Below are 271,789 nucleotides of genomic sequence, written 5' to 3'. Positions count from 1 at the left end.
TGTCCTTCCAGGGAGCACTCTGGTCTGATTTCCTTAAGAATGCATACGTTTGATCTTCTTGCAGTCCATGGGACTCTCAAGAGTCTCCTCCAGCAGATAAATAGGGACAAGTAGATAAATAGAGACCACTTTATAGCGGGAAGGTAATGGCGTTCCGTGTGCGGCACTGGTGCTGGTTCATCAGTGCAGCTTTGTCATGCTGGCCACGTGACCCGGAAGTGTCTCCGGACAGCGCCGGCTCCCGGCCTCTTGAGCGAGATGAGCACGCAACCCCAGAGTCGGTCACGACTGGCCTTCGGGCAAGGGTACCTTTACCTTTACTTTTTAGATCAAGACCACCCCCAGAAACATCATATATACATCACAGAAGGGGTGTAAAGGTAAAAGTAAAGGTACCCCTGCCCGTATGGGCCAGTCGTGTCCGACTCTAGGGTTGCGTGTTCATCTCGCTCTAGAGGCCATGAGCCGGCGCCGTCCAAAGACACCTCCGGGTCACGTGGCCAGCGTGACGAAGCTGCTCTGGCGAACCGGCACCAGTGCAGCACACGGAACGCCGTTTACCTTCCCGCTATAAAGCGGTACCTATTTATCTACTTGCACTTAAGAGTGCTTTCGAACTGCTAGGTGGGCAGGAGCTGGGACCGAACGACGGGAACTCACCCCGCCGCGGGGATTCGAACCATGGACCATACGATCGGCAAGTCCTAGGCACTGAGGTTTTACCCACAGCACCACCCGCGTCCCAGAAGGGGTGTAACCTAAGACCAACCCTCAGATACATCATACCTATATCACAGAAAAGGCGGTCTAAAACAGAAATTTGAATGTTGTTTTTCTCCTGTCCTTTATCTCCTGTCTGGCAAGTTACTTGATTGGATACCCTGCTTCCTAGATTGGATTGCCTGGGGAGCCTGGCCAGTCTTTTGTAATGATAAATGCTTAGTTCCTGGGCCAGGTCACAGGCTCACTCCCTATTCATATCTTAAATGTGCCCTTAAGACAGGATTTGTGAGGAAAGAGACAATGAGGAGGTTTCCCACTTTGACCTTGCAGGGAAAACATTTGGTCAGTTTAGGAATCAAAATGGTTCCAGGTTGGTCTTCCTGTGCTGATCTATGTACGTGCTTGGTTGGTACACTTATGAAAATTACCATATATCTAAGACCTCAAAATTCCTATCACACTAGGATGAAGGAACATTTTTTCACCTTTGGTGGACTTGCCCAAGAGTGAAGGCCTTCTGGGAAATGATCTATAACGAGTTAAAAAAGGTGTTTAAGTACACCTTCTCTAAAAAACCGGAGGCCTTCCTCTTGGGTATTGTCGGCCAAGGGGTGTTAAAGAAGGATAGAACGTTTTTTATGTATGCCACCACGGCAGCAAGAATTCTGATCGCCAAATATTGGAAGACTCAAGATTTGCCCACACTGGAAGAGTGGCAAACGCAACTGATTGACTATATGGAGTTGGCCGAAATGACTGCCAGAATCCGAGATCTGGGAGAAGAAGCAATGGAGGAGGACTGGAAAAAATTTAAGAATTACCTGCAAAAATTTTATAAGCTATATGAACTATAAAATGACGCATAATTTGAAATGCTAGCCCCAGTAATGAGTGTGCAACATTTATGAAATTGGATAACATTATTGAAAGGATCCAAGTTTAAATGTTAAAAATGATAATATGTTTTGTTTTTAGAGTAAATGAGCAGTAAGGGATTTAAACTTAAACTGCAATTGAAAGTACAAAAGAAACACATGAAACAAGGTTATAATTTGCTGATAAATTTATTGTTAAGAATGCATTGTGCGGGAGATGTGGGGAAGCTCGATAGAAAGTTGAAATAAGTTGTTGAAGGGTTATGAATTTTTTATCTTCTTTTGGTCTATCTCTTGTTTTTTCTGTGCTTTTTTTTTTCTTCTTTTTTTGTATACGTCTGAAAAAACACAATAAAAACTATTTAAAAAACAAAAACAAAATTCCTATCACACTAGGTAAGCCCCTCTTCTCTCAGCTGCCCCACCCCCTTCTACTAAGTAATAACATTGACCTACCTTACAGGATTGTTGTGACTGTCCAGGTTGTTGCAGGAATTTATGTATAGGTTGGGGGGGTTGCCCCTCCAGCAGATATCATGCACATGCAGCCCACTACCAAAATCAGCACAATCACTTTTGTGACTTTTGTGATTTGTCCCCACAAAACACTTCATCACAGTTTCTTCCTATCTATTCAAAGGGCCTTTGCTGCATGATACCAAATGTAAGAATTCACTGATAAATGTATCTATGTACTGGCTCGCAGGGAAAACTTCAGAAATTCATATAGACATGTGAGCTCAGCTACTCAGCAGCCCCTAAGCCTGAGTGATAATTCCTGGCATCCTGATACCTGAGTGCCAGACAGGTAGCCATTCCAGAAATAACAAACCCAGATGAAGACAAAAGGGTGTGATTAACTTGGCTGGGAAACAGGGAAATGTACCGTATTTTTCACACCATAGGACACACTTTTCCCCTCCTAAAAAGCAAGGGAAAATGTGTGTGCGTCCTATGGAGCGAATGCAGGGGGGAGGCAGGCGGGAAAAGCCCCCAAGAGCTGCACACAAGCTCCGTGCGCTCTTGCGGGCTTTTCCACAGGAGGGAGAAGGGACTGACTGGCCGCATCAGTCCCTTCTCCCACCTCCCAGAAAAGCCAGGAGAAGCCGCAATCTCTTTAAAGGAGTTGCGCGGCTTCTGCCAGTTTTGCGGGAGGTGGGTGAATCCCCCCACCTCCCAGTAAAGTCCTGCGCAGCGTCTCCCGGCAAGGAGAGGCTGCAAGGGCTATGGAGTCTTTAGCCCCACACAGCCTCTCCCGGGAGGGAAAAGCTGCACGGGGCTAAAGGGGGAGCCAAAACAGCGAGCGGGATCCATCCTGCTCGCTGCCTTGGCTTGTGCCATAGCCGCGCGCAACCCCTCCGGCAGGGAGAGGTTGTGCGCAGCCTGTACGCTGCTCTTTGGGGCTGGGGGGATTTTTTTTCTTGATCCCCCCCCCTAAAAACTGGGTGCGCCCTATGGTCCGGTGCGCCCTATGGTGCGAAAAATACGGTAAATATCTCTTTTGTTACACTTGATGGGTGTTTGGTGGAGGGCAAGTGGAACCATGGGGTAGGGTCCAGGATGCTCAGATTACTGCCACCAGACCTCCCCTTTCATGATGTAACCACGATGTAGTTTGGGGGGGGGTGTAACATGGAGATTAGGGGACGCGGGTGGCGCTGTGGGTAAAACCACAGTGCCTAGGACTTGCTGATCGTATGGTCGGTGGTTCGAATCCCCGCGGCGGGGTGAGTTCCCGTCTTTCGGTCCCAGCTCCCGCCCACCTAGCAGTTCGAAAGCACCTCTAAGTGCAAGTAGATAAATAGGTACCGCTTTACAGCGGGAAGGTAAACGGCGTTCTGTGTGCTGCGCTGGTGCAGGCTCACCAGAGCAGCGATGTCACACTGGCCATGTGACCCGGAAGTGCCTGCGGACAGCGCTGGCTCCTGGCCTCTAGAGTGAGATGAGCGCACAACCCTAGAGTCTGACAAGACTGGCCCGTACGGGCAGGAGTACCTTTACCTTTACCTTTTAACATGGAGATAATAGCTAATAAAAGTTTGGGGGCTCTTTTGTTCAGGGCTTCCATCTTGTTCCACCATGTGGCATATCACGACAGTCTTCAATACAGTAAAGACCAAGCCTACTGGCTGCTGTTTTGCTCTGGTATTCCTGGCTGGTGTCCTTGATTTTTGTCCAAGGGAGCCCTCAGACTTCTCCGTTAACCAGGTCACAAAAGCCAAAAACTGCAGCCAGGTTGTTGAGTGGATCACCTGGACAGGTACATATTACACCAGTGCTGAGGGAACTGCACACAGGACCATGTTTCAAGGTCCTGTTGTTTATGCACATAACCCTGAACAACTGGGGTCCAGGTTACCAGAAAGACCATCTCTCTCTGTATAGACCTGTAAGTTCACTTTGATCCTCCTGGGTAATTTTATTTGTGGCGCTGCAAAATATCATAGAGCATTGACCTGGGAAATAGGCATTTTTCTGCTGTTTCCCCTGTACTACGGAAAGCCATCACCTTCTGCTGTATGTGAAGCAGCAACCATCATGCCCTTCAGATTTCTTGAGAAAACTTAACCTTTTTGTTCAGGCTTGGACCCTGTTTTACAGGTTTGACTCCCCTCAACTTTTATTTTAATCACTTTCATATGCTTTCATTTTTTAGTTTTTCTCTCATATACTGTATATATGTGTGTGTGTGTGTGTGTGTGTGTGTGTGTGTTGCTATCTTATTGGTTTTTATTTTGTTTTTTGTCAGTCATAGAACCATAGATGATGTTGTTTTTAGCTGTACACCACTTAAATAAATTTAAAAAAAAATTAAGCAGTTTATAAATGATGAATGAATGTGATGCTCAGATTGGACAGTCATGGTCACAGGAACCAAGTTTCCCCACTAGCACAAACACTGTGTTGTAAACAAAAATTGCCCTTTTCCCTTATGGGGTATCCATATAGAGTCCTTACAATAGGTTCCCTATTGGTAGGAGAAAGTAACAGAGGCCAACCAGAGAATATTGTTGTTTATCTCCTGTCTGGTAGGTTACTTGATTGGATTGCCTGGGGAGCCCGGCCATTCTTTTGTAATGATAAATACTTAGTTCCTGGGCCAGGTCACCAGCTCACACCCTATTCATATCTTAAATGTGCCCTTAAGACGGGATTTGTGAGGAAAGAGACAAGGGGGAGGTTTCCCACTTTGACCTTGCAGAGAAAACATTTGCTCAGTTTGGGAATCAAAATGGTTCCAGGTTGGCCTTCCTGTGCTGATCTATGTATGTGCTTGGTTGGTACACTTATGAACATTAAAGGTAAAGGTAAAGGTACCCCTGCCCGTACGGGCCAGTCTTGACAGACTCTGGGGTTGTGCGCCCATCTCACTTAAGAGGCCAGGGGCCAGCGCTGTCCGGAGACACTTCCGGGTCACATGGCCAGTGTGACATCGCTGCTCTGGCGAGCCAGAGCTGCACACGGAAACGCCGTTTACCTTCCCGCTGGTAAGCGGTCCCTATTTATCTACTTGCACCCGGAGGTGCTTTCGAACTGCTAGGTTGGCAGGCGCTGGGACCGAGCAGCGGGAGCGCACCCCGCAGCAGGGATTCGAACCGCCGACCTTTCGATCAGCAAGTCCTAGGCGCTGAGGCTTTAACCCACAGCGCCACCTGTGTCCATATATCTAAAACCATAAAATTCCTATCACAACTGCAGGAATCTACTGCGAAATTCAGTACCCACTAAGATTGAGTGTGTGTGTGTGTGTGTGTGTGTGTGTGAGAGAGAGAGAGGGGGGGGGGACCCTTTATTTCTGACTTCAAAACGCTGTAGTTAAAAACCGCAAGCTGTTTCAGTGTCTAGTTCAACTTCCCTTTTTCATCTTACAGGAAACTGTTAACCAATATGACCCAGACATAAAACCTTTGGAACTCAATGGTTGAGATATATTTCAAAATGTGTTGTTGTTGTTGTTATATTTATTTATTGACTTTATATACCACCCTATACCCAGGGGTCTCAGGGTGGTTCACAAAATAAAATCAAGATATAAAACCACAGAATACCTAATAAAAATAGAAAACTTCAAGCAAGCATTTAATATAAGAGCATATATAGCTATTGAAATTTTTTAAGGCATATCTGAATCCCTCACATTGAATGGCCAAGAGGTGAGCATGACTGAGTTATACTCATCAGTAAACAGGCATGTTCCTGATCTATTTGTTTTATTAATTACAGTGCTTTCTTTTCTTTAAAAAAATGTTTAGGGGTACTCTAACTTTGACTCAAAAAAAATTACCCAGAAAGGAAATGAAGCTGCCATCGGATGTGGTAACAACGAAACTGACCAATCACTGTGCTAGAGTCCAACTCCTACTTTACACATTAAATGCCCGCTTCCATCTGAGACTCAGGAAACACCATGACAGGAAATGAGGCCGCCATTGGGGGTAGCAACAGAACTGACAATTCACCATGCTAGAGAATAAACTAATTTTTTTTAGTTTCTTCTCCCATTAGATTCACAAAATGTTTAGGGGTATGTGTACCCCTGCATCCCCCCAGAAAAAGGCACTGATTAATTACATTTGTGTATCACCTTTCTTTCAAGCAGCATAGTTTTCCTGCTCCCCATTTTATCCTCACAACACCCTAAGAGAAAGCTTAGGCTGAGAGCAAGTGATTGGCTCAAGGTCAACAGAGATTTGAATCCTGGTCCCTGTCCAACACTCTAACCCAGGCTTCCTCAAACTCGGCCCTCCAGATGTTTTGAGACTACACTTCCCATCATCCCTGACCACTGGTCCTGCTGGCTAGGGATCATGGGAGTTGTAGGCCAAAAACATCTGGAGGGCCGTGGTTGAGGAAGCCTGCTCTAATCACTACACTACACTGCACTTCTCTACTGCTGTGTTCTGATACCCGCTGACATACCAAGACAGTTGTCCTCCCCTACACAAGGTGAGCACTGTCCCACATTTCTCTCCACCCTGCTCCACCTTGCAAAGCAAACCTATTTGAAATCCTTAAATTTCCCATTGGCTTTGGCTGGTTTAACCCTACCACCCAAAGTCCATTTAGACCATCTAGTGGCCACATTTTTTTCCATCTCTGGAAATTACAGCAGCAGGGATTTGAGTAAAATGTTGAGGCACTATTCTGTCAGAGCTGTGTAAGAAACTACCCTGGTAGCTAGTTTCATGTTCTCATCCAATCTATGATTTGACGTTCCAGGGAGAAGTACAAGCCACAGAGAAAATAAGCAAATGAGAAGCATTTGTCTGCCGGTGGTGGTTCATTTTTATATAGATTAGCAACAACAACTTTATTATTTATACCCCTCCCATCTGGCTGGGTTCACTAGTGAGGAAGTGTTTGTTGCCACACAGAATAAAACCGGATTCCCAGTATATTTTACTGCCAATTACACTGCTGCACTATAATCTCCACCCAAAAACCAAAGGTAGAAACAAAGGCAGAAATAAAATAAATACCAAATAAAGTCTAGCAATATAACCATACTGTTAATGTGGGTTAACTCCTTCTTTTAAAGTATTCTAGTTGTAATTCCCTTAGAGCTGTATGGAGGTAGGATCTAACTGTCTGAAAGCCATCATTTGAGAGCTGGCAGGTGGTTGGATGTGATACAGAGGCGAGGCTGTGTCTCCCTTCCCAGCAGGCCCCAATATGCCCTCTCCTTGGGTGTTCCGCTGGACAGAAGGATCACAGTTGTAACTTCCAAGAGGAGAAGATAAGACAATCAGCCCTCTTTGTTCCAAATCTCCTGATCAGATGGTATTTATTTATTACTGATTTCTTTTATCCCACATTCCCTCAGAGGAGTTCAAGATGACATACATAGTTGTTCCATTTTATCTTCACACCCATCCACCCTGCAAGTGAAGCAAGCCAAGGGATAATGTGTGTGCAGACATATGAGAGAAACAGACAGACAGACAGGTCCAAAAGAGAGAATTTGTACTCCACTCTCTCCACACTTAATCTGAGACTTTTAACTACCACACCGCTGGCTAACTCTGCAATCTAAAAAATAAAGCAGCTCTTACACAGTACCAGATATATATGCAAATACCTTTTATTACAGTTGAGCTATTTAGAAAAAGACCAGAACATGATAGAAGTATAATACAGATAAGTATCCCACCCATACGCAGGGTGGAAAGTCATCAGACCTCTTGCCTTGTTAGGTCCAAGTAAGTGAGCATTTACTGCCTGCTGTTGGGATTTTTAAATAATAATTAAAAAAAAGCTTGAAGCCTACAAAATCCATGGCAGAGCTACATAGTGGTGCAGCAAAAAGATCAGAATTCAGTGTTTCTCAAACTTGGTTCACCAGCTGTTAGACTACGACTCCCATCATCCACAGCAGGACCAGTGGCTAGGTATGATGGGACTTGTAGTCCAACAGCTGGGGACCCCTATTTAAGCAACAATGGTTAGATGGCCATCCTACAGTGGCTCAAGGATGGGTCCACATTCTTCTCTGCCACCATGGGAAGGCTACCTCTGTTACCAAAGCCTGGGAGATCTGCAGCTCCCTTCCTGGCCACCCTAACCAACCCACTGCAACAACACATGTGTGGCAGAAGTGGACGGGCCCCACGGTATGATTCAAAGTCAGCAGCCATTCTTGGACACAATACCCTACCCAGTCTGCTCCATCTTCCTGCACACCAGATACACACTTTCCTAGCAGTGCAAATTCATAGAACCAATGAATTAAAAAAAAAAAAAGTTCATCGAGATTGTTTCAGTACTTTAGAAATCAACAAGCACACAAAAGCTGCAATTCAGTCTGTGATAGCCCAGCTAGGCAGAACTCTACACACCTTTCCAGTGTTTAATCTAACCCTGTAGCTCTTAAAACACAGACCTGCAGCTGTCTTGTTCTCTTCCTACCAGTTTTTGTTTTGTTCGTTTTGTTTTGCTTTGCAACAGTAAAAAAATAAAAAAAACCAGCTGAAACAAATCATTTTCGTTATTCCATTGGAAACCAGTACTCCATTCTTGTTCTTGGTCCACAGCCATCAGAACACTCTGTCGAACTCTGTCTGATTGGTCGCCACTGGATTCCTGCCCTGATTGGCAGGCTGCTGTGGCATATGTCCACCCCTCCTCCTGGGAGGAGCCAGGTACTCAAACATGGATTGGTTATGGGTGGACAGCATGTTTTTGAGATCAGAGGGCATAGGGTCGGACCAGAAGAAGTCGTGATTCAGGGCGTCATCGCTATCTATCCTTTGGGCAGGATCCAGGACCAGCAGCTTGTCTATGAGATCCAGAGCATATGGGTCTTTGACGTACGCCTTGAGCCGCTCCTTCACCTTGCGCTTCTGCCCTTTCGGCAGGTCCAGCTTCTCATACAGTTCGTACTTATCCATGTTTGGCCACACCTAAGGAGTAACCGGACAAGCATTAAATCCAGAGGAAGGAGACTGATAACCTATTTCAGTTTCCAAGTGTCAAAAAGCCCCATCAGGTCAGGAAAAAGGAAGCACTGCTTCGAACAACCAAACTATGGTTTGTTCCCACATGATGCAGCAAATTGAATGCAAGGCAGAGAGCTTTCTCTGTGCCAGGTTTTTCTGATGCAGAAACATAGACACTAAGCCCTCCACCTTGCATGGGGTACAAGGCCTGCTAAGTGCACCGTCTTCAAAAAAGTAGGGATGGTTGCACGGCAGTTGTTCAGACTATACATGATTTCAGCTTTATACACAATCCCCCCCGATGTGACCCCAACACAAGCTGTGAGTTTGTACCACAAAGTGACTTCAGCTTAGTGCTACATTGGGTATAACCTATTAGTTGTAAAGAAACTGACAGAAACACCGAAAGTGATCACTTAAGATTACTGTCCTAGCAATTCATGGGGCTTCCCTTGAAGACTGTTCAGAAACTGCAGTCTTCAAGAGAAGCTGCTGGACTGCTAAAGGGAAATGGGAATCACACCTTGCTAGTGCCAAAACCCTGGGTGTTGAGGATGCTGCCCTCCTCCAGGACTATAATTACCACCATTCCTTATCACCAGCTGTGGTTGATAACAGCTGGAAGTCCATCACATCTGGAGGGTACCTCATTGCCCACTCCTAGCTTGAACAGCTACACTGGTCACAAGGCAAGCTTCTGAGCACAATTCAAGGGAGTGATGCCTACGTCACATGCCTGGTCCCCAAGGATGACCCGTCCCCATTATTAGCTTGCCTGTGAAGTTAAAAACTTCTTTGCAGACCCTCTTCCAAATGCCCCAGCAGCAAAGGGGAGGCAGGTGGCAAAGCACAAGAAGAGGCCCTCAGTCATGAAACCTTAACCATGATCACTCCAGACAAGTTCACTTGATATGCTGTATCGCTTCCCTAGGCCTCTATATTTTACCCTCCTTCGGATTTAATTTTAAAAACCGTACACAAAGCATAATTAGCTTGGATGTTGTTTTGCTGTGCTGCACAGCAAAGTGTTTTATCCCGTAGCAGAATGTGAACATGGTTTTCTCAGAGGTAAGTTCCACTTTCCTTGGTGGAGCTTCTTGCAGGAAAGCGAGACCAGGAAGGCAGCCTTAAATGCTATGAATTATCCTAGGCTAGGAAAAACTTTTTTAAAAAACGGAAAGAGTGTATTAATCTCAGAATTAAAATAATCAAAGCGTGGGAAGTATTGTGAGGGCCTCTGCTGTGCTTTGCATGGAAAAGGCACCATGCTCACTCCCCCCCACCCAGCATTTCTCAACAGGGGCATAACCAGCTGGAGAGACTCAGTGCAGTGAAGTAGATGAACCAATTCTCTGACCCTAAATAAGGCCGCTTCCCATGTTTCTAAAAACAGCAAAGATCATGCCAGCAGTTTAAATATGATCCAGAGATTCAAATGCCATACCTACTAAATCCAGCTCTTGCTCAAGCATGTGGGAAGCAATATCCCATCATGGATGGCCAGGATTTCATCACAGGTTGGGGCGGGGGCTCATTTTCTAACCTGCAAGATTAGGGAACCTACCTCCGGGGTGATGCATCCACAAAGCTGGCTGATGAGAGTGAGCTGGTGCTGTTCTGTGTTTCCCTGCATGATGGGGCTTCGGGTCCACATCTCTGCCATTATGCATCCTGCGCCCCAGAGATCAATGGGTGGTCCATAATCTCGTTCCCCTAAACACAAGGAAACTCATTAATTAATCTCAAAGAAACCAGGGCTGGACAACACGGCTTCAAAAAGACATTAGCAATTTGCTTCCAGTCTCAACTGGAAATCCTAGGGTTGCAATTAAGGTGCCCAAGTTAGCCAGTGGGTCTACTCTAAGTAGGATTAACAACCCATTGTGTGGATCTTTAAAGCCCTAGAAAACTGTCTATTGTATTGCATTTTAAATAAGGTTGTTAAACTGTGCCAAGAACTTTGGTTAGTAGGCGGGGCACAGATTCCTCAGGCAAACAAAAAGCACAAGTAGGCTATCTCTTTACAATATCTCAGCAATTTACAATGCAAATTTTAAAAGAATCAAGATAACAGTCTTCTCTTTTTACAGATTATCTAATCATCCTTTGTGATGAGGAATTCCATGCAGAAGATCAAGAGGAGGGGAAAGAAGCATGGAAATGCAAAAGGCCAGCAGAGAAGGAATGGGAGTGATGCATTCTCTTTCCCAGACTTGCTTTGCACAAAGGCTAAAGCTCAGCGGTAGGACACCTGCTTTGCATGTAGAAGGTCCCAGGTTCTACCCCCGGCAGCATCTCCAAGTAGCAGAGCCCTGCCTGGAGCCCTAGAGAGATGCCTGCTAGTCAGTGTTGCCAGTTCTGGGCTAGGTGGGGCCATTGGTCTCTCAGTAGCAGGCACCTTCCTATGCAGAAGGCAAATCTTTCACTAGTCAATTAAGAGGCTAGTAGTAACGAGCACAATTTAGATCCCTTCTGCCAGAAACAGTAAGTGCTTGTCTGCACTACACTGCTTCATGTGGTTGAGAAGACCTCCATGCTGAGGAGAAAGGCGGCAAACAGGCATGTTCACCTTTATATTTTTTTCCAGGCCTTACGTACACAATGCTAAACGCAGGAGTAAAGTTGATTATCTTTTTAAAAATGTAATGTCCTATGAATACGCAAAAAGGAACTTGTAAACCCCTTCCCTCCTGGCCTTTGGTTTGGACTCAGTCTGACCCTTAAGTTTTTCCTCCCCCTTATGGTTTTGATCTATGGGCTACTTTTAAAATGAGGCTGCATTTGAAATTGCACTTTAACCTGTATTCCCCCCCCCCCATTATGATTTTACTGCTGTTAGCTGCCCTGAGCCTGGCTCTGGCCGGGGAGGGCGGGGTATAAATAAAATTATTATTATTATTATTAAACCCAGCTCCCTCCTCCCTCCCAGCAGGTCCGTAGTCATGCTGTAGTCTGCAATGCTACCCGCTGGCAGCCAAACAAACTGCTGCATGACCACAGCCGTACCTTTTTATTATATGCGTAAGATCTCAGGGGTATCAAACCCTCCAGCCCTTTCTCTTTCCATCCCTTTGAACTCTGCCCAGGGCAGGCTCCCTCTCTTCAGGTCAATTCCCATACAGGCCTTGCTGTGATGGACTCCCCTGAAGTGTTTTTGCCCAACTACAATGTGCCACTGAAATGTGATATTGCCTCTTGCTTGCCAGTATGTATGAGGAATGCATACATATATATATAAATGCCTCCAATGGCTGTGTGACTGGAATGTATCCTACTGAAAATCATATCTGTTGCTCTACCTGCACTCACCTCTGTCCCTGCCCATCACTAGAATGCAGCCCCTGGAAGGCTGCCCACAAGGGAATGCGTTTTTTGGACAACAACAAAAAAAAGCTCCTTTAAGAGGTTGAAGGGGAAAGCACAAACAGGCAATTCTCCCCCCGTCCCAAATTAGTGCCTACCCAGAAGCAGCTCCGGAGGACGATACCACAAAGTCACCACCCTGTTAGTGTAGCGATTGGGCTGGCTGTTCTTTGCCAGGCTGAAGGCCCGAGCCAGGCCAAAGTCGGCCAGCTTCAGAACACCATCGCGGGTGATAAGCACATTGGCTGCTTTCATGTCCCGATGCAAGATCTGGAGAAGGAAAACAATTGGGTAGGTGTAGAAAAAAAGATTTGTAAAAAGGTGCATCCTGAGAAACAGGCAGAAAATTCCAAAGCTACAGTTCCCAACTTCCTTCAGGTCAAGAAGCTTAGGAGTAGGGGAAAGTCTCAACCAGAGAAGAACTCCCCTCACCTTATTACGGTGGATGTAGTACAAGCCGTTCAGGAGCATTTGCATGACTTTCTTGATCTCCGAAAGTGTAAACTTGACGTGGGCATTGCTGAGGAGTCCAGCCAGGTCATGCTCGCAGAAGTCAAATACCAGGTAGATGCTGCCCTTGCAGCGGTTGTACGGGGAGGCTGTAGGAATTAAAAGGAAGCAGTTGCAATTACAGTCTTGCCTTCAAAGGCTCAAGGCTCATTAAGGAGCAAGGATACAGCATCAAAAACCATCTGACATAGAAGGAAAAGATTTAGTACTCACAGATCCACCCAAAAATGCAAAGCAAAATGTCTGTCCTCCCCACCTCCCCAAATGAGAAGTGCTTCTGTCCCTCACATGCTGCCACTCTGCACAGCCCTCTCTCACAGAACCACTTCCCACAGGTGGCAGGTGTAGCCAATGTGGTGCCCCCAGAAGCTGTTGGGAATACAATGCACATCAGCTCTTGCCAGTCTCACCAAAAAGGTAAAGGGACCCCTGACCATTAGGTCCAGTCGCGGACGACTCTGGGGTTGCAGCGCTCATCTCGCTTTATTGGCCGAGGGAGCCGGCGTACAGCTTCCGGGTCATGTGGCCAGCATGACTAAGCCACTTCTGGCGAACCAGAGCAGCCTACGGAAACTCCATTTACCTTCCCGCCGGAGCGGTACCTATTTATCTACTTGCACTTGGACGTGCTTTCGAATTGCTAGGTTGGCAGGAGCAGGGACTGAGCAACAGGAGCACACCCCGTCGTGGGGATTCGAACCACCGACCTTCTGATCGGCAAGTCCTAGGCTCTGTGGTTTAACCCACAGCACCACCCATGTCCCTTAGGGCATGCCAGTACTCAAGACCAAAACACATGCAATTTATACAGATCTATTTACACACAGAGCTACCTTGGACACTGAGCACGGCAACCTCTGGAAGGCACCATATTGACTTGTTGGTGTTGGTATCCATCTTGAGAGACAATGGAGTGTGTCTCCAGGGGTGAAGCCAAACCGCTGCATTAGCAACACCAAAGTGACCTCCCCAGGATGCAAGCCTGGGCAGTTTGTTTGTTATTATTGTTATTATTTATTTGCGGGGGAAGAAACACAGATCCCACATCCCTTACGCTCCACCCCCTAGTTGAGCAACTTTTATATCAATCTCGATATACAACTAAATACTTGGTGACTTCCCTTCCACCCTTTTCCTGGTTTCTTTATTTTTCTATTAAATCACGTATTTTTAATCTTCGAATTTCTTCTTCTGTTAAATTCTATTAGCTTCAATTCTGCTGGATTTACTCAAGACCTGCTAGGTTATTTACTAGTTTATACTGGTTCTTAAAATATTCAATAAACATTTTCCAGTCCTCCTTATATTCTTTATCGTCTTTTTCTCTTACCCTGTTACGTTATGCCTGCCAATTCAGCATATTCAAACATTTTAAACTTCCACGCTTCCTTGCTTGGTACCATATTCACTCTCCACCTTTGTGTCAATTAGACTCCAGCTGCAGTGGTGGCTTATAGTATTTTTTTTGTTTTTTAGGGACTTCTGTTACCATTACCCAAAAGGAATGCCTCAGGGTTTTGGGGAAAGGTTATTTTGAATAACTTTTTCAATTCATTGCAAGTTACTTCCCAGAATCCCCTGATTACTTTACAGGACCACCACATGTGGAAAAAGGATCCCTCTACTTCATTGCTTTTTCAACATTTACTTTTTTCTTTTTTAAGTATTTTTTCCCGCTAGTTTGGCAGGTGTTAAATACCATCTGTGGGTCATTTTCATATTTTCCTGTGATGCATAACACGCTGTGGACTTCATATTTACTGGCCATAAATTCTCCCGCAGCTCATAACCAATGTTATGACCCACATCTGTGCCCACTTAATCATACTTGATTTCACAAATTCCTCTTTTGTATCCCACTCTAGCAGCAGTTTGTACATTTTCGACAAAACCTCTACTTTTGTATCTAATAAATCCCTTGTGAATTGGAATTTTTGTTCTGCAAATCCAATTTTTTTTAATCCATCTTAAACAATTTGTTAATCTGGTATATCTGTTAATTTTTTTTTAGTTTTTCGGGTTTTTGATTCCTGTCCTGTAAAATCTAGGATTTCTTTTTATGTCCACCATTGTTTGTCCATATTTGTCCTTTTCCTTGCAGTGGCTTCAATTGGGGATATCCACATTGGTGTTTTCCTCTAATAGATTTTTATGCTTTTTCAATACTCTGTATTTTTCCCCCCTGATTACATGATTTGTAAAGATTTTATAAAATTTTGCCTTTCCATACCATAGGCAAGCATGCTACCCAAATTGTATATCATGTCACTCCAAATTTCAACCTCTGATATTTTCCAACAATATTTCCAATCTTATATCCACCATAAATATGATGCCTCAAAGTAGATCTGGAAATCTGGTAGGGCGAAGTCTCCTCTTTCTTTTATATCAATCGAGACTTTATGTTTTATTCAGGGTTTCCTTCCCTGCCAGATAAACCTTGATATATTTTTCTGCCATTCTTATGATTTCTAGATCAGGCATAGGCAAACTGGGCCCTTCAGATGTTCTGGGACTACAATTCCCATCATCCCTGACAAGTGGTCCTGTTAGCTAGGGATCATGGGAGTTGTAGTCCCAAAGCATCTGGAGGGCCGAGTTTGCCTAGATCATTTTTGCTTGGTTGTCCGTATTTTTAACCATCATCTTGGTTTTTCCTTTATTTAATTTGAAAGCAGCTAGTTTCCCAAATCTGTCTATCACTTTTGGTATGCTCTTGCTCAGTTGTTCTAAAGTGAATACTAAGTCATCCGCAAATGCTTTTAATTTATCGTTTTGCTGCCCAGATGCTGGGCAGTGTGTTTGGAGGTCCTGGGCTGCCCAGATGACAAGATACCGCCATCACCACCACCCCCGCCCCCTCTGATGTGATCCAAAGGAAAGCAGAGCAATGCGTTTGGCACCAGCTTGGCTGTGGGAGCTGCCAGAAAGAGGCGTATAGGCCCCATCCAACCACCTTAGTGATTCCACTCTGAATTTGTGTAGGGTTTGCTCCTGAGCCTTTTCTTCTCCCAAATATATCCTGCAACGCAGCACAGGCTTAAGATCAGAGTTTTCCTTCTCCTGGATTGCCAGGTTGATGAGCCCTATCTGCACCTCACTTCCCTCTACAGCACATGCAGAAACCACCAGGACCTGCTCCTGATTCATATCTTTATAGTGCTGCTGTTTTTAGGATGGCATATGCCTAAATCTAACCAATCAATCGTATCATATGAGTTGTGGGATAGTGATTTCTCAATGCCTTGGATTGCAATTATTATCTCCAGCTTTCATAAGAACTTGCAAATCATAAAAACTGCTTTTTTTGCAGCCACAATTCTTACCTTTGGTCCTGCAGATCTCAATGAGATTCACAACATTTTCATGCTTGAGTAGTTGGAGGATTTTGATCTCCCGTAGGGCTGTGATGGGGAACTAAAAAATAACCCAGACAGTCAGTTAGAAAACTTTAATAAATGCTAGAGATCTATGCTAAACCATAGCTTATTATATACCAGAGGTGCACTGGTTCACATTCCTATAGTTTGTAACATGTTGCTCTGCCCTTCCAGGAGCAACAGACCACAAGCTTTGACTTACCATGACATGCAAACTAGAAAACCTGGCTTGTTTCTTTTCAGAAAAAAACCCCAATGGTTGACAAAGTTTCTTCTCGTTTTATTTACTTTTATCTATGAATCTCCTCCCTTGAGGACTTCCAAAGGAGTTTATAGTACAACAATGTAATAAAACAATCACATACATAGAAAAGCAATTGCTCTGAATTTTATCCACTAACTAATTGGCAGCCATTGAGGGGCCTCCTCTTTGGGGTTTTGGTCAAAAAAATTGTTTCTACTTCTGCAAGCCTTAGGGTTCCTGCCAAGACTCACCCCTCTCTTCCACATGCCATTTGGGCAACACAAGCATCAACTCCTCTCAGCATGAACACCAGAAACAGAAGGAATTATGATACAGTCATACATCAGGTTGAATATGCTTCAGGTTGAGCGTTTTCAAGTTATGCTCCGCGGCGACCCGGAAGTAATGGAACATGTTACTTCTGGGTTTCGCCGCTCACGCATATGCTCAAAATCTTGTGACGTGCATGCGCGGAAGTGGCAAAATGCAACCCACGCACACGCGTGTTACGTTCTACTCAGGATGCGAACAGGGCTCCAGAATGGCTCCTGTTTGCATCCAGAGGTACCACTGTACAGCAGAATAAATCCACTGCTGCAAGATGGTGAGACAGCAATTGGCTTAGATGGCCTTTAAAAAATTGATGCCACAAATTCATACAGAGTGCGTTTCTCAAGTGGGATCAGTCCTGAGAGCCACAACGAAACTTTCCCTTTCAGAGGCCAGGCAGGCAGTCACCTTTCTTGTATGTCGCCAAAGGTCTTTGTAGAGGAAACATACTGCTGAATGGTAAACGCAAGGATAATAAAGGAAGACTACTGACTTGTTGCATTAGGGCTTCCTGGAAGCATCTGCCTGAGCACTCTTTGAAACACAACACTACAACAGATGGACCCACCTCCCCCTGATCCAGGTTGCTGCACCCAATTTTGCACCCACATTCTGTTCCAAAGATGCACCTCAAAGCTACTTTACCTCCCGTGCTCATAAACACCCTTACACACACACACACACTGCCCCCCTCATCCTCCAACACAGCACAAACTTACCCCCTCTTTTTCATTCTCCATCAACACCTTCTTCAATGCAACTTTTTTGCCTGTTTGACGATGTTTTGCTTTGAATACTTCCCTGTAGAGAAAATGGGAAGTGTTAAGATTCACCAAGGACCTGGAGGTGTTTCCACCTGCAAACTCCCCAGAGACACCTGACTAACTCTTGCTGGATAAATGCTGTCTGGAACTCCTGGGTTCCAGAGCAACATCTCTCAGAACACCAGTTGCTGGGAGACGAACAACAGTGCTATCTTCACGTGCTCAGCTTCAGGCCTAATCCAGCAGCACCTTCTTTATCTTCCTGTGCAGTCCTCATCTAATTGAACAGGGAAACTGCAGCTACCCTCCTAAAAATAAAAAAGCCCACACAAGTGGCAGAGTCTTGGGTCTTGTTCACCCAAGGTATACACACGATGAATGGCTTTTTTGGCACATGTACACAGAGTGGAGCTGCCACTTGATGAGGTACCCTTGGAACAAACAGGCACTATTCAAAAAGTGCTCGAGTTTTGTTCTGTTTTTTGTAAAGTATGTGCGCCAGATGTAAGAAGAGTGCATGTGGGAGGGAAGTTGAATCCTACAGTATCCTGCTGATAAGAAAAGGAAGGAAGGAAAGACTTGAAACTGGCAGATGTCTTAAGATGGTATCCTGTGTCAGGCACATGGAAGGTTTTGCAGAAGGACACAAAACAACATGAATAATCCAAGCAAGCTGGCACATATTATTTGAGAGCAACTGGACAAAAGAACAGGAGACCACCATCAAGCAGGTACTGTCCCAACATTGCCTCGACTGGCACTTCTAGTCTAAAATATAACTAGTTTTCCACAGGGTTTCTCAGACGCCAGGCCAGGACCCACAGCTGAACTTTTAGGGGGGCTCAGTGGTACAGCCACTCTCCTACCTCCTCCCTTACCAGTCCCACCCACTAGCTGTGGTGAAGCTTTTTGGTTTGGAAAAAGGCCTGAAAATCAGCAACTTCTTGTATGCAAAGTAAAGAATTTAGTGTTGAAAGAATTTAGAAAGCAAGATGAAAGGTTAATAATAATATCTAATTTAATAAACAAATGGGGAACAGAAAGGAAGGGGATATCAGAGGCAAGCTGCTTTAGGAGCAAGTGAAATGGAAAAGTATAAGAGAAAGGAGATTTAAAAAACTGGCAGTCTGAGTATGGGTGGGAATAAGGTGCATGCAGAGTGTGAAAGGAGTCTGGTAGACAAAATTATAAGAGATAGGTAACTGAGAAGAGAGAACAATGAAAGAAAAGGCCTTCTGCACTTAAAAGCTCAGCAAATTCTGCCTGAAATGGGGAGAGTGAACTGCAACACACCCAGAACAAATGTATGTATTTGGCCTGAGGAAAGCTCAGCTTTGGAACTCCTTGTCACTAGGAAAATGCTGTGGCACCTAATTTAGATGGATTCAAAGATGGATTAGATCAGGGGTTTTCAACCAGTGTGCCATGGCACCCTGGGGTGCTTTTAATGATGGTCGGGGTGCCATGGGCAACACTGTCCTCTATCCCTTTTTCCTTCCTTCCTTTCTCTTATGCCCTCTCACTTCTCTGCCTCCCAAAGGCTTGTGCAGCTGTTGTAGCAGCCCTGGCTACAAGCTCCCCAGGGGAATGGTGCCTCTGGGGCTTGTCAGGGGATGCTGGTTGCCAGGAGCTGAGGTGGCCTTGGAGTGAGCAAGCAAGTGGGTGAGGGAGGCCAGCCTGCCAGTCCACCAGCCCTTGCTTTTGGAAATGGACAGACAAGTGGGAGGCCAGGGAGGCAGGCAGGTGCTGGGCTGGCCTTTCTTGTGCTTGCTTTATGCAAGGCCTGCCTGGGAGCTGAGTGCCCGGTGCTAACTCCCAGGGTAAGGTGCTGGCCTCACATTCATCTTTGGCCAGTCTCCGTTGGGCCACTAAGGCTGGGGGCATCCTCTTCCCAGACCCCTATGGGGCAGTGTGAGGAGGCACCTCTCTTTGGGGCAGGGTGGGCAGCTCAGAGGCCAGAGGTGGCAGCTGCAGCTGTCCAGAGGACACCCAAGGAGAGGGGAGAGGAGAGGAGGCTGAGGGAACACTCCACAAGGGAGGGTGTTCGAAAAGGGTTCAGGGGCTGCTAGCTCTGCAGGCAAGGGGGGGACATAACTGGGCTCCTGAGCCCCACAGGGGTGCCGCAGAAAGAATGCAGTTGGTCAAGAGAGCTGTGGACTCAAAAAGGTTGAAAACCTCTGGATTAGATGGTTGTTGTCCCTCTCTCATGCGATTTGAACCTGGGTCCCCTCAGGCCACATTCTGCCTCTTTTTATGATCTTAATCAGAGTGGAGGCACGGCAAAATGCTTCCAGAGGCAAGATTTTCTCTCCAGCTTATTTACTTCCTGGGGTTATTAAGGTGATAAAACGGGGGTGGATCTGAGCCACCTATGATGCCTTGGTCTTTTCCAAGGGAACAAATAATATCACAACAGTAATTAATAAAGGCTGTCTGCAATCAGCGAAGGGAGCTGATGCAGTGGAAGCAATTCAGTGTGTGAAGCAGGGGAGTTAATTAAGAGACACGAGCGAAGAAGACGAAATTTGGGGGAGGGCAGCGAGGAGCTTAAGGGGGAAAGGAAGCGGCACCTCGCGCCGCCGCGGTGGGAGCGTGACTGGAGGGCATCTTGGGGAGGCAACTAATCAGGAGGGGTGGGGCTAGAACAGGAAGAACAGAGGAAGCCAACCATGCAGGAGGCCAGAATGAACGCGAGGCAATGGGAGAGGAAAGGGGGCGGCCCCCCAGGAAGCCTGCATGAAGGACGTCTGTTGGGAGCCTGTGCTAGGAGCCCACGTGGCTGGAGCAGTGGGGGAGCCTGTGGGGCCCGTGGCGCAGGGATCGGGGAGCTTTTTCGGACGTGGGGGACCCTGCTGGGGGTGGGGGGGGTCCCTGGGGAGCGCAGGGCGGGGCGGGGGGCTCCCCGCAGGGGGGCGCCGGGCGCCCGGCAGAGCCTCACCCGAAGGTGCCTTGCCCGATCTTGGCCAGCTTCTCGTACTTGGAGACCTCGTCGCAGTAGGGACACTCCACCGCGTCGTACTGCTTGGCCATGGCGGAGCCGGCGCCCCTGATCTCTTCTGGCTGCCGCCGGCCGCCGTCCGAGGGGCGCAGCGGCACGTTTCCGGGAACGCTTCCGCCCGGCCGCTCCATTTCTTTGCAGTTCCACTCGTCCCGCCGCAACCAACGCCACTTCCGGGATACGGGGACTCGCTGCCGTGAGGCACGCCGGGCTTTGTAGGCGGGCGAGCGGGCGGGGCGGGGCGGGTCCCAGGGAAAGCCCCGCCCCGCCGGGGAACCTGCAGTGCAGCGCGCAGGCCTCAAGAGGGAGCCAAACAGCCGCCTTTTATCAGTTCAACAGATGAGATGGGGCGGAATAGGGGGAGCTGACCCTGATAAATTTCTGCTTCTATTTTAACTCGGGTTCCCCCCCCCCCTTTGCATAATTTACAGGTGCTGTGCCCTCAAAAGGCAAGTTCATCAATCAACTCTTATTTCCATCTCCCAACCTGTTTACCATCCAGCCTTGATCCAGAGTTTCTGAGAACGGTGAAAGCTATTTGTGACATTTTGATGGGCTAAATAAAATGAGTTGTGTTTTGTTTTGTCTTTGTTATTTGTTTAGTCTGGGCGCTGCATTTCTCTGTGGGCAACTGTCATCCATGGTGAGCAGGGCCAGATGCAAAAGTGGGTGTGGCCAGAGGTAGACGTGGGAGGAGCAATGAGTGTGAGTCATCCCCCTACTGTAGCCAACCAAGGATGGGAACTGCAGTTCATTCACACCTGGAGGGCAACATGTTAGCTGTCCCTGCTGGCCACACAAAAGCCAGAGCCCTGAGCCATTGGCCTCTGAAGGCAGCAGTTGTACTGGACAGTGATGAAGTAATGGATTGAGGTTGAATCCTGACAAGACAGAAGTACGGTTCTTGGGGGACAGGGAGCGAGCGGGTGTGGGGGATTCCTTGGTCCTGAATGGGGTAACTGTGCCCCTGAAGGACCAGGTGCGCAGCCTGGGAGTCATTTTGGACTCACAGCTGTCCATGGAGGCGCAGGTCAATTCTGTGTCCAGGGCAGCTGTTTATCAGTGGTACGCAGGATGAGACCCTCCCTGCCTGTAGACTGTCTCGCCAGAGTGGTGCATGCTTATCTCCCACTTGGACTACTGCAATGCACTCTACGTGGGGCTACCTTTGAAGGTAACCCGGAAACTACAATTAATCCAGAATGGGGGGGGGGGACTAATCCAGAATGCAGCAGCTAGACTGGTGACCAGGGGCGGCCGCTGAGACCACATAACACCAATCTTGAAAGACCTACATTGGCTCCCAGTACATTTCCGAGCACAATTCAAAGTGTTGGTGCTGACCTTTAAAGCCCTCAATGGCCTCGGTCCAGTATATCTGAAGGAGTGTCTCCACCCGCCATCATTCTGCCTGGACGCTGAGGTCCAGCGCCGAGGGCCTTCTGGCGATTCCCTCACTGCCAGAAGCAAAGCTACAGGGAACCAGGCAGAGGGCCTTCTTGGTAGTGGCGCCCACCTTGTGGAACGCCCTCCCATTAGGTGTGAAAGAGATAAACAACTACCTGACATTTAGAAGACATCTGAAGACAACCCTGTTTGGGGAAGTTTTTAATGTGTGACATTTTAATGTATTTTTAATCTTTGTTGAAAGCCGCCCAGAGTGGCTGGGGAAACCCAGCCAGATGAACGGGGTACAATTATTATTATTATTATTATTATTATTATTATTATTATTATTATTAATATTAATATTATATTAAAAGAACCAAAGTGAGAAAAACATAAAATTATGCAGTGTTGTTATGCACAGCCACTGCAAGACAAATGCAGCATAAGCTGAAATCACACCAAAGGAGGCTTGAATTGGGTTGAGGGGAGTGGTTGGTCAAAACAGGTGGTTCATGAAGATTTGTTGTTGTTGAGCTCTTAATCACCCATCTATTAATTTTGTGGAGCTAGGGCAGAAGGCTACGTGGTGAAAGGCATTGCCCCTGAATAAACATATTCCCTCGTGGAGCAAGGGGGAATTTCCATTTAGAGCAACACACAAGGCCAATCCTGGAATCGCTGGCCCTTCCCTGGGGTGGTTCAGGCTGCTTGCCGACTTCTTGACCCTTGGACAGACCGGTGCTCTGCTCTGCTGGTTGCCCAATCATCTGGCTTCCTTTCAGGCTGGGCCCAATCTGCTCACATTTCCTCCCCACTCCATCAGATCTTTCAGCTCTGATGCGAAAACAATGGATCAGTTTGTGCCCTGGACCAAAGGAAGTCGGGAATTCCTGTCATGCCCCAGCAGCTATCCAACATCTCTGTGGCACTGTGCCACGATGAACCTCCACACACCCAAAAAAAGCCTGAGGGTTGCAGAGGTGCCCATATTTCAGTCTGGGGGGGGGGCCTGTCTGGTGTTGGAGCACTGAATAGACAAACTGTTTATTCTGATCCTTTCTGGAGCACGTCAGAGCATTCTAAGTCCTTGATATGCATCACTGTTTTTCTTTTAACAGGGATAGAAAGCCTTGAGCTGAAAGCACCCCTCCAAACCACTTTATCTGCCCAGCAAGATCCTTTCCAAGGCCATGGCCTTCATCAGCACTGTTCCTTTTTCTGAGATGTAGCTCTTTGGGCTCTGCTACTGCCACCCCTTCTCTTCTCACAGCTGCTCTGATTCTGCAGAAAGCAGCTTCCTGTTTTTCTCGTAAAAGGGGACGCCAGGTGAGCCTCCCTGGATGAAACTAACAAAATGAATAACCCACACGTGACACCGACACAAAACCCCACACATACACTCAGTAGAAGAATAGAAGCATAACCACCTGACCCCTCCCCCTCTCCCCCCCCTCTTTTCTTCTCGACGTAATACTGCATGCAGCATCAATGTCTCACAACAAATGAAACTGATCTGTAGAAAACAAAAGCTGGAAAAAAAATACAGCACACTTCTTTTTGTAAACTAAGAAATCTTTAATAACAATTATAAAAAACTTAACAAAATGAATTTCAAAAGAAACAAATGCCAGATTCTGCAGGAAGAACCAGCAGCACAAATCTAAGATGGGGAGGCACCTGGCTTGCTAGGAGGACATGTGAAAAGGATCTAGGGGTCTTTGTGGAACGCAAGCTTAACATGAGTCAATCCTTCCAGTAGCACCTTAAAGACCAACTAAGTCAGTTCTTGGTATGAGCTTTCGTGTGCATGCACACTTCTTCAGTGAAGAAGTGTGCATGCACACGAAAGCTCATACCAAGAACTGACTTAGTTGGTCTTTAAGGTGCTACTGAAAGGAATTTTTTTTGTTTTGACTATGGCAGACCAACACGGCTACCTATCTGTAAATGAGTCAATCCTGTCATTGTCAGGGACTGAATGGAAACAGAGGAATGGTGGCAGGAACCAACTATGGAAACCCCCAGGGAAGAGCCATGGGAGTGGGGTGGAATGACAATGAGTGGTCAGAAGGAAAAGATGGGAAGAGTTGTTGGAAGCAGAAGAGGTAACAGGGTTTAGTGAGAAGGGAGAGTGTAGCAGAGAGCAGTGCAGAATCAGAGGCAGAAGCTGAAGCAGGAGAGGAGAGAGGCCAAGAGGCAGAGATGAGTCTGGTCACTGAAGAGGCACAAGTGCCTCGCCTTCCTGCTGTGACAAGCTCCTCTCCCACCTATTCCCCAGAACCAGAAGAGGCTTAAAAGGACAGAGGAGAAATTAGCATCACACAGGCACAGTCTCTAATTCTAGGCTGCATCATAGAATCATAGAATCTTATACCTGGAAGGGATCCCAAGGGTCACTTAGTCCAACCCCCTGTAATTCAGGGTGAAAGTGGAGAGCGCAAAATATGGTCTGAAGCTCAACATAAAAAAAAAACTAAGATCATGGCCACAGGTCCCATCACCTCCTGGCAAATAGAAGGGGAAGAAATGGAGGCAGTGAGAGATTTTACTTTATTGGGCTCCATGATCACTGCAGATGGTGACAGCAGTCACAAAATTAAAAGACGCCTGCTTCTTGGGAGAAAAGTAATGACAAACCTAGATAGCATCTTAAAAAGTAGAGACATCACCTTGCCGACAAAGGTCCGTCTAGTTAAAGCTATAGTTTTCCCAGTAGTGATGTATGGAAGTGAGAGCTGGACCATAAAGAAGGCTGATTGCCAAATAATTGATGCTTCTGAATTACAGTGCTGGAGGAGACTCTTGAGAGTCCCATGGACTGCAAGATCAAACTTATCCATTCTTAAGGAAATCAGCTTTGAGTGCTCACTGGAAGGACAGATCCTGAAGCTGAGGCTCCAATACTTTGGCCACCTCATGAGAAGAGAAGACTTCCTGGAAAAGACCCTGATGTTGGGAAAGATTGAGGGCACAAGGAGAAGGGGACAACAGAGGACGAGATAATTGAACAGTGTTCTCAGAGTTTGACCAAACTGTGGGGGGCAGGGGAAGACAGGAGTACCTGGTGTGCTCTGGTCCATAGGGTCACAAAGAGTTGGACACGACTAAACAACAGCAACTAGTTGGCCATCCAACCTCTGCTTAAAAACTTCCAAGGAAGGAGAGTCCACAACCTCCTGAGGTCCATTCCACTGTCAATCAGCAAAAGGGGGCATCACTACTGAAAATTCTTTCTCTCTGCTTTGCATTCTGCTTGAGGTGTGCATGAAACAGAGATATCAACCCTCAGTTGCTGATCTCTACTAAAAGATGGCCCTCAGCACATGCTGTATGCCCTCTGACCATCCAAGCATGCCTTGCTGACACAGAGTGAAGAGGAAGAAGGCTTGAAGTGGTGATGGGCTCAGCACAAGCATACTCTCTGCTGTGGTTTTGTGGCCAGCCTTGTGGGTTTCACATCATTCTCACAGCGTGACATAGTCATTCTGGCATAGTGTTCTGGCTGCAGTAAGGCTGGCTGAATCTGCCAGCCAGGCTCTTCTTTTAAAAAGTGTTACTTTGCTTTGTTTTATATTTAGTTGCCCTGCAGATTATACTGTTGTGAGTTTGGGTGGGTGGGTGTCAGTCTGTATGATGCCCAGAGCCCCTTCCAGTGGGAGTGGAAGACCACATTCTGTCATACAAACCTGCCTAGGTTCTGAGATCTTTAGGCAAGGCCCTTCTCTCGGTCCTGCCACCCTTGGTGGGGACGCGGGAGAGGGCCTTCTCAGTGGTGGCTACTCCCAGACTCTGGAACTCCCTCCCTAGAGAAGCCAGACTGGCTCCCTCCTTGCCATCCTTCCACATGCAAGTGAAGATCTGCTTGTTCCAACAGGCTTTTGGGAACTGATGGCTTTCAATAAAAGGACTGGTGCTATGATTTTTCTTTTTAATTGTACTGATCTGCATGTTTTAATAGATAATATATATTGTTTTAATTCTATTCATGTTTAACTTTTTAAAGCTGTTTTTATTTTATCTGTAAGCCATCTTCAGTCCCTGTCATGGAAAAAGGCAGAAGAAAGAAAGAAAGAAAGAAAGAAAGAAAGAAAGAAAGAAAGAAAGAAAGAAAGAAAGAAAGCTTGCCAAACCAGCCCCTTGTAGGCACTGACTGCGGCTGACTAGTCAAGTGCCATCATTAGCATGACCAAATAAGTTGCTCTATGCCATGGGACAAATGCATGGGCCTTCTCTTCCACACGTGGCTGGTAGACAAGGAGCTGGAGACAGAAAGATGTGCTCTTCTGGCCTGGATCCAAAATTGTGATGAATGTAGGAGCAATATCTGTTGGGGTGTTCATGCAGTGAGCCCCTCCATCCTATGCTCAGAGTATATCTATATGTGTAAATAAAGCCACTTATCCTGAATACATAGTACACCACCCTTAACTCCAAGGAAGCTGAACCCTGAGTGAGCGCCTGGAACCTGGTTTATCCCACCACTTATAGGTTGGGGTGGTGAGTAACAATAGCTGTATCATATTTGTACAGTATAGTTATTTACTTTACTGAAATTGGGAATGCTTAAATGTATTACTGTGTGTTTAATTCCGGATTGTCCCCCAGTAGCTAGTGTGATTGTTTAATTTTGGTCACATGGGAGTGACTTGACTTTAATGGCTGCATCTCCTTGAACACTGAAGAAGAGACAATGTTAGGGTTGCCATATTTTAAAAGGTAAAATTCCCCCTAGACAATGTTGGATAACTCTACCTCTAAACGCAATAGAGGAGAGGAGTGCTGATGTTTCTGTGTGAGTGTGTGTGACAGAAATAAGTACAGAAGTTGATGTTCTCCCAAAGAAGCAGTAAGGAGAAGTCTGCTGGAAGGAGAAAGTGGGAACCTCTTAGAAGGAACTGCCTGGCCTGGCTGTGTCACGTGCCGAAGGCTGAGTGCAAGTATTGGAAAGAGAGAAAGACACTGTTTGTTTGAATGTTTAAGGAAGAAGCTATAATCTTCAACTAAGAAAAGCTAAGCCCATGTGAATGTAAATACTTTGCATATATTATTCTTTAGCTATACGTTCCGCAAGTAAGAGGACTCCTGGACGGTTCAGTCCAGTCAAAGGCGACTATGGGGTTGGGGCGCTCATCTTGCTTTCAAGCCAAGGGAGCTGGTGTCATGTGGCCAGCATGACTAAACTGCTTCTGGCGCAACGGAATGCCGTGACAGAAGCCAGAGTGCACAGAAACACTGTTTCCCATCACAGTGGTACCTATTTATCTACTTGTACTGGCATGCTTTCGAACTGCTAGGTTGGCAGCAGCTGGGACAGAGCAATGGGAGCTCACCCTGTCACTTGGATTCAAACCGCCAACTTTTCGATCAGCAAGTCCAAGAGGCTCAGTGGTTTAGACCACAGTGCCACCTACTCCCCCTCTGCAAGTTTAGGCTTTTCTGCAAGTATATAGGCTTTTGAATATTTTAATAAGTGTTTGGATATTGTTTTAATTTCAATTAAAGAGTCAGTATTGCATATGATTTGGCTTCCTAGCTGCAATTTACCTACTCTGCCAACAACATTGAAGTTCTAGAAGTGGTCAGCAGGAAGTGTTGGAGCCACTGGAGACACAGCTTCCTGGGAGTGTAGATCCCTGTTGCATACCGGGAGGACGAGGCAGCAGTGAGGTTGACACAATGCAAACACACCAGCAAAGCCAGTTCTGCTAGTGCATCTGCACTGCACCAACCTCCCCACTCTCAGTTGGTTAGAGCGTGGTGCTGATAATGCCAAGGTTGAAGGTCCAATCCCTATACGGAACCTGCATTACAAGGGCTTGGACCAGATGGTCCTTTGAGTCCCTTCTAACTCTACAGTTCTATTATTCTTGCTCCTAATAAGGAGGTGATGCAGTGACTCCACCCCACCTTGCAAACAACTACATCCAGCTCCCTTCTCCTCCGGCTTCCCTTTATTTCTCTTTGCTGCTGATACACTGTCAAGATGGGCTGGAATGACTGGCTGGTTTTGTTCAAGGCTGCAGGCAGTGGGGATGTGAATGGAAGCTGGGAGTGTCATCCCATGTGGAAACCTCAGAAGTGGAAAAAACTTAATATGGACTCTAATTGGCCAAAATATTGTGAAATTTTAGAACAAGATGGTGAAAAGTTAAAACTTCAAAGTTATGAGAAGCTAAAGCATAAAGATTGGCTACATTACCGTCAGATAAATGAGACATTTAAGCAAGACAGGAAACTAGGTTTTCAGAAGGAGAGGTCAAAGCTAGAAACAGAATTGTTAGAACCCAATACTAAGAATCTGTCTAGAATGTATAATTTGCTGCTGAAATGGAATACACAGGATGAAACGGTGAAATCAGCTATGATTAAATGGGCACAGGACATCGGTCATGATATTATGTTCGCTGACTGGGAACAGTTATGGACCACCGGTATTAAGTTTACGGCATGTAGTGCCTTGAAAGAGAACATAATGAAAATGATCTACAGGTGGTACATGACCCCAGTCAAGCTTGCAAAGATCTATCATTTGCCCAATAATAATTGCTGGAAATGTAAGGAATCTGAAGGAACTTTCTATCACCTTTGGTGGACCTGCCCAAAGATTAAGGCCTACTGGGAAATGATCTATAATGAAATTAAGAAAGTCCTTAAGTGGACATTTGCAAAGAAACCGGAAGCTTTTCTCTTGGGCATGGTCGGCCAATTGGTACCAAAGAAGGATAGAACATTCTTTATGTATGCAACTACAGCAGCAAGAATCCTGTTGGCAAAGTATTGGAAGATGCAAGAACTACCTACTCTGGAAGAATGGCAGACGAAGGTGACTGAATTTATGGGACTGGCAGAGATGACCGGCAGAATCCGCGACCAGAGGAAAGAGACAGTGGAGGAGGATTGGGGAAAATTTAAAGTATATCTTAAAAATTGTTGTAAAATTGTGGACTGATAAGATGTTAAGGGGTAAGAAACAGAGAACTACAGCTGTAAATGATAATGTTAAGAAAACCTAAAGAGAGTTAATTAGAATTGATTGAAGGGTTGCTAAAAAATGGTAAAATAAGGATGCAGTGAAAGGGAGGTATGGGGAAGTCAAATTTTATTTGTATGTATTTGTCTTTTGAGGTGTGTTTGTTTTTCTTTGTTTTGTTTGTTGTCTGTTTGGAAAATCATTAAAAATTATTATAAAAAAAAAGGAAACCTCAGAAGTGATGTGAGGTTATGGGCCCAGGGAATCTCAGCTCCAGGGTCTTCTGCACCAGGCCCTAGATCTCCCATCTCTACCTCCCTTTTCCTTAGGATTATTATTATTACTCTGCTGACACAGTGTGGCTTTCCTTCTAAAAGGTTCCTGAATTTACGCAGGCATCCGTTGTGCAAATTTGTGCCATGGCACTATGCCCCAACCCTTTTAATGTCCTAGTAATGCTTTTGACAGAGCTTGGGGTTTTTTTATGTCAGATAAAATAAAAGAAAGCAGCCACAGCCTGCACTCTTGATGGAAGCCAGTCAGGAAGTTAGGCTGCCATTCCCACTATTTCTGTGGTTCAGGCTGTGGAGTGGTGATGCCTCTGCAGATGAAACAGCACCATCAGCACAAAAGAGGGAGATATCAGCAGACTTGGGGGAAATCCCAAGATTTGCACAAGTACCAAAAATATCGTTACAAAATTTGGATGCCTCCCCCTCTCTCTGCTTAGTGGTGGCGAGAGTCCATGGGGCTCCAGGCACTCACGCAGGGTCTGTGTTCCTTTGGAGGATCGAGAAACGACGGGGACTGTCATACTTTTGAGAAATGTGGTTTATTCACCTATGTACACCTGGAGGGAGTCCAGACCTTACTGCATAGTCATTTCAAGAGGGGCTTGTTCCCCACAGCAGTGCAGCCAGCCTTCAGCCAGCCTGCCCAAAGATGGATACCAGTCTCCCCCACTTCTTCTTTCCAGGAACCCTTGCTCAAACCTCTCTTTTCCTGCCCCCTCAGGTCTACCCACCCTGGCAACCTTCCATTCCCCAATCTCTGTTTACACCTCAGGGCAAAGGGGGAACACAGTTCTCTTACATTTCCAATAGCCCTCAGTGACTCTCACCTGTTTCTCTTTCTATATATATATATAAATATAATTTTTTATTAACAATAAATTTTCTTTAACAAATAATTTTGACAACCATGTTTACCAATTTACAGTTTTTGAACTTCCACCAGTACCTCCTTCAATCATCCATTTTTCATATCTTTACACATTTTCTATGTAGTATTGCCGATTTGATAATAACCTTCCATCTCAGTTTCTTTCTTACAATATACCTTGGTTTATCACAAAGCCTCTTTAAAACCCACTAGCATTGTCTGTTCATCACATACAGTTTTCAGATATTCCGTAAACTTTCCCCAGTCCTCAGTGAATTTGTGATCTTTCTGATATCTAATATTTCCAGTAATTTTATCCAATTCTGCATAATCCATAAGTTTCATTCTCCACTCAGTCAAGGTCGGTAGTTCCTCTTGTTTCCATTTTTGGGCCATTAGTATTCTTGCCGCTGTAACTGCATATTGAAACAGTTTATAATCACATCTTTTTATCTCTCTTCCTGTTATTCCTAACAAAAAGGCTTCTGGTTTTTTAACAAACGTATATTTAAACATCTTTTTCAATTCGTTGTATATCATTTCCCAGAAACCCTTTACCTTCTTACATTCCCACCACATATGAAAAAATGAACCTTCTTTTTCTTTACATTTCCAACACTTATTACATGTTTTATACATTTTTGCTAACTTTACGGGTGTAATATACCATCTGTAAACCATTTTCATAATATTCTCCTTTAACGCCGTACATGCAGTGAATTTCATATTATCATTCCATACCTTTTCCCAATCATCCAGTTGTATATTATAACCAAAATCTCTGGCCCATTGAATCATGACCGACTTTATCTCCTCATCTTTTGTTTGCCATTCCAAAAGTATTTTGTACATTTTTGACATTATCTTAACATCATTATCAATTATCTCCGTTTGAAATTTCGATTCTTTCTCTGTAAATCCCCTCTCTTTGAGGTCCATTTTGAACCTTTCATTTACCTGAAGATAATGCAACCAATCATACACATACTCTTTAACTTGTTCATATGGCTTCATTTTCCATTCCCCCCCCTCTTTCATTACGACTCTCACCTGTTTCTCAATGGCCTTAGCTTGGTCAGGTCATTTGGCATAGGCTAGCCCAGGAATTCCTCTGCAGTTTGCATCGCTCCCTTCAAATCCCAAATAATCAAAATTATACCATTAATTAATTTTTAGGGTTTGGGGGGTCTCCTCATCTCTTAATCTATAACACCATTAAGGGAGGAAAAAGAAAATTATAAGGTGGGTGCTGGAGTGAGACCAGAGCAAGTGGGTGGGCAGGGGGTGGTATGTGAGGCCAGAATCCTGAACACAGAGCATTCCATAGTGAAACATTTTGTTTCAAGTCCCAGGAGTATTTATTCAGAGAGTTGGCATGATGCGGACACTGCAATCTGTAACAGCAGTGGGGTGTAGTGATCAGAGCATTTGAGTAGAAGAGGGGAGATCCAGGTTCATCAGATCCCACTCAGCCATCTTTACTACTCAAACCACTTGGAAAGAAAGGAAAGTGGCTTACATATGTTGACCTGTTAAAGGATCAAGAAGGAAAATGGAAATTAAGAGATTATGAAGAAACAAAAGACCATTTTCAGAGTTGGTTACACTTATTGGCAACTACATGAGATCTATAAAGACCAAAAGAAAGGATTTAGTTATACCACATCTAGATTTCAGAAGGAAGTTGAAGAAGGGAAAGTAAAGCTATTGAAAGGTGCATATAGTATTCTGCTAAAAGGGAAACAAAAGATCAAGAGTCATGATTAGATGGGCACAAGATATAGGTCATAATATAATGTTTGAAGACTGGGAAACATTGTGGAAAACTGACTTAAAATTTACAGATTGCTCTTTGTTGAAAGAAAACTATATGAAAATGACATATAGACGGTATATAACAACAGTGCAGATAGAAAAAATGTACAAAACTGGTTCAAACATGTTTTGGAAATGTAAGGAAAAAGAAGGGACTTTTTACCATATGTGGTGGGATTGCAGTAAGATTAGAAAATTCTGGGAAATGATATATAATGAGTTGAAGAAAATGTTCCAATTAACATTTGTTAAAAAACCTGAAGCATTTTTGTTAGGGATTGTAGGGAAAGACCTGCCAAGGAAATTTAAGAACATTTTCATGTATGCAGCATTGGCAGCAAGAGTCTTAATAGCACAAGGATGGAAGAATGAAGAAATCCCGACTAAAGAACTGTGGCAAGAGAAACTGATGGATTACGTGGAACTGGCGAAACTGACACACAAACTGTGTGACAAGGACAACTGTGACTTTAAAGAAGAATGGGAACCTTTTACAAAATATTTAAAGAAACAACAAAATGAATTGGACTCCTTGGCAGGTTTTGAATAAACATATACAAATTTATTTTTAATAACACATAGATAGATAAATTAAGGATCTTTATAATTTTATAATACGCAGAGAAGTACATGTATTGAAAAAATCAGAGGGAGGAGCTGAGGGAAGTCTGGGGGGGAGGGGAGAGTGGGTTCTTTTTATGGAGAGGGAGGAGGGAAAAATAGGGGGGGGGAATTAAGGATGTTAAGTGTTTTGATAAAATGTTATGTTGATATTCCTAATAAAAACCTTTAGAAAGAAAAAAAGATCCCACTCAGCCATGAAGATTACAGAGTGTTCTTAGGCTGGCCACACACCCACATTGTAAGAATAAAATGGGTAGAAATGGCAGCTATATACTGCACTCTCAACTCCTTAGAGAAGAGGCAATTTCTAAGCATAATTAAGAACAGCAATGCACACAGATCCACTCATGATAATCACTCGCCCAATGCCAAGTGAAGAATAACATGAGCAAATGTTCCTACCTGTGCTAAATCCCCTACATCTCAAAATGTCAAGGACAACCTTGATTTTCTCTCTCTGTGTGTGTTTGTGGCGTGGGAGATATGAGCTGCAACCTGGTCTGCAGTCTGAAGAGGTACTGCTCTTCCCCCCTTACTTGCAGCTTATTTGTTTACAGAATTTATACCCCACCCTTAAGCCGAAAAGGCTGTCCGAGTGGCTTATACGCAACTCCGCTTCCCTCAGTCAGGGCTGGATCTAGATGGAGAGAGGTCCTAGGCTGCTCCACATGTGAGGGGCAACCCCAATCTCTCACGCTCATGACTAGAAGAAAATGGAAGAGTGTTATAAACAAAATTGAGTGAAGCCAAGGATGATGACAGGTATTTAAAATTTTGCAATTTACTTTTTTCTCTTCTAAAGGACATAAGATGTTATTGTTAAATACCATGGTGATTTAAAAAAAACAAATGCATAAATGTTAAAATTAACACTGAAAAACTTCTGCAGTAACTGACCTTTGTAAACCCTTTGTGGAATCAGCATTACTTTTTAGGAAAATGAAGTTGTAATTTTATTATTTAAAAACAACAACATTGAGTTTACAAATTATATTGCCTGAGAAGTGTAAATAATATGATGATGATTGCTTGACAGTGCGGCACTTTTAGATTCTACTTTAGGTTCTCATTAAACAGTCAGTTTTAAAATACATATTTTAAACTACAACTATCAAATACAGTTAGACTATAAATATATTTTTCTCGCCTTCCTCATAGCAAAATCATCCAAAACTTCGTCAAAAGTTGTTTGTCTAAGTTTGTCACTTTCAGTGTACAGAATGCTCAGTGTGGACCTCTCTTGAGACTTCGTGGCTGTTAATTCATTTTAAATTCTTTTGAGTCTTTAAAAACTCCTCTCTCCCAAGCAGTTAGCGGCCATAAAGCTAAGAAATAGCCGCAAGATTGCTTCCACATTAGGAAAGGCCATCTGAATTTTTTTGTTGCATATAATTTGATAAAGGTCTGTATGAGACAGAGAGTGCTCTGCTGTAAGCCTATAGGTGAAAGCACAAAAGTTCATTGAGGGTCTTGAGAGCGGCTTTTGCCATTTGCCATTTGCCCTTCCCCCAGGACAAACCCACTGTTTGCTTATTTTATTTATTTGTTGAATTTCTATGGATTGTAACAATATGGATTATATGGATTTAGATGGATTCCACTGAAGGAAGTCTGATGAAAAAGTGTCCACGGTGCACTGTTCTCATAGCCGGGGGGCTGAAATTATTTTTCAAAGACCTCCTCCACAGTTGCGTTTTCATAAGCAGGAGGGGGGGTGATGGGCTCCAGGCGTCCCACCTGCTCTTCAACACCTTTAAGTTCATGGGTATCCGAGACAGATCGCTGCAGTTTTGGCGGTATGAGTAACCTGAGTCGGAACCTCGACTGCAGATCTGCCTCCGAGGCAGCCGTGTGCCTGGGGCCAGCGAGACACTGAATGCCTCGACCACAGTCTCTCTGTGGGCAGGAGGCTCAATGACCACGCTGCACGGATGGGGCTCCACTGGGGTTGTTCCTAGACTGGATGTGATGGTCCAGATCATAGGTAGGCAAACTAAGACCCGGGGGCCAGATGCAGTCCAATCGCCTTCTAAATCTGGCCCGTGCACAGTTCAGGAATCAGCGTGTTTTCACACGAGTAGAATGTGTCCTTTTATTTAAAATGCATCTCTGGGTTATTTGTGGGGCATAGGAATTTGTTCATCCGCCAAAAAAATATATACCTCGGGTTGAAGTAGCTTCCGGATAAGTATTTTCGGGTTGCGCGCTGCGCCGACCCAGAAGTAACAGAGTGCATTACTTCCGGGTTTCCCGCTCACGCATGCGCAGACACTCAAAATGACGTCATGCGCATGCGCGGAAGCAGCAAATTGCGACCCGCGGACGCAGGTTGCGTTTGCTTCTGGATGCGAATGGGGCTCCGGAACGGATCCTGTTCGCATCCAGAGGTACCACTGTAGTCCGGCCCCCCCACAAGGTTTGAGGGACAGTGGACTGGTATGTGCATGCTTGGAAGCAGCGAAATGCAACCAGCACACGCACAGATGCGCTGCCACATCTTACATTCTGTTCGGGATGCGAACGGGACTCCGGAACGGATCCTGTTCTCATCCCAAGGTACCACTGTATTGGCAAATTCAGGCTGTGCAATTGTAGTTGAAAGGTAGGTCTTGAGTAACAACCTTCTCCTCCAAAAGATTGTACTTTCGGCGATAAGTGAAGTGATGGGAGAATGCAGTGCCTTTTTTCTTAAGAAATGTTTAGGGGTGCTCTCATTTTGACTCAAGAAAATCACCATTTTATAGTTCAAATTGGGGGAAATAAATACAGTAAATGGACAAAAGTACAAAGATTCACAAAATGTTTAGGATACCCCTGCGTACACCCAGAAAAAAGCACCGGGATAATGCATTGGAAATTGTGGTACAAATGCCATCTAATATCTCTGCATATATTGTCAGTATCTTTTAACTCAGTTGATGGAGATCCCCTCACTCTTCCCCCTGGTTCAGATGTAATGCCAAACCATGGTTTACATTGCTTTTAACAACCAGCCACAAGCAGTTTTGTTAATATGATCCCGTAGTCCTTCACTGGGAACACTTCACATAATGCATTATTTGATTCACTGACCCAAGAGGAGGTGGTAACTGGTAGCTCAGGAGGGCTTTGAAGACTTCAGGCCTAAGTCAATGGAGAATGGATCAATTATAAGCTATTTGCCATTACAGTTAAACAGCTGAGAGGTAACATGGTGTGTGCATATAAATAATAAAATTATCATTATTGAATAGGATGTCCCTATTTTCATCAAATAAATGTTGGCGGGTATATTCTTATGATGGTGTACACGATAAACCAGGCTTCCTCAACCTCGGCCCTCCAGATGTTTTTTGCCTACAACTCCCATGATCCCTAGCTAGCAGGACCAGTGGTCAGGGATGATGGGAACTGTAGTCTCAAAACATCTGGAGGGCCGAGGTTGAGGAAGTTTGCGATAAACAGTGATCCTCTTTCAAACTGCTTTCAGCTCTCCAAAAAGACTTGCTATTTCTCTCCAACTGTATTGGTTCATGGACAGAGATATGTTGAGAGACTTTCAACAGAAACAGTACCTTCCTGCAGTAGACATGAATTCATGTTTATTTGCTGCACATATGTTCCTCAGCACTTAGTACATTTTAGATATAGGGCAAAGATAGGCATAATGAGTGTGTTCAGATAAAGCACTAAACCATGGTTTAGCACAGCAGTGGCATGTGAACAGGGTGGGGTGGCTGTGGCACCCTCCTGGTGGCAACATTGAGTTTACTGGGACAGAGACAGAAAAATTGGAGAGCTGCAGCCTGATAGTCTTGGTGTCCTGCAAGCATACATGCCACACACACCTTGAGCCTTGCTGCCACCTTGCCACACTTCATCCCAGTGAGTGCATCACCAATAACAAAAGGATGCCACTGCCATTCCCTTCTCTTCATGCGCTACAGATGGCTTAACAGAACAAGAATGAGCAGCATTGAGCCCTAGCCTCTTCCATGCCCCTCTCCAAGGCAGCCACAAATAAGAGATCATAAACACCCATTTCAGATTAACTCCAGTTTCGCCTGTCGTGTGAACACAGCATAATTAACCCTAACTATGGCTAGTTGAGGGACGCAGGTGGCGATGTGAGTTAAACCACAGAGCCTAGGACTCGCTGATTAGAAGGTCAGCGGTTCGAATCCCCGCGATGGGGTGAGCTCCCGTTGCTCGGTCCCTGCTCCTGCCAACCTAGCAGTACGAAAGCACGTCAAAGTGCAAGTAGATAAATAGGTACCGCTCCGGCGGGAAGGTAAATGGCGTTTCTGTGCTCTGCTCTGGTTTGCCAGAAGCGGCTTAGTCATGCTGGCCACATGACCCGGAAGCTGTACGCCAGCTCCCTCGGCCAATAAAGCGAGATGAGTGCCACAACCCCAGAGTCAGTCATACTGGACCTAATGGTCAGGGTTCCCTTTACCTTTATGGCTAGTTGAAACAAGCTAACTTGGTAAACTCTGGCTTGATGTTGGCCTGTTTCAAATAGGCTAGTTTGTCTGGTTTGAACAACATGGCAAACTGTGCTTATTATGAAACAGAAGCAAAAGCTTCCAACTTCTTTCTCACGGCCATGCCAGTGGGATGGGGACTGTGTGCCCTCATACACAGCCAGTTTGGGCTGCAAACCTGCAGAACTGCCTCTCCCTGCCCCAGAGCACAACCCCAGAGCAATAATTGATATGCCCCTATTTCCCCTTTGAAGGAGTCTTAATAAATTTGTTAAACCTTCAGATTAACTTCAGGAAGCAGAGGAGGATCCCAAGAGGTTTAATCTCTAGGGTGGAACAGAAGCGTCTTGGCTAAAGTGAGGATCTATGTAGATACAACCATATAAACAGTCTGGGATTCATTCTGAACTGTCTATTGATGGACAATTATATTTTTATAGGAGATTTTTAGAGCAGGGAGACCACTCTAGAAACACCCCAAATATGATCAGCCCAAACATATTTACAGTGGTACCTTGGGTTAAGAACTTAAATTGTTCCAGAGGTCCGTTCTTAACCTGAAACTGTTCTTAACCTGAAGCACCACTTTAGATAATGGGGCCTCCTGCTGCTGCTGCGCTGCTGCCATGCAATTTCTGTTCTCATCTTGAAGCAAAGTTCTTAACCTGAGGTACTATTTCTGGGTTAGTGGAATCTGTAACCTGAAGCGTATGTAACCTGAAGCGTCTGTAACCTGAGGTACCACTGTATGGCATTTGAGTTGAAAGGTACATCTTACTGAACAGGTCTACCAATTCATAAGGCAGGAGGGAAGCTTGCATAATTAAATGCTCCTGGGCGCAAAAAGAAATCATTGCACTTAAAATCTAGCATGCCAGTGGAAGAAAGATGCTAGGATATTCTCCATGACAGGCCAGATTTACTTTGTGCAGAGTAAATCTTTTTGACATGGAAGCACATTTCATCATGTTCATTGCATGTCAAGGCCCCACCACCCCCTCCTTCGGTGAATAAAGACACGTGGACACCAGCATTCTAGGTTAATGGGCTAAGAAAGGCCACAACTTAATTGGTTACAGAACGTGTGCGGTATTGGCTTTAGGCATTGGACCCAAGATGACTACAGTGGTACCTCAGGTTAAGAACTTAATTCGTTCTGGAGGTCCGTTCTTCACCTGAAGCTGTTCTTAACCTGAGGTACCACTTTAGCTAATGGGGCCTCCCACTGCTGCTGTGCTGCTGCTGTGCAATTTCTGTTCTCATCCTGAAGCAAAGTTCTTAACCTAAGGTACTATTTCTGGGTTAGCGGAGTCTGTAACCTGAAGCGTATGTAACCTGAGGTACCACTGTACAGTGGACGCTCGGGTTGCAAATGTGATCCGTGTGGGAGGCACGTTCGCAACCCGCAGCGCGATTTAGCGCTTCAGTGCATACACCGAAACCCAGAAGTAACCCATTCTGGTACTTCCGGGTTCAGCGCAGTGCACAACTCTCTCTCTCTCTCTCTTAAAGATTTTCTTGTTTTACAGAATAAAGTGTAATGCCTCGTATTTTTTCCATGTAACATTTTTACAAATCCATTTCATTTGTTGAGACATTAGGGGGAGAAGAAAAAAAGGGGGTGGAGGGAGGGAAGATGGGTGGGGGTGGGGTTGGGTGGCAATGTTTCTATTATGCTTAATGTGTGTAGGGTTTGGTGTCAGCATTGCTTGTGCTGTTCACTTGTGTTCCTTTGGTGGTGAGAGAGGTTGGGGTTGGCCTAGGGTGTGGTTGTTCATTTGTGGTTGGCTGTGGTGGTCTTTGTTTTCATGTGTGAGTGGGGTGGGTGGGTGTTTTGGATCAGGTTAGCCATATTGATTTATGTGCTGTCGGTGGATTTTTGTCATTGTCTTGTTGGGCTGTGTATGTGATAAAGGGGAGCCATACCAGGGTGAAGGCGTCTTCTTCTGTTTGTCCCCATGTCAGTTTCAGTTTATTGGTTAATTTTTCTAGTAGGGCTGTTTCCCATACTATTTGGTACCATTGGTCCATGCTTACTCCTGACAGGACTCTCCAGTGTCTGGTTATGGTGTTTCTGACTGCTGAAAGTAGGTGGGTTATGAGTTCTTTGAGGTGTAAATGGGCATTGTTGTCTTAGAACATGTTTAGTAGGGCCAATTCTGGGGTGATGTCTAATACTTGGAGGTTTTGTCCTGCATGGTGGAATAATGGGTGGTACGCCAGGGGTATTAGTGGGGATGGGGTTGGGGATAGTTTGCCTATTTCTGTTTTCCATGCTTTGAGCATGGTCTGGGTGTACCTGTTAAGTGTTGTGGGAATTTTCTTTAGTTTGTTTGGGAGGAGTGGGTATGTTGTAGTGCAGGCATTTTCAATTGTGTCCCTCTCTAGGTGTACCCATTGTTTTTTCTCAACTTGAGTATATATGGGATTATATGGCATATTTGGTTGGCAATGTAATATGCTTCTATGTTGGGGATTCCCCATCCTCCTTCTGAGGTGGGGAGGTGCAGGTATTTGGGGCTTATTCTTGGTTTTTGATGTGAGAAGATAAAAGAGTGTAGTTTTCTCTGCCAACTGTGGAGTTGGGTTGAGGGGATCCAGATTGGGAGGGTTTGGAATAGGTAGGTTAGTTTTGGGAGTGTGATCATTTTGATCATGGCTATTTTGTCTGAGAGAGTGAAATTCATGTTATTCCATCTCTTTAGGTCTTTGTTAATTTGTCACCACAGGGGCTTGTAGTTGTAGAGGTACAATTTATTGAGGTTTCTGGTTATTTGTACCCCTACGTATCTGAACTTGGTGTGGCAAAGTTTTATTTTGGTGACCTTCATGAGTTCTTTTTGGACGTGAGGAGGGGTGTTGAAGCATATAAAATTTGCTTTAAAATTTTGTAAAATTTACCTGTAGGCCTGACACCCTTGCATGACTGTATTCTCTTGAGCTTCAGAAAGAAAGAGTTCTGAAAGGGAAAATCACTGAGGACAATTTCTGATAAATAGCCAAAGCTTGAACAGATTATCAGCAGGGCTAAAGCTCACAATGTGTGTAAGGCTTATTAGAAGTGTTCAAAATAACCAAAAGGAGGGTAGTTTTGTGTGTGTTTTGCTGTGTTCAGGAAATGATAGGTTCACGCTGTGAAGGACAGAGAAGTGTTAGCAGGTGACAGGGAGCAGACAGGATTGCTTCAGTCTTCTCACACAATGGAAACTGTGCTTGACCTCATAAAAGCAGATTAAGTGATAAATGGACAGAGTTGCATCCCAAGATAGGTGAAAAGGTGATAAAACCAGCTTAGGTTAGATTTCTTTTCAAAACTATAACTAGTATTTTTTTTTAAGTAAACAAAGGAATTGTAAGGCACAGGAAAAATATTATTTACAACTTTAAAAAGAGATACAAGGGAAAACTAAGAAATGAAAGAATGTGAGGGGCGAAATCAAGTTTATTTACCTTTCAGCCAACAAGTCTTTGGATGTGAAAAGGAGCACAGGAAATGACGGTAGGTGGATATGAAGTCTGCTTCAAGCAGATTGAAGAATAAATACAGAAAATAGAAGGCTGGGATTTCTGTTGCCGAAGTTGTTGTTTGTTTGGTTGCTTGTTTGTTTTCTATACCGCCCTATACTCGAAGGTCTCAGGACTGTTCACATAAAATATCAAATACACAAAATCAAAACAATAACATCCCAATAACCCCACTCCCAAAAAAGAGCCAGCATTTTTAAAAGGGTATAGGATGTAGATCAGACAGGCAAAGGCCTTGTTAAAAAGGGACGTTTTTGCCTGGTGCCTAAAGTATATAGTGAAGGCGCCAGGCAAACCTCACTGGGGAGAGCATTCCACAGGTGGGGAGCCACTGCAGAGAAGGCCCCTTCTTGTGTTGCCACATGGGTGAGACACACAAAGAAGGGCCTCAGAAGATGATCTCAGGGTTCGGGTAGGTTCGTATGGGAGGAGGCTTTCCTTGAAGTATTGTGCTCCTGAGCTGTTTAAGGCTTTATAGGTCAACATCAGTACTTTGAACTGGTCCCAGAAACTAATTGTTGTTGTTTTTTTAAATGATATTTATTGAAATTTTACAGGCAAAAGAAAGTTACAGAATAAGAAAAGAAAAAGAAAAAAGATACAAAAATACAAAGAAAAAATACAAAATACATTAAAAAAAATTAAAAACAGATCAATCTTTTCGTGTCTTATATTTCATTTACTTGTTTCCTGACTTCCTCACACCTCTCTTTTTTGTATTCCAGTTCACATAGTTAATTCAGCAAATCCTTTCCCTCTTTGTTTTTATCTTAATTCTATATCTTAACATATTAAAACTTCGTATCTTCATCTGATTATCAATCCATTTTTACATATTCTTTTTAGCTTTGTTGTTATAGCCGTTTCGTTTCAATCCAACAGGATTTTAACATTCATTAATTTTACATTGTTTCTGTAAATAGTTTTTGAATTTCTTCCAATCTTCTTCCACCAACTCTTCTCCCTGGTCTCGAATTCTGCCAGTCATTTCCGCCAGTTCCATATAGTCCATCACTTTCATCTGCCATTCTTCCAAGGTGGGTAGATCTTGTGTCTTCCAGTACTTTGCGATGAGTATTCTTGCTGCTGTTGTAGCGTACATAAAGAAAGTTCTATCCTTCTTTGGCACCAATTGGCCGACCATGCCCAGGAGAAAGGCCTCTGGTTTCTTCAGGAAGGTATATTTAAATACCTTTTTCAATTCATTATAGATCATCTCCCAGAAGACCTTAATCCTTGGGCATGTCCACCAGAGGTGAAAGAATGTACTTTCATTTTCTTTACATTTCTAACACTTATTGTCGGGCAAATGATATATTTTTGCAAGCTTGACTGGTGTCATGTACCACCTGTATATCATTTTCATAATATTCTCTCTTAAGGCATTACATGCCGTAAATTTCATACCTGTGGTCCACAACTGTTCCCAGTCAGCAAACATTATGTTATGTCCAACATCTTGTGCCCATTTAATCATAGCAGATTTAACCGTTTCATCTTGAGTATTCCATTTCAACAGCAAGTTATACATTCTTGATAATATCTTAGTTTTGGGATCTAGCAGTTCTGTTTCCAATTTTAATTTTTCCACCTGGAAACCAATTTTTTTGTCCAAATTGTAAGCCTCCCTTATTTGATAATAATGAAGCCAATCTTGCACTTTGTCTTTTAATTTCTCAAAACTCTGCAATTTCAATTTGTCACCTTCCTGTTCCAAAATCTCCCAATATTTTGGCCATTTGGCCTCCATATTGAGCTTTTTCTGAGCCTTCGCTTCCATCGGTGATAACCACCTTGGGGTTTTATTTTCAAGTAAGTCTTTATATCTTGTCCATACATTAAACAATGCTCTTCTGACAATATGGTTTTTAAATGCTTTATGTGCTTTAACCTTGTCATACCACAGATATGCATGCCACCCAAAAACGTTATTGAAACCTTCTAAATCCAAAATGTCTGTGTTCTCAAGAAGCAGCCATTCTTTCAACCAGCAAAATGCTGCTAATTCATAATAGAGTTTAAGGTCTGGCAGGGCAAATCCACCTCTATCCTTTGCATCAGTTAATATCTTAAATTTTATTCTGGTCTTCTTGCCCTGCCAGACAAATCTAGAAATATCTCTCTGCCACTTCTTGAAACAGTCCATTTTGTCCAAAATTTCAATGATTGAAATAAAAATAACATTCTTGGCAATGTTATTTGAACATCTTTATAACAACAATTCGACCAGACAAGGAAAGCTTCAAGTTTGACCATATTTCAAGATCCTTTTTCACTTCTGACCAACATTTCTCGTAGTTATCTTTAAATAAATTTAAGTTCTTCGCGGTCATATTAACCCCCAGGTATTTTACTTTCTTAACCAATGTTAAACCCATCTCCTTCTGAAACCTCTCTTTCTCAATCGGTGTTAAATTTTTCTCAAGAACCTTAGTCTTTAATTTGTTCAACTTAAATCCTGCCACTTGACCAAATTCCTGAATCAATTCTAATACAGTGGTGCCCCGCTAGACGAATGCCTCGCAAGACGAAAAACCCGCAAGACGAAAGGGTTTTTCGGTTTTTGCGACGCTTCGCTAGACGATTTTCCCTATGGGCTTGCATCACAAGACGAAAGCCCATAGGGAAATCTCGGGGACCTTTTTTTAAATGCTGGCGGTGGGGAGCAAAGCCTTCCCCCCCCTCCGGACTTCAGAAGAGGTCCAGGAAGGCCGGCGGGGGCGAAAGGCTTTGCTCCCCACCGCCAGCATTTTAAAAGCGGTCCGGGATAGCAGGGAAGCGCTTCCCGCTATCCCGGACGGCTTTTGAAGGCAGGCAGGGGGGGCAAAGACTTTTTCCCCCCCTGCCTGCCTAACCGGGGGCTTTTAAATCGCCCCGGGACTGTCCGGGGCGATTTAAAAGCCCCTGGACGGCTTTTGAAGCCTCCCCCCCGCCCGGCTTCGGGGCATCATCCCGATGCCGGGCGGTGGGGCAGGAACGCCTCCCCCAGCCGCCCGGCTTCGGGGCATCGTCCCGATGCCGGGCGGTGGGGCAGGAACGCCTCCCCCAGCCGCCCGGCTTCGGGGCATCGTCCCGATGCCGGGCGGTGGGGCAGGAACGCCTCCCCCAGCCGCCCGGCATCGGAACGATGTCCCGAAGCCGGGCGGCCGGGCGGGAAAGCCTCCCCCCCCCGCCCGGCTTCGGGGCATCATCCCGATGCCGGGCGGTGGGGCAGGAACGCCTCCCCCAGCCGCCCGGCTTCGGGGCATCGTCCCGATGCCGGGCGGTGGGGCAGGAAAGCCTCCCCCAGCCGCCCGGCATCGGAACGATGTCCCGAAGCCGGGCGGCCGGGCGGGAAAGCCTCCCCCCCCGCCCGGCTTCGGGGCATCATCCCGATGCCGGGCGGTGGGGCAGGAACGCCTCCCCCCCCCGCCCGGCTTCGGGGCATCGTCCCGATGCCGGGCGGTGGGGCAGGAACGCCTCCCCCAGCCGCCCGGCATCGGAACGATGTCCCGAAGCCGGGCGGCCGGGCGGGAAAGCCTCCCCCCCCGCCCGGCTTCGGGGCATCATCCCGATGCCGGGCGGTGGGGCAGGAACGCCTCCCCCCCGCCCGGCTTCGGGGCATCATCCCGATGCCGGGCGGTGGGGCAGGAACGCCTCCCCCAGCCGCCCGGCTTCGGGGCATCGTCCCGATGCCGGGCGGTGGGGCAGGAACGCCTCCCCCAGCCGCCCGGCATCGGAACGATGTCCCGAAGCCGGGCGGCCGGGCGGGAAAGCCTCCCCCCCCCGCCCGGCTTCGGGGCATCGTCCCGATGCCGGGCGGTGGGGCAGGAACGCCTCCCCCAGCCGCCCGGCTTCGGGGCATCGTCCCGATGCCGGGCGGTGGGGCAGGAAAGCCTCCCCCAGCCGCCCGGCATCGGAACGATGTCCCGAAGCCGGGCGGCCGGGCGGGAAAGCCTCCCCCCCCCGCCCGGCTTCGGGGCATCGTCCCGATGCCGGGCGGTGGGGCAGGAAAGCCTCCCCCAGCCGCCCGGCATCGGGGCATCGTCCCGATGCCGGGCGGTGGGGCAGGAACGCCTCCCCCAGCCGCCCGGCATCGGGGCATCGTCCCGATGCCGGGCGGTGGGGCAGGAAAGCCTCCCCCAGCCGCCCGGCATCGGAACGATGTCCCGAAGCCGGGCGGCCGGGCGGGAAAGCCTTTGTCCCCCCTGCCTGCCTTCCCAGGGGCTTTTAAATCGCCCCGGACAGCGGAGAAGTCCTCCGCTGTCCCGGGCGATTTTAAAATGCCGCCCGCCAGAAGAGGTCGGGGGAAGGCTTTTTCCATAGGAACGCATTAATTGATTTTCAATGCATTCCTATGGAAAACCGTGCATCGCAAGACGAAAAACTCGCAAGACGAAGAGACTTGCGGAACGAATTAATTTCGTCTTGCGAGGCACCACTGTACTCTTTTAGTACTAGATTCTGGCTCCTGTAATGTCAATACTAAATCATATGCAAACGCTTTAAGTTTATACTGTTTAGCTCCAACCTGAATACCTTTGATCAGCTGGTTTAGCTCCAACCTGAATACCTTTGATCAGCTGGTCCCTTCTAATCATGTTTAGCAAAACCTCCAGGACCGAAATGAAAAGCAATGGGGAAATTGGGCAGCCTTGTCGTGTCCCTTTCTCCATCTCAAATTCTTCTGTCACCACGTTGTTAACTATCAATTTGGCCTTTTGTTCTGAGTAGATTGCACCTATACCGTTTTCAAAACCTTGACCAACCCCCATCCCCTGAAGATTTTTCTTCATAAAACTCCAAGAAATATTATCAAAAGCTTTCTCCGCATCAACAAATATCAAAACTGCTTTAGTATCAATGTTCACTTGCAGCTTCTCTAAAATGTTAATTATGTTTCTCGTGTTGTCAGACAAGTGTCTACCCGGGAGAAAGCCAACTTGGTCTTTATGTATCTCCTCAACTAGTACTTTTTTCAATCTTTTAGCCAGAATATCTGCAAAAATTTTGTAATCCACGTTAAGTAGGGATATGGGGTGGTAGTTCTTAAGTTGTGTTTTTTTCAGACTCAGTTTTCGGTATAAGTGTAATATAAGCTTCCTTCCACGACTCTGGCGCTTTTTCCCCCTCCAAAATTTCATTACAAACCTCCTTTAGTGGTTGAATTAACCAATCTTTCAAAGATTTATAATATTTTGAGGTCAATCCTGGTCCCAGAAACTAATTGGTAGCCAGTGCAGTTGGACCAGGATTGATGTAATATGTTCAAACCGTCTTGCTGCAGTGAGCAACCTGGCCACTGTATTCTGCACCAGCTGAAGTTTCCGAACCTTCTTCAAAGGCAGCCCTATGCATAACGCATTGCAGTAATCTAACCTTGAGGTTACCAGAGCATAGGCAACAGTAGTTAGACTATCCCTGTCCAGATAGAGGTGTAGCTGGGCCACCAGCCGAAGCTGATGGAAGGCACTCTGGGCCACTGAGGTGATCTAAGCCTCAAGCAACAGCAAAGGATCCAGAAGTACCCCCAAGCTACAAACCTACTCCTTCAGGGGCGGTGTAACCCCATCCAGAGCAGGCGACCTCCCAGGGTTAAACAACATGGGGGATAGAATTGAGCCCTGCGGAACCCCTGTTGGAGGTTCCACGGGGCTGAAAAGTAACACCCTCCAGGAGCGACCATCCAAGTAGGACTGGAACCATCGCAAATTGGTGCCACTTACTCCTAGTTCAGAGAGTTGCTCCAGAAGGATACTGTGGTCGATGGCATCGAAAGCCGCTGAGAGGTCGAGAAGAATTAACAGGGACATGTTTCCCTTGTCTCTCTCTTGACAGGTCATCACCCGGGGTGACCAAGACAGTTTCTGTGCCAAAACCAGGCCTAAACCCTGATTGAAATGGATCCAGAAAATCAGCTTCTTCCAAGAACACCTGGATCTGGTCTGCGACCATTCGCTCCAGAACTTCACTCCAGAAGTTAGAAAAACCAAGATTGGGAAGATTTTAACATAGGTAAGACTTAGAAGTGAGAAGGGTAGGTGGATCCATGGGGGAAAGAAGGCTGTGCATGTGATAAAGAGCAAAGAAGAGGGGGAGAAGACAACATAGTTCCTTTTAATTTTATCTTATCTCAGGTTGCCTTGTTGACAAAAATGCTTTGCAGCCATTTCGTGATACCTTCTTGGGGACTATAGATAAGCTCCTTTGCTAATGGGCAGAACTTCATTTTATTTATAATGTGGCTTCCAAGGAGTAGAATAACAAACTCTCTTGAGCAGCTGGCTTAAAAGTGGTGGCATTTGGCATATGAAGCTAGGAAGAGGCATTATTATTATTATTATTATTATTATTATTATTATTATTATTAATACCCCACCCTTTTCCCTGATGGGAATCAAGGCAACTGACAAGCATTCCAGGAGCCACTTCAGACTGGTGAAGTTAGAACAGAATGAAGGCACGGAAATTATTGAACAAGAAAAGATTTGGAAGCCACTAGAATCAAGAATTGGTTCTGGGGGGAGCAAAAAAAGGAGAAATTAACTGAGAAAGCCAAAAGAAGCAGCAGCAAAAAGCAACCAACTAAGGGTGAGAGTATTATAACTAATAGTAGTTACTGGGCAACTGCAGAAGAGGGTCACCAAAATATTGTTGAGTTTTTATTCCTTCAGATGTGTATAAATTCAGAAGCACTTCTGTTCCCAAGGTAATACATTTAGAATAGCCATTTTAAAATCTGATGCATCAAACTGCTTCCTTTGTCTTGTAACAGTTGCCTTGCTGATTTCAGTGTGAAAAAAACAAATAAGGCATTTTGAGGATGAACCTACTGATAGCAATGGTAGAGGCATTGGAGTGAACAGAGGTTTTCACCATTTTGTCGGCCATTTTTAAGCAAAAAAAAAAAGGCCAGCAAACGTTTCAGCAATACATATTCATAATTAGGAAGGATGAGCCTTGACCATTTTTTCCTGTACATAAAGGGAATAAAATTTTGTCTCCTAATGGTAAGGCTGAAATGACTGAGAAAATATTTGAAATCTTATGAATCCTGACTCTGGTTCATTTTGTGAACATTTTGGAATAGAGGTCTGTACCCCTATATCCTGTAGATAAAGGAGGCATGTAGCTCCCAATTTTCTTTGCCTGGGGTGCAAATATTTGAAACTCTCTGGCCATTTTCACTCATACATAAGAGGGTGGCTGAACATTCCACTAATGACCAGAGGGATGTGGTGGGGCTCACAAGATAAGGCTGAATTGACTGAGAAGTTATTGAAAGCTTAGGAATCCTGCCTGGTCATTTTCACTCGTAAATAAGAGGGTGGCTTATTGTTTCACTAATGACAAAATGGGGCACACAAAATCATAACAACCCACATTTGTGAAACATTTTGGAATAGGGATCTGTAACCCTCTATCCTGTAGATAAAGTAGGCATGTAGCTCCCAATTTTCTTTGCCTGGGGTGCAAATATTTGAAACTCTCTGGCCATTTTCACTCATACATAAGAGGGTGGCTGAACGTTTCACTAATGACCAGAGGGGTGTGGTGGGGCTCACAAGATAAGGCTGAATTGACTGAGAAGTTATTGAAAGCTTAGGAATCCTGACTGGTCATTTTCACTCGTAAATAAGAGGGTGGCTGAACGTTCCACTAATGACCAAATGGGGCACACAAAATCATAACAACCCACATTTGTGAAACATTTTGGAATAGAGATCTGTACCCCTCTATCCTGTAGATAAAGGAGGCATGTAGCTCCCAATTTTCCTTGCCTGGGGTGCAAATAGGTCTGTTTAATGCTGTGGAAGACGATCCATTAATGCTGAGACTTTATTAGAAATTTAATTTGTCCAAAATTGTATTACTGGCTTTTTGGTGAAAACTTGAATGATAGGGTTGATAGCTGCTGGGTTTCCTGTATTTCAGATAGTTGGACTAGGTGACCCCAGGGTCTCTTCCAACCCTGCAAATCTATGGTTGTATGGAAGGAAATGGTCTGCAAGGATTGGAGTGGGTATTTAGGGGTTTCCACCATTTTGACAGCCATTTGTAAGCAAAACTTCAGACATGCTAAAGTCCAGCAAACGTTTAAGCACATACAAATTCATAATTAGTAGGAATGAGCCTTGACCATTTTTTCCTGTACATAAAGGGCAGAAAACTTTGTCTGCTAATGGTAAGGCTGAAATATTTGAAACTCTCTGGCCATTTTCACTCATACATAAGAGGGTGGCTGAACGTTCCACTAATGACCAAATGGGGCACACAAAATCATAACAACCCACATTTGTGAAACATTTTGGAATAGAGATCTGTACCCCTATATCCTGTAGATAAAGGAGGCATGTAGCTCCCAGTTTTTTTTGCCTGGGGGGCATATATTTATAACTCTCTGGCCATTTTCACTCATACATAAGAGGGTGGCTGAACGTTCCACTTATGACCAGAGGGGTGTGGTGGGGCTCACAAGATAAGGCTGAATTGACTGAGAAGTTATTGAAAGCTTAGGAATCCTGACTGGTCATTTTCACTCATAAATAAGAGGGTGGCTGAACGTTCCACTAATGACCAGAGGGGTGTGGTGGGGCTCACAAGATAAGGCTGAATTGACTGAGAAGTTATTGAAAGCTTAGGAATCCTGCCTGGTCATTTTCACTCGTAAATAAGAGGGTGGCTGAACGTTCCACTAATGACCAAATGGGGCACACAAAATCATAACAACCCACATTTGTGAAACATTTTGGAATAGGGATCTGTACCCCTATATCTAATGACCAGAGGGGTGTGGTGGGGCTCACAAGATAAGGCTGAATTGACTGAGAAGTTATTGAAAGCTTAGGAATCCTGACTGGTCATTTTCACTCGTAAATAAGAGGGTGGCTTATTGTTTCACTAATGACCAAAATCATAACAACCCACATTTGTGAAACATTTTGGAATAGAGATCTGTACCCCTCTATCCTGTAGATAAAGGAGGCATGTAGCTCCCAATTTTCTTTGCCTGGGGTGCAAATAGGTCTGTTTAATGCGGGGAACACAATCCATTAATGCTGAGACTTTATTAGAAATTTAATTTGTCCAAAATTGTATTACTGGCTTTTTGGTGAAAACTTGCATGATAGGGTTGATAACTGCTGGGTTTCCTGTATTTCAGATAGTTGGACTAGGTGACCCCAGGGTCTCTTCCAACCCTGCAAATCTATGGTTGTATGGAAGGAAATGGTCTGCAAGGATTGGAGTGGGTATTTAGGGGTTTCCACCATTTTGTCAGCCATTTGTAAGCAAATCCTCAGACATGCTAAAGTCCAGCAAACGTTTAAGCACATACAAATTCATAATTAGTAGGAATGAGCCTTGACCATTTTTTCCTGTACATAAAGGGCAGAAAACTTTGTCTGCTAATGGTAAGGCTGAAATATTTGAAACTCTCTGGCCATTTTCACTCATACATAAGAGGGTGGCTGAACCTTCCACTAATGACCAGAGGGGTGTGGTGGGGCTCACAAGATAAGGCTGAATTGACTGAGAAGTTATTGAAAGCTTAGGAATCCTTACTGGTCATTTTCACTCGTAAATAAGAGGGTGGCTGAACGTTCCACTAATGACCAGATGGGGCACACAAAATCATAACAACCCACATTTGTGAAACATTTTGGAATAGAGATCTGTACCCCTCTATCCTGTAGATAAAGGAGGCATGTAGCTCCCAGTTTTTTTTGCCTGGGGTGCAAATATTTGAAACTCTCTGGCCATTTTCACTCATACATAAAAGGGTGGCTGAACGTTCCACTAATGACCAGAGGGGTGTGGTGGGGCTCACAAGATAAGGCTGAATTGACTGAGAAGTTATTGAAAGCTTAGGAATCCTGACTGGTCATTTTCACTCGTAAATAAGAGGGTGGCTGAACGTTCCACTAATGACCAAATGGGGCACACAAAATCATAGCAACCCACATTTGTGAAACATTTTGGAATAGAGATCTGTACCCCTATATCCTGTAGATAAAGGAGGCATGTAGCTCCCCGTTTATTTTGCCTGGTGTGCAAATATTTGAAACTCTCTGGCCATTTTCACTCATACATAAGAGGGTGGCTGAACGTTCCACTAATGACCAGAGGGGTGTGGTGGGGCTCACAAGATAAGGCTGAATTGACTGAGAAGTTATTGAAAGCTTAGGAATCCTGACTGGTCATTTTCACTCGTAAATAAGAGGGTGGCTGAACGTTCCACTAATGACCAAATGGGGCACACAAAATCATAACAACCCACATTTGTGAAACATTTTGGAATAGGGATCTGTACCCCTATATCTAATGACCAGAGGGGTGTGGTGGGGCTCACAAGATAAGGCTGAATTGACTGAGAAGTTATTGAAAGCTTAGGAATCCTGACTGGTCATTTTCACTCGTAAATAAGAGGGTGGCTGAACGTTCCACTAATGACCAAATGGGGCACACAAAATCATAACAACCCACATTTGTGAAACATTTTTGGAATAGAGATCTGTACCCCTATATCCTGTAGATAAAGGAGGCATGTAGCTCCCAATTTTCCTTGCCTGGGGTGCAAATAGGTCTGTTTAATGCTGTGGAAGACGATCCATTAATGCTGAGACTTTATTAGAAATTTAATTTGTCCAAAATTGTATTACTGGCTTTTTGGTGAAAACTTGAATGATAGGGTTGATAGCTGCTGGGTTTCCTGTATTTCAGATAGTTGGACTAGGTGACCCCAGGGTCTCTTCCAACCCTGCAAATCTATGGTTGTATGGAAGGAAATGGTCTGCAAGGATTGGAGTGGGTATTTAGGGGTTTCCACCATTTTGACAGCCATTTGTAAGCAAAACTTCAGACATGCTAAAGTCCAGCAAACGTTTAAGCACATACAAATTCATAATTAGTAGGAATGAGCCTTGACCATTTTTTCCTGTACATAAAGGGCAGAAAACTTTGTCTGCTAATGGTAAGGCTGAAATATTTGAAACTCTCTGGCCATTTTCACTCATACATAAGAGGGTGGCTGAACGTTCCACTAATGACCAGAGGGATGTGGTGGGGCTCACAAGATAAGGTTGAATTGACTGAGAAGTTATTGAAAGCTTAGGAATCCTGACTGGTCATTTTCACTCGTAAATAAGAGGGTGGCTGAACGTTCCACTAATGACCAGATGGGGCACACAAAATCATAACAACCCACATTTGTGAAACATTTTGGAATAGAGATCTGTACCCCTATATCCTGTAGATGAAGGAGGCATGTAGCTCCCAATTTTCTTTGCCTGGGGTGCAAATATTTGAAACTCTCTGGCCATTTTCACTCATACATAAAAGGGTGGCTGAACGTTCCACTAATGACCAGAGGGATGTGGTGGGGCTCACAAGATAAGGCTGAATTGACTGAGAACTTATTGAAAGCTTAGGAATCCTGCCTGGTCATTTTCACTCGTAAATAAGAGGGTGGCTTATTGTTTCACTAATGACCAAAATCATAGCAACCCACATTTGTGAAACATTTTGGAATAGAGATCTGTACCCCTCTATCCTGTAGATAAAGGAGGCATGTAGCTCCCAATTTTCTTTGCCTGGGGTGCAAATATTTGAAACTCTCTGGCCATTTTCACTCGTAAATAAGAGGGTGGCTGAACGTTCCACTAATGACCAAATGGGGCACACAAAATCATAACAACCCACATTTGTGAAACATTTTGGAATAGGGATCTGTACCCCTATATCTAATGACCAGAGGGGTGTGGTGGGGCTCACAAGATAAGGCTGAATTGACTGAGAAGTTATTGAAAGCTTAGGAATCCTGACTGGTCATTTTCACTCGTAAATAAGAGGGTGGCTGAACGTTCCACTAATGACCAAATGGGGCACACAAAATCATAACAACCCACATTTGTGAAACATTTTGGAATAGAGATCTGTACCCCTATATCCTGTAGATAAAGGAGGCATGTAGCTCCCAATTTTCCTTGCCTGGGGTGCAAATAGGTCTGTTTAATGCTGTGGAAGACGATCCATTATTGCTGAGACTTTATTAGAAATTTAATTTGTCCAAAATTGTATTACTGGCTTTTTGGTGAAAACTTGAATGATAGGGTTGATAGCTGCTGGGTTTCCTGTATTTCAGATAGTTGGACTAGGTGACCCCAGGGTCTCTTCCAACCCTGCAAATCTATGGTTGTATGGAAGGAAATGGTCTGCAAGGATTGGAGTGGGTATTTAGGGGTTTCCACCATTTTGTCAGCCATTTGTAAGCAAAACTTCAGACATGCTAAAGTCCAGCAAACGTTTAAGCACATACAAATTCATAATTAGTAGGAATGAGCCTTGACCATTTTTTCCTGTACATAAAGGGCAGAAAACTTTGTCTGCTAATGGTAAGGCTGAAATATTTGAAACTCTCTGGCCATTTTCACTCATACATAAGAGGGTGGCTGAACGTTCCACTAATGACCAGAGGGATGTGGTGGGGCTCACAAGATAAGGTTGAATTGACTGAGAAGTTATTGAAAGCTTAGGAATCCTGACTGGTCATTTTCACTCGTAAATAAGAGGGTGGCTGAACGTTCCACTAATGACCAGATGGGGCACACAAAATCATAACAACCCACATTTGTGAAACATTTTGGAATAGAGATCTGTACCCCTATATCCTGTAGATGAAGGAGGCATGTAGCTCCCAATTTTCTTTGCCTGGGGTGCAAATATTTGAAACTCTCTGGCCATTTTCACTCATACATAAAAGGGTGGCTGAACGTTCCACTAATGACCAGAGGGATGTGGTGGGGCTCACAAGATAAGGCTGAATTGACTGAGAACTTATTGAAAGCTTAGGAATCCTGCCTGGTCATTTTCACTCGTAAATAAGAGGGTGGCTTATTGTTTCACTAATGACCAAAATCATAGCAACCCACATTTGTGAAACATTTTGGAATAGAGATCGGTACCCCTCTATCCTGTAGATAAAGGAGGCATGTAGCTCCCAATTTTCTTTGCCTGGGGTGCAAATACTTGAAACTCTCTGGCCATTTTCACTCGTAAATAAGAGGGTGGCTGAACGTTCCACTAATGACCAAATGGGGCACACAAAATCATAACAACCCACATTTGTGAAACATTTTGGAATAGAGATCTGTACCCCTCTATCCTGTAGATAAAGGAGGCATGTAGCTCCCAGTTTTTTTTGCCTGGGGGGCATATATTTGAAACTCTCTGGCCATTTTCACTCATACATAAGAGGGTGGCTGAACGTTCCACTAATGACCAGAGGGGTGTGGTGGGGCTCACAAGATAAGGCTGAATTGACTGAGAAGTTATTGAAAGCTTAGGAATCCTGACTGGTCATTTTCACTCATAAATAAGAGGGTGGCTGAACGTTCCACTAATGACCAGAGGGGTGTGGTGGGGCTCACAAGATAAGGCTGAATTGACTGAGAAGTTATTGAAAGCTTAGGAATCCTGACTGGTCATTTTCACTCGTAAATAAGAGGGTGGCTGAACGTTCCACTAATGACCAAATGGGGCACACAAAATCATAACAACCCACATTTGTGAAACATTTTGGAATAGGGATCTGTACCCCTATATCTAATGACCAGAGGGGTGTGGTGGGGCTCACAAGATAAGGCTGAATTGACTGAGAAGTTATTGAAAGCTTAGGAATCCTGACTGGTCATTTTCACTCGTAAATAAGAGGGTGGCTTATTGTTTCACTAATGACCAAAATCATAACAACCCACATTTGTGAAACATTTTGGAATAGAGATCTGTACCCCTCTATCCTGTAGATAAAGGAGGCATGTAGCTCCCAATTTTCTTTGCCTGGGGTGCAAATAGGTCTGTTTAATGCGGGGAACACAATCCATTAATGCTGAGACTTTATTAGAAATTTAATTTGTCCAAAATTGTATTACTGGCTTTTTGGTGAAAACTTGCATGATAGGGTTGATAACTGCTGGGTTTCCTGTATTTCAGATAGTTGGACTAGGTGACCCCAGGGTCTCTTCCAACCCTGCAAATCTATGGTTGTATGGAAGGAAATGGTCTGCAAGGATTGGAGTGGGTATTTAGGGGTTTCCACCATTTTGTCAACCATTTGTAAGCAAATCCTCAGACATGCTAAAGTCCAGCAAACGTTTAAGCACATACAAATTCATAATTAGTAGGAATGAGCCTTGACCATTTTTTCCTGTACATAAAGGGCAGAAAACTTTGTCTGCTAATGGTAAGGCTGAAATATTTGAAACTCTCTGGCCATTTTCACTCATACATAAGAGGGTGGCTGAACCTTCCACTAATGACCAGAGGGGTGTGGTGGGGCTCACAAGATAAGGCTGAATTGACTGAGAAGTTATTGAAAGCTTAGGAATCCTTACTGGTCATTTTCACTCGTAAATAAGAGGGTGGCTGAACGTTCCACTAATGACCAGATGGGGCACACAAAATCATAACAACCCACATTTGTGAAACATTTTGGAATAGAGATCTGTACCCCTCTATCCTGTAGATAAAGGAGGCATGTAGCTCCCAGTTTTTTTTGCCTGGGGTGCAAATATTTGAAACTCTCTGGCCATTTTCACTCATACATAAAAGGGTGGCTGAACGTTCCACTAATGACCAGAGGGGTGTGGTGGGGCTCACAAGATAAGGCTGAATTGACTGAGAAGTTATTGAAAGCTTAGGAATCCTGACTGGTCATTTTCACTCGTAAATAAGAGGGTGGCTGAACGTTCCACTAATGACCAAATGGGGCACACAAAATCATAGCAACCCACATTTGTGAAACATTTTGGAATAGAGATCTGTACCCCTATATCCTGTAGATAAAGGAGGCATGTAGCTCCCCGTTTATTTTGCCTGGTGTGCAAATATTTGAAACTCTCTGGCCATTTTCACTCATACATAAGAGGGTGGCTGAACGTTCCACTAATGACCAGAGGGGTGTGGTGGGGCTCACAAGATAAGGCTGAATTGACTGAGAAGTTATTGAAAGCTTAGGAATCCTGACTGGTCATTTTCACTCGTATATAAGAGGGTGGCTGAACGTTCCACTAATGACCAAATGGGGCACACAAAATCATAACAACCCACATTTGTGAAACATTTTGGAATAGGGATCTGTACCCCTATATCTAATGACCAGAGGGGTGTGGTGGGGCTCACAAGATAAGGCTGAATTGACTGAGAAGTTATTGAAAGCTTAGGAATCCTGACTGGTCATTTTCACTCGTAAATAAGAGGGTGGCTGAACGTTCCACTAATGACCAAATGGGGCACACAAAATCATAACAACCCACATTTGTGAAACATTTTTGGAATAGAGATCTGTACCCCTATATCCTGTAGATAAAGGAGGCATGTAGCTCCCAATTTTCCTTGCCTGGGGTGCAAATAGGTCTGTTTAATGCTGTGGAAGACGATCCATTAATGCTGAGACTTTATTAGAAATTTAATTTGTCCAAAATTGTATTACTGGCTTTTTGGTGAAAACTTGAATGATAGGGTTGATAGCTGCTGGGTTTCCTGTATTTCAGATAGTTGGACTAGGTGACCCCAGGGTCTCTTCCAACCCTGCAAATCTATGGTTGTATGGAAGGAAATGGTCTGCAAGGATTGGAGTGGGTATTTAGGGGTTTCCACCATTTTGACAGCCATTTGTAAGCAAAACTTCAGACATGCTAAAGTCCAGCAAACGTTTAAGCACATACAAATTCATAATTAGTAGGAATGAGCCTTGACCATTTTTTCCTGTACATAAAGGGCAGAAAACTTTGTCTGCTAATGGTAAGGCTGAAATATTTGAAACTCTCTGGCCATTTTCACTCATACATAAGAGGGTGGCTGAACGTTCCACTAATGACCAGAGGGATGTGGTGGGGCTCACAAGATAAGGTTGAATTGACTGAGAAGTTATTGAAAGCTTAGGAATCCTGACTGGTCATTTTCACTCGTAAATAAGAGGGTGGCTGAACGTTCCACTAATGACCAGATGGGGCACACAAAATCATAACAACCCACATTTGTGAAACATTTTGGAATAGAGATCTGTACCCCTATATCCTGTAGATGAAGGAGGCATGTAGCTCCCAATTTTCTTTGCCTGGGGTGCAAATATTTGAAACTCTCTGGCCATTTTCACTCATACATAAAAGGGTGGCTGAACGTTCCACTAATGACCAGAGGGATGTGGTGGGGCTCACAAGATAAGGCTGAATTGACTGAGAACTTATTGAAAGCTTAGGAATCCTGCCTGGTCATTTTCACTCGTAAATAAGAGGGTGGCTTATTGTTTCACTAATGACCAAAATCATAGCAACCCACATTTGTGAAACATTTTGGAATAGAGATCGGTACCCCTCTATCCTGTAGATAAAGGAGGCATGTAGCTCCCAATTTTCTTTGCCTGGGGTGCAAATACTTGAAACTCTCTGGCCATTTTCACTCGTAAATAAGAGGGTGGCTGAACGTTCCACTAATGACCAAATGGGGCACACAAAATCATAACAACCCACATTTGTGAAACATTTTGGAATAGAGATCTGTACCCCTCTATCCTGTAGATAAAGGAGGCATGTAGCTCCCAGTTTTTTTTGCCTGGGGGGCATATATTTGAAACTCTCTGGCCATTTTCACTCATACATAAGAGGGTGGCTGAACGTTCCACTAATGACCAGAGGGGTGTGGTGGGGCTCACAAGATAAGGCTGAATTGACTGAGAAGTTATTGAAAGCTTAGGAATCCTGACTGGTCATTTTCACTCATAAATAAGAGGGTGGCTGAACGTTCCACTAATGACCAGAGGGGTGTGGTGGGGCTCACAAGATAAGGCTGAATTGACTGAGAAGTTATTGAAAGCTTAGGAATCCTGACTGGTCATTTTCACTCGTAAATAAGAGGGTGGCTGAACGTTCCACTAATGACCAAATGGGGCACACAAAATCATAACAACCCACATTTGTGAAACATTTTGGAATAGGGATCTGTACCCCTATATCTAATGACCAGAGGGGTGTGGTGGGGCTCACAAGATAAGGCTGAATTGACTGAGAAGTTATTGAAAGCTTAGGAATCCTGACTGGTCATTTTCACTCGTAAATAAGAGGGTGGCTTATTGTTTCACTAATGACCAAAATCATAACAACCCACATTTGTGAAACATTTTGGAATAGAGATCTGTACCCCTCTATCCTGTAGATAAAGGAGGCATGTAGCTCCCAATTTTCTTTGCCTGGGGTGCAAATAGGTCTGTTTAATGCGGGGAACACAATCCATTAATGCTGAGACTTTATTAGAAATTTAATTTGTCCAAAATTGTATTACTGGCTTTTTGGTGAAAACTTGCATGATAGGGTTGATAACTGCTGGGTTTCCTGTATTTCAGATAGTTGGACTAGGTGACCCCAGGGTCTCTTCCAACCCTGCAAATCTATGGTTGTATGGAAGGAAATGGTCTGCAAGGATTGGAGTGGGTATTTAGGGGTTTCCACCATTTTGTCAGCCATTTGTAAGCAAATCCTCAGACATGCTAAAGTCCAGCAAACGTTTAAGCACATACAAATTCATAATTAGTAGGAATGAGCCTTGACCATTTTTTCCTGTACATAAAGGGCAGAAAACTTTGTCTGCTAATGGTAAGGCTGAAATATTTGAAACTCTCTGGCCATTTTCACTCATACATAAGAGGGTGGCTGAACGTTCCACTAATGACCAGAGGGGTGTGGTGGGGCTCACAAGATAAGGCTGAATTGACTGAGAAGTTATTGAAAGCTTAGGAATCCTGACTGGTCATTTTCACTCGTAAATAAGAGGGTGGCTGAACGTTCCACTAATGACCAAATGGGGCACACAAAATCATAACAACCCACATTTGTGAAACATTTTGGAATAGAGATCTGTACCCCTCTATCCTGTAGATAAAGGAGGCATGTAGCTCCCAGTTTTTTTTGCCTGGGGGGCATATATTTATAACTCTCTGGCCATTTTCACTCATACATAAGAGGGTGGCTGAACGTTCCACTAATGACCAGAGGGGTGTGGTGGGGCTCACAAGATAAGGCTGAATTGACTGAGAAGTTATTGAAAGCTTAGGAATCCTGACTGGTCATTTTCACTCATAAATAAGAGGTTGGCTGAACGTTCCACTAATGACCAGAGGGGTGTGGTGGGGCTCACAAGATAAGGCTGAATTGACTGAGAAGTTATTGAAAGCTTAGGAATCCTGACTGGTCATTTTCACTCGTAAATAAGAGGGTGGCTGAACGTTCCACTAATGACCAAATGGGGCACACAAAATCATAACAACCCACATTTGTGAAACATTTTGGAATAGGGATCTGTACCCCTATATCTAATGACCAGAGGGGTGTGGTGGGGCTCACAAGATAAGGCTGAATTGACTGAGAAGTTATTGAAAGCTTAGGAATCCTGACTGGTCATTTTCACTCGTAAATAAGAGGGTGGCTGAACGTTCCACTAATGACCAAATGGGGCACACAAAATCATAACAACCCACATTTGTGAAACATTTTGGAATAGAGATCTGTACCCCTATATCCTGTAGACAAAGGAGGCATGTAGCTCCCAATTTTCCTTGCCTGGGGTGCAAATAGGTCTGTTTAATGCTGTGGAAGACGATCCATTAATGCTGAGACTTTATTAGAAATTTAATTTGTCCAAAATTGTATTACTGGCTTTTTGGTGAAAACTTGAATGATAGGGTTGATAGCTGCTGGGTTTCCTGTATTTCAGATAGTTGGACTAGGTGACCCCAGGGTCTCTTCCAACCCTGCAAATCTATGGTTGTATGGAAGGAAATGGTCTGCAAGGATTGGAGTGGGTATTTAGGGGTTTCCACCATTTTGTCAGCCATTTGTAAGCAAAACTTCAGACATGCTAAAGTCCAGCAAACGTTTAAGCACATACAAATTCATAATTAGTAGGAATGAGCCTTGACCATTTTTTCTTGTACATAAAGGGCAGAAAACTTTGTCTGCTAATGGTAAGGCTGAAATATTTGAAACTCTCTGGCCATTTTCACTCATACATAAGAGGGTGGCTGAACGTTCCACTAATGACCAGAGGGATGTGGTGGGGCTCACAAGATAAGGTTGAATTGACTGAGAAGTTATTGAAAGCTTAGGAATCCTGACTGGTCATTTTCACTCGTAAATAAGAGGGTGGCTGAACGTTCCACTAATGACCAGATGGGGCACACAAAATCATAACAACCCACATTTGTGAAATATTTTGGAATAGAGATCTGTACACCTATATCCTGTAGATGAAGGAGGCATGTAGCTCCCAATTTTCTTTGCCTGGGGTGCAAATATTTGAAACTCTCTGGCCATTTTCACTCATACATAAAAGGGTGGCTGAACGTTCCACTAATGACCAGAGGGATGTGGTGGGGCTCACAAGATAAGGCTGAATTGACTGAGAACTTATTGAAAGCTTAGGAATCCTGCCTGGTCATTTTCACTCGTAAATAAGAGGGTGGCTTATTGTTTCACTAATGACCAAAATCATAGCAACCCACATTTGTGAAACATTTTGGAATAGAGATCTGTACCCCTCTATCCTGTAGATAAAGGAGGCATGTAGCTCCCAATTTTCTTTGCCTGGGGTGCAAATATTTGAAACTCTCTGGCCATTTTCACTCGTAAATAAGAGGGTGGCTGAACGTTCCACTAATGACCAAATGGGGCACACAAAATCATAACAACCCACATTTGTGAAACATTTTGGAATAGAGATCTGTACCCCTCTATCCTGTAGATAAAGGAGGCATGTAGCTCCCAGTTTTTTTTGCCTGGGGGGCATATATTTATAACTCTCTGGCCATTTTCACTCATACATAAGAGGGTGGCTGAACGTTCCACTAATGACCAGAGGGGTGTGGTGGGGCTCACAAGATAAGGCTGAATTGACTGAGAAGTTATTGAAAGCTTAGGAATCCTGACTGGTCATTTTCACTCATAAATAAGAGGGTGGCTGAACGTTCCACTAATGACCAGAGGGGTGTGGTGGGGCTCACAAGATAAGGCTGAATTGACTGAGAAGTTATTGAAAGCTTAGGAATCCTGACTGGTCATTTTCACTCGTAAATAAGAGGGTGGCTGAACGTTCCACTAATGACCAAATGGGGCACACAAAATCATAACAACCCACATTTGTGAAACATTTTGGAATAGGGATCTGTACCCCTATATCTAATGACCAGAGGGGTGTGGTGGGGCTCACAAGATAAGGCTGAATTGACTGAGAAGTTATTGAAAGCTTAGGAATCCTGACTGGTAATTTTCACTCGTAAATAAGAGGGTGGCTTATTGTTTCACTAATGACCAAAATCATAACAACCCACATTTGTGAAACATTTTGGAATAGAGATCTGTACCCCTCTATCCTGTAGATAAAGGAGGCATGTAGCTCCCAATTTTCTTTGCCTGGGGTGCAAATAGGTCTGTTTAATGCGGGGAACACAATCCATTAATGCTGAGACTTTATTAGAAATTTAATTTGTCCAAAATTGTATTACTGGCTTTTTGGTGAAAACTTGCATGATAGGGTTGATAACTGCTGGGTTTCCTGTATTTCAGATAGTTGGACTAGGTGACCCCAGGGTCTCTTCCAACCCTGCAAATCTATAGTTGTATGGAAGGAAATGGTCTGCAAGGATTGGAGTGGGTATTTAGGGGTTTCCACCATTTTGTCAGCCATTTGTAAGCAAATCCTCAGACATGCTAAAGTCCAGCAAACGTTTAAGCACATACAAATTCATAATTAGTAGGAATGAGCCTTGACCATTTTTTCCTGTACATAAAGGGCAGAAAACTTTGTCTGCTAATGGTAAGGCTGAAATATTTGAAACTCTCTGGCCATTTTCACTCATACATAAGAGGGTGGCTGAACGTTCCACTAATGACCAGAGGGGTGTGGTGGGGCTCACAAGATAAGGCTGAATTGACTGAGAAGTTATTGAAAGCTTAGGAATCCTGACTGGTCATTTTCACTCCTAAATAAGAGGGTGGCTGAACGTTCCACTAATGACCAAATGGGGCACACAAAATCATAACAACCCACATTTGTGAAACATTTTGAAATAGAGATCTGTACCCCTATATCCTGTAGATAAAGGAGGCATGTAGCTCCCCGTTTATTTTGCCTGGTGTGCAAATATTTGAAACTCTCTGGCCATTTTCACTCATACATAAGAGGGTGGCTGAACGTTCCACTAATGACCAGAGGGGTGTGGTGGGGCTCACAAGATAAGGCTGAATTGACTGAGAAGTTATTGAAAGCTTAGGAATCCTGACTGGTCATTTTCACTCGTAAATAAGAGGGTGGCTGAACGTTCCACTAATGACCAAATGGGGCACACAAAATCATAACAACCCACATTTGTGAAACATTTTGGAATAGGGATCTGTACCCCTATATCTAATGACCAGAGGGGTGTGGTGGGGCTCACAAGATAAGGCTGAATTGACTGAGAAGTTATTGAAAGCTTAGGAATCCTGACTGGTCATTTTCACTCGTAAATAAGAGGGTGGCTGAACGTTCCACTAATGACCAAATGGGGCACACAAAATCATAACAACCCACATTTGTGAAACATTTTGGAATAGAGATCTGTACCCCTATATCCTGTAGATAAAGGAGGCATGTAGCTCCCAATTTTCCTTGCCTGGGGTGCAAATAGGTCTGTTTAATGCTGTGGAAGACGATCCATTAATGCTGAGACTTTATTAGAAATTTAATTTGTCCAAAATTGTATTACTGGCTTTTTGGTGAAAACTTGAATGATAGGGTTGATAGCTGCTGGGTTTCCTGTATTTCAGATAGTTGGACTAGCTGACCCCAGGGTCTCTTCCAACCCTGCAAATCTATGGTTGTATGGAAGGAAATGGTCTGTAAGGATTGGAGTGGGTATTTAGGGGTTTCCACCATTTTGTCAGCCATTTGTAAGCAAAACTTCAGACATGCTAAAGTCCAGGAAATGTTTAAGCACATACAAATTCATAATTAGTAGGAATGAGCCTTGACCATTTTTTCCTGTACATAAAGGGCAGAAAACTTTGTCTGCTAATGGTAAGGCTGAAATATTTGAAACTCTCTGGCCATTTTCACTCATACATAAGAGGGTGGCTGAACGTTCCACTAATGACCAGAGGGGTGTGGTGGGGCTCACAAGATAAGGTTGAATTGACTGAGAAGTTATTGAAAGCTTAGGAATCCTGACTGGTCATTTTCACTCGTAAATAAGAGGGTGGCTGAACGTTCCACTAATGACCAGATGGGGCACACAAAATCATAACAACCCACATTTGTGAAACATTTTGGAATAGAGATCTGTACCCCTATATCCTGTAGATGAAGGAGGCATGTAGCTCCCAATTTTCTTTGCCTGGGGTGCAAATATTTGAAACTCTCTGGCCATTTTCACTCATACATAAAAGGGTGGCTGAACGTTCCACTAATGACCAGAGGGATGTGGTGGGGCTCACAAGATAAGGCTGAATTGACTGAGAACTTATTGAAAGCTTAGGAATCCTGCCTGGTCATTTTCACTCGTAAATAAGAGGGTGGCTTATTGTTTCACTAATGACCAAAATCATAGCAACCCACATTTGTGAAACATTTTGGAATAGAGATCTGTACCCCTCTATCCTGTAGATAAAGGAGGCATGTAGCTCCCAATTTTCTTTGCCTGGGGTGCAAATATTTGAAACTCTCTGGCCATTTTCACTCGTAAATAAGAGGGTGGCTGAACGTTCCACTAATGACCAAATGGGGCACACAAAATCATAACAACCCACATTTGTGAAACATTTTGGAATAGAGATCTGTACCCCTCTATCCTGTAGATAAAGGAGGCATGTAGCTCCCAATTTTCTTTGCCTGGGGTGCAAATATTTGAAACTCTCTGGCCATTTTCACTCATACATAAGAGGGTGGCTGAACGTTCCACTAATGACCAGAGGGGTGTGGTGGGGCTCACAAGATAAGGCTGAATTGACTGAGAAGTTATTGAAAGCTTAGGAATCCTGACTGGTCATTTTCACTCGTAAATAAGAGGGTGGCTTATTGTTTCACTAATGACCAAATGGGGCACACAAAATAATAACAACCCACATTTGTGAAACATTTTGGAATAGAGATCTGTACCCCTCTATCCTGTAGATAAAGGAGGCATGTAGCTCCCAATTTTCTTTGCCTGGGGTGCAAATAGGTCTGTTTAATGCGGGGAACACGATCCATTAACGCTGAGACTTTATTAGAAATTTAATTTGTCTAAAATTGTATTACTGGCTTTTTGGTGAAAACTTGCATGATAGGATTGATAGTTGTTGGGTTTCTGACAAATACTAAAACTTTGATTCTTGCCAGTAGTTCTGTTCCTAAGGTAATATATTAAAAAACCTGGTGTAGCAAACTTCTTCCTTTGTCTGTAACGTCTCCCTTAGTTACCTTCAGCTGCAATACTTTGTATTATCAGAGGCGGCGATTATAACTAACAAGTAACCTCTAAGTGGGACATAGGACTTTCCAATCAGAAGGTCGGTGGTTCAAATCCCCGTGACAGGGTGAGCTCCCATTGCTCGGTCCCTGCTCCTGCCAACCTAGCAGTTCGAAAGCCCGTCAAAGTGCAAGTAGATAAATAGGTGCCGCTCCGGTGGGAAGGTAAACAGTATTTCCGTGCGCTGCTCTGGTTTGCCAGACGCGGCTTAGTTATGCTGGCCACATGACCCAGAAGCTGTACGCAGGCTCCCTTGGCCAATAAAGCGAGATGAGCACCGCAACCCCAGAGTCGGTCACAACTGGACCTAATGGTCAGGGGTCCCTTTACCTTTACCTTTAATCTCTAACTGCTCTATACCAGCAATACAGTTGTGTGTCTTCTGGCTGAAGGTCAACTAGGTGAGTATCTTGTGCTTGGCTGAGGAGAAAATATGTGTTGTGTTCTGCCTGCAACTCTTTGTACAAAGATTCTTTCAGGTCGCAGTGAGGGGGACCATTCAAGCACCCTGAGCCCGTTAGAGAAAAGGTAGGCTCCAAATGGAATACTACATCAAATATGCAAACTAAATATTCCAAAGAGCTTGTATTGAGCAATGTTGGTTATTCAATCACTTTTTCAGAGGAGCTGCAAACTCGAAAGCCTAATGCAGTCACTCTCCGTGCTTCTACCTGGAGGGACTTCTATCTTGTCCTACCTTGCAGAGGAGCTGAGGGCACTCCAAAAAATGTATTTGTGAAAAATTGTGTTATGTGTTTTTATATTCTTGTATTGTAAAATGAAATAATAATAATAACAATAATAATAATAATAAAAGAATCGATTGTGTACTGTCTGCAACTTCATAACTCTTAAGGGTTTTCTTTTTTCCTGAGAGAACATTCTGTATTCAGAGTGTTTGCTCAGGTTTTGCTTTTCACCTTGTTGCATTGCCCCCCCCCCAAAAAAAGCAAAAGGGGCTGGTGGTTGGCACTTCTGGTTTCCAGGACGGGGTTCAAGTCCCTGCAGTGCCCTTGCTTACTTCCAATGCAACCTCTCTCTCTATCTTTTTATCTATCTCTCCCCCCAAAAAACTAAATCAAGCAAGGTGCTCCCCTGATAAATCACTGGTGTGTGTCTAAGACAAGGTGGATTACATGGATGCTTCTTTTAGGAAGAAACCTAAATATACAAACAAATGGATCCTATTTAGATTATGCAGAATGTGGAAAAGGCCGGGATGAAAGAGAAATGGCATCACGTTCACTCATCAGCAGAAGAACAGCAAATATAAGATGCTCAGGTGTCCTATTTTACAGAAGACAGTTGTCAGTTTTCAGTGCCATCAGAGGATGTGGACAGGTGACAGTTCTCTGTATGAAGATGTCCTCTATTTGAATGGCTGTGCATTCCAGGTCTGGTTGAAAGATACAGAAGGAAGAGCAGGGGCACTGATGTTGCCCATCAACAGATATCACCTTGGCAGCAGACTAAGCACAAACACACAGGCCACAGTCTTCCCCACTACAGTGAGATGTACAGTGGTACCTCGGGTTACATATGCTTCAGGTTACAGACGCTTCAGGTTACAGACTCCGCTAACCCAGAAATAGTACCTCGGGTTAAGAACTTTGCTTCAGGATGAGAACAGAAATTGTGCTCTGGCGGGACGGCAGCAGCAGGAGGCCCCATTAGCTAAAGTGATGCTTCAGGTTAAGATCGGTTTCAGGTTAAGAACGGACCTCCGGAACGAATTAAGTATGCAACCAGAGGTACCACTGTATAATATTCCCATGTAGAATTATAGGGTGAACTAACACTTCAGTCATACTCAAGGTAATATAATATATCCAGCTAAGTCAGGGGTCAGCAAACTTTTTCAGCAGGGGGCTGGTCCACTGTCCCTCAGACCTTGTGGGGGGCCAGACTATATTTTGAAAAAAAAAAAAAATGAATTCCTGTGCCCCACAAATAACCCAGAGATGCATTTTAAATAAAAGGACACATTCTACTCATGTAAAAACATGCTCATTCCTGGACCGTCCACGGGCTGTATTGAGAAGTCGATTGGGCCGGATCCAGCCCCTGGGCCTTAGTTTGCCTACCCACGAGATAAGTCATACATGGGGATATTACTCAAGGTAATATATATCCAGCTAAGTCTTTCAGGGAGGTTTTTTCTGGTTGCATGCTAGTACTTAGCTCAGGCTGGATAGCTTCACTGCTGGCTCTTGTTGCTTCAATGAGTGGTTGATGCACAAAAGCAGTGATTGGTCTTAACTTCATTATCATAGCATTTTCGAATCTCTAATCTCTTGAGCTTGCTAGCACCACTTTCAAATCTTTTACTCATGCTCAGATTAGAATCTAAAAATTAAAAAAATCTTCAACTGGACAAACGTGGTGGGCTTCTATCACTCTTCAGTAGCTGCCATTGCTCACTGACTTCGCTATTCCTTTCTGGAGGGGCAGTGAGACCCCTCTGGCTGTCTCCTGGGGTTTGGAGATGAAAACCGCTTTGGGTTTCTCCTGGAGGGTTGGCACCTGCACATTTTTGGGCTTTCCTCCTCCCAGGACCCTTCTTAAGGCACTGGTAGTGGACAGAGCGGGGGGAGACTCCGTGGTCAGAGCACCAGGCTAGGCTTTTAAACAAAGAATAAAGATTTTATTGACTACCGGTATTTACAAGTAACAGGATTTTAAACACAAAAGGCACTTTAAACCAAACACAGAAAGGAAAACACCACCTGGCACAAATAAAATGAGAAGAAAACACGGTTCCAGTGGCGTATCGTGGGGGGTGCAGGGGGGCCCGGCCGCACCGGGCGCAACATCTGGGGGGGCGCGCTCGCGCTCGCAGCTCTCTGCCCCCTGCTAAAATCCACAGGTTAGGGGGCGCAAATTATTTGCCTTGCCCCGGGTGCTGACAACCCACGCTACGCCACTGCACTGTTCCTCTGTCCCTGAACTGATCCCTATACTTATTTTCCCTTGGGATGAGGTCCAGTTACCAACCTGCAGCCTAGCCTCCTGCCTTCTACAGGTAGTTCTGGATCCCTCCGAGGATCCCTTCCCACTGCTGCCTTCCCTGATCTCCAAGGCCTCTCTCTGCCTGTGGGCAATCTGCAGTGCATGCTGCAGGCACCGACAGGGCTCTGTGCAGCGAGAAACATAGACTTCCTTGCCTGGGAGGGGTGAGGCCAGTGCCAGTCACATGTGCTTGCCTTGCTCTGTTCAAGACAAGGAGGAGGGAAGGAATGGAAGGGACTTGGCAGAGCTTGCTTGCCTGGTCTATCTGCCCCAGCCGGCTCCCCACTCCGGCTCTCCCACTGACCACTACAGACCTGACCCTTGAGCTGGGGAAGGCTGTGCAGCTGGCTGTTGACTCTGGGCCTGCTGGCTCTGGAGTCCTGGAGTTTGCACTCTGAATAGTGGCACCAGGGACTTAAAGGGGCAGGACTTGTCAGTTCAACCCCTGCACAGTCTCATCAGGGCTGGCCTGAAGGCAATTGGAGTAATGGGGCCAAACTGGGCCCTGCAGGCCGCTCCTAAGGGCCCCCTGCACCAGGGCAATCTAGATGGATTTTATTTATATCTCTAAGATTCTGCAGACTTGGGCTGTGAACTGGGGCCCCACAATTATTATTTTTTTAAGTTGGGCCCCAGAGTTCAAATTGGGCCCCACTGGCTGGCTCTGAGTCTTATAGTTGCTGGGCCTGAGTTGCCCTGCCCTTGCGTGAAGTCTTGGGTTTGCAATTTTGGGAGAGGGGAGGCTGCCTGCTGGGGGGCAGGTGGGCTGGGGAGGCCCCCTAGATTTAGAGGCCCTAGGCCTCAGCCTACTTAGCCTATACTTAATCCGGCACTGCTTACAGTCCTTAAAGTTGCAACCCATGCCAGTGGCTCTGGCTGCCTTGTTCCTGAGCAGTCCCTCCCCACACAAGCATCCTCTCTGCCCCCACCCACCTCCACACCTGATCAGATCCAGGAGCATCCAGTCCAGGAAGAGAGGCCAGCTCCTGCCATGATGGAGACTGAGTCTTGACAGCAGTTTGAATCCCCATAGGAGGGGACTTGATGGAGTTACCCTCTTGCCTCAGGGGCAGTTGTGGTTTTGCTCTGCTTCCACAGTTGGAGGCAGCAGCGCTTCTGAATACCAGTTGCTGGAGACCACAAGAGGGAAGAGAGAGGGCACTTGCGCTCAAATCCTTCTTGCTGGTTTCCCACAGGCAATTGTTCAGCCACTGCGAGAACAAGATGCTAGACTAGGTGGACCACTGGCCTGATCCAACAGGCGCTTCTGATGTTATTTGGAAACCTTTGAGAGCTGCTGCCAGTCAGAGTGGACAATATTGAGGTACATGCACCAGCTTTCTGACTTGGCATAAGGCAGTTTCCTTTATAACTCCTGCCATGCAGTTGTCCTCTCACACAGCTGAGCTGATGACAGTTGGAATCATCACAAAGATAAAAGCTATAATCCTGTAATGTTGGGATTCCATTCATGTTTGGGTCTAGTTCCTTTTACATCTACCAGCGTTGAGGGGAAAAAGCAGAAAGGCTGTCACATGAAGGACGGAGCAAGCTTGCTTTCTCCCCCAGAGGGGAGAACTCAAACCAATGGATTCAAATGACAAGAGGGGAGATTCTGACTAAACATTAGGAAGAATTTTCTGACAGTAACAGCTGTTGGGCAGTGGAATGGACTACCTCAGAAGGTGGTGGGCTCTTCTTCATTTTAGGTTTTTAAACAAAGGTTGGATGGCCAACTGTCAGGGATTTGCTAACTGTTATTCCTGCATTGTAGGGGCATGAAACAGATGACCCTCTGGATCTTTTCCAACTCTACAGTGTTGATTCTCCGGCCTGGACTGGCAGCAGCTATACAGGGTATCAGAATGCGGCAGCTAGACTGGTGACTGGGAGCAGCCACCAAGACCATATAACACCGATCCTGAAAGACCTACATTGGCTCCCAGTACATTTCTGAGCACAATTCAAAGTGTTGGTGCTGACCTTTAAAGCCCTAAACGGCCTCGGCCCAGTATATCTGAAGGAGCGTCTCCACCCCCATCCTTCTACACGGACACTGAGGTCCAGCGCCGAGGGACTTCTGGCGGTTCCCTCCCTGTGAGAAGCCATGTTACAGTGAACCAGGCAGAGGGCCTTCTTGGTAGTGGCGCCTGCCCTGTGGAACACCCTCCCACCAGATGTCAAAGAGAACAACAACTACCAGACTTTAAGAAGACATCTGAAGGCAGCCCTATTTAGGGAAGCTTTTAATGCTTGATGCATTACTGTATTTTAATATTTTGTTGGAAGCCGCCCAGAGTGGCTGGGTAAGCCCAGCCAGATGGGTGGGGTATAAATTATTATTATTATTATTATTATTATTATTATTATTATTATTATTATTACCATCATCATCATCAGGGTCTCTGCAACCCTGCCTGGAGATGCTGAGGACTGAGTCTGAGATCTTTGCATGTGAAACAAATGCTTTTGAAAGTCACAAGTGCATGGTTTTGTTCTGTGCAGCTGAAAAAAAAGGAGGTGAGGAAAAGATGCTGAATAGGCCCCTCTGTGTGTGTGTTTCTGTGTGTCTGTGTAGGCGGGTGTTGTGCAATGACAGAGGAAATGTGAGCAAAATAGAAAGCAAGAGAAGTAGGGGAGGGTGTGGGAAAGGAAGGGAGGCTCAGTGCGGAAGGGAAAGCTTGATGAGCGTTTACAACTTTTTGCACACTTCTCCTTCTAACAGAACCCTGCCAGAAGAAGAACCTGAAAGATGGCTGAAAGCCAGAAGAAAGGAGGAGGCTTTAAAAGTAAGTAGCCGGCAGAGCAGCACAGATCTGGACTCTGATGCGTGCTTAAATCTGACTGCCTTGGAGGCTGAGCCTGCAAAAGACATCAGGAAAGAGGGGTTGTGCAGGAGGTGTGTAGGGGTCGCTTCTCCCCAAACCTGTATGGTGGCTAAGTTGCCAATTTCCCCCCACCCACTAATAGGGCTCCTGTGCTTTTGAAAACCAGTGCGTGGCATATGGAAATCAACAAGAGAAGTTTTCACGCATCCTGGAAACACTTGCTGCACCTGTTGCATTTTCACCTGTTTAAAGGCACAGGACTCCTGAAAAGCGGCTCTGAAACAAGAAAAGGCTGCATGAACGTAGGAATCTGCTTTATACAGAGCCTGACCACTGGTCCATCTAGTTCAGCCTTGCCTACACCATGAGTGTCCCGTGTGGCACCCTCTAAATTCTGCTGCTTATGGCTCCCATCATCCCTTTCCTACTGGGGGTGATAAGGTCTGGAGTCCAGGAACATTTGGGCAGCACCTGGTCTACACTGACTAGCAGAGGCTCTCCAGGTTTTCAGATGAGGCTCAGGGACTGAACCTTGCAATTTCTGCTGGCAACACAGGTGCTCTGTCACTGAGTTGCACTCATTAAGGTTCCAGTCCTCATCAGGGCTGATGTAAATATGAACAAAGGAAGGCTGCTTTATACCAAATCAAACCAGAGCCAGTCTAGTAGACTAGTGTTGTCTTCCGTGACTGGCAGTGGCTGCCCAGGGTTTTAGACAGAGAAGGAGATTTATCGGCTCCACCAGAAAATGCTGGAGATTGAACGGGGGACCTTTTGCATGCAACACCTTTGCTCTGCTGCTGAGCTGCAGTCCTTCTGTGAGAGGCGAGCCCATACTGTTTTGGGGCTATTGCAAATGTAACTTGAGCAAACTCATTGTATTTGACATGAGCAGGTGTCAGCTGCTAGCTCAAGAGACGATGCACAGGGGTCTGATGCCTTCATCTAGGAAGTGGGTAGATAATATATGAGCTGTCGCTTGTTTTCTTAGTGGTCTAGATGCACCGCCACACACAGCTGACAGTCTCCACATTACGTCCGGTGGGGCGGGGCGGACAATGCATCCATGTCACTCTTAGACAGCAGCGCACGCTACAGCTCAGATATTATCTACCCATGCCCTGGATGAAGGCATCTCAGTCCACTGGACCTCATTGAGACAAAACTCCACAGCAGGTTCCTGTGTGCTGTATGCTACTTTCAGTGCCTTTCATTTTTTTTGGAGTGGGATCTACTTTGTGTGATCTACTTTTTGGAGTTAAAGTTTTTTTAACTCCATCAGAACAAACAGCAGATATAGTGCTGTGCAGATTTTGCAATAAACAGACAACAAATCCCTAAAGCTTCTTTGCCCAGGCAACCCACATTCTTCAACTAATAAAAGCAGACCCTCCAAGTGCCCCTATTTTCCCGGGACAGTCCTGGGTTTACAGAAGCCATCCCAGGTTCTGGTTTGACCCAGGATGTCCCGCTTTTCCTTAGGACACCCCTATTTTCATTGGAGAAATGTTGGGCCGTATGGAATAGTGCAACCCCCAAACCAAATAAATAAGTAACTATACAACCTTTATAAGACATCTGATGGCAGTCCTGTGTAGGGATTTGTTTTTCATGTTTAATGGGTGTCATATAAATGATAAAATTATTATAATGGAATAGGATGCTGCTATTTTCATTGGAGAAATGTTAGAGGACATTTAAATGTTGGCATGTACTGTGCCGGCAAGGGCAGAATTATGTACATCTGCACACGACGTAGGAGCAAAGAAGCATGTTGCAGCCCAGCCTCAGCCTTCAAAAATTGACCCACCTCCTCTCCCTTTCAATTTTTACCAGGGCAATTTGCCCTGCTCTTTCAAGGCTGTCTTGAGCGTCTTGTGGACTAGAAACTAAATAATGGGGCTAATCAGAAGCTTTAAAGACACTGAATTGTGGTCCCAAGGGCACCAGTTTCTGCAGAAATGCTGATCCCCTTAGCACAGATTGCACCCAGCAGCTGGTAGGAGGTGGAAGATGTTAACATGCAATTACCAGAATAGCTAGCATGGAAAGAGACAGGGGTGCAGTTAATGGTTTATGGGGAAGGATGGGAGTCCCTTTTTAGAAGACAGTATGCATCTCTTCATGGCCTGCTGCACCTGGGGGGCTCCTCCTGCTCCTCCTGCTGACCTCCCCCCAAAGACCTGCCCTGAGGCACAGCAGCTGCACTCGATGCCTCTGAACATCACTGTGGAGATCGAAGGAGTCACTCCTCATGACTATATCGGCATGTAATCAGTTGTTCTCTGCAGCTGGGCCAAGAACCACACTTTTCCTTCGCAGCTGTTTGTGTTTTGCTGTGAGAAGAGGGAGGGCAGTGACAGCAGGTGTCCCTTTGCATAGATTTCTGAGGCTGGTTGGCCTGGAAATTTCTTCCCAGCCTTCCCTGAGGGATTGTTTATGCCTGTATCTCCACCCGACACAAACCAGTTTAACAGCCCCCCCCCCCCGCTCTCTCATCTCTTGCCAGTTTGGTCTCCCTTCTTAGACTTCTTGACTCTGGTATCTCTCTTGCCAGTGTGGCAGGCCCAGCTGAGTTCAGGGTGGAATGAAGCACTTCATGCCAGCAAGGGAATCACATTTATTTTACCGTTTCTGTACAAACAACCCCAAAACCCACATCCCCATATGTAGAAAACCAGCACGGGAATGAACAGTGTGTTTAATTATTTACTTGCAGGGAGGCTTTTGAAATGCAGGGAATCAGTGGCAGAGTGACCCTCCTGTGGCGCAATTGTTCAGTGTGCCTGGCTGTGCCTGGCTGCTGGTTCAGCCCACCCAGGGACGGCATTGGGCAGGATTCTTGCATTACAGGGGGTTGAAATAGATGACCCTCAGGGTCCCTTCCAACTCTATCATTCTATGATTCCCTTCCTGCAGTCAGAAACAACACAAGTCATTCTACCGCTTTAGGATTCTAATTCACTAGGAGGAATGAACAGACTGTCCCTGGTAAATAGGGAGAGTTAGTATATGAAATTGTGTTGTGGTCTTGTATATTCCTAAACAATGGTTTATTACATTTCATATCCTACCTTTCTTCCCAAGAGCTCAACGTGGCGTGTAAACTTCTCCCACCTTTCCCCATGTTTCATTCGTTCTGCCCAGACACTGCGGTCCAGCTCTGAGGGCCTTCTGGCGGTTCCCTCGCTGTGAGAAGCGAAGTTACAGGAAACCAGGCAGAGGGCCTTCTTGGTAGTGGCACCCGCCCTGTGGAACACCCTCCCACCAGATGTCAGAGAGAAAAACAACTATCAGACCTTTAGAAGACATCTGAAGGCAGCCCTGTTTAGGGAAGCTTTTAATGTTCATTAGGTTATTGTATTTTAGTCTTCTGTTGGAAGCCGCCCAGAGTGGCTGGGAAAACCCAGCCAGATGGGCGGGGTATAAATAATAAATTATAATTATAATCCTCTCAACAACCCTGTGATGTAAGTTAGGCTGAACGATAACAACTGGTCCTAGTTCACCCAATATTCCACACTGCGTTAAAACAATACAAGTGTTAGTATTTTTTTTATTAAAATATTAACCAATGTTATGGGGAGGATCCTACTGGTCTCAAGAGCAGATGTGCTGAAATCAATGGCCATGGCTAACTTAATTGATTTTGGTAGGCCTACTCTGAGTGGGCTTACTTGGATACAACTGAGAGCGGTGGGGCCTGTTTCACTGCTTGAGGCGAAACAGGAAGTCCCAGCCACTGCCACCACCCTGTGCCCTGCTGGGTGGCACCAAATTCAGGCAAGATTGCACCCAAATCTCACCCAGAATAGGAGCCAGTGGCAGTGGTGCTTCCCTGCCAGTGATGGCGGTGGTGGGGAAGGCCACAGGAATGCCACCTGGGGGCATGGGCATAGCCAGGAGGGCAACTGCCTTCCTAAATCAAGGAAATAAATAAAAATACTTATTTCGGTAAAAAATAATTCAGTTCTGCCCAACTAACATAAAGCCTGCTCCCCTAACATCCCCTAATCCTGGCTATGCCGTGTCTGGGAGGCTGCCTCACCCTGCCCAATGGCTGGGCCACCTCCGCCCTTTCCTTAAACCCTGGGGAACTGCTGACAGTCAGTGTAGGCAATACTGACCTAGACAAACCTCAATGCTCTGATTCAGTATAAGGCCATTTCCTAGGTCATTCGCTTCCTACGTTGCTATGACATGGACCCTGGTCTCCCAGGTTCTAATTGGTCCAAGGTGACCTAGGAAACTTTGAATGTGAGTCTTCCAAACCTCAATCCTAGTCTGATATTCTCATTGGCACTAACTAATACAGTGGTGCCTCAGGTTACATACGCTTCAGGTTACAGACTCCGCTAACCCAGTAATAGTGCTTCAGGTTAAGAACTTTGCTTCAGGATGAGAACAGAAATCGGGCTCCGGCAGCATGGCAGCAGTGGGAGGCCCCATTAGCTAAAATGGTGCTTCAGGTTAAGAACAGTTTCAGGTTAAGAACGGACCTCCGGAACGAATTAAGTACTTAACCCGAGGTACCACTATACAGAATCTTATGGAATGTGCCCTCTCAAAACCACCAACCGTCTCTTTGTTTTGCTTTCTCCCAGAATTATTTAGGTTTAAAGGATTTGGGAGCTTGAGTAGCATTCCACGGACGTTCACCTTGCGGCGTGTCTCTGTTGCTCCCAGCACTCCACAGGCCCCTGGAGGGGGTCTCCTGTCCTCAAATGGCTTCTTGGCAACCACCATTGAAAGCACGCAGGATGACTTGAATACTGTTCCCAAAAGTCCGTCCCCATACGCTCGGTCATGCGACATGTACAGCCACATGGGGACTATGCCAAGGGGCAGCTCCAGGAAGTCGAAGGCTAAGGCCAAAGACAAAGGCACGCCCAAGGAGAAGGATCAAGATGCAGGGTCACACATTGGCCTGGCACCTGTTCCCCACAAAAACTCTCCTTTCGTAGCTAAGGAAGCAAAGCAGAAGCAAAAATTGCCTCCACCCAAAGCCGACCACAGTCAGGCCCACACCCAATATGTGAGGCTCACCACCATGGTCAACTCCTCAAACTCTTTTCCAGAGCACAGGCAAGCTTCTGCTGCAGGACCCCCAAAGGAAACAGTGAGGAGAAAGGAGGACTTTCTTCAGGTGCCTGGGAAGTCCTCCTCCAAGAGAGCGCAGGACGACTTGAATCCTGCACCCAAAAGCCCATCGCCACATGCCCGCTCATGCGATATGTCCAGCCACGTGGGGACCATTCCACGAAGCAGTTCTGGAAAGTTGAGAGAAAAGGCCAAAGGCAAAGGGGCCCCTCAGGAGGCTGAGCCAACCACCACCCCAGAGCCCAGCTTGATAGCTGTGGCACTTTCTCCCATAAATGATGCTCCTATGATAGCTGTGGACACAGAGCAGAAAGCAAAAATGCCCCCATCTGAACCCAAACACAGCCAGGCCCGCTCCCAAACCATGAGGCAGGCTGTCGCGGTCAACACCTCAGACTCTCTTCCGGAGCCCAGGCAGACTCCTGAGGGACCCAAAGAGAAGACGAAGAGGAACAAGCAGGACTCTCCCCATGTGCCCAGGAAGCTCAGCTCTGAAACTGTGCGGGACGACTTGAATATTGTGCCAAAAAGCCCATCCCCGTATGCCTGCTCAGGCAATATGTACAGCCACATGGGGACCTTGCCAAGAGCCAACTCTGGGTGGTCAAGGAGGCAGCCCAAAGAGGAATCAGTGAGGTGTGAGCAGGATTCTGTTCAGGTCCCTCCAAAAGCTGCCAATATGGAAGCTCCCAAAGAACCTATCGTGTCTGGAGGGCGAGCGCCTGGAGAGGAAGCCCTTCAAGAACACTTAGACAAGAGGTAAGACAAGAGAAATAATCTGTGGCTGAAGAACTGCATTCAAGGAACAGTGTTGGTGTGAACGCTGCAGCATTCAGGTTGTATTTCTCTTGGATAAGGGCTGCCAAAGTGGCTCCTTCCAGATGTGACTGGCTTCTGCTCTCATCAGCCCCAGCCAGCCTGGCCAGTAACAGGATTGTGGGAGTTGTAGCCCAAAAACACCTAGGGGCACTACATTGGCTAGCCCTGTTGTGGGGCGAAACAGAGGCAGGTAACCTCCAAAGGCAGAAAGTGCTGTTTGAAAGCTCATCATACACTCAGATAATAGGGAAGGGGCCTAGATTTTGAAGATCTTTTTCCTGGCTTTTGAAGTGGGCACTGTTACAATATCAGGATGCAGTAGATTAGATCTTAGCGTGTGTGTCCACAATGGCACACCTTCTTTGCATGCTCTGTTTTTGAATGCTGTAGTTCAGTTCTTGTGAGTCTGTGGTGCATTCAGTTCACTCCTTTGCTGTTCTCAGGGACAGAATATTACTTAAGATGGGAGCTGCCATGTTTGTTGTTACAATTTTTGTCCTGTACAGTGGTACCTCTGGTTGCAAACAGGATCCGTTCCAGAGGCCCGTTCACAACATGAAAGCAACGCAACCTGCAGCAGTGCGTCTGCACACGCGCGGGTTGCGATTCGCTGCTTCTGCACATGCACGTCATGGCATTTGGCATGTCTGCACATGTGCGAGCGGCGAAACCCGGAAGTAACCCTTTCTGGTACTTCCGGGTCACCATGGGATGCAACCTGAAAAAACATAAAATGAAGCAAACGTAACATGAGGTATGACTGCACATGTTTAAAGCATGGGGTGGCAGTAATTTTTTCTTCTCAAAAGTGGGCACAGGTGAGGAAAGCTGAACCTCTTCCCCACCTTCCTTCCCTTCCCATCCATCACCTCAGACGTTTTCCTTTCAGGCCAGCTCTGATATTGGAAAACTGCCTCAGGGGTCGGGAGGGGATTGGGGAGGAGACACCCAAACCTCTTTTATTATAAAAACCCAGGGAATGGGTCCCCTGCCCATACATGCACATTTGTCACTGGTGGAGAAGCGGCACAGTGGCACCAATTTTCGGCAATATCTCACCGAAATTGCAATAAATCCTGAGCACTCTGAAATATTTCAACCAATAATGGAGCCACTTCTGCACCGGTGTTGGTGCAGGTGGGGGGGCACCGCCCTGGGGGTTTCAGCTGCCTGTGGCAGCCCCCTCAATCCGTTTAATGGCTTAGCTTGCTCTGGAACTAAGTGGCATAAACTGGAAGTAGAATATAAAACTGGGGGAAAGGTACTGATTAGGAGCCAATCACTCCAGATACCAATGGCATATATTTGAATTGGGTGGTATAGACAGGGCAATCTTAAGCATATCCTGCGCCGTGGTGCTCTCTTCCTGCGGAGGCTTGGGAAGGAAGTTGCACACTCGCAAGCCATATAGTTGGCAGGGCGCAGCTGGCGGGTGTGCAGGGAAAGGGGAGACTGCTGGCAAAGCCGCACAGCTCCCCCACTCGCTGGGGCGCCCTTGAGAGGCCGGTGCCCTGGCGCAACGAACCACTAACCCCAAGGGGAAGACGGCTCTGGGTGTAGATGAATATGCTCATAAAAGATGGGTAAGAACATAGCTCAGTAGCAGAGAACATGCTTTGCCTGCAAAAGTTGTCAGGTTCAATCCCTGACGCAGGGCTGGCAGAAGCCCCAGCTGAAACCCCAGATTACTGCTAGCAATCAGGGTTGACAGTGCTAAGCTGGGCAGACCAATGCTGTGACTTGGTATACTTGACTTGGTCCCTACAGGGTGGAAACAGGGCTGGCTTTTCTTTTTTTCAAACTGCCCTTCATCAAAACAGATTCTGTGGTGGTGTGTAAAACAACAGAGATAATGTTTTTGGTAGTGTGTAGAATGTGGATTTCTTATCATTCATGTCCAGATGTCAGATTATGAGACAAATATGGACCGTGCATCCTGAAGCCAGAGTTGTGAGTGCTGCGGTAATACTTATCATGAGCCGGGAATCACAAATGTTGTTCACTGCAGATTCAGGGGCCAAGCTTATTCCGTGTGATTTCTGGAGGGTTCTTATTTTCTACATAACTGACTGTAAGAGGCAGGCGTGTGACAATGGTGTGTCCGGACTCCTTTGTGGTATGTGCTTTGTGTGTATTCATTTTGCACAAGGTTTTTTGCAGAGGTCACACGATGTCTGCTCCTCATCAAGCATTCAGTTCTCTATGCTCTAGTAACTTTCAGATTGGATTGTTGCAGTGCACTCTGCATGGGGACAACTCAGAAACTTCAACTGGATTAAAATGCAGTGGCTAGATCAGGGGTCCCCAAACTAAGGTCCGCGGGCCAGATAAGGCCCAAGGGACTCATTTAACTGGCCCACGGCAACCCTCGCCACCCGCTGCCCCCACCCTCTCTTACTGGCACTGCGCTGCGTGGCTGCCCACTTCCAGGTTGGAGGAGCACCAGAAATAGCTTGTGCACATGCGCAAGCGTTATTTGTGCATGCGCAGGTGTTATTTCCGGTGCACATCCGGGTTGGAGGAGGCCCAGCACATGCACACAAGCTATTTCCGGTGCTCCTCCAACCTGGAAGTGCGCTGGAAATAGCGTGTGTGCACGCGTATGGGCACGCGCTTCCCCGCCCTCCACGCAATTGGCGCTGGAGACACCGGCCCGAGGCACGGTAAGTTTGCTGACCTCTGGGCTAGATTATTGGCTTGAGTTGCCTTTAGAACCCGTAGAACCCTGTTATGAAACAGCGGCATTGACTACCAATTGAGTTCCATGCCCAATTTAAGGTGCTCCTGTTAGTGCTTAAAGCCATAAATGACTAAGGCCCCAAATACCTGAAATACTGCCTCCTTCCCTGCAGTTTCTCCCAGGTTTTAAGATCAACAGAGGGAACCCTCTTGGTAGGTCCACCTCCCTTGGAAGTCTAGGGTTAGATGGAATTCCCGGTGTGAGAGATGTGTCTGTCTTCTTCTCAATACAGCTTCCCGTGAATACTGAACACGCACCTCTTTACCCTGGTGTTTGGATCTGAGAGGTGCGTTTTCAGGGACTGCCCTATTCCTGTAATTGTAATTATGTTTTAATTGTTTTTAATTTTTAATTTTAAGTTGTTGTAACCTTCCCTGGGACCAGCAGGTGAAGAGAGGTAATAAATTTGATGAGGAGGAAGATTATGGTAATTTTTCCTGATTTGTTTGCATGAATGTTTGTATGCCTCCCCACCAATCAATTATTATCCAGCATTTTGAATTCATTTCCCCACCCCATTCATAACCAGAAAAAGTTTTGGTTTTTTGTGTTTTTTTATAAAAAGATTGATTTATCATGGATAGGGTAGTCAGGGGATATTGACAGAAAGAGAAGTGGGCATTGTTGGTGTTTGCTTATTTGTCCCATGTCTGGAAGGAACGTAGTCCAGTGAACATGATCCATGGTCACTGTTTTCTGTCATCATAATGATATGCCCGTTAATTGCTCCCCTATGTGCATTATGTTTCCTTTGCAGTGAAATGAATACTGTGGAATAATGTAGTTATAACATAGTTAATTATGCAATCAGTTACATAAAATTTCACCATAGTGAACAGAGGGACGAATAACATAGTTTTTTGTTGTTGTCAGAAGCCAAATTGCAGCAGAAACAGAAACAATGTGCAGCAAATATGAATGGAAATTTATGCCTTCTTGCATCCCTAGTTATGCCAGAGTGCTTTGATATATTTGATATATTTTAATTGCACAAGCTTAAATTTAACTGTGCAAAGTTTGTGTGTGCGTGTGTGTGTGTTTAAAAGGGGTAGGAAGGGGCAGGAGATGCAGGGAGCCCTGCTCACCCCCTAACAACACCCATTACTTTTTAATACACTCCTGTCCTGCAGCAAACTATCATAACATGCCCCTTCCTAACAGCTCTCTCAGATATACATACAGAGAGACAGACAGTTTGAGGTTTGTTTTCTCAGGCGGTTCATGTTATGGAAAAGCCTCCACGCAGGCAGCAGATGCCAGAAGTGTGCTAATGAAGAGGAATTTCTCTCAGTTCTCAGGCCTCTGCTTGGCACTGCATTCCAGGGAGGGAGGGAGGAAGGAAGGACATGGGCTTTGGGGAGGAGAGACAGAGACCAAGAGGGAGGGACTCCTGTTCACACTTCCACAAGTTCACTGCCGGCAGAGCGAGAGAGACCGGAGCGGCTGAGAAACCTGCGCGGTCAAGGCAGTGAGGGAGAAAAGCATATTTTCCTCTCGAGGTTCAACAGCACAGGACAGACGATGACAGAGGTGGGCAGGCGATATCACACCAGGTAAGCAAGACCAGCCATCCTGAGAAGGAAGAGGGAGTTGGTCAGACTTGGAATATAGGAACAGAAGAAGCTGCCTTATGGACCTCTTTCACTTGTCATTGTCCACACGGACCGGCAAAATCCCTCCAGCATTTCTAGCGGAAAAGGGCCTTTCCTAGTCCTACCCAGAGATGCTGGGGATTCAAGGCATATTGGGCATGTAAAGCATGTGGTCTGGCTGCCACCGAGCTACGTAGCACCCCCACTTAGTGACATAGGCAACTGCGTTCCTGTTTGCCCTGCATCCAGTGCGCTCCCATGACTGGCTCAAGAAGATGTATATATACAATGTTAGTTGCAGCCCATATCTATCCTGTTTTCGTTGTTTTTTTAAAATGAATTTTGATGCATTTCCCCACAATTCAGTTTCACTCTGAACTGGACAAAAAAAAAACCTAGTTGTGTTTAAAGCCAGGGATATAACCCAAGACAGACCACTGTCCCACCTAGCTCAATATCGTCTTCTGTTCTACAACAGCTCTCTAAAGTTTCCAAGAGGGGTCTCTTCTACAGAGGCCACAGACTGAACTTGCAAAGTATGTCGGCTGCTGTACCGGTGAGCTTCCGCCTGTCCCCATTTATACAGACTGCCTCCGCTTTTCAGCTGTATCAGGAAGGACAATAAAGTTTTCTGGCATATTCGAGACTGATCTGTGGTGGCGTAAACATTACCAGGCAAAAGTCTATTTTGTCAGAGGCGTTTGTAGAATATTAATGCCCACACTTAACTTTGCTCTCGGGGTAGAAAAGTGGCAATGGTTGAGAAAAAGAGGAATTTGGTGTAGGTATACTTCTCAATCTGAAGGTCAAAGGTCTTGGTTTGGCAAAACTGGCAGAGTGGGAACATGTCCGCCCTAAATGAAGGCACCACATTGCGAGAGAGTTGTGGGTTCCTCTGCCACCCTTCCTTAATCTTGGGATATGTGTGGATAATGTTTTTTCTTACAAGGTTTGGATGGGATGGATGTCTAATAGCTGGATAAGATGCAAATCTGGATTCTTTGAAAAGTGATGTGTAGATATGCATAAAGATGGGTAGATACGGCTCTGCCTATTATAGAGGAATGGTTGATAAAACTATTGGACTTACTGTAGCTGAAATGGCAAAGTTAAGATGTTTAATTAGATAAAAATCATTATTGACATTTATTAAGAATTGGAAATTTCTTTTGGACTTTTCATGTGAAAGAGAAAATGAACTTGGATTTGAAGATTGAAAAAATACTGGCTTATAAAAAATAGAATAGCTGAATGTTAATGGGTAAATACTGTATTTAGCTGACAGCCAGAATTGGAATTTTTTTTTTATCTTTTCCCATTTCCTTCTCTCTCTCTCTCTCTCTCTCTCTCTCTCTCTCTCTCTCTCTCTCTCTCTCTCTCTCTCTCTCTCCTCCCCCCCTTCTCTTTGTTCCTGTTCCCTTTTATATTAGATTTTTAAAGTATTTATTTTATTCTGGTGTATTATAAAAAGATACTCTGTATTGGGTGTGAACTTTTGTATATCTTTTGATAAGTGTTACTGAAAATAGACCTTAAAAAGTGATGTTGTAGACATGTTCTTGGTCCTTTTGTGCGTCCCAAATTGGTCTTTGGTCGTAATCTGGGGACTCAGCTGGATTGGTAAAGAAAAAGCCATTTGAAAAACAATAACATAATTTTATTAATCTAGATTTCCAAGGCAGCCTACAAAAGAGACCCATAAAACAAATATAAAACAGATCAAAAACATCAGAAACGAAAGCAGTTATCGTAGCGATTTATATGTGTTGTATATGCGATAGAACACTGTGCCACCAGATGGCACTGTGGAGTCCCATCTTTCCCTACCAGATTTCCCTGTTTATATTTACAACGCGTTTCACTGAAATGCTTCTTTCATGTGTCTAGGTCAGCAAGCTTTTTCAGCAGGGGTCTGGTCCACCGTCCCTCAGACCTTGTGGAGGGCTGGCCTGTATTGGGGGGGGGGGGATGAATGAATTTCTGTGCACCACAAATAACCCAGAGATGCATTTTAAATAAAAGGACACATTCTACTCATGTGAAAACACCAGGCAGGCCCCACAAATAACCCGGAGATGCATTTTAAATAAAAGGACACATTCTACTCATGTAAAAACACACTGATTCCCGGACCGTCGGCGGGTTGGATTTACAAGGTGATTGGGCCGCATCCAGCCCACGGGCCTTAGGTTGCCTACCTCTGGTCTAGATCCAGCCTGGGTCATGCCTAAATGTAACTGTTAAATATGTAGCATTAAGTGACTTATGTGTGGGCTGACTCATTGTGGGTCATTCACCACAGGTAGAATTCTAATGCAATCCACGTGAAATTCACCACTTCTAAGTCCTATGAAAAGTAGTGGGACCTGAGCTAGCAGCAACTAACTTCACCCACCAACTCCAATAGGACTCCTGTCACGCAGCTAACATTTCGCTGGCTCACAGCCATTTCTTTTTCCAGCGGAGACAGTTTGTACACTGGAGTCATCAAGCTGCTGAGTAATAAAGCAGTGAAAGATGGAGTGAGGTGCATTCGTGAGTCAGCTAATCTTTTGCACACCGGTTTTAGCTGCATGTTGGGCTGATGTTAGTGAGCAGCGTGCAGAACTGAGCAATGTTCCCATGTAGGATTTTGCCTGCTAACACCGTATAGCTGAGTTTTCCTCCCAAAGATCTATTACAACCTATGGGCTGAGGAAGCTGTTAGATCTGTAGTTGTTACTGGATTCCCAGTTCATGCTGGGCCAGGTGGGAGTGGCTCTTGGGTTTTTTGGGGACCCCTTAAGAACATCCAAACTCACCCTGCTAAGTAAGGTTGAGTATTGCCTAGTTTCTGTGGTATCCAGGAGTGCCAACTTGGCCCCAGGGTGCCCAGGGCTGTGGGTGCCATGCAGTGTGTGTGGCTCTGGCACTGAAATTTGTGGGTACTTGGCACCCAGGGTCCCAGGGAGTTGGCACCTATGGTGGCATCTTCCTACCATTATCAGTCTTCTGCTTTAGATTCTCTACTAAGTTTTTGAGGAAGTACAGACTTCCTAGAAAGGGGGGCAGAAAGTCACTAAATTAAACTAAGCTCCTGCCCTGAAGGGAGGTATACTGTTTCCTCCTTAGCCAGCTTATCTTCACACCATCATCAGGTAAGATCTGTGTGAAGCTGCAGTGTCACCATAAAGTGCAATACTGTACATTTAAAATTTACATGGGGATGAATCAAGAATTGTAGAGTTGGAAGAAACCACGAGGGTCTAGTTCAACTCCCTGCAATGTTGGAATCTTTTGCCCAATGAGGGGTTCAAACCCACAACTCTGCGATTAAGGGTCTCATGCTGTACTGACTGAGCTACTCTCACTTCTTAAGACCTATTCATTATTACCTTAAATCCCATTGGTTTCAGTGGATCTGTGCTAAGTACAACTTTGCACTGTATCCAATACTTGCCATGCCCATTAACTTCTGTGGATCTACTCTGAATAGGATTAACATTTGCTACAGCCCTAAACCTGGAGTCAACTCATGGTATATTTCTCCCCAGTGACCCAATAACTTCATCTTTATCTTGTCTCAGTATTAATCTTTACAGCAGCCCTCTCTGTAAAGTAGGCCAGTATTGTTATGTATTTCCATATTGAATATGAAGAGCTGACGCTTAGCTCGTGGTTTACCGTAACTGAGAACTGAACTACATGAATAATTGCAAATACAACATCTGGAACCCTGTGAAGGTAAACACAGGTATTGTACTTCAGTGTGGGGGAGGGGGAATGGCAGCAGAAAGGAAAAGCATTAAGCAAAAGGGTTAAGCACTCATTCTTCCCACCCCAGCACCTCTTCTCAGCTCTAAGTCCTGTTCCTTGAAGGAAGGGGACTGTGGGAGTTTTGCTGTGCACACTTGTGTGTAATGTGTAGCTTTCTTTAGCTGCTCAGTGGTTCTTCAGCCACATCGCATGGGGGAAGCTGTAGCAGGAGCAGGGCAGCAGAATATTTCTGAAGATAGTTGGTACAAAGGCGAAAGAGGGTTTTACTAAACGCTCTCAATTTAATAGAACCTTCAGTTGTCCTTCTGTTGTGCATTTGTGATGGTTTGTGCTCATCATGAGAGTATTGCGCTAGATTGATCCGACTTTTGTTCTTGCGCACGCAGAGGTTTGGGGGTTGATAGACTGCTTCATTTCCAATCAGTGCATGCCCTGTCATTTCCTACCGAAATCCTGTAACTTTTCATACCACAAATGTTCTAGGTTGTTGCTGTTCTTCTGTCACAAGACTTTTTGGGGGGCTATGACACAAGAGTGCCCCTTCAGATGGCAATAAAGCAGCACAGAAAAACCAGTCCTGGGAACTGTAGTTTGTTAAGGGTGCTGAGAGTTGTTAAGGGACCCTTCACAGAGCCACAGTTCACAGCATTCTTAACCATCTACCATTCCCAGGATTCTTTTGGTGAAGCCATGGCTCAGGTTAAGAACTTCAGGATGAGAACAGAAGAGCTTCAGGATGAGAACAGAAATCTGCGGGAGCAGTGGGAGGCCCCATTAGCTAAAGTGGTCTTCAGGTTAAGAACAGTTTCAGTTTAGGAACAGACCTCCAGAACAAATTAAGTTCTTAACCCGAGGTACCACTGTATCTAGCCCTTGTGGGCATTATCTTTTTAAGCTGGTTCTGGGGACTCTGAGCCAGATCAGGGCTATCGCTCAGGGGTATTTTTATCCACAGCAGATAGCAGGTATTTGGCCGTTGGTTCCAGTTAAAGCCAGCTGACTCACCCGGTTCCCTAGTGCCACAGTCCCAATTCACCTCCCTCCCCAGTGCTGGTAATTTGATTTTGAAAAATCACTCACAGGAACGTTAACCTTTTCCTTTCCCTGCTCCTCTTTCTCTGCCTTGTCCTCCTCCTTGCAGCCCAACCGCCTGCCCTTTCCCAGCCATCTAGGGGGCTATATTTGTGCTTTTCCTTTGACAGTTTGTGCTGCTGGCTCCCTTAAGGACAGCTCTCTCTCTCTTTCTCCCTTTCCCTCTCTCATAACCTTAAGGCTTGATAAAGAAATGTGGTGATGTTGGGCTGGGGGAACTGACCCACCTTTTCATTTCAAGACCGTTTGGGGTTTCCCTTCCACCAACGGCTGAGTGGCTGAAGAATCTCTCTGTGTGCTTCAATTTTTTCAAAAAAATACATGAGTCTGAGTCAGAGAAAGAAAGAGATCGGTTGTGAAGGGCAAGAGAGAGTCTGTAGGTTGCTATTTGAAAGATGCAGGAGGGAGAGTGAAACTTGAAAGTTAAACCTCCACGTGGCTAAATCCAGTTTACCCTCTGTAATCAAAAGACACGCACATTGGGTTTGTTTTTTTAAAAGTTAGTCCCCTTCATGAGTGGCACTGAACACTGCCTTTTTTGTCTGAAATGTGCTAACCTGCTTTACAGTGTTGTTGTGAGGATTGCATGAACGCCCCCAGCCAGCATGGCCAGTGGTCAGAGATTATAGGCGTTGTGGAAGGCCATGGGTACCCCCTCCCTGAGCGAAATGTTTGCAAAACAAAAGACTCTTCTCCAGGAACAATATTGTGATATGTTCTTGGAATATGGGAATCTTTTGGACATAGGCACTTTCTTGGCATCTCTTATTCTTGAAGACAAGACTAAACACAGTGATGTTATCAGTTAGCAGCTACATACAACCCTCTCACCCGGACTCTCTAGGGTTCGTCTCTAAACTCCCATCCCAATGCTTCCTGCAAGGAAATGTCTCTAAATTACTGCAATCGCTACACAGCCTTTCTCACAAAACTTTCTCACAAGAGGTATCTTCCATTTTTGCCAAGTCATTATGGCAGATAATTTTTCTAGGAACTTTCTAGCATGGCAAAATTGCTCTTATGATTCTCAGCTACAGTTCATCCCTTGTTTTCATTCAGTATTTGCTGGTCCTAAAGCAAAACAGGGCCCTTTCAGATAAACAGGTTGTTGTTTTTATCTCAGTAACACAAAATTGTTACTCTGCTCTGTGTAGACCTTGCATTACCCCAACATTAGTTGTGTAGTGCTTTGTAAAAGTGGGAGTGCTTGATCATGGATCTGCTGCCAGGGTTTAAAGGTGGAGTCTTTCCTCAACTGGGACCTCTATCACAATCCTGCCTGATGGAGAGGTCTCAGTTCCAAGGGAGGGACAGAAGCCCCTGACAAGTTATTAGATATGAGAAGAAGGAAGAGGTCTAAACTTCAAACAGTATGCTGGGGCAAGTGGTTCATTCCACTTGCAGTTGTAATCTACACCTCCAACCAGAAAATGGCTTTCAGAGATGGATCATGCACAAGTTCTTAAAAGGCAGGTTTATTTTTATTTATTTACTTTTAGTTTATATGCACAATAATAGGCTGCTTTTTGTGGCACAGTCAACCCAAGGCAGCTTACAGCAGTACAGAAAAAATATGCACCCATCTCTCTGATGGTTCCAATGAAACAGCTTCATTTAGGCCAGGGATCAGCAACATTTTTCAGCAGGGGGCTGGTCCACTGTCCCTCAGACCATGTGGTGGGCCTGACTATATTTTGAAAAAATAAATAAAAATGAATTCCTATGCCCCACAAATAACCCAGACATGCATTTTAAATAACAGCACACATTATACTCGTGTAAAAAACACCAGGCAGGCCCCACAAATAACCCAGAGATGCATTTTAATAAAAGGACACATTCTTCTCATGTAAAAACACGTTGATTCCGGGCTGTCCGCAGGCTGGATTGAGAAGGCGATTGGGCCACATCTGGCCCACAGGCCTTAGTTTGCCTACCCATGATTTAGGCAGTCTTATTGCAGCTGGAAAATGCCTTCCACGTGTTGCAGTCATGCATCACACATCCACACTTACCTTTGCTCTGTGCTTTCTAGGCACAGGTCTGGGCTTTCCATGTCTGAGCTGTTGCTTTTTTTTTTACCACTGAATCATAGCAAATGGCATTCTGCGGGAAACCCAATTGCTATTTGCTCCGAATTAGCAGTAAAACAATTTTTTCCCTATTGAAAGAGCCAGGACGGGAATAAAAAAAAACCCTGCTTGGATGCAGACCTGGAAAGTCAGACCTGTGCTTAGAAAGATGGCACAAAAAGAAGCGTGGACGAGCCTTTATTCATGCCCATTCATTTCAGTGGGACTACTCTGAGCAACATTAGCAACATTAACATTAGGTTCACACCCACCCACACCCCAGCTTTCACTTGCTGCATTTGTTTTGGAAGGAAGGGAAACAAAGGAGTCCCAGTCAGGCTCTCTTTTCACTCCCCCTCAACCAACACACTCCCCCCTAACCAGGTGTTCTCACACTTAAAACCGATGTCTCTCCCCCACTCCTTGCCACTTCAGTTCAAATATGGAAGAGCTCTCAGAAAACTGCACAGGCTTTCTCATCCTTGCCCAACTCCACACCTGAGCTTCCAAAAGGGCCCAGGCAGGGCCATAACAACTTGGCCAGCTGGTGCTCCCAGGCTGCAGAGCCTCCTTCCAAACAGAGTAATGGAATTTATCCCAGGCACTTTGACCGGCTGCAAAAAAAAAAAAAAAAAAGAGAGAGAGAGAAAGTTTAGTTTCATTCAAGAATCCCACGGGCCATTCATTCGCATGACTCCCTGAACATTGCCACAAGCCGGCCTCATCTCAGGATGAAGTCACAGCCAAAGACATCTGCTTACAGTTAGGAGACGGAAAGGGTTATTTATAGTATTTTCATTCTTCTCTTGTGGCAACTGAGTGGAAGTCCAAGTTGCGCGGGGGGGGGGGGCTCACTGGTACTTAAGATGTAACTGTAGCATTTCACAAGCTGAGGGGCCTTGCGCCTTTGCAGGGAGTTCCTTAAGACCGTCTTAAATTCTGTTCCCCAGTTGCTCTCATGCTCCCAATTTCCTGCCTGGAGCCCTCACTCCCTCCTGCCCTGGAATTTTTCTCATGGTTCTCCCCAGTTGCTGTCCTTGCAGCGTGTGAAACAAATTCCCCCCACCCGACAGCTGGCAGGCTATGAAAGAGGAGGCTCCAAATTAAATGGTGCTTCAGAAAGCCCGTATTTAGAGTCAATCCTGTGAAAATCGCCCCGTTTGGAGATGGCAATCGCAGCCAATATGTTTTTTCCCCAGTCCCATCTTGAGCTTGTGTTGTGCATTCAATGCTCCAAAACCAGTGTACTGGGGCACCCACCATGCCATTCTCACATTAATTCTGTGCGAGAAGTTTGCAAATAGGTGCACTGTCAAGAGTTCACAGGGAGGATCTTGCCCTGAAGCAGTGACTTGGCAGGGTGGCAATCTGCCCTCGGTATCTGCCCACAGAGGAGGTAGCTAGATTAGAAGCTATAATGTGCATATGGTAATGTATAGGAAGTTTAAATAGGAATGCAACACATCTCACCCTAGTGGGGAAGACTGTGACCAGGTGAGCTGAGTGCCTGCTTAATATGCTGTCCCTCAGATGCCAATGGTTGATGGGCAAATCTCCTCCTGCTGTCGGTTCTTTGGGTTCTTTACCCTTAAAATGGATTTTGATTCAACAGCCTTTCCAAGGACTGTCCTTTGCAAAATAGGACACATGGCTACCCTAGACTAAAGTAAAAGGTAAAGGACCCCTGGACGGTTAGGTCCAGTCAAAGGTGACTGGGGATGCAGCGTTCATCTTGCTTTCAGGCCAAGGAAGCCAGTGTTTGTGCTTCCCGGGTCATGTGGCCAGCATGACTAAACCGCTTCTGGTGCAACAGGACACCATGACGGAAACCAGAGCGCACGGAAATGCTGTTTACCTTCCTGCCGCAGCGGTACCTATTTATCTACTTGCACTGGTATGCTTTTGAACTGCTAGGTTGGCAAGAGCTGGGACAGAGCAACGGGAGCTCACCCCATCGCGGGGATTCAAACCGTCCACCCTCTGAGGCTCTGTGGTTTAGACCACAGCGCCACCTGCATCCTAAACTATAATCCTATGCTCAAATATTTGATTTGAATTTGTTTGTTTTTTAGACATGGGCATGTATATTTTAAGAATCCCAAAGTCAAAAGATATGCTCTGGGTGTTATTGCTGTAGTAATCATAAAAACTGACCGGTATATTTATCTTCTAAGAAAGATAAGATGGTGCGATCTTTAATATTTAAACATCAGGTGCATTTGTGCCTGACAAACTGTCCGTGTCCACTTGGCTTTCTGATGGGCAGGGATCTCTCCAATTTCAATCTCATTTCAAAAGTTGCTTTTGCAGCTTTAGTGCCTAGTGTTTCCCTGTTCCCTGGAAGCAGACATCCCTTGCTTCCATCTGAGAGTTCGGCTCCATTCAAAGCAAAAGCAAAAAGTGGTATTGGGCGTGAAGATAAATGCTCATCCACACGTGTGCTTGTTCCAAGAGGCTCTCGATCAAGGATGCAATGGTTGCTGTTTTTAAAAGGCACAACTGTGCCAACCTTTGTTGCCGGTCGTAAACAGATCACCTCTTGTTCTCAGAGTTTAGTCTTTATATATAATCATAGGATGAGGAGGGGCCTTGGACGTACTGTAATCTAATCCCACCCCCTGATGAAAACCAGGGATCTTGCAACCACAGCGCCCCAGTAAAAGAAATCTCTCAACCACCCATGTTCCCCAGCTGAGCAGCTTTTACTGTGAAGGAAGCTCTTCCTGATGTTTAGCCGTAACCTGCTTCCCTGCAAAGAAATTAGTCCGTGATGAGGTGCAGTGGGGCTGAGAGCAGCCACCCTTTGGCCCCAGCAAGCGTGAATGGAGGCCTTGTCTGGCTCCTGACCCCAAGATCCGGTGAGTTATTTTCAGTCATCTTCACCAACCACCCTTTTCCGCCCTGCAAGGTGTTCCTTCATGTTCCCGCCATTCGGGAACATTTCAGGGAAACAGATGGGAGGAGGGCCGAGCAGGACAGGAAGGGCCAGCGGAAACATGTGCATCTAGATCCGTGTGCTCCAAGCTTCCTCCCCATTCCCAAGGGAAGCTGGGAAAAACAAAAAAACACCCAGTGCTGAGTCAAAATATGCGTCACCCGGGGACCAGTAACACTAAACGTTGCTTCAGTGCAACTGTTTATGAGCAGTTTAGGCCAATGGGATGGAAGAACCTGTCACTTTCAGTTGCTCACTATCTCTCAGTGCCCAAGTCTTAAACTGAAACCATCATATTTCTGCATCAGTTTATGATTTGCTTGTTTTTAAGCCCTCATAGAAACTCGACAGCGTCTTAGTGCACGTTTCTTGTAATATACACTATGTTGTTGTTGTTGGAGGAAGAGTTCTTCACAAAATTTGGAAATGTGTAGATTTCAAGGACAGAAATCTGTCCTTGTTTTGGGTAAATTACCCATTGTTTTGGGCAAATTACAGTCATACCTTGGGATAAATATTCTTCAGGATAAGTATTTTCAGGTTGCGCTCCGCGATGACCCAGAAGTAACGGAGCACATTACTTCCGGGTTTTGCTGTTCGTGCATGCGCAGATGCTCAAAATGACATCATGCGCTGAAGCGGCGAAACGCGACTCGCGCACACACTGACGCGTTTTACGTTCTATTCAGGATGCAAACGGGGCTCCGGAACGAATCCCGTTTGCAACCCGAGGTACCACTGTAAAAGTAAAATGTGAAAGGAACAGGATTTGTCCTCTGTTCATGGAGAAGGAGCAGGCTTTAGGGGAAGAACTGTAGCTCAGTGACAAAACATCTGCTGTGCACACAGACGGTCATAGCTTCAGTCCCCAGCAGCACCTCCAGGGAGGGCTGGGAAAGATTCCCTGTCTGGAACCCCAGGGAGCTGCCGCCAGTCAGTGCAGACAGTACTGAGCATTGTGTCTGACTGAGTGTAAGGCAATTTCCTACATCACATGCTACCTGTGATTTGAACCCTGGTCTCCCTGTTCTAGTCTTGTCACTCTAGCCTTATAAACAAGTCAGACAATTGCGCCATCTAGCTCAGTATTGTCTGCACTGACTGCTAGTAGCTAGACCTGGGTCATTACCCAGGACTGGCATGATGGCTGTTTCACCTGGCACTATATTGCGAGTGAAACTGCCATTGCTCCTGAGTCCCTCTGCCACCAGAGCCCAGTGCGCTGAGGGAAAAAAACAAGCTGCAGCTGGGTGCTGGAGGCAGAGGGACTTCCCTCGCAATATAGTGCTGGGTGAAACCACCATCACGCCCTGGTCATCATACAACTGAGGGAGGAACAAGGTATATTGGGGGTATATGGAGCTTGTTCCCAGGAGGAAGAGGCAGCCTGTCTGCCCACGCCAAGGCGGCAGTGGCCCAAGCCCACTGAAATATACTCAGAGTTGAGAGTGGATTTCATGCTCTTTATTCAGCTCATAGTGGTGAGGAGGAATGGAAGTTCCCCCAAAATATCTGCTTTATATACATTATTTACACAATGGGCTGCATGTGATTGGCTAATTCCGGGATTCTCCTGTAGGCCAATCAGGTTGTGGATTCACTTCCACCTGGAGCTGGATTGGGTGGCTCCTGTGGACCAATCAGACTGCTGCATTTTGGATCCTATTGTTCTAGAACCAACCAGACTGCTGCATTTTGGATCCTATTCAACTCAGTACATAACAGCCACTGTGTGAACAGCTGCCTCAGCTGCCGTCATATCACGGGTGGGGCACCTCTTCCTCTGCCCTTGTGAAGGCAGAGGCAGCCTTGTGAACGGAGCGCTTGGCTACTGCTGCGTGGCTGACTTTGCCTGGGAGGGTGAAGCTCCCAGTGGGAGGATCAAGCTGCATCGGTCCCGGCCCTGCGAGGCACCGGGGTGAAGCCACCTTAGTTTGCTCAGTGAGAGCAGCGGTGATTTCAACCCAGTGTCTTGTGGGGCTGGGACCAATGTAGCTTGTTTCTTCCTCCCTTTCAACATCACAGTGTACCACCAGATTCCCAGATTGTGATGTTTGACTGGTGATACGCTGTTGGCTGTTGGAAAGCTGACATCGCCCAAGCCTAGTAGTAGCTCTCTGGGATTTCAGACAAACCCCCTCTCCCACCCTATCTGGAGATGCGTATCTTCATTCCACCTGTTCCTAGTCTGCTCACATCCAGCCGTCTTTTGAGGTCCCCATGTGGTTCTAGCATTATCAGGATGGAAAACCTTTCTCTATCCACTTCTTTCAAACCTATGCATAATCTTGTAAACCTCTACCATACCCACATTTTCTTCCAAACAAACTCTGAACATCATAAGCATAGGGAGGTTGCTCCCTTTTTGCTCTAACCTTTTCCACGCCTTTCTCAGCTCTACAATATTGTTTTGAAGATGAGCTGAGGATGGCCTTCTCATTTGTCACCACACAACAGCAGCACTGGTCCCATTAAATCCCTGAAGCTTTCTCCCTGGGGTATTTCATGCAAGAGAGGTAACCATTTGACTGCCCATTTCCCCTGCTGGAGGGAGGGCTCACAAGGAGCTGTTGTGGCCTCAGCTGAACTCACCAAGGCCAGGATATGTAGGCATTAATCCCACTCCCTTTTGATTCCAAGTTGCATTTGACGCAAGTTCTTGCAAGAAACAGCCTTAAATTCCAGAGAGCTGAGGCTGGGTGATGGCCTTTCTTGCTCCACTAAGCCAAGTGACCTTTGTGGGTCTGGATTCTGGAGTACTGGATGTAAATGCTAAGCATAAGAACACAAGAAGAGCCTGCTGGATCAGGCCAATGGCTCATCTGGTCCAGCATCCTGGACACAGATACAACAACAACAACAACAACAACAACAACTATTATTATTATTAATAATAATAATAATAATAATAATAATAATAATAATAATAATAATAATTTATTAATATTTATACCCCACCCATCCGGCTGGGTTTCCCCAGCCACTCTGGGCGGCTCCCAACAGATTAAAAACAGAATAAAACATCAAACATTAAAAACTTCCCTAAACAGGGCTGCCTTCAGATGTCTTCTAAAAGTCATAGTTGTTTATTTCATTGACATCTGATGGAAGGGCGTTCCACAGGGTGGGTGCCACCACCGAGAAGGCCCTCTGCCTGGTTCCCTGTAACCTCACTTCTTGCAGCGAGGGAACCACCAGAAGGCCCTTGGCCCTGGACCTCAGTGTCTGGTTGAACAATGGGGGTGGCAATGCTCCTTCAAGTATTCTGGACTGAGGCTTTTTAGGGCTTTAAAGATCAGCACCAACACTTTGAATTGTTCTCGGAAACGTACTGGGAGCCAATGCAGGTCTTTCAAGACCAGTGTTATGTGGTCTCGGCGGCCGCTCCCAGTCACCTGTCATACTGTCATCAAAGTGCTCCAGAAATGGCAGGGGGGCAGCTATTTAGTGAAAAGGCAAGCAAATAGATCCTGCCCTTGCTGTGTCTGACATGAATGGTCCTTGCAGGGCTGGATCAATACATTTTGCTGCCTGAAGCAAAATATGAAATGGCACCCTGCCATTCCACATATAGAAGTCGTGCAGACTGGCAGTTGCATTAACACTGTGGTAGGATAGCCTTCTTTACCAGACCCAAGGGTAGCAGCCTGTCTTAGTGGGTTCAGGGCAGGTCTCATAGCACATTCAGCTTTGTCCTACAAAATCTTGTTGCTGTTCCTTGTCCCCCCAGCATCTGCCACTTGAGGTGGCTGCCACACTCTGCCTGGTTCCTGGAACAAGGATGACCAGGTCCAGCTCTAGTTTTCAGAGGGCCCTTGCGCTAGGCACCCCTCATGGGCCACCTTCCCTCAGGGAGCTCGCCTCTTCCCCAGCTGTTGCTCTTCCTCCTCATTGCCAGTCAGAGAGCCAATGAAGCAAGCAGGCCATGTCTTCCATTTATTCTTTTGGTGTATTTATATTCTGCTTTTCTCCCAAGCTGGGATTCAAGACGGCTCCCAACATTTTGAAATGTAATTACTGTATAAAATAAAATGTAATGACAACATGCTAGTTAATAAGAATATGTCACACACATTTAGAACCATATGGTTAATGTATGGTTTGCCCAGTGGCCATCATCACCTGCACCTTCATCTCCAAAGGCCTGTCTGCCTGCCAGCAGAAGGATAACAAGGAGGGAGCCAGCCTAGCCTTTGATGGGAGGGAATTGCTCTATCTGGGGGCAGCCACAGAAAAGCCCCTCTCTCATGACACCACCAGTTGTGGCTCTGATGTTGATGGGACCAAGGAAAGGTGCTCACCCAAGGATCTTAGCATCTGGGCAGGTTTGGGCAGGGAGATATGATTGTTCAAGTAACCTGTTCCCAAGCCACATAAAGGTCATAACCAGGCTCCCAGAAATGGACAGTAGCCCGTGAAGTTATTTTAACAGAGGAATAACATGTTCCCTGTAACTGGCCCCTATCAGCAGTATGGCTGCAGCATACTTGAGTAGCAGAACCTGCCAAACCCTTTGCAAAGGCAACCCCACATAGCTCATGTCACAGTAGTCCTACAAGGCATGTAACGAGGGCATGCGTCACCATGGCCAGATCAGGCATTCTGCTGGTCCCACCCCATGGAAAAGGGGGATAGATGCACTGGGGTCTGCTGGGCTATGGGTCCTCAGCAGATGCCTGGCCGTGGTGTCTCTTGGCACCAGCCATCAGGAAAACAGCAGTCCACAGGGCACAGCTGCCGGGGGTAGAATTTACTACGGCCAATCCTGCTCCGGGACCTTTCAGCTTTGGTGTTCTGTCCTTTCAGCCTTAATTCCTCTCCAATCCTCTTAGTGATGTTAAGACCAGTTTCTGGAAAGATCGGGCACTTGGATAGAGTCAGGTAGCTCTGGGAGGTTCACACAACTATGTTGTCGTTCTTGCTGTATTTAAGAAGCGGCTTAACTGAGCTTTGCCCTGCATTGAGACAATCCTCTAACAAAGCCAGTCCCTTCATCCGCCTGCTTCCCTCTCCAAAATTTGAAAAGTGCAGAGGTACTTAAAGGCAACTAAACACAGGACTTTTTAGTAGAATTGGCCAGGATATGGACTCCTGATCCAATCCTAATTTGCAAATGAAGTTTGGTGATCCAGACCACTTCCAGTCCCACCTTCTCTTGGTTTTCCTTCTCAGAGCTCCCAACAACTCCCAACTTGCCAATACCATCATCATGGTTTTAAAGACAGGGTGATAGAAGTTTAACAAGCATGCACAAAATTTTAAGGTGTGGTATTGCTAGGGGATAGCTAAGGATACCTAAGACCAGATCTTTTGCAAGATCTATTGATCTTTCCCTGCTTTCTTTAATCTTAAATTTAAAAAAGAAGCTTTGCTTAAAAGTCAGCTTTCCCTCTGAAAGTCAGCCTAAGTTTGCATCATGCATAGGAATTAACATCTGTAAATATAGGGTTGCCATATGTCTGGAATATGGCAGTCAAAATTATTAATATTATAAAAACAGTGTCTGGGCGGAAATCGCTAAAAATGTCCGGGGAAATTTGGATTATGACAACTCATGTTGGAAGTCTAGATTTTGCTCAAAAAATAGCTCAATAACTTCCTTTTCCTTTTTCTTTTTTGCTCAACAACTTTGGGCAAAATTAAGAAACGCTAAACAACTTTTGTGTCCTGACTTTCATTTTTGAAATATGGCAACCCTAGCAAAATGTCTCATGGACTTCTGTGAAGCACCTGGCCCTGGTGTTTAGCCAAGAAGGCCCCTTAAGTGGCTTACAAAAAACAGTATTAAGACAGCCCATGAAATCAGGCTCACAATTTTAAAAGATATAAGACATGAAGAAGAAGGAAATAGGAGGGAGGAGGGGAAAGCAAGTTCAAGCAGAAGTTCTTCAAGTTACAGTTGATTCATTTGTGAAACGTTGAAGGGCATGCTACCTTGATAAGAAGCTGCTATTATTATTATTATTATTATTATTATTATTATTATTATTATTATTATTATTACATTTATATAATGGTTTTTGGCCAACCAGAGGAATCCTAGCTGCTTCAAAACTGGAAACTGTAAGACAACCAAGATCAATGTTAACAGCCTGATAAAAGTTGGCAAAGTACCTGTAGTTATGTACATGACCATGCAAAACTATGACCATGAAAAACTTGCTCTTTTGTTTGATTTGGGATGGCTCGATATAGGTTACAGTTTTTAATGGTTTATATTTATTTTCATTATTTCTATACAATTCTTTATCACACTAAACCCAAGGCATCTCTTGGCATGGAAACAATAAATTGCAACCAATAAATATGGAAAATCTCTCTCTCTCTCTCTCTCTCTCTCTCTCTCTCTCTCTCTTTCTGTGTGTGTGTGTGTGTGCATGTGCGTGTGTTTGTGTGTAGATAACAATAAGATAAAAATATAGTCTCACATCATATAGCAATAATTACAATCATAGTGACTTTACTATTAGACATCCATTAAGTCTAAAAAGGAGTTCTTATAAGCCAAACACAATCCTGAAGGAGTCAGGCTTCAACCCTAAGAGTATGGTGTCCATGGTATAGTGTGAATGCACTTCCCGGCCTGCAATCTCTTTGCTGCTCCCCTGCCCTGGAACAGCCATCAGTGATATTACCTCTGTTTTGGCATTTTCTTTCACCCACTTTTTAATGAGGCTCACTTTTGATTTCTCTCTCTCCTTCTCTAGGCACCAGGATGGACTGGGGTCCAGCAGTGAATACGTTAAGGTAGGAAACCAATTGCCATCCCCCTTTGCATTCCTAAACTAGGGCCATCTCTAAACCAAATAGCACTCCAGGTGAGAAGCATCTTTGACTCCCATCTCCATCCGCACCAACCCTTAAACAACCTTTTTTAAAAAAATAATCAAATGTTTGTTGAACAATGTGCATGCATGATTATTGGCATTTATATCATTTGCATATGTGGGTCTGATCATAATCACTCCTGCACATAGGGAGTAGACCCATCAAAACGAAGAACCTCAGTTAGTCATACCCATCAACTTCATTGGGCCTCTTTTAAATATACAGTGGTGCCCCGCAAGACGAACGCCTCGCAAGACGAAAAACCCGCTAGACGAAAGGGTTTTCCGTTTTGGAGGCGCTTCGCAAAACGAATTTCCCTATGGGCTTGCTTCGCAAGAAGAAAGCCCATAGGGAAATCTCCTGGGACCTCTTTTAAATGCTAGCGGTGGGGAGCAAAGCCTTCCCCCCCCCCTCCGGCCTTCAGAAGAGGTTCAGGAAGGCCGGCGGGGGCCGAAAGGCTTTGCTCCCCACCGCCAGCATTTTAAAAGCGGTCCGGGATAGCAGGGAAGCGCTTCCCGCTATCCCGGATGGCTTTTGAAGGCAGGCGGGGGGGGGGAGCAAAGACTTTTGCCCCCCGCCAGCCTTCAGAAGAGGTCCTGGACCTCTTCTGAAGGCTGGCGGGGGGCAAAAGTCTTTGCTCCCCCCTGCCTGCCTTCCCGGGAGAGCGGGAAGGCAGCGCTGCTTCTCCGCTCTCCCGGGAAGGCAGGCGGGGGGAAGCAAAGACTTTCGCCCCCCGCCAGCCTTTAGAAGAGGTCGGGGGACAGACTGTCCCCGGACCTGGTCTGAAGGCGGTTTCCATAGGAACGCATTAATTGATTTTTAATGCATTCCTATGGGAAACCGTGCTTCGCAAGACGAAAAACTCGCAAGACGAAAAGACTTGTGGAACGAATTAATTTCGTCTTGCGAGGCACCACTGTAACATGGTTGGGTAAGCACAGATGTAAATGTCATCATCATGATCTCTAGAGTTGCATAGTATGAGGCCTCAGCTATTGGCTTTTCATGTTTATTTGATGGTGTCCCATAATTTTTCTAGCTTTATTTGTTAATTGCTCAGAAAACTATTACCCAGAAGGTAGTGCTGGGGTCCCTCGGGGTTCTGTTCTGTCTCCCATGCTATTTAACATTTATGTAGAATTATAGAATTGCAGAGTGGGAAGGGACTACAAGGGCCATCTAGCCCACCCCCTGGATGTGTGGCTTGAACCCATGATCCTGAGGTTAAGAGTCTCATGCTCTACTGACTGAGCTACGTGAAGCTGCTGGGAGTGGTTGTCCAGAGTTTTGGAGTTCAGTGTCAACAGTATGCTGATGACACCCTGCACACCATTTGTCTGTTCCACCTAAATCCAGAGAAGCTGTCTCAGTTTTAAATCAATGTCTGTCACCTGTAATGGACTGGATGAGGGTGAACAAATTGAAACTTAATCCAAACAAGACAGAGGTGATTTTGGTCAGTTGGGAAGCAGATCAGGGAATAAGAATTCAGTCTGTGCTGGATGGGCTCAGGTCTGCAGTTTGGACATGCTCCTGGACTAATAATAATGCTATTATTAATACTAATAGCAAATTAAGTTCTCTCATTCCTAATCCATAAACAACTGAAACAACACCACCCACAAAAAGGGGGGGATGTATCACCAGACTTGGGAGCACAAGGTTTGCAGGGGGAATTAACAGGGGGAACCCTAAGGGAGGGAGAACCCCTGAACAGCCTGATCAGAACTGAGCATGTCCAGTAGCAACAAAATATGTCAGTGCCGGATTTCGGGCTCTCAAATGTCAACGGTGCCCTGTGTGATGCTAAAATTTGGTGCCCCCCCAATGCCTCTTGTGCTCCATTCTACAGCACTGTTGTGGTTGCACCAGTTGTGCTACCCTAAAACTGCCTCTGAATAGGCTGACTGTGACTGACTGTTGGGTAGGGTGGCAAGAGCAGAAAACAAGGAAGGGAAGGGAGAAAGTGGAAGAGGGCTGGAGTAAAACAACTGAGGCAAGTGGCTCTAGTCCTTTGGCAGGGATGTCCAGAGCACTGGGAGAGTGGAGATCCAGAGGACTCTGCCTTCCTGTGCTGCACGCCCAAGGCAGCATCAGCTTCCAGGCTTGGCAGGGCCGGGCCCAGAAAGTAGCCGCACCAAGCTGTGGCTGGACTCCCACCTGTCAAGCACAGTTGGCATGACTAGTGGTCAGGGATGATGGGAACCAAATCCAAACAACAGAATAAAAGTTAAGGATCCCTGGACAGTTAAGTCCAGCCAAAGGTGACAATGGGATTGTGGCACTCATCTCACTTTCAGGCAGAGGAAGCCAGCGTTTGTCCACAGACAGATTTCCAGGTCATGTGGCCAGCATGACAAAATCGCTTCTGGTGCATGGAGGACCGTGACGGAAGCCAGAGAGCACGGAAACGCAGTTTACCTTCCCAACGCAGTGGTATCTATTTATCTGCTCGCGCTGGTGTGCTTTTGAATTGCTAGGATTGGCGGAAGCTGGGACAGAGCAACAGGGATTCGAACCGCTGACCTTCCAATCAGCAAGCCCAAGAGGATTGGTGCTTTAGACCACAATGCCACCTGCTCCCTTCATAAGCAACAGAGGAGGGGGCACAGGCTACCCGTTCCTGTCTAGAGGGATGAGAAACCCTAAAGCTATTTCGTACAGGACAAATCATTGATCCGCCAGGCCCAGGTCCCTCTGCTCCAGCCTCCGCTTCTGCCTCCAGTTCCGGACTGCCCTCTGCCGCAGCCTCTTCCTGCTCACTAAAACTTGTTACCTCTTCAGCTTCTGACAGCTCCTCCTCCCAGTCTGCTCCCTCTTGTCCCTCCAACCACTCATCACCATTGCACTCTTGGGCTCTGAGCCTTCATCCTTTTGGGGTTCTCTTGGGGGTTCCCCAGCTGGTGCCTCCCAGCACTCCCCATCACCCAGGCAGTCCATGACATTTGCATTTGTTCACCTGAGTTGGTGGTGAAGGCCTAACGGAGGTTGTGCTTACCCTTTTCTGTTGTGAATCACCCTGGGATCTTCGGATGAAGGGTAGTGTACAAATTTAACAAATAGCAATAATAATTTGTTTATGGCGACTTTTCCCAAGCTAGTGGCTTCTAGATCTTTTGGACTATAACTCCCATCGGCCTCAGCTGGCCATACCTGTGTTGTGCTGGCTGGGACTGTTGGGAATTTTAGTACAAAATGTCTAGAGAGCACCAGCTTGGGAAAGGTTGGTGTACAACGGGGTGTCAATGGAGGTGACCCCTGGGGATTTTGTAATGGCCCTGTTTGCTGAAGGCAAGCTTCAGCCCTTTCTCCAGCTGTCACATGGAAAGGAATGCAGATCTCCTCAAATCTATCATGAAGTTGCCGCTTATCCGCCAGCAAACTATTAACATTCCTGAGGGTTGGTTAGGAGCCCACAATGGCACCGGCTAAACTTTGATCCTGCTGTTTGCCTGTTCTGCTAAGTTTATTGCAGGTCAGCCTCGCTGAGCGCTATTTCTTGCATCCGAACTTCCATTGTTATTTCCTGGGAATTGCTTGAAAATCCACCCAGGGGCTCAAAACATGTAGTCAGCTAGAAGAATCCCTTAGAAAAAAGGTGTCTCCCCTCTGATGTAAACACCCCCCCCCCCAATTTACAGGTCTTTTAAAAACTTAAAACGTTCCAGCAAATAAATATTCAAACATCTTTTGGGTTATAGGTAGGGAGCAAGGTGACCTATTTATTGAACGTTTCTGCAGGGAGCTTTGAAGATGTTGTGCCGCAAAGCAAATGTTATAACACACTTTCCAGGGCCCTTTACCATTACTTTCCTCATTGTCAAGTCCCAGACTGCTCTGGTTCGCCAGAAGCGGCTTAGTCATGCTGGCCACATGAGCCAGAAGCTGTACGCCAGCTTCCTTGGCCAATAAAGCGAGATGAGCACCGCAACCCCAGAGTCGGCCACGACTGGACCTAATGGTCCCTTTACCTTTACCTTACTGGCTTATCACGGCTTACCACAAACCAAGCACATGCAAGCACAGAGTCCTTGTCCAGTTGTTCGTCCATGGGCTCCTGTTACACCTGAAGCAGATTGTGGTTTGTTGCTTCCTAACAAGCCATGGCAATGACTTTACTGCACTACTGCTTAAAGTGTCAAGCAGTATATAAATTGTTGGAACAAATAACAAACAAATGAACAATTGTTTATGGCTGGCTAGCAGTTGTGGCTTCCCGGGGAGAAACTAACCCAGGGCTCCTGGTTCAGATGTAAAGGGAGCCAAAAGATTTGCTTCCTCCTAGCCCTTTTCCTGCAGCTCCCCAAGGCCTATGTAGTTTAGCAGTGGCGATGGCAGCAGCAATGGCAACTTTAATTTAATTTAATTTTCGTCTTTACCGCTTTGATTTTTTGCTGTTTCCTCATTGTGGAGCTCTTTCTGCAGTGTTCAGTGATTGCTTCCTGGAGGGCTTGTGCAGCTTCCCCCCTCCCTCTGCTCACCAGATACAGATCTACAATATCCGTAAAATAGCTACCACACATGGGACCTGCAACAAAATGTTCTGCTGCCAGCCAGCCATGCAATACAATCATACCTCGGGTTACAGACGCTTCAGGTTGCGTTTCTTCGGGTTGCGGACTGCCAAAACCCAGAACTACCAGAACAGGTTACTTCTGCAGTTCAGCAGTCGTGCATGCGCAGAAGCGCCAAATCACAACCCACGCATGCGCAGAAGCGCCACTGCAGGTTGCGGACGCTGCAGGTTGCAGACGTGCATCCCGCATAGATCACGTTCACAATCCAAGTGTCCATGGGCCGGATTTACAAGCCTGGGGGGCCGCATTCGGCCCCAGGACCTAAGATTGCTGACCCCTGCTGTTGGGTTTCTTCTGAATATTTATTTGTACTACTGCAAACTTTGGAGTTCCTCCAAGCCTGTTGAAGCCTTCACCTGCTGTGTGAGAGGTGCTGGTTTAACTACATGAGCAATGACATTCACAACCTTAGTACTGGAAATAGGGGAAACAATAAGCAGGAGAAAGTGGGGCTGTGCCACAAAGTCCCTAGTCTAAATTTGATGGTGGTGAGGGAGAGACAAGGGTACTGCGGGATGAGTGTGCTTCACTCTGGCTGTATTTGAGAACCAAATATTAAAGCAAAGGCTTTGCAGGAAAAAAACCTGTGTTTTGAGGGAGAAGTGGAACCCGTGCGTTTTGAGGTCCCTCAAAATTATGCATGTGCTTAGGTTATGTCCATTATCTCCAGCTAGCCCATAGACCTTCCCTTTGCTCTCCCTTGTGCAGTTATACGTGATATTCACATCTCCTGACTCATGTGTTGGGGTGCTTCTTTCATTAAAGCCCAATCCATGTGGCTCAATGCTGCCTCTTCTCCCTCCCCCACTCCCCCTTCTTTCTTTGTGCTTTCTTTCCTTTTGTTCTTAAAGTCCAGATTCTCAAGCAGGGCAGAGACAGCACAGGCTGCTCCCAGGTCCTGTCATGTTAAATAGCAGACCGGTTGGTTGGTCCCAGGAGGGTGGGGGTACGGGGGGGGGAGGATTAGGAAGAGAGGAAGTGAGGAAAGCTGACATTTCTGAGGGCTGTACACATGGGGAAATCTTATTCTGTGCCCAGAAAAACCCGGGCACTGTTCTGTAGCCTGAGTGAAACCAGACACAGCCTTTGACAGACAGGCGGGTTAATGGGGTGGGGCATGGGTACCCCCTTTCATGGGTGGGCCTGTCCTTTTCCAACGTTGGAATGTGCCTTTCCCCGCAGGAACTGCCTCCGCCTCTCCCCAGAAGTTCTGTATCTGTCTAGGGAAGGAGCGCCCCACTCCCTACCAACCACCTACAACAAGGGAGGAGGTGGGGTGCTTTTCAAACTAATAATAATAATTATTATTATTTATTATTTGTACCCCGCTTATCTGGCTGGGTTTCCCCAGCCACTCTGGGCGTCTTCCAACAAAGATTAAAAATACATTAAAATGTCACACATTAAAAACTTCCCTGAACAGGGCTGCCTTCAGATGTCTTCTAAATGTCAGGTAGTTGTTTATCTCTTTGACATCTGATGGGAGGGCGTTCCACAGGGTGGGTGCCACTACCAAGAAGGACCTCTGCCTGGTTCCCTGTAACTTGGCTTCTCGCAGTGAGGGAACCGCCAGAAAGCCCTCAGCGCTGGACCTCGGCGTCCGGGCAGAATGATGGGGGTGAAGACGCTCTTTCAGGTCTACTGGGCTGAGGCCGTTTAGGGCTTTAAAGGTCAACACCAACACTTTGAATTGTGCTCGGAAACATACTGGGAGCCAATGTAGGTCTTTCAAGACCGGTGTTATATGGTGTTATAGGGTCTTGGCGGCCGCCCCCTGTCACCAGTCTAGCTGCCGCATTCTGGATTAGTTGTAGTTTCTGGGTCACCTTCAAAGGTAGCCCCACATAGAGCGCATTGCAGTAGTCTAATCGGGAGTTAACTAGAGCATGCACCACTCTGGCAAGACAGTCTGTGGGCAGGGAGGGTCTCAGCCTGCGTACCAAGTGGAGCTGGTAGACAGCTGCCCTGGATACAGAATTGACCTGCGCCTCCATGGACAGAATCACAATCAGATTCTTCCAATCCAACATCTCTCCCCATCTTTCAACTATCATCTGTTCTGCCATCTCTCTGTCCCCATTAATGGATGAAAGAAGAGTTTGTGTTTGGAACTCACTAATGGAGTACACAGGCAATGATGTTCCCCATTGTTTGTCCCAGCATTCATGTATTTACCATATTCCCCCACTGCCGCCGCCTTGCCTCCAAACAGCTCAGGTTAGTGCACCTGGTTCTTCCCCTGCCCTTCTGTCTTATTCTTACTACCCTGTGAAGTATTTTAGGCTGAGACTGAGCATGGGAGCTACTGTTGCAGAAGGTTTAGAGAAGGGATGGGAAATTTGTGGCCTTCTGGCTGTTGATGGACTCCAGCTCCCATCAGCCCCAACCAGAATGGCCAGTGCTTTGGGAAGATGGGAGTTATAGTCCAACAACATCTGTGGGACTTTCCCATCCCTCATTTATTTTATTTTTTAAATTACATTTTTATAGGGGTTTTTTAACATATCATTTCCAACAATCATATAACATAACTTCTTATCTTTTACAATGTTTTAGACTTCCGTCAACACCTCTGATGATTTTTCGTTCTTTATCACTTATTCTGCATTTCTTAATTTCTCTGTTACTTTTAATTATCATTAACTAATAATTCTCATAATCTTTCTTGCAATATTTCAAACAGTCCTCCTTACAAAACTTATTGCAGTCCTGCTAGCGTAATCTGTTCATTACAGTTACTTTTCAAATAGTTCATATATTTACTCCAGTCTTCTAAGAATCTCTGGTCCCGCAGGTTTCGGATCCTTCCTGTTAAATTATATAATTCTGCATAGTCCATCAATTTCATCTGCCATTCTTTTTTCGTCAGTAATTCTTCTTGCTTCCGTTTTTGTGCCAATAATATTATTCCCATCCCTCATTTAAAGGACACTCTAGTCAGGATGAAAGATGAGCAGCAAGAGGCAGTAACTCTCCAGCTCTCTGAATACCAGTTGCCAGGAAATAAGAAGCGGCGAGAGAGTTGCCATTGCACTCATGTCCTGCCTATTGGCCTCCCAGAGGCATCTGGTTGGCCACTGTGGGAACAGGGTGCTGGACTAGATGCAAAGCCCTGTGGTGGCCAAGCTCAACCCAGTGCCACACACCCTTCTCACACTAAGCCAGTGATTCTCAAACTTTTTCTCTGGGCCACAATTTCAGGATAAAAATTTACTCATGCCACACCATTTTTTTTTATTGATAAGAAATACATAGGAAAAGCAACTCCTCCTAGTGCTTGATTTATAACATAGAACACAACTACTTTATAACACGATCATGGGACATCCAGAAAGTTTGAAACAATGCAGCTACATAAGAATATGAATCCTTCCCAAAATATAATTATAAATGAGCCTCTTACATATGCACATTAAGTATGTCTACAAACTCATTAAGAGTTGTGAGCTTGCTTTTGCTGAGTAATCTCATTTATGTTAGTATCACTTGATGTTCTTGCTCTCATTTTGGAAATATATCTATCCATATTCTGCAAATGGGAAATAATTAATTTTATACTATACTATACTATACTATACTATACTATACTATACTATACTATACTATACTATACTATACTGAAATGTATAAATGTTTCTCCGATTGTCCTTGAATCTCCCTGCCATACTTTCCATCTTCTCCTGTCACCCCAGTGTGGCACATGACACACCCTTTGAGAAGTGAGAACCACTGTGCTTGGCCAATTGGATTTATATAAAAAACTGTGGATCCCAATCATGGCAAGATGTAAAAAAGAAAGTGCCCCATCCTGGCAAAAAGCAGAAGACTTTGCTCAGTCACCATCACCTAACACACACCATACAAAGATATGAGGTGGTGTCCATAATGTCAGCAACAGTAGTGACAATAAGCTCGTTTGCATAAAATTAGTACAGACTGTGGAACCCCAGTTTCCTTAAGTTATTCACAAGAGTTGGTGGCAGCCACCAGCTTACCTAACTTTCAGAGGGAAGAGGGGAGGTCTGCCAACAGGTATTGGCTATAAAACTACGAAAATAGAACCTCCATGTTCAAAAAAACAAACTAAAACAATATACCAAGTCCTACTCAGAGCAGACCTGCTGAAATTAATGAACCTAAGTTAACCAAGTCCACTAAGGGTCTACTCATGAGAGGGACTAACATTGAATAATAGCCTGTGAGAGCACTGTTGAGCACCCCCTGTTTGTGGGCTTTCCAGAAGCATCTCTTTCATAATGGTGGGAAATAGGTTTCTGGACCAAGTGGGCCTTCATTCGTTCTGACTTTTGTTCTGCAAAGGATTTTTTTGTTCTGCAAAGATTATCTTCTATTTTTAGCTCAGACGATCCAGCACTGACTATAACAGGCTCCATTCCCTACAGCTGTCTGAATATTAATATTCCTTTCTCAACCCCTTGGGCATCCAGCTGGTCCCTTGTGAAAACCATACTGGTCTTCTGGGTGCTGAACATAAAAAAGTATACAAATCAGACATACTCTGCTTCCATCTCTCTTTTAGGTGTGTTTGCAGTGTCCTTTCCCCCGGGAAATTGCACATGACTTGTTTGAATTAATTACATAAGGGAATGAGCAGTACTATTCAAATATTAACTGTGCCATTCATGGCCCTAGCGCTGGAATTTGTGGGTGCCTGGCCCCGTCATGGGCAATTTTGTGGGTGCTCAAGGCCCCAGGGAGCTGGATCTATGGGGGTGGGGGTGGTGAAACAGCTGGAAAGGGGGAAGGCAAGACAGAGCAGCCCCATCTCCGGCACCTTAAGGTGCTTTGCCCCAAACAAATAGCATAAGGTTGTGAGGCTGATTTGGTTTCTCTCATCATCAACAACAACAACACATTTGTACTCCACCTTTCCATAGTAAACTACACTCAAAGCAACTCACAACATGAAGAAAATGTAAATCTCCCGCTATGTTTCATTACCTGTGTTGTGTTCTGATCTAGGTATATGACACACTCTTTCTTTGCCAGATTCAGGTAGGTAGCCGTGTTGGTCTGACGCAGTCGAAATATATTTTAAAAAATTAAAAAAAATGTCCAGTAGCAACTTAAAGACCAACTAAGTTTGTTCTTGGTGTAAGCTTTCGTGTGTATCTGAAGAAGTGTGCATGCACACGAAAGCTTATACCAAGAACAAACTTAGTTGGTCTCTAAGGTGCTATGGACTTTTTTTTTAATATATTCTTTCTATGCCAATAAAGGAGACTGATTGACCAGGAACAAGACTAAGATAGCACCATTGGTTAGAGCGTGGTACTGATAATGCCAAGATTGCAAGTTTGACCCCCGTAAGGGACAGCTGCATATCCCTCCATTGCAGAGGGTTGAACTAGAAGGTCCTCAGGGTCCCTGTCATAGTGGATAGTTCAATGAAGGTGTCAACTGAATGTGCAGCTACTGTGAAAGGGGCAAATTCCACATTAGAGATAGTTAGGAAAAGAACTGAAAATCAAATGCCAGTATCGTAATGCCATCATACAAATCTATGGTGTGACTGCATTAGGAATGTAAGTTTTTCTAAAAAGAGAACAAAGAGAAAATATATCAGAGCCTGGTGCAAAACCCCAGGGACTCAAGGCCCCCCCCAGCACCCCCTAACAATGTCCATGGCCCCTATCAAGATAGGCTGCCGTTTGTAGAGAGCAGCAAAATAAGGAACAGACAGACCTGATTCCCTTGGGCTCAGTCTACCAGGAAGGCCCCACCGAAATCAACGAGGACAGTGACATTGAAATTCATTGTTCAGAAAATGTTATTTTCCCACAAAAGAACCTCAGTTAGGGAATAGAGGCTACAAACACACATGCACCTTACTTGAGCTTATTGGAAGCTCGCAGCAGAATCAAGAGATGACGGAATTGGCAATATGTGCAAGAGATTGGAAAACTAAAGAAGTACATTGATGCGTGCGCATGATGTATTATGCAGCATCGACAGAAGCTACTCAAGGGCAAACCTAGGATAACCCCTGCATTAAGTTTAATGCCTGACATTATGCATGGAATTTTAAGATTGCAATCTTCATCCAGCTTGGAGTCACAGAAGTTTTTGCATCTGCTGCCAAAAAGCAGGCGATGATGGGCTTACTAGAAGATTGACGCCCCCAATGAATCTGGCAGGATACGTGGGATTGGCAAGGGACAAGCCTCATAGTTAAGACGAGAGCTTAAAGCTGTGAAAGCGGGGTGGTAAGAGTTTGTCCCTCCCTGTACACCGTGGCCTTCTGCCCAGCAGGATAAATAAGATGGGGAGTGTTGACGACAAGTTTCTTGGGATGCTTCCAGACTCTCACCATTTTCCAGGTGGGGTTCAAGCACATTTGGCACATGCAGCTAAAGTGGATTTGGCACTCCTGTGCAACAAACTAGAAAACTCACCCAAAGTAAAGGGAAAAAAGGGGGTGGGATGAAACTGAGAGGGCCAGAATGTCACGAGTTGTTTAAAGCGAAAAGTCTCTCAACCTGGTGCCGAAAGGGTGGCAAAGGTGGTGCAAGGTAAGCGTCCCTGGGAAGGTGGCTCCATAACGAAGGAGCCACGATCGAAAAGGCCTTCTGGTTAGCTGCCACACTTTATTTGGCAGGGGCACCCACACCTATGAAGGAGATCTTAAGGTTTGGCTAATCCCCTTTTAAAGCTGTTAAGCTAATGGCCCTCACAAACAGTGGTGCAGTGTGGTAATTTTAGACTCTGGAAATCTGTTTTGAATGCAGGCTCCAGGTTCAGTCCCTGCCATCGCCTGGTAGATGGGCCAATGATCTGACTCAGTACAAAGCAGCTTCCTGTGTTTTGAAGATGGTCGTGGGTTCATTTGCTTGCCAATGTGACAGCTCTGCTGATTTTTTTTTGGGGGGGGGAGACCTCTTGCTCATTCTGCTGAGTGGAGCTCTGGACACCTGCCCCCAAATCCTTTCCATAGGCTTAACCATACTTACCTTTTCCAGGCACAGGTCGGTACTTAAAAGTTCATTGTGAATGGGTTTTGGGGGTTTTTTTGCCCCAGAGCTTTCCCCATGAAAACCTGTTCTTTAGTACTCCATTGGAGCAAATGTCAATTTGGGTTTTCTGAACTTTAAATAGCGGGGCCTTTTGTTTTTGTGAGGAAAGGTAAGTGTGGATAAAGCCTCACTTCACAACACGCTGGGATAGTGCATTCCATGTCGGCAAGGAGGCTCTCTCGGTTGCTGCACCCCAAAATGTGAGAGCCATGTTGTCTCTCCCAAATCAGTTGCACCATTGCTAAAAAGATGCCAGGTGCAAAGTACTGGATGTTGTCACTGTTCACACAGGCCATGCAAGAGTCAGCCTTCAGCACCCTCGGCCATGTGGCAGGGGTCTGGCAGCTGCACCTTATGACGACTGCCTGGGGTGGCTTATGTAGTTGGGCAGGCTCTGGTTGGCAATGAAGGCAACAGTCCTCTCATTGATGGTGGCATTCAGAGACACACTGAGATTCAGTAAACTGGAAGATCCATTTAGGTATCTGACAGACCTCTCCTCTGTGGATATGCCATTTGATAAGACAGTGCTGAGCTTGAGGAATCCAAAGTCTGACTTGGTCAATTCCAGCTGCTCCAGTTTAACTCAGCCCCTTGTTCAGGACTCTGAGGATCATGTCTTCTTGTCCAGGACATGCTCAAGGCAAAGTGCAACATGGTGCCACCTCCCCTTCCACACATGGAAGCTGAGCGGATTGGCAGTCGAAACGGGGGGCTTAGTGACATCTGATTTTTAGCACTACATCAGAACAAATGGCAATTGGGTTTTCTGTGGATTGCAGTTTGTTCCGATCTATAGGTAAAGAATGGGTTTTCCGAGGGGGGGGAGCAGTAGAGCAAAGGCAAAACTGCTCGGACATGTGGATGACCCCTTGCCAGTGGCGTAGCGTGGGGGTGCAGGGGGGGCCGGCCGCACCGGGCGCAACATCGGGTTAGGGGGCGCAAATCCACGGGTTAGGGGGTGCAAATTACTTGCCTTGCCCCGGGTGCTGACAACCCACGCTACGCCACTGCCCCTTGCTTCCACATTCTCATATCCAGTGTCCCCAATGACATCTGAGGACGGGAGCCTAGTTTAGGGGGTGCAGGACAAGCCAGGCGGCAGTCACAACTCCGCCCATGACACCTTACTCTCCAGTAACCGCTGCCAGAGGTAGCTGCTTTCCTCTGCCTAATGAGAAGGCTGGTCCTGAGGAGGACTGTGATCTTACTTTATTGGGAAACATCTGTGGCTCAGTTGCAGAGCGCCTGCTTTTCTTGCACAGGCCCCATGTTCAGTCCCAGACATCTCCAGGTAGGGCCAGAAGCATCCTCTACCTGAAACCCTGCCTGCTTGGCTTACGTTATTTTAAAAACCTGCCTCTAGGCCCTTGACCCATTAAAATGAATGACCCTAAATTAGCCATGTTCATAAACTTCAGGTGTGTGCACTTGTTCTGTGTTGCTCTTGCTGCTCTTATACACAGCCCTGCAATCTGGGCATTTGAGAAGCAGGTTTAAAACCACAAATTAATAAAAGTTGGGCTGGAGATCAGTGACAGCAGGAAAAATGCAGTCTCGAATTAAAGGGCGAAGGGGACCCTTTGAACTGCTTTGGAGGGTCTGCCCCATCCTTCATCCCTGCACCCCTGTCCTCCAGGAGAGGAAGGCGCTGGGCTGGGGGGCTGGGCTCCCTCCCCTCCCTCTTCCCAGCCCCGCCCCCACGACAAGGGATGAGGTAATCTGGGAAGCCGCCGCGGCTGAAGTTAAAGCCCAGCCGCGGGAGCGATTGGAGCATCAGCCGGTTGCGCCGAAGCTGCGGCTCGTCTTGGTGCTTCGGATCTCCGACGGAGGAGCCATGACGGACCGCTGCAGCCTCTGGAGCGCCCTTTCCGCAGCCGCCTGCTGCTTCTACCGGGGGTCTTTCATGCAAGTGCAGGTGAGCGGAGCCCCACAACCGCCCGCCCGCCCCCAGACCACCCGGAGGGTAGGTGAGAGGGCGTGGGCGCGCAAGCAGAGGGTGTGCGCGAGAAGGGGATCCCCCTCTTTGGCTCGCTCTCGTTCTGCTTTGGGGAGTACAGTGGCGGGGGGGACGCCCTCTCCAGCACCGGTTAGGGGGTGTAGACAAAGCAGGGTGTTCTATCCAGGGCCATTCTGTGGGAATGAGGATCCAACCCCCACGCTCAGAGCTGGGGTGCTCCTGCTTTGAGGGGTGCAGAGGAGAATTTCTTTTCCGTGGGAGCTCCTTTCATTCTTTGTGTTTTACAGAAGGAGTGGCATGTGAGGGGAGTCTCCTCGCCAGCACCTGGCTACCAATATCTCTGCTGAGGGTGTGTGTGGCAGGAACCCTCTCCGCAAGGAGGGTCCAGGTGGGGGTCTCTGTCTAGCTTCAGGGCTACTGTTATTGAGGACACCCTCGGGAATCCCCTGGTTTGTGTGTTTTCTATTCATTCTTTCTAGGTGCAGAGGGGGAGTCCCTACCCCACCCCAGTTCCTGATCTCTTTGCGTTACATATGTCAAAATGAATAACCACTTCCAGAAATATTCCTTGGCGTGGGAGGAAGTATGAGGTACCCTTTCACCATGACTCCCCCCCCCCCAGTAGAGTTCAGATAGAAAACTTTCAAGACCTCTCAGATCCAGAGGATTGGGGACCCTGTTTAGAGAGGTTCATTGTACATGGACCCCCAAGTGCCACCAGCAGCAGCAGCAGCAGCACTTATGGGGGCAGCTGGCTGCAGAACTTTTCCATCAGCTTTAGCTGATCTCTCCATTCATGAGCATCTCTGAATATTCTCTAGGTGACACGTGTGTGTGTGTGTGTGTGTGTGTGTGTGTAAACTTTGCTTCTGCATTCTTTCCCCATTCATTCTATGAGACAGAAATCTGTGCAAAGTATGGAGAGGGACAGGATTCTGCCTTTGCTCAAGGTTTGCAATGGGTCATGACTTGCAAGGAGGTCCAGCCTTCTTGATCTGACCTGGACTTTGGGGACCCAGAAGCAGGGAATTCCCTGCTCCCCCCCACCCAGTCTCCCGGTCCCAATCAGCTGTGAAGAGTGGGGGTGCCTTCTGTGGAAGAGGCCCAACTCTTGGCACTGCCAAAACCAAGGGCGTGTTGAGGGGGATACACCTGCTGGAGAACGGGGGGGGGGGGCTCTTGCCGCAAGGTGAGCGAAAGTAGGTCAGAATCACCCCCCACAGGTATCTATCTTTCTGCTCTGTGCCAAATAAAGGAGAGTGTGAGGATTGCACCCATCTCCACTTAAGTTCACCAGGGGACACCCATTTTTTGACTTTTTGTCTCTCCCCCCTGCCACCCCAAAATTGCTTCCAGGGAGCATCTCTTTTGCTCTCGTGGGCTATTATGCCTGCCTCACTAGTACTTGTGGTTGTGGGGAGACTCTCTGATCCACAATCCCTGATTGCAGCTGGCAGGTCAGCTCCCCTGGGGTGCCCACAACCAGGTTGCCCAGCCCAGGACCAGCTGGGGTCTGCCAAGGTAGCTTGCTTTCTGATGCAGGGAAGACGCTTGGGTTGGAGTAATGCCCCACGACCACAGTTAACTTTCCTATGCACTTGCTGCCTAGGTGCAAGGACTGGGGTGGGAGGGAAATATTTTGCGACCTCCTGGCTTTGGAGATATCCAGAGTACTTTGCAACCTTTGATTCCTCCACTTTGCAGCAGGAGGAGGAAAAGTGTGGATCATGGAGCAGGGAGGTAGAGGTGGAGGAAGAGACGAAGGTCTTGGAGAAAGGTCTTTTCTTCTCCAGACTGGGGTGTGTGTGCTTGTATACCTGCCTAGGATTCAGACCTTTTTATAAAAGGTCCCCTGGCCCCACCTATTTTACAACCCCCTCCCCTTCATTTGATTTTATTTGGATTTCTGACTTCTAACAGCATCTTCACTTGATTTTCTGACTTCAAAATGTATTTTAAATATTGCAGCATTCCCCTCCGCCTCTCTCTCTCTCTGAGGGGGGAAATTGATTATTTGAGCATGATGTCATCCAGAGACCAGAAAGCAACAGCACTAGGTTTGCTTACGGTATTTGCCTCGCTCCAATCCAAGTCCTACTAGATGACGTGTGTGTCCATCGTTCTTTTTCTACACCCCCCTTGTCCTGGTGTGGTGGGTGGTCTTTCTATATCCTACTCCAATACACCCCATCAGTCATCTCTAGACACTATCATCTTGAAATGATTTATACCCCTAAATAAATATCTTGCCTGCTAAAGCAGATAACAGAACCCACCCTGGCCCCAAATCAGTTCCTCGCCCCTAGTAACACTTTGGGCACTTAGAAAATGATTCACGCCCAGTGCACCTGGTGGCAGTTGTTAAACAGAACCTCAAGATTCAGAGGCAGTCTACCTCTAGGTAGCAGTTTCTGGAATGTAGCTGTTGTCTTCATGTCCTGCTTGGCTGGGAGGTGGGGTGTGCTTGCCAGAAGTATCTGATTGGACTCTGTGGGAAGCAGACTGTTGGTGCAATCCTACTGATCTCTTATTGCTTTCCAAAAGGAGAAGTAGACAAAGGCAGCTGGCTGAGAGGCAGATTTTGTAGAATTTGCTTGGGTCTCTTACCCTGAGAATACTGAAGGGGTGTAGCTCAGAGGCAGACCACCTGCTTGGTGTGCAGAAGGTCCCAGGTTCAATCTCCAGGTAGGAAAGGAAATAATTCCCTGTCTGAAACCTTGAAGAGCTGTTGTCAGGCTACGTAGACAATACTGAGCAAAATGGACCAGTATTGGTCCGACTCACTATAAGCCACTTTCCTTTGTTTCTGTGACCTTGCCCAAAGTGTCGTTCTTTTATTGAGCTAGCTGGAGAGGCCAGGCTATCACATACAAATGGAGGCTCCACTTTCAGTCTGCTTCTGAATGCAAAGTGCTTTTGTGTCTTGCTGGTGGGCTTCCTGGAGGTATCCCATTGGCTGCAGTGGTAAATACCCTACTGGACTAGGTGGACCTTGGGTCTGATCCAGCAAGGCTCCTCTTATGACCTTTGCATTTCAGTTCTGGAAGTGCAGAGACAATCTTGTGTGTGCTAAAACAGAAAATGAAAAAACCAGATGTCCTGTGTTTGAGCCTCCACCTTATTCCAAGAGACTTTAACCAAAAGTTAGTGACATGGCTCCAAGGCATTTTGAGGCATAAAAGGCCAAATTGCTGCCTGCCCCCCAAAAATGATTGACCGCTTGCTGCCCTGGAAGTTACCCTGCTTCACTTTGCCCAATGGTAGGGCTGGCTCTAGATGTACCTTGCAACTGCACCTTAGGCCAGTACCTGGGCAAAATCTTTATCATGCATTGGCTCCCTTGGATCCTCAGTTATAAGCACTGCCACACAGGTGCTAGTGTTTTCCCTATTTTGGTTTTTTGGAGAAGGGCTTCTTAAAATCTGGTTGGTCTTGGGGCCTGTAGTATGACAGAGTGAGTCAGCTGCCTCAAGCAGCAAATGAGAAGGAGCTGGGCAGCCATGGTGAGGTGCTGGAGAACAGAGCTGTGTGTGCCTTACACAACTGCCTTACACAACTAAAGCTAGCCTATAGCCTTCAGGTTTGCTGGAGAGTGCTGCTTCATCAACAATGCCTCTGGATTTGGTACATGGAGGTGTGTGGCACCATTCTTCTTGCTCCAGGAAGCAGCATTCCTTGGGCTGGCCCTGGTTGCTACAGTAGTCTCCTCTTAGGTGTCCAAGCATGTTTCCCAAGACCTTTGACTGGCAGCAACTCCTCTAGGTCTTGGTTGGTAGGTCCCCTGCTGCCACCCCGGCTCCTCTGCCCTAGATCCTTTGAAGGTAGAGACTGCAGGTACTGACCCTGGGACCTTCTGCATGCAAAGCAGTTGCTGTACTACTGAATGGTCCCTCCCACTATTGCCCAGAATCCAGCAGAATTACGTACATGTGAGACAATTGATTTTTTGTTTGTTTTCCCCTTGGGTATAAGGGTAACACCTCACCCATTTGGGGTGCCTTGAATGCAAAAGTGCATCTCTCCAACGGCCAAAGCTCACATTACTATGGCTGCAGGTGTGCTTGGGCGGTGCTTGGTCGAGCTGCACATTCTTTTCCTCTTACGACCCTCTGGCCAAACCTGTCAAGAAATATATCCTTGCGTATCCTTCATTGTGATCAAGAGGCTGGTGCTGGAAGCCTGTCACAACAACCAGGGCAAAGGTGCCCAAAGCATTACATGCCAGGGCCTGTTTTTAAAATGTTGGTCTCTTTTGATTTTGATCAAGGTTTCGGAGTTGAATGGAGCATTGCAGAGCTCCATCCTGGCAATGTAAAGGTTAAGAAAGGTGTGATAAGTGTTAAGTGTGTTTGTGTGCACGTGCACCCTTGTGTGTGCATGCTTCCCTGCTCCTGCACAGCACAAGAAAGCCACACCCCACCCACTGTCCCCTCCTCAGACATTCAATCTGCTTCTAGGCTGGCTGGCTTATGTGTGCAGATTTTGTGCCCAAACTGGCATGCTGAACTCTGCATGAATGACTGGGGGCTTTCAAGCTGACAGCAGCATCTCTGCCTCTTTCTACCAATGGCAGCGCACCCGGCGCTTGAAGCAATTACATCATTGCTAGCCAATAGCAGACCAGGAAAGGGATGCAGCATTTGGAGTGAGATAAGGGATGGATAGATAGATGTACGTTATATTCAGCATACACCCACCCACACACCCATCCTGCATCGAGGTAGCTGAGTGGGGGGATTGCACCAGCATCAAAGCAGGCATTGCTTTGTCCCCTGCTGCAGTTTAGTAGACCCCTCTGGAACATCTTGGGGGGGGGGGCGAGCTGTCAGCATTTATTTATATGCAAATAAGAAAAAGGCATTTAAGTAAGGAGTACATTCCAAGGACATTCACTCATATCTGTCTTCTCCACCCATGGCTGTTTGGTGCCTTCCCACCCCCATCCAATTTTCTCTTGAACCTTGAGCATTCACCAGTGTATAAAGCAGCTGCCGTAGCGAAACTGTCTTGCTTCTAGGTCTCTTCAGCACTTCCCACCCCACCCCTAGCAGGTTCAAAAAGATGTAAAGCCCTTTGCCTTTGTTCACTTGCACATTCCAAAAGTTGACTCTGGCCTCTTCATCATGCCATTTCTGCTCCCTGCACCTCTCTGAACCCTGGCTGAATGAGAGGAGGAACCACTTGTTTATTCCTCATCACACAGAGAATAAGACGGGCCAGGTTGAGCTCCCACCACACCTCCCACAGATGTGCGACTCTGCTCCCTGCATGTTACAAACCTTCTGTAACGCATACCAGATGCACAGAGCTCTTAAACAAGCACAGACTGTATCATGAAATAGAACTCCATGCTTTTAAATCCTGAGTGGTTCTTTGGCCCATTGTAAGAATCTTCCCCTCATGACCTGTGTGTGTGTGTGTTGCCATTTCTTACCAATTTCAGAAGAGATGGTATGGGCATGTACCACACCCATGCCACAGTGTTCCGCAGCTGGCATAGATTCTGTGTTTCTGAGAACTTCAGGCTTTTGAACCAGCAACAACAAAAGAAAGAGAAAGAAAGGTGGGGGGGGGACAGTCAACTTTCATTCTTTACATCATATATGAGTAGAATTTTTGTATCAGTGACATGTGGATAGGTATCTTATTTTTGCTGGTGGAGTAAGAAACCAAGAGAGCCCAAAGCATGGTTGGTTGTAGTGTGTTTTGATTTTGTGTGTGTGTTTGGGGGTTGGAATATGTCATTGTCTTGTTGGCTTGTGCGGTATTACAGGAAACCTGCAAAATAACCAAACAGGTACAGTAATAGAAGTAATTCCAGAACTGACCCTACTAAATATCTTCCAAGACAGTAATGAGCACCCACACAACAAGGAACTCATAAGTCACTAACTGTCAGCAGCTAGAAGTATCCTAACCAGATACTGGAGGGACCTGTCAGGAGTGTCTATGGACCAGTGGTACCAAACTGTACAGGAAACTGCCCTGGTAGAAAAGCTAACTAGCTCAGATGTATTCTGTTGCTGTTGTCCTCGGACTCCGTTCATCCCCTCCTCCCTCCTTTGCTATTCTTTTCTTCTTGGCCTTTACTACGCCAAGGTCATCCTGTTCCTTGCCTAGCCCTCAGTCGCAGTTGCCCTCCAGACTCCCTTATTATTCTCTGCAGGAGGTCCATCAGTGAGGCGGAGGGGAGCAGTGGTAGCAGGGAGTAGAGCAGGCAAGGAAAAATCCAGAGAGACAGCTGAGCTGAATGAGAGGAGGGGGGCACAAATGGAACAACATGCATTCTGGCAGTCTAGATGTTTGATAAATCAGCACCCCCCTGTCGTGCCTTTTGGGAGTTGCCTTGTTCAAATCTGACTAGGACAAATGGCCACAGAGCTGTCATTTTTTTCCAGGGTCCAGAGATCAATCCCTCCACCCCCAATGACTTTTAGAAGTCAAATCTGGCTTGGCCAGAAAGAGACACATGCTTCTTACAATCCATCACTATTCAGTATGGTAAATGCATGCCCATGATCACTAAAGGCAGGTGTAGCACCTACCATTTTGGTTTATTGCGAACTGTTGATAATGCAATGCAGGGCAACTATGCCTCTCCTCTGCCACCCCACCGCTGCCCTCATGTGAATATATTGAACCAAAAGCAAACACATCCTCTTTGCTCTTAGATGTAGTGTCAGGCAGTCAGCGGCAGTGAAAATGAGGGGACGGCAAAGAAAACCATTCATCCATGTGGGGCTCAAACCCTGATCCCTTTATCAGAGTACACTGTTTTCATTTGTGAAATGCTATAGGGCAGAATTTGACTTGAGCCCTCCAGATGTTTTCAAGCATCAACAACCATCATCCCCAGCCAGTGCAGGTTTTGTGGCCCAAAATATCTGGAGAAGGCACCAGGTTGGCAAAGGCTGTATGTTACTTGTTGCCCTCTTCTCATCTCACCTCCTCTCCCTACACAAAACTCTATCCTCTCCCCAATGCTGCCTGAACGGGCAGGTCAGGACAATCTAGGCCCAAAATGATTCCTTCCCCCCACCCTGCAATTCTCATAACCACAGAGAAAAGTTAGTCTTGAAGAGGTCCTCCCTCCACCTTCCTTGGGAGGAAGTTGTAGCAGAGGAAATATGGGGCCCCGCAGCAGCAGCAGTCGCTATGGTGACAGCATCAGTGGCCCATGGTCACCATGGGGGTTGCCATGGTGACAGCATCTGCTCTGGCCTAGACACCCCCTGGGAGTGCCGAAGGGGAAGAGAGCGGGACCTGGGGTTACTATTTATTTTTAATAAGGGTTCAAGCACACTGGAGGACTTTGGGGTGGGAGGGGGTGAAGGGTGAGCAGTGAACCAGAGTTACGTGCACCTTGCAGAGGCCCCAGTATCCAGTTCTGATTTTCAGGATGCATCTCTGAGGCAAATCCCCACCCCATTCTGTTAAGCTCTCTTATCACTTAAAACGGGGGGGGGGGGTCTTGATTTAGAGTCCCTGAGAATTTAGCTCAGTGGAGAGATTGCCAGACCCAAACCTACTACAGAGTACCCTTCCAGCTGCACAAATATACATTTGGGGACACCTGGCTTATTAGCTGTACATGTGAAAAGTAGGGCTAGGGAATGCACCATGATATATCACCAGCTACACATCGCAATATATCTGTGTCCAGTTCTGGGCACCACAACTTAAGAAGGTTATTGACAAGCTGGAAGGTGTACAGAGGAAGGTGACCAAGACGATCAAAGGTCTGGAAACCAAGCCTCCCAAGGAACAGTGGAGGGAGTTGAGTATTTTTAGCTTGGAAAAGAGGAGGAGATATGATATCCACCTTTAAATATCTAAAGGGCTGTTGCATGGAGGATAGAGCAAGCTTGTCTTCTCTTGCTCCTGAGGGTAGGACCAATGGATTCCAGTTACAAGGAGGGAGATTCAGACTAAACATCAGGAAGAGCTTTCTGATGATAAGAGCTGTTTGGCAGTGGAACGGACTCCCACAAGAGATGGTGGTCTCCCCTTCCTTGGAGGTTTTAAAGCAGAGGTCAGATGGCCACCTGTCATGTATGATCTAGTTGAGATTTTTGCTTGGGTCCCTTCCAACTCTACACTTCTATGATTCTTTGATTCCCAGCGAGACCCACCGGAGGAGCTCTTAGGAGAGACTCCTCACTATTAATTATTAATATTTTTAAGGCTGGATTTTTAGGGTTAGCTGCTATACAAAATTATGCTTAGGCTTTCATAACTGCTCTTAACACTTTTAACTCTCTGTCGTGCACTGGTTTTATTGAGTGTTTTAATGTGTTCTGGATGCTATTTTTGAAAGCTGGCAAAAGCACTTTGTGATACGGTAGTATAGAAAATCAATTGAACAACAACAAACCAATCAACCTTGTAAGGTATGTGGCTACTTTATTTTCATTTTAGCCCAGCATGATTTACTTCTTTTTAACCCCCGAATCCCAGGTGTCAGTCTCTCTTAAATTCAACAAAGCGAAAGGCTGTCCAGTTTTAGTGATCCTTGTGTTTAAGTGTAGGAGAAATCTGCTGCTGAGTCAAGGTCTCACCTAGTCCAGCATTCTTAATACGGGGATCCTAGCATCTGGAAGCTGTTAGAAGACCTGAAAACATCTCTGCAAAACACATGGGAAGCTGCCTTATACTGAGGCAGAAACCTTGATCCCGCTCACTCAGTACAGTGGTACCTCAGGTTACAGACGCTTCAGGTTACATCCGCTTCAGGTTACAGACTCCGCTAACCCAGAAATAGTGCTTCAGGTTAAGAACTTTGCTTCAGGATGAGAACAGAAATCGTGCGGTGGCGGCGCGGCGGCAGCAGGATGCCCCATTAGCTAAAGTGGTGCTTCAGGTTAAGAACAGTTTCAGGTTAAGAACGGACCTCCGAAATGAATTAAGTACTTAACCCGAGGTACCACTGTACTTAATTCGTTCCAGAGGTCCGTTCTTAACCTGAAACTGTTCTGAACCTGAACCACCACTTTAGCTAATGGGGCCTGCTGCCGCCGCGCCGCCAGAGCCCGATTTCTGTTCTTATCCTGAAGCAAAGTTCTTAACCTGAAGCACTATTTCTGGGTTAGCGGAGTCTGTAACCTGAAGCGTATGTAACCTGAAGCGTCTGTAACCCAAGGTACCACTGTTCTTAACCCGAGGTACCACTGTATTGTCCACACAGACTAGCGGCTACCTTCCAAGGTTTCAGGCAGGGGTCCCTCCCAGCCCCTCCTGGAGATGCTGGTGATGGAACCTGGGGCCTTTTGCACGCAAGGCAGGTGCTCTGCCAATGAACTTCTCCTTCATTCTGCCACACTTGCCCAGAACATCACCATGCTACTTCTCACCCACCAGAGTCCCTGATTCAGTGATGCTGAGACATTACATCATTGCCTCTCCTCTCCTCCAGGGAGAGGAAACCAGCGATGGGGAGGAGAGCAGGGGAAATGGAGAGGGTGGGATTGTATGTTTAAGGCTCAGGTGCACAAGGGCATTAGCGAAATGGGGCATTAGCGGAAAGCTCATCTTTATGCAGAAGATTCCCTTTTTAAATCTGTCATTATTATTCATTAAACCAGCCGGCATGACATGCAGCAGGGCTAACCCTTTGTGGGGTTTGTTTATGCCTCTCTGCACAATCTGTCAGAAATATTTTGGGACTGCATGGGTGGGGAGGGGGGGTGGAAGGACTAGCAATTTCCTACTAGCGCATTATTTCAGTTCACATTTGCCAGCTGCTTCTTGTTGGTTATTGTTCTCTCTCTCTCACTCACACACACACACACACACACACCCCTACACCCCTCTGTAGAATCCATCGTCTTAGCTTATCTGTGCTGGAAAGTGGCAACCTTGCTAATACACACAGAGACACACACACACACACACAGAGAGAGAGAGAGAGAGAGAGAGAGAGAGAGAGAGAGGAGCTTTCATTAAATCGCTTACAGGGAGCTAAGGATTTGGAGGGCAAAGAACAAGGAAAACTAATAGGTAGGCTAGATCAGGCGAGATTAGTCCAGGCCTGGCACCTTAATCCCATCTGCGCTGTAGTGATTTGGGACAGAGCCTGGCAGAAATTCCAGGGCTCGTTCACCAAAGTTTGGATCCCAACAGTTCTGTATGGAAGGTATAAGGTTCCTTTAAAATTAAGCACTGGGCCAGACTGAGGGTGGAGAGGGATGTTGGCCAATTTGTTGTCAATGTTCAGGGCCACCAGGAAAACGGCCGTGGTGGGCGTGGCAGGTAGGAAATGATGTCCCACTGAATACCAGATCTTTCCCATTGGAGGCAATGTTGATCTGGAAGCAAAGTGTGACTCGGAGCTGCCTTAAACTCAGCCACAAATTCTTTCTTTTTCCTTTTGCCATTGATAAAGCCACTGTCTTTGAGTCTTAATTTTCTATCTTTAAAGTACATTGCAAGCAGGAGTCCTTTGGAAAATGTTGAGGACATTTTCTGTGAAAAGAATTGGTAGTGCTGTATCTTAATACTCTAGTATCTCCTCTTTCCAGATGTCCTAGAGCAGGCATCCCCAAACTCGGCCCTCCAGCTGTTTTGGGACTACAACTCCCATCATCCCTAGCTAACAGGACCAGTGGTCAGGGATGATGGGAATTGTAGTCCCAAAACAGCTGGAGGGCCGAGTTTGGGGATGCCTGTCCTAGAGGCAGCTGAAATATTCAAACAGCCACATATTTGAGGGGAAATGGAGATAAAACAGAGTTTTATCTAACTGGTATACAGATAATGGTCAGGGGGTATTCTGCTACCTTAATACAATAGTTGGTACATAAATGAGGCATAAGGAATTCATTGTTAATAATACTGTTGATCATGCCCTTGGGATTAATATACCTAGCTTAGTCATGCCATTGAGTTCATGGGTCTGCTCAGAATGCGGCTAACGTTGGATACAATCAACCTGTTGCCTGCAATTCCAACCATGTCTACTCAGAAGTAAGTCCCACTGAATTCAGTGCTGAAGTCAACACCTTCCTGCACTTCATCTTATTGACTGCAGACTGGAGCAATGTCTTTTTCTCACGTCCTATGCCCCATTTTATTGCTTGGCAACCCAGCCTGAAGAAGACCTTTGCTCAAAAACCTGCTTGCAGTGTTTTCATTTACCCTAATAAGAGGCCACTCTTGCTTTAGGTATGTCCAAATGGGTGTTACTTTTGGGAGTGTTGTGGTTAGAACAGGCTTCTGCTTCCCATTAATTTGAACCAAAGGCATGTTAAGTTGCCACACTCTCCCAGTGCTGCAAAACCAGCATGGTCTCTTTACAAGTGGTAGTGGCTTTGCTGAACTGAGTTGACTAATGAGAGAGAAGATCAGGAAAGCAGGGGTGGGGAGGAACCACCTGCTGCTTGGTTGAACAGGGCAGAAGACTCTGCGGCAGCCACCTGAGCCCCTTGCGCTGATGAGATCTCTGTTTCCAATCCTCCCTGCCACCCCATTGAATGACTTTTGCTGAGCTTGCATCACCAATTCCCTAACCTGCTGAAAATCTTCAGGCAGACTGAAATAACCTAATGTCAGGCACTGTGTGTTTAGTTGCTGTGATGGGAGAGGCAGAAGGAAGATTCTTTCCCCAAAGGGTAGCTTAATGCAAATGTCCCTCTTGGTCTCCCATCAGTAGTGCAAGCAGGGACTGACTTTGGGGCAGAGGCGAGGGTCACAATCAGCAGAACTGGAGGGGGGTGCGTAGAGAAATGCAGCAGGCTGTGAAATAATACACATTTCCCTCTAAAGAAGGTGCTCCCCACCCCTGGATAAGTCTAAAATTACCTAACTCCACCACTGGGTCCTTTGTGCACTCAAGCACACCAATCAAGGTGCATCGCCTCAGAGTTGGCTAGCCAAGCTGATCTGTCAACTGACTCTTCTCTGCCGACAGGCCTTTCACAGCAGAAACCACTTCACAGCTCATGTTAGCTGAAGAGTCTGTTTACACTTGGCCTGGTTCCCAGCCAGTGGCAATGCCGGCAGCCACGTGTGAGTGACTGAGGCATTGCTCCTGGTGGCTGGTTAACCAGGGTCAGGACGCCTGCCGATAAAGAGGCTTTGCCAGCACAGGAGGCTTTGCCATCCTGGATGACCACCCCTCCTTCAGGGAAACATTTTGCTTGCACGTTTTATTCATTTTTAAAAAATCATTCCCTTGGGCCTTGCTGCAAGCTCTCCAGGGAGCCGGGAAATCATCCCAGAACTGGTAGTCATAAACATTGTAAGTAAGGGCCTACATTACAGCTTCTTTCCCCACCCTTACCATATATATCAATATTCTGATGACACCCAGCTTTATCTGTTGATGGATGGCCGCCCTGACTCAGCCCCGGACACACTGACCAGATGCTTGGAAGCTGTGGCTGAATGGCTGCGTGGGAGCCGGTTGAAGTTAAATCCTTCGAAGACAGAGGTCCTCTGGCTGGGTCGGGACATGGGGTTGGGGGGCCAGCGCCTTCTGTCAAGAGCTTGGGTGTAACCTTCGACGCCTCCCTTTCCATGGAGGTGCAGGTTGCAGCCTCAGCAAAGGTGGCATTTTTCCATCTCCGCCGTATCAAGCCATTGGTCCCTTACCTTTCTCGCCCTAATCTGGCCACAGTGATCCATGCGACGGTCACCTCCAGGCTTGATTATTGTAACTCGCTCTATGTGGGGCTGCCCTTGAAGCTGACCCAGAAACTCCAGCAGGTGCAGAATACTGCGGCGAGGCTCCTTACGGGGTCCTTGCCACGGGATCACATTCATCCAGTGCTTTACCAGCTGCACTGGCTCCCGGTGGAGTACAGAGTCAGGTTTAAGGTGTTGGTTTTGACCTTTAAAGCCCTATGCAGCCTAGGACCCACGTACCTACGGGATCGCCACTCCTGGTATGCCCTGCAGAGGACCTTAAGGTCCACAAATAACAACACTTTGGAGGTCCCGAGCTGCAAGGAGGTTAGATTGGCCTCAACTAGAGCCAGAGCCTTTTCAGTACTGGCCCTGACTTGGTGGAATGCTCTGTTACAAGAGACTAGGGTCCTGCAGGATTTGACATCTTTCTGCAGGGCCTGCAAGACAGAGCTGTTCTGCCTGGCCTTTGGTTTGGACTCAGTCTGACCCTTATGTTTCCCTCCCCTTATGGTTTTGATCTATGGGCAACTACTAAAATGAAGCTGCATTTAAAATTGTATTTTAACCCGTATTTTAATTAACTGTTTTCTTCTTTTTCTATTACGTAATTTTATTGTATTTTATTGTAATTTTATTGGTGTTAGCCACCCTGAGCCTGGTTCTGGCCGTGGAGGGTGGGGTATAAATAAAAAGTTTATTATTATTATTATTATTATTATTATTATTATTATTATTATTATATGAGAGAGACAGAAGTACATAAGGAGAGGCCTGTTGGGTGAGGCTAATAGCCCATCAGGTCCAGCACTGTGTTCTCACAGTGGCCAACCAGATGCACAAACAGGACCTCTCCCCTCTCTTACAGCAACTGGGGTTCAGAAGCACTGCTGCCTCTGACTATGGAGGCAGAGCAGAGCAATCATGGCTGTTAGTCATTGATAGCCCTGTCCTCTGTGGATTTGCCCAGTTCTCATTTAATCCAAGTTGATGGCCACCACTGCCTCCTGGGGGGGGGGTGACTTCCCTAGTTTGACTCTCTGCTGTATTGAAAAAAGTGCTTTCCTAAATATTCCAACATTTAGCTTCATTGGATGTCCACAAGTTCTGGTGTTAGGAGACAGGTAAATTCTTGTGGAATTCCAATTCATTTTTACATCATCTGTCAAAGTTTTATGGGGATGTGAGTGGGTGGGACTGTGACTTGGTCTCCTGGGCAATTGGATGAATTGCTTTCTTGCCTCTACTGTTCTCTCACATGTAAACAACACTGATTAGAGATTCAGGGCATCATTCAGATATTGGATCATTTCACAGATGCAGCTGATTAAAGGGTGCAGAAAGAGAGCCAGTGTCCCAGTGGTGCCTCAGCCATAAAGGATCCTTCTTTCCACTACTCAGAAGAGAGGAGGGTCTTTTTGGTAGTGACATCCGCCATATGGAACAGCCTCTCTTCAGAAATACACCATGTGCTCACTGTGCTATGCTCTGAGTGCTTGCTTAAAAACTACTTGTCCACTCATGCATTCCAGGACCATCAGAACTGAAATGGTTCAGATATGTCCACTTCAGTAAATATTGCCTTTCTTTGGATATTGTAGTATTCTGATTTTTTTTATTATTGTTGCCGTTGATTTTATTGCCTACCACCCAGTGTCAGGATAACACCTGGCACAGCTTGGCTCCGGCATACTGGTTGTGTCCACCACTGAAGGAAGGCTGACTTGGTGGCACCTCATTTAAGGCTCTTTCTCTCTCTTTCTCTTGCCCCAGTTCTCCAAGGAGAAATATATCCTTGACTCATCACCAGAGAAGCTTCACAAAGAGTTGGAAGAGGAGCTCAAACTCAGCAGCACGGACCTCCGCAGCCACGCCTGGTATCATGGGCGTATCCCCCGAGAGGTGAGGGGCACCTGGAAGAGCTCTGGCTAGAGGAAGCCCCGTGGATCTGTGAGCTGTGTCTGTGCAACAGTGAAGAAGGGTGTGGGGTGGTCTATGAGCCCCCTTGACTTTAGCTGGATGCTATCATGGCTGTCTGGGTCTCCTCATCATCCTTGGTTTGGAGCAGGAGTGTCACAAAGCTCCTTCCTTTATACATGGGATTCCCCAGCTGCACCCTTGCTTTGTTCACAAGCAAGCTTCACCCTTTGACAGGAGTGTCTCGTTCCCACTGACCTGTGGGAACCTGGCCTCCACAGCAGGGTTGTTGCTATGGCTGTGACTTGTGGAGTAGATCTGGTAGACCATTTACTCAAATCCCTGCTTGATGCAAAACATCCAGAGAACTAGCTCCGGGCAGGAGAACCTGTGGCCTTCCAGTAGTTGTTGGCATACATCTCCCATCAGCCCAATGAGGGACAATGGGAGTTGTAGTCCCAACAATTGGAGGTTTGCATGTTCCCTTCTCCCAAACCTTTGTGGGGAGATATCACCCCCTTAGAGTGGAAAAGGCTGTAAACCAGATGCCACAGATGTGCCGTTGCCCACAGAGCAACCACAGCGCTGCAGGAATTACTGGGAGCAATGGCAATGCTCACCCTACAGGTGGAGCACACCTGGGAATTTACAAGCACACTGTGTGCTCACTCTCCAACAGGGAAAATTAGGATCCTGTCTCTAAGATTGGACAAGATACGAATCCAAGAGAGATTAAATAAACAGCCAATTATAGGAAACAAGACTGCTTTCGTTGTTCTTCAGGCTTAGCATCACAGATCTGAGGCACCTGCTGTAAAAAGATAGGACATTCAGCTAACAGTATAATTGTGATTGGAAGAGGGCAGCACTCCCAATAGATGGGACTAATGTGGGATACATGAGAATGATCATGCCATTGGGGAATCCCTCACCCCTGCCCCAAAGGCTCAAGTTTCTCCACCCTTTAGCCCAATAGTCCTCAACCTTGTGAGACCAAGGACCCATCATTAGTCCAAACATGGTACCCTAGGAATCTGTGTTCCTGAATTTTAGTTAGTGGTGAGAGGACAGTGTTCTCTGCACATGATCAGAGGCACAGTTCTTCCCAACTTACCTTCAGAATACCAAGACGAGAAGCTGTTTTTTTAAAACCAGTGTGGTGTAGTGGTTAAGAGCGGTAGTCTCGGAATCTGGGGAACCGGGTTCGCTTCCCCGCTCCTCCACATGCAGCTGCTGGGTAACCTTGGGCCAGTCACACTTCTTTGAAGTCTCTCAGCCCCACTCACCTCACAGAGTGTTTGTTGTGGGGGAGGAAGGGAAAGGAGAATGTTAGCCGCTTTGAGACTCCTTAAAGGGAGTGAAAGGCGGGATATCAAATCCAAACACTGTCTCTCTAAAAAAAGCCATTCATCTGAGCAAACAAAGAGCCTCTCACTTTCTTTCAGGGCATTGCAAATTTTTCTTAAACAAACCTTCCATCTGGCCTTTCAGGTGTCTGAGAGCCTGATTCAGAGGAACGGGGACTTCCTGATCCGCGACTCACTCACCAGCCTTGGGGATTATGTGCTGACCTGCCGTTGGCGGAATGAGCCCCTCCACTTCAAGATCAACAAGGTGATGGTGAAGTCCAGCGAAGGCCGCACTCACATCCAGTACCTCTTTGAGCAGGAGAGCTTTGACAATGTGCCAGCCTTGGTGCGCTTCTACGTGGGCAACCGCAAGCCAATCTCTGAGCAAAGCGGGGCCATCTTCTACTGCCCCATCAACCGCACTTTCCCGTTGCGCTACTTGGAGGCCAGCTATGGACTTGCCAATGGGAAGCACAGTGGCTCACACAGCCACTCCAGCCAGAAGGGGGGGCACATCAAACGGAGGAGCATTACCATGACTGACGGATTGACGGCCGACAAGATCACAAGGGGTGACGGGTGCCCAACCAGGTAAGCCTGTACAATGCCAAACTTGTTCTCCAACAGCCAGTCGTCTGCATGTAGCCAGAATGGCACCGTCCACATACAAGGAGGCAGCATCAGCAGGCTTGGGGGAACTCCCAAGAGGCACACAAAGACAAAACAAGGTTGCAGAGGGAGTCCTAGGGAGGGGACTGCCAAACACAGACCAGTGAGGTCTGAGCAAGTTCAATAGGCATGGAATGCCAACTGCTGCAGGGCAGGGTAGGCAGAAAGCCAGCGGGAGAGGAAATGGAATGGAGCATCCTGCAAGAGGGTGTGGTTGGCTGGATGGCACCCTGACCAAAAACATTGCGTACTGCAGCAGGTTGTTGCAGAGCCCCCTTGTGCATCCAGGTTTCTATGTTAAGGGAGACCAGCTATGAGTGTTAGAGAACCACCTTTGCTCTTGTGCAATTTCTACTGTGGACTCCACTCTCAGTGGTGGACTGCCTCTGGTTGTCTCAGCGGCTGTGCCTATTTCTCTCAGCCCCTCTAGTTGCCATTGTCTTCTCTGCTCTGGGTTGCATTCAACCTCAGAGGAGACATGTAGAAAATGATGCAGGTGGGTAACTTAGGCCCATCAGTTTTAATTGGTCTGTTCTGAGTAGAAGTTGGTTAGCCACAACCCTCTGGATCCAAGGGAGACAAGTGATCATGAGCTTGTATCTCATAGACATACAACTTCAGGGTTCTTTTCTGGAGACAACTGCATGGAATTGAGGTTACTGCAACAGGCACAGTTACTTAAGAAATGCCAGTATTGCTTTTCTCACTTGTGGGAACTGGGAAGAACCAACAAATTACCAATATAAATGAATATAATTTCCACAAAATGGCAGGCAGTGAGTGAAACGGCTTTGCGGCTTGAGCTGCAAGTACAGAAATATAAAATAGCAAGAGATTTCGCAATTGCAAATCCCATCAAGTACCCAGGCCCACGTTGCCTGGGCCATAAAGTGAAATGGTTCCTATTGTGGGCAGGGGGCTAGGAGATTGCTCCTAATGGAGTGTGTCTTGGGAACTGGACAGAGTTGCAGTATGGACCGCAGTGCACCAGGCATTGGGGTCAACATGAAGGTTCAGAGACAGGGAGGGAAAGTGGAGAGAGACTCTGTTAATTACCTGTCCTGAGGAAGGGAAGGCAAAAAGAAGCAATATCCTGAGTTGCTGGCATAGGCAAGCATGGGCTCGTAGGAGGACAGTGCCTGGATATCTTGGAGAGCAGCCAAGGCTAGAAACATCCAGGAAAAGGGTTCAGAATCAAGCAAAGATGAGGTCAAATATATAGTTTGTTCATTAAATTTATATCCTACCCCTACCTCCTGAATTCTAATGAGTTCTAGCTCTGAGTCCTACAAATCAGTTCACATTTCCTGTCACAGAGGAGTGGGGAGGTCAGACGAAGGTGTGGGGGAATCAGAACCCACAGCTAGGTGATTGAGGTGCCCCTCATGGGGAAAAGATGGAGGCATTTCTTCGGAAATTTCCCAAGTGATGGCTTTTCCACACTTCCCTTTCCTCTGCTTATTTCCAGGCACGGTCCACACTTTAAAGCTCTGTGACCAAACGCAACCTCCCCGTTTTTCTTTTCGCTCCAGAGCTTTCTGAACAAAAACCTGCTCTTTAAACCTGAATCGGAGCAAATGGCAACCTGCAGAAAACCCAAATTGGTGTTTGCTCCGATTGAGTGTTGAAGAGTAGGTTTTCGTGGGAAATACTCCAGGGCAACAACAATGCTCTTATACGGAGCGTTAAAGTGTGGGCCTGTACCTGGAAATAGCATTGCAAAAGGTAAGTGTGGATAAGTCCTTAGGCTTAACTACCAGGGGAAGATGCTTGTTGGGGGAAGCCTCTTAATTTCTTTCTCAGAATTAACAGCTGAATAGAGGTATCTTCACTTGCTTATTATTTATTTATATAAACTATTTCCAGCCAGTAGGTAATCCCAGAGCAGCTTGCAATCATGAAACATTAAAACCTCATATATAGTAAAATAATAACAAACAAAACAGAAATCAATAAAAATAATAAAATATCAGATACACTTGCATTAGGTATAACAAAAGTTTCTGGGGACTCATTATGCTTGCAGTGGGCTTATTATACTCATCATTGTTCACATTGTGGGTAGGTGGGAAGACATGAAAGTATGGAGAAGGTCCTATTAAAACCACTATAGCTTCCTCTGGTTCCTTGGCAATGGCACCACACTCATTTGTTTGACTATGTGCAAAGTAAACAAAGGGCAGCATTCAGCTGTGTGTAGACTCTTTGAAATGAATGAGCAGAACTAAGTTAGGTCCATTGAATTTCAGTAGGTCTGCTCTGAGTGGAACCTAGTTGAATACCACCCACAGTTCTAAGGTTTTTGTGGAGCTCCAGCTGAACCAAGCTTCTCAATAGCAAGAGGTTTCCTGCTCTGGGTCTGAAGAAACTGAAGCATCTTCTCTAAGTCCCCCGGTGTGAAATAGAACTCCTGCTTTTGAATAATACTTTACTTTTACGGTACTGTGGCCTTCAATTAGAACCGACTCCCTTGCTGGCTTATGCAATTTGGTAATCCATCCTCCATGATGAGGACTGTGGCTGGGTGATGCCACCACACATCTCATACGGAAAAAGTGTCCCAGCTGATGGAGCATCCTGGACCCAGATTAGGGCACCACACAAACAGAACAGGCCCATGTCATTGGCAAAGTGAGGCGACTAAGATTGAGGGAAGATAAAGCAGGTCCACTTGATGTGGGCATTGTGCTTTTCTACAAACAAGCAGAGTCCCTGGCCGCTGCACTTTTTGCCTTAATCAAAGTAACAATGCCCACTTATTCCATGGGTCTGGCCCCTTAGTCTGGCCCTTCTTGGTCCTCTTGGGAGGATTTTGTGCCAACACCTTCTTTTACCCTTTGCCTAGCGTCTCCTTGCCACATCACCGAGACATCATCCGGAATTGTGCAGTCAGTGTGGATCAAATTCAAGACCTCCACTCTTCAATGTCTCCCATCTCTGAGAGCCCTGCAACTGCAGCCTACAGCACAGGTAGGAACGGTTTTCAAAGAGAAAATAAAAATAAAATGTTTATAAAGCATTTTTGTCCTGGTCTTTAGTCCAAAACTTTCTGGTCCTTTCCAGATTATCTTTTATTAAGTCCTCCTACGTAAATGGGCTGCGTAATTGTTTAGGGGACTCTTTTGGCAGAGGTTGCTGCTGTTAGTTTTTATCTTTATTTTGGATCTTTTGATTTATGTGGAAATTGTTCAGTTTGGTTGTGTGCTTTCTGTTGCTTTGTTTATTGTTTATAACTACTTTTTGTTATGTTGGAAACGGCATTGAGCATAGTTTTAGCTTTGGAAGGGCAGCATACAAATAAATGATAATTTATCTGCACAAAACTTGCAGGGAGGTCATATGATGTCAACTATTGAGCGTTTATTCTAATTTGATTTTGGGGGGTGGGGGTTATACTATGCTGTGTTAAGTAATTATTATCCCACACTTCACAATGCTTTTTCCGCAGGTTAAGTAGTCAAGGGCTGATTTCTTGCCCTATGATAAAAAACCCTTCTTCCACCTTTCAGGGGAGAATTTGCAAGTTTGGCACCATTTTTGAGTGAATTGGATGTTCAGATTTTTGATGAAATTGTTATAAAGCGGCAACATGGGCACACACAGATGATTGCGTGGACCTCATAACACGTTACCGTTGCAAACCAAATACTTGTTTTGCTGCCTGTGTCCACTCTTACAATAAAAAAAACACCCTTTCTCTACCTCTCTTTGCAGTTACTCGGCTAAAACCACAGACTGGCCAAGCGGGCAGTGGCATAACCCCGTCATCCCCAGTCATAAGACGCTCCAGTGAACCACAGCTGTGCCAAGGAAATGGTAGCAAGGCTGACCAGTCCGACAGCCCCCACTCGACCCCTTCCCATGGCTACTCAAGGGCCTCTCCTTCTCCCTCGGTCAGCAGCTATAGCGATCCGGACACAGGACATTACTGCCAGCTCCACCCTCCTTCCCCCGTTCAGTGGGACAGGCCAACTGCAGAGGGCAAACAGATGCCAGCCAAGAGCTACGTCGAGAGGCTAAAAGGAGACGAGGGCCAGAGAGGGCTTGCTCTGAATGGCTCTGACGTGGAGGTGGGGCCCAGGAAGAGGCTGGATCTGAACAGTGTGGGTTTTATTGTCCCTGTTGTGGAAAGGACCTCCTCCTTCAACCCAGCTATCTTCCAGTCGCTCCTTATCCCTCTGGAAAACAAGCCCCTGGAGATGGCAGTGCTCAAGAAGGTCAAGGAACTCCTAGCAGAAGTGGACGCCAAGACTCTGGCCAAACATATCACCCAAGTGGATTGCCTGGTATGGGATTTTGGGTTGCTGGTGGCCTCTTTGGGCTGCCTCTTGTTCAGAATAGGGCCAGTTAGTACCAGCTGTGCTGGTGGCATTGCAACAACAATAACAATAACAATTTATTATTTATACCCCACCCATCTGGTTGCTTTTCCCCAGCCACTCTGGGCGGCTTCCAACAAAGTATTGAAATACAGTAGTTTGTTAAACATTAAAAGCTTCCCTAAAGAGGGCTGCCTTCAGATGTCTTCTAAAAGTCTGGAAGTTGTTCTTCTCTTTGACGTCTGGTGGGAGGGCGTTCCACAGGGCGGGTGCCACTACCAAGAAGGCCCACTGCCTGGTTCCCTGTAACTTGGCTTCTCGCAGTGAGGGAACCGTCAGAAGGCCCTCGGAGCTGGACCTCAGTGTCTGGGCAGAACGATGGAGGTGGAGACGCTCCTTCAGATATACTGGACTGAGGGTGTTTAGGGCTTTAAAGGTCAGCAGCAACACTTGGAATTGTGCTCTGAAACGTACTGTGGTCTCGGTGGCTGCTCCCAGTCACCAGTCTAGCTGCCACATTCTGGATTAGTTGTAGTTTCCGAGTCACCTTCAAAGGTAGCCCCAGACAGAGCGCATTGCATTTGGACACTAGGAATTCTGTTTGGGTGATCAGCTCTGGGCTGACCTGCACATTCAGAGAAAGCACATGTAGGTTGGTCACCAGTCTTATATTCCACATTGACTTGATGTGACGATATGCCTGGGACCTTGTAGGAAATTAAAGTGGTGACCACCTGGAGCCAAAAAGAGGATTACCTCCACTGGACAATCCTGCTGGGAAGGGGTACTGGCATAGAAGGGGGGTCGCCTGGTGGTGGTTGGGGCACTAACTTATGAGAGGGCATACCAGAGAGCACCATGCCAAGGGCCCCCAGGGGCTTGTGTCCCGAACCCCAATTTTCCCTGGCCCTCCGTAATTCAATCACAGGTTCATGGAAAATTAATGGCTGCTAATTTATTTTAAGTCTCATTACACAGGATGGCACGCTCTGGGCTTTAAGTGTTTGCACTGTGATGCCCGTCTCTCTTGTCAGCGCCAAGTGTTTATTCACTTGCTTGGCAAGCAGACCTACCAAAATTGTCCCAGGAGTAAGGCTGTCCTTGGCTGGTCCGGAACAGACGCTTATCTGTTCTTCCCAGGCTGAAGCTGACAGCCTGTCACAAGAGAATTTTGCTGAGCCCGTCCCCAGATGTTTTGCACAGCAGCTGAAGCTGCCAGAGTGAGGGAACCGGCAGGAGGACAGCCTTTCTCCATCTTGCTTTCCTCCTGCTCAGAGACACCCCTTGCTCCAGAGGACACAGACCCAGCTCTGTGACCTGTTTAATTATTGCCTGTTATACAGGCATGAAGGACTCTGGGAAAGGGAAAAACCAGCACTGTCCAAGCCATTCTGTATGCTCAACACAGCTAGTGCGAGGAATTTTGAAGGGGAGGGTCAAGGCTCTGCGTTAGGCCCACTGCTGCTGCTTTTTTACAAAATTATTTTTAGTTCGTGCAGAAATGCAGAAAAGTGGGATATAAAGCTGAAATAGCATCAGTTAAGAACAGTGATTTGTGGCTGCAGAGATTCTAACAAATAACAATTGTTTCTTCAGTGACTTTTTTAGTAACTAAAAATATCATCATCATCATTATCATCATCGGTCCTTTGCATTGTGAAGATTCCCTTCTGCATCCAAGGATGGAAATCAAACCACTTTCCCCTCTTTGTCGCAGGTTGCTAGGATACTGGGCGTTACCAAGGAGATGCAGAGGCTCATGGGAGTGAGCTCAGGGATGGAGCTACTCACCCTGCCCCACGGACATCAACTTCGGCTTGATTTGTTGGAAAGGTAGAGTTCGAGGGGCAGGCAAACAAAAGAGATGCTTTGGGCTGGGTGGGCAGGTCCCTCGTTGCTAAGCACAGTCCTGCAATGTCTGTCTCTCCTGCAGAGATAAGGGCTGCTGCCTTTTAGGCAGCACTGTGGAGATTCAAGGGCAAGAAATGTGAAACTAGGTGCAGAGTTTAGCATTCTGGCACTCTGAGTTTTTGCTTTTAAAAAAAATCTAGCCCTTAAGGCCCTTAAGAAACCCATTGCCCAAAGGTTCTGAATACCCAAGTTGCTTGCTGGGGAAGTAGAAATCTGGAAACACTTCTTCTGCACCCCTTTCTTAGTTTCCAGCTGGCTTCCTCACTTTCTTCCTTCCCTCTTCTCCTTCCTTAGGTTCCATACCATGACCATAATGATTGCTGTAGATATTCTGGGCTGCACAGGAAGCATGGAAGAGAGGGCCTCCCTTCTTCACAAGACCATCCAGCTGGCTGCTGAGCTGAAGAGTACCATGGGCAACATGTTCAGTTTTGCTGCTGTGATGGATGCCCTTGAAATGACCCAGGTACTTGTGTGAGCACAAACAAGTGGCCTTTTTGTTGGCCACAGCCCTGCCCCTACCCACAGCTTGCATTTTTGCTGATCGCTGGGATCCCCTGCAGGCCACCAGAAAATTGGGCTACCTGCATCCTCATAGAAGGAGTTTGGGCTTTGGATACTACCAGAAGCTCCATTAAACAGGTGTGCAAGACACCCTCACTGGCTTTTTGAGTGCTTCCATAGTCAGGCCTGAAGAACTGAAGCAGGACAGATGTGCAGTTTTGGCTCAGCATGAGCCCCAGGCAGAAATTGCAGTGGATGTGCAAAGAAATAAAGGAAGTGGAGTTTCTAGGCTGTTACGCTTATTTGCGTTTCAGGATGATATCCAAAGCCCCTTTGAGAAACCATGAGAAGGAGCCCAAGGGAACCAGGGAGACACCCCAAATCACCATAAATCACCCCAGCAAACCTCTCAGTACAGGGGCTTTGTGAGCCAGGCCAGGTTTTATCCAGTATCCCTTCCAAGCATAGGTTGCTCACCTGCAGCCCCCACAATGTGTTTTGTGCTTTTATGTTGTGAGCTGCCCCGTGATCTTTGGGTGAAAGGAGGTATACAAATTTAATAAATAAATAGCTCTGCTTCAGTGTCCCTCCCCTTATGTTTCCCTTTCCCCCTTGGCTTTCAGATCTCACGTCTGGAGCAGACCTGGATGGTTCTACGCCAGCGTCACACGGAGGGAGCTATTCTCTATGAGAAGAAGCTGAAGCCTTTCCTTAAAAGCCTGAACGAAGGCAAAGGTAAGCCTTGGAAGTAAGGTAGCCAAACCCCATCTTGGTGAGCCTGCCCTCAGGTTTCACTCCCTTTTAGGTTACGCAGAGTTTGCTGTTCTGCTGCATCATCTAGTTTCACATGTTGTGTTTGTTACTTAACAGACATGGCCGGCTCTATGATGAGGCAAAGTGAGGCAGCTGTCTCAGGCAGCAGTTGCTAAGGGGTGGGGAGTGGACTGAGCTGGGAGTACAATGCAGCCTGCCCCTGGAAGGCACAGTCCTTTCAGCAGTACTGGAGTAAGGTTCAACTACCAGTCCAGTTGGCTTCTGTATATGCCTTGGACTAGAGTGCCATCATGTCTTTTGCCTCAGATAGCAAAATGAAAGAAATGCTTAAGTTTTGAAACTAATGATAATAATAATAATAGCTTTATTGTCAATGTACAACCTGTTTACAATGAAATTAACCAAGCTTCCCTTCCCCCCCACAAACACTCAGTCTCATTGCACTCTGTGTGCTTGTTACACAACACACCAACCCTGAAAGTCAGTTGCGCTATATTATTTTCCATTCAGCAGCCTAACAGCCCACGGATAGAAACTGTTTTTTAGCCTGTTGGTACAACTGATTATACTTCTATATCTCCTGCCCGAGGGTAGAAGATTAAAGAGGTGCTGGCCGGGGTGTGAATCGTCCCTGAGAATTCTTCTCATTCTCCTAAGGCAATGATCCCTTGTGATGTCATCTGGTGGGCTCAGGGGACAGCCCATGATATCATGTGCTGTGTTCACCACCCTCTGTAGAGACTTTCTGTCCGTGGCTGTGATACAATATGAGAGGACACTTTCTATTGTGGACCGGTAGAAGGAGGTCATCAATTGTTGTTTAACATTGTTCTTTTGCAAGACCCTGAGGAAGTGGAGTCTCTGTTGGGCCTTCTTAACCACCTGAGTTATATTGTTTTTCCAAGAGAGGTCTTCACTAGGCAAACTCCCAGGAATTTAAAGGAAGAGACTCTCTCCACACACCCGATATACAACAGGGCTAGTTCCCCTCTCTTCCTCCAAAAGTCCAACACCATCTCCTTTGTCTTGCTAATATTTAGGTGCAAGTTATTCTCTAGCCACCATGTAGAAAGTAGCCTTGTATATTTATCTGTCTAGTGTTGTTTGTGTGAGCATTAGCAAATATTTCATAGAATTGTAGAATTGGAAGGGACCCCAAGGATCATCTATTCCAACCACCTGCAACGAAGAAATCTCAGCTAAAGGATCCATGACAGATGGCCAGCCAACCTCTGCCTAAAAACCTCCAGTGAAGGTTTTGCTTTTAATTCTGTGCTGTGGTCCAGGGCACAAAGGAAAGAACTTGCGTGCGAGAGACATAGAACGATGGGAAGCTGCTTTATGCCAGGCCCATGTTGCCCAGCATTATCTGCTCTGATGAGCGGCAGCTTTCTAGAATCTAGACCATCATCACTATCCTCCTCTAAACCACTTTTACATTTTTCTTTAAGCATAGTGCCCAGAACTGGCCATAGTACTCCAGGCGAGGTCTGACTAATGCAGTACAATTTCTTTAATATTGCCAGGGAAGGGTTGGTGGGCATAGCCGGATTAGTATAGGGCAGACCAGGAACATCAAACTTGTAAACAGAGTATTTCTGAAGGGCTGCAGCTAGTCAAAAGCAAATGGTGCAGGGCAAGATATGCAGTGACAGCTCAGCTCCTCATATAAATAAATCCTTTTGTTTTCTTCTTCCAGAAGGCCCCCCATTGTCCAACACTACCTTCCCACACATAGTGCCCCTCATCACACTTCTGGAACGGGACGCAGCAGTTCCAGAAAACCCCGAGCCCTGGGAAAACTTGGACAATGGTGTGGAGGTAGTCATGGCCCACCTGGAAGCGGCACGAATGGTGGCTCATCATGGCGGACTGTACCACACCAACGCAGAGATGAAGCTGCAGGGTAAGGAAGGCCACGTGGAACAAAGCTCAGATAAGAGCATGTTGGGAAGACAGAGCAGTGTGTGCCCCATGGCCTGTTCTGCACTCCCTAAACTAGCCTGCAGCCTTCAGGCATCCTGATGCCAATGTTGAACTAAGATTGATCTGCCTGTCAACTTGGCTTCTGCATGCGGAATGTAGCAGGGGACGGTGGCATCTTCTCCTTTGCCTTGAGTAGCAGTATGTTTGGGGTCCTCCTGGATCACCACTGTCAGTGCTGGAGTTAGGGTGGTACAGGCGGTTCCACCCTACAGGTGTCAAAAGGGGGTGCAAAACAACAACAATCATCCCCATATTTATTGGTACCAACCAGAACGAAATGCTTGTCAAAATAAGAAATATTTGTGCCCTCAGACCCTTAAGCATTCCCATGTGGTTTCTCTCTTTGAATTAGAAATAATAATAATAATTTATTTATACCCCACCCATCTGGCTGGGTTTCCCCAGCTACTTTGGGCGGCTTCCAACCAAGTATTAAAATACAGTAGTCTGTTAAACATTAAAAGCTTCCCTAAACAGGGCTGCCTTCAGATGTCTTCTAAAAGTCTGGTAGTTGTTCTTCTCTTTGACATCTGGTGGGAGGGCGTTCCACAGGACAGGTGCCACCACCGAGAAGGCCCTCTGCTTGGTCCCCTGTAACTTGGCTTCTTGCAGGGAGGGAACTGCCAGAAGGCCCTTGGCACTGGACCTCAGTGTCCGGGCAGAAAGATGGGGTGGAGACGCTCCTTCAGGTATACTGGACTGAGGCCGTTTAGGGCTTTAAAGGTCAGCACCAACACTTTGAACTGTGCTTGGAAACATACTGGGAGCCAATGCAGGTCTTTTAAGACAGGTGTTATGTGGTCTCCACAGCCACTCCCATAGAATCATAGGCTTTGTCTATCAAGGCATTATCCAACAGTTTCTCTACAAGCACGCTTGTTCTTTCATTACAGGCTTCCAGCCTCAGCCAGAGCTGCTTGAGATCTTCAGCACAGAGTTCCAGCTGCGCCTCCTGTGGGGCAGCCGAGGGGCCGAGAGCAGCCAGAGTGAGCGCTACGAGAAGTTCAACAAGGTTCTAACAGCATTGTCCCACAAACTGGAACCGGCAGTGCGATCTAGTGAGCTGTAGCCCAACAATGTGAGCTCTGGGCACGAACAGCAAGGGAAGAGCAGGGTGCAGAGAGCTGCTAGCACATTCCTCTCTACATCAGCCTTGGTAGGATGTTGCCATTGAGGGAAGTAAATCTCAGGCTGGGCATGGGGAAGCCCCGTGGTTAGTTTCTGCCCATAAAAACATCTTAAGAACAAAGTAGCCAAGCCAGAAGTTGGCTGTAGTAAAATGGGCCTTTTCCTGCATGAGTTACTGACGATCAACATACGATCTGTACAGGGCTGGCTTCCTCCTTTTAAAGGCTGGCAGTGACATGGCTCCTCTCACCTACCACAGGCGCCTTTTCAAGCAGTGTATGAAGGATGCTTTGCTCAGATTGGTTTAATAGCCAGAGTAAATAGCATTTAAGGCCTATAGTGCGGTTCGTGGTTGGTTCAAAAACTCATCAGTATGAGGTAGAACCTTGCATCAACTTGCACCTGGTCTTTACACCTCACAATTGCATTTGAGTCCAGAGCAGAAATCTGGTCCCCTTGCTACCTTGCTGTTGAAGTACAATCTAGACTGGCCAGTTTCTCGTCAGCTCTTTGTTTTGTCCTCCATCAAAATTAATGAAGGCAAAAAGGCTCCTGGAATATCCAGTCAGTGCTGACTCCCTATTTTGAATGTTCACAGCTATTCCTGGGTCCAGTAAGTTAAGCACGGGGTTTCTTCAAGGCCACAACTCCAGGTATTTAGCAAATAAGGGCCTTAGGGGTTTTTAATTACACATAATGAGGAAGACATGGCTGCTGCTGACCATCATCCCGCCCACTGCTCTCCAACATTTGGTAAAAGCAACTAGTGATACGTCCTTACATTCAGCATTCCTCATAATGTGTAGACAGACCCTCACATATGCCTCTCTCCCCTGAAGCTTATAATATGCCTGAGTCCCCATTTCCACCTTTTAACATCTTAAAATTTTGTTTTATTTGGCTTTGCTTCAGGGTTTGTTTGTTTCGGGGCCTTTTTCTGCTTGTAAATAAAAAGATCCATGTTGGGAGTGTGAGTGTGTGTATGTGTGTATTTGTACTCAAAAGGGACATCTTGTAAATAATTACTTGCCTCTTTATTTTTTTTTTCCTTGTAAATTAATGTACATATACCATGGAGTGTCTTCTCTTGATTTTTGCATACAATAAACTTTTATGCTTTTTTTCTTCAAGAAATGTTCTTTGGTAGATTTTTTCAAATTATTTTATTTCTTTATTGTTTTTAAATTGCACTTCTGTACTCAAGTGCCCATAAGCGACTTGCACAGTAAAATATTAAAGACATTTTAAAAATAACAGCAACACACAAATGAGTATTTCTCATCTGACAATGTATTTAATTTGAACAAGTCCTACTAATCCTGCTTAAAAAATTAGTATAACTAAGTCCGCTGACATATCTAACCACCCTCCCAATTAAAAACCACACACCTGAGTAAATAGGAAATGTTTTGCCTGGTGCCTTAAAACACACACCTGTGTGGTGGTACCAGCTGTGCTTCCCTGGTGAGAGAGCGTTCCACAAAAGGGGAACCTGGACTGAAAAGGTGGTGTAGCATTTTGTATTAGGACCAAGTTCATAACACTGCTCAACCGCAATGTTCAGTTAGTGAACTTGGGCCAGTTGCTATTCTCTCAGCTTAACCTACTTCACAAGACCATTGTGTGGACAAGCAGATCTCTGCCACTCCATAAAGTCTGGAGGGAATAAGGTTAGAAATGCTCCCTGATATTTCTACATGTGCGTTTGATCTCAAACCCTTGGTGAAGTAGGGACTTTCCTTTCATGTGAAGACAGGCTCTGGTGGATTGAGTGGATGAGACCAAAAGTGTGTCCAACAGTCAAGAAAGTGGTTTCTGCACGTGCTGTAGAGGGAAGTGAGGGGCAAATGGGACTCATCAGCCTGGGAAGGTAGCCCGTATGGGAGAGGGAGGAAAACTCTCGATCCTAAGCCTCCCTTGTGGGATATCTTCGGGAGAAGAAAAGCCTAAGGAGTAAATTCTACATAAATGTAGAGTGAAATCTGTAAGATAGTTGGATGTCGCCTTGTACGCCTCCTTCCCTCAACTCCTGCAGCCAAGCTGGTGCCAAACATTGCTCTGCTTTCCTTTGGACCACATCAGCAAGGCCAAGGGGGTGGTCTTGTCGTATCGACAGCCCACGGCCTCCATACATACTGCCCAGGCTTGCACCATAGGGAGGTTATTTTGGTGCTGCTAACTGCAGTTTGACCACCCCCAGAAGGGAGGGGTTTTTTTTAACCTCAGTACTGCAATTCAAATTATTGGCCAATTGGTGGCAGTGTTCTCTTAGTCCCCCCCCCCCCCGATAGTTTTCAAACGCAGATTTTTGAGGAGAATTATTATATTATTATTTTTAGGATGGAAATTTAAAAGAGGAACTATTTTCCAGATTGTCCATCCTGATACAAATTTCATGCAGTGTAATAGGAGGATTAAAATAGTGTTGGACATGAAGTAACAGAATGTATTGAGCTAAGATATGAAAACAGAAGAACAAAATAGCAATATTAGTTTTTGTACAAAATATTTTCCCAGAAGCATCTGTGTTTTTGGAAGATGACTTTAATGCCAGGCTATATTGGCTGTTTGCCGTACTAAATATTGATTGATTGATTGATTGATTGATTGATTAATGCCAGACTGGGCCCCAATGATTAAGTGATTTATAAACATTTTGGTGACTGTCTCATCTATAAATGGTAAACAGATTTGGTGATATTGAATGTGGGAGGGGGGAGCATTGAGGGAGATAAATATGGTGAATTCACATATACATCAGGCATGGGGGCATCAACAATCGACCACATAATGGTATCTCATAATCTATTAAACCTGCTGCCAAGTTTTAAGAAGGCTGTAAGTACTGAAAGTGATCACTTCCCTTTAATTGTAATCTTAAATCTTAAGGCGCAAGGTTTATATGCTGACTGTGAACCAGGGTCAAGATTGGCTGATTTAAGATTTGCTTGTGTCAATGGGACTGCTAAATAAGAGCAGGCCTCATTCCACCTGGTATACTTGGAAATCTGCCTCATTTTAAGAGACTCCCTGCTGTCTGTAAGATCACCAGAATATCATCAGAACCTAATTACATATCTGCAAAATTCTTATGTAATAACCACTAAACACCCCCACCCCCACATGTCTAAACCTTAGTTTGACAAAGTGTGTTTAGATATGAAGAAAAATCTTGTTGGGAAAGCTAGATATGTCATCTTTACCTATGGAATGGTTGTCCCTAAAGAAGGAATATGAAAATTAAATTAAGGAAAAAAGAAACAGGCGTTGAGATTGTTAATGGAGAAATCCGAGGGCTCCCTTGGACAAAAAAACAAGGACACCAGCCAGGAATACCAGAGCAAAACAGCAGCCAGTAGGCTTGGTCTTTATTGAAGACTGTCGTGATATGCCACATGGTGGAACAAGATGGAAGCCCTGAACAAAAGAAGACCCCAACTTTTATTAGTTACTAATCCCCCAATCTACACCCCTAGAACTACATCACAACTACATCACTGACACATCACAAAAAGGAGGGGTTGAGGAAGGAGTTGTGGAGGTAACCTGGTTCCTCCTTTCCCCCTCCCCATGAGTCATTTCCAGAGGACAAAGGGGAGTTTGCAGTTTCCTGCCCCCAGAGGGAAGAGCTGATCATTGTCCTTTGTTCCAGTCCGTGTTGAATCCACTCCCATATGCAAGTTCTTTGTGACCTTGATGGTCTTCTGTCTAGGACCATCAGGGTTGGCATAGCAACTGGACAGGGCTCCTGTGGATGTGCTGGTATGCTCAAGTGATTATGGCTGCCCTGTATCAAACCTCCCCCATTTTGTAGTCCTTCCTTCATGGAGTAAAATAAAAGTGGAACGGTGCAGATCTGATGTATGGTTGATTTTCTATGAATTTATAACAGAAGCGTAGCGTATGTCGTGTATGAGTGTGTGTCAGAGTTTGTACAAACTGAATGATTGGGGGTGGGTTTCCTGCGACAAGATTGAACTGGCAGAAGTTAATTGCTGCATCATAGACTCATGACTCAGCTACTTTCTGGAAAACAGATCCAGAGGTTGACAAAGTAGCACACATGGATTAGATTCGCATATCCCTGTGAAGTCTTGGGAATTGTTGTTGTTGTTTAGTCGTGTCCGACTCTTCGTGACCCCCTGGACCAGAGCACGCCAGGCACTTCTGTCTTCCACTGCCTGCCGCAGTTTGGTCAAACTCATGCTGGTAGCTTCGAGAACACTATCAAACCATCTCATCCTCTGTCGCCCCCTTCTCCTTGGGCCCTCCATCTTTCCCAGCATCAGGGTCTTTTCCAGGGAGTCTTCTCTTCTCATGAGGTGGCCAAGGTATTGGAGCCTCAGCTTCAGGATCTGTCCTTCCAGTGAGCACTCAGTGCTGATTTCCTTCAGAATGGAGAGGTTTGATCTTCTTGCAGTCCATGGGACTCTCAAGAGCCTCCTTAAGCACCATAATTCAAAAGCATCTATTCTCCGGCGATCAGCCTTCTTTATGGTCCAGCTCTCACTTCCATACATCACTACTGGGAAAACCATAGCTTTAACTATATGGACCTTTGTTGGCAAGTAATCTTGGGAATTACTTTATATCAAAAACATCAGAAACAAAAGCAATTATTGTAGCAACAGTAAAAATACAAAAACAGTACATAAAACATCAGTTAAAATTCTGGGAAATATATACCGGTATATATATTTAAATGTCTAAAATGTGTCTCTCCGGGCAACCCAGTCACGTGGCAGCTTATAAATAATAGTAATTTTTATTAAGCCTACATTTTATTAAGCCTATTCTGAGAAAAACCTCTGGTGCCAGACTTAACAAACAGGTAGGCTTTTTTGAAAAAGAAATGAAAAAAATCTAACGTTTTCAATGAATATATCCCCTCCACAGACACCTCTGTGATAAAGGCATTAAAATATCCTGTTCCTCTTCAATAAAAGAGAAAAAGGGAGACCAGATTGTATCAAAGGTATCTTTTTTGGAGATGCCTTTGATTAGTTGCCAATGGTATGTAAGGCGTACTGATACAGCAGGCATGTCCAGCTTCAAGTAGCCTGTGATCTATGATCCAATATCAAAAACAGGCAGTGATCTACCACCTAGGGATGGGTGCAGGGTGGGTGGGTGGGCGGGCGCTGGCTACTTCCCCCGAAGGGGTAAGGATGGGTGCAGGGTGGGCGGCACAGATGGGTGCAATTCCACTAAATAATTGGTCCATTGTAGCGGGAGGGCTGGGGGGCAACTTGACCACGCAAAAATTAAGGCAATTTTGCCAACTGGGCCCTTTATGACCTCAGTGAACTTGTTGTTTGGCCTGAATTCGGAATGATAGATCGCGGCATTATTTTGAAATTGTTGGAGTTCCTTAGGAACACTGAGAAATGGGGAGAACATGACTATGGAGAATTGTTTCATGATTTGATGTTGAAACCTGCTTTGACAAAGCCTTGTTAAGTTTCAGTCAGTCTTAGAAAAGGCTCCTCTGCCCCCGCGCTCGGTACTTTCTGATCCTGAAGAATATGACCCTCCCCCTTATGTGTCTCACCCCAGTCCTGTCCCTGTTGATGACACTCTTGTTCACCCTCACCTGGCGCCATCCCCAATTCAAGATGCACCCTCAGGCAGAACGTCCCCATATCAGACTCGCTCACTGGTTTGGTCTCAGCATCCTGAGGACCCTGGGAGCAGAGGGAGGGCAACCCAACATGGCTCCATTGGGTACCCCCTGGACAAGCTGAGGGAATTTGGTGGTGTAGGTGGAGAAACCAAGCCAGGGGAGGCCAATGAGGCTGGAATCTTCCTGTTGGATTGTGGTATAGAGGATTTGAGCAGAGCCTTGCTAATCTGGCTTGCATCCACATGGGTGGGCACCCCCTCTCACCATTCCATCTGCAAAGGAGGAGCACAGCTCACCTTGAGCACTGCCTCTAATGGATATTCTAACTTTTAAGCTTTAAGCCAGGGCAAGAGGCAGCAACAGCAGTTCCCACCTCTCCGCTGCAGACTGACACCAGGGCATCAGGGCACACTCGCTGCAAGAGGGGTCTAACTTGTAGGCAGGCAAGTCTTAGACACTCATTCAGGGGCCTGCTGGTGGTGCAGCAGCAGCAGCAGCCTGGCCCTAGGAGAGTCTCATTCAGTAAAGTTGTATAGGCTGTCCCCACCAAAGGCTGTCCCGCTGACCAGCCACTCTCTGCCTGGACACCATAGCTAGCTTGTAGGGTACCTGCCTGGCCTTATAAACAGCCCCGGAATGAGGAGCTCACAATGCCTCCCTTAGCTACTCACTGAGGTCTGCTGACCAGCATCCACCCCTCTGGCTGGACACCAGAGCGTAGCTAGGTCAGGAAGGGAGCCAGCCAGCCTTTATAGACAGGTGAGAATGGGGCTCCTTCTATAGGAGGGGAAGGCAGCCCAGTGTGTAGCCTCTCTTGCAGACCTTGTGATTTCTTCTTAGGATATAATACATTCTGTATTCTTGTACAATAGACATGGAGAGCAGTGCAGGTAACGTGAAGATGAGTAGCTGTTTGGAAGCTATATTTTATCTCCAGTTTAGTTTTAGGTGTGATTTTAGGAGGGCCACAGAGTCATAAGTTACTTCTAACTTCTTTATATTCTTTTGGCATCCAGGATAACTTGACATTTTTTATCTCGCCGGGGATGACAATTTTATAATCCCAGCAGTACTCAGGGGATAAACACTTTGGTTGGTTAGTTGAGGAGCTAATATTTGCTCAGGTTGCTTTTGTCATGCCACAGTGCCTCAAATTTGTGTTCCTTGTCCTCCTTGATGCCTTTATAGCATTGGTGAGTGGGGTTCGGGACACACAGTTGGTGCCTCACAACACAGCCCCTCTCTCTTCCTGGGCCACGACCTTCAACAGGAAGGAGTGATGAAAAGACCACCTATGCCCCAAGGCTCTTCAGCTCCATGTGCAGAGTATCATAGTCCCTTGCTACACGTTAAAGGCTCTGTGTGGCAGTATCATTTGTACCCACATGAATCTGAAGGAAGAGGTAGTGCTCAGTGGGCTTGATAACACTTGGCAACTTCTCCGCCACATCGTCAATCTTTGCACCTAGAAGACCCCTTCTGGCGCATCCTGTTTCCTCTGCACATTGCTGCCTCTGTTCCCCTCAGTTGGGAGACACCTATCACCACCACTTGTCTCCTCCTCCTCTGGGGAGGGCCAGGAATCGTTCTATGCACCGTGCCTTCCAAAGCCCGCTTGGAGCGCTCTAAGGTCTGCACCTGCTGCTCTTGAGTCTTCCCTTCTTGTCCATTGGAGCTTATTTTGATATCATGGGGATAAGTTACAAAGGCAGGAACCGTACGGTTTGAGTACTTCCTACAACTTCCTCTCGGCTGGCCATCTCCAGAGTGCAATTCCCTTTCTCCAACATCGTCTCCATGGAAGATAGTAACAAACTCCAAAGGAAAATTATGGTAACTATGTTTAAAAATGTGTAGGGAGCATTTGTGAAGATGAATGGTCAACCAGGAAGGGTGAACTGATCACCCTTTTCTCATCCCCAGGCTGCTCTTCCACCGTCCATGATGACATCATCTGATTCTGATTCTAATATTCTCCTCACTCCTTCCTCACATTCTGCAGGGTTACCGTAGAGACAGCAGGAAACAACTTTGCACCATCACTATTCTGTTGCTCACTTCTTACCGGACATCGTTCAGTAAGCAGTGCAAGGTGTGCTCTCAGATTAGATAAATGTGGTTTTTGTGTCATCATTCCTATCAACATGGCAGGTAGGAAATTGTGCCATCTAGATGCTCTCCTGATCTGCTTCGTTGTCCCATGAAGCAGACAGAGAAGCCAGCTGAGAAGGTAAGGATTTATAGCCAGGGAATGGATGAAATCTTTGGACAACTTAGAGACGGTAACATACATGCAAGTGGATGCTGTGATAGACAGCAAGAGAGAAGGGAGAAAGGCAGATTCCCTTAAAAAGCCACCCCAGTTAGTCAAGGTCCCAGTGCCCCCCATGGGGCTTAGAGAAGCCATGACTAAGGCCCATTCAATGGCCTTCAGTGGGACTTACGGTACTCTTGAATATATATTTCACTAGATGTGCCAATGAAGTCTGAGGCTCCTTCAAAATCACATATTTTCAGTACTACTGTCCGTCTACATTGCGTTTTGTAGAACAATGTACATTGCATTGTCATTGCAAATGACAACATTTTGGAGGTCCCAGGTCGCAAATTGGTTAGACTGGTCTCAACTAGGGCCAGGGCCTTTTCAGTACTGGCCCTGACTTGGTGGAACGCTCTGCCACAAGAGACCAGGGCCCTGCAGGACTTGACATCTTTCCACAGGGCTTGCAAGACAGAGCTGTTCCGCATGGCCTTTGGTTTGGACTCAGTCTGACCCTTATGTTTCCCTCCCCTTATGGTCTTGATTTATTGGCTACAGTACTTTTAAAATGAGGCTGCATTTTAAATTGCATTTTAACCTGTATTTTAAATTGTTTTTTTCTCTCCCCCCCCCCATTATGTTTTTACTGTGATTTTATTCGTATTAGCTGCCCTGAGCCCTGCTGAGCCCGGGGAGGGCGGGGTATAAATATAAATTATTATTAGTAGTAGTAGTCCAAAGCAGCTTACGAACCAAGAGTTTATAGGGAGCAACAACACAAAACATCAGTTTGGGAGGAAAAGCTGTAGATAAATACGCAAACATCCATAAATGATCCACATTGATCCAGAACCAAAAGCAGTTTGGTTAGATTCCGCTCTGGTGTGAGAGCCTGAAATAGCAATTGTTCTTTAGATGATTGATGATCTGTGTTGCTGTTGTAACCCCTATCTCACCAAAGTGTAGAAACAGGTGAGCTTAACAGGTATAAGATTTAGCCGGTGCCTAAATCTTTAGCCAGGGTGGGCCTCTACCATCATGGAACCTTAGCCCCCATTCCACAGGAACCGAGGATCCCCACTGTCCAGATTGGGAGCCCTGTCCCAATGCTATCAGCCACAAATAAGGAAATGCTTCTGGTCCTCCAGCAGGTAGAAGCCCAGACCACCCTGGGACCTCCTCGTACAGGAGTGGTTGCAAACAGAAATGAACAAAATCCAGGCCTCTTTTCAGAGGATACAATTTTATGCACCTCTAACCCTATCACAGCAGGCAAAATACTATGTACAGAGTTGGAACAGTTCTCCAGGGTCTCAGGATTGCAAGATACTTTTAAGAAAGCAGAGGTAATGCTTTTTCATACACCACCCCATTCATATGCAGTAGACCTTTACAGCAATGTTGAAGATTCCAATAGCTAGGAAAAGTTTTAGATATCTGGGGGTGCAAATTACCCAAAACTTGAACAAACAAATTGTATCAGTTTAATTATAGTACAGTTTGGAAAGTTCTAAATATGGATATAAAAATATGGGATAAACGAAGACTCTCCATTATAGACAAACTAGTTGCATTGAAAACAATAATTGTACCTCCATTTCTTTTCTTCCAGACTTGGGTGAATGCCTGAGATGGAGGAAGACCCTGGAACCTATCCCTAAAGGAATCCAACAAAGCCCACCCACCCGTGGGAAGCAAGATAGGGGAGACCTGGCCATAAAAGGGATGGGCATACCTAACCCCCCAAAAGAGAACCCCCAAAGAAAAAAATACAAAAGCCCCAAAAGTAGAGAAAGGGGGCATCTGAGGCATCCGAGGGAACAAAATAACCCTCGGGGAAAGGCCTAAAAAACACTCTAAAAGCTTCTTTCGGCTGATGCCCCCTCCCCAGCCCCCTCCCTGCTGAAGCCAGCAGCCCAATTTGGCCCTCTCCCTGCTCACCCATGTGGATTACCCCAGCTGTTAGCAGGACCATCTGGCTCGCATCCACATGGGTGGGCACCCCCCCTCACCATTCTCTCATCTGCAAAGCATTGCCTTGAGCATTGCCTCTAATGGATATTCTAACTTTTAAGCTTTAAGCCAGGGCAAGAGGCAGCAACAGCAGTTCCCACCTCTCCGCTGCAGACTCACCCCAGGGCATCAGGGCACACTTGCTGCAAGAGGGGGCCTAACTTGTAGGCAGGCAGGCAATTCTTAGAGACACTCATTCAGGGGCCTGCATCTCTGCCGGGTGCTGGTGGTGCAGCAGCAGCAGCAGCCTGGCCTTAGGAGTCTCATTCAGTAAAGTTGTATAGGCTGTCCCCACCAAAAGCTGTCCTGCTGACCAGCCTCTCTCTGCCTGGACACCATAGCTAGCTTGTAGGATGCCTGCCTGGCCTTTTAAACAGCCCCTGAATGAGGAGCTCACAATGCCTCCCTTAGCTACTCACTGAGGTCACAGAGCCTGTTCTGCTGACCAGCATCCACCTCTCTGCCTGGACACCAGAGCACAGTTAAGTCAGGGAGGGAGCCAACCAGCCTTTATAGACAGGTGAGAATGGGGCTCCTTCTATAGGAGGGGAAGGCAGACCTTGTGATTTCTTCTTAGGATATGATACATTCTGCATTCTTGTACAATAGACATGGAGAGCGATGCAGGTAACGTGAAGATGAGTAGCTGTTTGGAAGCTATCATTTTTATTTCCAGTTTAGTTTTACTCCTATGAAGGCTAATGCTGTGTAGTGTAATGCTGTAGTCCAGGCATGTCCAACTTCAAGTAGCCTGTGATCTATGATCACAGCTGTCCCTCCTCCCCCAAACCAGTGTGCAATCTCTTCCCCCCCCCATCAAAGGGAGCCTTGCAGCTGATGTGGATCCTGAGGTTGCAGAGAAAGACCCTGAGATCGACCAGAAACAACCCCACGGTCAACTGGGGGCTTGCGATTCTTGTGTTGTACATGCAATGTTCCAGATATTATTAACCCAACCTCTGTTGGTATATTAGAGGTTTCCTTCCATCACTGGGTAATAACTAACTGTTGTGAACAGTAAGGAAATTAATTCTTTAGATTTAAGCGTGGAGTTTGGGGTCAAATCTAGGGATAAGAAAGCAAGTGTCGAATCGGGAAAGATATATTGCTGGCAATTTTGGAGGTCAGATTAAAAGCTTTTTGCCAAAAGGCATTGACCACTTTCACGTTTCTGGGAGTGTACTGTGGCCCCGTTTCATTATCTGAAATTGGCAGGTTCACCTCTGGACTTAAATTGGGCAAAACCCCCAGGTAGTAATTACACACCCGCACCCACCCCTCAAATTACTAGTCAAACTTGGAATGGTGGGCACCAGTTTTTGCTGTCCTGTTCACATGTATTGATCATACTACATGTGCTCCACCAGACTGGGAGCTTGCAATCATTATCCCAATTTACAAAAAAGCGAATTCTAGACCAATCAGTCTCTTAAGTATCATCAGTAAGTTGTATGGTAGCCATCTTTTAGAGAAACTTTCTAGTTAAGATGGAGGAAGAAAATTTCCTGGAGGAAGAGCAAGCATGTTTTAGGTCCGGCTGCTCATCCATTGACCAGGGACTGGTTTTACAGCATCAGAAAAATATTCTCCTGCTTGTGGGGCACTTTACACAGCTTTTATAAACTTCAAGTCTGCTTTTGACATGATAGCAATAAACAGACTATGGGAGCTGATCTGCAACACCTGTGCCATGTTTGTCTTTTTGCTGCAGAGCACGCAAAAGTACATCTGTAGCAAGCGCAGAGAATGGAGAGCAGCTCCAAGCAAAGATGCAGCTTCTCAATGGAGCTGAGCGGACTGTGGAGGAACGGTAGCACAGACAGGTGGGGAGCCCCTGGGCATAGCAGTCAACCTTCCCCTTTTTTGCGGGAAATTCCCTTATTCCAGCGCCACTTCCCGCTGCTATCCCGGATTGTTAGATATCCGGTAGACTGTCCCCGGGACAGGTGAGGCTGCTGAGCCCTTATTTTCAAATCTGAAAGTTGACAGCTATGCCCCTGGGGAGGAGAAAGATTGCACAGGGGAGGAAGGTGAGTCTCAGAAGCAGGACAGCCGTTCGCTTCCACACGTGGGACACCAATTCTGGCCCAAAGGAGCAAGGGCAGCAGCTGCCAACCTCAGAAGACACCAAGGGGACAATGAAAGTGCACAGAAGGATCCCTGCCACCCCACAGAGGACAAAGGGGGGGGATCCTGCTTAAAAACCTTTGAAAGCCACTACCAGTCAGATGACCAATGGCCCGACTTTGTACAAGGCCTTTTGTATGAGGCACTGTTTCCTTTTTTATTCTTTTAAAAAAATATTGAGTTTTCCACTTCATACATTTTTTTCCCTTTCATTATTCCCATACACACTTCCCAACTTATCCCTTAACGGCATTCTAGGTTTCAAAATTAAACATTATCCTTAAAAATCCCCACCCGTCAATAAAGCGCCGTTTTTCCCCTCAGCGCCTTTCCCGCCTAAACCCTGCTTTGAGGTAAGCTCTCCCATCCTAACCAACAGCCACCCAAGCCCCGCCCGCCCCACCAGGCCCCACCCCTTTCCGCAGCGTCAGAAGCGAACTCTTGCCCAGTTACGAAGCTGCGCCCCGCCCTCCCGCTTGGGCCCCGAGGCAGGCTGGGAGCCAGATCGGCGGCGGCGGCAGCGGCAGCAGCAGCAGCGGCAGGCGCGCGACTCTCGGCAGGCGCAATGGATTGGGAAGGGGGCCGCTTGTTGCTGCCCTTCTTGCAGGTCGTCTTCCACCTCTACCCTCCGCTGGGGTTGGTGAGCTCGAGCGGCCCCTTGGATCTGAGCTCCTGGCACTGCAGCTTCTCGGGCACTTGCGAGTGCGACTTCCGGCCCGACCTGGCAGGTGAGAGGGGAGAGGAGGGGGGGGAAGGGGCTGGAGAGAGGCAGAGTGCGCAGGCGCGAGCACGTGCACCTCAACGGTTCGAAACTCAGCTGGGGTGGCAAAAGTTCTAGTCCCCACTGCGCCACTCCTTAAAAAAAAATAAAAATTAATTAACAATTTTAACATATCGAAATATCAAAACATATCATATTCGTTATTTCTCCCCATCAGGCCCTCCCCCCAGACTTCCCTCAGCTCCTCTCTCTGATTTTTCAACACATATTATTCTCTGCATACTGTAAAATTGTATAAATCCTTATATTATCTATCCACTGTGTTTACATCCACTTCGCCACTCCTAATCCTGTATCATATGCGCCTTCCTCCAAGGGTGGTTGTGAGGGCAGATCTTGGCCCCAGGGTCAGGAATGGTTGGGGGTTGGAGCTCCCAACAATATGTATCCCCATATTACCCCCACCCACCCCTCAGGTGCAGTTATTCGGGGGGGGGTGAGATGTGTGCGTTTTTTAAAAGCAGTGCAAAAAGAAGAATCCCCACTAAGCCTCTTGATTCATCCCAGGTCTAGAATGCAACTTGGCCGTGAACCTGGTCGGGCAGCAATTGGCAAGGGATCTTCTCATGAAAGGCCTGAAGGGATTTGTGCACAACAACAGCCCTGAGAAGCCTCTGGTGATGTCCTTCCACGGATCGAGCGGCACGGGGAAAACCTTTGTTGGATCTCTGCTAGTCCCCCACCTCTTTCGCTCTGGGCTTCGAAGCCCATATGTCCACCACTTCTCCCCGGTAGTTCATTTCCCCCATGCAGAACACATTGAGCAGTACAAGGTAAGGAAGCTGCCTTTCAGCACCAAGTTGCAGGCTTTGTTTTTCTGTGGCAAATCATCACACAGGTCCCTGTTTTTAAAATGCAGTAGGACACATGTAGTCTGGAGACTTCAGTGTAGCCTGACTTAATCTGTTGCTTTGTCACTTTTTGTGATCTGATTCATGTGCTAAACCAAAATGTGTCCTGCTGCAAACTCTTGTGTTGGCTCCTGGGGGTGTGGGGGGGGAGGCAGCACACAAATTTGCTCATTCTGTGCTTGTTCTGCTTTCGTACTGCATTGAGCTAAGCCATGGTTTGGTTTAGTGTGCCATACAAACCAGGGCTTGTGGTTCACCTCTCCCGAACAAACCGTGAGCAGTACCATAGGACAAATCTTAGTTTATGACTCATAGTTACTCTGGAAAGAACTAAACTGCAAGCCCTGGTTTGGGCATTATACGTAGCCAAGCCTTGGTTTAGGACAGCACAGGACAATTGAGGGTGAGCAAACAGGTCACTATGTGCGACTTAATGTAATGTGCAAACCTGGTCACCATTATTAGAGATGCAATAAATGCCACTGAGCAGATGAATTCTGCATTCCAACAGCTGGCCAAGGGCTTGGAGAAATAATTTTTTATTGGCATTTAGAAGCCACTGGGGAGGGGAAAACCAAACTTCCACATCCATGGCACCACCATGGAGAAGGACATTTGAGCGGCTATCCCTGAAGCCAGGAGAGCAAGAGGGATCGGTGCGCACCGATCCCTCTTGCTCTCCTGGCTTCAGCGAAAGCTGCGCAGCCTGCATTCGCTCCATAAGACGCACACACATTTCCCCTTACTTTTTAGGAGGGGAAAAGTGTGTCTTATAGAGTGAAAAATGCGGTATATTCTATATTGGGGATCAGCATCCTCTGGTTCTTCAGATGATGTTGGCCTCCAATTATCACCAGCCCCAGCCAGCATGGACTATGGTCAGGGATAGAAGCGTGTTATGAGTCCAACACCATCTGGAAAGCTGCAGGTTCTACTACTTGGGTCCATAGAAATACTCAGCCTGTTCTGTGCAGTTGGGACAAAGGGTGCTGGGATCTCATGGCCTTCCACCACACCACACTGCTACTACCTGGTTAATTATGGGCCTTGTGGTAGTCAAATAATAACATCCTTCAACCTGTAAACTTTTCTGAAAAGTATGTGTAAAAGGCCTTGCAGTTTGCAGTGGTCTTTTTTTCCTTACATGCTCGTGCTGTTCGTGTATTGGATGAGTATTCTTTTCTCTATCTTCTCCCAGAACGATCTGAAGAACTGGATCCAGGGAAATCTGACACGCTGTGGCCGATCACTGTTTATCTTTGACGATATGGACAGGATGCACCCAGGCTTGGTCGATGTGATTATCCCATTCTTGGGACCTTCCTGGGTTGTGTTTGGAACAAACTACAGGAAAGCCATCTTCATTTTTATTAGGTAGACACTGATTAAATAGCAGATATGAAAGGCAGGAGGTTGCCTTATACCAGGGGTCAGCAACCTTTTTCAGCAGGGGGCCAGTCCACTGTCCCTCAGACCTTGTGAGGGCCAGACTGTATTTTGGGGGGATAATTGAACGAATTTCTGTGCCCCACAAATAACCCAGAGATGCATTTTAAATAAAAGGACACATTCTACTCATATAAAAACATGCTGATTCCCGGGCCGGATTTAGAAAGCGATTGGGCCAGATCTAGCCCACGGGCCTTAGTTTGCCTACCCATGCCTTATACTGAGCCAGGCCATTGACCCATTTCACTCAGTAATGCCTACACTGACTGGCAGCAGCTTTCTAGGTTTCAAGCAGCTTTCTAGGCTCTTGCTGGGGATTGGTCTGCATGCAAGGCTGGTGCTCTGCCACTGAAATACAGCCCTTCCATATTGGACTTTGTGGGAAGTTATCTAGTAAGGAATTGCTTACCATCTGAAACCGATTCTTCCTCTCCCGTCTGCAAATTATATTTTCTGCCTGAAAGTCATGAAAGAAAGACCCCAGCTGTAGTGCAGTAAGAGAATATTTGACTTAATGATCCCATAGTGTGTACAGCACCTTCTTTGGATGCTAAGTGTTTTCAAAATGTGGTAAACCTTGTCTTTGTCTGCCTTCCTGCTCATTCAGCTAGGCCTGACCCCAAAGTCCTGCCCTGATAGCACCATTGCCTGTACATAAACTTCAGTTGATTTTGCTTTCTTTAAAATATGATTCTAAATGAAAACAGCCAGCTCTAACAGCATAATCCTATACTTGCCCATTGTGAAGTAGGTCTGTTTGAGTTCAGTGGAGCTTATTTTCAGGTAAGCAGGTTCAGAATTGTAATCTACGGGACTGATAAGTGCATATTTTATATTTATTTATTAGAAGAGTTCTATGTCTTCTGTACACTACTCAGAGCACCTTAGCACAAATAACAAAAAATCAGTTTCATGAAAACTTTGTTTACCTATCCAATTAAGCCCGTCATTATAAAAATGTCTTCAGTAACCAGCAAAAATGAAAAGGGAGGTGCCAACCAGACTTCACAGGAGACGCTCCAAAAAGCACAGCTTCCAACATGGCAGGGCAGAGAAAGGCTTCTCCTTCTGATCTTGGGGAAGTGGCAAGATGGCGTAGGGACAAAGATTGGGAACCTGAGCCCCCACCCCGGATTGCTGGACTACAATTCCCCCCATCCCTTTTGCCCATGCTGTATGAGATTGATAGGAGTTGGAGTCCAGCAACATCTGGAGAGCCACAGTTCCCCAAACCTGATATAGGAGCAGGTGATCCATACAGTATTGTTGTTAAAGCACTGAAGCACATCCTTATGAGTGAAGTGTGTGTTCTCACAAGGCATCTTTTCTCTTGCATCCTGTCTTGTTCTCTGATAGCAATGCTGGCGGGGAGCAGATAAACCAAATTACTTTGGACTTCTGGCGGGCCCATAAAGACCGTGAGGAGATCAGCCTCAAGGATCTGGAAGCACCAGTTTACAAAGCTGCTTTTGAAAACCCCCAAAGTGAGTATCATTTGAGAAACAGGAAACATAAGAACAGCCCTGCTGGATCAGGTCGAAGACCCATCTGATCTACCATTCTGTTCTCACCATGGTCAGCCAGCTGCCACAGTGGGAAGCCCGCAAACAGGACCTTAGTGCAACTCTCCCCATACATAATTCCCAGTAACTGATATTCAAACAGTAGAGGCAGAACAGTAGCCATAGGGGCCAATAGCCTTATCTTCTATGAATTCGTCTTGCCCTCTTTTAAAGCCATCTAAGTTGGTGGCCATTACTATATTTTTGTGGAAGCGAATTCCATAGTTTAACAATATGAAAAGGGAGAGAATACTAAACTCTTCCTCCCTCACTTCTCCCCTCAACATACCTGTTTCCCCACAAACTGAGTTTACTTGTAACCTCCAAGCCCCACCAGGAATTTGTGGAGGCAAACACAGGCAGAGAAGTGCTTGACCACCTGCCCACATGGCATTTTAAAAAACTACTGTCATTTTATAGTGGTAACCCTTTTGTGGGTGAAATACCTTTTGCCACATTCAGTGGCCTTGGGTGAGAGAACCATGCCCACAGCAAAGGGAAGATTGAGCTTTTCACACAAAAATGTGGGCAGTAAAACTCTTGCTGAGGAAGAAGGAGCCACACAAAGGCACTGTGGCCCATATTACCTGGAAGGAAATAACATTATCAGCCAGAGATTTATTTTGCAAAAATCTTATCTTTCCTGCCCCAGGGGTGGGATTCAGTGGTCCAGTTCAAAGATATGTGGTGCACTACTGGCCCCTTCAAGAGTACAGACCTTTCCCCTACTTAATTCCCTACTTAGAAACTTGATCTCTCTCTCTCTCCTGCAGATGGATTTTGGAAGTCTGGGATAATCGATCAGCGCCTTATTGACTTCCTCGTGCCTTTCTTGCCTTTGAAGCAGCACCATGTGAAACGGTGTGTGGCCAGTGAGCTCACCAGCCGAGACCTAGAGCCACAGCCAGATGTCCTCCAGGCAGTTGCTGACAGCATCCCTTACTTTCCAGCAGAGGAGAAAGTGTTCTCAGCCACAGGCTGCAAAACAGTGGCTTCACGGGTCCCTTTCTTCCTTTGATCTCTCCAGATTCTGGTCACTTGCCTGCAAAGACTTTGCTGGAGACAATTTTGGGGTTTTAAAGGCTCAGCACAAAGACTGCCTCACCAATTATCCTGATTGGCTTTAGGATCAAGGGAGAGACTTTCCAGAGCATAGACTCAAACAGCAATGCTGACTTGACCGACCAGGAAACCAAAAAGCACTTTATACTTTGCCCTGAGCCTTGTGCTGTGGACTCTTGAGAACAAAGGAGTAGAGTCTGTGATGTATTGGAAGGGAATCTTGGCTGCTCTCATAACACTGTCTTATATAGACTTTTTCTTAAAAGAAAAAGAGGCAATGATCACATTTCTAGATTCCCTAACACAGCACAATTTGATCAGTTTTCTTTGGAATCTAAAAATTTTACCTCTCGTACAATTTTTTAAGACATACTGTGATTGTATCAATGTGCCAGAAGCCATAGTCCTAGGCTAAAATGTTGTAGCAAAATCCATCTCATCTGAACTGATCCATACAGGATTGATTTGCCTTATTGTGATTACGTGCTGATGGTGGCAATATAAGTGACACCAGGCACTGTTGGCAATGGGGCTGTGGGGAGAGATGGTCTTCCAGTGCCTCCTTTTGTACACAAGAACTGGATTTTCACTCAAAAGTGCCTGAGAAGCCCACAGGTAAATAAAACAGCTGTTTTGCAGTGTTGTGTAATGCACTAGGGTGGGAAGACCTTAACCAGGTGGCAGACTGGATCCTTGGGTGGGTGGGAGCCGCCCAACAGCCAGTCACCTGACATCCCCATGGCACCAGTTTTTCCTTTGGCAATGCATCTTGAAATCAAGCCACATGGGAAATTACACAGGGCTTTGAAGCTGCTGGTACTCAGCTGCTGGGCAATGCCAGAAAAAAGAGTCACATCTTGACCTGATGTTATACAGTACAGTCATACCTCGGGATTAATACGCTTCAGGTTGAGCGCTTTCGGGTTGCGCTCCGCGGCGACCCAGAAGTAACAGAGCGTGTTACTTCCAGGTTTCACCGCTCACGCATGAGCAGACGGTCAAAATGGCATCATGCGTGGAAGCGGTAAAACGTGACACACCCTGTTGCGCCTTATGTTCTGTTCGGGATGCGAACAGGGCTCCGGAACAGATCCTGTTCGCATCCTGAGGTACCACTGTATATGGCAAAAGGTGTAGAGCAAGTGGATGTGGCTTGAGGAAAACTGCCTCATGGCCTAAATCAGGGCCTTTGCCAGAGCTAATTCAGCCCACAAGCTTCCCACTACTACGCTAGCACTACTAATCTAAATGGTTCCAAGTCGCTGAGCTTCTGTGTGCGTTAGTCACTATCCTGCAAGAATAGTGCATTAGAATTACGTAAATGCAAGTTATCAGATGACAAGATACTCTACCATCCCATTTGGGGTGATTCTCTCTTGCCAAATCAAGCCCCATTACAATACAAGACATATTTTTAGTGGGTCCCCGCTCCAACTCTCTGGCAAGGCTTTTCAGAGACACCATGGGGCAGGAGGAGATGGGAAAGATTCCTTGTGCAATCCTAGATCCAAACCAGAATACATTCAGTCTCCCGATTTATTGCCACTTAGTAACTGGCAAAAAGCCTCTGCAACTTTCTCTCCGAAAGGCTTGTGGTACAGACAAGCCTTTTCTGTATATTCAGAGGAAGAGGAAAACCATTGACAGAAGCTCCTATAATGATACCTTACATGTTTTTAAAATCTTATATTAAGAACTTCCCTAAAATGAGACCTTCACAATTGTTCTTTATTTCAAATTAAGAATAGACAATTTGCATCTTTTCAAGATGGAGGTCTATGAATAGGCATAGCAGTTAAGAGTGTTTACCAGTAAATCAGCCCAAACCTATATTTTTGTCTTGCTAAAGGCTCCTGTATAAATTTCCCTTTTAAAACTTATTGTTCCTGCAATAATCTGCAGACGAGCAGTGTGGGTGTCTGGGACCCTTGCATGCAGGACCTGTTTTGTTCCAAAACTGGGCTTGAGCTACAAGACACAGTTGCAGCTGTCAAGGCACAAACAGCCATTCTGCCTTAGTATGTTTTTATGTAATGGCCTTGGCTACATAAAAAATAATACTGGTATGTGCTTGCAGTGAACGTGATAGCTCCTAGACTAGACTAAACATGGTAATGGCAGAATAAGTTTTGTTTTCAAGAGGGCTCGCTCAACTGATACCACACTAGACAAAAAGTGCTGCTGTGTGCAATCCATATATGCAGAACAAGGCAGGGCTAAGTGTTCACGTATTTATCTGAGAGGGGGAAAACAGATTGGCCCACAACTGCTAAGTTGCTCCTGATTCCTCCATGAGTAGGTATGTGGAGCTGTGCAATAACTACTGCTGTACCTGAGAAAAAGTGTTAATTGTAGAATTGAAGTAGCCCCATGGCAAGTTTTGCACCAGCAGCTGGCGGACGTCTTGTGGACTGGGATCCTATCAACGGAATGGAATGGAAGACACACTACTTTGGTGATTAATACCATGCCACCATGTGCTTGCCAGAACTGGTGGCTGTAGTCTTTAAGTAAGTAAATGCATTGGAACTTCAGCCAGCCTGGTTCATGTCTACCTCTTTATGATGAGACTGCAAAAAAATGCAATGGTTGTAATATGAGCTAAAAGTGGCCAATGCCTTGGCTGAACTTGCGCCACTTGTAAGGTTCTTCTGAGTGCTCCTTTTCAGGCAGGTGAGGGCAAGGGTCCAGGCGGACAGTGGTAGGCTCCAGGGACGTGTTCTCTCGCGCTGCCTTAAGCTCTTGGTTTACCTGCCAGAGAGATGCAGCACCATTTTACATGAAATGTCAGTGTAGATCTGGCTGCCTTCTGCAGCTTTGCAAAAAGTGCAAGAGACCACAATAGTTAAATCATAGTGTTGGAATGGACCTTGGAGTCACCCAGCAGCTGCTCGTCAGAATCCAGCTCTGTACCAAGGGTTACTTCCAGCTCTGTACCATGGGTTTGGGGGTCGTGCATGTACAGAAGCACTAAATTGTGCTTTGCACATGCGCAGAAGTGCCGAATCGCAACCCGCACATGCACAGATGCGCCGCTGTGGGTTGCGAATGTGCATCCCGCACAGATCACGTTCGCAACCCGAGCATCCACTGTTTAAATATCTACTTCCAGTGCTCTGTTTAAATATCTACTCTTTAAATATCTACTCCCAGTGCTCACCAAACTCACTCAGTTTTTAGCTGAATTTTGCTTCCTTGCCATTTCCTTCTTAGTTCTAACCCTCTAGAGCAATAGGGGGTGAGTCTGCTCCAGCTTCTACTTGACAGCTTTCTGATATTTGAGGACCACTGTTTCATTTCCTCTGAAACTTCTCTTTTTCCAGGCTAAATGGAGAAGCTTCTCCACTATCACCATGTGCCTGTCCACCAGACCAAGCAGAAAAGCCTGGCAGGATTATATTAATAATAGGCAGGTGCCTCAGTTCTACTGTGCTGCCTGTCCAGGCATTTTATTTATTAAATTTCTATGTCATACTTCAAGGATCATAGCCAGCCCTGGTCTTTTGAAGGCTGCATTCAGCTTGGCAAGTATGTGTCCTGTTCTGGGCACTACAGGTTAAGGATGTCGACAAGCTCGAAGGTGTGCAGAGGAGGGCAACCAAGATGATCAGTGGTCTGCGAAACTAAGCCTTATGAGGAGCAGTTGAAGGAGCTGGGTATGTTTAGCCCAGAAAAGAAGAGACCGAGAAGTGATATGATAGCCATTCTTAAATATCTAAAGGACTGTCACATGGAGAGTGGAGGTTTGTTTTCTCCAGTTGCAGAGGGTAGGACCCAAACCTATGGATTCAAGTCACAAAAAAGGATATTCCAACTAAATATGAAGAGCTTTCTGAAAGTAAGAGTTAATTCAACAGTGGAGCAGACACCCACAGCTTTGCCCAAATCTAGACTGCCAACCAAGTCAGAGTAAAAATCTACATTTTCGTAATGTGAACCAAATGAATTATCTCAGCTGCACCAGATAAGGTGCTTCCCACTGCCCTAGAAGGTAATGATTGCTGAGACACAGAAACACAGGGAGCAAAGCTACCTTACACTAAGTCAAACCACTGATACACCTAACTCAGTATTGCTTATGCTGACTGGCTGTGACTCTCCAAGGGTCTCAGACAGAGGTGTCTCCCAGCCCTAACTGGAGATGCTGGTGGTTGAACCTGCATTGCTGCTGAGCTACACCCCTCACCATGTTAGACTTCTTCAGGCAGGTAGCCAGCTTCTCATTCAGCCTTTTCTCTTCAGCAGCCGTTTCCTGCTTCCTCTTTTCCTCCTCTGGTGCTTCTAGCTCATCATTTTGAATGTAGAAATCTTTGGGAGAACTACTTCCTTCTGACTCTGAACTGTGGGAGGGTGGAAAAGGGCAGATAGCAAAACATAAGCTTTGTGGAGGAGGACGTGCAATAGCAAGGCAATGCAAAAATATTAGCACTGGAGGTTTCAGGCCCAGAGGCTACATGCTACCCCACGCAGGCTGCACTTTGCAGCCACCAACACTTACGACCTTTGAGAGCTAAAGGTTGTCTCCCAGTTGTTTAAAACTTCAGATCCTTAAGGATATAATCTTTCTTGAACATCCATTGCTTTTCTGTCCTGTGCTTCATTCATGCATCTTTGGTACCATGATGCCATTCCCCTCTCCTGGTGAGAGGTGCATAGACTAGACTAGAGGCCTTCTGGAAATGCTTTCAAGTATTTTAATCACTTCACAAGAATATAGGTGCAATCTTTAAAACCACCCTCTAGGGCAGGTGTAGCCAATGAAGCCCTCTGAATGTTGTCAGACTCCCAACATCCCTGACAACTGGTAAGAGTTCATGGGAGTTGTAGTCCAACATTTGGCTGGGTAGAGCTTCTCTATCCCTGTAAAAGCACATATGGTGGTTGTGCCAAGGTGGATGAAGTGTTGCGGAGATATCTTTGATAACTGAACAAACCATTGCTCCATCTTTCCACCTGGCACCTTTGAGCCTGGTCAGAGGGTCTCAAAAACCTTTGGGCCACTGCCTCCTTGGCTCTATAAACTTATCTCTAGTGCTCCCTATCCCATAAATAACATTATCCAGAAGATTAGAACACAATAGGATTCAAAACAGTAACAATTAATTGCACATTTATTTGAATAAATGCATGTTTACTTGAATAAATCCAATTAAAACCATATAGTTTAATTAATTCAACATAATTTATTCACTTGATTCAGTGATGGCAGCTTTTCAAGGTCCGATAGGCATTTATACCTCCAGCACTCCTTGCCACCCCCTTACCTTTTAGCACCCCCACCCCCAGAAATCCCCACCCACCCAAGGGGCGACACCTCCCACTTTGGGAACCACTGCTGTAGATGGAAACAGAATGGGCTAGAAAAGTAAAAAAACCTCTCATCTATAAGCAGCAGCCATGGGCTCCATTGCCAAATCCTGGAAGATAACAATTTCAATTGCTGGCCTATTAGGGTTGATAAACTGCCCTTCTGGAAAAGATATCTCATAAAGCAAAAGAAACTAAAGGACAGAACTTATTGCACAAATACTGTGTGGCACTCAGTTACATAATGTCACCAATATATGTAAACAACTGGTTTGTCTGAGACTTTTTAGAACCTTTATTCACAATAATGGATCTCACAGGTGGAGACTACTTTCATTTTTACACATCTTTGTTATTTGTAAAGGGAATCTCTGTATGAGTCAAAGCTTTATTAACCCCCTGGAGCTGTGCTACATCTTTGTACATTTGCCCTTCCAGGCTGTGACGCTCCACGGTTTGCATTTTTTATTATTTGTTTTATTTCTTTCCGTTAACAAAATGAATAAAATGTGTGGGGGTTTTTTAAGGGCGCCAGGTTGGCTACCCCCACTGTAAGGTTTCATGCCCCTCCCATATTGGCAGATGGAGGGACTAAGGACAAGGGGACCGCACACAATGTGATCATACTGCAATCAGGAAAGAATCCTTTTTCTAGCAACAATGGCTCCTTTTGAGGCGGTCACTTGCACAGGGTGAAAATCACCCAAAGACACCAGTGGAGGAGCCTGGTTTTATGGCACCATGTTTGTGCTCACTGCAGTACCTTTTGTGGTTGGCTGAGGCCTCGAATATTGGGCAGGCTTTTAGCCTCCGTTCCAGAAGAGCTTTAGCAAGCTCTCCAATTTTACTGTCAAGGGCAGACTGTATGGGCTCTCCTGGAAACAAATTATTGGCCAGACTGTGGATCTGAAAAAGAAAAAAAGGGGAAAAGAAGAGAAGTGATTTCAACTGAATGGAATTTTTTCTTTTACTACTACTACTACTACTACTATTATTAAATGCAGTGCTCAGGTAGAGGAAAGATTCCCTTCTCTATAGGCATATGGATGCAGCAAGCATTCTGAAATGGTAGAAGACTGCTCAGGAACCCTAAGTACGTTTCATGGAGTTCCCTGATTTAAAAAAAAGCAACAGCCATCAATTTTCCTTGCCTCCCCCTTGCTTCACACCTTTCTGCTCACCTGCCCTTCTGTTTCCCCCTTCCCCTAATTTCCAGAGGCCTGTCCGAGGGCAGTGTCAGGTTGCCCCTGATTAAAGGACTGGGTGAGGGGAGGCTTTGCATTAAGGCGTAATGAATATGGCGCTGTTATGCAGCAGGTACCTCCTCCCTTGTTGGGTCCAGCAGGAAGGCTGTAATAAGGTCCTCCTTGGCTCCCATTGTCTCCTGCAGAAACAGGCGGGTCTTGGCTCGGTGCATGTAATACTTCGGCTCACGTGGGTTATTCTCAATAGCCTGGGAGAAATATGCTTCGGCCTGTGGGTATCGACTGAAAGCAGGGAGAAAACACCTGTTGGCATATTAGCTTACTTTATTATAATTATTAAAGGCCTGGCTATAGAGGAACATTTTTGCCTGGTGCCTAAATATATGTAATGAAGATGTCAGGTGAGCCTCCCTGGGGAGAGCATTCCACGAATGGGAAGCTACTGCAGAAAAGGTGTGTTCTTGTGTTGCTACCCTTCGGACCTCTTGTTGAGGGGGGCCCACGAAGAAGGGCCTCAGATCTCAGGGTCCAGGTCGGTTCATATGGGGAGAGTTCATCCTTGAGGAAAGTGGTACCTCTGGTTGTGAACGGGTCCATTCTGGAGGCCCGTTCGCAACACGAAAAGCCTGCAATCTGAAGCGCCGTATCTGCGCAGGGGCACAGCGTAATATGGTGCTTGTGTGAAAGCGTGGTTTTGCGTTTCTGCACATGCGAGAGCGGCGAAACCTGGAAGTAACCCTTTACAGTACAGTCATACCTTGAGTTAAATATACTTCAGGTTGAGTGTTTCCAGGTTACGCTCCGTGGTGTCCCAGAAGTAATGGAATGTGTTACTTGCGGGTTTCGCCACTCACGCATGCGCAGATGCTCAAAATGATGTAATGCGCGGAAGCACCGAATCACAACCTGCGCACGTGCAGATGCGCAGACATGGGTTACGTTCGCTTCAGGATGTAAACGGGGCTCCGGAATGTATCCCATGCACATCCAGAGGTACCACTGTACTTTTGGGTCACCGCGGGACGCAACCAGAAAAAACGTAACATGAAGCAAATGTAACATGAGGTATGACTGTATTGTGGTCCTGAGCTGTCTAAGGCTTTATAGGTCAAAACCAGCACCTAAGAGGGCTGCTGTAAGAACAACTGAGATGCAACATGCTTTGGGCATTTAGGACTGCCTCCTCCAGACATCATTGAGACTCCAACTCCCATCATCCCTACCAGTTGGCCATGCTGGCTGGGACTGAAGGGAATTGGGCATCTAGCAACACCTGGGGGACCACAGCTCTGCTATTATCGTGGTGGTTGCTCATTTATTTTCTCTGTTTATGCTCCCAGTGCATAGCATGAAGACATTCTTAAATAATGGGTGTGTCAAACCACACATAAGCAAAGGCCTGTCTCCCCCCCCCCCCCCAGGAGCTTTCTGGTAAATGTGCCGTTTGCAGGGGCACTGCAAGGTTACTTAAAGGATTCAGGGCACAAGCCCATGATAGAGATTTGCATAGCATTTGCATGTGCTAATTTATACAAGATATTGTCTGAGCAACCAGTGCTGTGCTTTTCAGGGAAGATGATCCTGGGTCCACCACCAAAGACCCTGGGTTGCCCCCCTACTGCATCCCGCCAACCTCAACATACCTCTCCCTGAACTCCTGCAGCCCCATCTCATCGTACAACCAAGCTGCGCGTTTCTGGAGGCTGGGGTCGAAAGGCTGTAAATCCAGGGCTTGCTGATAATCCGCCATTGCAAAATTCAGCTCACCCAGTTTAAGGAAGCAGTCTGAAGGAGAACAGCCAAGAATTCACTGGCAGCAAGCACAGGTTGTTTTCCTCTGTTATTTTAATTACTGGTTCAAAAGGCACTTTCAGCACACACACACACATACGCTGAGCTGTGGCTCAGTGGCAGAGAACCTGCTTTGCATGCAGAAAGCCACATGTTCAATCCCCCGCAGAGAAGGTAAGGCCTGGACAGCTGCTGCAAGTTTCTGCCTGCCACCCCAAGCAAAGAAAAAGAGGACAGCTGCCTGCCCCAATGATCTTACAGTCCACAAATTCAATCCAGAGGAGATGAGCCTCTTATTCAAATCGGGCTCTATGGGGGGGGCAGAATATTATAGAGGTGTACGGGTGGTGTAGAGCTTATTCAGTCAAAAGTAGAGCCTCTAATGAATGCCAACTGCTGGGCAGGAGCGGGGGCATATTTCATGCACTGCTTGTGGGCTTTCTGGAAGCACCCAGCTAACCACTTGGATGAGATGGACCTTTGGCCTGATGCAGCCCGACGGTTCACTTCAGATTCTTAGCTACTAAGCATAAGGAGAACTCAGAGATGTGCCTGCTGTCCTTTTATTTTATTTTATTATTTTATTTAATAACCAATTAAATTCTGTCTCACCGAAACTGTGCTCCAAGGACTACATAATCCTACAAGCTGCATAGACCTATTGTGCCAATGAAGCCTATCTGCACGATTTATTTTGCTTCTGCTTCCCCTGGAGTTGGAAGGCTCACTCCCCGGCTGCTGGGAATCTCATTTAGCTGAGGGCCCTGTCTGGAATCTGGCCTAACTCACAGAGTTGTTGTATTGAAATGGGATGGAAGGGTGGAAAAGCATAGATGCTTCCTCGAGCTCTTTGAAGGAAGGGTGATATAAAATAAATAATAATAATAATAAACCATTTCACACAATTTCAATGAAGTCTTTGCAGCCCTAACTTGCTCCATCAAAATTCAAAGCTGAGCTACTCAGTGAGATCTAGCACCCACAAAAACACTGCATTTTGGTGCTCCCACCCACATCTACACAGAACTAGAAAATATAGATGAGCGCCTCACCTCCTCTGTTGACATAGAGCCCCTTCTCATTTTTCTCCCCCGTGATGGCTTTATTCAGGAGGAGCACCGCCTCTTCGTAGAAGCCTTTGTCATAGCAGTGTACCGCAAAGTCGTTATAGGTGAGGAGCACCTGCCTCTGGGCCTCCATGCAAACCTCGCTGCCATCCTCCTCTCTGCTGAGCTCCACAGCTCTGAGGTAATCGCCAATGGCTGCATCAAAGTCTCTCAGCCTTCTCAAGATGTTTCCCCTGCAAAAGGGATCACAATAATACATCTCCTTGGGAGAAGGGGCTGTGGCTCAGAGGCAGACCACCTGCTTTGCATGCAAAAGGTCCCAGGTTCAATTCCCAACATCTCCAAGTAGGATTCGGAAAGACTTGCTTTCTGAAAGCATGGAGAGGCTCTGCCAGTCAGTGAAGACAGTGCTGAGCTTTGTGAATCAAAAGTCTGTCTTGGTATACAGTCGTACCTCACGTTACGTCTGCTTCATGTTACGTTCTTTCAGGTTACGTCCCGCGGCAACCCAGAAGTACTGGAAAGGGTTACTTCCGGGTTTCGCTGCTCGCGCATGGGCAGTAGTGCAAAATGACGTCATGCGCAGAAGTGGCGAATCGCAACCCGCGCGTGCGTGGACGCACCACTGCGGGTTGCGTTCTTTTCATGTTGCGAACGGGCCTCCGGAACAGATCCCATTCGCAACCAGAGGTACCACTGTATAAGGCAAGTAAAAGGTGACATGACAGAAGATTATGCATGGCGTGGGGAAGGTGGATAGAGAAAAGTTTTTATCCCTCGCTCATAACATCAGAACTCATGGGCACCCAGATAAACTGAATGTTGGAAGACTTGGAACAGAGAAAATATGCAGCACATAGCTGTGGAACTCACTCCCACAGGAGGCAGTGATTAAACAAATTCATGGAGGATTAAACAAATTTATGGAGGAGGACTGATAGCCAGATGGCTCTGCTCTGCCTTCACAGTTAGAGGGAGCCATATTTCTGAACCCGTTGCTGGAAACCACAGGACAGGGGAGAGTGCTCTTGTGCTCAGGTCCTGCTTGCAGGTTTCCCGCAGGCATCTGGTTAAGAACAGGGGCTGGACTACGTGGGTCATTTGCCTAATCCTGCCAGGCTCTTATGTTCCCAAGAATGGGGAAGGAAGGGTGGAGGCTAGCAATGAGCTGGGAGCGGAGCAGGACCAAGGAAGCTGCCTTATTCCAGGTGAATAACTCAGTGCCACTTACTCTGATTGGCAGCAGCAATCCAGAGTTTCAGATGGGTATTTTCCACTTCTGAAAAATCTACAGGGTGGTTTGGTATCAAGCTTTGTGTGAGCTGTTCCACCATATGGATCACTTGTGAGCCTACATTAAGCCACCAGGAAATGGCTATGGTTTGTCAGCTACACAAATAAAACAAAGACTGTTGAGACTTTTGGGGGTGGGGCACACAACAAGGGTGCACAAAATTATGCATGGTGCTGAGAAAATGGCGGAAGAAAGGCTTCTTCTTGCACCATGGTTGGCTGCCTCTAATAATTTCAAGCCACAAAATGGAAGAGATTTCTGGCAGGGAAACCCTGAGAGGTCCAGGCCTTCAAACCGTGCTGAGATGGTGGTTACCTGAAGAGGCAGTAGTCTGCCTGCAAGGGGTTGTGGTCAATGGCCCTGTTGATTTTCAGCAGGGCTGCCTTCAGGTTTCCCTTCACTGCCTTGCTCACAGCTTGCTCCTTGAACTTCTGAGCCTCTTTCCTCAAGCGCTCCAGCATCAGCAGAGCTTCACTGTGCTCTGGGTCCAACTCAAGGGCATCTTGGAGGTTGTGGAAACAGAAGGTGACCTATGGAGAAGGCAGCATGCTATCTGGAACCTGGGCTCATCCAATAAAGAAGGTTTCTTCGTCAAACTCCATGGGGGGCGGGGAGGTCATAGAATTGTAGTGTTGGAAGGTACCTCAAAGGTCATCTAGCCCAAACCCCTACAATGTCTTAACTGACAAGATGCCCTGACAAATGGACACCCAACCTCTGCTTTAAAATCTCCAAAGAAGGAGAGTCCCACCTACCTTCCGAGAGAGTCCGTTTCACCATGGATTTAAAGCATAGCTAACAGACATCATTTCTCCCAAAGAATCCTGAGAACTGTAGTTCCTCCCCTCAAAGAGCAACAATCCCCTGTACCCTCAACAAACCACAGTTCCCAGGATTCCTTGAGGGAAGTCATGTGCTTTAAATGTGTGTGGGATGTGCTTCAAATCTATGGTGCGGATCTACCCCATAGCTAAGACTCCAGAATTTGTAGTCACAGGAGGTGGTGATAGCCACCAACTTAGAAGTTTCTAAATAAATTTATAAAACATGACCAGTTTATGGAAGACAAGCCTATCAGCAGCAACTAGCCACAAAATGGCACCTCCAAGATCATGGAGCCTTTAAATACCAGCTGTTGGCAGCGGGATAGGGGTGGTGGTGGGGAACAACAGCAGGAGAGGGACTGTTGCATTCGTGTCCTGCTTAGCTGCAGTGCGAAACAGAAACCTGAACAAGGCAGGCCTCTGGCCTGATCCAGCTGGCTCTTCTTATGTTCTTCCCTGTTAGTTCCAGAGCCATAGAGAAGCAAGCAGAAATGGCACAGAGACTTAAAAAGTGGCCTTAGACCTGGTCAGTAATTGTCCTTGCAGTCCAGGGGTGGGGAACCTCAAGAACCTCTCTTTCTCTGGCCCTCAGAACTCCCCCAAGGCCTTTACACTCTTTGCTTGGCTGTAAAGTGTCCCTGTACTCTAATAAGTCCTTGCCTGGGTGGAGGATACAGAGTAATGGAGGGTGGGGCAGGGGTGAGTGTGTGTAGTGAACAGGTATTTACAGCTCTACAGTCACATCTTGTGTTGCGTCTAGTTCATAATACGTTTTTTTCAGGTTGTGTCCTGTGGCAACCCGGAAGTACCGGAAAGGGTTACTTCCAGGTTTCGCCGCTTGCGCATGCGCAGATGCACAAAATGACATCACGCGCATGTGCAGACGCGGCAAATTGTGACCCGCAGATGCACAGACGCAGGTTGCATTCCTTTCGGGTTGTGAACAGGCCTCCAGAATGGACCCCGTTCACAACCAGAGGTACCACTGTATTCATTTTTGCCACCCACCAGTATTGCATGGACCTTGAAAGGCTCCCCACAAAAGAATGTGGCCCTCAGGCTTGAAGGGATACCCCAACCCTTCTATCAACCCATTATCATCTAATCCAGGGGTTCCCAAAGTGGACTGTGGACAACTAGTGGCCCGTGAGCTTCATACAGGTAGGCAGTGGAAGAGCGTGGCCAGGGGCGCATGCAAAGAACAGCAGGTGCACCAGCTGCTCAGGGCAATAGGTTGACAGAACATTTGAAAGGAGCAGAGTCAATACATAGGAGCAAAGCAAGCAGAGAAAGGGGAAGAAGAAGTGGGATTCGTTGGTTCACACTGATTTTAATTGCATTTTTCTTGCTTCTTTTATTTCCTATTATATTAACATTCAAATTCTGTTTTTTAAAAACATGCTTGCATTTACCACAGTGCATTTTAATTGCTAAACGGCCTAGGACCCTTGTACCTACGGGACCTACCTACAGGACCACCTCTCCCGGTATGCCCCATGGAAGACCTTAAGGTCCATAAATAGCAACACCCTCGAGGTCCCGGGCCCTAAGGAAGTTAGATTGGCTTCAACCAGAGCCAGGGCCTTTTCAACACTGGCTCTGGCCTGGTGGAACGCTCTGTCTCATGAGACCAGGGCCCTGCGGGATCTGATTTCTTTCCGCAGGACCTGTAAGACAGAGTTGTTCCGCCTGGCCTTTGGCTTGGAATCAGTTTGATTCCCTCCCCCTCTTTCTTTTTTCCTTTCTCCTCCTGTGATGAGACTGCATTTTAATGTTTTGATGTTTTACTATTGTATTTTACTCTTGTTTTTAAAGTTGTATTTCAATCAACTTGTTTTTATTATTGGTTGTTAGCCGCCCTGAGCCCGGTCTTGGCTGGGGAGGGCGGAGTATAAATAAAAGTTATTATTATTATTATTAAACATAAGGCAGAAAAATAGTTAAGTGGTCTTCCAAGACCCGGGGAGTGGGGGTGGGAGCTCTTCCATCACCTGCTCCTTCACCTGGTCATAGCTTGCAAATGAAAACCAACCTGGCCAGCTCTTTACCTTTCCAAAGCACTGATAGAGTCGAGCCCTCAGGACAAAGAGATCTGGATTCTTTCTCTCCTGAGCAACTTCTTCATTGACCATCTGAAGGCAATCGTTGTATTTTTTCAGGGCAGCGAGGCAGGCAATGCTAGCAAAACAGAAAGGCAGAGCAAAGCCATGAATCTCAACCTGTGTGCTCACAAGGTTCTGCAAAGGTCACCTGGCCTGCTGAGGAAGAATGGAAGGAGGAGGCAGGTGGGGGGGGGACACACAGACCCTGAAGGCATGGACCTCATTAGAGGAACCACACCTATAAATTGGAGCTTTCCTTCTAAAGCATGTGGCATGTTTGAATAACTGGGGTGAGCGAAGAGATCCAGATCAGAACAGCAATGGTGGGAGATAATGTTTTTTTCAAAAAAATCCCCTCCACTACCCCTTAAAGGAGCCCCACCCAGATCACTGGGACCATCTCAGTTGTTTACTATTTTTCTTTTTTAAAGCGCAGTTGCCTCTTGGTTAGATTACTGCAACACTTGCTTTATATGTGAGGATGCTCCTGGAGATGGTTCGGAAACTTCAGCTGGTGCAGAATTCAGTGGCCAGGTTACTCCCCAGGGCAAGATGTTTTAAGCATATAATGCCAATCCTGGCCCGATGGCTCTGACTGCAGTGGCATTTGTGGAACACTTTCATCTCTTTAGGCACCAGGCAAAAACGTTTCTCTTCAACCTGGCTAATTAAGCAATCAATGGCCTTTTAAACTGTGGAGGGAGAGTATTGTTGTGTTTGTTATTATGCTATTTATTTGTTTGTTTTGTTTTTATACTGTAAACAGCCCTGTGCTCTTGGGTGAAGGGCAGTATAGAAATTTAATAAATAATTAATAATTTCACGAATAGTGCCGTGTCTAGATGGGGCCCTGAAAAGCAGGCCTCAGTTATTACGGTAACAAAAATGCTCCCTTTCGCCTGGCATGGCAACAGGTCCCCTTGAGGTGATAAAAATGTGGCTCTCAAGAGGGATCTCTTGCACTCTAATTTACTGTTTCCTCTCTGGAGGAAGAAATATTTTGAAAGTGGATTTGTTTTTTGTCTGCAATAAACCTGGGCAATAAACATAGCACTAAACATAGCACTCTCCTAAGTTGAGGCGAGTTGGGAGTCCACAACATCTAGAAGACACCAGGTTTTGCTCAACCTGTAATGATCTGTTAAAATTCCAGACTAATAGAATACTTTTTAAAAAAAGAAACAGATAGGTAGCCGTGTTGGTCTGCCATAGTCAAAACAAAACAATTCCTTCCAGTAGCACCTTAAAGACCAACTAAGTTAGTTCTTGGTATGAGCTTTCGTGTGCATGCACACTTCTTTAGATACACTGAAACAGAAGTTACCAGACCCTTCTATATAGTGAGAAGGTGGGGAGGGGTATTACTCAGAAGGGTGGTGGGAATGGGTGATTGGCAGATAGCTGTGATGAGCCTGTTGACGACTCTTAACGACTGCAATAGGTCTTACAGGAAAAAGCAAGGGGTGAGAAGGTGAAAAATGGCTTTGTCATGTATAATGAGATAAGAATCCAATGTCTTTGTTCAGACCAGGTCTCTCCATGGTTTTAAGTTTGGTAATAAGTTGCAATTCAGCAGCTTCTCTTTCCAGTCTATTTCTGAAATTCCTTTGTAGTAAAACAGCTACTTTGAGATCTTGTATAGAATGTCCTGGGAGATTGAAGTGTTCTCCTACTGGTTTCTCTGTCTTGTGATTCCTGATGTCAGATTTATGTCCGTTTATTCTTTGGCGTAAGGTTTGGCCTGTTTGTCCAATATAGAGAGCTGAAGGACACTGTTGGCATTTGATGGCATACACAATGTTAGACGATGAGCAATTAAATAGTCCCGAGATGGGATGTGTGATGTTGTTGGGGCCAGTAATGGTGTTGTCCAGGTGTATGTGGCAGCAAAGTTGGCATCTGGGTTTATTGCAGGCTCTGGTGCCAGTGTCCGTGTTAAGTCTGGTTGTAGTATTATTGTGGGTTAGGAGTTGTTTAAGATTGGGTGGCTGTCTGTAGTCAATGAAAGGTCTTCCTCCCAGAGCTTGAGAAAGAGAACTGTCATTGTCCAGGAGAGGTTGTAGATCTCTGATGATGCGTTGTACTGTTTTAACTTGGGAGCTGTATGTGATGATTAGAGGTGTTCTGTTATTTTCTTTTTTGGGTCTGTCTTGCAGCAAGTTCTCTCTGGGTATCAGTCTGGCTCTGTTGATCTGTTGTCTAACTTCATCTGCTGGGTATTTTAGTTCTAAAAAGGTTTGCTGTAGATCTCTTAGGTGAGAGTCTCTGTCTGCAGAATTGGAACAGATACGGCTGTAACGTAGTGCCTGGCTATATCCAATGGACTGTTTGGTATGTTTGGGATGGTAGCTAGAGGCATGTAGATATGTTTGTCGGTCAGTTGGTTTACGGTATAAGGTGGTGTCTATGCGCCCATCCTGTATTTTTATAGTAGTGTCCAAAAAATGTATTTCTTGCATAGATTGATTCATTGTTAGGTTGATTGTGGGGTGAAAATCATTGAATTTCTGGTGGAAGGTGTCCAGGGTCTGTTGACCATGTGTCCAGATGATAAAAATATCGTCAATGTATCGCTGGTACAAGAGAGGTTTGAGTGGTGTGTTTAAGTTGGTCTTTAAGGTGCTACTGGAAGGAATTTTTTTTGTTTTAAAAAAGAAAAGCCTTCATTGTTCAATCATCCTAAATTTAGTGCACACTTGCCTTTGCCAATCTGGTGCCCTCCAGGGACTGATGGGACTTATAGTCCAAAACATCTGGAGGGCACTAGGTTGGCGAAGGCTAGTAGTATACAGTGTGTAGTGTTGTGCCAGATGAGACTGAGACCCACCATTGTTCTTGAAACTCTTCTGCTTCTAAATGTGTACAGTGGTACCTCGGGTTACAGATGCTTCAGGTTACATACACTTCAGGTTACAGACTCCACTAACCCAGAAATAGTACCTCGGGTTAAGAACTTTGCTTCAGGATGAGAACAGAAATCGTGCTCCAGCAATGCGGCAGCAGCGGGAGACCCCATTAGCTAAAGTGGTGCTTCAGGTTAAGAACAGTTTCAGAGTAAGTACGGACCTCTGGAACGAATTAAGTACTTAACCTGAGGTACCACTGTATATCTTTTTTTCTGTTGCAAACCCAGTGTTACCTCCTCATGCGATAAAGCTTATTCTGAGGCTGAAGTTCCGAGGCACGAGTGAAGGATTCGAGAGCATCCAGGTAGGCGCTCTGCTCATACAGACACTGGCCCTGAAAATAATAATAATAATAATAATAATAATAATAATAATAATAATAATAATAAATTTTATTTATACCCCGCCCTCCCAAGCCAAGACTGGGTTCAGGGTGGCTAACAACCAATAATAAAAACAAGCTGATTGAAATACAACTTAAAAACAAGATTTAATTAAAACAATTAAAACATTAAAATGCAGCTTCATCACAGGAGGAGAAAGGAAAAAACAAAGGGGGGGGGAGGGAATCAAATTGATTCTAAGCCAAAGGCCAGGTGGAACAACTCTGTCTTACAGGCCCTGCAGAAAGAAATCAGATCCCGCAAAAAAACCAGAACCATCATAAAATTCTGGAGTAAGTAGCCGACACAGCCCAGGACATTCAGCTCCCTGAAGTAGGGTGGCATATTTTACAAGGTAGGCCTCTTGCCCTCAAGTGTGGGTACATCGTACACATGTTAATCTGGCACTTGAGGCAAAAAAATAAATAAGTCCCCTGATGTCTCACCCCATCCTTGACAGTAACAATACATTAATAATAAATTAAATAGCAAAACAACCTGCTGCCCTTTCAATTCAGGCAGAATCAGCTGCCTGAGGAGGCTGCCTCACTCCACCTAATGGCAGGGTGAAAGGAACAGGAATCGTGTCATAGTCCATTAACTTTTCATAGAAGCACAGAATCTTAGAGTTGGAAGAGACCACAAAGGTCATGTAGTCCAACTCCCTGCAATGCGTGACTCTTCTGCCCAACATGGGAAGCAAACCCATGGCCCTGAGATTAAGCGTTTCATCTCTGTTTAAACCCATACCCTTCCTTGGTTCCACCTACTAGGTGCCCAAAGCTGTTAATGAAAACAATAAATAAGTACAACCTAACAAATAACACAATGTGGCATGATGTAGTGGTTAGAGCACTGGGCTATGATGGGCAGAATCAGGTTCAAATCCCTACTAGGCCCTGAAGCAGGCTGGGTAATCTTGGGCCAGTAGCCATCTATCAACCGAATCTACCTCACAAGGTTTTTTTGAGGCGATTTTTGGCTTTTCATAGACTTCATAGACTGAAATTAACAGGAACTGTGAGATAGAGTCAGCACAGTCAAAAGAATGTTGCTTCTTCACACAGCACACACTTAAAACTGTGGACTTCATTGCCATGAGATGTGGTGAGAGCCACCAACTTGTTGTTTAGTCGATAAATCGTGTCCGACTCTACGTGACCCCATGGACCAAAGCACGCCAGGCACTCCTGTCTTCCACTGCCTCCATGCGCCAAAAGTGGTTTAGTCATGTTGGCCACATGACCCAGAAAAGCTGGCTTCCTTGCCAAAAAGTGAAAATCTGGACACAAAAATCTACACTTCCGACATGGGTTGCCATATGCCCGGGCGCTGTTACAGATGACAGAATCCTGGGTATGTCCGGGAAATTCCGGGTGTATGACAAGCCTAAATTAGAGTTTACCTTACTGTGGTGTATGTAGCTTCAGCACTGAACCCGAGTTCCAGCATGGAGGAAAGGCAGGATGGAAATATCAGAAAATAAGTAGTATTACACAATATTACTGCCCCCAGAAATGAAAAGCACGGTATCAAAAACTCTGTGGATTCTCTATTGATTATATTCAGATCCAAAATCAAACACAGGACACACACACACACACCACAATTTAAACCTCACAATGACCTGGCAAGGGAAGTGTAAATGATGAACACCAGCCAGCACAATGGAACCCAGTTAGCTTCATGTCTGAAGCTAGGATTTGAAATCACATTTCCCCGGCTCACTGGGCAACAACTCTGGCTCTGCTTTTGCATGTGAAACAGCGTCATCTAACAAGCCTTTTGTCAAACCACAATTATGTGATTCCCTCAGTGGGTGGGGGAAACCAATAGTGTGATGCTGGTATACATTTGTAGGAGGGGGCGCAGAGATGTGGCAGGGAAGCACTGAGTGAGCTGGGAAGGGATGCTGATCTTTATCTGTTTACCTGGAGGTGAAAAATGAAAGCGAAGCGGGATCCGATGTCCTCCTGATGTGATGACACTATATAGGCCTTCTGGAGGTGTAATGCAGCAGACTGGAAGTCGCAGAGCTGGAGGAGAGCTTCTGCCTTCTTCTCATACAGTTCTACCTGCAGAAAAGGACTGTCTGTGGCGTCAAAATGCCCCTACCCTTCCAGATACAACACACAAACCAAGGGTAGCCACATCTGTCCTGCTTTTCCCAACTCCTCCCCACTGCCAGACTGGAAGGAACACAAGGCTCAGCCTCTTACCTGGCAGATGCTTCTCCATCCCAGAAAGGGAAGGTTCCCTAGGAGCTCTTGTCTTAAGAGACTTCTCGGGAGCAACCTCTCTTTTCAGCAACTGGGAGTAGGGCTGCATGCCAATTTGGTCTGGGTAAGGCCAAATTTAGGACAGTGCAAGTGGTTCCCCATGCACAGGGTGCTAGGTTGAGGGGGTGCAAAATTGAGAAGATCCATAATTGAGAAGATCTATTTGGGGGTGCCAAATTTTGGCTCTGCACATGGCACAATATTACGAAAGATTACAAAAGTCCGCTCCTGGTCTGGGCAACCTGGGACAGATTCAGCAAGTTTTGCAGCAAGGGTGGAGAGAGCGTCAGGCCACGTCCACCCAGCCCAGAATTATCTACTGTGGATGGCTCCCTTGGCACATCAGCAGGTAGCCTTATCAAAGAGAAGAAGACTACCAATGGTTACTAGCTACAGTGGATGTATATTAGAGGCAGAAGACCTCCAAAGGTCAGCTGCTGGAACTCACAAGTGAGGAGAGTGCTGTTGTGATCATGTTCTGCTCATGGACTTCTAAGAGGAACCCCATTCAATGCTGTGGGGAGGAGGATGCTGGACCAGATGGACCTCTGGTCTGATCCAGCACGGTTCTTATGTTCAGTAGACGGTCTTGTGAGCCTGAACAATTCTCAACTCTACCTTATTACCTTGTTAGGATCCAGATTAAGGGCTTTGGTATAGCAGGTGATAGCGTTTTCCCACTCTCTCTGAGAGAAGTATTCTTCGCCTTTATTGCAACTGTAGACGCAAAAAAGAGAGAAAGCCACAGTTGTTAGCACCAGCAACACAGCAGCAGCAACACACCACCCACTTCTTGACTAGAAGCCATCTTGAAGAGCCTGAAAAGAACTATAGTCTGCTTCAGCCATAAAGCTATTCAGTAATCTCTGTGACTCAATCTATATTAGAGGTGAGGAACATATAGCCCTCTAGATCAGGGGTTGTCAACCTGGTCCCTACTGCCCACTAGTGGGCGTTTCAGGATTCTAGGTGGGCAGTAGGAGGTCCTACGGCACAAGCTGAATCCTCCTTCCATTGAGCACTGGTGGGCAGTAAGGAAATTTTACATCAAGAAAGATGCATTAGTGGGTGGTAGGTATAAAAAGATTGACTACTCCTGCTCCCGATGTTGCTGGAATGTAACTCTCATCATCTCTGGTCAATGGCCAAGTTGGCTGTGGCTGATGGGATGCAGAATCCAACGACATGGTTAAAGCGCCTACTGTAGCCCTCTGTGTATTTTTGGACTATGAACTCCCATCCTCCTAACCTTCTAGCTGTGCCAGCTAAAGCTGATGGGAGTCCAGCATCATCTAGAGGGCACCAGGTTGGGGACAGCTGGATCAGTCTGTCCGGTTAGCACTGGGAAGGCTGAGTGACCTGGGACTAGTCACCACCTTTCTGCCTAGTCTACTTCACAGGGATTTTGCAAGGCAAAAGCAGAGGAATGGTGAAAAGAAACCATGCAAGCTACCTTGAACAACCCGGAAGAAAGTTGTAATTAATTAAATAAAATCGCACCAATCCATAGTCAACATAAACCATGGTTTAGAAACAGACTGCAAACAATTGTTTCTGATTCTAGTTTGCCTGCTGACTGCAAACTATAATTTGGTGTTGTGCCCAAACTAAACCACGTATAAAGGAGGGGCTTCTATCTGCTTGGGTAATTTAGTTTAAACGTGAGAACACCATGTGCTATTACGGAGAATGGGCGACAGCACTCACTGCTCATCTATTTTGTTCTGCAGGATCCCTTCAAAAGTCCCCACTTTGTTGGGGTTCTTAACATGTTGCAAGGTCTTAGCAGCCCCAAAAATGCGACTGATCTTTCTCTGCCGGGCTTCCTCAAGCTTCTCTTCAGTGACTGCAGTAGGGAAGAACTCCAGGTAGACTGTTGACATCTTCACTTCCTGTAGGAGAAAGAGCCACCACAAAATGAATGAAGCAACCTGGGAGGCTGCCTTACACCAAGGCAGTCCATGGTCCATCTAGCTCAGTAATGTCTACACTGACTGGCAGCAGTTCTCCAGGGATCTGGATAAGGGTCACTCCCAGCCATTTGCGTAGCCAGGGGGGCAATCAAGTAAACAAACAAAAATACATAAGTAACTGACCAATTGCATCACAGATAATTTGGTTCTGCCCCACCCTAACAGAAATCCTGGCTATGCCCATGCTCCCAACCTCACCTGGAGATGCCAAATATTGAATCTGGGACCTTTCTGCATGACTGCAGGATGGAACACCATTCTTTTGGGTCTCTCATCTACTCCAGTGCCTCCCCAGCTGCCCTCTGCTAGGTTGCTGTTTGCTTCTGTCTCACCTTCACCTCCTGTGCCTCTTTCTCATTCTCCTCCTCCTCCTCCTCATCCCACTCCATCATGCCTGCCTCCTGGATCTCCAAGTCCTCTGGTTGCTATGCAAACAAAAAAGCAAACAACCCTTCAGGTGCCGCTGTTCCTAGAACTGCCACTAGGGGGGAGCCAGATAAGAATCCGAGCATCCTCACGTCTTTCTAGGTGATCTGAGGTTGTGTGAATATGCTTTGCTACAAATGCACAAAGACCGTTTACCCGCTTTCCTTCCTTCCTTCCTTCCTTCCTTCCTTCCTTCCTTCCTTCCTTCCTTCCTTCCTTCTTTCTTTCTTTTTCTTTCTTTTCTCTTTCTCTCTGTCACACCCACCCACACGTTAGAAAGTCCCTGATCTCCCACGCATTAAGTCTTGTATGTGTCTTGACTTGATTTGCACTATGAGACGGTGGTAATTATAATCCTTTGTTTTGTTTGCTAATTTTGGGGCTGGGGGGGGGGATCTGCCCAGCCTTTTCGTAACAACGAAAAACGGTTTTCCAGTTGTCCTGTGCTTTCTAGGCGTGGGCCCAAGTGGTTTTGCGTTGCCCCTTGAAAAACTGCATTTGACCATTGAATTGGACCAAACAGCATTCTGTGGAAGACCCAATTGCTGTAAAATGCAGGTTTTCCTGGGGAAAGCGCTGGGACTAAAAACAAAACAAAACCACTTGGATGTGGAGTTTTAAAGCATGGGTCTGTGCCTAGAAACACGGCACAATAGGAAGTCTGAATGAGCCCTCAGTTTTGTCTCTCTAGGATTTTCAGACATGGGGGTTAGTAACTGTTGATAGTTTTTTATCGTTTCATGGATTTGTCCAGGCTCCTTTAAAAGGTTTGATTTTTAGCCATCACATCTTGCCTCGGTGAGTTCCACAGTGCCTTGGCTGTACGGCGCAGCTTGATTTTTTCTGGGGGTACTCAAAAATACGCAGTGGCACCCCTTTTTCTATTAAAAAAAGCACTGTTTATCATTAACATTTACATGCCACAAATCCTACATAATTAAAAAAGGTGGTTAGATGTGCCAAGTAACTTTTTGTTGCTTTTAATTATCTTGCAATCAACAGCGACAAGGCCTCATCTTCCACCGGCACTTCCTGGCTGCAGCTCTCAGTTTTGCACCTGGAAACTGCTTTGCCCCTCCAGGTGTTATTGGGCCCTAAAAGGCTCACATCCACACCATACATTGAATCCACTCTCATTCCACGGCGGCTAGGATACTGCTAGCCCAAAAGTGGAAAAGCAACAAGATGCCAACTAAAGAAGAATGGCCAGGCAAACTTATGGACTATGCCAAAACGGCCAAATTAACTGAGAGATTAAGAGATAAAGACAAAAGAGACTTCAAAAAGGAGTGGGAACCAATTACCATGTATTTACAGAAATACTGTAAAGAAATGAGCTCACTAGCGGGATTTGACTAAACACAACAGAATAAAGAAAGGATCTAATTTAGAGAACACAATATTAAGATATAACCAAAAAGCAGGAGAAATTATTATGCAACAAACCAGAAGTTGAGGGAAGGGGCCTATTTGGGTTTGTGTTTATATTTGAGATTATGCTACTGTGATGAAGATAAAAATGTAAAAATCAATAAAAACTATTTTTTAAAAAAGGAGTCTCATTCCACTTTTAACAGTCGTGGCGTCCCACAAAGAATCCTGGGAACCGCGGTCTGTTAAGGGTACTTGCAGACATACAGATTCCAACAACCTTTAAAAAAACTTCAGTTCCAAAGATTCTGCATGTCTGTTAAAAGCGGTGGTATAAAGGTCGCTTGTGGGAGTTTTCGCCCACAAGAAAGATGGTGTAGCGCTCTTCAAAGCCCACCTAGTGACGTATTCACGCCCGGACTTCTGCGATAGGTCGCATGCGTGGGTGACGTCACACTGACAAATGAAGGCGGTGAGCCGGCGTTCTCCTCAGAGTGAGGCGAGGACCGGAAGTGTAACACCAGGGGCGTCTCCGGCAAGCAGGTGGGGGGGGGGAGGCTGATGTTGCTTTTCCGGCCCCTTCAGAAACTCCTTAGTTGGACTATGAATCGCCATGAAGAGGAACTGCGAACCGCTGGGAAGCGGGTGCTGGTAAGGGGGACGGGGAGCGGGGGAGAAGACGACGTATTTTGGGAATGTTCCTTCCTGTTCAGGGCAACTGCTTCCGGGTTATAAGTGGGGTCGCAAGCTGTCATAGGGATACAGTCGAATGAAGAGATAGGGGTTCACACATCACTTCCTACTTTGGGTAGGACAACCCTCCATATGCGGGGCAAGGGTGGCGGAAGTATCGAGAGGCGAATGAAATAAAAGCAAATTGGGCATAGCAGGGGATTGCTACTCAGCAGTATGAGGCAGCGTGTGTCTGCCTGTTTGTGTCACATACACAGGCGTACTTACGTTTATTACAGTGGTTAAAAAAAAAAAGATACCAAAGTCCTCCTGTTTGCTGCCCTGGTGCCATAGCTGTCAACTTTTCCCTTTTCTTGCGAGGAATCCTATTCGGAATAAGGGAATTTTCCTTTAAAAAAGGAAAACGTTGACAGCTATGCCTGGCGCATATCAAGGGCTGCTGTAGAAGCTGAGGTAGAGGTTATAGAATATTCAGAAAAGCAGCATCTTCAGCAGCTGAAGGATGTTACATATGAATATTCTCCATGCTGACCCACTTGATATTCATGTAAAGCTTATATATAGGTTTTCTTATTCTCTGTTCTCAAACTGGACTGTCATCTGCTGCAATAAATCACTGAGGTGGTGCTTCTCAGATACCTGTGGCCCTAGATATGCAGTTGGACTGTCATAAGCCCCAAAGGTAATGATTGTGGCTGTGCACATGCCATACACTTAAAACCTCTCACCCCCCCAAAGGATTATGGGAATTGTAGTTTGTTTAAAAGGTGCTGGGAATTGTAGAACTGTGAGGTGCAAACTACAACTTGAGGAAAAGGATGTATGCTTTAAATATATGGTGTGTATGAGCCATAGCCTTATAACCGTTGCAGGACCACAGCTTCCCCATTCCTGGCAAGGCACCTTTGGCTATTCACCACCTTACCTTTTCCCTGCACACTGAGCCAGCTTTCCTGCTTACTGTCCTTGATGGGTCTCACTTGCAGGTGGCAGGACTGGGCAATCACGGCCTGTGTGGCACCCGCCATAGTGTGGGCATGGCTGTCCTTAATCACCTGGCTACCAAGCTGAGTGTGGCTGACCAGTGGAGAAAGGACAAGCGTTGTTGTGCAGATGTGGCATTCACCAGCCTGGGAGAGGTGGAGTTGGTGCTGTTGAAACCCCGTAGCTTCATGAACATCAACGGCCGTTGCGTAGTCAGTGCTGGTAAGAAACAACCTTTTTATTTTCCTTAACCTGTGCAGCAGAGCTCGTCTTGCCCTCCCTCAGTAAAGCACATGTGCCTGCATGGCAGACAGGTAGAAACTGACATGAGGGGAGACCCACCCATAGGGATCCTTGTTCTTACTCAACCCAGCCAACATCTGGGTGGCTTCCAGCAGAATATTAAAATACAATGATTCATCAAATATTAAAAGCTTCCCTAAACAGGGCTGCCTTCAGATGTCTTCCAGAAGTCGGATAGTTGTTAATTTCTTTGACATCTGATGGAAGAGTGTTCCACAGGGCGGGCGCCACGGCCGAGAAGCCCCTCTGCCTGGTTCCCTGTAACTTCACTTCTCACAGTGAGGGAACTGCCAGAAGGCCCTCAGCGCTGGACCTCAGTGTCCAGGCAGAACGATGGGGGTGGAGACGCTCCTTCAGGTATACAGTGGTACCTCAGGTTAAGTACTTAATTTGTTCCGGAGGTCCGTACTTAACCTGAAACTGTTCTTAACCTGAAGCACCACTTTAGCTCATGGGGCCTCCTGCTGCCGCCGCACTGCCGGAGCACGATTTCTGTTCTCATCCTGAAGCAAAGTTCTTAACCTGAATCACTATTTCTGGGTTAGCGGAGTCTGTAACCTGAAGCGTATGTAACCTGAAGCGTATGTAACCCGAGGTACCACTGTACTGGGCTGAGGCCATTTAGGGACTTAAAGGTCAGCACCAACACTTTGAATTGTGCCCGGAAATGTAAACTCTAGTGAATCCAACGCATGCACTTCTTTCTGGCATAGTCCAACACATCAGGGATGGCTGCTCTGTTGCCCTCCAGATGTTGCTGGACCACATTTCCTACCATCCCTGATCATTGGCTGTACTGGTTGGCGCTGATGGAAATTAACAATAGTGGTGCAGCAATAAAACTGCTAGCGTGTTTGCAAAGCTAAGCAGGGCCCGGTGTGGTTTCAAATTGGATGGAGGATCACATGTTGGGATTCCTGCATTGTAGGGGTTGGACTTGGTGACCCTCGGGGTCCCTTCCAACTCTACGATTCTATGATTCTGTAGCCGAAGGGCCACAAACTTCCCATTTGCGTTCTGTGCCGCAGGTTGTGTTGTTCTTATTCTGCCCAGTAGAGGGCAAGCCACCCTGGTTCCTGCAATACCATGAGAGTGTAGCTGGCCAAATATTGAGCTTTCATCTGGAAATGCCATTTGTTCATTGTGTTAGCCTTGAAAGAGATTTTCTCACACAGGGAGATGAGGACTTTAAGAGAAGAGCAAGTACTGATGCCCTCTTTTGAGGCATTTTGAAATTCTGTTGCTTGTTTGCTGATGTGAGGCAGAGCAGACTCCTGTCCTCAACGAGCCTCGCCTGCTGCTTCTGAACTGCATTGCATCTGTTTCTGGCCAAGTAGAGATCTACTTGACTCCCCATTTGACTGAACCTCCTGGAACTTTTTCTCTCTTTTAAAGCGGAGATGTTCAACCTGGGCGCTGAAGATATTTACCTAGTTCACGATGACCTGGACAAGTCCTTGGGAAAGGTCGCCCTGAAGCTGGGAGGCAGCGCAAGGTAACTCTACATAATTATGAAGCTCCCCATGTACAGAGTGCATTATTATTATTATTATTATTATTATTATTATTATTGTTATTGTTATTGTTATTGTTATTGTTGTTGTTATTATTTATACCACACCCATCTGACAGGGTTGCCCCAGTTATTCTGGGCAGCTTCCAACATATACAAAAACATAATTAAACATTAAACTTTGAAAAGCTTCCCTATGCAGGGCTGCCTTCAGATGTCTTCTAAAATTTTTATTATTATTTATCCCCTTGACATCTCATGGGAGGGCATTCCACAGGGTAAGTGCTACTACCAAAAGGGCACCTTGCCTGGTTCACTGAAACTTCACTTCTCACAGTGAGGGAACTGCGAGAAGACCCTCAGAGCTGCATCTCAGTGTCCAGGCTGGACGAGGGGGTGGATAGAGACCCTTCTTCAGGGCTACAGGGCCAAGGCCATTTCGGGCTTTACAGGTCAGCACCAACACTCTGAATTGTGCTTGGAAACACACTTGAGAGCCAGTGAAGATACTTTAGGACTGGTGTTATATGGTTCCAGCGGCCACTCCTAGTCACCAGTCTAGCTGCTGCATTCTGGATTAGTTGTAGTTTCCGAGTCACCTTCAAAGGTAGCCCCACACAGAGCACATTGCAGTAGTCCAAATGGGAGATAACCAGGGCATGCACCAGTCTGGCGAGACAGTGCGCAGGCAGGTAGATGGAGCTGTGTCCAGTTGGCCTGGGCACAGAATTAACCTGTTTTAATGCAAAGGGGAAGAGCAACATGTGTGTGAGATCAGTGGGGTGTGTGTGGATGGGGGACTGATGTTGATATCTGGATGAGAAAAGTGTGGGGATAGAGAAGCTGTATGTCCTTCTAGATCAGTGGTTCTCAAGCTGTGGGTCCCCAGATGTTGTTGGACTACAACTCCCTCATCCCTGAGCTCTGGCCTTGCTAGCTAGGGGTGATGGGAGTTGTAGTTCAACAACATCTGGGGACCCACAGGTTGAGAAAGGCTGGTCTAGATGCTGCTGGACTCCCAACTCCCATCAGCCCAAGCCAGCATGGCCAGAGATGGTGGAAGCCGAGTCCAGCAACATCAGGAAGGAGACAAAGGCCAGGAGTGGATGGTGCCAGTGCAGAGACAGCTAATTCTAATTTCATCCCCATCCTCCTCCCTCCGGAGTTCTGCAAGGACAAAAGTGAGGCTAAGCAGGAAGAAACTGACCAGCCATGCTGCCCCCTAGACTGGTTGTAAGATGGTAAGTAGGTAGGGGCTGGCATGGGGCATGCAGAGGTTCATGGGGCTGTGCCCCATTTGCCCAAACCAACCAGCCTCCACTGTTTGTTTCTGACAAGGGATTCTGTGTCTTGGCAGCCATGGGACAAAGTCGAAATTTTGCCAGTGTGCCTTTTTTTCTGACAGGAAGAGGCAGTGAAGCCGCCCACAGCTGTTAAACTTCTGCACTGTTAGATGGCTGCTTCAAGGGACAGTGCCTCTCTTAGGAAAAGGACAGCCACTCCTGTCCTCAAACAGCTTGTTCAGTGTTTTTGGGAATCTTCTGGCCGAGAGGATGAGTATCTGACTTGCAACGTCAGACACAAGCAATCTGGACCATTGAGCAAATGTTTCTTGGCCCCGTCAGGAATAGGGTTCCTTTGTAGAGAGACTGACCGGAGGCTTAGACGCCTTGCTTCTTTTCTTTCAGAGGTCATAACGGAGTCCGTTCCTGCATCAGCTCCCTGAAATCTGATGTGAGTTGCCGCTTTGGTTCACCCCGCGTACCACCATTTATTACTATGACATGAGGTCTTGGTAGTCGTCCAAGGATGGGATTCTCGCATATTAGCAGCTGTGTCTGTCTGGAGCTCAGCTTACACCGGGCGACAACCCTTGCATGTTTCATGCTTGGCCCCAGGCCGGGGGTGGTGGAGGGAGGAGGTTATTTCAATTGGAAGCAGATGGCTGGCTGCAATCCCAGGACGCCAAGCTAAAAAACATTGCGGCCTTCGTGGATTGCTCTGTCTCCTTGCTAAGCCATAGCCAAAGTTTCTGTCTAGCCAAAGGGCAAAGGCTGGAGGAGACTTTGCAAGCTTGCAAAACCCACAGAGTCACTGCCAGCGAGAATATCAGATCCTACAACTGTATAGAGGAGTTATTCACAATTCCTATCATAGGAAGAAAATCCAATCTTGTAACCAGTCCTTTGTTGGAGGATACTGGTTTTATTGGCGTCTTTTTAAAGATGGAATGAATTCAAGACTGTTGGGTTGGCTTGAAAGCTTGTTACTTCTAATACCAGTTGTCAGATATTTGACTGACTTCATCAGGTTTATGAGGGACTTGCTTTCTCTTCTATCTCACTCATTTATTTATTTTTAGCTTGCATATAGGATTTGAATCCCCCCTCTCCTTTGCCACAACTGACTGTGAAAACAATGTTCTATTGATAGGATTCACATTAAGATGGTTTTCATTTTTTAATTCAGGGACTCCTATGTGAAGATTTGAGCATGGCTTCACTTAAGTCCCAATAACTTGAAGGCGAGCAAATCACAATAATCTTTATCTAAATCTAAGCCTATGTGCTTTAAAATAAAATAAAAATGAAAGCAGTAAAATACAACAGCCCTGGAAAATCAAATAAAAAGACTTCAGATATTCCTTAAAAGTATGAGACAATAGGTGGGAGGCAAAGCCTGTCCTGAAATTACAGCAATGCAGGTACCCCACCAAGAGAAGTGCTGAAGCTCAGTACTCAGTACTCCGATCGGAAGGTCGCCGGTTCAAATCCCCATGACTGGGTGAGCTCCTGTTGCTCTGCCCCAGCTCCTGCCCACCTAGCAGTTTGAAAGCACACCAGTGCAAGTAGATAAATAGGGACCACTGTGGTGGGAAGGTAAACAGCATTTCCATGCGCTCTGGTTTCTGTCACGGTGTTCCATTGCGCCAGAAGTGATTTAGTCATGCTGGCCGCATGACCCGGAAAGCTGTCTGTGGACAAACGCTGGCTCCCTCAGCCTGAAAGTGAGATGAGCACTGCAACCGCATAGTCACCTTTGACTGGACCTAACTGTCCAGGGGTCCTTTACCTTTCAACCTTAGGAGAATGTTGGAAGATTCAGGACAGATGAAAGCAAGTGCTTCTTTAAGTAGACCTAGTTAAGCTATGTTAACCTAGTTAACCATGTGAGATGAGAGTTCTGCTCTTGTGCTTGCATCCTGCTTGTGGGTTCCCAAAAGGTCGAAATCATGCTGGTAGCTTCGAGAACACTGTCCAACCATCTCTTCCTCTGTCATCCCCTTCTCCTTGTGCCCTCCATCTTTCCCAGCATCAGGGTCTTCTCCAGGGAGTCTTCTCTTCTCATGAGGTGGCCAAAGTATTGGAGCCTCAGCTTCACGATCTGTCCTTCCAGTGAGCACTCAGGGCTGATTTCCTTAAGAATGGAGAGGTTTGATCTTCTTGCAGTCCATGGGACTCTCAAGAGTCTCCTCCAGCACCATAATTCAAAAGCATCCATTCTTCGGCAATCGGCCTTCTTTATGGTCCAGATCTCACTTCCATACATCACTACTGGGGAAACCAGAGCTTGAACTATACGGACCTTTGTCAGCAAGGTGATGTCTCAGCTTTTTAAGATGCTGCCTAGGTTTGTCATTGCTTTTCTCCAGAAAGAACTTAAGAGCTTGGCTGCTTGATCAGGACAATGCCCCATCATGTCCAGCATCCTGCTCTCCCAGTGGCCAAACAGATGCTGCAGTAGGAAGCCTGTAAGCAGAACCTGAGCGCAACTGCATTCTCCCCACTTGCGGTTCCTAGCAACTGGCATTCAGAAGTAGTGGAGAGAGAACTTAGCCATCACAGCTAGGGGCCACTGGTAGCCTTATCCTCCATGAATTTGTGTCTTTTAAAGCCATCCAAGATGGTGGTCATCACTGCCTCTTAGGGTAAAATATTCCTTAGGTGGACTATGCATTGTGTAAAGAAGCACTTTCCTTTGTCTGTCTGGAATCTTCCAGCATTCAGCTTGCTTGGTTGTGCCAGAGTTCTAGTGCGGTGAGAGAGGAGAAAAACCTTTCTCGCTTCACTTTCTTCATCCTAGGAACTATCTTCTACTCCTCTATCATGTATCTCCCCTGCCCCACACTCACCAGCAAGTGAGGGTTGGGCAAGTTAAACACCAAGACTGTCAGCTGCCACTCTCAAACCATAAGAATTGGGTCACTTCTGTTCAGTCCAAAATACGCAGCCTCAACGTAGACACAACAGCAAACTATGGTTAAGGAAGCTTAACAGTCTTTTCACATGATGACTGAAATGACCAAAAATCAAATAAAAAACCATGGTTTACAGTCATGTGGGAAGCCGTACTCTGAAGCCAGTATTTGAAATTTGCAAACCATGGTTTGATGTGCTGTCTGAATTGACTGACAGTCGTTACAACAGTTGCCTCACCTTGGGAGGCCGCCACACCAGAGCTCTGAGCAGGTGGGCAAGCTGTTCTGAACTGTAGGTTGTATGACTGTGTTGTACATTTGGAAGCTATAACCATGGTTTGGGTTATGAAACTCTGGTTAGGGCAAACCATGGTTCAGTGTGCCTGCTGTTGGATCCAAATATATGATAACTGGTATGCACTGGTTATGAAACTCTGGTTAGGGCAAACCATGGTTCGGTATGTCTGCTGTTGGATCCAAACACATGATAAATGGTATGCACTGGTTATGAAACTCTGGTTGGGACAAACCATGGTTCGGTGTGTCTGCTGTTGGATCCAAACACATGATGACTGGTATGCACTGGTATGGTGTATGTTACTGGCCAGAACAAAACCAACTCCTCCCTTTCTCTCTCTCTCTCTTTTTCTCTCCCCCCTTCAGCGTATGGTCCGACTGAGGATAGGGATCGGCCGCCCAGTGGGAGAAGCTGCCGTGGAACACTATGTATTGGGCAGGTTCACCAGAGCTGAGCAAGAGATCTTACCGCAAGTCTTTGAGCAGGCAGTCACAATGCTGCTGGGACACATCCAGCAGAGGAATAGCAGCCCAGGGACCCGGATCACTTCTGGGTCACCAGCCAAGACACCTCTCGGGATGGAAGGCGCATAGCAATCGTGAATGCTTTGGGTGTTTGTGAGCCGGTGTTCCCGGAAAGAAAGTATTTGGGGGCTTCTGATTGTCAGAACTTGTGACCTATTAACACATCTGAACCCAGAATTACATGGGAGTAGGATGGGCAGGCAGTGCCCAAGATTCCTGAAGGGAACTGAGAGGGGGAAGGCAAACCACCAGAACCCAGCAAATGGATGTTATCAGAGAAACAGCAAGTCTCAGGCTATGGATATTCCATGTTTATGTGATCTTACCATGCATTGCCTTGCTACCTGGAGTATCCCCCAAATCACAGCTTTTATGGGGAAAACAATCCTTCTAGCCCTCATGAAAGCCAGGACTGAAATCACATGGACAGCAAGCACCTGGTTGTCAATACTAATTCGCCTTCGGTAAAGCTGGAGTTGGAGGGTGGGGGCTTCAGTGCTTTGCTTGCCCCTCCATGATGGGAGAACAAATGGCGCAAAATAAGAAAATGCATGTTTAATTTGCATAATTTCTTCTTTTATTCCACCCCCCCCCCCCAGCTTGGAACATTGAGTCAGGGTGGGATTTACCAGTTTTATCACTGGAGTGGACTGTGATGGGGTGGAGGTCCAAAGTTCGCTTTCTCTCGCCTGTGCCTTTCAGCTGCCTCGGAGCAAGTTCCCACTCAGAAAAGCCCAGATATTAACCCTTCTTTTGAGTAATACAGCTGGCTAAGGGCTCCCCCTAGGACAGGGATGGGAATCCTCAGTCCCAAAAAGCCTCTTGGGCCTCTTTATCTTGAACCTCTCTGCAGACCACTCTCTCTCCCCCCAGGCTTCACCACCCTTGCTTTGCAGCTGCCTTTTGTGTTTTTGCCTGGCTGGAATGTGCCCTTGAACCTGTGGCAATGCTTCTTTCTTGTCTAGGCTGTTGGTCGAGTCAAAGGCAATGTCTTCCCATGTCTTTGCTGGGTAAGTCAAGTGCAGGCAGCAAAATGGGTTAGGGTGTAGAATAGGAATTGTTGACTCAGGCCCAAACTGGGTCCAAAGCGCTCCACATATTTCTGGTCACCCAACTCCCATTTTCCCTGACCACAGGGTGCCACTGGAGAAACCTCTCTGGGTTCCTGTGAGGACAAGATGGGGAACATAAACTCAGTCTCGGTATTCAGCCCTGAGCTCCTTGGATGAGAACTGGGCCACAGGGCCACTACAGATGTCGTATTTTTTCCTTGTGTGTTCCTGATCATTTGTGCCCATGACAGTATGAGGGTGCTTATACAAGGCTGTTTACACCTGCAAATGTTACAGGGTGGACATACAGTTTCGCTTCTAATCAATGCACATCATGTAGCTTCCTGCTGAAAAATCGCAACCTCTTATACCACAAATGTTCCAAAGTTGGTGTTTTTGTCCTGCTTTTGTTATGCTGCAGTGCAAAGGGAGCCCTCTGGACTGCAATAATGCAAAAACATCTCATAAGCTTTGCAGGACAACTAACAAGGTGGAATGATGTGTGAACAGTCTACTATAATTCCATCATTACAGTGGTACCTCGGGTTAAGAACTTAATTCGTTCCAGAGGTCCATTCTTAACCTGAAACTGTTCTTAACCTGAAGCACCACTTTAGCTGATGGGGCTTCCCGCTGCTGACGCGCCACCACTGTGCGATTTCTGTTCTCATCCTGAAGCAAAGTTCTTAATCCGAGGTACTGTTTCTGGGTTAGTGGAGTCTGTAACCTGAAGCATCTGTAACCTGAAGCACCCGTAACCTGAGGTACCACTGCAATGCACTTTTGTTGCAACAAAGACCTTAATTGGGAGGAAGTGCATAGGAGGGGAGGAACGTCCCCCCCTTCTCCTACTCCTCATGACAAGCTGCAATGGTTACTTGTCCCAGATCTCCAAGCCTAGTAATACCCAATCTGTGTAGCATGAGAGAGTGTGGGCATTTTGCAGGGTACCATGTGAATGAAATAATTTTAAAAGCTTTTTGTGAGCTTCCAGTGCACTCACCCATAGACGAGGCTCCCTGATAATGCACAAAACAGGAGGGTGTGTGCAAAACAGCTCCCCCCCTTTTTTCTTTGGGGGTAGCCTTTATGGCTGAGGAGTGGCAGGTGGGTTGTTGTTTGTTTTTAAATGCTTTATATACAGAAATAAAATAGTTTCCTCACACCTGTAAAGAGTAAACCTTGAGTATAAGGGTTGAAGTGTGTCTTCCACTTTAATTCAGAAAGGAAGAAGAAAGTGGGAGCATATATCAGCTACCAGAAAGGCCGGAGGCCTCATATCCTAACTGGATCCCACTTCGCAAAGACCTGTTGTCATGCGGGAGCAGTGTGGTGGCCTTGCCCTAGGAAATCCACCCAGCCTCGGAACGTGGTTGGCTTAGAGGGCCGTTTGTGCCTCCTCCTCTGTTTGCTTACCATTTCTGACTCAAAACAGCTCAGTGGGTCTGTAACTTTCCCCAGACAGTTCTGCACTGACTTATTGGGATATAAAAGTCCTCAGAATTCCACCTGGAGTATCATTATTTCTTGGAGGGATAGGTGCTGATGCAAAATGAGAATACTGCATAAAGGGTTGCTTCTTTGCCCTTCACTATTCGTCCATTGGCTGCTGTGTAGCCAGTTTCTTACAGACAGCTTTCTCTTGTGGTTTGGTCTCTTCCTCTTTCAGCTCCGTTCTCCATGCTGCTATTAAAGGCTATGGGGGAAAGGGCAGGTGTTCAGGCTAGGGATGTTAAATCCACCACCCCTCACAATTTCACAGATGAAAACACAGATAAATGTACTCATAAAAAACAGGACCAGGCCTGAGGCAGAGGAGAAGGGTAGTTCTCCACAAAACGATTTGACAGAATAGCACCTGGACACGTTTATTTACCAGGCACATTTATATACTGTTCTTGGCATAGAAAATCTGAGGATGCTTTGGAACTTTTGTGGGTTTTTTTAAAGAACAAAGGTGGGAATCTGGGCCAGCCTACCCTACCTCATTGGGTTGTTGTGAGGATAAATGAGGATAAAAACTACAAGCCCCCTTGAGTTCCTTGGAAAGGGTATAAAAGGTGGGATAGAAAAGTAAAAATGAATGAAAATAAAATAAACACTAGGCTGTGTGCAGCCCATACAGCTCTGTCACCACAACAGAAGGGAAAGGCTTGTAAGGTCACATCCATACTATGCATTTTTAAAGCAGTATTATACCACTTCAACGGCCGTGGCTTCTCCCCAAAGCATCCTGGAAACTCTAGTTGTTAAGGGTGCCAAGATTTCTTAGGGAAGAGAACCATAACACATGGAGGTTCCCAGGAATCTTTGGGGGCAGCCATGACAGTTTATTTGTTTACTATTAAATTAAATCCCACCTTTTCTCCTAAGAGTTCAAGCTGGCGTACACGCTTCTCTCTATCCATTTTATCCTTGCAACCACCCTGGCTGATAGACCGGGGGCAGCAAATTCCATGCATGTCAGGCATTATTGCTCCAGCCTTCATTTCTGCAAGTTGCTTCCTGGAAGCCATGCTGTTGCCTAGGTTTTGGTTATTGCTTCCCACTTGGGGGCCAATAAGTCCTGATTCCCCACTCACCTCTGTGGCACTAGCGTACGGCCGGACAGTATCCTCACGGACCTGGGAGACGTTGCTCAGAGATGGCATACTGTGGACAGCATGGGTCCCTGGGATCTTGGCAACATTCATGTGCGACATGATGCGGGAAGGCTTGATAGCAGAGAGGCTGAGACACAAATATCTACAGTTCCATACCAGTTTGCGAACTTGCTTATTTATTTTACAAAACGTTCCTGTGGAAATTCAGCAGCATTTTCCTGCCAATTTCCCCTAACGCTCAACATTTCTACATGCAATTCTGCCTAACCCACACATTTTCCCAGAATGCTGCTGTCTAATGTGGTTCATTTTGTGCATGTGCTTTCCACTGGTGTATATGCTGTTTCCACACATGCTTTTCTCTCTAGAACATGCATTTTTGGCTGGAGAACTACACTGCAGAATTGAAAGAAGCGTGGATTTTGAAGAGTGGCTGCGTTTCGGTTCATGCACTGTTTCAGAAAGTGCAACTTTCAAGGTTGTTCTGAGGCAGCACTGGAGCCCATCTAGGCTTGTAAAAATAAAACCCATGTGCTGGAAGGAGTGTGGTGATGTGACTTCCTTTTTCCACACAGTAGCATGAGAGTTCTAGGATGAGACATTTGAATCATGTGCACATCTTTGGAGCAGACCCTTGCACTCCTCATTAGACATTAATATGCATAAGGACCCAATCTGCATTTTATTAACAGCAGCCAGGCTTGTAATGTTTGGGAAGTGGCCATTTCAGATCAAGGCATTGAATACAGAATTTTGGCAACCTGTGGCTCCCCCCCCTTTTCCCCCCATGTGCTAATAAAGGAGAGAGACCTTTTCATCCTCTTTCATCTCAGGAATGCCTGTGGATACGATTATGTAGACTGATAACTTCCACACTAAGCAGAGGCACAGAGTTTCACTCAACATTGGGGGTTTCCCATCATGGGCGACATGAGGTTTGTTGAGGCCTCCCACTGCTGCCACGAGGCTCAACAAGGGCTGTTACTGCAGGACCTGCCCCCTCCATATTGGAGGGACTCAATATTCAGCAGAGGCTGAATACATCTCAGCCCTATAGAATTGGTGCCTATAATGTTAAGCTTATATTGGGAACTGGCATATGACCTATGATTGCTGTAGACTGGATAGACTGGAATTATTGTCTTTGGTAAGACTATTTCCTTGGATATTAGAATCATAGAGTTGGAAGTCATCCTTAAGGCTCATATAGTCCAACCCCCTTGTTATGTATACAAATTAAAAATTTAATGGTGGGGGAAGAAAGTGTGGATTCCACAGTTTTGCCTTCCTGTGCTATTTGAATCAAGTTTCCTCTTCCATTCCTATGAGGCAGCTATCTATATTGTATTGCATCCTTTCACTAAGTAGCTCTGCCTGCTTGTCATTTTACAAGAACGTAACAGGCGGTGGCAGGACGCGGGTGTCCCTGTGGGTTAAACCACTGAGCCTCTTGGGCTTGCCGATCAGAAGGTCGGCAGTTCGAATCCTTGCGACGGAGTGAGCTCCCGTTGTTTGGTCCCTGAGCCTGCCAACGTAGCAGTTCGAAAGCACGTCAAAGTGCAAGTAGATAAATAGGTACCACTCCAGTGGGAAGGTAAACAGCATTTCCGTGCACTGCCGTGGTTCAGCAGAAGCGGCTTAGTCATGCTGGCCACATGACCCGGAAGCTGTACGCCGGCTCCCTCGGCCAGTAAAGCAAGATGAGCGCCGCAACCCCAGGGGTACCTTTACCTTTACCTTTACCAGGCGGTGGCACCCCTCCCAACCCTCATGGATCTCACCCCCTTTTTCTCTTACCTGCTGCCCTCTGTGGTGGTGGTAGGTTTGAACACCTTGCTCTCTACATAGAGAGTCCGGAGAAGCTGATTGGCCTCGATGCGTGCGATGCTTCTGTTCAGGAGATTCAAGGTGCCTTGCAGCACATCATTGCGCCTTAAGTGGAACATCACGTCAAAATGGCCATCCTCATCCTCATCAGATGGGCGTTCCTGTGGGAGTGAAGAGGAAGAACGCAGCTGCAAAACCCTCGTAGATTTCCACCATATTTGTTTCCCACACTTCAAATAAAATGCAAAGTTTGAAGTGGGCAAGTATGTGATCCCAGTTTGCCCAGCCCAAATGTTTACAGGAAGCAGACAGTTTAGGTTAGCTCATAGAATTGTAGCCAACCCCTTGCTCAATGCAGGACCTACAAAGAAGGAGATTAGCAAGAGTTTCGCTTTTACTAGCTTGATCCTGTTCACAGAATGGCAGAATCTCCTCTATGGAAAGATGGTTTCAGGCACCAGACCTGTTGGCAAACCAACTCTGTGTTACAAAGATTTCTGCAGATGTGACATGAAGGCTGGAAACAGCATCCCCACAGTGTGGGAATCACTTGCAAACGACCACAGTGCCTGCAGAAGAGACAGGTTGTGTATCCTTAGCAGTAACCAGAGAAGGAATGACTGCTGGGAGGAGCGCAGAGAGAATAAATGCCTGGGTGCACCTACAGCAGCACAACTGAACAACTTCCTTTGCCCCAGCTGCAACAAAACATGTCTCTCCCATATCAGTCTCTACAGCCACAGCAGGTGCTGTAACTCTCTGATGGTTTGACTTCATCCCCAAAGGTACACTCCTCCATTGTCTCCCGAGACAGACAACTCAAATGCAAAGAGATAAAAATCAGCCAAAGCTCAGAAGGCCAATCAAGTTGGATTTTCTTAATGTAGCAAAAGGTCTCAAAACCCTCCCAACAGTGTCCCTATATTCCCAGACACTCACCAGCAGCACTTCCTTGAGGCCCTGGGCAGTGTGCCTGAGGATCCTTTCAGCATTCAGCCGCAGCTGATGCTCCTCTTCAAGTGCCTTTGATTGGCTTTCCTCTTCACTGCTTTTCCGTTGCATCTCCTGTCTCTGCAGAGTCAGCTCCTCTCTGAGTGGGGCAGGAGAAGGCCAGACCAGGAATAGAAACAAGACAGTTAGTCAACAACCAGCAACGCCTAACCAGGAATGAAGCCTGGGCAGTTAGTTCAGTGAAAAAACTGACTCTGACTCTTGAGAGAGGGAGAGAGAGAGAGAGAGATGCCTGTACAGTACTAACTTTAGCGCCACGTTCTGCTGCTCCAGCACCTCATTGGTCTCCCGTGTTTGGGCCATGACCTTCTTCATCTCCATGTACTCTTCCACCTGCGCCTGCAGCTCCTTGCACTTGTTGGTGAGCATCCAGATCATCTGTGTACCAAATATGCACATGTGAGCATACCTGTCACATACACAGGTGATCAGCAGCCTGCATTCTGCCTTCAGCTGGGTGTGGAAAGGCTCAGCACCATTTGAATATAATATAGTAACTAATATCAGCAACCTGATGCCCTTCTGGTAATGTTGGACTCCAACTCCCATCATCCCCAGCCAGGATGGGCAAGGTTGGGGATGATGGGAGTTGGAGTCTACTAACATGGGAGGCACAAGGTTGGGATGTTAGAGGCAGCCCTGTTTAGGGAAGCTTTTAATGTTTAATAGGTTATTGTATTTTAGTGTTTTGTTGGAAGCCGCCCAGAGTGGCTGGGGAAACCCAGCCAGATGGATGGGGTATAAATAAATTATTATTATTAATAATAATAATAATAATAATAATAATAATAATAATAATAATTTATTTATACCCCATCCATCTGGCTGGGTTTCCCCAGCCACTCTGGGCGGCTTCCAACAAAACACTAAAATATAATATAAAATAATTTTATTTTATTAAATGTCTTTATTATGCCCTTTGCTTAGACACCTGGGCCTATTAGCTGGGTGGATTTACTCATGTGGTGCACAAAAGCATCAGCCCTGGATCATGTCACTGGCTCTTGTTATCCTGATGAGCAGAAAATGCAACATGGGAGTCAGCTGCTGTTTCATTTTCATGGGTGGTCAATGTAGGGTCCTTCAGATGTTTTGGACTACAGTTCCCATCATCCCTGACCATTGACCATGGTGGCTGAGGCTGATGGGAATTGTACAGAGGTGTCATGGTCCAAAGCTGTCCAATCAGCATGAAAGGGGAGCTTTCTAACCACTGAAAATAAGTATTCTCACCCTTTGTGCTGATTGGAGCCACTGAGGATGGACCACCAGGGTCACTCTGGAGAAGGTATGCAGGAAAGGCACAAAGGAGGAGGAGTTTGGCATGCTCCAAAGCTAAGCATTTAGCAACACTGAAAACAAAAGGAGCTTCAGTTTCAAGAGATTGGTGTGCAAGTTCTGTTACGTACAATGGAACTTCAGGGAAAGCACAACTTCAGTCACTCCAAAAGTACAGGTGAAACTCGAAAAATTAGAATATTGTGGAAAAGTTCCTTTATTTCAGTCATTCAACTTGAAAGGTGAAACTAATATATGAGATAGACTCGTGACATGCAAAGCGAGATATGCCAAGCCTTGATTTGTTATCATTGTGATGATTATGGCGTACAACTGATGAAAACCACAAATTAACAATCTCAGAAAATTAGGATATTCAAGGAAATCAGCAAAACAAGGATTGCAAATCGAGCAAGATTGGACCTCGGAGAAGTAGAAGCACATCTCGCTTTGCATGTCATGAGTCGATCTCATATATTAGTTTCACCTTTGAAGTTGAATTACTGAAATAAATGAACTTTTCCATTATATTCTAATTTTTCGAGTTTCACCTGTAGCTACTGGAGCACTCCAAATAATTTGTCCAGGTACATGATCAGAATACAGTAGATCTAGCTGGAAGGCAGTGCATGGAGGTTCTCATTGATTGTTGTTGTAAGAACGTAAGAGTCTGCAGGATCAGGCCAATGGCCCGTCTGTTCCAGCATTCTGTTCTCATAGTGGCCAACCAGGTGACCTAAAGGGAAACCAGGACCTGAGCACAAGAGCAACTTTCCCCTCCTGAGCTTTCCAGCAACTGGCATTCAGAAGCATCACTGCCTCAAACTGTGGAAGCAGAGTCTGGCCATCCTGGCTGGTAGCCATCGATAGCCTTCTCCTCCCCCACGAATTTGTCCACTCCTATTTTAAAACCATCCAAGTTGGCAACCATCACTGCCTCCTGTGGAAGCAAGCTCCATAGTTAGCCAAATGCCACATGAAGAAGTGGATTGTATCTTTTAAAGAAGATTGTATAATCTTAGAAGTGGATGCAGCTGTGAAGTTGTGTGGTTGTGACTACTTTGAAGGGAACTTCATGCACTTCTGAATTACCCACTGTGTTATTGGAGTCGGAGTCTAACAGCATTCGGAAGGTACCATGCTGGCCACTCCAAGCATAAATTGTGGCCCAGCCCGCAACTTTTGCAAAGGACAATTCTTACCTTCTGGTTGCTGAGGCTGTTCTGTGCCATCTTTGTCTCGTTTTCCTCCAGCAGTTCCAGCTGCTTCAGAGCTTCTGAGTGGGCCTCCTTGAGCCGTTCATTCTCTTGGAGGAGCTGGAGGCTCTGCTCGGTTATCTTGGTCAGCTGGAAGCTGATGGTAACATTCTCCCGGATGGTGCGCTTAGTGGTCTCTGCCATCTGGCTGTGGGCCACCTTGCGGAACTCAGCAGCCACCGTATTCACACGGTGCATCATCTCCTTCTTTAACCTGAGAGAGTAAGGAAGAAGAGAAGAAGAGTTTGGATTTGATATCCCACTTTATCACTACCCTAAGAAGTCTCAAAGCGGCTAAGCATCTCCTTTTCCCTTCCTCCCCCACAACAAACACTCTGTGAGGTGAGTGGGGCTGAGAGACTTCAGAGAAGTGTGACTGGCCCAAGGTCACCCAGCAGCTGCAGGTGGAGGAGCGGGGAAGCGAACCCGGTTCACCAGATTATGAGACTACTGCTCTTAACCACTACACCACACTGGCTCACTATACCAGCATGGAGCTGGCAGTAGGCACAGCTCCTGGCCTTGCAGCTGGGAGGTGGCAAAGGCGGATTGGCCAGTGTCTGAGTCACCTTGGTCCAGTTGGAAGCCCTCTGGAAAGCATCCAAGGATCATCTATCCTACTGCCCCAGGCAACATGTGCCATTTCATGTCATTTGTAATTTCAGTACCATCATAAGGCTGCTGGATCAGGCCAAAGGCCCAACTCATCCAACATCCTATCCTCACAATGGCAAACCAGGTGCCTGTTTTCATGCTTTTCTGCATTACAGGATTCAAGGAATTTGCAATCCAGGAAATGACAAAATATAGATTTTAAAAAATCACACTGTTGTCCTATAATAGTGGGTGGGTAACCTTTCAACAGCTATGGCCATTCCCGGACCAATAAAGACTTGCCACCATAGTTCATGCACCGGTTACTTCCACGACTGGATTACTGCAATGTGCTCTATGTGGGGCTTCCCTCACACTCAAACTGGAAGTTGCAGTTAATGCAGAATGTTGCAGCATGGTTGCTGACGGGAATGAGGCCTTGTCAGCATATAACAGCTGTGCTCAAAGGTCTGCACTGATAGCCAATTTGCTACCAGGTCAAGTTCAAAGTGCTACTAATAATACATAAAGCCCTTAACAACTTGGAACCAGCTTATCTGAGAGATCGCCTTACCCCACATGTGCCCACTTGACCACTTTAATAAGCAGAATTGGCACTACTACAGGTGCCACATAATACCTGTTCTGCATTTGTAAGAAATCAACCGCAGCACCTACCCTTTGGAACCCCCTGCCTCTTGAGATTAAGCAGGCGCCTTCAATGTACTCTTTTCGACGCCTGCTAAAAACATTCCTGTTTCAACAATCCTATCCAGATGCTTAGAAAAGAGAGGTAATTTTAATCTGTTCTGGTAATTTAACTTTCATATGTTTTAAAGTAGGGTTGTACATTTCCTTGATTTTACTGCTTTATTTTTTTGTAAACCACTTTGAGGTTTGTCTTGGGGTTTTTTTGGTTTTTTTTCCAACCAGTGAAATAAATAAATAAGAAACAAAAAGAGAGGTTGCCTTCAGCAAGCCAGCTATCGCCTGCTCTGACAGGCACTGGCTCTCCAGGTCTCTGACACCACTTGATATCTAGTCCCTTTCCCTATACTGAATCTTGGTTACATTAGAACCCCTGATCTGTAGTTTCACAGTGGGGATGTCTGGGTTTGGATAGGCAGGCCATCTCGGCAGAGCATGTCTCCACCCCTGGGCCCGCCATTTTGCCTGTAGCTCTTCCCCTCACTACTCTGCCATTATATTGCTACTAGCTCCAGTTGGCTGAACCATGAGGTCATTGCAAATAAATAAATAAGAACAAGAACAGTACAGGTCTGCAAAGCCTGTAGTCTGCATGTGTTCCATCCTACTGAACACCTGACACAATGGCGCCCTTGGTCAACCCCAGCCTTCACCAACCTGGTGTCCCCCAGATGTTTCAGATTACAACTCACGTCAGCCCCAGCCAGCTGATGGGAGTTGTAGTTCAAAGCATCCAGGGGGTACTAGGTTGGTGAAGGCTGGTCACCCCCATCCCACAGCACACACCTCTCTTTATCAATCACAGCTTTCCTCTCCAGGTTATAGATGTAATCCTTGTGGTCTTCTGCTTGCTTCTTCAGCTGTGCCTCGAGTTCGGCAAACTTCGCCATGATCTCATCTTTGTGGATCCTAAAATCCTCCAGGGCAGCCAGCTTGCCACCTAGCGACCAGAAATTCTGACTTTAGGCAACCCCCTTAGGCCCCAGTCATCATACTGGGGTATGAGCATAGCCAGCTCAATATATTTTTCTACCTGAGGTGAACAAGGAAACAGTGCCCATCCCTGTAACCTGTTATGCAGAGGTAGACTGCCCCTGAACCAGGGGGCTCTGTTTCTTTCCCTTTGGTTTTCTAAGTACAGAGAGCCCAGCCAGGCAGCCAAGTGATCAACTTGGCTGCCCATCTGAGGCAGCCTCCATGTGCCAGGATGGTACTCAATTGCCCACCCCACCCCTTGTCTGCCTGCCTCTACCTGCCTCTCTGCTGCCCAAGTGACATCACCTCAGGAGTGCCATTGAGAACTTTGTGCCCTCGCCCAGGTCTTGCACCTGGCCTGACCGCCTAACTCACCAGGGCAGCTGCCACCCATCCCCACACCCCACTCAGCCTGTTTGGGATCTAACTCCTTCCTTGTGCCCAGTTGCTAAAAGGAGGTATCAGTAGGGGCAAGAAAAAGAGGTGCAGCCATGTCCTTCTCCTTGGCACCAGGGTGCAAGGCAGGGAGGCAGGTGGGGCCCCAAATCCAAACCTGCTGCCCCTCCCCTCTCTGCCGCTGAAGCAACTGCCTCATCAAGGCTCCTGGTAGTGCCAACCTAGGTGAGGGGGTTTATAGGAGACACACATCCTCTTGCGCACGGGTAGTGCTTTTCTGACTACATAGCCAGTGGCATTTGCAGCCTGGATTGTGGAATTATGTACACATAGATTAAGAACAACAGAAGTACATGCTCTGATTTTACCTTCAGCATGCTTCAGAAGCTTGGTGTTATTTTTAGTTAACTGAAAATAAAAGTTTAAAAGTGCTGCAGATCCAAGGCAGGCACTGTTCTGGAAAGCAACTGAAAGCAATTCCTTTCTAGTGTGTTCTACACAGGCGCACTCTGCCTGCGGAGCTAAGCAGGGGAGCCTAAACCTCCTTCCCCTTTGCTTTTTCCAAAAAGCGGCCTGGCAGCCTTACTGAGGTTCATATTCTCAGAAGTCAGCTGGTCCTTGGTCTCCTGGAACTCGTGCCTCAGCTGGCCTAGCTGGGCCTCAAAGGCGTCCTTCTCTGTGTCTTTGGCTTGCTGGAGTAACTGGAGCTGCTCCGTCAACTCTGCAATCTCGTCGACCCGCTGGTTGAGCGTCTTCTTCAGAAAGGACACAATCTCCTTGTTGTCATGGAGCATCTTCTCGTATTCACTGCGGAAGATCTCCTCGCTCACCTGCATCTCGTCCCATTTCTTCTGGTATCTAAGCAAAAGGAGATCAGTCAAGAGGCAGGAACCCAGAGCCCATTCCAAATGCAGCGGGTTGTAACCCACTAACTTGACACCCACGAGCAGAGCCATTGAGATGAATGGCCTAAGGTGGCCATGGCCCATTCATTACGATGGGTGTACTCCAAGTAGGAGTAGCACATTGGGACCACCTTAGCATGCAGGAATCCAGCCTCTGCTCCAGTTTGTGTGTGTGTGGGGGGGTGCTCCTTCTGCACACTGGGGCCCCAGGTAGAGTTGGCTCAGTCGGTAGAGCATGAGACTCTTAAATCTCAGGGTCGTCGGGTCAAGCCCCACATTGGGCAAAAAGACTCCTGCATTGCAGGGGGTGGACTAGATGACCCTTGTGGTCTCTTCTAGCTTTCTGATTCTTTGATACTTCAGCCCCCAAATCCTACCCTGATGGTACCTCTGGCTACCAAGAAAGGGGATGCTTTCCATATGCCCCATCTAAGGAGCAAATGCATAGCAAAGATTTGTGGAAGTCAGTGTCTATGCGCTGTTCCAGCTGCCCTTCCCTATAGAACTCAAAGAATACAGTGTTCACACACACAAACACACACACCACACCCTTTACCCACCGGGCTAGTCGCCCCTCCAGATCTCGGATCTGAATCAAGTAAAACTCCCGGCTGTGCTCAGGTACGATAGCATCATCCAGCTCTGGTTCCTTGGCAGCCTCTTCCTTCTTGCGCCCTCCGCCTCCTCCTCCTTTCTTCTTGGGCGCCATTGGTGTTGCTGGGGTTTTCTCTTGCTGAGAGGGGGAGATTCAGGGATGGCGAGGTCGAAAAGGAATGCCGCCAGGGCCCTTTCAGAGGCAGAATGGTTGTGCCGTCACTAGGGTGGAGGAGATGTACATAGCAACAGTGGGAAGGGGGGTGTGCCCATCTGGAATGAAACCTTAAAGGGCCAGGAAACCTCCCTCAAAGACACCACAAGCAGTTTCCTTTCGTTTCCCTTCTAGCCCTACTAGAAACTGCTTTCCCTTCTAGCCCTACTAGAAAAATTAACCAATACACGGCAGAATCTGAGACCAGGGAGAAGAGTTGGCGGAAGAAGATTGGAAGAAATTTAAAGATTATCTTCAGAAATATTGCAAAATTAAGGAATGTTAGAATGATGCTGGATTGAAATTAAGTAGTTTCCAGCTGTAAATGTTTTAAGATATATGAAAAATTAAGACTTTGAAATAAGCAAAATTAATGGTGAGAATTAATAATTTGCTGAGTTAATAATTGGAACTGGAATATAAGAAAGGGAGGTATGAGGAGGTCGAGAAAACAAGTTAAAAGAAAATAAGCAAATGGAAATTTTATGTGTTTTTATTTTTTCTGTTTTTGTATTTTTTGTTTATTTTGTATTTCTGTTGTTTTTTCTTTTTGTTTTTTATGTATTGTTTTGAAAAAGTTTAATAAATATTTATATAAAAAAGAGAAAAATTAACCAATACAGTGGAACCTCGGGTTAATAACTTAATTTGTTCCGGAGGTCCATTCTTAACCTGAAACCACTTTAGCTAATGGGGCCTCCTGCTGCTGTTGCTTGCCGCTGCACATTTTCTGCTCTCATCCTGAAGAAAAATTCTTAACCTGGAGCACTATTTCTGGGTTAGCGGAGTCTGTAACCTGAAGCGCCTGTAACCTGAAGCGTATGTAACCCGAGGTACCACTGTATAAGCAAATGGATCCAAATAAAATCCACACTACATCCATAATCTAATCTTATCTATAACTACTAGAGAGTACAGTACTATAGAGTAAGTACTTAATTTGTTCCGGAGGTCTGTTCTTAACCTGAAACTGTTCTTAACCTGAAGCACCACTTTAGCTAATGGGGCCTCCCGCTGCTGCTGCGCCACCACTGCACGATTTCTGTTCTCATCCTGAAGTAAAGTTCTTAACCTGAGGTAATATTTCTGGGTTAGCGGAGTCTGTAACCTGAAGCGTATGTAACCTGAAGCATATGTAACCTGAGGTACCACTGTAAATTGAGACTGATACAGGGATAAATAGAAGAAGATGCCTTCACCCCGGTATGGTTCCTCTTTATAACATACACAGCCCAACAAGACAATGACAAGAATCCACCAACAGCATACAAATCAATATGGCTAACCTGATTCAAAAACACCCACCCACCCACCCCACTGACACATGAAAACAAAGACCACCACAGCCAACCACAAACAAACAAGGCCAACCCCAACCTCTCTCACCACCAAAGGAACACAAGTGAACAGCAGAGAACCTGCACAAGCAACGCTGACACAAAACCCCACACATACCTTAAGCAAATTAGAAACATCACCTCCTCACCCCTTTTTCTTCCTAATGTAACCCTAATGTAACCCTCAACAAATGAAACTGACCTATGGAAAATGTAACTTGAAAAAAGAGACATTGTGCATACCTTTGTAAACCAAGAAAACTTTAATAAAAATATTAAACAAAAAACAAGGGTTCGATTCTCCTTTACCATGAAGTCTGTGGACAAGGGCCTGGTTCCCACTGTGGGAAGGAATTATCACTTAACAACAACAACAACAACAACAACAATAATAGTTAATTTTTATCCCACCCTCCCAAGCTGAAGCCAGGCTCAGAGCGGCTAACAACAATAAAAGTAACACAGCATTCTAAAATCAATTCATTCTAAAATCAATTCAAAATAAAATTAATGGCAACCATTGGGCTAGAGTTCTGTGAGCATTACCGAAGGAGGGGGTCAGCCTGTGCCTTGGCCAAAGACCTGGTGGAACAGCTCTGTCTTGTAGGCAGAAAGATGTCAAGTCCCGCAGAGCCCTAGTCTCTTGTGACAGAGTGTTCCACCAGATTGGAGCCACAGCCAAAAAAGCCCTGGCTCTAGTTGAGGCCACCTCTCTGTGGCCTGGGACCTTCAAGATGTTTTTATTTGAAGACCGTAAGTTTCTCTGTGGGACATACCAGGAGAGGCGGTCCCGTAGGTACGAGGGTCCTAGGCCGTATAGGCCCTTAAAGGTTAAAACCAGCACCTTAAACCTGATCCTGTACTCCACTGGGAGCCAGGGCAGCTGGTATAGCACCGGGTGAATGTGATCTCGCAGTGAAGACCCCGTAAGGAGTCTCGCTGCAGCATTCTGCACCCGCTGGAGTTTCTGGGTCAGTCTCAAGGGCAGCCCCACATAGAGCGAGTTACAATAATCCAGTCTGGAGGTGACTGTTGCATGGATCACAGTGGCTAGGTCAGGGCGAGAGAGGTAAGAAGCCAACTGCTTAGCTTGGCGGAAATGAAAAAATGCCACCTTTGTTATAAGAAGCAGGATGCCCAGCTGCATGCGTCAAGGCCCTAGGTTCACCCTCGCAGCATTTCTGGGCATGGCTGGGCTCATTCAGTGTTGCTCTAGGACATTCTAGGATGTTAAAATGGGGGGGGCTGCCTACCCGGTGCTGCTGCCACTCACCACCAGGTACTTTCATTTTAAGGCTGTGCAAGTTTCTAGCCACGCGGGCAGCCACAGGTAGAACATAGTCTTCATTATTTGTTATATTGTCCATTATAAACAGAGCCTAGGAGATGCTTTCTAAATCCTGTTTGTTCAAGAAAGCAGCCTCCCCTTAGAAGAGGGTTCTGCGGTGGCTGAGTGACTCTTAACACTGTTGTGACTAACAAAGTGGCCCTTTTTGCTCTGGTGGCAAGGAAGATTAGGAAGAAATAACTAGACAAAACAGCAGTAAATTTAAATATACTGCATGTAGTCATGGAGGCTTCTCATTTATAGTCCCCCTTGCATTACATGGTCCCATTTGTTCAAGTAGAGGCTTTGTTTTTTTATTTTGATATTGTCTGTGCTTATGGTTTTGTCACAAGACCTATAGAATGCAAAATTTATCACTTTTCTGGCCAGGTATAAAAGCAGCTTCTATTAATCTGACCTAAAAGCACTGACGCAGGATTTGAGCATTGAGCATTGTCTATTGCTCCTTCAACTCATGTGCAATTTCATCAATATTTAAAAATAACTAAAATAACCAAGGCAAAATAAGAATGCAAATTTCTTTATGCATTTATTGTAATTCCGCCCGCCCCATAGCACAGCTACAATTTTCTCATCACATTAGTTTTACATGCTAGATTCCTGACCATCAGAACCCACAGCGGCTGAAGTGCAAATGCTCCAGGTTAGCATGTACCCTAAACATTCAAGGTTGCCAGATTTCCCTCCCGCACAAGGCCTTGTCCTGGTAACACCTGTACAAACTTATATTCAGCTGGTGAAGTCCCCTGCCCTGCCCAGCATGGAGACATGTTGGAGAAAACATCATAGGCCAGACTTCTGTTTGTTGTAAAGGTAAAGGGACCCCTGACCATTAGGTCCAGTCGTGGCCGACTCTGGGGTTGAGGCACTCATCTCACCTTACTGGCCGAGGGAGCCAGCATACAGCTTCCAGGTCATGTGGCCAGAATGACTAAGCCGCTTCTGGCGAACCAGAGCAGCACACGGAAACGCCGTTTACCTTCCCGCTGGAGTGCTACCTATTTATCTACTTGCACTTTGACATGCTTTCGAACTGCTAGGTTGGCAGGAGCAGGGAGCGAGCAATGGGAGCTCAAACCGCCGACCTTCTGATCGGCAAGTCCTAGCCTCTGTGGTTTAACCCACAGCGCCACCCGCGTCCCTCTGTTTGAAAAGGGGCCTTAAAGGGCAGAAGAACATTGGCAGAAAAGGTTGGCAATGATGGGTGATATCCAGCCAAGTCATACTGAGAGGACACCCAATGAAATAAATGAAATTCCTGAAGTCAATGGGTCTACCCTGGTTATGGCCAATGGATATCACCCCATAGCTTTGGAGAGGAGAACAAGAATACAGTGAAGATATGGCTCTGTACATTTAAATAAGAGATCAAACTTAATCTTCAGTTTGATTTACTAGTTTTGCCTTTTTAAGAAATGCAACAAAGAGTTGAGGAAATGTTGTGTCAGCGGAAGCTGACAGTGGAGAGAGAACTGGAACTGAAGAACTCCAGAGTCAACAGGCTTTCAGCCAACGTGGAGGCCCTATCTAATCCCATCCCTGCTGGTGGCAGCTGAACAACAGATTACTCAAAACTGGAGAACTTCGGATAATTTACAGTCGGCTGTTTGGAAGCAGGAGGTTTGCACAGCAGCTCTTATGGAAAAGCAAACCCAACAATTAAGAGCACTAAATGGACCACAAATGGAAAACAACTTCAAAGAAATATGGAACCACAGAACCATAAAGCTGGAAAGTACCCCCAAGGGTCATCTAGTCTAACCCCATGCAATCCAAGAATGTACAACTAAAGAAACCCTAGTTATCTTAAATGTTTTCAGTTATGCATCCTCCAGCAAGACATGGCCAGCTATGTATAGCGAGGTACATTTGGTTAGCCTTTGTTATCTTACTCTTCTGAGAGAAGTGTTCTTTCTTCTTGATTGTATGGGTGTTTTCTATTTTGCTATACTGTGAAAATTGTTGTTGTTTTAAGTCAAAGAGGCAGTCCTGAGGTCTCCTAGCTGTCTTAGGGGAAACATTCACTTACTAGCAGCCTTCTGGGGGGCCAGAGGCAAGAGTGAGTGAAGCATCAGGTATAACTTCTGCCATTTGTACCATAAGCCAGATTCCAACCATGCAAATGTTGAGAGGTTTTCCCATATACACATCCACACCTGTTGCTCCACCCTGGTAAGCAATAGCCACTATATCCCTGCTGAACAACACATTTCACCCAGGGAAGGGACTCAGGGGGTGTGTGGCTTCAGGAGGATGTCAAAGATCTTGAGGCCCAGAGGTTCTCCCCTCCTTTGGTGTTCAATGAAGACACTGTCTCTCTAAAGCATCCATGCTCCATGGCAATGCCAGGCAGTGCAGAAAACTCCAATCGCTGTGCAGATCATTTATCCAAATTGGACAGTCTTTTTTATATATAAAAAAAGTTGGAACGGCCTGTTCTGACAGCAAACATCTGCACAAACCAATCTACATCTCAGCAGGCTGCAGAAATTAGGTCTCTTGCAACTGCCGTGTGCGTGTGTTGTGGAGAAAGGAAAACAGCCAAAGGCACCCAGCTGGTGCCAATATCAGCTCCAAACCATCGTATAAGTGAAGGGAGCTTTTGCTGCTGGGAGAGCACAAATATTGCAGCACCCCAAAACTCCACCGTCATCCAAAAAGGGAAATTCCAGAGGCATTGGCAGAGCACAAACCGGTCTTTGATGCAAGTTTTGCACACAGTGCATTCGTTTCCCTGTTCAACACAGCTCAAGCAAACACAGTGTCCTAATACAAGGTGGTGAGTGGGGGAACCAATCCCTGATCTCTCGTCGTCTTCTCGCTCATGGGCTGCAGCAGGTACACCTGGGAGGGAAAAAGGAAGAGATGGGTGTTATTAGGACAGAGTAAAACCTACTGATAGAGAGCAGGAAGAAAACACTTTGGCATAGACCTGCTGCTATAGTTGGAGACATAGGCCGTGTGTGCAATGATAAGCAAGGTGATTATTCCACCAGCTGCTGTTTTTGCAGGGATTGGTTTCAGGGCACAGGGGCTAGGAACTTGTCCTTCGTTGCTGTTTAAAAGGAAGCCAAGATTCTCATTACTGACAAATTACAAAACTCTGCGATTTGCATGGAATTTCAAGGCACACAGTGTCAACATATAAACCTGCCCAATGGCAGCAATCATAGTAAGAGGCGTAAGATTAAGGCCACATTCATACTGTACTTTTAAAGTGCTATGAAACCACTTTAAACAAACACAGCTTCCTTTGAGATGCAGTTTGTTAAGCGTGCTGAAAGTTTATAAGGGATACCCTGTTCCCTTCCCAGGGTGGCTTAAACAATCAATCCCTCTTCACAGCAAACACTGGGGATTGTAGGTCTGTGAGGGGAATAGACAGTTTCATAGCATGCCAGTGGTGGGGCAGGGCCAAAAAAATGTGGGGGAGTCGACAACGAATGTGCTTTTTGCCTTTGTGCAATAGGCTAGTTTCTGCACACATGTGCAGACTGCCCTCCATCTAGGCAACCAAGAGGCATGATCAGAGTTCAAAGACACATTCCAGCCAGGCAAAAGCCCTCATGAAGGTCCCAAAGCCAAGGCTGGTAATGGGTGCAGCCAGTGAACAGTCACACACAGAGAGGCCAGGAGGGTCAGATTTGGCTCCTGAGTCTGAGGCTCCTCATTCCTGTGGCAAATCATTAACCAGCACATGCAAACTGGGACCCAGAAATATCTTCGTTGTAGGAAACTGATCCAGCTTATAGCGACCTGCGTTGCATGGTTTTCATTATTCTGTGGCTGCATTCTTGACACAGTGAACAGCAAGCGGGCTCCATTTCCTTTCCCTGGACTGTGCATCACCAGTATGTAGGATCTTTTTCAAAAAGTGGGGGTGCAGGAGGCAACAGCTGAGAACCAGCTGGCAGGCCAGACCTTCCTGACCCTCCAGCTGCAGGGAGCACAGAGCCGTTGTTTGTTTACCTCGGAATCTGAGCAGTTTCTCGGGATTTCCTGTCCTAGCAGCTTCAGGGAACTCACAAAAGCAGCACTGAGCCTCAGCACACGTCCTGAGACAGAGTCTTTTGAAACTCCTGCTTGTTTAGGCTCTGCAAGACACACGGGCAGTCCAGGGAAGAGAAAGAGTCAGCCAGAGTAGCAGAGGAAGCCCACGTGGCTTTTGGGAGCCGAGGCCAACTGCCTGAAATCAGGATAAGGGCATGAAGATTCAGAGCCATGCTCCAGCTGCTGAGTTTTCTCTGGTTTCCAGATTCTTTAGAGGGTCACAGGTTTTGCCCAGATGTTAGGCTCCTGCTAGTGCTAAAACCTCCCACACAAGCAAGGCACAAATCAGAGAAATCCATAGAAGGGGGAGAGAGGGTGGGGCTTGCGGAGAATGCATCCCTCTTTCCTTGGACTAAAAACTGCCAGATGTTTTCATTTACAAGGTTGTTTATCCGTGATGTGTTATGCAGTGGTTAGGATGTTGCACTAGGATCTGGGAGACCTGGGTTCAAATCCTCCCCTTGCACTTGGCCATGAAATTCATTGGCTGACCTTGGACCAGTCAGTCCTTCACAGTTCAAGGCCCTGCCTCACAGGGGTGTTGTGAGGATAAAACAGAGAAAGGAAAGAACCTTGTACACCACCTTGAACTCCTTGAGGGAATGGTGGGGTATAAATGTAAAAAGAAACTCAAACATATTAAAGTCTGCTTAACTACAATAACAAGTGTCCCTCCCCCTTTTTGTAACGTACACAATATCCTTTTCTGTTTTGTTTTCTACACAGGTACTATTTCTTGTTTCTTCTTCTTTGTGTCTTATCTTACTCTGTGCACTTGTAATTTTGTACTTTTTAATTTTTCAATGAAGAATATAAAATCCAACCCGATTCCAAATCACCCAAATTAGGGGCAGACAAGAAAAACAATGCAAAATTCACACATATTTCAGCTTTCTGTACTGTGGTACCTCGGTTTAAGTACTTAATTCGTTCCGGAGGTCCATTCTTAACCTGAAACTGTTCTTAACCTGAAGCACCACTTTAGCTAATGGGGCCTCCTGCTGCCACTGCGCCGCCGGAGCACAATTTCTGTTCTTATCCTGAAGCAAAGTTCTTAACCTGAAGCACTATTTCTGGGTTAGCGGAGTCTGTAACTTGAAGCGTATGTAACCCGAGGTACCACTGTATTATTCTGCTTCTTTGATTCATACGCAGTATTTATGGTGTGTGCTCCGCTACCCACAGCAGAAGGGACTTCCACTCCCTTCAGTAATAAACTGTATACATGATTAGAGGAAGCTGCAGTCATAGGCCCACATACCTGGAAGAAGCAAGCCCCTCTGAGCTACGGGAGGGGTTCACTTCTGAGTAGATGCAGACAGGACTCTGCAGGAGGATCATACCAAGTGCATGCAGTGTGTGGGAGAAGTGCAAAGTGGGTGGAGACATCCTCCTTTGCAAGATGAGGCCCCACACAGAGGGAGTATTGAGCAAAAAGCCTGCTTTCACAGCTAGGGGCATGTAGACAAGTGGTGAGAAAAGCAGTGGAGGTGGGCAAGTGGAAAGGGTGAGGTTGCTTCCTGGATGCAGAACAAAGCAGGGGTGTTCTGAGTGTGCCCCACCTCCCACCAGCTTTGCCAGGGGGCTCCTTGCCCTCCAACTTGGGGGGTGCTGTTCTGGAGTTGCCCCATCTTCCCTTTCAGAATAGGGGACCCTGCCCTTGGCTGGTGTGGCAACTTAGTTCTCCCCACCGACCAGCCCAATGCAGCAGCTCCAGAGCCTGAACATAAGAGGAGTCCTGCTGGATCAGGCCAATGGCCCATCTAGTCCAGCATCCTGTTTCTACAGTGGCCAGCGAGATGCCTCTGTTGGGGAGCCTGCAAGCTGGACATGAGTGCAGCAGGAACAACAACAAAAACCCTGTGGTTTCCAATAACTGGTATTCAGAAACATTGCTGCCTCCAACTGTGTTGGCAGAGCATGGCCATCCTGTCTAGCAACCATCAATAGCCTTCTGCTCTGTGAAATGGTCTAATCCAAAGCACTCCAGGTTGCTGACCACTGCTGCTTCCTGTGGGAGTTCCACAGCTTGACGTGTGTTCTGAATGAAGAAGTGCTTTCTTCTATCTTCCCTGAATCTTCCAACATTTGGATTCATTGGGTGTCCATGAGTTGCAATGCTTTGAGAGAGTGAGAAAAACGTTTCTGTTGCTAGGCCGTGCATAATTCTATAAACTTCTATCCTTGTCTCCTCTTACTTGTCTTTTCTATAAACTAAAAAATCCTGACTGCTGCAGGCTCTCTTCATAGTTGAGTTGCTCCATCCCCTTGATCATTTGGGTTAGGGTGAGGCCTTTGCCAAACTTTTGGGGGAGGCACTGCCTCCTCAAATGTGCCATCCCAGGTAACTACCCACTTTGCTCCCCCCCCCCCATAAATATGGAGGGAGAAAGAGCCTCACAGGACACAAAGACGTGGCCAGAAAAACAAACAAGAGGCCTGGCTTGCTGCTTTTTAAGAAAGATCTGCAGAAATGAGCAACTGAAGATGTAGAGCTCAATACAAAGACTTACACATCAGTGCATTTCAAGCAGCTGTTCAATGAGTAGCAACCAGTTTCAAACAACTGACAACCCTCACCAGGATAATTATTACTTTGCTGCCTTAATCTAAACAGCAACGATGGCAGAACTGAAGAGTCTTGGCAAGAATGAATACTTTGGACTTCAGCAAACTGGCGCCCAATGTCTCAGCAAAATTGGTGGCTCCAGAAAGACGGTTCTTAATTTATTTATTTTTTTAAGGGATGGAACCTTTCCAGTTAGCTCCATGACACGTTGAGGACACACACACACAAAGAACCCAAACAAACGGCAAGTTACATACACACATCTCTGCATACAGGCCTGCAGGAAGCCACCTACCCAGTGATGAAGGTGAGCCTCCTTGCAAGGTGCTCATTTATTTATTTTGGTCATGCAGTAAAAGTATTTATATACTACCCACTCATAAGGTATCAGGGCAGTGTACAGTAATATAAAAACATTTACCAGGCACTGCCTGGTAGGCAAGGCAGACAGCTTAACAGCTCCTTCCATGCTCGAAAAGAGCTTTCAAGCTCTCCACCTGGTGTGCATTTAATTTGCACAGTTTCAACCGGTCTGCTTTCAACCATGCAAGTTTGCAAATTAATTGTGCATAAAATGCCATCATGCTGTAGAAGAGTTGCAGGGCGGGGGCGGGGGGGGGCGAGGAGCAATCGCTTCTGGGAAAGGCTTCCTGCAGCCAACTGCCCTACAGCATACGGCTCTGCCCAAGCGGTTCCACATCTGCTGCACAGCTGTTTCCCAGGCCTTACTTACCAGCCAGATGTTATAGCTCATCCCGAGAGGCCGGGCGGAAGGAGTGGCCTGAAGTGCCTACGCTGCCATGGGTGTCTTTCAGTGTCTTTTGCGAGCCGCTCCAGCCCGTCTTGCGTGAGTCATCGTCCCAGATGGTGGAGGTTTCCGTGTCGCTCATCCACTCGGCATCGCCGGTGTAGTGGGTTGGGTAGGCGAGGTGGGGGCGCACAGAGAAAGCTCGCAGGTTCCGGTTGCTGAAATGCTTTTTGTATTCCTCACTGAGAGAGAGGGAGGAGAAAGAAGCATCAGCCTATTCTTCTGACCAGTGATTCTCAAAGGCTGCTCTGCATTATGACATCTGAACTCCAAGCCAATTCAGCCACTTGGCACTCTTGTGGCATCTTAAAGGTAAAGGTAAAGGGACCCCTGACCATTAGGTCCAGTCGTGACCAACTCTAGGGTTGCGGCGCTCATCTCGCTTTATTGGCCAAGGGAGCCAGGATACAGCTTCCGGGTCATGTGGCCAGCAGGACTAAGCCGCTTCTGGCGAACCAGAGCAGCGCACGGAAATGCCGTTTACCTTTCCACCGGAGTGGTGCCTATTTATCTACTTGCACTTTGACGTGCTTCGAACTGCTAGGTTGGCAGGAGCAGGGACCGAGCAACGGGAGCTCACCCCGTCGCAGGGATTCGAACCGCCGACCTTCTGATTGGCAAGCCCTAGGCTCTGTGGTTTAACCCACAGCACCACCCACGTCCCTTGTGGCATCTTAAAACCTTGCAAATTTGTTAGAGGTAGCCAACGTGGTGCCCCCATTGGGCATTGGTGGACTCCAACTTTCATCGTCTTTGACAACTGGCTATGTTAGCTGTGGGGATTTGGGAATCCAACAACAACTGTAAAATGTATTACCACGTACCTGGTATAAGTACAACATTAGTTCTTAACACTGAAAATAAATGTATTTTCAATGAGTTTCTAGAAATTTGTTTCAGAAATTTGTTTTCTCTCTTATGTATTTGTTAATAATTTGGAAATTCAATAATAGCATTTTTTAAAAAGTCATTCACCACCACCAACACAACAAACACCTTGTGGCTACCCAGTGTTGGCTAACCTAGCATAAACATTTATTGACTAAGAGTCCACTTCATCAGCTGCATGAAACTCAGTCCTAAACTGGGGTGGGTGGGGAGAGAAGTGAGATCAAAGGGAGCCAAAATGCAGACCACACTCACATCCCCATGAGCAAAGGAAGTGTTATTGACTACTCAGCAATATTTTGTTTCTTTGTTTGTTTATATATATATGTGTGTGTGTGTGTGTGTGTGTGTGTGAGAGAGAGAGAGAGAGAGAGAGAGAGAGAGAGAGAGAGAGAGAAATTGATTTTGCATTACGCAAATACAGAGCCAAAAAAGGCCAGGTGAAATTCTGGTTTGGAGCGAGAGTCTGGCACAGATGGAAAGTCTGAAAACACAGCCAGGAATCCTGGCTCAGCCTCTGCCGGCTGCCTGTAAATCACATTCCCGAAGTGTCTTGAGCAGAGGCCAGTGTAGCCCGTGGGAAGCCATGCAGCAAGCAAGACACAAAAGCTTCTCCTATCGACCCCACTTTCTCTTTGGGGCACAGCGTGGCTGCTCCATCCCACGTGCAAGCATTGCTTACTATGGTGACCCAGTGATGGACTCCAGATTTGGGAGAGGGAGGGGCAGGAGGGCTGAACAAGACCTGCCCCTGTTGCCCACTTGCTTGTTCTCTCCCACTGGGCCCAATCCGCACCAGCACACAGAGGAAGCGGGCAAGGCAAGTGGAGGCCAATGCTGCTCCTTGCTTAACTGAGAGGGAAGGTGAACATGTGGCAACTGCAAGGCTGAACAGACAGAAGGAGAGGAGGGCTCTGAAGGTCAACAGTGGGGGCCCTTACCACAGCGTGGGCCTTAATCTGTGCCTGTCAAAGCCAATCACTGCCTACTGACACAGTAGGGGAGGCCAGGAAAATAGCCCATCTGTCAAAACAGGGATACGGAGCCTGAAGCCCTCCAGATGTTGTTGGCTTTTCAGCATCAGCTAGGGCTGATGGGAGTTGGAGTCCAACAACATCTAGAGGGCCACAAGTTCCCCTTGTTGTGGTACAGACATTAACAGACAAGATACTAAGCTTTTCCTATATGCAACAACTGCAGCAAGAATTTTATTAGCACACAATAAAAGAGGCCCGTTCGCAACATGAGCAGAACGCAACCCGTGTCTGCACATCTGCGGGTCATGATTCACCACTTCTGCGCATGCGCATGACTTCATTTTGAGCATCTGTGCATGCGCAAGTGACGAAACCCGGAAGTAACCCTTTCTGGTACTTCCGGGTCACCGCAGGACACAACCTGAAAATGCTCAACCTGAAGCAAATGTAACATGAGGTATGACTGTATTGTAAAATTAATAAAAATGATATGGGGGGGGGACAAGTTCCCCTTGTTGTTGTTGCCGGCATTCATCTGTCTTGAGAGACAGTGGAGTGCACCTCTAGGGGTGAAGGCAAACTACTGCGTTTGCAGCACCAGAGTGACTCTGAAGTGCAAGCCTGGGCAGTGGGCATGGAGTTCATGTGCCGCCCAGGAGACAAGACCCGCCCCCCTCGGCATCACAGATGTGGTCCAAAGGAAAGCAGAGCAAGAGGTTTGGCACCAGCTTGGCTGCAAGAGTTGCCGGAAGGAGGAGTACAAGGCACCGTTCAACTGCCTTAGGGACTCCACTCTGAATTTGTGTAGGGTTTATTCCTTAGCTTAGCCTTTTCTTCCCCTGAAGGTCTCTCACAAAGAATCAGGTGTGGATCTTTCCTCTGGGTTTACTCCTGAAACCTTTCTCATGAATGAGTAGAGCCACAAGACAGAAGAGGTTTAGGATCTGGTGGTAAAGGGGAGTTCATCATTCCTGCCATTTCCTCACCAACAGGGGAGGCAACTTTCACATACCCCTCCCCCAACAGCAACCCCCCCCCCCATGCTAACCCCCACTGTTTGGGAGGGCACCCCAAGCATCAAGGGAAGATGTTTTGTGAGGGACATGAAGACCCGGTGGAAAACTGCCTCTTCTATGCCCCGACTTCTGCCCTAGAGCATCAGGAGGACCAAGGCTTCTCCATCCCAGTCCTAAGGCATGGCAATCAGCCACATTTCCCTGGCTCCTATTATGCTTCCAGCAAACTGAGCGAATGGCTATTCAAGAAACCTCAACACCCTCTCCTCCTCCTGGGGGCTGCTGACTATTCTTTTCCACAGACTTCTGCAGGCTGGAGGGAGTGAAGTCATAGGAACAGATGTTTTCCCTTAACTGATGCCGGAGCAGTGAAGGCAGGGATTGGTGCGGGGCGGGGAGAGAGGCGCTTTTCTCTTTGCTTACAAGGCATGATCCTGCCCAATTTATTCTGGAGGCCTTATCTGTGTGTGTCAGCCTTGACGTTTCTGAGCACAATTCAAAGTGTTAGTATTGACCTTTAAAGCCCTAAACGGCCTCGGTCCAGTATACCTGAAGAAGCGTCTCCACCCCCATTGTTCAGGACACTGAGGTCCAGTGCCGAGGGCCTTCTGGCGGTTCCCTCACTGCGAGAAGGAAAGCTACAGGGAACCAGGCAGAGGGCCTTCTCGGTAGTGGCACCCGCCCTGTGGAACGCCCTCCCATCAGATGTCAAAGAGATAAACAACTACCTGACATTTAGAAAACATCTGAAGGCAGCCCTGTTCAGGGAAGTTTTTAATGTGTGACATTTTGATGTCATTTTAATCTTTGTTGGAAGTCGCCCAGAGTGGCTGGGGAAGATGGGCGGGGTACAATTATTATTATTATTATTATTGGAGATTTAGCCTCCCACCCCTGACTGGTTGGTGCTTGTTTGGTTTTCCCAGACATATGCTGCCACGTCATTGGTGCAACAAGAGTACAATAGCTGTGGATTTGTGCTGGACCGCCCACACATCCTTCCCCATCATTAGCTCTTTTGAGATACTTCCTCCTATGTTGCTGCTTTATTGCCCTCTGGATTACTAAGCTTTTGCACTGCAGCACAACAAAAGGAGTATTTGTGTTAACAGGATTATCAGCAGGGAGCTGCGCGACACGGAAACAAAGCAAGCATGTCTGCCCCGAAACATTTGCAGGTGCGAACAGAACTGAAAGTGGGATAGTGCATAACTGCCCCAAAAGCACCATGAAAACAAACAACCACAAATTCACAATAAAAATGGGGTCTAGAGGGGCCCTGAATGTGTGCCCTGAGCAGTGGGACAGAAAAACCAGCGAGAAGGAGAAATAGAAGGGAACATCCTGTAAAAATGCATGCTTATCTGAATGTTGCCCTGAAGAGAAGCATTACGAACTTACAGTAAGTGCTTTGAGGCTGGATCAGGCCCATGGCCCATCTAGTCCAGCATCCTGTTCTCACAGTGGTCAACCAGATGCCTGTATGAAACCTGCAAAACCTGAGCACAAGAGCAATTCTCTCCCTTCCTGTGGTTTCAAACAACTGATATCCACAAGCATTACTCTCTCTGAATGTGGAGGCACAACATAGCCACCATGGCCAGCCATTAACAGCCCTCTCCTCCATCAAATGTTCCACACTGCAACGTTTTGTCGCAGGTCCCACTCACACATTAAATCCTACCACAGAATTGCCCATACAGACAGGGTGCTTCTTCAGTGCTTCCATGAGAACATCAAGGCAAGGTTGCTGTTCTGTATTACTACATCTGAACTCCAAGCCAATTCAAACAAACCCACAATATTTCAAGCTCCTTACTTGGGGTGCTTGTCATACATGATGGGCAGGAATTCATCCACAGGGAGGATTTTGGAGAGCGGCTGTGCATCAATCAGTTTCTGAGCCCCTCGCCGTGAGATGATGTAAGCTAAAGTCCAGTAGGAATATCCAGGCACCACAAGATTTCGTACATCCTCCACCAGCTCCTCATCCTCAGCGTTCACTTGCTTCCGGCCCAGGTAACTGAAGAAGACAAATCGGCCTTTTTAGTGTTCACCCATTTCCTTCTGCCTACACCAAGAGTGGGGAACCTATTTGCCCCAGAAAGCCAGATCGTCATCTCCCACCTCCAAAAGCCAACATGAGCCCCTGGGCAGTGCCACCAACCTGTCAAAAGTTGGTCCTTGTTAGGATATTGATGTCCCATTCCACCCTGAGAGGAGCAGATATGTGGATTGTTGCATGCCACATGTCTGTTTACATTCCAGCACAGCTTGCTGGGAACTTTTGTATATTGCTTTTGCCTATGCTGTTTGCTTGGACACGAAGGGAAGCAGACATGTTTTCCTTTGTCTGCTGCTGAATAAAATGATGTAAATATGCTTACATATGCCTCTGTCCGCCTCTTCCGTTGCAAAGAGTTCTTATCTCTGCTGGCTTGCGTGCTTAAGCTTTGAAGGCTTTTGAGGCTTGAGTCGCAGTTTTTGATGCTGTTCCGAGAACTGGAGTTTGCCCGGCTGCTGGCCAATGGCTGGAGCCAGCTGGGGGCCTGCCAATTGCCCCCGTCTCCCCAGACGCATCCCAACAGGCCCATGGGGATGGAGATAGTAACTGAGCAGAACTGAGGAGACCTGGCAGGCCAAACCTGGCTGGTGGGCAGGAAGGTTCCCCACCCCTAAATTAACAGACCGACCTCAGGGAGCTGCTGCTAATCAAAGCACAGTGTTCCAAGCTGGACAGATCCCTGATCTGTCCCGGTATAAGGTGGCACCATTTGAGGGTGGTGGGGAGGATCCACAGCCTAGTGGCAGCACACTTGCTTTGCATGCAGACAACCACAAATCCCCAGGTTAGAGGAGGGGCCCTTATCCATGTGCAACTTACCCAGCCTGCCCCACCTCCCACACCATATGACCCTGGTTTCCCCAGCTCCTCTTCTCCCAGACACATCTCCCCTCCCTCAATATAAACAAACAACAACAACAACAAGCCTTCCACAGATTAAAAACAGTTAAAACAATTTAAAACAGTAAAAACAACTGTAGCTGCAGCTCTGTCTCAGCTTTGTGCTGCAGCCAGAAGATGCAGGTTGGCTGCAGGTGCAGAGGGCTGGCTTGTGATCTAGCGCAGAATGCTGCAGCCCGATTGCTGACAGGAGTGAGGCCTTGCCAGCTCAGAGGCCGGTGATTTGTTACTGCACCAAGTTCAAGTGTTTCTGTTAATATATAAAGCCCTTTGCAACTTGGGACCAGTTAACCTACAAGATCACCTTACACCAAATGTGCACACTCCATCACTTCAATCATTGGAACTGCTACTACTTTACAGGTGCCACATAATACCTGTTCAGCATTTGTAAGAACTCAGTCAGTGTGACAGCGACTGCACTTTGGAATTCCCTGCCTACTGGGATCAAGCCTTCACTGTGCTCTTTTCGGCACCTGCTAAAAACATTCCTGTTTAGGCAAGCCTACCCAGGTGCTTGGAAAGTTGAGATGATTTTAATCAGTTGTAGTATTTTAACTCTTGCATGTTTTGAAGCAGTGTTGTGGTCTTTTCCTAGATTTTTTTCTTTTGCCGGTGGCGCTGTGGGTTAAACCACAGAGCCTAGGACTTGCTGATCAGAAGGTCGGCAGTTCGAATCCCCGCGATGGGGTGAGCTCCCGTTGCTCGGTCCCTGCTCCTGCCAACCTAGCAGTTCGAAAGCACCTCAAAGTGCAAGTAGATAAATAGGTACCACTCCGGCGGGAAGGTAAACGGCATTTCTGTGCGCTGCTCTGGTTCGCCAGAAGTGGCTTAGTCATGCTGGCCACATCACCCAGAAGCTGTACGCCGGCTCCCTCAGCCAATAAAGCGAGATGAGCGCTGCAACGACAGAGTCATCCGCGACTGGACCTAACGGTCAGGGGTCCCTTTACCTTTACCTTAAACCACTTTGCATAATTTTTATGAAATAAAGAAACGTGAATACAGGAAATAGCTTTCTAATGATTCAGACCATTGGCGCATCTGGCTCAACATTGCCTCTGGTGATTCCGCAGGATTTCAGACAGAGTCAGGATCTCTTTCCCAGCCCTACCTGGAGTTGCCTAGGATTGAGCCAGAGACTTCTGCATGCAAAGCACAGACTCTTAACAACTGATTCATTGTCCTCCACCTAAAACTAAATATTCCAGCCCTCACAGTTCTGAATAAAGGGATGAACCAAACAGGAACACAGGAAGTTGCCTTATGGAGAGTCAGGCTATACATCAATCGAGCTCAATATTGCCTAAACTGACTGGCAGAAGCTCACCAGGATTTCCAACAGGAGACTTTTCCAGACCTTCCTGGAGAAACCGTTGGGGATGGAACCTTAGACCTTCTGCATGCAAAGCAGGTGTACTGCCACTGAGCTATAGTTATTTTGGCATTCCAAAGTGTAGCCAAACAACTAGGGCTGTTTTGCAGCTGAGGACCTCGCCCAACCCCACCAGCTAACCCAACATACATCAGGTCCCAATCCAGCTGTGCTTGCTCCAGTTCATCCATGAGCCGCAAAATTCGCTTCTTGAAATATGCCTCAAACCGAACATCATCTTCCAGCACCACAGACTTCTCCAGACCCCGTTCGACAATCTAAAGGGGGGAGAAAAACAGCGCTAGAGAGTATGGGTGAAAGAGACCTTAAAGTTCCATCACAGAGCTCACCCAGGACTGCAGCAAGCAAAGGGACACCAGCACCTTTACCAAGGGAACTTGCTGTGTATGCTATAACAGCACAGCTCAGAGATGGAGAAGCTGTTGCTCTTTAGATGTCTTGAGATCTACAGCTCCCATTAGCTGTGGGGCTGAGGAGAGGCCAACAACATCAATATAGCCACAGGTTCCGCATCCCTGGTGTAGACCTTGTTGAGAAATCCAAAAGACCTTTTTGGGGAAAGCGCAGGGCAGAGAGCAAATTTTATCATATGCTCACAGGCTTGGATTAATTAGGAGGATTGGAGCCAGGACCAAGGAATAACATCATCTCCTGATAATCAGAACACGGGAAGTCACCCAAAATTGTTTAATTTGGAACTGGATAATTGGCTCTTTTAATTGTATTGTGATTTGATACTGTATTAATGTGGCTTACATGGGATTGTTATTAACGAAAAAATAATAATAAGTTATCTAACAAAAGAACTACTTTGGAACATTGGGAAAGAGTTTGACTCCTGCGCTACTGCAGCTTAGACAAGTTGAATGCCAGGGCCACTTCCTACTCTTCAGCTCTATGATTCCAAGTGCAAAAGTGAGAGGGCAATGAATTCCTGATGCATGCGTCAATCTGGGAGGTAAGGGTCAGGTCAACCAGTGTCAGGATCTGCAAGGATTGGGCTCCCCCAGCCTCCCGGCACTTCTCCACCCACTCTCTGCTACGCTGTACAACGTCGAGCAACAGCCAGAAACACCTCTCCTACTCTTCAGCCCAGCAAACCAGGTGACCTGAGAGACACAGTAGGAGCCTAGCTGGACCTAAAAGAAGAATTTGGACTTGATATCCCGCTTTATCACTACCCTAAGGAGTCTCAAAGCGGTTAACATTCTCCTTTCCCTTCCTCCCCCACAACAAACACTCTGTGAGGTGAGTGGGGCCTAGAGACTTCAGAGAAGTTTGACTGGCCCAAGGTCACCCAGCAGCTGCAGGTGGAGGAGCAGAGACACGAACCCGGTTCACCAGATTACAAGGCCACCGCTCTTAACCACTACACCACACTGGCTCTACCTATATAACCATTGCACAGGGCTTGGCCCCAGATCTTGAGTAGCCAACAAGAGAGAAGCTGATGGGCAGGCTCTGCTGGACTACATCGATGGCCCTTCCCTGCACCGAACCAACCCAAGCCCTTGACCCTTTCGTCCAACCCAGCCCAAGCCCTTACCTCATTCCACACATGATGGTGGCTCAGGAAGCAGCCCACCTCCCCTTTGGTGAGTGTCCTGCCTGAAAAGGGGTCAAAATAACCTGGAAGCAGGTCCACACCCAGTTTCTTGATGTCACTGCTGTTTAGGGCACTGGCAGAGGAGATAACAGAGGTTAGCAAAGCAGCACTCCCAAGAGCGCAGGTCAAGAACCAGGACAGGCAGCATGGAGCGACACAGCCCCGTATAGATATCCCACCCAGCCTTGGGTCCCCCAGGTGTTGTTGGGGTGCCATTTCACATAAGCTGTTGCTGGCATGGAGCCCACGTGCTCCTCTCTCCAGCTTTCAGGTGCAATGGGGTTCAGACAACTATATTTATTGCATTTCTTCAGGAGCATTTCTAGTTAAAAGTTCTGAAAGCTGTGTACAAAGAACAGCATAATAAAAACAGAGAAAGTGCATTTAAAAAGTATTTAGAGAAGAGACAGTGGAAGAAGGTTTAAAGAATATCTGAAAAAATATGTTAATATTTAAATCTCAGAATAGCTTTGGAAGTGGATATAGACTGTAGGGTTACAAGTAGAAGATAGTGTATTTTAAAATAGTATTATTTGTAAGTGATAAAATGTGAAGATTTTTATGGTAAAAGTAAGCGTGATTTTTTAAAAAATGGTTAAAAATTATGATATATGTAAACTGCTAAAGATGAGGTAAAATGAAAATCAGATAGTGGGGACTTGGGGAAGCCTACCTAACAATGCTTAGAAAAAATAAGGATAAGACAAGAATCTGTTCGTATTGTTTGTATTTTCTGTTTGTGTTGTTTAGTTGTGTTATAAAATGAATTTAAAAATTGTGGGGGGGGGGAGTATTTATATAAAAAAGAGAGGAATTCAGCAAAATTAGGGTCCGATCTTATGGGTCAGGGGAAGCCTGGGCAAAAAGGTTTATCTTCACAAAGATGACTAAAGCTAGTGATGAAAGAAGCTGCACATACAGCAGAGGGAAAGGCTGGGCTATTTAGGAGCATGTGAAGATGGTCCTTCTGGACCACAGGCCCATCTTGTTCAGCATCCTGTTTCCACAGTGCCAAAGCAAATGCCTGCAGGAATCCCACCAGTGAGGCACACAGGCAATGGCTTCCCCCACCCTGACTTCTGCTCTTCACCTAACAACTGATATTCCATGGTACACTGGTTCTGCAAGTTCTGTAAATCCATCATGACTAGAAGAACTTGATAGTTGTTTCCTGAATGGACTTGCTCCTTCAAATCTATCTACAGTGGTACCTCTGGTTGTGAACGGGATCCGTTCTGGAGGCCTGTTCACAACATGAAAAGAGCGCAACCTGAAGCGCTGTATTTGTGCGGGTGCACAGTGCAATGGAGCTTGTGCGTATGCATGAAGCGCAATTTAGCGCTTCTGCGCATGGGTGAGCGGCGAAACCTGGAAGTAACCTTTTCTGGTACTTCCAGGTCACCGTGGGACGTAACCTGAAAGAACATAACCAGAAGCAAACATAACATGAGGTATGACTGTAAATAATAATAATAATGATCACCACCATCATATTTTGGCCTCAGTATGTTCCCCTTTCTCCTATTACATTTGCATTTTTTAAAAGCTACCTAAGCCTTGCGACAGAGAGGTCCACCAGTTGCAGCAGCCCCATTTCATGCTAAAAACTAAAACAAAGCACCCCAGAAAGAGGCGTCAGCCAGTCACCTTCCATCGACAGCGTTAATCACCAAGGGCTCTATCTCCAACTCAAAGAGGGAACTAAGCATGCGCTGCCGACGGTCTGGGCGCCTTGCCAAGTTGATGAGGAAAACCTAAAAGGAAAACAGAAGGTTCAATTCCTTTTTTCAAGTACTTATATAAACCACTTTTCATCACAAAAGCAAGCTTACAAAGAAAATCAAATGCAATTAACTAATGAACTAAAGTGGAATATGTAAAACAATGAAGCTCAAAAAAAGCCATAAAATAGGATTCCACTTACTCAAAACTCACAAAATTCATCACATGCATTCAGGCATACTCTGACTCAGTCACTCACTCACAGCCCTCACAGGTGCTGACAATTTCTCTCTTACACACACACACACACACACACACACACACACACACACACAGAGAGAGAGAGAGAGAGAGAGAGAGAGAGAGAGAGAGAGAGAGAGGGAGAGAGAGAGAGAGAGAGAGAGAGAGAGAGAGAGAGACTTGCTTACCTCGTCAAACCCAATTTTGGTTGGATGCTTCGGTGGGAGGTAGACATGGCTGGAGGGGAACATTGGGGTACCATCCACTGCAAGACAGATGTAAAGCTTGGAGAGGAGGCCACGTTGCTGCTCAGGTTTTTAACCTGTAGAGTGGTACCTCGGTTTAAGAACAGTCCTGTTTGCGAATGATTCGGTTTACAAACTCCGCAAAACCGGAAGTAGTGTCCTGGTTTGAGAACTTTACCTCAGTCTAAGAATGGAATCCAAATGGTGGAAGGGCACCGGCGGCAGGAGGCCTCATTAGGGAAAGCGCACCTTGGTTTAAGAACGGTTTTGGTTTAAGAACAGACTTCTGGAACGGATTAAGTTTGTAAACCGAGGTACCACTGTACTGTACTCATAAGCAAGTGAGTTCCATAAACAGCTTGCTGTTATTTTGCTGGTGTGTTCTGCCAATAACTCTAAACCAGCTCCCAAAACTTTCTTTCCTTCCCTCTTTGAATTGCTTATAATAGGGCTTCCACTGTGTTGTTGTTGTTAATTATTAGCATTATTAATTATAAGTGGTAGTAAATGGAGAGGGAGAAACGGTTCCAGGTTTGGATTTCTTGCGTCAAGCAGGAGACAGACAAAATGGCCTACAAGGCTCTCTCCAGCTCTTTGGTTCTAATTTCCCTTGAGCTTGAGAAGGTTAAGTTATTAATATTATTACAGTGGTGCCTCGCAAGACGAACGCCTCGCAAGACGGAAAACCCGCTAGACGAAAGGGTTTTCCATTTTGGAGGCGCTTCGCAAAATGAATTTCTTTATGGGCTTGCTTCGCAAGACGAAAATGTCTTGCGAGTTCCTGCGGTTTCCCCCCCTTTTTCCCAAGCCGCTAAGCCACTTATCAGCTGATCTGCTGATAAGCCGCTTAACAGCTGATCGCTAAAAGCCGCTAAACCGCTAATAGCGCTAATCCGCTAAGCTGTCAATGGGCTTGCTTCGCAAGACGAAAAAACCGCTATTCGAAGAGATTCGCAGAACGGATTCTTTTCATCTTGCGAGGCACCACTGTATTAATGAAATTTGTGTACCATCCTATACCCACAGATCTCATGGCAGTTCACAACATAAAATCACAATATAAAAAACACATAATACATAATAAGAGCAAAAACAAAGACAACCCAGTAATCCCCCCTTCCACAACACATTTAAAATGACATCAGATGTCAATCAGCCAAAGGCCTGGTAGAAGAGGAAGGTTTTTACCTGGTGCCTAAAGGTGTATAATGAAGGCACCAAGTGAGCCTCCTTGGGGAGAGCATTTCAGAAACGGGGAGCCACTGCAGAAAAGTCCCGTTCTCGTGTTGCCCCCTCTGGACCGCTCATGGAGGAAGAACATGATGAAGGGTTTCAGACGATGATCTCAGGGTCCGGGTAGGGTCATATGGAAATAAGTGGTCTTTGGTGTATTGTGGTTCTGAGCCATTTAAGGCTTTATACCAGCACTTTGAATTGGACCAGAATTGGCATAATATGCTCAAACCTATCTTTCTCAGGTAAACCAGAGAAAGATAGGGGGCCATATCCAACAAAATTCTACTCAGAGCAGACCTACTAAAATTAATGGGCACAACTTATGGTGCTTCCAGACAACCTGCTTACTGAGCATTCATCCCCATTTGTTTGCAGGGAGGTTAGACGCTGTTGCACCAAAGCAAATGCGATCCCTCACTTTCCTTACCACCAAAAAGTCTGATCTTTTGGGGAAGCAGGTTTGCAGCACACGCCCTCCCAATGGAATTTGATTATGCAGCCTGAATTTGCCAGCACGTGACTGAATCCCACCTGAAAATAGTGAGGGTCTGGAAACTCCTTTAGTCATGGACATTAATTGCAATGGGTTTGCTCTGAGTAGAGCAAGCACTGGGTACATGCCATCAAGTGTAGGCCTATCAAGGTCCCGCAGCCAGGAAGAAAAATACCCTACAATAACCCCCAAGAATGATTCTCTGGTGGGCTAGGGCAGTATTAACTCACCCATTGCCTCCAGGATCAGGTGCACAAAGTTGATGCTTTCATCCTCCAGCGTCTGGTGAGATTTCACAGGGACATTGATATATCCAAACCGCTGCTGGTTACATAAGTACATCTGGGCTCCTGCACAGGAAACAGAATAATAACTTAAAAGTATGCTGCTTGACAATTCTATGGTTCTGTAAACGAGCATTTAAGATAAAGTCCAAACAATTGCCACATCGCCAGCACAGGCTCCTTGACAGTGGAATACCTCTGCTCCGCCCAATGCCACACCAGACCGCCGTGCTCTTCTGCACACCTTGGTAGACAGAGCATGGGCTGTCCATCTCCCTTTTTTGCTTGCCCCAGTTTGAATCAAACATTAGAAAAAAATCAGGGTGAAATGGAGCCTCCATGTCCAGTAGCAGTATAATGCTAAACACGAGCTGCAGGGAGGGGGGAACAGAAAAGGCCTGATGCTTTCATGCTGTTTGAGGGGCTTCCCAGAGGCACCTGATGGCCACAGGTACCTCTGGACTAGAAGGGCGTCTGGTCTGAAAAGCTCTTATTACAGTGGACCCTCTGGATACGAATTAAATTCGTTCCAGGGGTCCATACATAACCTGAAAAGTCTGTAATTGGAGGAGCCAATTCCGCGCACATGCGTGGTGCACAGAGCGCTTCTGCGCATGCGGCGAAACCCGGAAGGACAGTCATACCTCTTGTCACGTTTGGTTCAGGTTACGTCTTTTCAGGTTGCTTCCCGTGGCGACCTGGAAGTACTGGAAAGGGTTACTTCCAAGTTTCGCCGCTCACACATGTGCAGATGCTCAAAATGACGTCACGTGCATGCGCAGAAGCGGTGAATCATGACCCGCACAGACGAGGGTTGCGTTCTGTTCATGTTGCGAATGGGGCTCCGGAATGGATCCCATTCACAACCAGAGGTACCACTGTATACATTTCCGGGTTTGCTGCGTTCACAACCCGAAAGTTACGTATCCAGAGCGGTACATAACTTGAGAGTCCACTGTATTATCAAGCACTTTCTGGACATGTGGAAACTCTATACAATTGCTGGCCATGATGGTCTGCCTCCCCCTTTTCCTTCCTCACTCTCACCTGCAGTTTGGCAGGAGTAGGCAAAAACAATGATGTCATCAAATGGCCAGGTATAGCTGGGATGGGGCGGGTGAAAGGCCAGGTCAGCAGTGTCGTCCTTCCGCAGATCAATCAAGAAGGCGGCATAGACCATGGAGACAGCAAAGCACCCGATCCGCTGCCTGTTCTTGGTGGGGAAGTAGTCTGCTGTCCTACGGTAGTAACCCTGGAACGTGCAAGAGAGTCTCATAACCCAAAGTAGCCCAGTGCCGTGCCAAGAACTGTCTGCCACCCAATTAGGAAACCATAACTCTAAACATGAAAGGTCCTGCGGCAATGCAGGCTTGTCTACCAATCACAGCCGCCAAACCCACCACCTGCATCTTACTCAAAATTAGCCCGGGGGTCGGGGATGGGGGGCAGCATTGCCTGTTTATCCTCCTTAGAGTTGTATCCAACCAAATCCTACTCAGAGCAGACCCATGAAAATTAATGTGCCACTGTGATATTGACTCTGCTATTATAACCGATAAATTTCAAGGGGTGCCAATTGGTTTCTGGGCCCATGCAAAGTGCTGGTTTTGACCTATAAAGCCTTAAACGGCTCAGGACCGCAATACCTCAAGGAATGTCTCCTTCCATTTGAACCTACCCGGACCCTGAGATCATCCTCTAAGGCCCTTCTTCATGTGCCTCCTCCACAAGGGGTGTAAAGGGTGGCAACATGAGAACAGGGCCTTCTCTGCAGTGGCTCCCCGTCTGTAGAATGCTCTCCCCAGGGAAGTTCACCTGACGCATTCCTGATACACCTTTAGGTGCCAGGCAAAAACGTTCCTCTTATACCAGGCCCTTGGCTAAATTGACATCTGATGTCATTTTAAATGTGTTGTGGATTATTGGGTTGTCTTTGTTTTTATTATGTATTCTGTGTTTTTTTTATATTGTGATTTTATGTTGTGAACTGCTCCGAGCTCTATGGTTATAGGGTGGTATACAAATTTAATAAATAAACAAACAAATAAAATGTACATTGCCTTTAGTGGACCTACTCTGAGTAGGACTAGCACTGAATGCAACGCTTGGGGCAAAACTATAATGACCTACGTCTACCTCTCATTCGTTCTGGCTCTGCCTACTGTATGTCTATGACCCTCAGCAGTGACCCAACAGGCCTGAAGGAATTTCAAGCATGGCTGTGCCTTTTGGGAAAGGTAAGTGGAGAGGGGCAGGTGTGGAAGGAACACTAAGGATGTACTGCCATGATCCAGTGGTCCAGAAGCTTCAGCTGGCGCAGAACACAGAGGTCCGTATGCTGGAGGGAGCTCAATGCTTAGAGCACACTAGGTTTACATCAACTGCACACAATGCAAAGTGTTGGTTTTTACCTTTGAAGACCTAAATACTCCGGGGCCAAGTTATTCCATGGACCACTTGCACCCATACGAGCCTGCTATAGAGACCCCCTTCTTGCAGACCTGCCAATCAAGCAGGTGGGAATAGGAGGCAGAGCCTTTTGGGTGGTGGCTCCTCACCTATGAAACTCCCTTCCCCAGGAGGCAGGTTTGGCCCCATCCCAGTTTTCTTTCAAGCAGGCCATACACACATAGGGTTATGTCCAACTAATTTCTATTCACAGTAGACATTATTTTTTTAGCATAGTTTTAAAACGTTGCAAAAATAAGAACAACTTAAACAGGCTTTGAAACAAAAATGTCTGTAGAAATAAAAATGTCTTCAGTTGTTTCCAGAAGAACAAATAGTGGGTGACTTCAGTCGAAGCCTGGCTGTATTTATGATATATATTTGCTTTTATATTGCTCTGATGGTGCATGCATTTTCACTTGCTGAATTGACTCTGTTGTCTCTTTGTAGTGCACCTGTGGTCCTCCAGATGTTGAGCAATGACTCCCATCACCCCTGGCCACTGCCCTACATTACCTGGAGGGCCACAGATTTCCTGCTCGTGCAATAAATAAATTCTGCAAATCTGCTCAAGCACCTCCACCAAACGGGCTTACCTGAGGAGTAATTCCACACCAGAAGTTGGAGTAATAGGTCTGAGAGTCCAGCATGGGAGCAACAACAGATTTGTTTTGTGCAATGAGGAACTTCAGAGTCTGGTCATTTGTCAAGATGCTGTCTGTGTCTGTGAACTGGGGACAGAATTAAAAGTGCACACTTTTATCTTGACTGAAACCATGTCTGAAAACTAAACCCCACCCCTGAGGGAGCCTGGCAGGCACAACTGAACTGCAAAATAGCCGGCATGGATAGAAAAATCTCACCAAGTGCTCCAGTGGATTTAAAAATGCCCCAAGCAGAGGAGCACCAAGCAGTCAAGGTTGGAAGGTGTGAGGCAAGATGTACATTTGAAGAAAACTAAGGAAGGAAGTTGTCTGTGGGCAGGTGATGAGGAAGAAAGCAGGGTGTGGGATGCCCTTGGTTTGAGGGGGAAGGAAATAAGGTGACACAGGAGCCCCCCCACCCCACCCCGCAACCTGGACTCCATCTCTCATCAGCTCCAGTAGCCACTATGACCAAAGGTCAGGTTTCATTTATCTGCTAATTAGTGGCTAGGAGTATTGCTTTAATTGTATGAATATCAAGCCAGGCTGAACTGATACTACCCTTGCTGGTACCTTTCCCGGGAAAATCAGAGGCTCACCATGTCAGGTTCCTATTGGAAGACTGGACAAATGCTACAACATTAGCAGTGGCAAAGTTTTTATCGGTGGTTGCAAGAACGAATGAGCCCTATATTCTGAACAAAATGCTTGTTTAACCTGGAGGTAGGCTGTATGAATTGTGTATTGCTTTGTAACGATTTGTTGGGTCTCTGAACCTTAATAAAGAAAGAGAGAGATTGTATGAACATTGCTAAAGTTGTTCACTACCATTTATGCAGCTGGCATGTTGCTTCCATTTTACAAAGTTGTACATTATGTGAAATATTAACCTATTATATGATCTTGCCCTCCCTCCCTCAGGGTATTATGTATGTGCATACATATGTCTTTCTCTACTGTAAGTCTCTTGGAGACCTTCCCGATAACAAGCAACAAATAAGCATGATAAGTAAATAAATAAATTGTGGCAGCAGCATTTGTAGAGCACCATGTTGAAGAAGGCTGAGGTAGTTGAGAATCAGGTCCACCCAAAAGTGTCTTCTGGCGTGGACAGAATGGAGGAGACACGCGTTGGACATTTTCCCACCTCCAGATGATCAGACTGACTTACCAAAATGTAATCTGCCCGCTCAGATCGGGCAAAGCTCAGAGCTTCCTGTTTGTGCCTCATTACGTGCTCAAAGCGTGCATCGCTCCAGTGTTTGGGCCCATGTTCGTCAGGATAAGAGCTGCAAGAGGCAAGATGGTAAGCAGAGAGTGCAAGGCCTGTTCCTCTCCCCTTTGCGCTGAAGCACCTATTTTATGCAAGCCTTCGGGTTAGCACAGCCCTTCCATACTGTAGTTCCAAGAAACACAAGAGCACATTTAATGGTTCACTGGAGGGAATTAGAGAATTCTGTAGATGGGAAGATCCCCGTGAATAAACCAACTCAAGTTCTCTACCCTAAAAAGGGATCATGGCGTAAGAGCATGGGGGAATGGCAACAAAATGTTGCAGCATGGTGCACAGTCCCCCTAGGCCTGCTCTGGCTTCAAGGCTCCATTTATGTTCCTTAAGAGGGTCTGAAGGCATTCTACCAACAGTTGTTCCTACAGCAACTCGCATTGCCTCTGAACGCAGATCTTCCTATTGACTTTTCAACGAAGTTACAGCTGTACCAGTTCTAAGAAGTACTGCAATTGTTTCTGGGTATCCAAATCCACCGTGATCTTCTTTAATTCCTGACCTATGCATGCTTCTCAATTATTTATGAAATTCAAGTAGGTCGGCACGAGTATTCCAAACTTACCTGGGCTCATCTACGGATCTCCACTCAATGTGCCGGTAGTGGCCTTCCACCGCAGTCAGCCACTCATGCAGTATTTCTGTTGTGTTGTCCACATTGTGGTCAGTGGCGCACCTGAGAATCCAAATTGCAAGTGAGGGATCTGTTCCTCCTCAATTCACCGTTAGCCAATTTTACCCAAAAGCTGGCAGAAAAAGCAAAGAGGGATCTCAAAGGGGACCGGTGGTGGTAGTTTGCACATAGAAATCCAAGGCTGCCTGTAGCCTTCCAGTTGGTTTGTCCGGCTGCTGTTTGCCATGCACAAAACATCGGCACTTTATGTCAGCAGAAAAACCCACTAGAACTGTAGCTAGCTGGAGTCCAACAGTTTAATGCCACATAAGCCAATTTAATTACAGTGGTACCTTGGGTTACACACGCTTCAGGTTACAGACTCTGCTAACCCAGAAATACAGTGGTACCTCAGGTTAAGTACTTAATTCATTATGGATGTCCGTTCTTAACCTGAAACTGTTCTTAACCTGAAGCACCACTTTAGCTAATGGGGCCTCCTGCTGCTGCCGCGCCGCCAGAGCACAACTTCTGTTCTTATCCTGAAGCAAAGTTCTTAACCCAAGGTAATATTTCTGGGTTAGTGGAGTCTGTAACCTGAAGTGTCTGTAACCTGAAGCATCTGTAACCCGAGGTACCACTGTAGTGCCTTGGGTTACAGTGGTGCCTCGCAAGACGAAAAGAATCCGTTCCGCGATTCTCTTCATCTAGCGGTTTTTTCGTCTTGCGAAGCAAGCCCATTGACAGCTTAGTGGATTAGCGCTACAGCGGTCTAGCGGCTTCTAGCGATCAGCTGTTAAGCGGCTTATCAGCTGTTAAGCGACTTAGCGGCTTAGGAAAAGGGGGGGAGCGGGGAAAAACCCGCGGGGGGACGCAATATTTTTTCGTCTTGCGAAGCAACCCCATAGGGAAATTCATTTTGCAAAGCGCCTCCAAAACGGAAAACCCTTTCGTATAGCGGGTTTTCCGTCTTGCGAGGCGTTTGTCTTGCGGGGCACCACTGTATGTACTTTGCTTCAGGATGAGAACAGAAATTGTGCTCCGGTGGCGCGGCAGCAGGAGGAGGCCCCATTAGCCAAAGTGATGCTTCAGGTTAAGAACAGTTTCGGGTTAAGAATGGACCTCCGGAACGAATTACCGTATTTTTCGCACCATAGGACGCACTTTTTCCCTCCTAAAAAGCAAGGGAAAATGTGTGTGCGTCCTATGGAGCGAATGCAGGGGGGGAGGCAGGCGGGAAAAGCCCCCAAGAGCCGCACACAAGCTCCGTGCGCTCTTGCAGGCTTTTCCACAGGAGGGAGAAGGGACTGACTGGCCGCATCAGTCCCTTCCCCCACCTCCCAGAAATGCCAGGAGAAGCCGCGCAGCCCCTTTAAAGAGCTCACGGCTTCTGCGGGCTTTTGCGAGAGGTGAGGGAATCCCCCCACCTCCCAGGAAAGCCAGGAGAAGCCGTGCAGCCCTTTTAAAGTGCGCACGGCTTCTCCCGGTTTTGCGGGAGGTGGGGGAATTCCCCCACCTCCCAGAAAAGCCAGGAAAGTCCTGCGCAGCATCTCCCGGCAAGGAGAGGCTGTGCGGGGCTAAAGGGGAAGGCAAAACAGCGAGCGGGATCCATCCCGCTCGCTGCCTTGCCTTCTTCCATAGCTGCGCGCAACCCCTCCGCAAGGAGACGCTGCGCGGGGCTAAAGGGGAAGGCAAAACAGCGAGCGGGATCCATCCCGCTCGCTGCCTTGCCTTCTTCCATAGCTGCGCGCAACCCCTCCGCAAGGAGAGGCTGCGCGGGGCTAAAGGGGAAGGCAAAACAGCGAGCGGGATCCATCCCGCTCGCTGCCTTGCCTTCTTCCATAGCTGCGCGCAACCCCTCCGCAAGGAGACACTGCACGGGGCTAAAGGGGAAGCCAAAACTTGGCTTGCTCCATAGCTGTGCGCAACCCCTCCGGCAGGGAGAGGTTGTGCACACCCTGTACGCTGCTCTTTGGGGCTGGGGGGGGGAAAGATTTTTTTCTTGATTTCCCCCCCTAAAAACTGGGTGCGCCCTATGGTCCGGTGCGCCCTATGGTGCGAAAAATACGGTAAGTACTTAACCCGAGGTACCACTGTATACACATTATTGGTGTGTATATACCCTGTGTATATTTGATACCTTGGGATGGCAGGCATGATGCAAGTGGAGGAAGAAGTGGAACCTGCAATGTGGATGGCTCCTATTCGGGGGACCAGCCAACCAGGCCCTCTTCCAGCACACTCCATTCCATTCTCCACTTGAACATTTGGGAACAAAAAACGGAAAACCTGCCAGGTCAGTGTGGGTTTACCCTTTTTTATTTTGAGTTAGAATAAAGGCAACCTGGACTTGAAAGCTGACAAACCCTCTCATCTACTGCAAGGTCCTCTCAGTGCTGGCTAGGAAATCTGCAATTTAGACACTATTGCAACACAGTCAGTTCTTGAAAATTACATGTTAATTTCCCAAAGGGCTCCTGACTAGAGCATGGCTATGCCAGCACATCGTCTCTGAGCATATTTATAGCTAGTGGCATGTATTCTTCGCCAAAACTTGCACTAGCTGGCATGGGCACTTTTTAACAGACCTTCCAAAGCAGAGATTGGGGGATCTGTGGCTTTCCACTGGTCTATAACGCCTATCATCCCTGACCATTGCCCATGCCTTAAATGTGCTCCATATTGCTCCTTATAAGTGGGGCTTATATTGGGCACATCCTAAAGCAGGAATCGAAGCCAGTGTGAATTAGTCTGCAAGCCCCAAGTGGGTCACCCAATGACATGATGAAGCAGGGTGGATTTGATTTAAATCAAATTGGTTTAAAACATGATTTAAATCACGATTTAAATCACTAGTCAGTAAGACTTGATTTAAATCATTATTTTTACAGAAAGACTCATTCTTGCTGGTATAATCTTAATATTTACAACCAGATGAAGATTTCATTTGTGGAATAATAAATTTTACAGTTATATCAAAAATTACTGGTTCTGTGTATATAAATTTGCAAAGGAACAATGGGATTAAGGTTTTTTTCCTCAACTCTGTATGTTTATTTTATAACATTTTTCCTGTGAAGGAAAGGCATGTTATCCCTGCAGACACAAATTCACACTTTTGAGAACTACAAAAACAAGCATCTGTGATAATATCCTCTTATTAGAAAAACTGCCCCAAATAATCTTACGGAAACCTCTGGAAGAGCATGACATTGTGAATGGATTAATGGAATTCATTTACCAAAAAAAATTAAACATTGCATATAAAGCCTCATGCTACATAATTAAAAACAAATCCTTATTTCCTGATGAATAAAAAGCAGCACTCTGAACGGGGCTCAGAAGCCCCCAGTGCAGCCACAGCAGAGCCAGTGGCGAGACTGCTTCAGTTCCTAACTCAGAAAGAAATGTATGCAGACAATTTGGGAAACTTTTTCCAATCTCGAAACAAACCCCAATGTATCTCAAGGTAGTGAAATGTCCCCAAAACAAAGGAAGGTGTGTGGTATCCAAAGAAGGACCCATGAGTCTGCTTCCCTAGATTGGTTTCCAGAAGGGGAGTGTTGTCAGTTCACCGCTGCAAAAATACAAAGGATAAAAATCACCAGAGTCTTGTGGCACAAATTTATTAAGACAGACGCTTTTGTGGTACAGAGTCCTTGCCATATTGTTTCCCTGCAACCTCAATCCTCTCTCTTCTCTCCTGCCAACCATGCTGGTATATACCGTATTTTTTGCTCCATAAGACACACTTTTTCCCTCTAAAAAGTAAGGGGAAATGTGTGTGTGTGTTATGGAGCGAATGCAGGGGGGAGGCAGGCAGGAAAAGCCCGCAAGAGCCGCACACACAAGCTCCGCGTGGCTCTTGCGGGCTTTTCCCCAGGGGAAAAGCCCGCAGGAGCTGTGCGCTCCTTAAAGGGTGTACAGCTCCTGTGGGCTTTTGCGGGAGGTGGGGGAATTGCCATAGCCGTGCGCAGCCTCTCCCAGCCAGAGAGGCTGCGCACGGCTAAAGTAGCCAAGACAGCGAGCAGGATCCGGCCGGGAGAGGCTGCGTGTGGCTATGGTAGAAGCCAAGACAGCCAGCGGGATGGATCCCGCTCGCTGTCTTGGCTTCTTTGCTCTTTGGGGCGGGGGGGGGTTAATATATTTTTTTCTTGACTTCCCCCTCTAAAAACTAGGTGCGCCTTATGGTCCGGTGCGCCTTATGGAGCGAAAAATACAGTACATTTGCAAATTTAGGATTACACTTCATGGATCTGAAAAAACAGACTTCCATCTGCATGTGCTACAGGAATCCCAGAAAGGGAGTTCTCTCTGCCACACGGACTCCCTCCAGCAGTGTTGAACAAGCCAAGAGCCACTGGCCCAAGAACGAAACTCGAGGAAAATTAACTTGGTTTAAAAGAAAGAACAGATGCTAATATATAGCAGATTAAATTGCAGGTCTAGGATGCCGTCTCTCCCAAACTGGACTGAGACATCATTAAGAGGCTTGTGCATCAGTTTAACAGAGACAGCAGATGGAAAACAGCTCATGAGCTCTTAAAAAAGAAGATTTATACTACCAGGGTAAGGTTTCCTACAAGATCGTAGAATAGGCTATAAAACACGCCTGAGACAGAGAAGCTTTGGAACAGAAAGGAAGGGAATTCTGTTGTCTCTGCAGAGTGCTGATACATGGGGTGGGAGGCTGGAGCAGAGCAGTCCCAGCAAGGTTAGAGAAATTGGGCTGCAGGGTGTTGGAAATAAAAAGGCAGGCAACACGGAGGGCTCTCTGGATGCCATTCAACAGGGGTGGGGTGGGGGACATGTGACCTTCCAGATGTTGTTGGACTACAGCTGCCATCATCCCTGGCGCTTGGCCATGCAGGCTTTTGGGGTTGGAGGGAAGAGCTGGAGTCCTACAAAAGCCAGAGGGCCACAAGGAATAGCTAGGAGTTGGAAAACAGGAGACCTGCCTGTCGCTTGACTCATGGTCTGCATGGATATGGAGTACCCGGCTGGCAGAAAAAACTGACATGCCAACTGTGAGTGACCAAGGAAAAATTAGACCAGAATAGGCAGGAACACCATGAGAAGAGACAGAAACAGTAAGAAAAGTCACACTTGCTGGCCAAAGGCAAGTTTTCATGTTCAACCAAGTGCCAGCATGCACTGCTGAAACAGCTTTCTGTAGCCTCCATAAGGACTAGAGACTAGAAACGCACTTTTTAAAGTTATAAAGACTAAAGACCACCACAGACACAGAGACATATTTGGAGAGACTTCCAAATCTTCCATGCTATGTGTCTTAACGATCCTCTGTAATTCATTATAGCTGCTTTCAGCCTTTATGAAACAGTGGCCATACTACATTTGTTTATCTGTTTACCCCACCCCTGAGGTAGAGGTGAAGGGAAGCAGCCACTGCTCAGGATCTGCTACCCCTCTTAGGATCCCCAGGCTTCCCAAATGTGTAGCCTTGCAAGTATTACGCTGGATGCAAACTCCCATCATAGCTCCGCCCACTGGCCATGCTGGCAGGAACTCATGGGAACTGGAGTCCAGCAGCGCCCACAGGACCACAGGTTTCTCATTCCTGCCACATAAGCCTCCACCCTAAAATGTTGGTGTGGTTCCTACCGCTTTCTTCTGAAGCTCCAGTGTAACTAAAAAACTTGCCATTCTAGCCCGGGGATGAGGAAACTGTGGTCACCTGGGTGTTGCTGGCCTACAACTCCCACCATCCCTGGCCACAGTAGCAAGGGCTTATGGGAGCTGGAGTTCAGCAGCACCTGGAAGGCTACAGGAACCCTGTCCCTGTCCTAGCATGTCAACATAGCCCAAAGCATTACAAACACTTTTGATTACAACCACCCCTGTGTATCCTTAGAGAGGGCTTATATGTACACAAAAAACTTCTAGAACTTTTGTTCCTTCCAACGGGAGGTTTCCCTCCTCAAAGAGGGAGGGGGTACATTAAAGAGAAAATGTGTTGGGGGGTGCATTCGGCAACAATTTCCTGACCTCATCAGTGCCCACCTCTATAAAATGAGGTCTTCTAAGAGGCACCAGCTCTCCCCACTGATCTGCATCATAGGAGGAACATCTCTGTAGCCTTTCAGATGTTGGAGGCCTCAACAACTGGAGGGCTACATGTCATAGCTGTCAACGTTTCCCTTTTTTTAAGGGAAATTCCCTTATTCCGAATAGGATTCTTCGCAAGAAAAGGGGAAAGTTGACGGCTATTCTACATGTTCCTCACCTCTGATCAACACAACAACAGCTCCATTAGATCCCATTGGGTCTGGAAATGAGCAGCCCTGAAAATGGGCAGCTGGCCCTGCAAAAACAACACCAACACCTCAACACAAGTAGCAGCAACAACAAACTAACACTCCAGGAGACAGTCCAGATACCATGCCAAACTCAGCACTCCTTGTTCAGGCACCCCAAAGAAGACTTCCAGAAATGTACATGCTCCTGTGCCCCCACACTAGACACCAGAAGTAATCAGGGCTCGCCCAAAATCACGCTTACCTATATACTCCAAAACTATGTGCTGCAGGGCGGCAGAGCCTCTGAGGACCTGCTCCTCCCTAGACACCCATAGCTGCCAACGTTTTCCTTTAAGGGAAATTCCCTTATTCCAAATAGGATTCCTCGCAAGTAAAGGGAAAAATTGACAGCTGTGCATCCTCCCCCCACGCTGAGGTCCTGAGGCACACTTTTGGACGGCCTGCCCAAGGTTGAAGTCCCTACAAGACAGGCTCAAGCACCCACAAAACTTGCACTCACACTACAACTGGGGATACCTACCACCACCCCGAAATTAACTAGGATCCCCAACAACTAACCCTCACGCTCATAAACACTTTTCTAGGGCGTCTCGAATCAATCCCAGATTGGGCTGGGAAGGGGGAACCCCTAAAACTCCATCCTGTCCCCGCTTGCCGCCGCCTGCCCCCCCCCGCACCCCAAAGGCAGTCAGCGTCAGCGCAACTTAAAGTTGCTGCGCCCCTTACCAGATGGAGATGCGCTCTTTGGGGTAATCCATGCGCTCCAGGGCCCCCAGGTAATGGGGCAGAGAGTGCTGGGAGTTGCGAGCCAGAATAGCGAACACCACGGTTGGAAACTCCTCCCGCGGCCCGGCAGGGCTCCCCGTCCTCTCAACATCTTCCCCCTCCTCACTGGGTGGGGTAGAGACCCCCAAACCGGAGCGCAGAAGGAGAAGCAGGGCGCAAGGGAGAAGAGACGCGGCCGCGGGAGAAACCATGTCTCGGAGGCTGCAAAACTTATGGGCGCGCAGGGTGGGGGCGAAGACCGACGTTTGGGAGGGGAGAGGCGGGGAGAGGGCCAAGGGGGGCGGGCCCAGGACACGGGAGGGGGCGGGGCCGAGAAATCCAACATTTTAGTAAATCGCCTTAAGTTGAATCATAGAGCTCAATGTTGTCTGCGGCTCTCCAGAATTTCAGGCAGGGAGATTCCCCCGCCAGTCCAGGGCCTGGATGCTTTGGAATACCGGTTGCTGGAAAACACGAGTTGGGAGAGGGCTCTTGCGCACCAGTCCTGCTTGCGGTGTTTCCATGGAGCATCTGGTTGGCCCCTGTGAGAAGAGGGTGCTGCACTAGATGGGCCATTGGCGCGCGCACACATCATCATCATCATCATTATTAGTAGTAGTAGTAGTAGTGGTATTAGTACCCCACCCATCTGGCTGGGTTTACCCAGCAACTCTGGGCGGCTTCCAACAAAGACAAAAACACTAAAATCTCACACATTAAAAGCTTCCCTGGACAGGACTACCTTTAGATGTCTTCTGAATGTCAGGTACAGTGGTACCTCGTGTTACGTACTTAATTCGTTCCGGAGGTCCGTTCTTAACCTGAAACTGTTCTTAACCTGAGGTACCACTTTAGCTAATGGGGCCTCCCGCTGCTGCCGTGCCACTGCCGCACGATTTCTGTTCTCATCCTGAAGCAAAGTTCTTAACCCAAGGTCCTATTTCTGGGTTAGCAGAGTCTGTAACCTGAAGCGTCTGTAACCTGAAGCATATGTAACCCGAGGTACCACTGTAGTTGTTCTTCTCTTTGACATCTGGTGGGAGGGTGTTCCACAGGGCGGGTGCCACCACTGAGAAGGCCCTCTGCCTGGTTCCCTGTAACTTCACTTCTCGCAGTGAGGGAACTGCCAGAAGGTCCTTAGAGATGGACCTCAGTGTCTGGGCTGAACGATGGGGGTGGAGATGCTCCTTCAGGTATACTGGGCTGAGGCCGTTTAACACACACACCATCATCCCCAGTCCAGAGCCAGAGAGAAGCATCACAGCAAGGGAGACCCACCCATGAGGCAGCAGGATCCACAGGGGCAGCACCTCCAGCCTCGAAGGCAGGGGTGCCCAAACCTTTTTCAAAGAGGGCCAGATTTGATGAAGCGAACATGTGTGAGGGGCGACCAGAGTTCTGACCTTTTTTTTAGGATTGAACTTGTTGAGCTTTTATTAGGATTTTTTTTTTTTTGGTTATACATTTTTATTATTTTTTTTAAACATATCATTTCCAACAGTCATTTAACATACTTTCTTATCTTATATAATACTTTGGACTTTCGTCAACAACCTCCGAAGATTTTCCATTCTTTATCACTTATTCTGCATTTTTTACTTTCTCTGTTACTTTTAATTATCCTTAACTAATAATTCTCTTCATAGTCTTCCTTGCAATATTTCACATAGTCATCCTTACAGAACGTCTTGCAGTCCTACTAGCGTAATCTGTTTGTTACAACTGCTTTTCAAATAGTTCAAATATTTACCCCAGTCTTCTAAGAATCTCTGGTCCCAAAGTTTTCAAACCCTTCCTGTTAATTTATCTAACTCTGCATAGTCCATTAATTTCATTTGCCACTCTTCTTTCATCGGTAATTCTTCTTGCTTCCATTTTTGTGCCAGTAGTATTCTTGCTGCTGTTGTTGTATATAAAAACAATTTACAATCCTGTCTGTTAATATCCTCTCCTACAATGCCAAGTAAAAATGCTTCTGGGTTTTTTTAAAAATAAATGTATATTTCAACATCTTTTTCATCTCATTAGATATCATTTCCCAGATGTTTTTCACTTTCTTACATTCCTGAGCTTTTTTTAAGGATTTTACCCCAGGAGATAAACTGCCACAGGGGCCGGATTAAATGGACCAGAGGGCCAAATTAGGCCCCCGAAACGGACTTTGGATATGCTTGCCTAAGGAATGTGTCACTTGCCACTTCTGCCGCCATGACAGCAGCAACTTTTGGCAAATAGAATGTGCTGATGGCGTCCTCCCTCCCTTGTTCCCAATGCTGATCTCCACTCACCCCTTCTTCCCTGCCTAGGGGGTGGGGTGCCATTTTGTTGTTCACCTCAGGACCCAAAATGAATTGGGCTGGCCCTGCATCACAGCCACTGAAATATATTCAGAGTCAAGCTGCGGAGCTAAGCAGAATCCCACCTTCATCGCCACTGAAATATACTCAGAGTCGAGAGTGGATTTCATGCTCTTTATTCAGCTCATAGTGGTGAGGAGGAATGGAAGTTCCCCCAGAATGTCTGCTTTATATACATTATTTACACAATGGGCCCCACATGATTGGCTAATTCCGGGAGTCTCCTGTAGGCCAATCAGGTTGCGGATTCACCCACCTGGAGCTGGATTGGGTGGCTCCTGCGGACCAATCAGACTGCTGCATTCTGGATCCTATTGTTCTAGGACCAATCAGACTGCTGCATTTTGGGTCCTATTGTTCTAGGACCAATCAGACTGCTGCATTTTGGATCCTATTCAACTCAGTACATAACAGCCACCATCAAAGTGCCTAGCTACGCAAGGGCCTGCTCAAGACATCATGGCACCAGAGGCAAACCACAAAATGGTGATGCCACCCCACCCCCTCCAGCCAGGGAAGAAGGAGTGAGTGAAGATCAACATGGATAACATCAGGAACAAAGAAGTGGGGATCAAATCAACCTTAACTGACGATCAGTGTGGAAATCAAAGGCCATCTTGGGGTGGGGGGGGGGAAGGGACCCACATTGAATCACACTGGGAGGGTGCAAATCCCAGCAGACTCTGGAAGGGAACCTGCCCCCACCATTTCTTCCCTAGAGGTACGAGACCAGCAGCACCTCCTTTTCACTGAAAGTTCACTGTAGAGACTGCACTGGAGGTGGCTGCTGAGGGGGGGGGGGCAGATCCAGCCTCCAAGGAGTACACCATCAGGTGTCAGCAAACTTTCTCAACAGGTAATTGGTCCACTGTACCTCAGACCTTGTGGGGGGCCGGACTATATGCGCCATGATTATGACCCGCATTTTTGGCAAAAACCCTTATTGGGACCAACCCCAACATTGCTCGAATATGATTGGGGGGGTTCCCTCATACACCCACGCTGCTTCCTTTGTGTTTTACGCGTTGACAGTTATTATTTCTCTCGTAAGGTGGGGTGGGGGGCTGAGGTAAATGTGCCATTCCTGTCAGCCCTGGAGAGCGTGTGCGCATGCGTGGGTGAAGGGAAAAGCCGTTGTCCAAGCTAAGTCAGGGCAGCGCTGCTCAAGCAAAAACGTTCTTTTCCCCACGTGAGGGAAGACGAGGTGGCGGCGGCTATTTACCCTTCCATAGCTTGCACCATGTGGCTAACAAGCGGCCTCCCCAGCAGAGCACAGAACTGCTTCAGAGTGCAGCCGCCCAGGTGCTCCCCACTTCCTTTGGCAGGGAGCTTCTGCCACCACAAACACTGATGGGCATCACTCCTGAGACGCCTCCAAGCCCCTGCCTCCGCAACTGCTTTTCCTGAGGTTAGTCGCCAGCAGCTCCATGGTGGCTCCTTTTCCCTCTTCCCCACCACCCACCCCAGAATAAAATATTGCTGCGCGCACGACGGATGGAGAATGGGCTGGGCTCGAGCAGCCGTCTGCCTCACTTTTGACCCCCAAGCCTGGCTGAGTCGCCAAAACCATCACACACACATGCTATGCTGGCTGCCTGGATTCCCAGACCGTCCGTGGGCTGGATCTAGAAGGCAATTGGGCCTGATGCGGCCCACGGACCTTATTTTGCCAACCCATGCTACAGACACTGTGGTGGTGGCGGCAGCAGCAGCAGAGGAGGCATTCCTTGGAGGGCAGATCTGCTGCCTCTGTGGATCCTGCCGCCTGAGGCAGACGTTTCACCTTGCCTCATGGGTGGGCTGGCCTTCTGCCAGACATACGTGCTTGGGGAAAGCTAATGGAAACACTCACCCATATCAGAATCTGGCTGAGAACCAGGATGACATGGGTTTATCCAGTTTCTGTAGGAGCTCTTCCGGCTGTTCCAGATGACCTGTTTATTCAGCAATCAATTTGTTTGCATGGAGGCTAGACAACGTTGGCTTTTAATTGAGCATTCATTCAGTTTTGTTTGCTGAGTGTTTAGATGGTGCTGAGTTACCCCATACCTTCCAGTGCATTTTGCCGTCACTTTCCTTACCTTCCTTTCCTATCTTTTGAAGATGTCAGTTCCTTGCACAAGACCACCCAATCCAGTACGAATGCACAAACTTTATTTCCTGGCACATGATTGCATCCCACCTAAAAACAGCAAAAGTCTGGAAGCCCCCTCAATCTGACCTGAATCATTGCTGAAGCTCCCTGCTCTACCACACTCACTTTCCTGAGTTTGAAAACCCCTTCCGGACTCCTGTCGCCTGATTCTGCTACATGTCCAGTTAAGACCTGACTACAACACTCCTTTGCAGGAGCACAGCATTAGAAGAACACTTAACACACATTTAAAGCACAGAACTTCGCTCAAAGAACCTTGGGAAAGGTAGTACCCCTTGCAGAGCAGTAATCCCCAGCATCCTTAGCAAACTACAGTTCCCAGGTTTCTTCCCAGTATGGGTGTGACCTGGAAAAACAGAGTTTGAGTGGCAGGAAATTGTGATGGGCTTTTGAACTGACATATTACTATCTAACCACACCAGCTTCTGTGCAAAACACGGGTTTGGTGGCCTGTTTTACGTGGTTGTTCAGAAGGGGGGGGGTGTCTTAGTTCCACAGTCTTCCCATCTGCTCTTCCCATTCACCCCTCACCTCCCTCAAATGATGTTTGGGTTCAGCAAATGCTTCTCCCAGTAGGGTGCTGCCATCTAGTGACCACCATTGCATCCTGCTTTGAGTTTTATTTTCACCCCAAAGGCTGTTTCCACGCAATGGACTTTTCGAGCATTTATCCTGATTGACTGGTTTGCACAAAGTTTGTGAGGCAAGTTAGATGATGTCTGCTTTTTACTTGAGCATTTGTTCTGATTTGTTTGCATTTATATGGCGTCGCACCAAGGCAAGACGTATCACGCCATTTCCCAGTGTGTTTTCCTGTTGCTTTCCTGTTGGGACTCTCTTTCATTGGAGGTTTTTAAGCAGAGGTTGGATGGCCTCGTGGATGCTTTAGCTGAGATTCCTGCATCACAGGTGATTAGACCAGATGACCATTGGGGTCTCTTCCAAATCTACAATTCTATGATTTCATGATTCTGTGACACAGAACAGGGAGGAATTGCTATCCCCTCAGAAAACAGGAATGCAATTCAACATTATCTCAATAGAATAAAAGACTGGACTGTAACAATGTGAAGCTCAACAGAGCATGGGAGTAGCCAGGATTTATGTTGGGGGGGCAGAACCGATTTGATCGGTCAGTTAGTTAAGTATTTGGCAAGAGTTCATCTGTCTCTTCTTTATCTAGGCATTTTGAAACAGGTGTGCATCTATCTGGGACCAGTAGATGGTGCTAATGTACCAGGTCCAGCAAAACACATGTTGCATGAAGAAGCATCGGTTCCAAAGGGATCCAATCAGGCAAGACGTGCCATTAAGATTTTATATATCTATCTGTGACTCTTGCCTCTGGCATTGGGGATCGGAAGCATCTGATTCTCTCTCTTAACGCTACACGTTTTTTTTAAAAAATATTTAATCATTTTTTCAATACAAACAACCACAAAAGGTACATAAAACCATAACAACACTAGTAACAGTTTGACGATTCAGATTTGAATACACTGAAATACCTATGACTACACCTTTTTAACAATATTTTCCCACCTCTCTCTCCTCCCCCTACTTCCCACCACTATCCGCCTTATCACTTAAATATTCCTTCCAGATTTCTTCATATTTATCCATTCTTAATTTGCGTCGACATGCAATTCATTCGTATGTAGCTAATTTGTCCATATTGTCAACCCATGTGCTCAATGGAATCTTTTTGTGGCTCTTCCAATTCATCAAAACAAGTTTTTTTGCTTCTAATATAGCATGGTCCATCCATTTTTTTTGACCCCTTGTAATCTCCCATGTTTCCGGAATATAATTTAGAATTAAATTCAATTCCCCTAAATAAAAATTTCTTTTTATTACTCTTGCTCTCTTAACTCTACACTTGATGAGCAGGGGTCCAGCAATGTGATGTGTGTGTTCTGCTTTGGTCCCTGTTCATAGAATCATAGAATTGCAGCGTTGGAAGGGACCACGAGGGTCATCTAGTCCAACCCCCTGCAATGCAGGAATCTTTTGCCCAACGTGTGGCATGAACTCGCAACCCTGAGATCAAGGGTATCACGCTCTACCGACTGAGCCATAGTGACCACTAGGATCCATTCATCAATTGAAATTATTTAATTTCCACCTTCACTACGAGGCACAAGACTGCTCACAAAAATGCAAATAATAAGAACATTCTTTAATCTTATTTTTTAGAAAAAAGAAATGTAGTACTAATTTAACAGATTATTTTTTTAAAGATATTTATTAGAATTTTCAATATTAATACAACAAAAATCAAAAAGAGAAAAATAAAAAATACAAAAATAAAAATAATTAAAAACACACAAATTTTCCATAACTTATTTTCCTTTAACTTTCTTCCCAGACCTCCTCATACCTCCCTTTTTTGTATTCCAATTTGAATTGTTAGTTCAGCAAATCCTTATCAATAAGCTTTAACCTAGTTCTAAACCTTTTTTCCATATTCTCTTAAAACATTACAGCTGGAAACCACTTAATTTCTATCCGACATTGTTCTAACATTCATTGATTTTGCAATATTTTTGTAAATACTCTTTGAATTTCTTCCAATCTTCTTCCGCCGACTCTTCTCCCTGGTCTCGGATTCTGCCAGTCATTTCTGCCAGTCCCATATAGTCTATCACCTTCATCTGCCATTCTTCCAGAGTGGGTAGATCCTGTGTCTTCCAGTACTTTGCAATGAGTATTCTTGCTGCTGTTGTAGCATATATAAAGAAAGTTCTATCCTTCTTCAAATTTAACAGATTAAACGGACATGAGAGTGCCCCTTTAATTAAGGCAAGTAGCAAAGAAAGAAAAAGTTCTGTATTCAAAGTCCCCAAGTCCGATGGCTTGCAAAAATGGCACATATTGAATCACTATACAGTAACATAATGAGTTGGGAGACCCCTCCTAAACCCTAGAAATTAATAAATAGTAGGGTTTTTATTATTTGAAGTATTGAAGGGAAGATTGGAGGCCAGCGGAAAAATATAAACCCGGGCCTCACCTGGGATAGACGGTTAACATGACAAAAGGTGTTGATGACCCATCTAAGAGAAATCTTGGGCCTGGGCAGACAGAAGGTTGCCAGGCTAACTGGGTGGGAAGTAACAGGAAAAGAGGGTCTTTCACAAGGTGTGCTGGGAAGAAGAGGGGAGAGAACAGACAGAGATCCATCTTGGGCAGGCTGGCTGAAGACACATCTTCAAAGTCTTACAATTTTTTAATTTCTAGGGTTTGAGGGGATCCCCCTCCCCAACTCACAAAACTAATTTAGGCCAGGCATGTGTTGCATGTTTATTTGTAGCGTAGGCCATGAAAGACACTCTCTAAAAGGCGCTCAAAAGGACTTACATACAGTGGTACCTCAGATTCTCAGGCAGCTAGTCCTATACAGTGGTACCTCTGGTTAAGTACTTAATTCGTTCCAGAGGTCTGTTCTTAACCTGAAACTGTTCTTAACCTGAGGTACCACTTTAGCTAATGGGGCCTCCCGCTGCCGCTGCACGATTTCTGTTCTCATCCTTAGGCAAAGTTATTAACCCGAGGTACTATTTCTGGGTTAGCAGAGTCTGTAACCTGAAGCGTCTGTAACCTGAAGCATCTGTAACCCGAGGTACCACTGTATTTTGATGACTGAGCTCACAAATCTTGCCCCATATGCCTTGTGTGGCATTGGGAGCAAAGCAGTAGTATTGTGGAAGAAGGCACTAGTCTTAGCCCCTTTCACTTATTTGCTTCTTCTCAACTGAAATGTCAACCAACGCATTTTATTCTCCCAAAAGCATATCAAGGTCAAAAGCATGCCCAAGCATCTTGCATCTTCCATCATCATTACCTATTTATTATTATTATTATTATTATTATTATTATTATTATTATTATTATTATTATTATTAATTTTATTTCTATGCCACTCTTCATCCAAGGATGACAGGGCATTTACAATATAAAAACACAAAACTATATTCCATAAGGTAAAGGTAAATGTATCCCTGCCCGTACGGGCCAGTCGTGACCAACTCTAGGGTTGCACGCTCATCTCGCTCAAGAGGCCGGGAGCTGGCGCCGTCTGAAGACACTTCCGGGTCACGTGGCCAGCGTGACGAAGCTGCAGCTGGTGAGCCAGGACCAGCGCCGCACACGGAAACGCCATTTACCTTCCCGCTATAAAGCAGTACCTATTTATCTACTTGCACTTAAGAGTGCTTCCGAACTGCTAGGTGGGCAGGAGCTGGGACCGAGTGACGGGAGCGCACCCCGCCGTGGGGATTCGAACCGCTAACCATGCGATCATCAAGTCCTAGGCACTGAGGTTTTACCCACAGCGCCACCCGCGTCCCCTATATTCCATAGTAACAAACAAAAACAACACTCCCAAAACACACACAGTTTAAAAGGCATATATTGTTTAATTAGTCCAAGGCATGCCTGCTGGTGGAAATCTCAACATGCTAGGGAACCAGGATTTTTCTCTTGTTCATTGTTTTGCAGTTCCAGACCAAAATAAGACATTTTGAATTCTCAAAACATTCAGATTTACTGCAATGCCAGCAGAAGGATGTCTGCCTCCATTTTTACAGCTGCAGAATTTGAGGTGCCAGTCTCTTCTCTCTCCACCCCCCCCCAAAAAAAAAAGTTTTGTAAACCTATAAAAGCAACTGGGAAAGGACAGGAAAAAGAGACAAGAAGAAGCACAGGAGAACAAACTGAGGATGACATTCTGAAGATGCCCCAGAGAAACCAGGAGAGCAGGAAGAATGGTAATTTTTTAGCAAGCATCTAGGGTGCTTTTAGTGTGGGAGATCAAGTCTTCCCACAGTGCAGTTTTGTTTCATTTTTGTTGCTGTTCTTTGCATCATTGGCAACAAAAAGCCAGCCCCTCCCCAATTTAATTCAGATTCAGATTTATTCTTTTTGGTAGAAACACACTAAAATAAAAAGGAGGGGAGGCCACTCTGCAACATTTCAGTGACCCATTTACAGTATTACTCCTGAGCCTGGAAGCAATCCAAGTATGGAGGAAGCACTCTTGCTGCCTTCCGCAGCTTTTCCTGTCACCAATTTTGACATTTGGACAGCCTTACCAAGTAAACCCCCCCTTCCCCCAATTTGCTAAGGATTCACTTGGTTATCCTAACACAACAGTGCCCACCTCAGCTGTACATCACCACCTGATCGCCATAGTCTAGAAACACTCCAGTTTGTCAAAGTTCTTAAGATGTGGCATCTAGAACTGGTCCCAGTACTTTGAATGTGTGCTGGCCAGCACAAAATAGAATGGAACTACAGTGGTACCTTGGGTTAAGAACTTAATTCATTCCGGAGGTCTGTTCTTAACCTGAAACTGTTCTTAACCTGGAGCACCACTTTAGCTAATGGGGCCTCCCGCTGCCGCCACACCGCCAGAGCACGATTTCTGTTCTCATCCTGAAGCAAAGTTTTTTTCTGAGTTATTTCTGAGTTAGCGGAGTCTGTAACCTGAAGTGTATGTAACCCAAGGTACCACTGTACTGCTTCTTGTGTTCTGGACATTATGTTTTGTAACTCACCATCAATTTATACGACATATTTCAAAAGGTCAAAGCAACCAAGATACAAAGAGCCCAGCTGGACCAGGCATAGGGCTCATCTGTTGCAAACTCTAATGTTAATTGGTATGATTTGTTGGCTGAAAATGGACAAAGGTTACAGCCCACGACTTTCCCATCATGCTCAGTGCACTTTTTTTGTGTACATTTAAAAGCAGCTTCAAATAATAAATATGTTGCTCAGATGCAGGTGGACCAGAAATGCCTCTTCAAATAAACAGAAAAGAAGCACCAAGGCAACCTACAGTTACGTAAATTCTGCTGATCTCTCCTCTCCAAAAAACGATGGTGAAGCCAGGAAGAAGCCAGAGGAGAACACAGGAGAATAATGATCTGAGGAGGATGACATTGTCAAGATGTTCTATTATTACAATTCGGGGAACAAAATTTCTAAGTATTGAAGCATGGCCAAACAATGCTGGTCACGACTTTCTTGGAAGAAAGTTTCTGCCTCCTTCCACGCGTCCTTTTTACTGTGCATTTATATAAAATCCTACCTTCAATACTATTTGCACCTGCAAAAGTTTCAGGGCAAACATACAGCTGCATTGGAACACATCCCATAACTTTCTCCTGAAATTCTGTAACTTTCCACATGCCAGATGTCCCAGATTATTATTATTATTGGCCCTGCCTTTGTTGTGCTGAAGTGCAAGAGTGCCCATCTCTCAAGACGGCAACAATGCAGAAACACCGAGGAAGCATCACAGAACAACTGGAAAATGTTGTGTGTGTGGTCCAGGACAATTCTGCCACTAATGCACTATTATTGCATCAGTGGCATGTTGCACAACAGACCTGAACACAGACACATCAGTTGGAAAAGCCCCATCAAATATACAGAGGGTGCTTCCAAGTGGGATGGGTACTGCTGCTCATGCGTCTTTAAAGACCTAAACGGCCTCGGTCCAGTATACCTGAAGGAGCGTCTCCACCCTCATCATTCAGCCCGGACACCGAGGTCCTTCTGGTGGTTCCCTCACTGCAAGAAGCGAAGTTGCAGGTAACCAGGCAGAGGGCCTTCTTGGTAGTGGTGCCCGCCCTGTGGAATGCCCTCCCATCAGATGACAAGGAAAATCCTACTTTTAAAAGACAACCGAAGGCAGCCCTGTTTCAGGAAGTTTTTTATGTTTAATGCTGTATTGTGTTTTTAATATTCGATTGGGAGCCGTCCAGCATGGCTGGGGAAACCCAGCCAGATGGGCAGGGTATAAATTATTATTATTATTATTATTATTATTATTATTATTATTATTATTATTATTATTACTATTATCATTATCCGCACAATGTCACTGGTATCAAAATACCGGATTGTATCTCTCCTCTGCCCCAACATTTAATCCTGATTTACCCTTCCAGACCCATTTTAAACATTAAGCTCCAATCTGGAAGCACCCAGGCTTGTTTGGAGTAGTGATTATTCGAAGGGGGACCCAACACATTATTAATTTGATCAATGGGGTACAGGATATCAAAATCTATGTGAGGGGTTGCCAACCCATTTTGAGTCTTTGAAAAGATTTGTAAACTAGAGAAACGATCATGGGCATGACATACACATACCATAGCTAAGCATAACCACAAGCTATTCTTTTTAAAAGCATAAACAAAAACCCCACTTTTTCCAAATTATTAACAAATACAAAAGTGGAGGGGAAACCAAATTTCTAAATACACAAAGGTAGATAAACACCATAGGAAACCACAAGCTATTCTATTAGCTATAATAGAATGTTTCTTTCAAGCTTAGGGTTGTATTGAAAGAATTTGTACTCAGAGTAGACTCATTGAAATTAATGAACCCTAATTAGACAAGTTCATTAATTTAATGAGTCTACTTTGAGTAGGACTAACAATGGATACAACCCCCTAATTTTAGTTGGCAAGAGGGGACCCCTGAGGGAGTGCCAGGGAAGGCTCCTGCGGACACATAAGCATTTATGGATGCAACAGGGCTGGCCCATGATCTATGCTATCAGCGATCAGTAAAACAAGCCAACGTATTGCAGGGGGAAACCTGTGGCATACCTTTGAAGATGCCTTTTCTATTAGATATCCATTGCTATTGGCTAAAAAGAATCAATTGTTGGTTGATTTGATTACAAATAAAAGAAAAACAGTGACGGCAAGATACTGTTCCAGATATCTCCATATTATATTATAAACAGGACAACAAAGAGAAGTCAATTTTTCACAATCTCTGCACAGTTACAACATCTTGAATTCAATTTAACATGTCTATATTGACAGTTTAAAACCTGTTAGGTCAATGCCATCCTGATAGGTAGGTCTCTGGAAAGTGGGGCATGTCTGTAGCATGGAAATAACCACACTAAACCATTTAGCCCCTTATGGCAAAGGACAATATTGTACTCCCACCTCCAATTCTTCCACCACCTGGAGTGGTGGCTGAATTATAATTCAAAGACCAGCAACAGGGCAGTGTGTCCTTACTTGGGTAGCATCCTCCACTACATCTGAAGGCAACAAGGCAGGCATACAGGTGCAAGGTACACAGTTCATAACTCTGGACATCCAATGGGGTGAATGTAAGAAGATTCAGAAAGGATAAAAGAAAGTATGAAAGATGGGTAACTACTTCCATCCTTTAGTCTTTTTATATATTCCATTTATTTAGGATAGACTCTTCTGGTTTCTTACAGGCCCACGGAAAACTCTCACAGTGACTTGCGCCATCTGATGCAAAAACCCTTTGCTCTCCATAAAATACTGCTTCAATTAAAAAGAAGAAGACAGCTTGATATCTTCATTGTACTTTGTGGCTCAAGGTGTTTTATCCCTCATTTAACTCGCAGCATAAGTTTCTAAATTCTACAGATCCTCTATACATCTGGCCTAATTCTTTGAATGTTTTTTTTAAAAAATAATAATAATGGGAGGAGTTTTCTTTTTATCCTCTTCCCGCCCCTAATAAATTCCATCACTTTAAAAGAAAGAGGGGAAAGGAGGGGGGAGGGGAGAAGGACCCCTTCCAAATTCTTCAGCTAGGCTCTCTAAAGTCTGGACACAGAAGTGTTTGGCCTGGAGGGGTGGGAAAACCCTCTAGGAAGCACTGACCCATACTTTCCCAATCCCCCCTCTCCCTCCTTTCTCTCCCACCCACCAGGACTTCGGTCAGTCCTAGTCCAAACCCGGGCAGCTGTGACCAAAAACAAAGCTATTTTCACACACAATGCCCTTCTGTCCATTCCCAGATGCTGACCGATGCAGTGGACAGAGGCCGAAGCTAGAGCCATTCAAGGTCCGTGCCAGGACCCTGCTGGCAAAAGACAATATTGGCAGTGATGAAGGGTAGATATTCTCAAAAGGATTTGTTGTCATATGACCCACAGAGACAGGCTGACCCTTCAACACCCCCCCAACCACCCAGGCTCCACCGCCCCAATAGCAACTGTCCACATTCCTGACCTCGGGAGGGGGGAAAGTTTAAAAACTCTTAGTGGAGAAACAATAACAGTGTCATGGAATTGATTTAGGAGGGGATTCTTTCCATTACAAAGGATGGACAAAAGGACTTAGAGTGGGGGGGGGAGAGAGTGCTCCCTCGCAAATCTCTGGAAGGAAACCGAATGTAGATAGAGCAACCATCTTTTGATGGACTGACAGTGGGGGTGGGGTGGATTTCACCTGTTATCCACACAGTCTTCTCCCCCCGCCCCAACTGTCGTCGGCAACTCACCCAGATTTCGGGGGCAACTCCAAGTTGTATTACATTTTAATCTGGTATGGAGTCAAATCTCCATGTTCTGTATTGCCACCTTTAACTCCCAGAGGAATCCCATTTACCCACCCACAGCCACTCTGAAGGTGGGGGGAAAGGACAGACAGGAGGGAAAGCAGAGAGAATCATCCTATGGACCCCTCCAGGCTGGTTTTCTGCTCTGTTTTCTTCTGACGCGATTGAAACAGTAATAGTGTGTTGGTGGTGGATGTATACTAGACTGTCCACACATCATTCTGCTTTTTTCCTTTTGCATTGCTTCCCTGATGTCACCACATTGCTATTGTTCAGAGGGGAACTCTTGCATTACAGCGCAATGAAACTGAGACCACAAAATCCCCAACAACCCTGGAACACTTCACAGGATTTCAGGAGGAAGCTACAAAGCACAGACAGATTGGAAACCAAGGAACCGTGTCTGCCCTGAAACTTTTGCAGATGCAAACGGTGTTGAAAGCAGGGTGGCATGTAACTTCACCAATGCCATCATGAGCACAAATCATCATGAATGCACAATAAAAAGGACACCTGTAACTTCCTGTTGAAATTCCATTGGGATGGTAGAGCTTACTTTTTATCTTATTTAAAGCCAAATCTACCAAATTCACACTCATGTGAACTGAAACACAGCTGTCCTTTGGAATTCACACTCTCTGAACTTTGTGATCCAGTTCTCCAACCAAGCAATGTTTACAAAAGTGATTACATGAGGTGAAATCGTGCATAAAAATAAATATAATGGTAAAATTAACATACAAATTGTTTTACCTTCAGGGTATTTACTTGCAAAAAAATGTGTACATAAGTTAAAACTGCATACAAAAATGTGCTTAAGGAGACAAATTTGCATTAAAATGCTCGTTAATTTTCATAAGAGTATTTTTAAAAAAATTTATGCAGAAATGTGGAATAGCAAATTTAAGATTGGAAAATTGAGAAACTAAGAAAACCAGAACTAACAGAACCTTCCATCCTGAGCAAAAATGGTCCATTTTATTCTTGTCCCACCTTTGTTGCACTGAAACCTTAGTTGATCAGCAGCAATAATGTGGCAGCCAGTGCTATTTTTCTAGAAAAAGAGGTGCAGGAACTCACCATTAACTCACCAAGAACACCTCCCTTGTTCTCTTAGAATGTCAATCGTGCCCACCTGAGAGCTTGTCAGGGAGCTACCAGAACAGCACAGCTGCTGTTTACAACACTTGCTCTGGAGATAGCCTATATCTACTGTCTACTGTTATTCTCCTTCTTCTATTCCCCACCCCACCCCCCAGACTGTATTTTTCATTTTTGTGTTATATTGTATGGTGTATTTTTTACTGCTGGAAACTGGATTTGCTCTAAATGAGCTAAAGTTACATTGGTAGGGAGCTAGCAACGAACTGTACACCACGTGTCTGCTACTTTGCTGATCAAAGGAGACGGGGGTGTCTCTGTTTTTGGAGCACCGTTTTCTCCTCAGAACTGGGTTCTGGCTGGTTCCAGATGGAAAAAAAAATGTCCTGGTGGTAGCCTTGAGGAAGCATCACAGAACAAACTAAAGCAAAATAAATCCACCACTAATACACTATTATTGTGTCAAGAATGTGTTTCAGAATACATTCCCAATAAAAAAATAATCTGAAACCCTGGAGACCTGTTGCCAGTCAGTGCAAACAATTCTGAGTTAGATGGACGAATGGTCTCACTGAGTCCAAGGCAGCTTTCTACGTTGCTAAAACAAAACACAAGCACGCTAAAGCTGGTGCCAAAAGGCCTGCTAACACATTATGTTTGTTCAGCTAGTGCACACCTGAAGATTTGCATTAAAAAATGTGGAGTACAGGCCAAATGAGACACTACATGCAGGAGCAACAAAGGCTTCTAGCCTGGCTAGTTAGCTGAGCTTATATGTCTCTGTGTGCATCATTATCAAACAGGCACAACCAGAAAACTAGACAAGACTGCTTGCAAGACCTTATTGGTTGGGCAGTGTATTAACCTTGCTTGTTTATAGGGGATCAGAGCTTAGCAGAATTCCTTTTGTAGCATGATCTGACATAACGCCATATACACAGCAGTTAAGTGAGCAATTACCATTATGATGTATCTGCTGTTTTTTGGCACAGGCACCTCGTCCCCGAAGCTTTTGAAAGCAAGGACTCATGCAGGTAATGCTTAAGTACAAAGGTACACTACAATATCATTTCTGAGCTTTCTGAGTCAACCATACCCTTCGATGCTCAGCTGGAAATTCTAACAGCACCAGATGTCTTAAACTAATGAAAAAGAGACAGCCAATCAAGGGCCCGGTTAACGCCATAGCTCAGTGATGGAACATTTGCTTTACAAGGATAAAGTACCAGGTTCAACCTCTGCCATCTCCAGCAAGAAGATCTGGCGAGATGCTTGGGAGCCACTTGCTGGGCTAAGTGGAAAAACAGTCTGGGCTGTATAAGGCAGCTTTAATCCAGCAATGTACCCAAATGGAGTTGCAGAATTATAAACTCAGGACAGAGATGCTTCCCAGAGATAAAATATTACCATTGGTACCCAGTAACTTGGTCCAGGGGTGGGGAACCTTTCTTAGCCTGAGGGCCACATTCTGTTCTGAACAACCTTCCAAGGGCCACATACCAGAGAGCAAAAAAATGGGGCAGAGCAACAAATGTAAATTTCACTTGTAGCCTGGTTTCTACACACCCACACCCACAAACACACACACCCTCCATCCAGGCAAGAAAGAAGCATCATCAGAGTTCAAGGGCACATCCTAAAGGTAAAGGGACCCCTGACCATTAGGTCCAGTGGTGACCAACTCTGGGGTTGCAGCACTCATCTCGCTTTATTGGCCGAGGGAGCTGGTCTACAGCTTCCGGGTCATGTGGCCAGCATGACTAAACCGCTTCTGGTGAACCAGAGCAGCGCATGGAAACACTGTTTACCTTCCTGCCAGAGTGGTACCTATTTATCTACTTGCACTTTGATGTGCTTTTGAACTGCTAGGTTGGCAGGAGCAGGGACCGAGCAACGGGAGCTCACCCCATCATGGGGATTGGAACCGCCAACCTTCTGGCTGGCAATGAGGTGTGTCCTGGGGCAAGTTCCAAGGAGGGCCACATTCAGCTCCCAGACCTGAGACTCAGCACTGCTGGGCTGTGAGCAACCTAGCCTGATGCAGTCGCAAAGCTGGAACATGTCAACATGACTCAACTGGGCAGCAATTCCTGTGCTTGTTTGGTAATTTGTTTGTTTGTTTTTGTCTGTTTAAAAAATAAAATGTTTAGTCCTCACAGCTAGTTAGAAAATCATGGGTGTTCTACAAACAGTACAGTATCTGGTGAAGGCTTAACCTTCCAATCCTTGGAAGAAAGAGGGTGGCAGCACAAGGATGGGACCTTTTCTGTGGTGGCTCCCCATTCGTCAGATACTCTCCCCAGGGAGGCTCACATGATGCCTTCATTGTCTTACCCATAGAGGCTAGTAGTGCAGGGCGCAGGGGCGCCAAGTTCTGGAGGGCGCCAGGGAAGAGGCAGAGGCTGGATGCGGCGCCTCCCGGCATAGCTCACCGCCCTCGCCCACCTCCACCATGCCCGGAGCCTCTGTCTGCCTTGGCCACCGTGGCATGAAGCGGCAAGGTGGGCAGCCCTGCCGTCCTCCCTAAAAAACTCTGGGAAACGGGGGGGGGGGGCACCAGAGGGAGCTTCGCACCACAGCACTGGATATGCTTAAGATGCCCCTGTTCATTACATATCTTTAGGTGACAGGTGAAAATGTTCTTCACTCTGGTCTTTGGCTGATTAAACAATCAATGGTATTTTAAATGTTTCTGGGGTGGGGGTGATTGTTTTGCTATGAAGTTACGTGGTTTTTGTGTTTTTATACTGCCAACTGCCCTGTGATCATTGGATGAAGTGTGGTATATAAATTTATTTATTTATTTATTTATTGAATAATTTGAATTCAGGCCTTAGGTCGCAATTTGTCTCTCAGGCTCAGGTCCTACACCTCTATGGGGCAAATAACATTGCCAAGTCTAACAGGTTCATCTTAAGGATCAGCATGATAAATTTAAGTTGAGCACTTTGAACACCCTGAAATCACTACCTAAATCCAAATATCATCAAAGGAGCCAGAGCATCTCTCCTGCATGCAGCAGGTCTCAGGTTCATCCTGGGCAGCATCTCCAGTGGAAAAAGGGTGAGGAAGCAGCAAGTGCTGTGGCCACGACCCTTCATTGCTGGAGTCTTTGCAGAGTGGCTGCTATTCAGAACAGACAACACGGCTCGATGGACAAATGGTTTGGCTTTCTCTAATGGCCCTGCTTTTGCATATATAAAGGTTTATCCCCTGCATTTTACACTGTACTATAATTTTATGTTTTGATGTCTGCTTTTCAAATGATTGGACACTACCTTGGAATACAATGTCGAAGATGGTCAAGAAATATCCTTAATCGATAATAATCGGGTATCACCACACATGCTCACACGCCAAGCAAATATTGCCCTGCTTGGGGAAGTGGAGAGAGTTCATGTTATGGGGATATTCTGGACAAAAACTGTCCCCAGTGTGTTCACATTTCTCAGTCAGATGTCCTCCTGAACTTGGGCCACATTCACAACACATGTTTAAAACACCATGACACCACTTTCAGCAGCCATGGCTTCCCTCAAAGAATTATGGAAGCTGTAGTTTGTTCAGGGTGCTGAGAATTGGTTAGGAGACTCCCTGCTCCTATTCCCCTCACAGACCTGAATTTCCCAGAGTTCCCTGCTAAACTGCAGCTCCCAGAATCCTTTGGGGGAAACCACAACTATCCTAAGTGGCACCATAGCGCTTTAAATGTGGGAAGCGGGGGTGGAGGAGAGAGATGAAAAAGGGGGAAAGGGGTGGAGAAGATTTTGCAAGAAATGTAGGGCCTTCATCAGAGGAAAGCACACATCCACTCCTTGCATGACTTAACCCTCTCAAAACCTTGCACTGACTTAAATATGTTTTACATGTGTTTCTTTAAAACATTTGCAGTGCCTGCTTTCTGCAGCAGAGCTATTGGAAAGAGCTGCAACTCCATAGCAAAGCCAACTATGTTTGTTCTTGGTGTGAGCTTTCGTGTGCATGCACACTTATTCAGATGCACACAAAAGCTTATACCAAGAACAAACTTAGTAGGTCTCTAAGGTGCTACTGGACTTTTTTTTAAATTTTTAAAATATATTTCAACTGTATCAGACCAACACAGCTACCTACCTGAATCTAGATCCATAGCAGAGCATCTGCCTTAAATCCATCCGCCTTAAATCCTGATTCAATCCCTGGCATCTCCAGGTGGGGTTGGGAGAGCCTCTGCCTAAAACCCTGGAGAGCCTCTGCCAGTGTAGACGGTATTAGGGTGGATACAACAGCATTCCAACATACCATATGGCCACTTCCTGTGCTTTTTAACTGGACCCACCCTTATTTTTAGGTGAAGGACAGCAGCTCAGCGGTGAAGCACCTACGTCACATTTTCCATAGAATCGTAGAAGGATCTCCCCCGGTTCAGTCCCTGGCATCTCCACATCGATGCTTGGAGGAACCTTAGTCTGAAGCCCTGCAGAGCTGTGGCTAGTCATTGTGAGCCAGAAGTCTGACTCCTATGTTCGTACATCTCAGGGCTAACAACGATCAAATTGAAACAACAAGATGTAAAAACTAAGAGGAAACAGCATTTTTCTGAAAGAAGTGGAGGGTTAAAAGTAGCTGCCCAAACCAATTTCAATAACATAGCTTCTGACAGGTCAGCAACCCCACTAAAAAAAATTCTAACTAACCCACTTCTGGCCCACAACCCATAACTTTATTTGTTCTGCACTCTTTTTCTTTCATGGGACAGAAGAGGAGATGAAAGAGTTCTCTTCCGTGTGTGTGTGTGTGTGTGTGTGTGTGAGAGAGAGAGAGAGAGAGAGAGAGAGAGAGAGAGAGAGATTGCAGGGGAGACAAAAGTGACATATACGGTACGCACACGCACAGTACGAGGAAGTCCACTGGCCTAGGAAGAGAATGGGTAATTCATCTTAAGGCTCAGTCAAAAGTCCTTTGTTAAGGCCCTTAACCCTTTGGCAAGCCTTGGAGATGTTTGCAATCTGCACCACCAGACACACCAGCGACACTGGGTCTCTCCCCGCCGCACCACCAGACTTATAACACAACAGTGGCTGAGATTACTGACAAAGAGAGAGGCAGAAAGGACACAAGAAAGGTGGTATTCAAGTAAACTTTACTCAATGGTGGCTCTATTGATTTCCAAGTTGAACATGGCTGCATACAACTAAAGTACATGTCGATCCCACCAAGCCATTTCAAGTGAAATTGTTCCAATGAGCAGACAAAAGTTTGACCTTGATTCAAGCTACAATGTGCATCTTTCTTTCTACACCAGAAGAAACACCTAAATAAGAATTATGTCACATGGCCTAAATAATATTATTTATTAATTACGCATATTCTGGAGTGCATAGGGTGTTATGGGAGGGGTAGTATCTCTGGTGGGGGCATGCAGTGCTCCTTCTGGGGTAGTTCATCCCCCTTTGGTCCCCACCCTGCAATCAGCTCTCATTGCAAGAAGTGAAGTTACAGGGAACCAGGAAGAGGGCCTTCTCAGTAGTGGCGCCCTCCCTATGGAATATCCTCCCATCAGATGTCAAAGAGATAAGCAACTACCTGACATTTAGAAGACATCTGAAGGCAGCCCTGTTTAGGGAAGTTTATAATGTGTGACATTTTAATGTATTTTTAATCTTTGTTGGAAGCCGCCCAGAGTGGCTGGGGAAACCCAGCCGGGGGGGGGGGGTTACAAATAAATCATCATCATCATCATCATCATCATCTGTGGGGTAGATCAGGTTCAGAGACAGAGTGATTGGTTAAAGATTCACATACAAGCAGGGACCTGAATTGAAAGTTCAGTCTGTCGCTATTTCCACAACCTCACAAAACCTGGCTCTTCGTGGCTGTTCTGCTATATATTTGAGGCTCTGCTTATTTCTTGTCAACTAAAAATGAGGTGGCATGATAGAAGATAAAATGAAGCATGGCATGGAGAAAGTGTATAGAGGAAAGTTTCCTCCCTCTCTCACAACCCCAGAACTCATAGACATCCCATGAGCAGAATGCTGAAAGATTCACACGTGGCATAGTTAAACCATGGAACTCCCTCCAGGGATGGCCATAAACTTGGATGGCTTTAGAAGAGGATTGGGAAAATTTATGAATAACAGTTGCCGGAAGCCACAGGAGAGGAGAGTGCTCTTGTGCTTGGTTCCTACCTGAGAGTTTCCAGGTGGACCCTGTGAGAAAGGATAGCTGGACTAGATGAGCCATTGGCCTGGTTGAGAGGGGTCTTCTTATGTTCCCATGATCCTTATTAAATTAACTCTGACCACCATTTTCCCTTTCAGCCCTTCTACTCTCCTTCGTGAAAGGTGCATACGATATCTGTACTCTTGAGGAAACCCTTCCTGATACCCCCGATAATAAATGGAGAAAAATTGAACTTCTAACATGTCTGCAAATATAGTAAAACAGTTTGGAAAAAATCTCCAACTTACAGGGTTTTCGCAAGGCTGGTCTCTGCTGCCATCACCATCACTTCAGCACTGAAGACATTCTGCTAAAACAGTTATTTGCTTCTAGAGGAGAAATATTTGTCCTGCTTTTTTGGAAGGATCAGTAGAAGGGGGGGGGAGAGGGACTGGAAATAACTTCACTGGGTTGCGTTTTCTGACTGGCCCCTCCCTCTTGACCTATTTTCTTTCCTGGCAAAGTCAGGAAGGAAAGGGGGAAAGTTGGCACATGTGGGATTTATTCTATTTACCTTGCCAAAAGAATCTGCCTCTGTTTGGGGATTTTGGAATAATCTGATTATTGTTTTCAGTGGATCTCCAAAATGAGATTTGTGCCAGAAGAGAAATGATTTTTAAAAACACAACAACCAAAGGCTAAATAAAGTGGGTTGGGTGCCAGGGGCCCAGGTGACCAGTATTTTGGTTTCCTCTCCTTGTCCACACCAGCCACTTGGAACCTAAAAGGCAGGTGGAAGGGCGGGTTACAGCACTCTATTTACTTTGCTTTCATATGTCATATATGGTTTTTTCCAGGTTGAAATTTCATTTGCAGAAATTACATCTGCAGAAAGGATGCCTTTATGCTTCGGGCTGCAAAGGAAATATAAAAAGAACCTGCTGGATCAGACCAAAGGCCCTTCTAGGCGACATTCTCACTTACCTTCCAATGTTCCTCAGATGAACACACACGGACATTTCTCACTCTCCCCACAACTGACCATCCTATAAACCCCCATTTTTTTTGCATGTCCCCCTCCCCCGGGCATTTCCTATCAGAAGAAGGGCAAGTGCCTCCACCACGACACCAAGAGAACACAGAACACATGCCCTCCAAAGTCTTGAGAAAACCCTTTAATCCCAAACTTATGTTTATTCTTTGGTAGATTTACAAAAATAAAAACACCCACCAATACAGTCATACCTCACGTTACAGATGCTTCAGGTTACAGACTCTGCTAACCCAGAAATAGTACCTCAGGTTAAGAACTTGACCTCAGGATGAGAACAGAAATCGTGTGGCGGCAGTGGGAGGCCCCATTAGCTAAAGTGGTACCTCAGGTTAAGAACAGTTTCAGTTTAAGAACGGACCTCCAGAACGAATTAAGTTCTTAACCCGAGGTACCACTGTAAATAAATTTTTAGAAAGGGGCAGGATTAGACATGGATGCACAAAGCATTTTTAAAAACAATCAAGACTCTTTGTGCTCCACTCTCCTCCCCCTTTCTCCCCGCCAGGGCGGCCCTGCCCTCTGCCTGCCCCTCAGAGTTGGAGTGTCACAAAGGGCGGGGCCTCGGCAGTGGCAGCCCCTTCTCCTCCTCACCTGCTCTCCAGCAGCTGCCATGAGCTGCCCAAGGCAGGAGAGCAGTGGCAGCAGCCACGGCAGTGGCGTAGCGTGGGTTGTCAGCACCCGGGGCAAGGCAAATAATTTGCGCCCCCTAACCCGTGGATTTGCGCCCCCTAACCCTAACCCCCAGATTTGCGCCCAGTGCGGCCGGCCCCCCCTGCACCCCCACGCTACGCCACTGAGCCATGGAGAGGCAATGGGATGCCCCCCACAGCTGCCACCACCACCATCGTCATCGCTTGGGACAAGTGGCAGCTCACCCTCTTCCCTGAACTCAGCGGAGGTGACACTGGCAGGGGAAAATAGGAACATTCCAGGATGAAATCAGAAGATGGGATGGCTTTGTGATTCCAGAACTGTCCTTGGAAAATCGGGAGACTTGGAGGGTGTTCTTAATATACATGATACCAGTTTAAACAGTCATGGTTCCCCCCCAAGGAATCCTGGGTGCTGTAGTTTGTTCAGGGTGCTGAGAGTTCTTACAAGACCCCTGCTCCTATTCCCCCAAACCAAATATTCACACGCCAACTAAATATTGCCCAGCTTGGGGAAGTGGAGAGAGTTCATGTTATGGGGCTATTCTGGTCAAAAACTGTCCCCAATATGTTCACATTTCTCATCCAGGTGTCCTCCTGGACTTGGGCCACATTCACAACAGACATTTAAAGCCTCATGACACCACTTTCAGCAGCCATGGCTTCCCTCAAAGAATTCTGGAAGCTGTAGTTCAGGGTGCTGAGAATGTTTTCTGGAATAACATATATAATAAAATACCGCCCCTTACAATTATGCTAAAACTACATTAGAAAGAAGGGAAACAACACTTTTTTTAAAAAGAAAGATGAAAAACAGGAGGGTGTGAGCAGGAAGAAAGCAGCTCTGATGGATTGGAAGAACAGGGAAGCCTGAGGAGTTTCAGGGCCTGCGTGAAAGGAGTGTTGATCTGGAACTAGCTAAGAGCAAGCTAGTGTGTGAGACACAGGCCTTCTCCAAGTGCTCTGACCTGCCTGCACAGAGGTCAGTCTTCACAGAGCATCCGTCCTGATTTGTTTGTGGGGCAGTGTTATATGACAATGATCATTTGTCCTGTTTTCACTGATCACTTACATGTCTTTCCATTAATCACTTGTTCACTCTATGCTTTCTAATCCCTTTCCCCACCACATTCCTAACCGCAAAAGTCTGCTTTTGTGGGGAGGTGGCAATGGCTTTAAAGTGGATTCATGGCACCTGGGCAACAGAGTGCTTTAATCAGCTTGTATTGGTTTCTGGTATGCATTTGCATCCCTCCTGCCTAATATTGGCAGTCTTAAGGCAACCAGAAAGGCCACAGAGGCCTCTAGGGGAACATTCCTAAGTAATACTCACCAAATTCTCCGTGATCTCTTTTGGATGAATGGATGAAAGCATTTAATGTTGTTTTCCAATGCTGCTCCAAAATCTTCAAGATTTGCAACTCACTTTAGCTGGATCATGGCCTAATCAACTCTTTGGCACCTGCAGAAGTTTCGACTTACTCGTTGATTCTACATGGGCTTTACTATAATGGAAGGAAAACATCTTATCCTCTGGAATTTGTGCCCAGAGTTATAGATTCTCCCATGGAACAATAACATTGAGATTCTTAGCAACCTTCCCACCATCCTGATTTGGATGAAATAATGTGGAATCCAAAAGTTTCTCCTTACCGGAGGCATTTTCCTCCTCCCCTTTCTACCGTCCCCAAAGGTTCAAATGGGAGGTTCAAATTTAGTCAAGCGAAATTTCTCCCTCTTCTTCCTGTCCTGGCCAGGGGCTCCAGAATCTTCAGGTTCCCTCCTTTTGACTTTTCCCTGTTAATTTTGTTTAGCCGCTTGTCAGGATGGTACATAAATGGGGTGCAAAGATCAATCCAATCTTTTCAGCACTGTGGGAAAAAAGTATTTCACTAATCCATATTTATTGGTGTAAGAGAGTGAAGGGGTAGCCCCCTCTCACCCCACACTGGTCAGGAGCAAAAGACAGAAGGGACGTTTTTAAGACTGCCCTTTTTCATACAAGGGTCACATGTCACCAAAATCTTTAGCTTTGTCTTTGAATTGGTTACATTTTGTCCAGACTGTGTGTGTGCGCGCGTATGTATGTGTGTGTTTCAATCGGGGTTGCCAAGCAACTAGAAAAGACTAGCTAAGATATTTTCTTTATTACAAGTGAAGCAGAAAAGCATCAAGGAAAGGACAGCTTCTTCTTCTGCTGCTGCTGCTGCTGCTGCTGCGGCTGCTTTTTTAAAGGAAGAGACATTTTAGACAATTAATATGTATAAGATCACATAACTTAATTAATTCTGACACTGATTTTGAGGGAAGCAGAAAATCAGGAAAAAGAGAAGACGAGAACCATTAAGAAATAAAGTTCATAGAGGGACACAGAGATATTTCCCCCATGACCTTTAAAAAGTTGTCATCAACTAGCATCACCTATTATTATTATTATTATTATTACTACTACTACTAGTACTAGTACTACTACTACTATTTTTACTACTTTAGAAGCTCAGCTTTAGGCATGGGCAAATATATCACTTTCAATTTCTCATGTTTCCAATATTAAGTTCAATTCTCATTTCCACATCAGTTTGCATCTTCTTCTTTTTTAAAAAAAGTCCTCAAAAAAATCACCAGCATTTTAGTGTGGGTTTCTACAAATATACATGTTTCTGGAGCACATTTTTCCTAAATATAATGCATTTTTGTATGTTATTTTTGCTAATATATGCATTTATACTTTATCCTAGTATGTGCATATGTGTACACATTACTTGGCTGGAGAACTGCAAAATTCAAAGAAGTGCAAATTTTGAAGGATGGCTGTGTTTCAGTTTGCAAGCTGCTTCCAAAAGTGCGAATTAGCCAAGTTTGTCCTTAAGCATGAACTGAAACAAAATTTATCCTCAGACTGTATCCCCATCCCAACTCATGGCCCAAGTAAAGCGAGGGAGAAGTGTGCAAAAGCTTGGTTAGTCATTGCAGTGTAGATTGTACAAGAGTATTTCTTGATAGATTTTTGTGTGTTTGTTCCTTGTTGTTGCTTAAAATGGACAATAAGGAAAAAATCAGAAGCAAAGGCTTTCCCCAGATGTTACACAAGCAGCATTTTAAAAGTCACAGATGAACATTCATTTCCCTTTAGCATTACATTGGTTAATTTACAGCCCAATTATGTGTAAGTTTACTCAGGAAGACCCAGATCAGGGTGGTGGTGTATGTGTGTTAAAGTCTCCTTCATCAGATACATCATTTTTACAGATACATTATTCTGCAAGCTTTCATGATGTATCTCCTAGCTTCCAATGGGATACATGACTATTGTTTTGTCTCTGCTGCAAGCCATGGCTTGATGGCTTACCCCTCTGCTCTGATTGAAAAGATATCACAATCATTTTTCCCAGCACCACAGAAGTAGCCAGTGACAGAAAGGAGGATTTTAAGTTGTTTCCACATCTTCTGGTGTGCTTGCTTTTCAAAGGTAGGAAGAAAAGGAGGCCCTTGCCGATTGACTTACTGACAAGGGAAATGATCCAAGTTGGGTTTTCTTTTAAGGGAGGCAGGCACCATACCCACAACGCACCTGGTCAGCTCCTTCAGGTAAGAAGGCATGTGGTTGGGCAAACAACTGCACACACACACACACACACACACACACACACACACAAGTCCACATACTCAGGTCACTAAAGCTGGAAATGATCCCACAGAATCAGACCAAGCTGTCCATTGTGTACCCAACTTGAATCTGTCAGAATCATGGCCTCGGTTCAAATCCCCACTCCGTCAAGAAGCTCACCTGGTGACCTTGGGCCCGTCACCCTCACTCAGCCTAACCTACCTCACAGGATTGTTGTGAGGATAAAATGTTGGAAGGGAGAATGATGGATGCCACTTAGAGCTCCTTAGAGAAAAAGGTGGTAGGTAAGTGTAAATAAATAAATAAATATTAAAAGCTTTACACATATATAGCACAACCATAGTTGCCATTCATGACAAAGGTGACCAAGTTAATAACACACACCATACATGGTGTGAAGGCCTGGGATTCGGGCTTGGATGCTGAACCTGAGGGATCCCAGCCTGCACAGGATTCCCCATCTCCAGAACCAGCTGAGCTGGGGCTGGGGCATGAGCCTGAAGGGTCCTCACCTGTGTTGGATCCTCAGCTGCAGGCATTAGCAAATTGCTCTCGCTCCTGAGGTGATGGAGGACCCATTGCCTGCAGGTGCTCCACTCCCAGCCCCGTCAGGGGAGGCTGAGGTTGCCTCTGGGTCCAGTAACCCGCCAGCCTCTCCTGAGCTGCAGAGGCTCAGGGCAGAGGCAGAGGGAACTAAGTTCCCGCAGGAGGAGTACTCGCCTCCAGGCCAGGAGAGGCGAGTCACCAGAGGATCGGGGCTGCCCTATGCCTTGGGGCAGATAAAAGCCTGCCAGCCCCAGTACCAAGTTGCGGGAGCAACATTGTTGGTTGCTAGTTCCTGCCTGAACCCTGTCCTGCTTTCCTGCCTGACCTCCTGACCCGCTTGCATACCTGCTCCTGACTTCACCTGATCTTCACGCACCCCTTCTTCTCAGGTGGGGAGGGGGCACACCTTTTGTGGACCACCTCAGGTGCCAAAATGTCTTGGGCAGGCCCTGGTAGGGTACATTGTAGCCATGCAAAGCCAGAGATTTATTCACATATACACTCCTGTCTAGGCAAACAGGAGGCATTACCCCAGCTCAGCAACACTCCAGCTGGGTAAAAGAGCCAGGACAGTAAGGGTTGGCGTTAGTGAGGCCACATTTTGCCTATGGGTTAGAGGGTCCACAACCTTTCCTACAACCTTTCACAGAATCTCCTGTTGCTCCTCCACATGATGGAGCATGCTTCCCCCAAAGGTTCACCAGAGCTTCAGCTTGAGCTGTGCTCAGCTCCTTGAATAGAATGCCATCATATATATAATATACAAAATATTTTTTAAGAGCCCTTCTGTTTTATAAGGCATCATGGTGGGTTCAGGAAATTGTGGGAGTATTTTTAATTAGCTTTATAAAATTGTATTTTTCATGATCCTACCTGCTAAGCCTTGAGATAAGTAACTCTCAGATAAATAAGATATCCTTCGGAATAATAATAACAAAAATATATACCAGAAGAGATTTTGCAAAGTTGATTCAGCCAAAATATGATGACTGTTTTCTTTGTAGTAAGAGCTTGCTAGATCTGGATTTACAGAGAGGCCTGGCTGAGGGCTGCCTTTTGCTCTGACCCCCCAAACCGTTTTGTTTAGAAAGCTATGGTAGGGCACAATTTGGCTAAAATTGGGCAAAGTCATTAAGAGCCCTGCTCCATTCCCTCTCTCAATTAAAACACTGAGTGCCCATAGGTTCTGAGGTGTTTGACAACTACCACCCAGTCCCTAATAAATGCTTTTTGCTTACGGCACTTGAGAGGGTGACAGTCTCAGTTACAAGCACATTTCCAAAAAGCAGATTATCTGGACTCATGCCAGTCTGGGTTCAGGCTGGGTTTTGGCACTGAATTGGTGCCAGTCATCCTGACTAGTGTTGCCAGAACTGCAGATCTGTCCTGAAGTCTCCATATTTGCCTAGCTTCCTTCTGGTGGTAGGTGAAGGGCCTCAATCTCCAAAGTGGGTGAGAGCACTGCTCTCCTCCGCTCCCCTCTTCCAATTAATCTCTGTCCCCAAGGCCTCCACCCTAAAACATCACCAGGGGGCTCCCCTAGATCTCGGGTCTGGACCCTGAAAACTGTCGCTCAGCGGTAAATTAATCACGCAGAGTCCTCTTCATAAACAGAATAAAACTTTACTGAAGAAAATAAACTTGTTCAGAAACAGCATAGTTAAAGAGCATACGCAGAGTGCTCATAGCAGCTATCTGACTCTTCACAGAGGCACAGGCTTAGTGATTAATTGGAGTCCTGGAGCCGCTCTGTCTGCAACAATTATACTGTACACAGGCACATACTGACCCTCTGAACCGGACTGAAGAAGGACTGAAACCCATAGAGAGGCTGGCTACTTTTTATAGGGATAATGACTCATCACCCAAGATGAGTCACGAGTCACAGTGACTTAGCAGTTTGCTGTTAAAAGTTAACAGTTAGCAGTTCCAGGCTTGATTGTGTAGGCCTTGTAGGCCTTACTGCTTCTTCTGCGCTCAATAACCTTTGTCTCATGACAAAAACATCAGGGTCTAGGATGCTCCTGACCTGGCAACCTTATACTTGGCAGTTAGCCTCCTTGGAGGAAGAGGCAGAGGGAGTGCCTCCTGACTTTGAACCACTTGGCAACCTCCAGGACCATCTCCATGAGCTGCGAGCTGGAGGCATTGTTTTACAGTAGTTCCACTGCTACCCACATGAATGGTAGAAGAGAAAAGCATTGGAAGACCACTAAATATCTTCATCTTGGCAGCTTAGGGGTGCCACAAGGTACTGCATTATCCCCAGTGCTATTTAACACCTAAATGAAACTGCAGGGAGCAATTATTAGGAGGACTGGGCCACAGCGTTATCACTATGCTGGTGGAACTTGCCTCTACTTTTCTAGTAAATCTGAGTCATTCTGTAAAATAAAAATGCAGCTGATTTTGTTCTTATTTTGAATAGTGCTTGCAAGTGGTTCAGGTGCTAGCAATAAAAGGAACAACAATGGAGGGCAGACTTGATTAATACCTTTATGTGCATCAAATGTGGAAGGAGTCCTGCCCATTAACTCTTAACTGCTGCCTTGCTGTTAGTATACAGATAATGTAATGCTATGAAAGTATAATCCAAGTTCAGTAGATACAAATAATTCAAAAGAGCATCTAATGAAGAAATCACACCTTGATTCCTTAACAGTTTTCCACAATATACTGTATTTGGCAGCCTATGTATGGGTTCTGCTATATATCTATAGCAAAACCTACTTGATCTGCATTTGCCAATCTATTAGTTAAAGTGCCAGTGAATATTTTAGGATCCTGCCCAATGAATGAAATGGGTCTATATATGATTCTGGAGTCTCTTCATCTTTGTCTCATTTCAATATTACCATTATTCTAAACTCTTTCCAATATCTTGGGAGCCTTGCCCTGTTAAGACTGCTGTTAAACAACCTGCTGATATGGTGGATCAATGTTTCAGAAAATTTCTTATAAAAGTTACCTGTCAGATCACATATACCATGGCACTGGTAGGGGACCATGGCACTTCTTTTGTTCCACTGAAACTTAGTGCCATGGTCACCCACGTCCACAGAGGTAAAAACACCTGATCTAAGGCATGTCCATGGCTATGAGTCAGGCCAAACTTATTCAGGGACATCCCCATGGAGGCCATGCTTTACACAAAGTCCTGAGAGTCCCCTTGTAAGGTTATGTCGGCATGGATGTTAAAATCCCCCAGGACAACCAAACTAGGTATTTCCAGGAGAACATGTGTCATGACCCGAGGCAGCTCTGGCAGGGAATCCTTGGTGCAGCGAGGAGATAGGTCCACAATAGGAATGCTGTACTGCTCCTATTGCCCAAGTTCTAGAACATGCACTCAGAAAACTGGGTTTCTCTCCCTAATAGGACACTTGATGATAACTAATAACTTCCTAAAAATCACTGCCACCCCCCCTTCCTACTCACATGCCCTGGGTTGCTGTGCATAAGAGAAACCTGGTAGACAAACAGGAGCAAGAACACCTGCTATGTCTAACCAAGTTTCTGTTATACATGCCAGGTCAACTCCTCCATCCATGTTCAAATTATGGATGGCAGTGGTCTTATGTATCTTTGACCTGGCATTGCACAGCAGCACCTTAAGGTCATGTGGGACATCCTTGTTGATACCTGTATCCTTCTAGTCAGGACCAGACCCGGAGGCAATGACTAAACCTGCCTCCTTGGTAATGAGATGGTCTGGCCCTTGAGTACCGTATTTTTCGCCCTATAGGACGCACCGTCCCATAAGGCGCACCTGGTTTTTTGGGGGGAAATAAAGGGGGTAAAATTATTTTTCCCCCAGGCGCGGGGCTGGGGCAGGGGAGGCCTGAGCTTCCCCCGACCCCAGCCCCCAAACAGGCAGCTCTCTGCAAGCCGTGGGAGCCCAGCGCTAGCTCCCACTGCTTGCGGAGAGGTCCATGAAGCCTGGACGTGCTGATCTCAGCGTGCGCAGGCTTCAACATGCAGGCAACTCTCCGCAAGCAGCGGGAGCACTCCCGCTGCTTGTGGAGAGGTCCGTGAAGCCTGGAGAGCGAGAGGGGTTGGTGCGCACCGACCCCTCTCACTCTCCAGGCTTCAGCGAAAGCCTGCATTCACCCCCTAGGACGCACACACATTTCCCCTTCATTTTTGGAGGGGAAAAAGTGCGTCCTATAGGGCGAAAAATACGGTAACTCCTCCTCCTGCCCCAATCACTGAGATTGGGTATCCCAATGCATCCCCCCCTGTGGAACTTCCCCCAGACATTGTGTTATACACCAAAGAAAATCCCACGTTCCAAAACAGAACACTCTAAACAACAAACAACAAGTTGGCTAATAATATACTGACAATATTTTTATAACATTATACTATTTCAAAATTCATAAACAGAAGACATATAATATGTGCATGGAGTCACAAACACCATCATGCAGATACAGACCTACACGGTCCAATGGGTTAATCAGAGACAATTTGAGGAGAGACCATGTCAAATTACTGCACCAACAAGAAACCAGACTGATATACCTATTTAAATCCTTGCACCCGGGGAGGGGGGTTGAATACTGAATTAGATTTCAATTGTTTTATTTAAGTTTTCTGACAAGATGGGTACTGTTTGTATTCTCTTTGCTAGATTTTGGATACTGTATCTTTAAATTTCCTGAAATTTGATGTGATTCATTGCACCTGTGGGTAGCCTTTATAATGCTACTAGGGTTTTGCAAACAGTATCAGTTTGCTACACTTTTAGGTGATTGCTGATCCATAGCCTTTTGATGTACCTTTGGGGACAGTTTATTTGGTATGTATTTATTGTTGGTTGTTTATTGCAGGCCTGTCTTTTCAATTTCTGTTTTGCATTGGAATGTAATGGATTTCATTGTATATTATTGCTAGCTGGTGAAGAATTATTGAAACAGTTCATTATCCTGGAAGAACTGTTCTGTCTGCTTCTGTGCTTGGAGCACCCTATTGCAATGTTCAGAGTACCCATTGTCTCACATTTGGAGGATATTGACTGTGGAAAGGCATTCTGCTTCCATTTTAGTGATCATTGGTAGTGACTTACCACTCCTACCATTTCTGTTTACCAGACATTGTGTTGGCTAGGACCCACTCCTGGGACAGCCAAACAGATTACATAATTAAACTAATAAAACTAATAAAAAATAGAAAAATAAGTGGTACCTCGGCTTACAAACACCTCGGGTTACAGACTCCGCTAACCTGGAAATAGCACCTCGAGTTAAGAACTTTGCTTCAGGATGAAGTGGCAGTGGGAGGCCCCATTAGCTAAAGTGGTACCTCGGGTTAAGAACGGTTTCAGGTGAAGAACGGACCTCTGGAACGAATTAAGTTTGTAACCAGAAGTACTACTGCAATATAGTCTTCCATTAACATGGCCTTAACTGTACATGACTGTGGAGGCCAATTCTGGAGTCACACTTCCTTCCACAGTGGGGACATAGGTTTCTGTGTGGGAGTTGATCAAGGTGAGGGTTTGCTAAGCATGCCTTCCTCTTAGCTTATTTCTCCTTTTCCCCCTGAGTTCATGCTTCTTCAAAGTCCACAGCACCATTGGTAAAAAGGCTGTTCTCCAATTGGAGCACTCACTGACATGCAGCGTAAATTAATAATGCAGAGTTTTAAAGTGAAAGAATAAGAGCTTTATTGAGTTAAAATAAGCTTCTTCATAAACAACATGGTTCCAAACAGTTTGACTGAGATTACATACTGACTCTGACTGATATCTTACTGAGAACAGAGAGAAAATGGCCGCCACTTATAAGGAGAACGAGTCACATGTCAGAGTGACTCAGCAGTTAGCAGTTAGGCCTGAATAACTTTAGTAGGCCCAAATGATTTAGTAGGTCCCAGCACTTCCCAGCCTGCTTTGCTGCTTCTGCTCTTATATGTCTTTGTCACATGACACTCACAGGCCAGTGTTTCCCAATTATCAGTGTTTATACTGAAGGGGACAGGTTAGGTTACCCAAAAACCTGTGTAGTCACACCCCACCCAACCAGGTCTCAAGACTTTTAAATTACTTTCTCTGAGGATTCAGTAGCTAAAAAAGCATTAGCTTTGCTGTAATTTAAAAGTCTTGAGGCCTGGTTGGGGGGGTGACTACACAGGTTTTTGGGTAACCTAACCTGTCCCCTTCAATACTACATTTTTTTTAATTTGCCTTGAGAGCATCTTTAAACCTCTTATTATTCACTGGTATTTCACTTTCAATTCTTTAGTTGCTTTTGGAAAATGATAATTAGGCATCCAAACAACATGACCAGTCCAACGAAGAATCATTGAAGAATCATTGCTTTGACAATGGTGATCTTTGCTTCTTCCAGCACACCGATATTAGTTCACTTGTCTTCTCAAGTGATGTGTAAAATTGTTTGGAACCACCGTTGATGGAATCTTTTGAGGAGTTGGAGTTTATGTGGACCATGTTTCACAAGCATACAGTAAGGTTGCTAGTACAATAGCTTTGTAAACAAGCATTTTGGTTTTCCTCCGAATGTCGCGGTCCTCAAACACTCTGCACTTCAATCAGGAGAAACCTGCACTTGCAGAGCTCAGGTGATGCTGGATTTCCGGCATCAATGTTGGCCCTTGTGGAAAGATAACTGCCTAGGTAGGAGAAGTGATTGATATTTTCCAATGTTACACTATTAAGTTCGATTTGTGGCGCTGCAGAGGGGTTGTTTTGTGCTTGTTGGTGCAGCACTTTGGTTTTTTGGATGTTGAGCGATATGCCAAGCTTTTTGGTAGCTTCTGTGAAGATATTTAGAATGGTTTGAAGGTCATCCTCTGAGCGTGCACACACTACGTTGTCATCAGCATACTGAAGCTCTATGACGGAAGTTGCAGTAACCTTACTCTTTGCTTTCAGCCTGCTCAGATTAAATAGCTTTCCATCTGTTCAATATATGATTTCTACCCTGGTGGGGAGTTTCCCTTCAACAATGTGAAGGATCACCCACCATCATATTATTATGGAGGAGCTAAAGGATGTTCACAAATTTATCTGGGCAGCTGATTTTCAGAAGCACAATCCATAGGGCAGTGCAATTTACAGTGTCAAAGGCCTTAGTCAGGTCAATAAATGCCATATACAGAGATTGGTTTTGCTCTCTGCATTTTTCTTGAAGCTGTCAAACAGTGAAAATCATATCTGCTGTCCCCCTAGAAGGTTGAAAACTACCGGTATTTTGGGTTTCAGGAAGTGTATCCTTGGATATAGTTAGGAGATGGTTTGCCCAGATCCTTACAAATAATTTTGCTGGTTGCAGCTAATAAAAAGATGCTTTCATAATTTCCGCAGTCCATTCTGTCATCTTTTTTAAAAAAGATTGATGTTTTTGGGATCCCTAAAGTCTGCTGGAATCTCCTCTCTCTCCCAGATTTTGTTTTTGTTGTTAAAATTTTATTCATTTTCAATAACAATCTTCCAATTAATGACAAATCAAATCAAACCAGTCCAAATTACAATAATACCACCAATTATATATTCCAATTATAAAGATTTTGGGCGGGACTTCCCATGTTCCAGATGTCTAGAGGTAATCGTCCTCATTCATGTCTCTGCATTTTCGGCTATTTTTCAAATTCAAAACTAATATTATCCATCCTTATTCTCAGTCTGATCAGTCGGTGTTTCTGTGGCTCACATATTCTGTAGCAAAGTTTTTACAATGTTAACACACAGGAGGCATTCCCCCCATCTTATTCTCTGTCCAATTATATTGGTGTTCAGTCCTCTTATATCTCCTTTGTTCGTCAAGTTCTCATTAAAGGCACTGGGCTTCGTTCCAAAAATAGAGTTTATAAATGGCAAGTCAACAAGTTCTCTCTGATGTCTCTTAATGAGTTGATGTCCGTATATGTCTGTATATAATGCTGTATTGTGGGGCATGTTTCCCAGCTGTATATTATGTGAGAATTATTTAAATTCCTCCAAGAATAAAAGGAACCCCCCCCCAGCTCCTCCAGGCCCTTGAAGAGGGATCCAGCACTCTCTGTCCTTCTGTACACAATTTCTGTCCACAATCATGTATAAAATAATCCATACAAGCAGATGTATTTTAGAACAAAGTACACCCCAAGTCCAAAGGAGTTCTTTTCCGTAAGAATTCCTTTCTTTTTGTAACTGTTCAATAATGATCGCCATTTTGTTTCCGTCTTCAGCCCAAGCTGCCATATTTGATCTTGTTTTGCCAGCTCTAATTCTCATTAAAGTTCTCCTTTGAGGGCTGTGTATCACACATTCAATTATAATTTTTGCCTCTTGTGTTTTATTTAAGTAATTAAATTCTTTCTGGCTGAGCTTCGCCAAATCATGATGTAATATAACAAGTATGGAAAGATAGTGGTTGCTCACCTCCTTAATCCACGTTTCAAGATGAGAGTCAATTTAAAGTCCAAAATTCAGCATCCAACGACTGTATAATTTGGTAGTTTTCTTCTTTATTCTCCTCCATCTGGAACATGCCTATTTTTTGTCAAAATCTTATTTTAAAAAACAGGTGTCTCCTGCGTGTAGGAGTGGCTCTGGAGAGTGCCAGCCGTGCTGTGCTCTTAGACCCAGTGTCCCTACTGCTCACACCTTGATGTGAGCTGACAGATCATGGACGATCTGCGGGTTTGTGAGGCAGTCCTCCCTCACCCTGGGGAGTCTGCCAGGGCTAATTACCGTAACCCCATATCAACCCTGAATTACTGGCATGGCTGGGGTCCGTTCATGTGGGAGGCAGCCATTTCCCACAGCAGGAAATCGGAAGTCCTCTCCCAGATTTTTTCAATGAGCTTGTGAAGTTGTTGTGTTCAATTCTGCCCACTTTGGTGACTTTGGCAGGTATCCCATCAGGTCCACTGGCTTTGTTCATTTTTTATGTGGTTAACCAAATCTGGAGATACTGCAAGCACATTTCTAATTTGTTTTTGTGGAATTTGTGAAAGGACCTCAGCAGTACAGGGGAGTTGCGATTAGGGAGATGCTCACAATGTTCTTTCCAGCGCAGTGCAATAGCTTCTTTACCATTTAAAAGTGTGGTACTGTCTGTTGAGTATAGGGGGCATATGCCATGATTTATTGGCCCAAAGAGGTTCTTTGTGGCTGTAAAGAAACTCTGTGCATCATGAGTGTTGGCTAAGTGCTGGATTTCTTGAGCTTTTTTATCCACCAGGTAGTCTTTAGTACTCTGGTTCTTATTTGAACCTCAGCCTTTCACAACCCCATCAAAACTGGTGCACTTTTTCCAGCACCTCCAGATACACAGCCAGCTTGTCTCACAATTCTTTGTGCAAGGTATCCTTGGGCAGTGCCTAGTTCAGGACAACGTCAGGCTGGCTAGGGAGATTAAACTTGTCCCTTGGGTAGAAAGTGGACAGGCTCTCATGC

The 271,789-nt window shown here is 46.1% G+C and overlaps 7 protein-coding genes and 3 long non-coding RNA genes across 17 annotated transcripts; 5 read left to right on the top strand and 5 right to left on the bottom strand.

The window, feature by feature from the left end:
• Nucleotides 1–7,666: 7,666 nt before the first annotated feature.
• Nucleotides 7,667–20,802, bottom strand: CDK9 (cyclin dependent kinase 9). Its single transcript, XM_081896549.1, has 7 exons — nucleotides 20,564–20,802; nucleotides 17,581–17,662; nucleotides 16,234–16,324; nucleotides 12,830–12,996; nucleotides 12,496–12,667; nucleotides 10,599–10,747; nucleotides 7,667–8,998 (listed from the first exon to the last, which is right to left on the bottom strand). Exons 1-7 carry the CDS (start codon nucleotides 20,752–20,754, stop codon nucleotides 8,633–8,635), a joined length of 1,218 nt encoding a protein of 405 aa, XP_081752675.1. The 5' UTR covers nucleotides 20,755–20,802; the 3' UTR covers nucleotides 7,667–8,632.
• Nucleotides 20,803–38,290: 17,488 nt separating this feature from the next.
• Nucleotides 38,291–188,775, top strand: LOC309361596. The gene is made up of 2 exons (XR_014164546.1): nucleotides 38,291–38,385; nucleotides 188,585–188,775. It is a non-coding gene; the product is annotated as an uncharacterized lncRNA (long non-coding RNA).
• LOC309361660 lies at nucleotides 40,930–47,236 on the top strand. The gene is made up of 3 exons (XR_014164580.1): nucleotides 40,930–40,982; nucleotides 46,388–46,564; nucleotides 46,952–47,236. It is a non-coding gene; the product is annotated as an uncharacterized lncRNA (long non-coding RNA).
• SH2D3C (SH2 domain containing 3C) lies at nucleotides 69,747–140,976 on the top strand. 3 transcript variants are annotated; one of them, XM_081896342.1, is made up of 12 exons: nucleotides 69,747–69,877; nucleotides 74,521–75,775; nucleotides 96,730–96,769; nucleotides 124,816–124,944; nucleotides 126,451–126,899; nucleotides 129,823–129,947; nucleotides 130,692–131,263; nucleotides 133,014–133,129; nucleotides 133,502–133,673; nucleotides 134,335–134,446; nucleotides 136,185–136,391; nucleotides 137,365–140,976. In XM_081896342.1, the coding sequence occupies exons 1-12, from the start codon at nucleotides 69,841–69,843 to the stop codon at nucleotides 137,538–137,540; spliced, it is 3,390 nt and encodes a 1,129-aa protein (XP_081752468.1). In that variant the 5' UTR covers nucleotides 69,747–69,840; the 3' UTR covers nucleotides 137,541–140,976. The 3 variants fall into 3 exon arrangements, with proteins under 3 accessions (XP_081752468.1, XP_081752469.1, XP_081752470.1); XM_081896343.1 differs by lacking the exons at nucleotides 69,747–69,877; nucleotides 74,521–75,775 and adding an exon at nucleotides 79,673–80,128 and having other exon boundaries at nucleotides 137,365–138,759; XM_081896344.1 differs by lacking the exons at nucleotides 69,747–69,877; nucleotides 74,521–75,775; nucleotides 96,730–96,769 and adding an exon at nucleotides 110,190–110,379 and having other exon boundaries at nucleotides 137,365–138,759.
• TOR2A (torsin family 2 member A) lies at nucleotides 150,119–155,965 on the top strand. Its single transcript, XM_081896608.1, has 5 exons — nucleotides 150,119–150,350; nucleotides 150,911–151,176; nucleotides 152,453–152,628; nucleotides 154,060–154,187; nucleotides 155,039–155,965. Exons 1-5 carry the CDS (start codon nucleotides 150,188–150,190, stop codon nucleotides 155,281–155,283), a joined length of 978 nt encoding a protein of 325 aa, XP_081752734.1. The 5' UTR covers nucleotides 150,119–150,187; the 3' UTR covers nucleotides 155,284–155,965.
• TTC16 (tetratricopeptide repeat domain 16) lies at nucleotides 157,872–177,031 on the bottom strand. 3 transcript variants are annotated; one of them, XM_081896446.1, is made up of 13 exons: nucleotides 176,797–177,031; nucleotides 176,193–176,377; nucleotides 175,112–175,202; nucleotides 174,138–174,281; nucleotides 172,057–172,157; nucleotides 168,864–168,993; nucleotides 166,307–166,521; nucleotides 164,683–164,930; nucleotides 163,483–163,624; nucleotides 161,956–162,121; nucleotides 161,398–161,540; nucleotides 159,514–159,667; nucleotides 157,872–158,078 (listed from the first exon to the last, which is right to left on the bottom strand). In XM_081896446.1, exons 1-13 carry the CDS (start codon nucleotides 176,848–176,850, stop codon nucleotides 157,929–157,931), a joined length of 1,923 nt encoding a protein of 640 aa, XP_081752572.1. In that variant the 5' UTR covers nucleotides 176,851–177,031; the 3' UTR covers nucleotides 157,872–157,928. The 3 variants fall into 3 exon arrangements, with proteins under 3 accessions (XP_081752572.1, XP_081752570.1, XP_081752571.1); XM_081896444.1 differs by having other exon boundaries at nucleotides 176,791–176,877; XM_081896445.1 differs by lacking the exon at nucleotides 176,797–177,031 and adding an exon at nucleotides 176,657–176,789.
• Nucleotides 178,769–187,327, top strand: PTRH1 (peptidyl-tRNA hydrolase 1 homolog). The gene is made up of 5 exons (XM_081896646.1): nucleotides 178,769–178,906; nucleotides 179,935–180,154; nucleotides 181,631–181,730; nucleotides 183,437–183,482; nucleotides 186,610–187,327. The coding sequence occupies exons 1-5, from the start codon at nucleotides 178,817–178,819 to the stop codon at nucleotides 186,835–186,837; spliced, it is 684 nt and encodes a 227-aa protein (XP_081752772.1). The 5' UTR covers nucleotides 178,769–178,816; the 3' UTR covers nucleotides 186,838–187,327.
• On the bottom strand, nucleotides 187,356–201,271 carry LOC309361601. Its single transcript, XR_014164551.1, has 2 exons — nucleotides 201,214–201,271; nucleotides 187,356–188,431 (listed from the first exon to the last, which is right to left on the bottom strand). It is a non-coding gene; the product is annotated as an uncharacterized lncRNA (long non-coding RNA).
• Nucleotides 189,016–200,214, bottom strand: CFAP157 (cilia and flagella associated protein 157). 2 transcript variants are annotated; one of them, XM_081896482.1, is made up of 9 exons: nucleotides 199,934–200,208; nucleotides 199,055–199,326; nucleotides 197,884–198,037; nucleotides 195,742–196,009; nucleotides 193,509–193,639; nucleotides 193,190–193,340; nucleotides 192,221–192,411; nucleotides 190,403–190,550; nucleotides 189,016–189,516 (listed from the first exon to the last, which is right to left on the bottom strand). In XM_081896482.1, exons 1-9 carry the CDS (start codon nucleotides 200,080–200,082, stop codon nucleotides 189,412–189,414), a joined length of 1,569 nt encoding a protein of 522 aa, XP_081752608.1. In that variant the 5' UTR covers nucleotides 200,083–200,208; the 3' UTR covers nucleotides 189,016–189,411. The 2 variants fall into 2 exon arrangements, with proteins under 2 accessions (XP_081752608.1, XP_081752607.1); XM_081896481.1 differs by lacking the exon at nucleotides 189,016–189,516 and having other exon boundaries at nucleotides 189,758–190,550; nucleotides 199,934–200,214.
• A 2,665-nt stretch (nucleotides 201,272–203,936) lies between the features above and the next one.
• On the bottom strand, nucleotides 203,937–256,912 carry CERCAM (cerebral endothelial cell adhesion molecule). Of its 3 annotated transcripts, none has more exons than XM_081896452.1 (13): nucleotides 256,817–256,912; nucleotides 228,304–228,414; nucleotides 227,625–227,742; nucleotides 226,406–226,540; nucleotides 224,409–224,613; nucleotides 223,308–223,427; nucleotides 221,292–221,368; nucleotides 220,789–220,895; nucleotides 219,082–219,214; nucleotides 217,665–217,792; nucleotides 214,994–215,197; nucleotides 210,219–210,475; nucleotides 203,937–205,710 (listed from the first exon to the last, which is right to left on the bottom strand). In XM_081896452.1, exons 1-12 carry the CDS (start codon nucleotides 256,852–256,854, stop codon nucleotides 210,229–210,231), a joined length of 1,623 nt encoding a protein of 540 aa, XP_081752578.1. In that variant the 5' UTR covers nucleotides 256,855–256,912; the 3' UTR covers nucleotides 203,937–205,710; nucleotides 210,219–210,228. The 3 variants fall into 3 exon arrangements, with proteins under 3 accessions (XP_081752578.1, XP_081752576.1, XP_081752577.1); XM_081896450.1 differs by lacking the exon at nucleotides 256,817–256,912 and adding an exon at nucleotides 235,356–235,677; XM_081896451.1 differs by lacking the exons at nucleotides 203,937–205,710; nucleotides 256,817–256,912 and adding exons at nucleotides 208,746–209,036; nucleotides 235,356–235,678.
• Between the last annotated feature and the right edge of the window lie 14,877 nt (nucleotides 256,913–271,789).

This window comes from Podarcis melisellensis, assembly GCF_964234715.1.
Source record: "Podarcis melisellensis genome assembly, chromosome: Z".
Taxonomy (NCBI): Eukaryota; Metazoa; Chordata; class Lepidosauria; order Squamata; family Lacertidae; genus Podarcis; species Podarcis melisellensis.
The sequence above is the reverse complement of the archived record's forward strand: the minus strand, read 5'-3'. Positions and strand labels throughout refer to the sequence as shown.

Coding starts and splice junctions, on each gene's coding strand:
- CDK9 (XM_081896549.1), bottom strand. CDS start 20,754: ATGGAGCGGCCGGGCGGAAGCGTTCCCGGAAACGTGCCGCTGCGCCCC. Junction 17,663..20,563: donor ATCGGGCAAGGCACCTTCGG/GTGAGGCTCTGC, acceptor TTTTCTCTACAG/GGAAGTATTCAAAGCAAAAC. Junction 12,997..16,233: donor TGAGATCTGCAGGACCAAAG/GTAAGAATTGTG, acceptor TAATTCCTACAG/CCTCCCCGTACAACCGCTGC.
- SH2D3C (XM_081896342.1), top strand. CDS start 69,841: ATGGCTGAAAGCCAGAAGAAAGGAGGAGGCTTTAAAA. Junction 126,900..129,822: donor GGTGACGGGTGCCCAACCAG/GTAAGCCTGTAC, acceptor CCCTTTGCCTAG/CGTCTCCTTGCCACATCACC. Junction 129,948..130,691: donor AACTGCAGCCTACAGCACAG/GTAGGAACGGTT, acceptor CTCTCTTTGCAG/TTACTCGGCTAAAACCACAG.
- TOR2A (XM_081896608.1), top strand. CDS start 150,188: ATGGATTGGGAAGGGGGCCGCTTGTTGCTGCCCTTCTTGCAGGTCGTC. Junction 151,177..152,452: donor AACACATTGAGCAGTACAAG/GTAAGGAAGCTG, acceptor ATCTTCTCCCAG/AACGATCTGAAGAACTGGAT. Junction 152,629..154,059: donor GCCATCTTCATTTTTATTAG/GTAGACACTGAT, acceptor GTTCTCTGATAG/CAATGCTGGCGGGGAGCAGA.
- TTC16 (XM_081896444.1), bottom strand. CDS start 176,850: ATGATGGAGTGGGATGAGGAGGAGGAGGAGGAGAATGAGAAAGAGGCA. Junction 166,522..168,863: donor TCTATCAGTGCTTTGGAAAG/GTAAAGAGCTGG, acceptor CCTTCTCCATAG/GTCACCTTCTGTTTCCACAA. Junction 159,668..161,397: donor GCCTCAGCCAACCACAAAAG/GTACTGCAGTGA, acceptor ACCCTCCCACAG/TTCAGAGTCAGAAGGAAGTA.
- PTRH1 (XM_081896646.1), top strand. CDS start 178,817: ATGTTGCTTTTCCGGCCCCTTCAGAAACTCCTTAGTTGGACTATGAAT. Junction 178,907..179,934: donor CCGCTGGGAAGCGGGTGCTG/GTAAGGGGGACG, acceptor TCTCACTTGCAG/GTGGCAGGACTGGGCAATCA. Junction 183,483..186,609: donor TCAGCTCCCTGAAATCTGAT/GTGAGTTGCCGC, acceptor TCCCCCCTTCAG/CGTATGGTCCGACTGAGGAT.
- CFAP157 (XM_081896481.1), bottom strand. CDS start 200,082: ATGGCGCCCAAGAAGAAAGGAGGAGGAGGCGGAGGGCGCAAGAAGGAA. Junction 198,038..199,054: donor TTCTGAGAATATGAACCTCA/GTAAGGCTGCCA, acceptor TCTGGTCGCTAG/GTGGCAAGCTGGCTGCCCTG. Junction 193,640..195,741: donor ACAGCCTCAGCAACCAGAAG/GTAAGAATTGTC, acceptor TTTGGTACACAG/ATGATCTGGATGCTCACCAA.
- CERCAM (XM_081896451.1), bottom strand. CDS start 235,606: ATGGTTTCTCCCGCGGCCGCGTCTCTTCTCCCTTGCGCCCTGCTTCTC. Junction 221,369..223,307: donor CCTGATCCTGGAGGCAATGG/GTGAGTTAATAC, acceptor TCTGTCTTGCAG/TGGATGGTACCCCAATGTTC. Junction 219,215..220,788: donor ATTAACGCTGTCGATGGAAG/GTGACTGGCTGA, acceptor CTCCTCTGCCAG/TGCCCTAAACAGCAGTGACA.